This window comes from Vulpes vulpes, chromosome 4 (genome assembly GCF_048418805.1).
Source record: "Vulpes vulpes isolate BD-2025 chromosome 4, VulVul3, whole genome shotgun sequence".
In the NCBI taxonomy this organism is placed as follows: Eukaryota; Metazoa; Chordata; class Mammalia; order Carnivora; family Canidae; genus Vulpes; species Vulpes vulpes.
In genome coordinates, this window is record NC_132783.1 from 99,016,162 (window position 1) to 99,304,519 (window position 288,358).

Consider the following 288,358-nt stretch of genomic DNA (forward strand, 5'->3'; position numbering starts at 1 on the left):
AGTTGTTTTTTGTTTTATAAATATACAACTTTCTGTGCTTGCCTTTGAAATCTTTTCTAAATTTTATTTATTTATTTCAAAAGATTTTATTTATTTATTCATGAGAGACACACAGAGAGAAGCAGAAGCACAGACATAGGGAGAAGCAGGCTTATCACAGGGAGCCCGATTCAGGACCCGATCCCTGGACCCTGGATCATGCCCTGAGCCGAAGGCAGATGCTTAACCACTGAGCCACCCAGGCATCCCTGAAATCTTTTTTTTAAAATAAGATTTTATTTATTTATTTGACAATGAGAGGGAGGAGGAGGAGAGAGAGAAAGAAAGCAAGAGCACAAGCAGGGGGAGTGGAAGAGGGAGAAGCAGACTCTCCGCTGATAAGGGAGCCTGATGCTGGCCCAATCTCACAACCTTAAGATCATGGCCTGTGCTGAAATCAAGATTTGGATGCTTAACTGGCTGAGCCACCCAGGTGCCCCCATTTTTTTTTTTTTTTGACATTTTAAACAAACTTCACCAAATCAAATTCTGAATGAAGTCTTTTTGAACATAAATTAACTTTGGGATCTTCCTGAGAAACCAAGAAAAATCTCAAAAGATGTGCTCTTTCTCCATATAAAAGAGAATTATTAATTTACTTAGGCTTATTTGATATGTTAAACTGCATGGGAAATACTCCCAAATAAAAAGCAATGCTTAATATTCTTAGATTATATTCATATAGTTATATGTTATTAATGTAACTGCTCCAGAAATTAACACAAAATTCCTAAAATTGTAATATGTTCTAGTACATTATCAGTGATAATTCCAGTTATTATTTTACAGTACTCTATACCACAAAGATAACAATCTGCTTCTAAATTGTATCATTTTTTTAAGGCAAACCCTTACCAGATCTTTAACCAAAGCTATTTTGAAGTCTTGTCATTCACAGACATTTATTGTATTACTCTTGATTTTTTTCTGGAAGCATTTACAATCAACTACAAGGGCAAAAATGCTTCATTTTCAAAAAGATTCATGGAAAAGATCATCAGTATTCCAGAATACCAATTTCTGATAACTTTATTTTTAATTTTAGATTTTATTTATTCATGAGAGACACACACAGAGAGAGAGAGAGGCAGAGACACAGGCAGAGGGAGAAGCAGGCTCCATGCTGAGAGCCCGATGTGGGGACTCAATCCTGGGATTCCAGGATCACGCCCTGGGCCTAAGGCAGGCGCTAAACTGCTGAGCCATCTGTCCCTTCTGATAACTTTATTTATTTATTTATTTTTAAAAGGTTTTATTTATTTATTTGAGAGAGTGACAGAGCAAGCATGAACAAGGTGGGGGGGATGGGCAGAGGGAGAGGGAGAAGCAGAATCCCCTCTGAGCAGGGAGCTGATGCGGGGCTTGATCCCAGGACCCTGGCATCATGACCTGAGCTGAAGGCAGATGCTTAACCACCTGAGCCACCCAGGCGCCCCTGATAACTTTAAATCCTAACACTGAACTAGGTAAGAATTTCTAAAAATCTAATGGAAAACGGATTGATTCAAAAGCTGCTAACTCAAGATGAAGCAAAACAAAAGTACAGGTCTCTGGATAAACTGATGAAGATGATTATAAATACAAAAAGAATGCAAATCAAAACCACAGTGAGGTGGGCACCTGGGGGGTCAGTGGTTGAGTGTCTGCCTTCAGTTCAGGGCGTGATCTCCGGGTCCTGAGATTGAGTCCTACATCAGGTTCCCCATAGGGAGGCTGTTTCTCCCTCTGCCTATGTCTCTGCCTCTCTCTTGTGTGTCTCTCATGAATAAATAAAATCTTAAAAAAAACCCAAAACACCACAGTAAGGTATCACCTATCACCTGTTACCTGTCAGAATAGGTAAAATAAGAATGGGGTGCCTGGCTGACTCAGTTAATAGAGCATGCAACTCTTGATCTTGGGGTCATAAGTCTGAGCCCCAGGTTGGGTGTAGAGATTGATTATTTATTATTTATTATTTATTTATTTATTTAAAGTTTTTATTTATTTATTCATGAGACACACAGAGAGAGACACACACACACAGACACAGGCAGAGTGAGAAGCAGGGGAGCCTGACATGGGACTCGATCCCAAGTCTCCAGAATCACACCCTGGGCTGAAGGCGGTGCTAAACCACGGAGCCACCCCGGCTGCCCCTGTAGAGATTATTTAAATGAGAATCTAAATAAAAACTTAAAAATTTTTATTATTTTTTAATTATTTATGACAGTCACACACAAAGAGAGAGAGAGAGAGAGAGAGAGAGAGGGAGGCAGAGACACAGGCAGAGGGAGAAGCAGGCTCCATGCACCAGGAGCCTGACGTGGGATTCGATTCCGGGTCTCCAGGATCGCGCCCTGGGCCAAAGGCAGGTGCCAAACCACTGCGCCACCCAGGGATCCCTAAATAAAAACTTTATAAAAACCGACAAGAAGCAAAAAGTTTTAGTGAGGATGTGGAGAACAAGGAAACCTCTTGCATTGCTGGTGGGAATGCAAACTGGAGCAGCCACTGTGGAAAACAGTATGGAGGTTCCTAAAAAAGTTAAAAATAGGACTACTCTGTGATCGAGAAATCACACCACTGGGTATCTACCCCCAAAATACAAAAACACAAATTCAAAGTGATACATGCACCCTTATGTTTATAGCAGCATTATTTACAAAAGCCAAATTACGGAAGCAGTCCAAGTGTACATCAATAGATAGAGAGGAAGTTTCATGCATATATATATATTACATATTATATACAATTATTATTATATTATATATAGTATTATATATATTATATATTATAGAATTATATAAATATATAATATATATATTATATTTCATGCATATAGAATATTATTGCATAGAATATTATTCAGCCATAAAAAGGATAAAACCTGGGGCAGCCCGGGTGGCTCAGCAGTTTAGCACTGCCTTCAGCCCAGGGTGTGATTCTGGAGACCTGGGATCGAGTCCCACGTGGGGGTCCCTGCACAGAGCCTGCTTCTCCCTCTGCCTGTGTCTCTGCCTCTCTCTCTCTCCTGTGTATTCTCATGAATAAATAAATAAAATCTTTTAAAAAAATTGACATACTTAAAAAAAAATAAAACCTTGCCATTTGCAATGACATGGATGGAGACAGAGAATATAATGCTAAACAAAAAATTGGTCAGAGAAAGACAAATGCCATATGATTTCATTTATAAGTGGAAATTAAGAAACAAATGAGCAAAGAAAAAATTAAGAAACAAATGAGCAAATTAAAAAAGAGACAAACCAAGAAACAGACTCTTTTTTTTTTTGCCTCTTTTTTTTATTTTTATTTTTTTAATTTATTATGATAGTCACAGAGAGAGAGAGAGAGAGAGGCAGAGACACAAGCAGAGGGAGAAGCAGGCTCCATGCACCGGGAGCCCAATGTAGGATTCGATCCCGGGTCTCCAGGATCGCGCCCTGGGCCAAAGGCAGGCGCTAAACCGCTGGGCCACCCAGGGATCCCTTTTAATTTTTTTTTTTTGCCTCTTTTTTTTAAAGTAAGCTCTATGCCTAACGTTGGGCTTGAACTCATGATTCCAATATCAAGAGTTACATGATCTACTGACTGAGCCAACCAGGCATCCCCCAAGAAACAGACTCTTAACTATAGAGAACAAACTGATGGTTTTGAGGGGAGGTGGTTGGGAGGATGAGTGAAATGGTGGTGATTGAGGAGTGCATATAGGATGAGCACTTGGTGATGCATGGAGTTGTTAAATCACTATATTGTATACCTGAAACTAATATAACACTATGTTAACTGTCTGGAATTAAAATTAAAACGGTAATTCTTTATGACTTCAATAAAAAACACTGCTGGTTCTTTAATGTTTTGTTTTCCAGATATAAAGGACCCCTTTTTCTCTTCTAAGCTATTTACATCCTACAGCAATTTGATGAAGTACATTTTTGTAAACAAACATTGAAACAGTCTTTTTCTTCCTATCTGATCCCTCCAGAATTCAGAAACTCTTACTAAATATTCTTATTTTTCATGACAATATAGGTATTTTTAAAAAAGATTTATTTATTTATTTATTCATAGAGACAGAGAGAGAGAGAGAGAGAGAGAAGCAGAGACACAGGCGGAGGGAGAAGCAGGCTCCATGCAGAGAACCCGACACGGGACTTAATCCCGGGATCACGCCCTGGACTGAAAGCAGCACTAAACCGCTGAGCCATTCGGGCTGCCTGACAATATAGGTATTTATATAAGATCTGTAAGAATCTGTTCTTGTAACAAGAACATGATTAGACAAATCCTTAGCTTGGCTCTTAGCCTAAAGAGACTTTAAAGGTCTAATCTGAGATTCCTTATTACTAGGAAATTTTAAAGAACTAAGGTTGATTTTATAAAGGCAAAAAAGCCCCTTAGATATTGCCAAAGGTTTGACTGCAATATCATATTTGAGAATATGCATGGAATTACTATTCTTACTAAATTTAAATAAACAATCCAAGTTTAGGGAGGCCTGGGTGGCTCGGTCGGTTAAATGCCTTTGGCTTAGATCATGATCTCAGGGTCCTGGGATCAAGCCTGGTGTTGGGCTCCCTGCTCAGTGGGGAGTCTGCTTCTCCCATCACTCTCTCTCTCTGTGCTCTCTTTCTCTGTCTTTCAAATAAATAAGTAAAAATTAAATAAAAAAACAATCCAAGTTTAATAAGACTAGACTTAATTTTTAGAAATTAGTTTCACTTTATATATCTTTAATAAAAATGGGGACACTATAAAAATGTATATTTCAATAGAAAACTGTACTCATTATCAGATTCTAGTCTTAATTGTCTACTTGGAAAACTTCAGAGAAATCACCGCAATAGATCATGTATGGACAATCTTCACACCTGTTGCTATATGGGCCACCACTCAAGAAAGTTCAACACCCAATGACATCATCAAAGACAAACTGCAAACCAGGAAAATCCATGTGCCTGAAATTGTCATCCTCATTTTATCACCTAAAAAACCTTCAAACTCAAATCTAGAAATTTTTTCAACTGGCTACTCTCCAAACTCAAAAATGAATTTATCATTTGAGCCATTGTTTTTCTTTTATTTCCATAGAAATATCTTTTTTTTAAATTACCTGATTGCTCACATCATAGAGGCCTAATTAAGGTGGAAGTTCATCTGTGATTCTGCTTCCTGAAATAAAACATCCTTATGTTTATACTGTCTGAAATAATTATGAAGATATGTCATTGTTAATACATCTTGTGCCTATGTAAAATAACAACAAAAAAAAAATGTAGATTGAATTAGAAAGGTACAACCTGAGGGCAGCCCCGGTGGCGCAGTGGTTTGGCACCGCCTGAAGCCTGGGGTGCGATCCTGGAGATCAGGGATCAAGTCCCGCATCAGGCTCCCTGCGTGGAGCCTGCTTCTCCCTCTGCCTGTGTCTCTGCCTCTCTCTCTCTCTGTCTCTATGAATAAATAAATAAAATCTTTAAAAAAATTAAAAAAAAAAAGAAAGAAAGGTACAACCTGAATCTGATTAGAACCCATTTAAGCTGATTAGTTGGTTAAATCTTGGCTTCTGGGAATCTCTGCTCTGGGGAATTTTTCAATCCTTGGCTATTATCTACCTTGGAGTTACCAATTATATCAATCTCTCTAATGTGTTGTATTCTCTCAAGGGTTTTAAATGCCTTTGGGCAGCTACTCACACATCAAATTATATCCAACAGGATTAGACAACTTGAGGAAATGAATGAACTGATCTCCCATATGTATGATGATGATGTGACTGCTGGCAACAGTGACTACATGACCCTCCATCTTGAGGGCTCAACTTTGTGAGTGAATGCATGATTCTTTAGCCTGGCTACATCAACAGTGATAACCAACAGTAACTCTATACTAGTTGGCTACACTCAGCTTGCCTGAGTGTACAGCTTGGCTACACTCAGACCAAAAAGGAAGCGGTTTAGTGCCGCCTTCAGTACAGGGCATGATCCTGGAGACCCGGGATCCAGTCCCGCGCTGGACTCCCTGCATGGAGCCTGCTTCTCCCTCTGCCTGTGTCTCCGCCTCTTTCTCTGTGTCTCTCATGGGTAAATAAATAAAATCTTAAAAAAAAAAAAAAAGAATTGTTAGAATCGAACACAAATGGAGACCAGAACTAATTTCACAAGGCAAGTGAGGCTAACTTGAGCTGGTTCTCTTGCTTATGCCTCTGAAAATCTTAAGTGAAACTTGAATTGTCCACCCCTCCCCCCGGACATAGCCACTAAATTTTTTTTTAAGGATTTATTTATTTATTTATTTATTTATTTATTTATTTATGAGAGAGACAGAGACACAGGCAGAAGGCGAAGCTCCCTGTGGGGAGTCCAATGCAGAACTCCATCCCAGGACCCTGGGATCATACCCTGAGCCAAAGGCTCAACTGCTGAGCCACCTAGGTGTCCCTAATTTTCCTTCATTTAAGAAAATTCTAATATAACCAATTACTGTGAAGAATAAACAGTCATTGTCTCTATACTATATAAGCTAGTTTATAATAATAAACCTCTAAGCCTCATTTCATGTTTTGATTTGAGTGCTGTTGGCTTGCAAACTGTCTTTTTGGTGTGTGCACAATATGCTTTTACCAGTTATACTTCAGTGATTCACTGGTTTTACTTCTGTATTTTTCCTGATCTTTTGACACTATGTATGGGGATGGATGTTACCTAGACTTATTATGGAGATCATTCACAATATATAAAAATAAGAAATCATTATGTTATACATCTCAAATTAATATGCTGTATGCCAACTCAATTAAAAAAAATATGGAACTGAACAACTGACAACCTCCCTTGGCTAGGAGCATGAAGATCAGAGCCCAGAGCCAGATAAGGGCAAAGCAGAGGGAACCCAAGTGAAACTATTCCCTTTGTAGGAATCTCAAACCTAAAATATCTAGCACTCAATTGAAAAATAACTAGGCACACAAGGAAAATTTTATAACTGAAACCAGTAGAAACAACGGACATTAGAAGCACACCAACAAGCACACCAGATACTGGAGTAATCTTTTTTTTTTTTTTTTTTTAGGATTTATTTATTTATTCATGAGAGACACAGAGAGAGAGAGCCAGAGACATAGGCAGAGGGAGAAGCAGGCTCCCTGCAGGGAATTGGATTTTGGACTTGATCAGGATTCCAGGATCACGCTCCAAGCTGAAGGCAGATGCTCACCGTTGAGCCACCCAGGCATCCCGATACTGGAGTAATCTAACTCCAATTATAAAACTACTATGCTTATTACTATGTTTGAGGAGATAAAGGACATAATTTGAAATTTTTCATCAGAGAGCTGAAAACAAAAGTTTAAAAAGGAATCAAGTATTCTAACTCAAGGTAGCAATAATGGTTGCACAACTCTGAATATACTAAAAAACTATTTTTTGTACACTTTCAAAGGCTGAATGTTATGGTAGGTGAGCTGTAGTTCAAGGAAGCTGTTATAAGCAAAAAATAAAGTAAAAAGCCTAGATGTAAAAAAAAGAAAAAGAAGTAAAATAGTGTGTAGGCACAACAGTGGACATTGTCAGAAGCCTTCATCAACCACTGAATTAGTGTAGAGCTGTCTTTCTTACCTCTACCTAAGTCTTAGCACTTTGGGATGATAAAAGGTTTTAAAAAAGTTTGCAAAAACATTTCTTTACCAATTCCATGAGAGCAGGGATGCACTAAAACTTGAGAAACAGAACCAACAAGACGGGTTGACTTCCTTCAGGACATGAAAAAGAAAAAAAACCCAGCAGGGACAAAGCTGAATCAGAATCTCTTAGTAATTTGAACTGGAGTATAGTTAGAGAACAGGCCAATAGGAAAGGGAAGTTGAGAGGCTGAATTATTGTGCCATAGTGAAGAATCAGAGGTCAGGAGGGACCAAGTGTGAGCTGGAGTTTGAAAGAAGCTGACACTCAAAGATGGCTCCTGAATTTCTGGCTTTGCTGGCTGAATAGGTAGAGGTATCACTGAGTTAGCAAAGATTGGCACAGGACAAGAACTGTGGTGAAGACAGAATGAGAAATTCAATTTTAAAGAGTTCTTACAAAACAAAAAAGGCTTAATTGTGCATACATGAAATCTGAAATGACTACAAGACAACCAAAGACATGTCACTTGTCTATATACATCTGGAGCTCAGGAAATATCTAGGATGGATATATAAATTTGAGAATAGGGTATGAAGTGCGTATTTCAGAAAAATGAAGGAGATAAAGGCACGGCAAGTGGATATATATACACCATGTAAAGAAATTTGGATTTTATCCTGAAGGTCACATGGGACATCAGCTTCATATGGGAGACAGGTGACTAGCTGCAGTGTAAGGAATATACTGGAGGACCAGAGACACTAAAGAGGGTAACAATTAGGGCCTTTACAGTAATTCAGGTAAGAGATGGGAATTCTCATACACAGTTTTATAACCTGAGTTTTTCACCGATAACATGGGCATTTAGCAATGTAACTAAAAGCTCCCTGGAAACAGTTTTAAATGACTACATAACCTACGCACCTGTGAGCGTACATCATCTACTTAAACACTACAGTACAATTAGGCATTTTGGCTATTTTAAGTTTTTTATTAGGAACCTTATTCGTTAATAATTTACCTATCCTCTCTGCTAGGTAAAATCTTTTCCCATCTCAGTGATAAAATCTCTGGTAAATCTCATAGGTTTTCCAAAGTTACTTGATTACTACTAGTTACCCAGTTTTACTTTCTCATTTATAACTTTTTCTCATTCAGCTAAAGTTTGACCTAGAACTTAGAACCTAGTAGTAAAAAAGAGAGGCATGGCTGGGATGACAGTCACCAGGCATACCATTTGATACCCCACATTTCTTGTCCCCATGCAGTCAGGCAGGGCTTAGTGACTTGTGCTGCCCAGGGACATGTGACTGTCACACCTGTGCTCAAGCACATGAAAAGCCCATGCATAGTCCTCCCATGAAAACAACTGGGAGAGCTGTGTATTCAAGATGGGGAGGAAGAAGAAGGTGGATCCTCAAACAACTTTGGTCCCTGGTGACCATGTGGAGCAGTCCTCTGCCATTTCACAAAGGACACGAGGCATAGGCAAAACAAACTTCAATGTATGAGCTGCTGAGATTTTAGGGCTACTTGTTAGCCCAGTATAATGTAGACTATCACAATATAGTCCATTTCATCATTTCTGCCCCCCCCTTTTTTTGCCATTTTGTTCTCTTCCTCTTCCCCCACTTACTAGGTTGCATCTGGCTCCTCCAGGGTTGGAGAAGGGAAAACAGGGAGGGAGGGAAGGAAAGGTAACAAGTTTCTAACAGTTGATGGACCAACTGTTTATGACCTTTATTTGCTACCTATCTTCCCCCTCAGCTTTTGTGCCTTTTGCTTCTAAACATCCACACTGGAGACTCTCTTCAAAGATCTGCTCCTGGGCTTCTGGAGCCACAGTGTCTACAGTATAGAGTCAGAAGAGCCCAGGGAATTTATATCCACCCACCCACTGTAAGGCGGGTCATGGCTAGTGATTGCCTGGAATATGAAAGTAAGAGTATGGAAGCTCAGGTTCCCTGGAACAAGTCAGGACAAACTCTGAGGCATAATTTATATTCCAAAGTTCCCCTATGGGATCAGGCTGAAGCCACCCTCCTCCACAGGACTACTCTGTTTGAGATCTCATTCCTGCTTTGCTTTTCCCCTCCCTTATCTTTTTTTTAAAATTATTTATTTATTTATGATAGTCACACACACACACACACACACAGAGAGAGAGAGAGAGAGAGAGAGAGAGAGAGAGAGAGAGAGGCAGAGACACAGGCAGAGGGAGAAGCAGGCTCCATGCACCGGGAGCCTGATGTGGGACTCGATCCCAGGTCTCCAGGATCACGCCCTGGGCCAAAGGCAGGCGCTAAACCACTGCGCCACCCAGGGATCCCTCCCCTCCCTTATCCTGCCTCTTCTAGCCATTTTCATTTTTCCTGGGAGCATTTCCCTAATGGATTCCTTGCTCCCAAATTCCCATCTCATAGTCTGCTTTTGAAGAAACCTACCGAAGACATCAGAAACCGGTAGTGGTCCTAGGAAATAGACTCTAAAGATGAGATTTTGGAATCTGATCACTTGCTGGCCAGGTGGTAATAAGGACATTCTTACGGACAGAAATGTTGTGGGCAGCCTGGGTGGCTCAGCAGTTTAGCGCGGCCTTTGGCCCAGCACATGATCCTGGAGACCTGGGATCGAGTCCCACATCGGGCTCCCTGCATGGAGCCTGCTTCTCCCTCTGCCTGTGTCTCTGCCTCTCTGTCTCTCATGAATAAATGAATAAAATCTTTAAAAAAATATATGCATGTTGTAAGCACTTGTAATGCTATAGCACTGTCATTACTAAAATATGTATCTTTGTTAGCCTAGAACCAGATATAGCTGAAAGGGGTTGCAATGAGCTTGTGTAATACAGAGGAAACCATAATTTAAAGGGTTGTGGAATCAGTTTATCATTGCTGGATGCTATTGATGCATGGAAGAAAGAAAATGATAGGCTTAAGATGAACAGTTAACTAATTTTTTAAAAAATATTTTATTTATTTATTTGAAAGAAAGACCAAGCATAAGTGGGTGGAGGAGCAGAGGGAGAAGCAGACTCCCTGCTGAACAGGGAGCCCGACACGGGGCTTGATCCCTGGATCCTGGGATCATGACCTGAGCTGAAGACAGACACTTAAACAACTGAGCCACCTAGGTGCCCCAAAAAGGTTTTCTTTAGAGTATCTTTTAAAAAAGCTTTTACTCTATCTGGAAAGTAAATTATGTTGAAGACCAGGCACAGGACTGTATTCTAAAATCATGACTTCTGCAGTGGCCAACTATGCAGCCTCAGTAAGTCTCCCACATTGAAGTCATGCCCTTGATGGGGAGATAGTGGGACTCAGACTTGGGATGAGGATATCTGGGAAGATGCACTGGAGAACATAAAATTTTTAGCTCCCTCTGAACATGTGGGCATGCAAAAGTGCCCAGAATCACTCCTTGCTAGAGGACAACAGCAGCCCCCTCTTTACAGAAACTATGCAGAGACCTCAACTGAGGCAGATGTCCTCAAGATCATCCCCCATCTCCTCCTGGACACTAGGGCAATAACTAGGGTTAAGTCTCAGTACAACCAATGTGGGGAAAGTGCTGTTTCTGTTAAGGGTAGAAGGATTATTCACCAAAGGAGCCACAGGACCAGGCTGTTATGTATCAGCAAAAACCAGGAGTACTTGCTTATAAATGTACCTTGAGGATGATGAAGCAGGGTTTGGGATGGTGGAATGGAGTATTAGTCTGGTTAAATGAATGTTTATATGGTAATACTCTTCCAGGACTCAATATTTAACATCCTGACAAGGGACCCTGAAGCTGATTCTAATAGTGGGAGAGTATCTCAATACTTGGAAAAAATGATGCCCACATTAAATGAGATACTATGCTGGAACTGCCATGACAGAGTGCTGAGGAGGGGATTAAAAGTTCCAAAATGCAAGCACATCAAAGACCTATCATTAGAGTAGGGATTCTGGAGGCCAGGTAGTATATGTAGTCCTGACCCAGGTCTTTCTTACAGTGGGTCCAAATCTTCAGAGATACAGTGATTATTTCCTTGGTACCCAACCTGCGTAATCAGGTTGCATATACTTAGTGTCCGGGAGAGCCCTTATATTACTTCCTCGTCCTCCATAGTAAGGACTATTGTAATAGGAAAGGCCAAATGAAAGCTACTGAACTACAACCCTCCACCCCAAGTGTGGCTGAGATAATAATTCACAAACAATACTGCCTCTTGGGCAGAATGATGTGCTAACCCTAAAAACGTAAGGGATATAAGGATAGTAGTTCCCTATTACATCCCATTTTAGTTTACCTGCCTGGTCGTATGAAAACCGTAGATGACAGTGGAGTACTGCAAACTTAACTGAGCGGTAGTCACACTGCAACTGCTCTGCATTATGTGGTATCCATCCTAGAATGAAATAATATAACTTCTCTTATATAGCATGCAGCTATTGATCTAATGAATGTATTTCTTTCAATATCCATCAGAAAGGAAGATCAGAAGCACTTTGCACTTATCCAGGATGGTCCCACTCTTGCCTCAGGACTTTCCCATTAACTCTCCTGATCTCTGTCAAAACATAGCCCAATGGATTCTGATTTTCTGGACCTTCTATGTAACATTACATTGGTCTATTATATGGATAGATAATATTAACTGGACCTGATGAGCAAGAAATGGTAAGTACTCTAGATGCTCTGATAAGACCATGTGTTCCATGGGTAGAGAGATAAGAATCATGCAGCATCATGTTTGGCAAAAAGCCTCTTTTGTCTTAGGAGACAACAGAGTCTGCATTTGAAAATATGGCTCCAAACTATTTACTGGGTAACTTAACAGTCTTCCAGTTTTGAGTCCCACTAGTGCCTCAATTTTAGCTGATACCTATGGCGTCACTGGAGGTGGTTCTCTACACTGAGCTGATGGAGAAGGATAAAACTTGGGTATATTGTGGCATGGCTGACTAATGAATAAACCAAATGCTCCCATAGCTAATAACTATAAACTCTAGACCAAATGCAAAATAAAAACAAAAAGACAACAACAATAACATAAAGACACTAGAGAGTAAGTAAAGGCAAGTATATACTGAGAGGGAATTAAAACTTGAAAGAAGAGATAGCATGAGATGAGTTTCCAATTTTTGTGATTTTTAGTTGAGGGTACAGTTGATGCTGGGCAAGGCAGGTAAAACTCTGCACGAAAATTCTCAGTCTCTCCAGTCTTTTTTTTTAAAGATTTTATTTCTTTATGAGAGAGAGAGAGAGAGAGAGAGAGAGAGAGAGAGAGACGCAGAGACACAGGCAGAGGGAGAAGCAGGCTCCATGCAAGGAGCCCAATGTGGGACCTGATCCCGGGACCCCAGGATCACACCCTGAGCCAAAGGCAGACGCTAAACCACTGAGCCACCCAGGCGTCCCATCAGTCTCTCCAGTTTTAAAAATGAGGAACAAACTTTAGGATAACTGTGCTGCTGCAAACTGAGGAGGAATATCCCAGAAAAGAGAGAGAAAGGAGATGCTCCATAGTGCCTAAATACTGCCTAAACTCTAGTTCATTCCTGAACTATGCACACACAGCAGCGACTGCAAGAAGCCAGGCTAAGAATAAAAACTGAATTGATGGGGCAGCCCCGGTGGCGCAGTGGCTTAGCGCCGCCTGCAGCCCGGGGCGTGATCCTGGAGACCCTGGATCGAGTCCCATGTCGGGCGCTCTTCACGGAGCCTGCTTCTCCCTCTGCCTGTGTTTCGGCCTCTTTCTCTCTGCATCTCTATGAATAAATAAAAACAAAACAAAACAAAAAAAAAAAACTGAATTGATGGGATCCCTGGGTGGCGCAGCGGTTTGGCGCCTGCCTTTGGCCCAGGTTGTGATCCTGGAGACCTGGGATCAAATCCCATGTCGGGCTCCCGGTGCATGGAGCCTGCTTCTCCCTCTGCCTGTGTCTCTGCCTCTCTCTCTCTCTCCCTGTGTGACTATCATAAATAAATAAAAATTAAAAAAAAAAACTGAACTGATTTGAGCTGATGCCCAGGAGACAAGAGTTTGTAGTTTGAATACAGCCAAATTAATTGTTTAAAAACATAAACAAAACCATTCTTCAGAGAAATACAACAGAATCCAGTCACTACAGCATGACCTTTGGAAGACTCAGGATACCGTACAAAATTATTTTGCAAAGAAACAGGAAAATGTAACCTACTCTCCAGTGAGAAGACAGTTCATGGGACCTATTTTGAGAAGATCCAGATGTTGAAATTTATAGACAAGGATTTTAAAGAGTTTATTGTAACAATACTCAGTGGTATCAAGGAAAATAGATGTGCAATTAATGAAAAAATTAGGAGATTATAGCAGAAAAATAGAAGCTATATATATATTAAAAAAACAAACAGAAATTTTATTTTATTTTATTTTTTTTTTTAAACAGAAATTTTAGAATTGAGAAAATAATATACAAAATAAAAAATTCACAAGATGGGATTAACAGCACAGTGGAGGCGACAGAAGAGTTACCAAAGGAAGTATCCGATCTACAGAAGGGAGAAAAGAGGTGGGGGAAAAATGAACAGACTCAGAGACCTAGAGGGAATAATATCCAGGAGGAGGAGATAGAGACAGGGCAAAAAAATTTTTGCAGAAATGACCAGCATTGCCCCAAATCTGGTGAAAGATACAAATTTATAGATTTGAGGTCAGTAGATTTTAAGCATAAAAATATGAAGAAAGCCATACTCAGGCACATCATAATCAAACTGCTGAAACCAAAAATTAAAAGAAAATCTTGAAAGTATAAAAAAGAAAAGACAAATTACATATTGGAGAACAACTTGAATGACTACTGACTTAGAATGGAGGCCAGAAGACAGATGGAGAGGGCTGAATTGTGGACCCCAAAAGATAGATCTGTTCCAGTCCAAGTTGACAATGTACGAGGATCCTGAACTCACTGCCTCCCACAGACCCACTGAATCTACAGCTACAGACAGAAAAATTTCCTCTGAAAAACAAACACATAAACCACACCCAAACCAGCTGAATGATGTCTATGCACGCACTGGGTAAAATAGAGAAAACTCACATAGAAGCAGGTAAGAGACTGAGACACAATCTCCTCATGAAGCTCAGTCTTAGTCTAGTGCCCTACAATCAGAAGGGAACTCAAAACCCCAAGCTTCTCACTGAGGAGTGGATGGTTTAAATCCACCTCTGGCACCCCAACTTTTAAGACCTGCACTTGAGAGGTGAGCCCAAATCATCTATCTTTGAAAGCTAATAAGGTTTGAGTCTATGAGAACCACAAAGCTATAGAGAACTAAGGAACAATTCTTTTTTTTTTTTTTAAGATTTTATTTATTTATTCATGAGAGACAGAGAGAGAGAGAGAGAGAGGCAGAGACACAGGCAGAGGGAGAAGCAGGCTCCATGCAGGGAGCCTGATGTGGGACTCGATCCTGGGACTCCAGGATCATGCCCTGGGCTGAAGGCAGGCGCTAAACTGCTGAGCCACCCAGGGATCCCCTAAGGAACAATTCTTAAAAAGGGATATGTGTATAGACTTGCCCACCCCAACGACCAGTGCAGAGGTGTCAACTGAAAAGTACCCAGGACTTTCTGTCAAAGAGGCTAAATTTGCTTTTTCTTAAAGCATCAGCCTAATGTGACACAATCTAGTCTAGTAAAATATTGTCCCAAAATGGAGGTCAGTTGAAATGGGCTTGTGCCCTCATTTGGCCCCCTGATTTTTGCAGCTGCTGCCCAGGGGACACCCTTAGACAACATGGCCCTGGTGGGTCCCAGAGGTGTGTAACAAATAAAAATAGAATTTCTAAGGGCGCCTGGTTGGCTCAGTTGGTAGAGTACATGACTCTTGATCTCAGGGTTGTGAGTTCAAGCCCCATGTTGGGTGTAGAGCCTATTTTAAAAAGAAAGAAAAAAAAGAATTTTTTTTTTTAAGATTTTATTTATTTATTCATGAGACACACACACACACACACACACACACAGAGGCAGAGACACAGGCAGAGGGAGAAGCAGGCTCCATGCAGGGAGCCCGATGTGGGACTCGATACCGGGTCTCCAGGATCAGGCCCTGGGCTGAAGGCAGCACTAAGCCGCTGAGCCACCTGGGCTGCCCCCCCCCAAAAGAATTCTTAACTAGCTACCACTCCAAGGGCATGGTAAAGAGGCAACAGGCTAAGATGTCCAATTTTTCTGTGAAAGAGGTCTATTACCTCATATCCAGAGCTATGGCCCGAGGGGCAGGCTTCTAATTAAACACACATCTAACAGCTGAATGTCATCCTCCCTAGAGACCTTAGAGGGTAGGTGCTATCATTGTGCTTTCCCTCTGCCACTCTCTAGAGGTCAGGATCTTCTAGAGAGAAGCTTGTCCTCATCTGGTGCCCTGGTTTTTATGCCCAGCACCTAGTATTTGAGGCTATTGCCCAATACCGTTTAATCCCCTGGATCTAGTGGGCAGTAGGGCTTGTGTTCCTTGGGTCCCAGGAAGGTGACTACAACAATCAGAGACAGTTCTTGGCTGGCTACCATCCCCAGGGCACAGTGCAAAGAACAGAGTGAAATATACCACCAATCTCTGTGAACAAGGCCTATTTGCTTGTCCTGAAGTTTCAGGCTGAGAGGCAGGCTTAGGTTTGGCACACATGTAGGGGCCTACTGAGGTGCTTTTCCGGGATGGAGGTTGGTGGATGCCACCTTTGCACTCTGCTTCTGCTTTGCCATAAGTTGCCAGTATGTCCCAGAAAAGACCTTGTACATTCATCTGGTGGCCTGAATCTTGCAAATGATGCCAGGGTACACTTCTAGATCATATGGATCCGGTAGCAAGTGAGGCTTATATTTGCAGTCCCACAGGACTATATTATTTGCATACTCTAAAAGCTGCTGCCCATGGGTATCACTTTCAATTAGTCTGAATGTTGGTGCTGACTGAGATCCTCCCTTTTGGGACACAGAGGTCTTAGAGTACTCTCAACTACTGAGAGCCACTAAAAATAAAGTAAGCTGCTTAGATAATCTTAAAGGTCTGAGAAACAACCAAGACCTAGGGCAAGATTAAACAATAAGCTTCATCTCCTACATGAGGTCACTCCTTCAAAACTGGGAGATCTGGCTGTTTTATGTAATACATACAAACCAAGACAGAGAATCAAGGAAAATAAAGACACAAAGATGAATATGTTCCAAACAAACAAACAAAAGATAAAACTTTAAAAAAATGTTACTGAAACAGAGGTAAGTGCTTTACTTGATAAAGAGCTCAAAATCATGGTGATAAAGATATTCATCAATCTCAGGGGAAGAATAGATGAACAAAGTAAGAATTTCAACAAAGAGAAAATACAAGAAGGTACCAAACAAGAAGTCACAGAGCTGAAGAAAACAATAACTGAAATGAAAAATATGATAGAATAGTTCAATAGACTAGATGAAGCAGAAGAAAGGATCAATGAACTTATTTTTTAAAAGATTTTATTTATTCATTCATGAGAGACAGAGAGAGGCAGAGACATAGGCCGGAGAAGCAGGTTCCCCGCAGGGAGCCTGATACAGGACTTGATCCTGGGACTCCAGGATCACGACCTGAGCCGAAGGCAGATGCTCAACTGCTGAGCCATCCAGGTGCCCCAGAAAACTTATTTAAAGAAATAATGACAGAAAACTTCCCTAATCTGGGAAATGAAACAGACAAGATCAAGGTCAAGGAAGACCAAGGAGTTCCAAAAAGGATGAACTCTAAGGGACCCATACCAAGATCCACTGTGATTACAGCATCAGTTAAAGACAGGGAGAAATCTTAAAAGCAGCAAGAGAAAAACAACTTGTTACATATGAGGTTATCAGAAGACTTCTCAATGGAAACATTGTAGGTCAGAAGGGAGTGGCATGATATATTCAAAATGTGAAAGAAGGAAAACACCAACTAAGAATACTCCTACCTGCCAATGTTATCATTCAGAATTAAAGGACAGATCATTTTCAACACAAGCAAAAGTTAAGAAGTTTACCACAAGGGGATCCCTGGGTGGCGCAGCGGTTTAGCGCCTGCCTTTGGCCCAGGGCGCGATCCTGGAGACCTGGGATCGAATCCCACATCAGGCTCCCGGTGCATGGAGCCTGCTTCTCCCTCTGCCTGTGTCTTTGCCTCTCTCTCTCTCTCTCTCACTGTGTGCCTATCATAAATAAATAAATAAAAAAAATTAAAAAAAAAGAAGTTTACCACAAGATTGGCCTTACTAGAAATGTAAAAGGGACTTCCTTAAGCTGAAATGAAAAGGGTACTAATTGGTAACAGGAAAACATATGAAAGTAGAAATCAAACTGGTAAAGGTAAATATATAGTAAAAATCAGAAAAATCTAATCTTGAGAGCTTGTTTGGAGGTTCTAGCAGGGGAGCACAGCTACTCATATATCCTTGACCAAAGAACGGTCCTCCTCTATCGGGGATGGTCGTCCTCTTCGACCGAGCGCGCAGCTTCCGGAGGGACGCACACGGAGCGGTGAGGGAGGAAGGGGACACCCACCTAGCCAGCCAGATCAGCCAAATCAACCCTGGTGATCAATGGGGTGACAGATGTCGCAGCCAGATTGCCCTCACGTCCAGAAAAATCTAATCTTGGAAAGCTAGTATGTTAAGCACTTATAAAGTTAGTATGAAAGTTAAAATACAAAAGTAGTAAAAATAACTATACAATAACCTAAGAAATACACAGGACAAAAATATATAAACTGTGACACCAAAAATCTAAAATATGGTGTATGAGGGGGATAAAAATATAGAGATTTAGAATGTGTTCAAACTTAAGTTGTTATCAAATTAAACCAGACTGTTACAAATATAAGTTGTTTTATGTAAGCCTCATGATAACCACAAAGCAAAACTGAAGGGTAGATACCTAAGAGAAAAATATCAAATCATAAAAAGAGTAAGAGAAGAAGAAAGGAACGGAAGGATCACAAAATAATCAGAAAACAATTAACAACATTAAAATAAGTACAGGGATGCCTGGGTGGCTCAGTGGTTGAGCTTCTGCCTTCAGCTCAGGGCATGATCTCGGAGTCCCAGGATTGAGTCTCATATCAGGCTCCTTGCATGGAGCCTGCTTCTCCTGTCTCTGCCTTTCTGTCTCTCATGAATAAGTAAATAAAATCTTAAAAAAAAAATAAGTAAATACCCATCAATAATTACTTTAAATGTAAAAGGACTAACTTCTCCAATCAAAAGACATAGTGGCTGAATGTATAAAAAAACAAGACCCATCAATGTGCTGTCTATAAGAGATTCACCTCAGATGTAAGGACACAGACTAAAAGTGAAGGGATGGAAAAAGATATTCCATGCAAATGGGAACCAAAAGAAAGTTGGGGTAACCATACCAATGCCTGACAAAATAGACTTTACAACAAAGACAAGAGACAAGTAAGTATATCGTACAATGATAAAGGGGTCAATCCAACAAGAGAATATGACACTTGTAAATATTTATGTGCCCAGCAGAGGAGCACCTAAATATATAAATGAAATATTAACAGGCCTGAAGGGAGAAATAGCAATACAATAATGGTATGGGACTTTATCTCCCCACTTCCCTCAGTGGATAGAGATCATCCACAAAGAAAATCAATAAGGAAACATTATTGGCCTTAGACAACACATTAGACAAGATGGACTTAACCACACATACAGAACATTTGATTCAAAAGCAACAGAGTAGGGATCCCTGGGTGGCGCAGCGGTTTAGCGCCTGCCTTTGGCCCAGGGCGTGATCCTGGAGACCCGGGATCGAATCCCACGTCGGGCTCCCGGTGCATGGAGCCTGCTTCTCCCTCTGCCTGTGTCTCTGCCTCTCTCTCTCTCTCTCTCTGTGTGACTATCATAAATAAATAAAAAAAATTAAAAAAAAAAAAGCAACAGAGTATACATTCTTCTGATGCATACAAGGAACATTTTCCAGGATAGAGCATAGGCTGGTCCACAAAAAAAACTCTTGATAAATTTAAGAAGACTGAAACTGTATCAGGCATCTTTTACAACCACAATGGTATGTAACTAGAAATTAATTACAAGAATAAAACTAGAAAATTCCCAACTATGTGGAGATTAGACAACATGTTACTAAAAAACCAATGGATCAGGGATCCCTGGGTGGCGCAGCGGTTTAGCGCCTGCCTTTGGCCTAGGGCGCGATCCTGGAGACTCAGGATTGAATCCCACGTCGGGCTCCTGGTGCATGGAGCCTGCTTCTCCCTCTGCCTATGTCTCTGCCTCTCTCTCTCATTCTCTCTCTCTCTCTCTGTGACTATCATAAATAAATAAAAATAAAAAAAATAAAAATAAAAAACCAATGGATCAAAGAAGAAATGAAAAGGAAAATAAAAGAATAGGGGCACCTAGGTGGTTCAGTTGGTTCACTTTACCAACTGAACTGATCTGATCAGTTCAGATCCTGATCTCATGGGTTGTGAGACTGAGCCCTGTGTTGGGCTCCATGCCCAGCGGGAGTCTGCTTGGATATTCTCTCCCTCTGCCCCTTCCCCTGCTCATGTGCTCTCTTTTTCTCTCTCTCAAATACATAAATAAATATTTTTTAAAAAAATACCTTGAGACAAATGAAAATGGGAATACAACATCCCAAAATTTACAGGATGCAGCAAAAGCAGTTCTAAGAGGGAAGTTCATATTGATAAGGCCCATGTCAAGAAATAAGATCTCAAATAAATGATCTAACTTTATAACTCAAAGAATTAAAAAATAGAAGAACAAATGAAGGCCAAAGTTAGTACAAGGAAGAAAATAACAACAAATAGAAGAGAAATAAATGAAATAGAGACTAAAAAGACAACAGAAAAGATCAATGAAACTAGAAGTTGGTTCTTTGAAAAGATAAACAAGGGATCCCTGGGTGGCGCAGCGGTTTAGCGCCTGCCTTTGGCCCAGGGCGCGATCCTGGAGACCCGGGATCGAATCCCACGTCAGGCTCCCGGTGCATGGAGCCTGCTTCTCCCTCTGCCTGTGTCTCTGCCTCTCTCTCTCTCTCTCTCTGTGACTATCATAAATAATAAAAAAAAATAAATAAATAAAAAAAAGAAAAGATAAACAAAATCAACCATTTGCTAGACTCACCAAGAAAGAGGAGACTCAAATAAATAAAATCAGAAACAAAAAAGGAGATATTACTGATAACACAGAAATACAAAAGTTCATAAGAGACTACTAAGAACAATTATATGCCAACAAACTGGACAACCTAGAGGAAATGGAGACATTCCTAGAAACATACAACTTTGTAAGACTGAATCATGAAGAACTAAAAACGTCAATAGACTGATTATGAGTAAGGTGATAGAATCAGTAATCAAAAACCTCCCAATAAACAAAAGTGTAGGACCAGATGGCTTCACTGGCAAGCATTCTAAGAAGAATCAATACCAATCCTTCTCAAACTCTTCCAAATAAGAGAAGAAAAAAGAACACTTCTAAACTCATAATTTTATAAGACCAGCATTACCTAATACCAAAACTAGACAAAGATGCCACAAGAAAAGAAAATTATAGGCCAATATAACTGATGAACATTGATGCAAAAGTCTCCACCAAAATATTAGCAAACTGATTTCAACAATACATTAAAAAAAAATCACACACCATGATCAAGTGGGATTTATTCCAGGGATGCAAAGGTGGTTCAACACATGCAAATTAACCAACTTGATAATACATTAACAAAATGAAGGATAAAAATTATATGATCATCTTTAGACAAAATTCAACATTTATGATAAAAATGCCAAACACGGTGGATATACAGGGAATGTATCTCAACATAATCAAGCCTATTTATGACAAGGCCATAGCTAATATCATACTCACTGGTGAAAAGTTGAAAGCTTTTCCTTTAAGATCAGAAACAAGGATGCACACTCTTGCCAGTTTTACTCAACATAGTGTTGGAAGTCCTAGCTAGAGCAATTAGGCAAGAAAAAAGAAAAGACATGCAAATTGGTAAGGAAGTATAAAACAGTCACTATTTGCAGATGACATGATATATATAGAAAGCCCTAAAGACTCTACAAAAGAACTGTGAGAATAAATTCAGTAAAGCTGGATGAAGGATTCCTGGGTGGCTCAGCAGTTGAACGTCTGCCTTCAGCTCAGGGCATGATCCCAGGTCTGGGGATCGAGTCCCACATTGGGCTCCCTGCAAGGAGTCTGCTTCTTCCTCTGTTTGTGTCTCTGTCTCTCTCTGCATGTCTCTCATGCGTAAATAAATAAAATCCTTAAAAAAAAAAAAAAGAAAATGTGGTGTATATATACAATGGAATATTACTCAGCTATCAGAAAGGATGAATACCTACCATTTACATTGATGTGGATGAAACTGAAGGGTATTAGACTGAATAAAATAAGTCCATTGGAGAAAGACAATTATCGTATGGTTTCACTCATATGTGGAATACAAGAAATAGTGAAAGGGACCATAGGGAAGAAGGGGTAACTGACTGGGGAAAAATCAGAGAGGAAGTCAAACCACTGTATCTTTTGTAAATGCTACAATAAACCTAGGAGTGCATTTATCTTTTCAGATTACTATTTCCATTTCCATCAGTTTTTCCCAGAATGTCAGCAGGTGACCTTATTTGGAATGAGGATTTTTGTGGATGTAATTAAAGACCTCAAAATAAGATCATTATGGGTTAGGATGGGCTCATGATGGGTTCCTTATAAGATACAGACACAGAGGGGAGACACAGAGAGAAAAAGAAAAAGGCCATATGGAGACAGTGATAGAAATTGTGGTTATAAGGCCACAAGACAAGGAAACCAGGAAGCACCAGAAGCTGGAAGAGGTAAGAAAGGCAAAAGAATGAAGGTGGAGCATTACCTTATACAATATAAAAAAATGAACTCAAAATGGACCCAAGCCTTAAATATAAGAGCTAAAACTATAAAACTCTTAGAAGAAAACAGGAGAAAGCTTCATGACATTAGATTTGGCAAAAATTCTTGGATATGACACCAAAAGCATAGTCAAAAACAATAAAAAATATGTCAAAAATTATCTTTTATGCATCGAAGGAAACTATCAACAAAGTGAAAAGGTAACCAGAGAATGGAAGAAAATATCTGCAAATTATATATCTTTGAAGAAATTAATATCCAGAATATATAAAGAATTCCTAGAACACAACAACAAAAAGCCGAAAAAACAACTGGATTAAAAAATAGAGACAAAATCCCTTTCACAAAAATGGTGCCAAAGGCGAAGAAGAAGCCCCTGTCCCTCCCAAATCCGAAGCCAAAGCAAAGGCTTTGAAAGCTAAGAAAGTGGTGCTGAAAGGCATGCATAGTCACACACAAAAAAGATCTGCACATCACCTGCATTCCGACAACCCAAGACCCTGTGTCTTCGAAGGTAGCCCAAATATCTTCTCAAGAGTGCCCCCAGGAGAAACAAACTTGATCACTATGCCATCATCAAGTTCCCCCTGACTACTGAATCAGCCATGAAGAAAATAGAAGACAACACACTTGTGTTGATTGTGGATGTCAAAGCCAATAAGCACCAGATCAAACAGGCTGTGAAGAAGCTCTAGGACATTGATGTGGCCAGGGTCAACACCTTGATCAGGCCTGATGGAGAGAAGAAAGCATATGTTCGACTGGCTCGAAGCATATGACTATGATGCTTTGGATATTGCCAACAAAATTGGGATCACCTAAACTGAGTCGAGCTGGCTATAAATCTAAATTTTTTCACAATTAAAAAAAATGGGTAAAGAACTTAAATAGACATTCCTGCAAAGAAGACATACAAATAGCCAATAAGTACATGAAAAGATGCTCAACATCACTAATTATAAGGGAAATGCAAATCAAAATCATAATGACATACCACTTCATACATAATAGGACAGCTCTTATCAAAAACAAAACAAACAACAACAAAACAAAACAAAACAAGAAAAAACCCCAGAAAATTAGAGGTGTTGGCAAGGATGTGGAGAAATTAGAACCTTTGTGTAATTACTGGTGGGAATGTAAAATGGTATAGCTGCTGTGGAAAACAGTATGGCATTTCTTAAAAAAAAAAATCACGTATTTGGTAAGGTTTCTGGTCAATAGTAGGCTGTAAGTTTTTGGGGAGTCTAAAGTTATATGTGGATTTTCAATGGCAGAGTTGGCACCCCTAACTCCCATGTTGCTCAAGGGTCAAATGAACTCTTTCTCAACAGGCATTCCTGTTGGTGTGGCTTTGCCTGAAGCACAGAGTCAGAAGTGTCTGGAAACTGAGTGCTCCAGGACTAGGAAAGCCCACACTGAAGTTTGGACCAACTCTGGGGAGTAATGTGCATCCCAGAGCATCATGCAGGATCAGCCTGAAGCTGAAACTCCACTCTATGGGATTCTGACTGCAAGTGCACTTTCCCTTTCTTGGTTCCCCACTCCCTAATGGGTTTCTCCTGTGAATACTTAATAAAGCCCTTGTGCAGTATTCTCAACTCGGGGTCTGCTTCAGGGAAACTCAACCTGAGGCAGGGGATAAAATGTCCTGACTTGTCCAGTTATAATCTGGCATCTGTACCTCCTAAATGTTTCATGTCAAAGGCTGGTATCTTTTCTCATGGGGCACTTTTTGGGCTTTCTGTTATTTTCAGATGAGAGATACTTCTTCTGGCTAGTTCCCAGAAACCTTCCTCCCCACCTTAATCTCCTCCTTCCTATGCTGTACCCCTCACAGGGGACGCCTGTAGGAATCACTTTCCCCCTCCAGGTGGCCCTCTTGGTCAGCAACCATTTCAAGACAATCTTTGTGGAATACCCAGCTCGCCCCCATAAACATGCATGCTTGCCCTCTCAGAATTTTGGCCCTCCTGGAGACAGGTATTTCCTCTCTGCAGCCACAGGCTGTACCCACTCAGCCTTTGGCCTGCCCACATACTCATGTTTGTAGACATGAATGAGGAACCAGTGCCCATGTCTCCTAACTCAAGGGGACACACTTCAGTGACTGAGTGGTCCCTGAAGGCACCCTGAGGTGCCTGAAGGCACCTGGGCAGGACTGGGAGGGACGAATTCTCTAAATGTTCTTCCATCTTGGCTGATTTGTCTCCAAGCCTCTCCAGTACACCCTCAAAGTGGGGAATGGACTGATGAACTAGCAGAACTGGTTTTTGGACAAACTTCACAGGCCTTCTAAACTTCATCTAGGACTTTGCATTAAAATGGCACCTATTGTTTTCAGGTTTGAGACCACAGCTGAAACTCCAGACTAAAAGAGTCTCATTTCCACATCCAGTTACACAGATAAGACTCTTTATGCATATACTTTGCTCCAAACTTGGTAATTCTGAGCCACTCTTGGTTACAAAGCTCCACCAGCATAGAGAAACAAAGGGAGAAGCAGGCACACAACACTTCCATTCAGGTGGGAGGGAAAAGAATAAGGCCATCAACAAGAGACTGTACCTGTACACACAAGCACAACTCGCTGGGAATAATGCTGGGAACCTTTGTCATATAAATTCCATGTTCTGGCAGCTAGAATCTAGTTTATCAGAAAACCCTACATAACTTCATCCCTCTCTACCTGTTCTCTGTTGGCCAGTTTCCACAGAATTTGGGATGGATATATATATATATATGTATATATATATATATATATATATATATATATTTATTTTATTATTATTATTTTTGGATTCAATTTGCCAACATATAACACCCAGTGCTCATCCTGTCAAGTGCCCCCCTCAGTGGCCGTCACCCAGTTACCCCAACCCCCTGCCCACCTCCCCTTCCACCACCCCTTGTTCGTTTCTCAGAGTTAGGAGTCTCTCATATTGTCACCCTCACTGATATTTCCCACTCATTTTCTCTCCTTTCCCTTTTATTCCCTTTCACTATTTTTTGTATTCCCCAAATGAGTGAGACCATATAATGTTTGTCCTTCTCCAATTGACTTACTTCACTCAGCATAATACCCTCCAGTTCTATCCACGTTGAAGCAAATGGTGGGTATTTGTCGTTTCTAGTGGCTGAGTAATATTCCATTGTATATATAGAACACATCTTCTCTATCCATTCATCTTTTTTTTTTTTAAATGTATTTTATTTATTCCTGAGAGAGAGAGAGAGAGAGAGAGAGAGGCAGAGATACAGGCAGAGAGAGAAGCAGGCTCTATGCAGTGAGCCTGACATGGGACTCGATCCCGGGTCTCCAGGATCAGGCCCTGGGTTTAGGCGGCGCTAAACCGCTTCCCTCCATTCATCTTTCAATGGACACTGAGGCTCCTTCCACAGTTGGGCTATTGTGGACATTGCTGCTATAAACATTGGGGTGCAGGTGTCCTGGAGTTTCACTGCATCTGTATCTTTGGGGTAAATCCCCAGCAGTGCAATTGCTGGGTCATAGCGTAGCTCTATTTTTAACTCTTTGAGGTACCTCCACGGTTTCCCAGAGCGGCTGTACCAGTTCACATTCCCACCAACAGGGCAAGAGGGTTCCCCTTTCTCCATATCCTCTCCAACATTTGTTGTTTCCTGTCTTGTTAATTTTCACCATTCTCACTGGTGTGAGGTGGTATCTCATTGTGGTTTTGATTTGTATTTCCCTGATGGCAAGTGATGCAGAGCATTTTCTCATGTGCTTATTGGCCATGTCTATGTCTTCTTTGGTAAAATTTCTGTTCATGTCTTTTGCCCATTTCATGATTGGATTGTTTATTTCTTTGCTGTTGAATTTAATAAGTTCTTATATATCTTGGATACTAGCCCTTTATCTGATAGATCATTTGCAAATATCTTCTCCCATTCTGTAGGTTCTTTTAGTTTTGTTGACTGTTTCTTTTGCTGTGCAGAAGCTTTTTATCTTGATTAAGTCCCAATAATTCATTTTTGCTTTTGTTTCCCTTGCCTTCATAGATGTATCTTGCAAGAAGTTGCTGTGGCCAAGTTCAAAAAGGGTCTTGCCTGTGTTCTCCTCTAGGATTTTGATGGATTCTTGTCTCACATTTAGATCTTTCATCCATTTTGAGTTTATCTTTGTGTATGGTGTAAGAGAATGGTCTACTTTCATTCTTCTGCACATGACTGTCCAATTTTCCCAGCACCATTTATTGAAGAGACTGTCCTTTTCCCAGTGGATAGTCTTTCCTGCTTTATCGAATATTAGTTGACCATAGAGTTGAGGAGCCATTTCTGGATTCTCTATTTTGTTCCATTGATCTATGTGTCTGTTTTTGTGCCAGTACCACACTGTCTTGATGATCACAGCTTTGTAGTACAACCTGAAATCTGGCATTGTGATGTCCCAGGCTCTGGTTTTCTTTTTTAATATTCCCCTGGCTATATGGGGTCTTTTCTGATTCCACACAAATATTATTTGTTCTAACTCTCTGAAGAAAGTCCATGGTATTTTGATAGGGATTGCATTGAATGTGTAAATTGCCCTGGGTAGCGTTGACATTTTCACAATATTAATTCTTCCAATCCAGGAGCATGGAATATTTTTCCATCTCTTTGTATCTTCCTCAATTTCTTTCAGAAGTGTTCTGTAGTTTTTAGGGTATAGATCCTTTACTTCTTGGTTAGGTTGATTCCTAGATATCTTATGCTTTTGGGTGCAATTGTAAATGGGATTGACTCCTTAATTTCTCTTTCTTCAGTCTTATTGTTAGTGTAGAGAAATGACACTGATTTCTGGCCATTGATTTTGTATACTGCCACACTGCCGATTTGCTGTATAAATTCTAGCAATCTTGGAGTGGAGTCTTTTGGATTTTCTTTGTACAGTATTATGCCATCTGCAAAGAGGGTGAGTTTGACTTCTTCTTTGGCAATTTGAATGCCTTTTATTTCTTTTTGCTGCCTGACTGCTGAGGCTAGGACTTCTAGTACTATGTTGAATAGCAGTGGTGAGAGTGGACATCCCTGTCATGTTCCTGATCTTAGGGGAAAGGCTCCCAGTGTTTCCCCATTGAGAATATTTGCTGTGGGCTTTTTGTAGATGGCTTTTAAGATGCTGAGGAATGTTCCCTCTATCCTTAAACTCTGAAGAGTTTTGATCAGGAATGGATGTATGATCTATCATGTTGATTGCTTTACGAGTGTTGAACCAGCCTTGCATTCCGGGGATAAATCCCACTTGGTCATGGTGAATAATCTTCTTAATATACTGTTGGATCCTATTGGCTAGTATCTTTAGGATTTTTGCATCTGTGTTCATCAGGGATATTGGTCTATAATTCTCCTTTTTGGTGGGGTCTTTGTCTGGTTTTGGAATTAAGGTGATGCTGGTCTCATGGAACGAGTTTGGAAGTATTCCGAATTTGGGATATTCTTTAGGATAAATTTAAAAAAAATTTAAAAGATTTTATTTATTTATTCATGACAGAGAGAGAGAGTGTCAGAGACACAAGCAGAGGGAGAAGTAGGCTCTCCACAAGGAGCCCAAAGCGAGACTTGATCCCGGACCCTGGGATCACATCCTAAAGCCGAAGACAGACCCTCAACTGCTGAGCCACCCAGGCGTCCCTAGGATAAATTTCTTAATGCTTGGAACCCTCCAAGCTGCTTAGGACCTTAAGAAGGGACTGAGATAGGCTCCAACAAAAAAGTTCACCCTAGAGTTGCTGAATTAGGCACGGCCCTGCCTCTCATTTTGTACCCTTGAAGCATCCATCTCATTCTCTTGAGGACACAAGAACTGCCAGAGAGGGACATGCAAACATGATGGAATGGAGGTTGTGAGAAACGTGAGGAGCCAGAACAGGATGGGGGAAAGCAGAGTGAGAAATAAAGTTGGAAAGGTGTATTGGTGTTAGCCTTTAGCGCTTCAGTGGGTAGCCCACCATGGAGCTACTCAGGGGTGAGGAGTGGGACAAACAGACTGGCTGCCTGATGGTTATTTTAACCAGTATGTCCTTGGTTATTATTGAAGGGAAACATTTTCTAAATCCAATTCTTTAAAAAAAAATAAATAAATCCAATTCTTTCACATCTATATCAAAGACTTCTTGGCAAATGTCTAGTTCTGTTCAAAATCCTAGACTTGAGGGACACCTGGGTGGCTCAGTGGTTGAGTGTCTGCCTTTGGCTCAGGGTGTGTTCCCGCGAGTCCCAGGATTGAGTCCCACAACTGGCTCCCTGCATGGAGCCTGCTTTTCCCTCTGCCTATGTCTCTGCCTCTCTCTGTCTCTTATGAATGAATAAATGAATGAATGAATGAATCAATCAATCAACCAATCTTAGAAAAAACCCAAATCCTAGACTCGAGAGTCTGGCACTCAGGATACCAAGGCCCTTTCTGCAGTCACCACAGTGATCTAGAGCATTGATCTTTGAATTTTTTTCCTCTGTATCCTCAAAAGAATTTTGAAACATTATGTAATTACTCATTTCTTAAAATATCTAAATTTTTTCAGCATAAATTTAAATAGAGAATGATTTTCAGTGTACTATAAATATTGACATTTATTTTTAAAAGATTTATTTATTAGAGAGAGAGAGAGAGAGCACGCTCATATGGGCAGGGGCTGGTGTGGGAAGAAAGAATCTTCCTGAAGAGTGTGGAGCCCAATGTGGGGCTTGATCCCAGGACCCTGAGATCATGACCTGAGCCATAATCAAGAGATGGCAACTTGACTGACTGAGCCAACCAGGGACTCCAATAAATACTGACATTTAAAAATAAAGCTGTTATTACTTTTCTTAATGAAATTTAAATATATAGTAATTTCATACCATCATCCTTTTAAGTAAATATGAACAAGTTGTTTTCTGATAGGAAATTTTGTATCTTTTTCCTCCTTGAATTCATATCTCCATTCCATTCCACCCCCAAATTTTATGCTTGAAAGTCTTATTGCTCTCCTTATCCTACTTCTCTTCTGCATTTTGTGCTACAATTTTTATTTTTGGTGATCGTAGGCTTGGAATGTTGGCAAAAGAGCCTTCTGCATTTAAATTATCATTGTAATTGTTACCAAATGCAATTGATCAAACAAGAAGTACATGAACATCTTGACAAATAATGATTAAATACAAACCGAATTTTACTATAACTACATGTTTAAACCAACCAATAACTAAAAAATAGTTTTCATATCCATGCATTAGTATTACTTATTACTAGAATGAGATGATTTGACATCAAATTTGTTTTTAGATCACATTCTTTTTTTTTAATATTTATTTATTCATGACAGACAGAGAGAGAGGCAGAGACACAGGCAAAGGGAGAAGCTGGGTCCCTCTGGAAAGCCTGACATGGGACTTGATCCTGAAACCCCAGGATCATGACCTGAACCAAAGGCAGAGGCTCAATTGCTGAGCCACCCAGGCGTCCCTTTAGATCACATTCTTATAGATGTTAGTACTTAAACGTCTTGTTTGTAGAAGAATGAAAGTTGTCTTCTAGTAATATTATACAACTTCTCTGGATTCCCTTAAAGTTATTAGGTCAAAAGTTACATAGTGATCAGCTAGCAAAATTATTTTAAATTATCATTAAAACTTAATTCAATCATCATTCAATTTTGTTGAGAGCAAAGTACTGGAAATCATCTGACTAGTAAGAGCATTTTTTTTATATAGTCATTGGAGAAATTCACTTTCTCAATTTCAGGAAAGCATACCTAAAAGTCTTTATCAAGAATTATGAAATAATTATTAATTATACCCATGTAGCAGAGACGGTCCTATGTACTTAACCACACTCTACTTCATTTCCTTTTTTTCTAGGCATATAGGGAGAGTACATTGTTTGCCCTCCCTTGCAACTTCTTAGAGCTGTGTCATTAGGTACTGACCACTGAACAGTGAGCAGGAATGACATGCTTCTGAGATAAGGCAGTTAATAGCTGGTGACCTCCCTTCAGTCCCCTCTGCCCCAGCAACATGGGAGACCATGAATTCCAGATGGTGTAACTACAAAGTAGAAGGCTAACTAATCCCTTTGGACTTTACATGAACAAAATATGTATAAGACATTATGTTCCCACTGTGTGGAACTCGGTAATGTGTCAGTTTGGCTAGACTGAGCCATGTTTCCCTGATTTTGTTCCTCTGTGTTTCTGATTAGTGGGCCACAAGATAGATTCCTGCATTGGTTTCAAAGAGTAGAAGTGAAAAATGAAGTCATTTTGTAGCCCATATACATTGTCATTGATCTGCTCCCTTACCTCCTTGGTGTGAAGAGTGGCTGGGTCTGCAATCACTCCAAATTCCCTTACAGCCTTTCGGTTCTCTGATTCCTGGGCCATGGGCCATGGTTGTGAGTTCAGTTCTTTGACAAAGAGCTCTGGCCTCTGCAGATCAACTACACCACCAAGGTCAGAGGCAATAAGAACTGACAGTTTTCAGCCCATCCTCACGGACTCTACTTTGACTTAAACTTGCTCTCCCATATCTTATTTCCTGACTGCCTACCCTGTGGACTTTAGATCCAGTTTCAACTGTGAAGACAACAGGCTTATAGAGATTGCTTCATTAGATTTAACACTCATATAAGCTCAAATCCTTGTAAAAAAAAAAATCCCTTAATACACTCAGTAGTTCTGCTTCTCGACTGCCTACCTTGTGGACTTTAGAACCAGTTTCAACTGTGAAGACAACAGGCTTATAGAGATTGCTTCATTAGATTTAACACTCATATAAGCTCAAATCCTTGTTAAAAAAAATCCCTTAATACACTCAGTAGTTCTGCTTCTCTGACTGAATTTGGACTGGTACACAGGGTTACTTACACAGGGTTAATTTGCTACTGTGGTATAGTGTATTCTATTTTGACTAATATAATGTTTCTTTACTCTTTCACTTGGAGGTATCTTCTTTCACTGTTTAAGTTTATAAAGGGTTGGGAAAACACAAATATTAATTTCTATACACGTCTGCTAGTAAGTTAACTGATGAAATGTTTCTATTTATTCACTTTATTTTCCTAAAAACTGTGAGACTAAAGATATAACTCATCTAACACCAATTATTGACAAAGCCAGTCTACACTATCAAACCAGTCATCTAAAAAGACTGTCAGAAAAAGTCAGAAAAAGTCTGGGTTTGTTTTTCAGTTCAAATAAATGTGCTAATATGTATTTTATAGCTACCTTGTTGTTTATTCTATAGATGGATAATACATGGAACCTAGTCATATTGATAAACAGGGTGCTGCTATCTTTAATATTTCTTTTTAAAAATTTGAGAGCGAGCGAGCACGCACGCAAGCACAAGAAAGAGAATGTGAGCGCATGAGTGGGAGGGGTGGAAGGAAAAGATGAAGGAGAGAGAATCCCAAGCAGACTCTAAGCTGAACACACAGCATGATGTGGGGTTTGATCTCACAACCATAAGATCACAATCTGAGCTGAAACCAAGAGTTGGATGCTTAACCAATTGCACCACCCAGACACCCCTTTAGTATTTCTTACCATCATTCTCTTTTCTAGAATTTTGTAAGATTCTCCCTTAAGAGAACTGCGTTCTTTGATGTCTCTTGGAAATGAGTTAAGTCAAAATTTCAGTGCAGGGCACCTGGCTGGCTCAGTTACTAGAGCATGTGACTCTTAATCTTGAGATTATTAGTTCAAGCTCTAATTGGATGTAGAGATTACTTAAAAAAAAAAAAAAGCAAATAAAAAATATCAAAAAAAAAAAAAAAAAAAAAAAAAAGAGGGTGCCTGGCTGGCTCAGTTGGTGGAGTATGCAACTTTTGATCTTGGGATCATATTGGGAAAACTGGACAGCAACATGTAAGATGATGAAACTCGACCACTTTCTTATATCACACAAACTCAAAATGTATTAAAGACCGAAATATGAGACCTTAAGCCATAAAAACTCCTAGAATAAAAAATATATATAGGCAGTAACTTCTTTGACATCAGCCTTGGCAACATTTTTCTAGATACGCCTCCTCCAGCAAAGGAAACAAAAGCAAAAATACAATGTTAGAATTACACCAAACCAGAAAGCTTTCCCTTATCAAAAGGAAACCATCAACAAAATGAAAAGAACCTACTGAATGGGAGAAGACACTTGTGAATGATATGTCAAATAAGGGGTTAATACCCAAACTTCAGAAATTAGCAATTCAAGACCAAAAATTTTTGATTAAAAAATGGGCAGGGAAAAAAAAAAAAAAGGGCAGGGGACCTGAATATCTTTTTTTCCACAGAAGATATACAGATGGTGAACAGACTAATGAAAAGATGCTCAACATCAATAATCATCAGGGAAATGCAAGTCAAAACCACAATGACATATCATCTGATACCTGTTAGAATGACTAATATCAAAAAGAGAGGAAATGACAAGTGTTGGTGAGGATGTGGAGGAAAAGGAACCCTTTTACACTTTTGATGGGAATGTAAATTTTGTAGGCACTGCGGAAAACAGTATTAAGGGTCATCAAAAAATTAAAAATAGAAATACCATAGGATCCAGCACTCCACTATTGGGTATTTTCCCAAAGAAAATGGAAATATTAATCTGAAAGATATATGCATTCCTATGTTTATTGTAGCATTTACAAAAGCCAAAATATGAAAGAAGCTTACAAGTCTATTGATAGAGGAATGGTAAAGGAGATGTGATATACATGTAAATTGGAATATTACTTAGCCATAACAAAGAAAGATCTTGCCATTTGGGACAATATGGATGGACCTAGAAGGTATTATGCTAAGTGAAATAAGTCAGAGAAAAGATAAATATCATACAATTTCATTTATATGCGGAATCTAAAAAACAAAAGAAACAAAAAGCTGAAAGAACTATTAACTAGTAACAGGGTATTAAGTACCAAGGGGTAAAGATAACTCTCAAGAATATAGAAACAGCCGTTAGGGAGCAACCACCTCCTACTACCTTTAGCGCTGAGGCAGAGTATCCAAGGATGAAAGAAACTTGGAAGAGCCTTCCTACCTGACTGCTGTGAGATTCAGACCGCACTGGGGAGAGGGTAGTTATGGCCCATTGGATGGTTGAAGTTTGCTGAAGGGCTACAGGTGTGGCTGGCAAGCAGGAAACTGCCCACTGAAGTGTCACTGAATTCACTAGGATGCCACCCTCTGAATGTCCTAGCCACCTGTGTGTATGTTGGGGAGGGTGTTATGGTTCTGCAAACCATTTGCTTCTGTATACCACAAAAGCAAGAAGTATACTAGAACTAGTATACTTCTATACTTCTAGTATCTAGAAGAAGATAAGATCCTTCATTTGCCTGTGTTCCTCTAGGGCTCTTTATTGACAAAGTTAAATGCTGTGCCAGCTGGCAGAGAAGAAACATTCACAGGGTCCTAGTTGGACTCCAGTATTTCGAAGTATGTAAAAGAATGTATTTGGAACTGAGAGGCTATAAATTGATAACAGGCACACATACGGTCTGAGGCACAAAAGTTAATGTATTTGATTATGAAGTGCTCTCCCAGACTCCCCTAGGTATGTTACACTATATATACACAGTATGTGTACCATACTGTCTTTGTAAAATCTAAGCAATTCTGAATTCTGAATATGTTTCAGACCTCAGGGTTTCGGTTAAGGGACTGTGGACCTGAACAACCACTTTGTTGTTAGCGGGTCTTGTAAACCTCAGAGCACAGCTATCTGAAAAACTGGGGGGGAAGTATGAGTCAAGGGCTTCTGCCTTTACTGACGACCAAATTCATCATTAGCTGGCTTGAAGCCTGAAGCAGTTAAAATACGCGAGAACCTGAGTTCTTGTTTGACATAAGTGACAAGCCTTGGCTCAGCTTGCCTCTCATATAGCTTGGGTAAGGCTTCTATCAATACATGACTTTTTAATACTACTGAGCCCCTGGAATCTGACCCAATAGGATTTTTTCCTCTTATGGTGGAGTATGGTTTTAATATAAGGACAGAAATCTTGAGCTATCTCCATTACAGTTCTAATGCCACGGGTTGCAAACTCAAATTTCCTCATGGGTTAGGCACACAAATTAAATGAGTGGAGCATGCAGATAAAAGACAACAGGGAGCAATGGCGACAGTAGAAATCTATAGAGCATATGCTTCATATAAAGAAGGCAGTTGCTATGTAACCCCTGCATATTGTTGCCATGCATATCCAAAAATCTGGATAGTCTAATTTTTCAAGAGAAGACGGAAATTCAGACTTTAAAATGCAAAAATGTCAAATTTTAAATCATAAAAATGCTGTAAGATAAATATAAATATACATATTGGGAAATTCAGCTTATAACTCCTACCCTAACCTTATGTGCTACGTCCTATGGTAAATGCTGGTACTTTAGATATCCTGGTTGGCTGTTACATTAGTAATCCCTAGTAAACCATGACCCTCTGTATTCACAACTCTGTATAGTTCCTTTCTACATTGACTCTGGGCTTGGCTGTATGACTTGCTTTGGCCAATGGGACATTACCAAGTGTGGTGTGCCAAAGGCATGATAATCATTTGCTCACTGGGATTTGTCTTCTTGGAAGCTAGTCACCATACAGAAGCTTGAATGATAAGACACCAGGTGAAGAAGAGAGGCCTCAGAGGATGAGAAGCCATTGTGATGAGCTTCCAGCTGACTACAGTCTCATGAGTAACCTTAACTTATACTATGTGGGCCCAGCTGTGTCCAGTCAACCCACACAATTGTAAAAATAAGCCACTGTTATTTTAAGCTACTAAGTCTTGGGTGTGGCTTATTATGATACACTAAGTAACTGAAACAGGTCATTTATTCTAACTCCTGTTTCACTAATGAATGTCCCAAGGCCCAGACAGGGGAAGGGGCCTGGTGAAATTCAAACAGCAAATTAGTGGCAATAACTTTCCAATTCTGTGCTCTTTCTTCCTACTGCTTCTAATTCTTTTGGTGGAAAGCGCCAGATAAGGACTATGAAACTTCAAATCCTACCGGTGTGGTACTTACACTACGTCCTCCAGGAGTACAAATTGCTATAATCCTTAGAAATGGAAAAATTTCTAGGTCAGTGAGTCCCCTCACTTCACAGGTGCAGAAAATTCCAAACACTAGAGAAAGAGAAAAGCAGGCCCTGATATTTGGTAGCTGGCCTGGTACAATTATCCAGGCTGTAATGTTCCTAGACGATAGATGGTCCTCTTAGGTAGGCCTTGGGTTCTCCTCTTGGAACATAATTTCACAGAACATAAACACCAGATGGGGCCACTCTCTGACTGCGGATAGATCAAAACAGAAACAAGATAATTTCTTAATTATATTTGAATGCAGATAAAAAAAATGAACAGTGTCCAAACCACCAAAAATGACCCAACATCCCCCATCCTGGTTAATGAGGAGGTTCCTGCTTCTTTAGCAATTACAGCTTCAGCCTCAATCTACTGTTCCCTCGGTCCAGGCATGAGATGCCCAATCACAGAATTATCCCTACTTCCTGACAGCATCTAATCCAGAGTAAAGCTTCACTTCCTTAAACCCTCTTCCAAATCACCTAACGACTCTCACTGAGCCGCCTAGGATTTCTCATGGCGGGTACTCTCCCTCCCTGCAGCCAGTAATAAACTCAACTTGCTCAATCAGTCTGTACCCGACGGTCTTTGGTTAGCGGGTAGACCTGACAAAGTTCACACCGAGCTGAAGGCCGACTTCACTAAGAGTCTCCAGGTCTTCAGCTGCGGTCCTCCTTAGCGCCTCCTCTTTTGGTTAATGTCTATTTTCCCACCACCAGAATTAAGCACCGTGATAACAGAGTCCTTCCTTGTAATGTTCGGAGCTGACTTCAGACCTGGCAGAGTCTGAAAGTTTAAAAAATAATTATTTTCTGAAGAATGAGTAAGAGGGGCTCAGTATACACAGGTTCCCTTTCATCTCTCAGTCACTCCCACTTCGTGGTGCCTACAGACAACACCGCAGTTCATCGCCATAAACCCACTTTCCCCAACGAAATTTCCGAACCTCTCACACTTCTGGGTTGCCCATACTCTCAGGGCCTCTCCTTTGCCCGACGTTCCCTCGCTTGCTGGTCCCTCCTACACCCGAGCCCCAAGGCCTCCTAGTGCACCTAGAACCCACCTGTCTCCAACATCTGTCCCTACCACAGCACGCTCGCGGACCAGCCGCGTCGCTCGCTACCTAGGCGTAGACTGGGCACTGCGGCATCGACTGCGCATGTGCGGAAACCGGTCTCACAGGCAGGATCTCCGAAGAGCGAAGAGTTACCTCTGAGTTTCCGTCCCGGTCTGAGTCGCCGGAGGCTGCCAGGAAGTCAGGAGAAGCTAGCCGGAAGGAGAACCCGCGCGCAGGTCTTTCTGGGACATGTAGTCGCGGCGTTCCCGAGGCCCTCTTTTGAGGGAGCCCTTAATTCTTTAGGTTTGCACGCCCCATGTTCACAGTCCAGTGCTACTTTCGGCTCAGAATTCAGCTTCGGGGTGCCAAGAGAGATTACCCGGGTATTGACTTCCCGTTCCCACAGCGCTCTGCGGGGCCCCCGGCGCCTGCTGGGAGCTGTAGTCCTCGGTCTGCGTACTGCGTTCGCCGAGGGGGAGGGCGGAGCTGCCGGCGGCCCGGGCGGGCTGGCAGCTAGAGTGGGTAAGATAGCCGCCTCCGCCTCTGCCGCCTCCGCCGTCGCCTCCTCCGCCCGGGCCGTTCGCTGCTGCGCGGGGAGAGCGAGGCGGGGCCGCCGGGGCCGCCATGGAGCCCGACTCGGTGATTGAGGACAAGACCATCGAGCTCATGGTGAGTGAGGCCCGCTGGACCGTTCTTCCGTCCGGCCGGCCGCGGGCGGGCCTGCCCGCCTCAGCGTCCGGCGCGAGGCCGCCCTGGGCCTTCCCGGCTGCTTCGGCCCGGCCCTGGGTCCTCGCTTTCCCTGGCCTCGGGGCTGGCGCGTTTCCTCCGGATCCCTCGAGATCTCAGGCCGGACCTGGCCCGGCCCCCTCCATACTCCTCGGTTCTCCTTCCTCCCTCTGTCCTATATCCGGGCCCATCTCTCGAAGGACCTCGCTAGCTTATGCTGTGGCCTTAGCTCACGCTCGCTGTAGCATCTCATTCTCCTTCTCTTAGAAGGAGATTTCCCCGCTCTGTTTCTCCGGCGCAGGCCCGCACCTTTCTTGCAAGCCCCACTGAGGCCGAATGAAATGGTGGTGGGCGGTGGGGGGGGGCGGGTACGGAGGAGGTCGGTCAGGGCCTCGGTCTCCGCGTCCTTACAGTCGGGGCCTCAGCACCCTCTCCCCAGCGTAGGGCTGTGTGGGTGCCGGGATAGGCCCTCCAGGGGTGGAGGTGGGGAGGTCTGGGGTTTGAGGCTCTGACGGACAGGGCCCTCTTTCCCGGCCCCTGTGGTGTCCGGCCTCTCGGACAAAGGGTTTCCTACTCCGCGGTGAGGGATGTTTGCATAGCGAGGCCCCAGGTACTCTGGATTCCATCTCCCAGGAAAGAAAAACCGCAACTCGGTGTTTCCCAGCGTTGCTTTGGGAAAATGGGGGGGGGGGGGAGGGGGGGAGGGAGTTTGTCCTCCTCACTGCCGCCAGTTCTTTCTTATTAAAAAAATAAAGAGAGAGAGAATCCTAGGCCCCTAGGGGAAGCGATCACTCTTCTATTACAGACCACTGGTAGCCATACCAGACTCCCCGGCCCTACGGACACCCCAGCCGCTTTCCATGTTACGACTTGGAGCCAGAAGGGGTTTTTAGAAACAGAACTACGAGAGAGTGGCTAGTAGAAGCGAAGAACTTGGTGCTCGGTAGATGATTTGGTGGAAGAAAAGAAACATGGCAGCTATTACCTGCCAATTTGAACATTGGGGAAATCAGCCCGGGCTCTGGAGAGTTGGGAGGAGGAAGTCTTTACCTCAGCCAACGGACATGCCCAGGGTTTCTTCCTGTGGAAACCTTGACAGTTTCTTTGTATCTCTCCTACCACAGTAACAACCCCCTACCCCTGGGTTGAGAGGAAAGGTGAAAGAATCTACTTAACCCAGCAAAATGTTTTCCTAGCCAGATTTTCTCCAGTGTGAAAATGTTTATTGAGTCAGTGATTCCACTGGGTAGGGTCGGTGACATCAGAGCCACTTCCCTCATTTAATGCTATAAATAATAAATGGTGACACAAAGTCTGCTGGATAGCTAGCTGCATGGTTTCTGTGGATGATGGTATCTGGGGAGTTGAGATGCGTGTTTTAAAAATGGAAGTACAGTAGCATAAATACACAGCTTAGTATTTGCTGTCCTTTGCATAATTCACAGAACTAGCCAGTATTCTTTAAAACTAGGGGAAAAAAAAAAAAAAAAAAAAGCTTTGGTTGGTTCTGCTTTGTGTGCGCACACGTGTGCTTGCCTTTTAAAGGATGTTGTCACGTGTGAATTTCGATTTTCATTAAGTAGTTTTTCCCTTTTAGTGTAATTTATCAAACTATTGTAGTGAAGGCTTTGATATTCTGGAAATTTTATAGGGGTTATTTTGGTAAAATATCTTATTGGAATTCCATATATAATATGTATTCTAATGGATGTACAGTACATGTCCTCACAACTGGAGGAGTACTTCATATTGAAAAACTGTAACTTGGTGCCTTTGAAATTGGCTGTTCTGTGCTCCTTCCATTTCTATTTAAAAAATAAAATGTCTTTATTTTCAAAAGAAATAGAAGAAATACAGTGTAATTAATTTAGTATTTTTGAATGGTAAAACAAAAAACCTCTGGCCTAAATTTATTGGTTTCTCATGCTCATGGCTTTAAAAAAGTTTTTGATTATACATGATTTTACTTGTTTATGATCCAAAAAGGTATTTCAGCCTTTCAAGGACATTATAAACTGGGATTCTCAGAAAATTTAACAAAGATCAATTTTGAAATGACTTTTCATATTCAGATTTTGATATTCTTTAAAAGGGATACCAGTTAAGACTCTTCAACAACCCTTTTCATAACCATATATGTATTTATCTTAGTATAGTAGATAGGACAGGTATTTAACAACTGATTTAGTAAATCCAGGATTGTATGTAGGAATGATAATGCCTTAAAATCTAATTGCATGTAGCTCCCTGTATTCACTGTAATTTAATTACAGTTTCCAGAACTAGGTTAAAAATACTTTTTATATTGGTTTCAAAATAACATGATTGAAAGAAAGGAATGGGTTAAACTGATGGTATGTTGAAAGCCTAAAGCATGAAATATTTTTCGATTTTTATGAGTCAGCTTCAGTACTTAAATATTTGTGATTGTGGTGCCTGTACCAGTCTGGTACTTAATGGTTAACAGGATAATAACTTTCATTTGATACTCTAGAGAGTGCTCTAATATTAAAGACAGGAAACAGACTTTTTGGGCATCTCCAGTTTCTTAATCTTCATCCTTCCACTTCCTTTGATTTGATTCTTTTTCTTTCTTTCTTTTCTTTTTTTTTTTTTACTTGTACTTTTTTTTAGTTTACTAAGAAATAAAGCTGGTGCTAGCCTAATAATTCAATCTCCAAAATATACCCCTCCACCTGTCTTGTGATTCCTACCTCTGCCTCAGGCTTGGTCCACAAGGATTGCTTTTCCAATTGACCTACCTAATAGGGTTCATGGAGTCTTCAATATAGACTATAAACTCTTCTTTTTTTTTTTTTTTTAAAGATTTTATTTATTTATTCATGAAGACAGAGAGAGACAGAGACATAGGCAGAGAGAGAGATGCAGGCTCCACGCAGGGAGCCTGATGTGGGGCTCGATCCCAGGACTCCAGGATCATGCCATGGGCAGAAGGCAGACGCCTAACCGCTAAGCCACCCAGGCATCCCTAGACTATAAACTCTTGACTGAGACAACTGAATTTATAATTGCTGATAGTAAATAATTTAACCACCAAATGACTTTTCTTGGCCTTATATTGGACCAGTATTGTACCTAGTTTGTGGGACTGTTTTTGAAATTTCCGACTTTGGTAAAATGAGCGTATTATTAACAAGGTAGAAAAGTAGTAATCCGGGATCCCTGGATGGTGCAGTGGTTTAGCGCCTGCCTTTGGTCCAGGGTGCGGTCCTGGAGACCTGGGATCGAATCCCACGTCGGGCTCCCGGTGCATGGAGCCTGCTTCTCCCTCTGCCTATGTTTCTGTCTCTCTCTCTCTCTGTGTGACTATCATAAATAAATTTAAAAAAAAATTAAAAAAAAAAAAAAAAGTAGTAATCCATTTGGAAGTATCCAAAGTTTATGAGGCTATGTCTAGTGTGATGGACCTCACTGGAAAGAATTAAAACTGCATTATGTGTCCTATGATGTTTACTAATGCTTGAGTTAGGAATAAGAGTTGATATTCGGGCCCTCATTACTAGAAAGCACTCACAGAACTGCTAGTTGGAAGAGAAAGATGGTAAGTTTTCCCTCTTAGAAGATAGCAGAAATTGATATTTGGAGTTAGGAAACGGAACCCTGCTTCCTCTATGAGTGTGAAGGCATGCCATGCCCACTTCCTTCCCCAAACACAAATTAATGGGCAGTTTATACTCAATTGTTAGCTGTTGGATGGTTCCGCTCTTTGCTAAGTGACCTTAAGTGACTCATTTTCCTTTTGTGTTATCTCTAAGTGGCTGTATTACTTGTTGAATTTAGTAATACAGGTAAAATATGTTGGACCTTCTTAAGAATGTAAGGTATCAATGCCTTTTCAGAGCTGTTAAAGTACAGGCAGGCTACATGGCCAAGGAGATGAAAGAAACTAAATGAAGTTGTGGAGGATGTTTCAATTTTTTCTTTTTGGATTTTTTCCTCTTCCTGTCATTGGTTTTCTAAGTGGAATAAGTGGATTTAGTGACTCTTTCAAGAAATTGGATCTTAGTTTGTCATTATCACTTATCCTTATGTGCTCCTAACCATATGTTTTACCAAACGCAGATTAAATAGACAAAAGTTTAAAAAAAAATAGACAAAAGTTTAAATAGAGTCTGAATGAAATAAACCACGTATGTGTTTATAGGCAGGCATTATCTGCCTCAGGAGGCTGTGGTTCAGGTATACCAATTTTTGCTCCTGGTTTGGAGTAGTTTAGATGTTCCTTTAGAATTGACGAGGACAAACATGATCCTGTGCAAATGTCTTGGTACCCCTGGCTCTTGACCGCTCTAATCTGAAAACAGCACAGGAAAATCGCTAGGTCATTACATAGATTCACAGAGCAGCACAGCCAGCCACTTGGCTTTTGAAAAACGTGGGTTGTTTGGACCTTCCTGGTCCATTTATACACTGTTTCTTTCTTTCTTTCTTTCTTTCTTTCTTTCTTTCTTTCTTTCTTTCTTTCTTTCTTTCTTTCTTTCTTTCTTTCTTTCTTTTACAGTATAGTACTGTCATGTATTTTCTCTTCTTTATAATTGTCTTAATATTTTCTTTAGCTTTATGTAAGAATACAATATATGATACATATGATATATAAAATGTGTGTTAATTACCTGTTTATGTTATTGATAAGGCTTCTAATCAAGAGTAGGCTATTAGCAGTTAAGTAAGTAAGTATTTGGGGAGTCAGAAGTTATATGCAGATTTTCTGTTACGTGTTTCAGTGCCCTTAATCTCCCCATGTTGTTCAAGGGTCAACTGTATATCCCTCCAAGTAGTGTTGTTTGATCCTATGAATTTTGTACTCTGTGGTTCCTGGGTTCCACCTGGTGGTATTTATACTTTAAAGGAAAGAAAGCATTTCAAGTCATAGTAATTTCAGTTCCAGATTCTCTTCCAGCTTTTCTTCCCACATTCTTTACTTATTCTCTATTTCAGCGAAATGGCAGACCAAGGCTCTTCAGATTTTGCTCACATTATTATTATTTATTTATTTTTGTCAGCTCTGATATTAACCACGTCCATGTATTGAAGGCTACTGATATTTACTGGAGGGACCTAATAGTTGGCTCTCTGACCCAATTTGGGTCAAACCAATTTGTTTGGGTCAAATCTCAGCAATTCTCTCTTCCACCTGTACTGAGAAAGTCCTGTCTACTCAAAACAATTTAGATGCCATCTCTTTTGATGTCAGTTTACATTATGGTGGCACATACTGTTTTGTTTTTAGAGCACTGCCTACATGATGTTCACCGTTAAATGAAATGAATGAATTCTGGCACCTTGTATTTATCTTGTGGCACTTAGCATATTCTAGGTTCGTATTATGGTTTCCTGTTTGTGTCCCCTATTAAGTGATAAGCTCACAGTGCCCTGTTATAGTATGCGTTCAGTAAGTATTGATGAATTTTCCTGTTGATTGTTGATGTGCATTATTGCTGTCTGTATGATAATTCTCACCTGTAGTAATGATTCTTATCATAATCTATTCCTAACTCTTATGGGACTTATTATCCCCCTTCTGTGTATCATGAAATCTTGTGATCATGGTCTATATTTCCCTTCCAGAGGCTACATTGTCTTTTGAATCCTTCATAATGCTTAGCACCTGGGTGTGCAGTAGATACATTGATTTAAATTAATGTGAGGGTTTTTTTTTTTCATGATGTGAAATGTTTTTAATGTTTTCCTTTTGATAACTTTAAGATAAAGGCGAAGATGACTACAGTATCTTCTTAAATAAGGCAGAAGAGGAGGGTGGTGTGTGATAAACAGACATCCGTAGACATTTAAAAACCATTATTTACAGACTTTACACGATTTACATACATCTCAGAGAGTGGTTGATACAAGGTATTGAGCAGACTCAATTCCTTTTCTATTTGTGGATGTGAACTTGCTGGAGTCGGTAAATTCTGAGGATTCTATGACCTTAGAAAGCATGCTTTAGCAGCAAGGGTATAGGCCATATAGAGAAGCACCTAAGTTTGTATATTAGCTCTGTCACCTACTGGCTGTGTGACCTTAAGAAAGTTAACCTTTCTGTGCTATGATTTCATTATCAGTAAAAATAAGAAAATGTAGGTTTTGCTCCAAGTTGTTGGGGGCGGGGGGGAGGGATAATGGGGAGAGTCGTATTTGAAAGGGACCTTGCAGATGCTTGTCTCAGCAACTGCTTGCCGTACTAACTTCCCCACAACTACAGGGACTGGGTTCTGTGAAGCACAGTCAAGGCAGATGTTTTAATCTTACCCCCCCCCCCCCCCCCCCCCCCCCGCTTAGTTGTGCATGTATTTATTTGTGAGGCTCTACAGAGGCCTGACATTGAGATGCTTTTAGCAGTCTGTTTAATGAGCTATCTTTAGGGGAAATGATGAAATCATACAGAATCAGTATTGGAAACTTGGGAAGTGGAAGTAGTATTAAAATTACTAAGAATTGCCAATTAGGCATAATTAGACCTGTACTCTACCTACAGAGAGAACCCACTCAACTCTGTTTTAGGTATGCTGGTACTACAGGACTGGTGATTAGTTCGTATTAACATTGAGCATTGTGATTTATGATTGATTGATTTAATTTTGATGAGGAAATTAAGATTTTTCGAGTTCTTGTTTCAATGAAATTGACGATTTTGACCTTTAACAGAATAAGCAGTGAGTATTATACAAATTTCCTCCTGAGCTGTATTGTTCATTGAATTAGTTGACAAAGGGGGAAAAAACCTGTCGGTCAAGAATGTGCTTGTTAGCCTCAGTTAAGTTTCTGTTGATCACAATTGCCTAACAGGAAGTTTGTCTTTGTAGGCAAATGAGAGACAAACCAGGAAGACCTGACAATCCAGTAGGGTATCTCTAATCTGGATCTTATTTTTGTTTTCACAAAATTCAAAGATTGCAGAATTCTGTGATGTCAACAGGAAGCATTTTTAGGATACTCCCGCTTGTGGTTAGTTCATAGACTGGAGAGCTGTGAAGTAGAAGCAGTGGGATATTAGTATGTAAGATGAAAAAAAAAAAAAGTCTGTGAGTAGAGAGATGGGTAAATACAATAATATAATGAATATAGGAAACCATTCTAATAGCTTGCCTCAGATCCACAGAAGAAAAATTAAGTGAGAGCTCTACTACTGAGAAAAAGGAATTTGAGTCATTTTATTTTTTATTTTTTTAAGAGTTAAATTGAGAACACTTAACCAGTTTTGGGCACTAATAATAAATATATTTTGGTTCTCCTAAATGATTACTTGGGAGACTCAAAGAGAAAGGAGCAGAGGAGAGGAAGAACTCAGTCCTTACACTCCTGGCCTGGCTTCTATTAATCTTTGCAGCCCTAGCATAAGGCCTGGTGCCAATTAGGCATTTAGTAAATATTTGAAGGGAAAAGAAGAAAATTAACACAGGAATACAGGAAAAGACTTGGTGATTCAAGAAGTTCAGAAAGGAGTCCGTTAGTCAGATTGTGGTTGTGTTTTGCTATAATTGTTCAACATTTTGGTTATAGCAGTAAGTTATACTTTGAAAAGCAGAATATATTCTTTTAGCAATTAGCTACTAGCCATAGCTCACTAGCTGCTTTTATCAAAATTGGGTTTCCAGTTTATTCTTGGGCTCCAGGGTAGTATCACTTAGTGGGAGAAGCTTGAGCACTTATCTTTGCTGGAGCTTTCACTTATGTGAGCTCTTTTAAGTTGTGAATATTAGGATACTTCCATATGGTTGTTATGGTGAGGCTAATTATAGACTGGTATTTCAGTCATTCTTGTTGCTTTGCCTACAATATGATAAACCAGAACTTCTTTAGTCATTGCCTGTGGATTATTTATTTATTTATTTATTTTGAAAAGACTCTATTTATTTATTCATGAGAGAGAAGGGGGGTGGTGGCAGAGACACAGGCAGAGGGAGAAGCAGGCTCCATGCAGGGAGCCCTTTGTGGGACTCATCCCAGGACCCCAGGATCACGCCCTGAGCCAAGGCAGAAGTTCAACCGCTGAGCCACCCAGGCGTCCCAGCCTGTGGACTATTTATTGACAAATCTTGGAGTTTAAAAATTCCTCAGTTTCACCTGGATTTGAAATTCTTTGCCACACAATCTTTTCTGCTAAACACAAAGACTTACTTGGACAACATTGTGTATTTTACAATTAATATTGTGAGCCTCAGAATTGCATGCCTCTGTTAAAGAAATGCTTTTTTAAGTGCCAAGATAAGGAGAGTTATCCCTTTCAGGATGACTTTAACTGGTTCAGTTGTATTTTAGTACAGCTAGGCTGAAATATTTATTCTTTGGTATTTTTGTACTTCTCCATTCTGACATTAATTAACTCAGGACCTTTGAGAGTAAAGCTCGGTCTCTTCTGCCTCAGGAATATCATGGCCTTTCTGATCCTTAGACTTGGCAGGCTGCAGTGTTTGGTGGAAAGGGCATGGTCTCTACCATTTAGTAGATGTGGGACTTTGGGCAAATTATTTCTTGTTTTTTTGAGAATTAAATATGAATAACTAATATAAAGGGCCTGGCCCATTAATAGCCCTTAAATAAAGGTAGGTATTATAATTACTGCAGGAACATTTTGGCAATAGGGTAGCAATTGAGGAAATAGGAAATTCATGTGCAGGTAACTTAACAGTCTTTTGACTGATTTTTAAAGTTTTTATCTGTGTTACCCTGTTGAATACTTTCTCTCTCCCTTATATTTTGTTTATATATTTGCAACGTAATGGAAAAGTTGGTATGGTAGTAAAAGAACGTTGATATAATGTGTGGAATGGATTTATGTATTTAAAGGTGTCATGTAGTAAATTTTTATTAGTGTTTTTTATAATTTTCCTTAGTTTACCCAATGACTGGCCATTGTGGGGGATTGAATCAGAGGTTCATGCTTAAAATTATGCCATGTGTTTTTAAAATGTCCTATCTTTCAGGTGAGGGTTGAAGATTTGGGTAATGTGTAGATTTGATGTCTTATATGTAGCCAACTAAAAGATTTCTTGTTAGGTGCCTAAATATCTTTATTGGGAGATATCTGTGAGCCCTCCCATATCATTAATTTTGGCTGACAAATTTTTTGTAATGGTGGAAGAGTGGTTTTAGAAAATGGATAAGGAAGTTCATTGTAGCTGAATGGTCTGGGACAATTTATGTGGATAATAGAGTAAATTTTTAGCTGCACTCATTTGGAATTGCATATTTATCACAAGTAAAATTTAATATTAGGGATGTTTCCTTCTTTGCCATGTAGAATTTCTTATCCTTCTGTAAGCTTAGAGGTGAGGAATGCTGCTGTGGAACTTTTATACCAAATAGCTGACTCAGGGGTTGTAACTTTTCTTCTGTGCCTCAGATCCACCACTCCATTGGCCCTTCCTTCCATTTCTTGGTGGCTGTCCTTTGCCGCTGGTGCCATGGTGGGTGCATGGATTGCTTTCTGTCTTCCAACAGTTACCGAAGTGCATGTTTGGGATTTTATTGAAGAAAGCTGGATACAGTAAACGGAAAGCATCTTGGAAGCTGCTTGACTGCTGTCTTTTCTCAGACTAGTCTGAAAGGGAATACTCCCATTCATTCTGGATTGGTGGATCTGAAGTACAAAATATTGTCCAGGTAAGCAATTACCCTGTATTATTTTGTTATGTGGAACTCAACTCACTGAAAGAAACTTAAAACACAAAATTTCTCTACTTTGTTCCATTGACAGAGAAAGGAAGAAGTGTTAGATAGCTAGATAGAGTGTTCATGTTTGGGATGGATTGGTGCAGGTGTCTGTGGCAGAATTGCTAGAAGACACTTTGTTTTAGTGTAAGAAGTGCAGTTACTTTTATTGTAGGCCCAAATGTCAAACAGACAAGGAATACAGTAAAAAAGGGAAATTTGGGGAGTAGCTTGTAAAATATGGAAAACAGGTGATAATTTCCAGGTATTATCTCATGATTTATAGCTCATACCTGGTCACAATAGTTCTTGTAGTTACTGTGTAAAGTAGTGGTGTTTTATTCTTGAGATTCTTAGAGGGTCTTCTCAGGAAGATTTACTAACTGTAGGATCTGTTTATTGAGCATCTGTTAGGTGCCAGGCAGGCACTGTTAAAGGCTCTTTACATATATTTCTTACTCGATTGGCACATGCTTTACCTTATATTTTATAGTTAGTGAAATGAAGCTCATAAGCATTGAGTCCGTGCAAATTGCCCAGGGTCATACAGCTAGTAAATGGCAAAGCCAAGCTTTAGGCTTGGTCTTTGTTTCCAAAGTTCTGGCTCTTTCCACGTGACTGGATATGCTGAAGTTTGTACTTCAGCTTCTGGATTTTCAAATTGTGCATCTGCAAGAGCAAGGTGTGGTTTTCTGTAATGGGTTTCCACTTGGAAAACACATGATAGATCATTGTTTGGCATAGTATTTTAATTATATCTGGTGCTCTTTCTGCTTGATGAAGAAATTAGAAGATCTTCAGTCAATTCATCAAGTGAATATAAAGGTAATTTAGGGAGTCTAAGAGAGGCAATGCATTTAAACGTCAAAACATGGTTTATACAGGGAAGTATCATTTGCTCTAGTGAACTCGAACCTGTATCTTCTCAGTTCCTCCTTAGTTTTTATTGGTTATTTAAACAGCTCAGTAGCTTATTATGTGGACTTTTTTGACCTGTGGTTTGTCAGCCTTACAAGTAAGACATTATTTGGTAACTCTCTTGAAAACATGACGTTTTTTGGTATTTAATATTTTTTCTATATTATTCATTTCCTTTTATCTTAAAAAATGTCTTTTTGCCATAGACTGATATCCTGGCTTTGTGATCCTTGTTGTAGTTTAATTCCGCTATTTTTGCTAATGTTTTTCCTAAGTGAGCATTTTCCACCCTTGTCATCTGAAGAGCTGTGAGGGTGGTGGTGGTGGTAGTGGTAGTAATAGAAATAATAGTTAACACTTAGTGGGCACTTACGCTGTATTGAGCACAATTATAAGTGCTTTATATATATAAACTTTTTATATTCATAGTAACCCAATGAGGTAGGTACCATTATTTCTTTACTGATTAGGAAACTGAATGATAGAGTAATTAAATAACATGTCCAAAAAAAAAAAAATAACATGTCCAAGGTTGCATGTCTAGTAAGAGACAAAGATGAGGTATGCATCCAGGCCACCTAGCTTCAGAGAATGTGCTTCTGAAGTCCATGCTGTATTGACTCTAGTATCTAGTGTCATCCAGTGATTAAAAAGAGGGGTGGAAATCCTGAGGGCTAAAACTGAAATCACTGTAAAGGAAAAGGAAACAATTGTCAAGTCTCTACTTATGATCTTTGTCAGAAAGCGGTCCAGATCTCAGTTCTGTGTTAGCCATCCAAGGCTATCAGGCTGTTTCAAGAGGATTCACTGTAGGGTTTGTTGGAGGCTATCTTTCAGAACAGTGCTGCCTAGTAGAACTTTCTACGGTAATGGAAATGTTCAGTGTCGCTGTTCAATATGGTAGTCACTTGTCACATGTGGCTATTTTGAAATGTGACTCTGTAACTGAGGACCTGAATTTTAAATTTTGTTTAATTTAAATTTAAATAGCCACAGGCAGTTTTAGAATTTACCTTCATCCTAGGTCTGGTCATTGGTTTAAAACTCTTAGAAATCTGATCTGGTTAACATGCTCAAAGCAGCTTCTTATCCCAGGTGTAGACCAATATTAACCAGCAGTGCGAGACTGATGTGTAAAGCCAGAATTCAGGTTTACTAGTTTATAATGACATGTGCATGTTGGTATGATTAATATAAACTTTTTTGATAGGTAGTTTTGCTTACTAGTTCCTAATACCAGTTTAAATTTTACAAATAAGAAATAGTCACAGGGACCTGAAGACTCAAGCTCAATGCCTGGAATATTGTTTTTATGTGTATAGGCTTGACCTCCCAGGTCAGATCATAGTCAGGTGGCTTACTTAGCCTGGACTCAACTGGAAAAGTGAGATACTTGCTGGACTGGGACTGAGACAACCTCATTCAGCTTATGTTAAGGATGGGTGGTTTTTCCCTATGGCAGACCTTTCCTTCACCTTCTCTCCTTGCTTTTACTTCCAAAAACATTTTCTAATTAAGGTACTCATTTTTAGACCAGTTAGTACATTCAGCTTGAATGCACTCTTGACTTTATAGGTCTGGGAAGCCCTTAGTTTTCCTTCGGAAAACTGAAGGAAATAAATGCATTAATCGCTGCTGTGATCCATTTTGTATTCATTTTTGACTCCGAGAAAGACTGTTTTTTTTGCTTCCCTGTAGCCTCTTTTGACCAAAACAGATATATTAGCTTATTTAATTTGGTCATATAGTGTAGGGTGGAATAAGAACATACTCATAAAAAATAAACTAGGTGGTACATTATCTTTGCATTTTATCATGTTATTAAATTAGCTTGTTTTTAGCCTGCTATACACCATTACTTTGAGACTTGTTCTTGTTCCTTCTGTTCTGAAAGAAGAAAGAGTGACATAACTGAATTTATATTTAAGAAGTTAATTTTTCAGGTGTGTGCAAGGTGGATTGAAGAGACTAAAGGCAGGGAGACCAGTTAGTTCAAGTGAGCAATGAGGAAGGCAAACCAAAGCATTGACAGTGGGCATGATGAAGGTAGGGTGGACTTAAAAAAGATGTCGATGGTAGGATCTACAGAACTTGGGGATTGGTTATTGGAGTAGGTGATCGTTGGAATATAGTATGAATTTTAGATTTTTGCCTTGGGCACCGGAATGCATGTTTACTGTCTTCCAAGATAAGGAATACTAAAAGAAGAGCAGAGAGGGCATGGGAGGTGAGGAGGGCAAAAGGAATGAATTTAATTTATAATGAATTTGAGCTGTGTATCAGTGAATCCTCCAAGAGAAGTATCTAGTGGGAATATGATCATCAGAGCAGGATGAGAAAGATTTGGGAATTTTTATTTTGCTTCAGTGGTAGCTCACTTTATTCAGTAGATTTATAAGATTTCTTAGAATGTAGATTGAAGAATCTCTGTATTAGTATATGGGAATGCTAATATAAAGAAATGGGCTATAACTAAGTTCAGATGACCTTATGAAATCATATGTGATATTGATCAAGCAGAGTTACCACTCTCCTTTTCATCTGAACCTGGGTATTCTGTTACAGTATGTTCCCAGTCTGCAGGTCAGCCCATTATGTTTGGGTTGTATTTTTCTTTTTTCATTATAATGGTTTGTTTAATTAATGGAGATATGATTTTTGGAATGTGTTTTTTAAAACTTTAGGTTGTCACTATGTGTCTTATGTGCATTTATACAAATTAAGTTCCATGTATTTGGTGACAAAAACAAAGGGGAAAATAACCAGTGAAGGTTCTGGATCAAGTGTGACATGAGAAATGAAAATTTGCTCTTCTCTCAGCCTGTCTGAATTCCTGAATGCTTCTCATCTAGCTGTGATGAGTGTGATTATGGTATTTTAAAGACACACATTTTAAACATCACAACAGGAGGCCTAAGCACAAGCCAGCTATTTTGTACACTAGTCAGTTGAAGAAACAGTGAACTGTTGAAGTGGAGTGAAAATTAGCTGTGTTGGAATTCTTGAGATGGTGTGTCTGTCAGTCTAGTGTGGCATGTATTTAAGGGATTTGTGGGTTTATTTTTATTTTTATTTAAGGGATTGTAAGGCAGATGTTTACTGTATGCTATCTTCACCTTATACACTGACTACAGGCCCTAATTCCCAGATGATCTGTAACTGCATGGTTTTGGTAATGAAAGCATGGAGATATGAAGAGTTCTTTATAGCTGTAGTAAATCAGTACTTAACAAAAAGATTTTTAGGATATGTTATATATATGTATGCTACAAGATTCATAAAGTACAAAAAGGAGTAGACATTTAAAAAAGTCTCCCATTCTCTCTGGCTCTAGTTATTGAACATATTTTTACATAGCTTTCATATGTATGTGTGTGTGCTATACCAATTCTTCTACACCTTGAATTTTTTTAGTGTAAAATATGACATGATCATCTTTCATATCAGTTCCCAGAAAGCTCCCATATTTTTTGAAGAGATAATCTAAAAGATGTATGTTGATTTATTGTACGTGCTATAGTTTGTCAAATATAATTTTGATACACATAGGCTATTTCTAGTCCTTTGCTGTTACATATAATGCTATAAAGAATAACTTAGTGTTTATGTCATTTCATGTATGGAGGAGTATATCTTCAGGACAGATTCCTAGGAGTAAGGTTCACTAGATACATGCTTTTAAAAATCTGATAGACATTGCGGCATTGCCCTCCAGTTATACTGCAACAGTATGTACTCTCACAGGCTTTGCTTGAGGAGTATTCTTTTTTTCCTGATACTCTGAGGGTGTCATGTGGATTTCAAGCTAATTGCTTTTTAAAATTGTTCTTCTGTCCCCCCCCCCCCATAACTTTATATCATGAAAAATTTTGTATGTATAGAAGAGTTGGGGAAAAACCGGTACAACAAACACATGTATAGTCTTTCTATTTAGACTCAACAGTTGTTAAAGTTTTGCCAGATTTATGTCATTTCTCTGCTCCCTGCTTCCATTCCTCCTTCCTTCCCCTTGCCACTTTCCTCCCTTCCTTCTTCCTCCACTCTTTCTTTCTCATCTCTTCTGTTCTTCTCCTCAAATACATATCCTTTGTGGTTAAAAATTTTGATTGAAAGTTGCAGATGTGATCCTACTCCCTCCTAAACATTCCAGCACCTGTCTCCTAAGAATAAGGATAGTCTCTTTCTCTCCCTGAAACCACATACACAAATACACAGAACCATGTACATATAGATATATATCCATATATAACCACATATTATAGTCATTTATATTTCATGCATATATAAAACCACAATACTATTTTTCTAAGAAAATGAAAGTAGTTCCATAATGTAATAGATATTCAGATAGATTTTCCTAATTGTCCCAAGAATATCTTTTCTAGCATGCCACCCCCCCCCTTTTGTTTTGAATGCGAGGATTCAAACAGAATACACCCTTTGTGGTTTTTTTTTTTTTTTTAAATTTTATTTATTTATTCATGAGAGACACAGAGAGAGAGAGAGGCAGAGACACAGGCAGAGGGAGAGGCAGGCTCCATGCAGGGAGCCCAACGTGGGACTCGATCCTGGGTTTTCAGAATCACACCGTGGGCTGAAGATGGCACTAAACCGCTGAGTCACTCGGGCTGCCCCAGAATACACCCTTTGTATTTGGTTATTATATCTCTTTAATTTCTTTTCATTTGGAACATTCCTTCTGCCCTTTTCCCTCTGCTGGCATTGATTATTTTTGGAGAGTCCAGCTCAGTTGTCCTGTAGGATGTGCAACATCTTCATTTGTTTATTTTCCTCATGGTGTGATTTAACTTGTTTCTCTAGCTACTGTACTTCCTGTAAACTGGAAGTTAGGTGAGAGGCTTGATTGCAAGCAGGTCAAACATTTGACAAGAATGCTTCATCATTGGTGAAGTGTCTTTGCATTGAGTCATGTTGGGAGGCATGATGACAGGTTATCCCATTATGAGCTATGCTAAATTGGATCCCTTGGCTAAGGTGGCAATAGCCAGGTCTCTCCTTTATAAAGGTACAGTTTTAACCTCTGCTATTAGAAAGGAATTTATGGGACAGTATTTTGGCACCTTGTAAATATTCTGTTCCATTATACGATTTCATCCAGTGGTTTCAGAATCTTGATCCTGAAGTCAGTTATTACAATAAGAGTTACAAAATTGTGGTTTTCTATCATTCTATTTACAATTTTTTTTTGATTTTCAAAATCTAAGGGACCATATTGGTGTCTAATGGTGATCAAGTTGAGATACCAATTGTTATGTAAATAGGCAGGTAAATAACTTCATTATTAAGCATGTACTTAAATGGATACTCTTTGGTTATGTGGGGAGTACAAGAACAGAATCAGATACGTACCCTGCTTCCAGAAGCTTAGTCTTTTACATAAAAAACTATAGTATAGAAAATTGGTAGGGATCATGAGAGATAGACATACAATGTTTTACTCTCCCTTTGAGGCCTGAGCAGAAATTAGTCATAAATGTGGGTGTTTTGGGGGAGAGAAGGGCTTTCATAGTAAAGGTAAATGAGTGAATGATGGCTGGCAGGCAGGCAGTGGTGTATAGTGACTATCGGGCAGGACAATTAGGTAGTTTTGTGGATATTAGAGTATAACTTGTGTGGTCAGATTGAGGTAGATAAATTTGCAAAGATAGATTATAACCAAATCTTGGATTTTATACTTTAGGTCATAAGTAATGAACTAGTAGCCTGTGGATCAAGCTTCACAGATATATTTTATTTGGTCTGCACAGATTTAAAAAATTGAAATGTAGTCTTGTGTCTGGGTGGCTCAGTTGGTTAAGACACCTGGGTGGCTCAGTTGGGTAAGCGTCTGCCTTGGTTCGGGTCATGATCCCTGGGATCCAGCCCTGTGGCAGGTTTGCCGCTCAGCAGGGTTGGGGTGTGTGTGGGTGGGATGGGGAAAGTGGGGTCTGCTTATCCCTCTCCCTCTGCCCCTTCCCCTGATGGCTTACTCTCTCTTTCTCAAATAAAATCTAAAAAAAATATTGAGATATCTCTTATCAAAACACTAATTTCTGGTTTGTCTGAAAATTGGAACTGAGGAGTGGCTGCCTTTTAGAGTCAAAGTTTGTGCTTTCATGGTTGGTCCCTGTAACCCCTGTAAATCAGTCTTTATCTGTTTAGCCCTTAAAAGCTTCTGAGCTTGTGTGATCCTGCAGGATTGAAGGAGCGGTGTGAGGGTGGTAGATGTGATTTTAGAAGAGAGATGACTGAAAGCTTGAGCAAGATCTGTGCTTTAGAAAGATCACTCTGGCAATCAGTTTGGTGGATGTATTGGAGCAGGGAGACCAATCTGTAGACTGTTGGATTATTCCAGGGAAATACAACATGGTAACAGATAGTGCAAAGAGGAGAAAATGAGACATTTAAAAATTTTTTTTTATTTTATTTATTTATTTATGATAGTCACAGAGAGAGAGAGAGAGGCAGAGACACAGGCAGAGGGAGAAGCAGACTCCATGCACCGGGAGCCCGACGTGGGATTCGATCCTGGGTCTCCAGGATCACGCCCTGAGCCAAAGGCAGGCGCCAAACCGCTGCGCCACCCAGGGTTCCCGAAAATGAGACATTTTAAAATGTAGAGTGGTTAGATTGTATTGATAGATAAGAGTATGTGTGAGTATGTATTGACAAAAATGTAAATCAAACTACTAAAACTTGAAGTCCTGCTTTTAAAAAAGCTTTGCATTTATTTTTAAAAACCAACTTTGCAGAAAGTTGGTTTCTGGAAGTTAACCACATGTTTTCATGATCTGTTGGTTAATTTTGGAAGACAGTAGTAATTGTTTCTTGCATTGTCACTGTGTAAAGTTCAGTTTTGTAATATGCCAATAGCATGTTTTGTCAAAAAAATCTGACTCTGACCTGGCTTTATTTCTGAAACTTGTGTATGAAGTGAATATACTGTGATCTTTTCTTATCATCTTCCATATAATTATGGAGCTAAATTTCTAGACAAAATATTAGCAGTGCTGTATACTTTTTAGAGAGTTGACTGCTTGTATTTAATTTTTCCCACAATCTCTGAAAGTAGTTAATCCAAAGGTTAATAAGTTGACATGGGACTGCCTTACGCTTAAAATCACACTTATATTAAAACTTTACATCTGTGTTGTTAAAAGTATTTTGGATATCTTCCCTGTCCGATTGGGGCATGACTTGATCCAGTTCCATTGCCAGTGCCATTACTCTGGATATTTAGTAGCACCACCAGCTCAGGCAGTCTGAGGGATATAGACGTGGAGAGCATGTAAGTGACAAGACTGGGAGTGAGAGTGACTCACACTGACAGAAACCTTATCTGGATTCTTTGTAATAAATTTCAGCTTAAAGGATGAACAAAGATTGGTTTAAAGGGCAAATTTTTTTTTTTTTTTTGTAACTTACAAATAGTGTGGAACACAAATCCAAAGTGTACAGCTGAATGAATTTTTACATATGGATGCAGAACATTGTATAACCACTACCCAAATCAAGATATAGAACACTTCCAGAGCACCCTGTGGGCTTCCTTATGTCTGTGCCTCACCAAGTTAGAAACTCTTCCAAAGGTTTATTCTGGTCTTTTTCACGTAGGTTAGTCATGGTGGCTTTTGGATTCTATATAAATGGAATCATACAGTTTATATTCTTTTGTGTTTTTTTCCACCCTTCTATTTGCTATTCTGTGAAATTCATCCATTTTGTTGTAACAGGTTTCTTTCCCCCTGTGCATTATTCCATTGCATATATAGTCCATGGTTCTTTATTTTAGTGTTGATGAGTTAGTTAGATTGTTTCCAATCTTTGGCTGCTATTATGAATAACACTTAAAGGTGGACATAAGCACTTGATTCTAGCAGTTATAAAAAACTAGGAGTGGAATTGCTGGGTCATAGGATAGGCATATGTTCAGCCTCAGTAGATACTGCTAAACCGTTTTCCAAGTGCTTGTGCTGATGTACACTACCACCTCTAATGTGGGAAGTTCCATCCATCACTTCGTTTTGCTAGTCCTTTTAATTTTAGCCATTCCAATGAGTGTGTAGTGGTATTTGTGACTATAAACTATTAAGGTATAGTTTACATGCAGTAAAATGTATTCATTTTAAGTATACTGCTTGGGTTTTGAGAGCTATGTACACTCATAAAACCACTACCATGATCAAGATGTAAAACATTTCTACTATCCTCCCTGCCACCAAATTTTCTCACTTCCCTTTTTCAATTCCCCCACCCCTGTCCCTGGCCTCAGGTAATCTACTTTCTATAACTACAAGTTAGTTGTGCGTGTTTTAGAATTTCATAATAGGTGAAAGTTATAATATGCATATATGCAAGCACTCTGTGTTTAGCTTATTTTGCCCAGGGAATGTTTCTGAGATTCATTCTTGTTGGAATCCGTTTTTCATTTCTTGTTTCCAGTGTTGGACTGTTATGAATAAAGCTTGTGTGAACATTTGTGTTCAGATTTTTGTTTAGACATTTCTTTTCTCTTGGGTATACCTAGGAATGGAATTGCTGGCATAGAGTGTAGATGAATGTTTAGTTTTTTCAAGTAACTGCCAGATCTTTTCCCAAAGTGGTTGTACATTCTTAATGACTTTCCCCACAATATATGAGAGTTCCACTTTCTTTTATAACCATGTCAGCACTTGGCATTGTCAGACAATTTTAGCCTTTCTTACATGTGTGAAGTAGTATTTCATTGTGGTTATAATTTACGTTTTCTTGATGACTAATGATGTTGAGCATTTTTTCACATGCCTGTTGACCTTTTAGATACTGTCTTTAGAGAAGTGTCCATTCAAATCTTTTGAACCTTTAAAAAAAATGAGTTATCTTATTCTTTTGATTTGTGGAAATTCTTTATAGTAGTTAGGAAACAAGTTCTTTGTCAGATGTTGCAGCTTGATTCTCCTGTGGCTTGATTTTTCAGTGTCTTAATGTCTTTAATGGACAGAAGGTCTTAATGCTTACAACATTGAATTATCAAGTTTTTCTTTTATTGTTACAGGTTTTTGTGTCCCATTTAAGAAAATTTTGCCTACTCTAAGGTCTTAAAGATAGTCTCCTCGCAACTTTATGATTTTATCATCTTAAAATACTTGTTTTTTTTTTTTTTTTTAATGGTTGAGGTAGGGATCAAGATTCATTCCCCCTCCTATAGTTTTCCAATTAGCTCAGTGCTGTTATTTACACATATATTAAAAAACGATTGAAAAATTGTTGAAGAACATATGAATATAAGAAGCTTATGAAAAAAAAAGAAGCTTATGTTTTTACATGTTTATTATAGAAAAATTCAAAATAAAGATAATGTAAAATAAGAAACAAAAAGAATGAAAACTTCCACTGATAATTGTTAGTATTTGATGTCTTTCCCTTCATATACGTATATTTTTTTAAGATTTTATTTTATTTATTCATGAGAGACGTAGAGAAAGAGAGGCAGAGACACAGGCAGAGGGAGAAGGCGGCTCCATGCAGGGAGCCTGATGTGGGACTCGATCCCGGGGCCCCAGGACCACGCCCTGGGCCGAAGGCAGCGCTAAACTGCTGGGCCACCGGGGCTGCCCTATTTAAAAAGTTTTTTTCTGAGAGGGAGCATACGTGTGACCTGGGAAGTGGGGCCGAGGGTGAGAGAGATTCTTAAGCAGGTTCCACGCTCAGCGAGGGCCTGACACAGGACTAAGTCTCACAACTCAGATCATGACCTGAACCAAAATCAAGAGTCAGACATGGCCAACTGAGCCACCCAGGCATCCCTGCAAACTGCTTTTGTGGCATCTTTCTGAACCGTTTTATATTTCTTTATAATATTTTAGAGGGGTGCCTGGTATATATCAGTGTGGAAATGGCTAATGAGTTAAACTATTCCTTTTTTAGACATTTAAATTTTCTTTTTAAAAAATTATTTCTAATTTGTAGCAGCTTAAAGCTGGGTTCTTTCTTGTAGTTTAATCTTTGAACACATTTTGAGTATTGGGATAATTTCTTAGAGGTGCAATTGATAGGTAAAAGGATATATATGTTTTTAGAAACCTATGTATTTTATATGGCTAAAAGTTCACCCACTTTCTGTTACCTATATGAACATGACACAACAGACCATATTCTCTCTATAAAAGTGCTGTTTTCTCCATGTTTATGCCATTTTTGAATATTAATAATTAAAGAATACCACTTCAGTTAGAGAATTCATTAAGTTATTTCAGGAATTACTAGTGATATTGGATATATTATGATGTTTGTGGCTATTTATTTATTTTTTTTATGAAGAAAGGGAAATGTGTGGAATAGCCGGAGTTGTACTCTGTTGATTTAAATCCAGGTGCATTTGGGAAATGTGCTGGAAGGAAGTCACCACGGTGAGGAACTTCTGAGTTTGTTGTGGCTGATACAGTGTTGTCTTTTGTTATCACAACGGCCATTTTTGGTAGAAGCCAGCTGCAGAAGTATTTGCTTTACTCAGTGTACTGTCTGTGGCAAGCTTAGGCCAGACCCTGGCTCCACATCCTCTTTATGAAGCACTTAGGGATCTGTCATGTTTGGCTTCACTGTGCTTCAGGGACACTCACTCCTACTTGCCTTCTTTGAGCTGGGAGGTGAGGTTCTGCTGGGAATTCTTTGATTTACTGTTTTTAGGTGGGCTTTTCTTTGTTTACATTCAATGAACCCTATTTCCACTCCAGTTTTTTCTTTTCTGGTATTTTTTAGAAATTCTTTGAAATGTGTTATATATGGTTTCCAGTACCAATGTAGATTGTCTTTTATTTTGACGTTCCTCTGATGATTGCAGTTGCATCAATCAGAAATCCTACCCTTAGCACTTCTATTTCCCTCTGAAGCCCTGCCTGTTCTTTTTCAGTCTAGCTTTGTGTGCTTAGTCATAGTGATTCCCCCACCCCTTCCCTCTGATGCCTGGACCTAACAAGCATTATAATCTGTTATTTGTTATCTGGAGGGCTTCACCCTGTCTTTCTTTCTTGCCTAATTAACCCTTGCTTGTCCTTCAGAGCTCAAATATCCGTTCTTCGGGGTTTTGTCTGGGTTCCCTAGGTACCCTTACAGATTAGATTCCCTTGCTGTATTCTTACAGCACTCTCTTCTTTTCCTTCACTGCTGTTAACATAATTGTAATGGATAAATGTATTGCATAATCTCCTACTAGACAGCTCTTTTATTAGAAAGTAATCTCCATGGGGACAAGGATCATGTCTGTCCTGTCATATTCAGCTCATAACGTACTCCTAGTCTCTAGTACAGTACATACCCTATAGCTGCCCACTTGAACAAGGGAGAGTAAATGAGAATTATCATCTTGTATCAGAAGTTCATGTTTACTTTTAAAATGAATACATTTGTTCCTTAAATGCCTGGTGTTTTCAGTTTCAGTATCATCTATTTTAAATGACTTGATCCTGAAATTTAAACTGTCGCCATTAGAACCTATTTTCAGGAGGTCAAAAAGAAATCCCTTCTTTGCCTCTAAACCAGACTTTTTTTTCCTAAAACAGGTTTTTAAGCCTGTTACTGACTTCTAATATGTCCAGATTATCTTCTTAATACTTCTGTCATTCTGAAGGAGTTGTCAACTGCTATAACTAATTCTTTTCTTTTTTTTCCTTCCCCCCCTTTCTGTGTGTGTGTGTATGTGTGTGTCTGTGTATATGCATGTGTTAGTGACTAATAGGAAGGATCACTATTCCTGGGTGTTGTTTCCTAGGGTCAAGTAAATTTGGTAAATTCCTCATATAACCTCCTCTTGGAAATTGACTTGATAATTGTCATTTTAATAATTTGTTTTCCCAGCATTTCCTAAACTTTCTGACCCCAGAGTGCTTCTTTTCCTTTATTTTGATTCAAAACCAATGCAGTCCAAGAGCTGTTCTTGACTATTTTTGTGCATTTCATCTCAACTTCTTATATTCATCCAGAGTCCTCTATCTTCCTGCCAAAGTAATGAGGGAGTGAACTAACCCTGGTTAAATGCTAGATTTATATCTTAGTATTCCTTTTAATCTTCTATAAATTTGAAAGAAAGGTAGGATTATTTTTCCACATGTTAGCATGTGAGGAAATGGAGACTGGAGAAGGGATTTTTTTTTTTTTTTAATTTTTATTTATTTACGATAGTCACACACACACACACACAGAGAGAGATGCAGAGACACAGGCAGAGGGAGAAGCAGGCTCCATGCACCGGGAGCCTGATGTGGGATTCGATCCCGGGTCTCCAGGATCGCGCCCTGGGCCAAAGGCAGGCGCCAAACCGCTGCGCCACCCAGGGATCCCAATTTTTTATTATTTATTTATTATTTATTTATTTATTTATTTATTTGGCTCAGGGTCACATAGTGATTTTATCAATATCTATTTATCATTTGTTTATCTCTACAAAGCCTTGTGTTCTTTCTCCTCCCCACCTGGGGAGAGAAAGGAAAGACTCTTGATTTCAGAAGCTGTACCTCTCTAGCTATCACCTTAGTTTGAAGATTGTTATGTGGTACCTTGGACTCTAAAAAGCCGGAGGGTCAGGAGCAGGAGGGCCTCTAGGCTCTAGGTGGACAGCTGCATATTCTCAGTAGTTGGGGAGGCAGAGAAGAGAAGGCCAAAAAAGGGGCAGCCCTGGTGGCGCAGTGGTCTAGCGCCGCCTGCAGCCCGGGGTGTGATCCTGGAGACCCAGGATCAAGTTCCACATCAGGCTTCCTGCATGGAGCCTGCTTCTCCCTCTGCCTGTGTCTCTGCCTCTCTCTTCGCTCTCTCTGAATGAATACATAAATAAATCTTAAAAAAAAAAAAAAAAAAAGAAGGCCAAAAACTTGATTACCCTTGCCCAGACTGCCTTTGTAAGCCCTCATGCTTTTTTCCCTCCTTCATTCCAGGCTTACTGCATTCTCTTCAGTTCCAGTCTTTTCTACTGGTATGACTTCTTCATTGGAATTTTAGGTTGGCTTTGATCAATAACACAGTGGTTAATATTTATTGGGTGCCTGCTCTAATGTAGCCAGCTGTTCCTCTCTAGCCCTCTAAATAGCTGACTTGCTTATAGTCACATAGTGTTGAATCTGAGATCTTAACTCCATCTCTGTGTTGTTTTTTTAGCCTTAGTAAATTTCTTCATAAGGAAAACCTACCCTAAGCAATTAAAATCTATTAAATCATGGGTTTGATATACTAGTTACATATTTTTTATAATATATATTAAAATTAGACATATGGCTATTAAACATTAACACCGTTATGGACCACCAAAAATCACCTTGAATACCAGATCTTGGGAAGTATTCCTGTAATCTACTTTTTATCCATTTATCCATGAATAGTTATGTCTGTAAAAGATGAGGACTTAAAGTGGAAGATTATTAAAAACACACACAGAGCACACAATTCCATTATTATACCTAAACCATTACCAGTAATTGCTTGCTATCAAATAATCAGTGTTAATATTTGCCTGTCTCATAAATAACTTTTAATAAACTTAATTTTTTAGAATAACTTTAGATTTACAGAAAAACTGAGTAGGCAGTACAGAATTTCATATGTTCTTCCCCTGCAGTTTTTTCCATTGTAACATTAAACTTCAGTGTAGTACACTTGTTAATATTAAATGAACCAATATTGATGTTTTTTATGAACTATAGTCCCTGGTTTGTGCAGATAGCCTTGGTTTTTTTTTTAACCTCATGTCCGTTTTGCACTCCAGGATTCTATCCATCATTCTTTCTTGCATTTGGTTGTCGTGTGCCCTTAGGCTCTTCTTGGCTGTGTTAGTTTCTCAGATTTTGTTTTTGATGATGATGACAGTTTTGAGGAGTTCTGGTCATGTATATTGTATTGTCCTCTATTAAATTTGTATTATTTTTCTCATAAATGTTGTTTAATAATTGGTTTTTACAATTCAGGAGCCAGACTTGGTTCACACCTTGCATATAGCGAATAGTCTCTTAAATCTTTTTAATCTATAAAAATGGCCTTCCCGGGATGCCTGGGTGGCTCAGCGGTTAAGTGCATCTGCCTTCGGCTCAGGGCGTGATCCTGGAGTCCTGGGATCGAGTCCTGCGTCGGGCTCCTTGCAGGGAGCCTGCTTCTCTCTCTTCCTATGTCTGTGCCTCTTTCTCTGTGTCTCTCATGAGTAAATAAATAAAAATCTTAAAAAAAAAATGGCCTTCCCATCTTTTTTTTTTTTTCTCGCCATGTATTTATTGAGGAAGCTGCACAGGAATTTGTTCTGTGTAACTTTACAAATTTGAGATTTTGCTGATGGCATTCCCATTAGGTCTACATATTCTCTTCTTGGTATTTCTTGCACACTGGTAATTAAATCCAGAGATTGGCTGGATTCAGATTCAGTGTATTTCTGTCTGGATTCAGAACAAAACTCATGCTTTTTCTGCTGTGACATGGTGCTTACTTATATTTGTGATGTTCTCGATCCTTTTTTTTTTTTAAATTTTTATTTATTTATGATAGTCACACACAGAGAGAGAGAGAGAGAGAGAGAGAGAGAGAGAGAGAGGCAGAGACATAGGCAGAGGGAGAAGCAGGCTCCATGCACCGGGAGCCCGACGTGGGATTCGATCCCGGGTCTCCAGGATCGCGCCCTGGGCCAAAGGCAGGCGCCAAACCGCTGCGCCACCCAGGGATCCCTCTTGATTTTTTCCAAGCATCTGATTCTTGAAAAAACGTAGGACTCCTATGCATGTACATTTTTCCGAGTTAAAACTGCGTTTTTTATTGATGGTAGGTAGTGAAGCAGTAACCTAGCTTTCAGGAATGCCTGCATGTAATTATCAGTTTTGCCAAGGACAATGATGACACATTTTATGGTATTGAGAATCAGTTTAGGGTATTATTCTTATAGTTTATTTTCAGCTTTCTCCTTTTTCTCAATTCAGATATGTAATGATTTTTGCTACTGTTAGTATATACTTAGATCTTACTTTATTCCAGAAAAAAAAAATTGAGTAATTACAATGACACCTGTACTGTAGGAAGGTAAAATAAGTGGGAAAATGAAGATGAAAGGAAAAATAAATGTAGGAAAATAAGATGATAGAATAAAGTTATGTAAAAATACACAAAATAAGATTAGTTGTTACAGGAGGGTCATAGTGTCCTTTTCTGTAGCGGTTTGCAGGAATTTTGTATTTTTAGATGATAAATATATTTCTTTCCCTAAGATTTTTTATTTATTTGGTGTTTGAACTTGGTAATGCCATTTTCATTGCTTATTTGGAATGAAGTGCCTGTAAAGATGGGGATCAGGTTTCTCAGTATTGGGTTTCAGAACTCATTGGAAAATCAGAACTCTTTTTTTCTGTGGTGTCTTCTTTGTACAGGCTTCTTAGAGTTTTGATTAATTTATCCTGTTATGTAGGTTTTTCTTTCTCTAGTATCTGTGGTATAGCATGAATGAGATATTCTTGGAACATTTAGTTTTGAATACTTTTGTTTATCAGTAGAATAAAAGTGATCTCTTAGGAAAGAAAATAAGAATTTAAGACTATTTCACCAGGAGAATACTGTGTCTTTATAACTTTGGCCATATCAAATACCTTTTTTGAGTTTTGCCTGTTGTATTTGAACTAAATAAGGTTTGTTACGATTTTTCCAGTCAAAGTGGCAGAGAAGCCAACTGAAAACTGATGTAAGCCAAAACAAGGAGTTTGTAATTTGAAAAATCTAGAGGTAGGTGTGGATTCAGGTTTCTTCCTCAGATTCAAAAGCAGTACCTCCTGGTAACCAACTCCAAACTCTCCCTTGTGGTAGCATGAGGGCATCGGTAGCTCCTGCTTTCATTCTGTCATGTTCAAGCTCAGTGGGAAAAGAGATATCTTTTCTTGTAGCTTTCATAGAAGTTCTGGGATTCAATTTAGAACATGTGCCCACTTCTGAATCAGTCACTGTGATTAGGCGATATGGCTGAAAAAATAAGTATCCACTATCAACCCCTTAAAATTAAAGCGTATTCTTCTTTGGCCCCTGAATCAGGTTTTTGCTCCACATATGAACTTTCTGGACTTTCCATATTAACTATTTGATAACTTAACAAATATTTATTTAGTTCCTACTATGTACGGACACTGTGAGGACTTAAAAACATTACATTGTAAATTGGTAAATTGCCTTACCAATTGCTTATAAATTACTCTTATTCATAAATTATTATGAAAATAAGACAGTCTACTTGGAAATGAATATAATTTTACATTCATTTTTAATTTTATTTAAATATTTTGTTTTGTTTATTTATTTTAGAGAGTTTTTTTTTTTTTTTGAGAGAGAGTTTGAGTATGCAAGCTAGGGGGCATGGGGAGAGAGGCAGAGAGAATCTTAAGCAGGTTGTACTCTTAGTGTGGAGCCCAACACAGGGCTCAGTCTCAGGATCCTGAGATTGTGACCTGAGCTGAAATCAAGAGTCAGAATCTTAACTGATTGAGCCATCCAGTGCACCCCCCCCCACCCCGACAAAGATTTTATTTTTAAGTAATTCTACACCCACTGTGGGTCTCAAAGCCCTGAGATCAAGAGTTGCATACTCTACCAACTGAGCCAGCCAGGTACCCCTGGAAATAAAGTACAATCTTATTTATTTATTTATTTATTTATTTATTTATTTATTTATTTATTTATTTATTTATATTTTTATTTATTTTTATTTGTTTTTTAAAAAGATTTTACTTATTTATTCATGAGAGAGACAGGGAGAGAGGCAGAGACACAGGCAGAGGGAGAAGCAGGCTCCATGCAGAAGCCTGACGCAGGACTTGATCCCAGGACTCCAGGGTCACGCCCTGGGCCGAAGGCAGGTGCTAAACCACTGAGCCACCTAGGGATCCCTAAAGTACAATTTTTAAAAGAAGATTTATTGCTTTAAGATTTTTCTGTGGCTTGTAGACCAGTTTTTGGTTTATGAATGATTATTTTCAAAGTAAGAGAAATATAACACTTTTGGCCTTTTTTTTTTTTTCACTCATATTCTGATCTTGGTAGTTGTTACTATTGTTTCTTTCTAGAAGGTTAATTCCTCAATTAAAAGAAATGTGGCTTTAAAAAAAAAATAAGAGAAATGTGGTCTGTGGTCTATTTTTCCTCTTAAATGCAGCAGGAAATATCCCTGTGAGATTTGTCTTCTGATCCTCCTCTCAATTCTGTATTCTCTCAGAGTTAATGAAAAATTTATTATGATGGTGACATCTGTTCTGTGCTTTGTAGAACATGTTGTCTGAAGGCTTATAGCTGAGTCATTCATAAAGTTGTTAAAACAATGCAGTTGAACAGTGTTTTTGACAAAGAAGTCCAGTATCTCTTAAATTTATATTTGGGCTTTCCATTTTGACTTCGTTACTTCCTTTGTGTGAGGACTTGCAGAGTGTTACAGTCTACCCATGTTCAGGTGTACTCCTGCAAAAAGAGTCTGAAACTTGCAGGTTGACTTTATTGTAGCATTTGTTTAGCAGGAATTATCTGCTGTCGAGGCTAGGTGCTTTCAAGGGGGATGTACATACACTAAAAGCATGATGTGAGAGATTTAGAGGACCTGGGCTAGAAAAGCATTTTAAGAAGATGGACAGAATGCTCTGTAGAGTCCCTTTCAGCTCCAGAACATAATGAAATCTCTGGCTTCCAGCAGTGAGAAGTTTCCTTACCCAGTTGCCTGCAGGAGACAGACAGTGTGAAGGGAATCAAAGACATCCTTGCTGTGCAGCAAGCAGCAGGAATCCCTTACTAAGGCAGCCTTAGCCCCTGGCTGAAAGACAGATTCATTTGTTCGAAGAGCCCAGTGGATTGTGAGGCACACAACTTCATTCTTGTTTGAAACCAAGGTCAGCCTGGGATATGAGGACAATGGACTATATGAGAAAGTAGAGCAAGTGTAAAGTTTGCTATAGATTTAATTAAGGGATGATAAAAATGAATCCCTTTATATGCTAGCTTTTACAACTCACTTTTCATGCTATTCCTAGCTAAAGAAGCAAAATTTTGATTGCTGTTGTTTTTCTAAGTAAGTCAACACACAGTTGAATGTGTTTATGTATGTATAAAATTTTAAAGATTTAAGACTGCCAGCCTGGAATGTGTGCTTCTTTGGCATAGGGGCTGCTTAGGTCTCTGAAAATAAGTATACACATATTTTAGAGATGAGCAGTGTTTAGAAAATATTAGAGAGCTTGTTTAAATGGTGTACAGTTTGAATTCAGAAGATTTCTTTGTAGGACCAACTTTCTTTCTATAGTTGCTTCTTCAGAGGTAATAATGAAACAGGAAGCATAATAGATGGTGGAAGCTTTGAAAGTCTGGAAGTTATTTTATTTTTGGTATTTTGATGTTCTTAAAATATCATTAGTTTAAATTTTACTACTCTTGAAAGCAGTGAAACTGCATTTTAAAAAAATATTTTATATTTCTTTAGGAATTTAACTGTCTTCTTTAGTGAACTGGGAAATAGTATAGCTTTATTTCCAGAAATAATTTTAATACCACCAATATTTGGTCTTGAGAATTCTTATGCTGTCTATGGAGGCATTTAGTGTACTGGCATGCCTCAGTAAGCCTTTTTGAATGAATAATCAGTTTATTTATTTATTTATTTATTTTTAATAATCAGTTTAAAATGAAAAGTTAAAATAAGATTATGATGCAGTCTGACTGTAATTGAGTCAGACCCATTGAGAGTAGGTATGTCAAGTCATCTTCCTGAAAGTGATATCTCTTCCTAGAAAAAATGAGAATATCCATTATAACAGAGAAAAAAAGTTTTCACTCTGTCTACCAACGTTCTCTTAAAATCATGGTAAACTTTGCACTCTTTCACATGAAAGTAGGGCAAGGCTTTTGATTCAGTATATCATAGGTCAGTCAGATCTTGTGCAGACATGTTCAGAAGTTCTCTGATTAAAGTTTTTTGGCTTCTGAGAGTTGGTAGAAGGTCTAGGAAGGGGTTGAGCCAGCACGTGTGTCTGGAATGGTAAAAAAAACAGGAAGTTGGATTAACTCAGAGTGGGGCCTGGTGCTCTGGTATAGATAATGAGATTAGATGATGTCTAAAACACAAGGTGAGTTTTTCGTTCTCTCACCTGGAAGTCCTCTCAGGTGTCCTGCAGTATGGAGTATGGATTGTCAGATATTTGGAAGTGGCCGCCTTGTAAGACAGAACATCAGTACCTAAGAGTTTTTTGGCTAGGTACCCTTAGTTAACTATCTAGAAACCTTAGGCATTGAAATTAATTTAGGTTAGTGTCTGTCACCACACCGTGCAACCAGATTCTGATACCTAGCTTAACCCTGTTTTCCACCTTCATTGAAAGGGAATAGACTAGAATAGGGGGACAAGTTGCTATGACCAGATCTTTAAGGAACAGTGTGGAAGTGCCAGTTTCTCTGCTTTGAGGTGGCGTGGAGGAGAGAGGGTTGAGAAACCGGAGTACTGTGTTGCCTATTGTCTGTCAGCTGCATCTGAAAATCTAAGGTAGATAAAAATAAATAAAATACATAAACATCACATGTATTTAATTCTGATATTATATGTTTTATGTTTTATTAAATAAAAATGGGATCATAATAAAAGTCCTGATTTGTAGCCTTTATTCACTTAATGTTTCTTGAACTTTTTCAGTGTATGATAACTTTCCACATGTTGTAAACTTCCTTCTGGGTCAATAAATACACTCCTACAACATGATTTTTATTTGGTGTATACATAATATTCTGTCTTTTGGATGATCTGTAATTTGTATGACCAATCTCTGTTGTTGGGCTTTTTCCCCTTTGCTGTTAGGACAGTGGAGTGATTAACATCTTCTTAGCTGTGTTTTTGGACATGTCTTTATTTTTTCCTTAGTATAATTTCCTGCGCTTGAAATTGCTAAGTTAGTGATGTGCATGTTTTTCAGGTATTAAATATATATTGATGAGTTGAACAGGAGAGGTTGTACCTATTACACTCCTGTCAGCAGTATAGATGGGTGACAGGTAGATAAAATTTATAAATAGATGAGAAGAAATTGCTGCTCTAGGGAGTTTAAAGTCAAGCAAAGGAAGTGAGAGGCAGTATGATTTAGAGAAGAGAGTAGGGATTTTAGAGTAAGATAGAATTGCAAATCTGCTGCTTTTGACCTCTGGCAGGTTATTTGCTGAGTCTGGTCCTTAGTTTCTTCCTCTTTAAAGCTAAGGTACCAGTCTGGCCAGAGGTAGTGTGAGAGTTAATGAGATCATGATAGTTGTACAGTGTGTGGCACACAATAGGCACACTGAAAATATGAATGTACATCCCCTCCCAGTTTACCTGTTTTTGTAAATTTTCATTTACATTTATCATTTTCATTGAAAATGAGATTAAGCTTGTAAGTTTAGTGGTCTCCCTAGTTCTGAATAACCATCCTCTTTGGACCACTGATGCTAATTGACAAAGGCTCAGATGTACTTAATTTAACTGTTTAATTCTCTCCAGTCTCAGGATTTGTGGATCTTGGTAAAACCTATTGGGATTGGGTTCAGACTGATCTGACCTGGAGCTTCTGAGGGAATCTGTTCCTTTTTGGCAGCTGAATCTCAGACTGGGTCTAGTACAACTGAGGACCCATGTGGCTCTGCCGGAAATAGATTATTTTGTTACATCCTGTTCCCTGTCATGCTGCTTAGAATAGAGATTTTGCTCCTGCCACCTCCCATATATCTAATCCTCCTTTCCAGCTTCTGTGAGAGCTCTGAAAAACCTGTTGACATTTTTGAATCCTGGGTAGTAGATGTGAAGTGGACAAGGATAATTTATTCCCTTTGGCATTACTCAGGACTAAGGTGTTACCACTTTGAGGTTTCCTGCTATTTTTGGGGGTTACTAGGTAAAATCTTTTTCTAGCATTCCAGCATTTTGACATATTTTAAACTACAGTTTAAAATGAACTCAACTAATTCTTGGGAAAAGAAATTTTTTTATATAAGTTGTCAAGTTAGTATTTATACCGTATAACAACTTACATAATTACTTATATAATTAAGATAAAGCATAACTTAAAATTATGTGATGTAGTATTAAGCTTTATCGTAACTACTAGATGTTCATTGGAGAATACCCAGAATATATGAATGGATGCAACAAATTCAGAAAGAAAAATCACCTTCATCTGTCTACCAAAGATAAATGCAAGATCTTTTTTGTTAGCCTCAGGTTCTGGTATCATAATCATTCAAGATGAGATGATTGCCTGGACATTGAAAGGTTTGTTTTTTATTTTTATTTTATTTTATTTATTTTTATTTTTATTTTTTTAAAGATTTTATTTATTTATTCATGATAGTCACAGAGAGAGAGAGAGAGGCAGAGACACAGGCAGAGGGAGAAGCAGGCTCCATGCAGGGAGCCCGACGTGGGATTTGATCCCGGTCTCCAGGATCGCGCCCTGGGCCAAAGGCAGGCGCTAAACCGCTGTGCCACCCAGGGATCCCAAAAGATTTGTTTTTTAAATTATTATGGGGTTTAAAGAAAGTTTGGGCTCTGGCTTTGAGTCCTGACTTCACTACTGTTTGGTTATGTTTAAAGCTCTAACACTTGAAGATAGAATCATTTTTCCTGTCTTTCAGGGAAGTCTTTCACACTTGGAGGCATTGGGCTAGTATTCTGTTCTTTAAAAGGCTTTGAAGAATGCCTTTAAATTGTGAATTAACTTTTATTCTACAACCTGATTACTGTACTAGGGTTCTTGGTTTTAAAAGCAATACAATTTTTGGTGGGAGTTTGCTCTTAGAGGTTGCTATCAAACATTTTGACAGCAGAAGCCTAGGTTTCTGAATCTTTGGGAGATGCTTTTAAAAGCTTTCTGTAGCCCTATTTTCATTACAACTACTGCTGCTGCTTGAAAAAGCAACAGTCTGATAATTCAGACACAATAGGTATAGTTCTTGATTTGGACGAATTTTAGTATTTGCTTTATTTGCTTTGAGGTGAGGACAGCCTCCAGCTAAAAGAATGGATAGATACTCTGTAGCTTGCACATCCAGGTTTAGAGAGCTGGAGTTACATAATCTCGTGGAGTTTACATATCCTGTGATATGGACCAAATCCCCACTCCTGGATAGAGATTCCCAGTGGAGAGTGTTATGGCCAAATGGTAACCATAACATGGACCTTTTATTTCACTTTTATTTCACTTCTTCTGTTATTTGGTAGCCTCCATTTCATTATCATGTCACTGTTTGTTTTATATCCTATCTTACCAGTAGGGCATGGTGGAAGTTTTATTGAAAACAAACAAAAAGAACCTAGACTGGGCATGAAAATTGACTTTAGACATGTACTTCCAAAGGTAAGTGCTGGCCCTTGTATCTACTTTTTGTAACCTGGCTGAAAGAAATTTGTATTGATTGAAAAGTAAAAATGAGAAGCTGTCTTGTTAGATTCTCCAAGAGACTTCTGTTTCTATCTTCTCTTCAACAGACTTCTCTCTAGCTGCCAGGGATCTTTCTTTGAGGCTGGCTTGAGTTGGCTTGGAGTTGGCTTGGCTTTGGCTTGGTATTTTGCTTTGTCCCTGACTTTTAGTCTAAGAACCTCACTCCTACGCTTGCCAATGTGTTGCATGACTGGCTTCTATCCCTTTGACAGATATGGTTGAAATAGTATGTATGCTGAGTTGCTGAAAAAAGCTCTTGGGCGTGTTGATGGTAAATTGGACTGCACACTTGGGAAGGATTGGTTGTTTACTGGTGAACTGCATATATAGCACACAGTATAAGAACTGTTGTCCTACAGGATGAAGTCCCAAGTTTGACAGAATGGTTTATGAAAGATCTCTGTGATTTGGCCTCTCAGCTTTCCCCATCTCATACTGAAATACTTTAGTAATGCTAAATTAATTGCAGATCCTTGAGTAGGATGTGCCATTTCTTAGCTCTTTGGCTTTGCTTATGCTATTTATTCTGCCTGGAATGTCTTTCTTTCTCTTTTTACCCTGGCTGCCTCCTACTCATCCTTTATGGCTTAGTTCAGGCATCCTCCTCCTTTGGGTGAGTTAAGGCTGTGTGTGTGTGCGTGTGCGTGTGCGTGTGTGTGTGTGTGTGTGTGTGTTACACTGCACATTCTCAAAATTCTCTCCTATGGACTCTTGGACAAGAGAGAATGTCTTAATTGCTTTTCTGTCTGCTGATGTAAGTTCAGATATATTGTTTGTTGAATGGAATAGTATTTAAGCCACTCAATTATCTCAAGCATGATGATAGGAGTTAGATGACGCTAGTAATGATTCTGTGGGAGGTGGTTTAAAGAACAAAATTGTAGGGGATTTATAGGAAACCCCTAAGTTTATATTTATTAATATATAGAAAATAAGGCTTATCTCTCAATCAGAGTGACATTAGAGAGACGATTGACATAAAATACCTCTTTGGGTAGCTTTTAAAGAATTGCCTCTTTGAGAAGGAATCAGGGCAGGATATTCAAAATAATCCCATCTAGAAACAGACCAAAGTTAGCTTTTGTGAGTTCTCCTTCAAGCCAGCCAATTAGAAGACAAGGTGCATGCAACCACTTTTTTCCTTTTGATTTGTGGTTCCTATGGCAATAGGAAGAGAGCCTAGGACATTTCTCTCCTACCTCTTTTAATAACTTTTTGCTTTTGAAAAATGCCAAAAGCTATTATTCTTCTTGTCTTTACTGATTTATGGTGTTTCTCAGTATGGTGGCCCTGATTTTGGTTTTTGATTACATAGTGGGTATGACAAAATTAATAAACACTATCAGTATCTTTGACTAATGGTATTTTCTTTGGCTATAGAACCTGCAAGTATAATCAATCTGAGTATTTGCTGTTAATATTAGAACCCTGTGTGAATAATTTCTTATTCTTCATAAATAATTCTAGTTAGAACACTAGTCATTACAAGTAGCTACATGTGAAATCAGAGCAGACATTTCTACCACTGGGTTTTCTACCCCTGAGAGGCCTCCCTTAAGTGTCCCCATTGTGACCCCCGTGGGTTTCTCTTGAGCTCGAGGCTGAAGTCTCAAGAGGAAAGAGGCTTAGTTTGTATTGTTGTTGGCTTAATAAGTAGGTCAATAAGCATTTGTTAAAGTTGGTAAATACCCACAGTGTTAGGGTAAGTTCTTGAGACATATTTTAATGATGAAATAGTGTTCCTCAGGTTTAAAGAGAGACCAGTTATCTTTAAAAAAAAAAAGGGGGGGGGTGGGGATAGACACAATGGCTTGGAGTCTGTCTACATTGTGAGTAGAGCTAATATGAAGAAATCTTTACAGTATTCTGTTAAAGAATGATAGATAATAGTTATTCCACAAGTCAACATGGGTTTCCAACCAGGTTCCCAAATTTAAAATTAGAAGCTTTAAGAATCAGTTACTGCTGTGGTCCTAGCTGCATTTTAATGCGCTTAGGTTGATAAGTGTGAAAATTTTATTTTTATCTGTTATTTTCAAATTAGATCAATGTCTTCTTGGTCCGTTACACTTAAAAGAAGCCTTGTTTAGACTACCAGGTACATCCTTATGAAAGGATGGGTGTATTTCCTAGAGTGGCATTTTCTGTAAAGACTATTTTTCAGCACAGTGGTTGGTTTCTTAGCTTCAAGGTAATTGAGTGTGAATGTAAAGAAGTTCTAATACCTTTAATAAATACTAGCATTACTCTGTACCCCACGATGTCTTTCATAGATATTATAAAGATACATTCTTGGAAATTAGATCTTGAAAGGGTTCTTATCTTTTCCTGAATATACAATTTCAATATCAAGCTTTTAAAAGCATTAGTAATAAATGGTTAATATTTTGAAATTCTCAGAAAATTTTCTTTATATTGTTTTTCATGTGTTTGTAAGTATTAAGTCATTAGATGGTTAGGAAACCTTGGGAAGATGATTATTTTTCTTCTTTTGGCTTTAGTTTCTTCTAAAATCAGAGGTGGAAGTACAGACTAAATTGTCTTCCAGTTCTGTATGATTCTTTGTTTTATTAAATGTGAAAATGTGCCTTTTTATTTTTTTAAAGTTTTGGATCCCAAGGCATTGGCAGAATCTAATCAGGGTATAGTATTGATATGCCTTCATAGTTTTACTATTTTAATTAAATACATATTAAGTCTTGCAGAGGGAACTTTTTTTTATGGAATAAATGAAAAATTGGTTTGCAAGTGAGCTTTGTTAATTTGATATCAGTTGTTGAATCCAAGTGTAATCCTTAAACTCTGTTCTCAGATCTGAGTGATTCTGTGATTTGGATAATTATAAAGATTCCAATACGGAAACCTAAAATTGAACTATGGGGGTGTTGGAATTTAATTTAAAATAATCGATGTAAGCAATGTATACAAATTAATATGTCTGGGCCTTTTCTCTGCCCATCTGCTTCTGATGCATACTGATGTAAGTATTCTTTTAACAAGCATTTACTAGATATCTCTGGATAGAGTTTGTTAGTGGAGAGAAAACAAAGTTTCTTAGAGTCAGGCAGGATTAATTTTTAGTCCTAATTTTATTATCAGTAAGTCCTTGTTTTCTTGCACCTTGAACAAGTTGCTATTTCAACAAATCAAGCACTCCTTTACTGATCCTGGGATTCCTCTTCTGTAAAATGGAATAATAACTCTCTTAAAAGAGTTTTTGTGGAAAAAAGTTTTTTGTGAGGGCTTACTATGTCAACTGTTTAGCGTTTAACAAGAGCTTGATAAAATGGCAGCTGTTTTCATTATATTATTATACAAACCTTTAGCATCTTTTGTGGCACTCTGAAAGTGTTGGAGTAACAAAATATGTTTGCCTGAAGGATTAGTGATAGGTTTCTATATTGGCTATGGTAAACTTTTCAATAAAGGCACATGTTGGAACTGTATGGTTGTTACCAAAGCTGCTCAATTTTTTATTCCATTTGATCCCTCTGGTTTTGTATTCTTTAAATGCCTTTTCTAAATAATCTTAATACTCAGGGCGCCGGGGTGGCTCAGTTGGTTAAGTGTCTGATCTCTTGATCTCAGCTCAGGTCTTGATCTCCAGGTTATGAGTTCAAGCTCTGAGTTGGGTTCTATGCTTGGAGGAGCCTACTTTAAAATAAAATAAAATAAAATAAAATAAAGTAAAATAAAATAATCGATCTCAATATCGAGTTAAATTATAGGTGAGATGTAACTAGTAAGTGGCAGATGCTAGATAGGCACCCACATCTATTTGATTCTAAGCCTAGTTGTCTTTGTTTATAATTGGGATGACCACAGAATTTGTCTCCCAAACCAGAACGCTTTTGAGAATGAAAGTTATGCTGGGACAACAAGTATAAACCTGGACTGTCCAAGGAAAATGAGGATGTCTGACCATCCTAATTATAGCTAGGTTAAACAAGTTTATGATGTTGAGTCTGAACTTCTGGAGTATTTTGGTTGAATCCACACACCCACCTTCAGTTTTAAGGCAAGGTTCCCCCCCCACCCCCAGGTTGTTGTTTTTGCCATAGTAGATTAATTGACCTTAGGTCTGCAGAAAAAAGTACTTATTGAATACCATAAATAATCTGGTGGCTTAAAAATACTAGCCACAATGTATATGTTAATTTTTATATTTTCCTTTTTTCTTAATTCCCTTAAAACCAGCAAGCTTTTAAAAGAGAGTAGGAATGGGTAAATGAAACAGTCTTTAAGTTCTTACTTGTGTCAAATGAACTTTGTAAACAAAGTCTAAAATTAAAACCATCATATTCCAAAGTTTTTTCTTTGGAAAGGCAGAGATGTGGATGTCACTGAAAAATCAGATATGTTTTTAATTAGCTCTTTTATTGCCTATATCTATCAATCTATCACTCATCTTTCTTATTCCTTTTGCCTTATGTCTCTAGGTGTCCTGTGATTTTATTTAGGGAAGTACAAAACTGTATCTACATGGTAAAAATTCAGATGATCAGAGTTTTTATAATAGAAGCATCATAGTCTTGTAGAATTAATGTGGGTTTAATAGCAGACAAATGAAGGTTCAAAATTCTGGCTGTCCCTTCCTTTGCTGTGTGTCCTTGTGCAAATGATTTAACTTTTGAGCCTCCGTTTCTTTGCTCTGGTGTGGGAATTAGAAAACACATTAAAGTCCCTGGCACATAGTATGTGATGTAACAATGGCAGTTATAATTATATGACACAGACTAGAAACCGTTATTTTTATGAAGTTATAGTCACAATCTTACCACTAATCTTGTACACTCAGACTTTCATAGTTCCCTTTAGTGGGTTTTCACTTAAACATTTTCTCTCTCCCTCTTGATTCTGTTTGCTGTGTCCTGAGGAATTAGTGATTGGCAGCAGAAACCTCCTTTCTTTAGGACAGTAAGTGGGCCCTCTCCCAGGGTTTCAGAAGTTGTCTAGGACCACCATCCCTGACCTCCAAACTGCCAAGGGTACATCCTCTGCCCAACTAACATTCAAGTTGCCTGTGTGAAGGAGTGATTTGTTGCGGCCTCTAACTGCTTCTTCTCTTCCTTCCTTTTTGTCATCCTGCAGTGTTCTGTGCCAAGGTCTTTGTGGCTAGGCTGCGCCAACCTGGTAGAGAGCATGTGCGCACTGAGTTGCCTGCAGAGCATGCCCAGTGTCAGATGTCTCCAGGTGCCTCTCTTCTTTCTTGTTGTAAATGTGTTTTTTACGTATGCCATGAACATTTGTTGAAACTTGCAGTAGTGTGTTTAATCCAATGTTAAGTCTGCTAAATGTTCTGTGTAACCCTCTGCTTTTCTCCAGCCTGGGTGCCCCACACAGAGGAGTTAGTACCAAGAGGGGCCCCTCAGAGAAAATGGGTCTTTGGCTGGGCCCAGTTCTACTCCTCTTTTTCTGCTCCTGCTTTTTATTCTCCCCTCCCCTCCCCCATCTTGAAGTTCTGATTCTCATGTTTAATAGTTGTGCATGTGCCCACAAAACCCTGACATTTTCCATTTGGCTACTTTTAACAGTTCTTTGTTGAGTTGGGAGGGTTTCATAATTAAAGTGGTGATTTTTCTATTTTGAAACTCATCCTTTTGGCATGCTTTCTCTCCCTCCTTCAAAAAAGGAGTAGGGAGGGAATTACTAATTGCATAAAATCTCAAATTGAAGTTTATTAAAGGTCACAGCTTTATGCTGCCAATAATTGTCAGTTTGGGCCACTTCCCAAAGGCCAGATCTGACACCTGTCCTCAGGGTCCACCCAGGTTTCCAGGCCGAGGCTGGCAGAGAATTCCACAGATAAAAGTAAAACTTTTTGGGGGTGGGGAGGGGTTGCTCAGGAAAAAATTATTAGCAAGAGTGTGGCCGGAGTGCATTCACTTGTTGGGATGGATTCTAAGGGAGCCAAGGCCAAAAATATTGTGGCTTTATTGGGGAAGTTCTGTTTAGAGAAAACGTGTATTTAATTAAGTATGGTTTCAGTAGCTATATTCAGTTTTCATCACTGCATATTCCACACAGTTTATTATATCTTTAAAAAGCAATATCAAATTTCTAGTGTCTGCCCTGTTTTAACAAAACACTGTGAATGAAATGAGGAAATAAGTTAGAGGGATATTATTGATGGCATAGATGACTTTGTTGTTCTTGAGGTTATCTTCCTATGTTTACTGTCTCTAAATGGAGTGAGGGAACCAGGAAGGAGGAGAATTTCTTTTATATTGGGATTGTGTATTTTATTTACTTACTAGCAGACATTCTGAGTAGCATTGGTGTGGTTATTGATTCAAATTGCTTTCTTTAGAAAATTGTACTGGAACCTCACTAACACAATTAACTAGAGAGTAAATTCAGTATAAGATCAGTTGTTGTAGAGTCTGCATTAAAAGGCAGTACAGCACTCAGGGCCTAGGGATTGGGTGTTCCAGTGAGGCTCCAGCGTAATGTATATTTATCTTTGGAAAAGCAGCTTCCCTGCATGCCATGTAACTTTAACAAAAATGTTCTTGAAATGGTAGACATTATTGCATGGACTCTCCTTGGTGTTAAATAATGGATATTTGCATTATATTCCTAGTGTGTTTTTCTGAAATGCTTATTACTTGAATGTTTAAAGTTAATTTTTAGTGGGGCGTGTGAGTTTTTTTCCAGAAATTTAAGTAGGGGAAGAATTGCAGTACAGATTGAAGTGCAGATTGTTCTCACTTCGATTAAAAAGTAGTTGACCAGTGGGAAGCATTATTCAATATATTTTAGTATCAGTATTGTGAATTCTTTGGAGGTGGGGTGAGTGGGAGGAAATCTGGGTTCTTACCTTGTTGAAAATGGAAACCCAAATGTGTTCCAAGTTCTTTGATTTAATCTCTACCAGTGAAAATCATGTAAAAGAAAAAAAATGAAAATTTTGCCTTGAATGGACCTTGAAATACGGTGAAATACTGAATGATACTCACTGAAATGTGAATGGAGCAAATAATGTTTTCAGAGATGTATTGGGAATGTTGTTTATTTAGGTTTTTATTTTCTTTAGTATATGATTGAGAGTCTGCAGCACAGTGAAATGAAATATGTACTCAGCTGATTGGAATTAGCAAATCATTACTCTTGTTTTGTTTTGTTTTGTTTTGTTTGTGACTGGAAAGTAAACATGTATTAAAGAACTTAGAGGATTTCCTTCCTGTCTAGTCATTGGTTTTACATATACTGTTTTAAGGCCAGTGTTCCTGCTCTCTACTTCCAGTCTGCAAACAGTGCTACAATTTAGTTGACTTAATGGGTTTGGGTTTCCAAAGAATGCCTGTTGGCTTATATGCTACATCTTTGTTTTATCACAAAGATGATTCTTGCTTGACATTGCACATCTCTCAGCGAGCCCATTGTAAGAAGGCCTCAGGTGAGAACAGGTTACCTACAGAACTCTAAGGTTACCTACCTTAAAATTATCACACTGGACCCATTGCCAGTTGGAACTTGAGCCGGTTAGCCTGTCTGTGTGGCTGAATTAGTGTACCTTTTGAAAAGCAGGAATAAAGGTAGTAGTTCCCTTTAAGGCATTATGTAATCCCTCTGGGTTCTGCTGGCTGTGAGGAGAGAAAAGGAAACAGCTAAGACTGAAAAAATAAAAATCACTAATTTACCTCAATAAACTGTTAAAAAAAAAATAAAGACCACTTGCCATCCACAGTACTTGGTGCTTCACATATATTAATTTTGTGACAGTACAGTGAAGTAGATGTTATCTCCATTTTTCACCTGGAGATATGTATAGCTGTTAAGTGGTAGAGCTGGCCTTTGAACCCCAGCTTGGCCTGATTCCAAAATTGTTCTTTCCTCTGTGCTTGAATGCTGCTGTTTCTAGAATTTTCCTTCTTAGTTTTGTTTGTGCAAATTTTACTGTTGAGATATCTGGTATATGACTTGTTTAGCCATTATTTATTTGAAAATAAAAGAAATGCCTGCCAAATATTTGTAGGTGAAAAAAATTGCATTCCCATTGCCAATATGAGCCCTCCTGAATCTTAAAGCTAGTGAGGTTCCTGAATGGCTTTTCTGTGAGAAATTTACTGAGCATTTGCTATGGGCCAAGGCCTATACTGGTGCTGGACACATAAAGATGAACAATACAGACTTATTCTCTACTCTGACGGAATGCGTTGTAGTAAAGCAGACCTGTGAATGAAAATGACAAAATTACAAGTAAAGTTTGTGAGAGAGAAAGAAAGATTGTGTGTGTGTGTGTGTGTGTGTGTGTGTGTGTAGTAAAACTGAGAAGTTAGCTAAACATATATGTGGTTTTAAAAAATGTGAACCCAGGGATGCCTGGGTAGCTCAGTGGTTGAGCATCTGCCTTTGGCTCAGGTCGTGATGTTGAGGTCCTGGGATTGAATCCTGCATCATCAGGCTCCCTGTGAGGAGCCTGCTTCTCCCTCTGCCTATGTCTCTGCCTCTCTCTCTGTATCTCATGAATAAATACACTTAAAAAAATCTTTAAAAAGTTTTAAAAAATGTGAACCAGTTTAAAATAGAACTCTCAACAGTTTTTTTTTTTTTTTTTTTTTTTTTTTAAGAACAGTTGAGCTGGAATATCTGGATGTCTCTGAACAAGCTGAACTGAATCAATATCTTAGTTGGTTTTGCTCTCCAGATTGAACATCAGATAATCAAGAGTTCAGACCATATAGCATATTTGCTAAGACTCTAAGACTAATATGGCACAGGAATAATACCAATGTTAATGATACTGTGTATCCTTTATTTTCCATTCCTTTTTATGTGTCAGGATCTAGGCACTAGGTTATTTCATTTAATCCTTATGGAGAAGTTATCTGTGATCGCTTTTTGGTATATGCAGTTACTGAACTGAAGTGATTTGCTTAAGGTTACACATTTATCTAAGTGGCAGAACTGGGTTATGAACATAGGTCTGGATAACTACAAAGCTAGTGCTCTAGTCACCATGCCCTAGTGATAATTTCTTGGCAACTGCCATTTTTAGGTTGGAACAAATTCTCCTTTATTTCTAGTGTTAAAAGGAAAGCTAACACCTAGAATTTAGAGAGTTCCATGTAATGGACTGACAAATTTTCTTGGGAATGCCATTTGCAAGCTCTCGGCTGGGGAGAGTGTTCTCAAGGGGAGGACTGATGATTTGGATTGACAGCAAGGATCACGTGAATCAAATTTCAGTGCCATCTTCCTTCCAAGTTCTAGTATGGATGCTGCTGGACATCAGCACAACTTTGTGACAGCTGCCTTGTTTCTTTTCTTACTTTCAGTATGGATAGTGAGCCACAGAGGTTTAAGAATACTACAGTTGGAACTTACAGGATAAAAGGATATTTTTAGATATGGGCTGTAGCTTGGTAGAAAGAATCCTAGCTCTGGAGCAGACAAACCTTATTTCTAGTCTTCTACCTGCTACTTTAGTAACTTTGTGACGCTAAGTAAGTTATTTAACTTACCTGAACCTTAGTTTCCTCATCTTTTTTTTTTTTTTTTTTTTTTTAGTTTCCTCATCTTTAAGAACAGAGAGAGTTATTCTGGATTTTGTAAAGTAGGGAAAGGTAACAACTACCCTTTACTGATTGCTTGTTGTTGAGGGGATGAAAATCCATTTCTTTCTTTCATTATTTCTTCCTGGTTGCCTACTCAAGGACAGGGAATTCCAGTCTTAACAGTCTTAGATTCCATTCCAGGGCAGGCTAAGAATAAGTTAAAGGACCAGGCATATGATATGGCCTCTCCTGTCAGGTGTTCTCTCCTTTTGTTTGAAGCTGTTTCCTTATGTCAAGACATGGCTATTCCAACTCACTGGTTTTGTCTCTTTACTAATGAACATTGGGGATTTATCATTTCTTGTTGCATATTCTGTTGTACTCTGAGGCCACTGTGAAGGCTTGGAGTAACCTTCTGGATTGTTTAATGGCACAGTCTGTTGTATTTTATGAACATTAAAAAAAACCACATTTTTTTCTCCTTATAAGAAAATTTACAAAATATAATTACTAAAAAAATCAATTGGTAAACTCACCACCTGGAGAGAACATTTGTTGCTGTTTTACGGTCTTCCTTCTGTCTGTTAGGTAAGGAGGAATCCATCAAATTGTGCTGTGTTATTATAGCGATGGTAATGATTGTAACCAGTGGTGTTTTAAATGTCCCTTGGAGTCCCAGAGTTTGACTTTGGAGTCACTAGTGAGGTAAAGGAGGGCCTAGCATAGTGCCTTACTCTGGATTTATCTGTATTATTGTTGCAGGGCTCTTTGTAAGATTTTATGTGAAAAATTTTACTGTGGAAATTCCCAAACATAGAGAAAAATAAAGAGAGCCATTCAACTCAACCTTGAACAGTTTTTCAAAATCAATCCTATTCTTATTTCCATTTTCTTCTCCAACTTTTTTTTTTCCCAAGGCATTTTAAAGCAAATCTAATATGGCCTAAAGAGTAAAAAGGAGTTTGACAAATCACTGTTTCATGTCAGCATTTAAAAATGGCTCATAGACTTAAAAATATGATTGGTACTGAAAGTTATAAAAGACATATAAAATTTCCTTTGACCCCAGATCTCACTTCCCAAAGTATCACTTAATAGTTTCCAGTATCCTTTTAGACAGAAGCTTAAAAAAATACAAATGGAACCATACTATACATACTGTTTTTCTTTTTTAAAATTTTTATTTATTTATGATAGTCACAGAGAGAGAGAGAGAGGCAGAGACATAGGCAGATGGAGAAGCAGGCTCCACGCACCAGGAGCCCGACGTGGGATTCGATCCCGGGTCTCCAGGATCGCACCCTGGGCCAAAGGCAGGCGCTAAACCGCTGCGCCACCCAGGGATCCCTACATACTGTTTTTCAATTAATAATCTATGTTGACCATTCTTCCCTGTCAGCATTTAAAGCCCTCTAAGACCTTACTCTTTTTCATAGCTGCAGTAATATTCCATTATGTCGTTTATTATTTAAAAAAGAATTTGGCCAATTCCCTATTGAAGGAACTTTACATTTCAGTTTTTTTTGTATCCTAGCACTTCACTTCACTAATTTCATTGAATATTTAATTAGGCTTACATGATTATGTCTGCAGAATAAACTCCTAGAAGTACAATTACTTGATCAACGAATATCAGTGTTTTATTGTTAAATTATTTGAATATAGAAAAGTTTAATAATCTCTCCCTTCCAATCTTCCCCTGCACCCAAATATTAACAGTTTGCTGTCTACCACTGTGTATTTGGGTTTTTTTGAGGGTATGTAACTACAATTAAGGGATATCCCCCCCTTTTTTAAATAGGGAGAATGGGCTCACCCTAGAAAAACTGCATAGCACCTTCCTTGTACTTCCTTTATTTACTTAACACTATATTGCAGACATGTCCCCAGATTTATAAAGTCTAAATAACTTCCATTAGTGATACTTCAATCATTCACAGATTTGCTGGGGAAGGGGGGTGAGAAGGAAGAGTACAGCTTTTTTTTTTTTCCCCCCGTTTTTGAATTACTACATACATATAGAAAAGTGTAGAGATCTTAAGTGTATAGCTCAGTGGTTTATCACAAAGTGGGTGGTGCATTTTCTGGTTAGATAGGGCTGAACTGTTTTCCTGGAGATTGATACATACTTATTGATCGATCGATCGATCGATTATTTATTATTTATTTATTGTGAGCTCATGTGAGCAAGAGAGTGAATAGGGGGAGGGGCAGAGGGAGAGAGAGAATCTTTATTTTTTTTATTTTTTATTTTTTAATTTTTATTTATTTATTTATTTATTTTTGGAGAGAGAATCTTAAGCAGGCTCCACACCCAGCATGTAGAGAGAGTCCTACACAGGTTTCAGTCTCACAACCCTGGGATCATGACCTGAGCCAAAATCAAGAGTTGGATCCTTAACTGACTGAGCCACCAAGGTGCCCCACTTGGACCATTTTATTTTATTTTATTATTATTTTATTTTTTTGGACCATTTTATAGTCCAGTCATTGCCGTAAGCTGTAGATATCATCACAAAAATGTTTAAGGTTTACTTTTAAAATATTATTAAAAATAATCTACATTTATTCAAAATTAGACCAATGATAAAAAGTGGTAAATAGTAACATGATGAATTAAGACTTTCTATTATCATTTTAAATCATTGCATGACATTCCATTGAATATTACTGGTTTGAAAGTGCCCTTTTATCCATATCAAAACTGCTTCCAGTTTTTGAGACATTTTAAGTGATGTTGAATAGGACATCATTTTAGCTAAGTTTTTGTGTATTTTTGTGATCATTTCTTTAGGTAAAAGAGTGTGTCCATGAAAAATACTTTAGGTGGCTAAGTTGTACTTTTAAGAGGCTGGGTCAAATTATGCTCCTAAGAGCAGTGGATAAGAAATTCTCTTCTCTCTCTCTCTCTCTCTCTCTCTTTTTTTTTTAAGATTCATTAATTTACTTTAGAGGTAGAGAGAGCATGAGGGGGAGTGTTGGGGGACAGGCAGAGGGAGAGAGAGGGAGAGAAGTAGATTCTCTGCTGAGTGTGGAGCTTGTCTCCACAACCCTGATACCATGACTTGAGCCAAAATCGAGCCAGACACTCAACTGAGTAAGCCACCCAGGTGCCCAGAGAGATTCCCTTTTCATATACCTTAGATGGCATTAGACATTTTAATTTTGTATTTTTTTTGCTATTTTGATAGATGAAAAATTTTTTTTGATAGATGAAAATGTTAAAGTAATATGCTATTTAATGTACATTTATTTGCTTGTTAGTGAGATAGAAATATATGTATGCATATTGATTTATTGGACATCTGTTTCTTATAAGTTATCTCTTCATACATTTTCTCCATTTTTTCTATTGATGGTTTTTTAAAAATCTGATTTGTAGGAATTCTTTTTATATATTACAGTAACTCATTTATTGCACATAATTTTCCCTAGTTTGGCATTTGCTTTTCAGTTTTATTTTTAATGCTTTTTACTTTGAAGAAAATTTTGAAAGGAAGTTTTCCTTTTTATGTAGTCATACTTACTCCTGTCCTTTACTCCTCTAGTGGTTTATGGCTTTATGGTCTGCATTTAAATTGTTCAGTTTCTGTGTGATTTATTTTGGTATATGCTGTGAATTAGGGATCCACATTCTTTCTCAATGGCCATTCTGTTTTCTGTATACTATATACTGATCTTACTTTTTTCCCATTGATTTGAAATCATATGCTCATGTTTCACTTCTTGTATCGCATGATGCCCACTCACAGAAGTCTCTTTTCAAGCTTTTGTTGTTCTTTATGTCCCCAGTATCAGCCTCATCAGTCATCAGCCTCTGTGGTCCTCACACTTTATTGCTGTCTTTTTCCATATAAATGCCAGTTTCAATATTTTGTTAACGATGATTGGCTTTGAAAGTTCAGTGCCAAGTGGAAAGATTCATTTTAACATTTTTCTGAAAGACTGATTTTTCTCTGTTCTTAATTGAAATTTTTGGTTGTTTGTTTCTCATCATTTCCATGTTATATTTTCTTAATGGATAAAGGTGTCATGATACCACAATGCCTCACCTATAGTACTGCACTGAGGAAATCATATTTCCTATGGAAGAGGGCTTCTACTATGGAAAAATTAAAACTACGTCTTATGTTAATAACAGTTTTAATTTATGGTTTTTAAAACGTTACATGATAAGGTTTAACAGTATAATTTGAGGATAGGGAAGCAAGCAAATGGCATTCAGACTGTATTAGAAAATGTCTTTACTTTTTCCATGAAAATGATGTCTTATACCTCATTTAACAGGCATTTATTATGTTACTTCTAAAAATGCTGGTTTTATGTATTTCTGTTGATTTATATAATTCCATTTATGAATACTTTTTCATTGCAAAAATTTTGAGAAAAGTATGAAAAAGAACCGTTCAGCCATAATCTCATTTCATTTTAGTGCCCAGTCTTTGTTTTTTCTTCTTGACATTTTGTTTCTATATATGTATATATATATATTTTTTTCTTTGTTGATATATAGGCCTATACTCTATGTAATGAATTATAACCTCATTTTTATCAATACGGTTCATATTAAAAGGGTGTTTTTAGTAACTGTATAGAGTTTCATTGTCTGGGAGTACAATAATCAGTCTCTTTTGATGGATATTAAGGTCACTAAATTTTAGCGTCTATGATGAATTGCTCAGATTGTATTATTCATTGGAAAAATTCTGAGTTAAAGGATACGACCTTTCTTAGGTCTTTTAAATTCTGACCAAACTTCAGTGAAAAAGATTACATTACAGTAGTTCCCCCATCATCTGTGGGGAATACTTTTCAGTACCCCCGGTGAATGTATGAAACTGCAGATGGTACTGTATGTTTTTTCCGATACCTATATACTTAGTAAAAAGTTTACTTCATAAATTAGTCATAGTAAGAGATTAACAACAAAAACTAATAATAAAACAATTTTAATAATATACTGTAATAAAAGTTATGTGAATATGGTTTCTTTTTCTGATTATCTTATTGTACTGTACTTATCTTTCTTCTTGTGATGATGTCAGATGATAAAATGCCTACGTGATGAGATGAAGTGACATGAATGACAGTAGGCACTGTGATTTAGTATTAGGCTACTGATGACTTTCTGATGACATGTCAGAGGAGATTATCTGCCTCCAGACTGCAGTTCTCAGTGAGTAACTTAAAATAGAGAAAGCGAAGCTGTGGATAAGGGGGACTGTTGTATTCTCAACAATGTGATTATAGTAGAAATAAATGCCCACTGTAGAAAACTGGAAAACATAGGAAAGCATAAAGACCAAATTAAAAATCACTCTTTGTTTACTCATTTGTTTTTCTTCAAGCAACAGATATTTATGATGCTCCTACTGTGTATTAATGTAGGGGATGGATATAGAGTGCATAAAACAGACAAAAAGCCACTCTGTCTTGGAACCTAAATTTTAGAGAAGAAGCAGGGAAACCAAATCTAAGGTTGGCTAGTGGTATTAGGGTTTTTCAGAGAAACAAAACCAATAGTAGATACGTGGGTAGGTAAGTAGGTAGGTGGGTGTATGGGTAAATAGATATTTTAGAACATTGGCTCAGGTGATTTTGGGGACTGGCAAGATTTAAATTTGTGGGGCAGGCAGCAGGCTAGAAACTCAGGCAGTATATCTCTGTTGTAGTCTTGACGCAGAATCTTTGCTCTTAAGACCCTCAACTTATTGGATGAAGCCCACATACATTATGGAGGATAATAGGCTTTACTCAAAGTGTATCAATTATCAATGTAAATCACATCCACAAATACCTTCACAACAACCTCTAGACCAGTGTTTGGCCAGATAACTGACCACCATGGCCATTTTGACATATAAAATCAATCATTACAACTAGTGACTAAGAATAGGTCAAACTTTGGAGTTAGGGATCCAGAATGGAAATAGGCAGTTCATGACATGAAGAAGGAAAAGGTGAGTGTGACATTAGTAAAAATGGTAACAATCTTGTCAAGGCAGTATCATTTGTATCACTAATATCTAACAAGCATTTAGTCAGAGGTGGTTTGGGCTTTGGAGTGCCTGATAAGGTTGGAAGATAAAAAGACATGTGTCTATGTGCAATAATGAAATGCTTGCAATAGTGATTCCTCAGGAAAATCATTCAATATAGCACTCATATTATGTGGAAAAACTGTAATTGTATAGGGAACTCACAATTAATGAAAACTTCTACCAGTCACGTTACTAGACCCTTTCCCATATGTTATTTTTCTTAATCCTCTGAACAACTTTATAAACTAGGCGCTATTATGTCTCTTTTATACGTGGGGAAATTGAGATTCAGAGAGAGAGAAAAGCTTATGACTTGCCTAAGGGCATACACCTACCTGCTAAGTGGCAAAGTCAAGATTTAACCTAGTCTCTCTAGTTCCAATGTATCTTACTGCCTCTTTTTTTTTAAATTTTTTATTTATTTATGATAGTCACACACACAGAGAGAGGCAGAGACATAGGCAGATGGAGAAGCAGGCTCCATGCACTGGGAGCCCGACGTGGGATTCGATCCCGGGTCTCCAGGATCACGCCCTGGGCCAAAGGCCGGCGCTAAACCGCTGCGCCACCCAGGGATCCCATCTTACTGCCTCTTAAAACAGAAACTATTTTCATAGAGATGATTGTTCTTTTAAGTTGTAAATAGAGTTTTTTAAATCTTGGAACAATGACACAATAGGACAATTACACATAGGCTATTTATCTTATTAATATTAAACCAATGGTTTATATGGTCAAGTATCTGTTCTTTAGAGGCCTTCTCTGACCACCCAGCCTAAAGTAACTAACTTCCTGCTTTTCACTCTGTTCCTTTACCTTGCTTTTTTTTTATTTCATAGCACTTAGCACTACCTGAAATTATATCCCATGTTTTTCCCCCCTCCTTGTCTTTCTCCCTGACCAGAATCTAAGTATCATGAGTAAAAGGGTCTTGTCTTGTTCACTGCATGATAAACATACGCGTTTTCTAGAACAGTTCCTGAATAGGCATAATAAATTGGAATGTGAATAAATGGCTATCTTTAAGCTTTGTTAGGATTATATGGTGTAGTGGTATTTGCTGCTCTAGCTAGAACTGTTTTGGATTTTATTCTCCGAGTTCTTTGAATCCAAGTGTTCATGTGAATTGAAGAGTATTTTGAGTAAAAGTTGATCTTACTTTGAAGACTAGCTTGTATTTTTGTTTTGTTTAAAAATACTCTTTTCCGATTATAAAAGTAATACATGTATATTGTAGAATGTTTGGATGAGAGTGGGAAGGAAAATGAGAAATAATCCTCAATTTAGAGACTGCCATTCTTATTATTTTGGCATATTTTCTCTCAGTATTTGATCCATGTATATATTTTACATAGTTGAGAATCTTTTATGTATATATAATTTCATATGCTTATTTTACTTGATATGCTTTGTACACTTATTCAGGATGATTGTGTTAATGTCTTATTACTAAAAATTTCTCAAAAAAATTTCTCATGACATAATTTGAAATTACCATGTAATGTATTTGATAAACATCACATGATTTGTCATTTTTCTGGGTGTTTAGAATCTTCATTTTTAATTACTAAAAAACTAATCATCATCTTTGTGCACAAATCTTTGCCTTCATTTTCAATGACTTCGGATATGTTTCCAGGAGACATACTGTCTTGTTAAATTGTTTTCCAGAGAGTTTGTATTTCATTGTACCTACAATAAGATTAAACATTATTTTGGAAAAATTTAACAAGCCTATTCAGTAGTATACTTTAAATTCACAGGCCTCTTTACAAATGGTACCTCTTTTCTCTGAGCAATTTGAATCTTTGCTGGGTCAGCTAAGGCATGGCCTACTGAAAGAAGATCTAACACTCCTGGATATGCTTGGCCAAGGAAAAGAATTTCAGAGACATTTTCAAACACATAGCAAGTGTGCCAGCCTATGCCTTCCTGCTGAATTGCCTAGGTGCTATGATGGACTTCAAACTGAGATCATTCAGTTAGAATGATGTTATTCAGAAAATACTTAAGAAAGTATAGAATCTTGTACATATTTACTGACTGCTATGTACCATGTACTGTTTGATGGCCTGGTAATACAAAGAACCAACTGCCAATTTTTGTAGATAGATTGTACATAAAGACTGTTTACCCTGTTGTACGGGAGGTTCTTTCTCCCCTGTCCTCCCTTTAGAAAACTAAGAGTCAATTATTGGAATTCTTGTAAGATTTCTTATATTATGGGATGCTTCCTAGCTATTTAATTTGGAGTAAAAGGCAAATGTTAATCCACTTTTTCGTGACCATGATGCTTCTGAAGATTATAGATAATTTATTTTGTAGTATATCTGTCAATTTGTGTTTGTTTCCTTATGATTAGAATTAGGTTATACATCTCTGAAAGGAATATCACAAAAGTGATGCTGTGTTCTTCTCGTTGCATCTGACTTTGGTTTTCCTCACTACTAATAGTGATCATCTTGATTACTTGAGTAAGGTGGTGTCTAGCAGCTTTCTTCACTGTATGGTTATCCTCTATCCCTTCGTAATTAAATATTTTGTGGAAAGGTATTTTGACCTGTATAAATGTGCTCATTTCTGCACTATAAATGTATAAATGTGCTCATTTCATTAGAATTTCAATTTATTCATTTATTATATCAGTATAGATTTGTGGTTCCTATTTTATTCAGTAGTTAAGATTTGTTTTTATCATTATTTATTTTGGTGGTCAGGCTGTTCAAAATTTGGTTAGTGGATGCCCTTTCAACTTGGCTCCTATATATCCTTTTGATCTGTCCTCATAATTCTTTAAACACTTCCTTACTTTTCTGCTGCAACAAAAATGTACCAGGCTCATTTTGTATTTTCCTATACTCAGCGCTGGGATGAGTCAGTTCTCCAAGGAGCGTTGGTTTCTTTTAGTGAAGAATGATATTTAAATCTTGGTGGTAGGTGTGCTTAGTGGTACTGGGAGTGCTTTTAGACCCTCTCTGCCAACCATGTTAGGTAATATATGTATAATTTTGTCTTTTTCTCTATAAAAAAATTTCCCTCCTTTTCTGTGCATTAAAAACCATGAGTTCACAATATCTCCAATTCTAGTCTAAACTTATAGATTTCATTCTAGCCTGCTGTAACACTTTTCATTTTACATTAAAAAAAAAAAAACTGGGCTCAATGCCCAGCATGGACCCCAGTGCGGGGCTTGAGCTCACAACTACGAGATCAAGAGGACCACTCAGGCACCCTTGCTTTTTTTGTTTTTATAACTCCCTTCTCTAACAGCGAGAAACCTGACTTCTATTTTCTACAATATATTTACTCAGTTCTAGAATGTATATTAAGTAGTTTTAGAATTGCTCACCTACACTACATCCCTGAAAAATAAAAACTAATTATGCTGAATATTTCTTTATAATTAAAAAATCAGTCTTTTGCTTGTGGCTCTGTAGTCTACTGACTATTTATAACTACTGAGTTATAAGAGTCACTTGATTTAGTTTTTCCCCCACTATTAAGTGTAATTCATTTGAAATATATTTAGTTTTATATCTTTCTGCTGTTCTTCCATCTCTTCCAATCCTTGTCAATTGTATTTTTGAGTTTATAAAGCATTTAATGTACCTAGTTCTACAAGCAGGTGTAGTCATCCTTTCTGTCCTGTTCTCATTCTTCCCATTCTGTCCACTGGGTAACCAGTTTCATTAGTTTCTGGTTTATCCTTCCTGGGGTTTTTTTAGTGTACTAACGAACAGGTGCACAAATGTATATTTCCTTATTTCTGCTTGTTTCTTCTGCAAAAGATGATGTATATAGATGCTTTTTTTTCCCACTTTTTCATCTAAAAATGTACCTTATAAGTTACTCTTTATCAGTCTATAGAGGCCTTGTAAGGATGCATAGTATTACATTGTGTTGATACGCTACAGTTTATTCAGCCAGTATCAAATATGGGCATATAGGTTGCTTCCAGTTTTTTTGAAATTACAAACAGTGCTCCACTGAATAGCCTTGTGCACCTGTATTTTCATAATGTTATTTAATTACAGTGTATCTTCAGGGAAAATTCCTAGAATTGGGATTGCTGGGTCAAAATGTAATTACAAATGGAATTTTGTTAAATATTGCCAAATTATCCTCCAAAAGGGTTGTATACGTTTTCTTTCCCACTAGACACATATAACATATAAGAGTACCTGTTTTCTTGCTGGTTCACTGACAGAATATTTGCCAGTGTTTTTTTTTTTTTAAATATTTGCCAGTGTTAGGTAAGAAATGTGTAGCTTTGATTTGCATCTCTTAAGAGTAAGTCTGAACATCTTTTCTTATCTAAGGGTCATTTTTATATCTTTTAAAAAGTCTTTTCAAGTCTTTTCTCCATTTCCTATTAGGATTTTGGTAATTTTTATCCCCCTGTCTGAAATAAATTTTAGGCATAGAAGTCCTTTTATCTGTAACATACGTTTTAAATATTTTTTTCTAGCTTTCTTCCTTTTGATTTTATAATGTTTTAAAAAATATTGCTATGCAAAAGTTAATTTTTATCTAGCCACATTTTCATATTTTCCTTTTTATTGCATCTGGATTTTGACTCCTACTTAAATCACCTTACCCTACATCCAGATTTTAAAGATATTCACATGTCTTTTTCTAATATTGTCTCATTCTTGAAGTTTAAATTTCTGATCTATTTGGAGTCTATTCATATATAATCTATGAAGTATGGATCTAACTTTATCTTTTTCAAATGCTTAACAAAGTTGTCCCAGCACTTCTTGTTAAAAATATCTAGCAATTAAACTTCTGGGAATATAAGATATGGAAAACACACACTTGAAAAGCTATCTGCACTCCTATGTTCATAACAGCATTATTTACAATAGCCAAGACATGTAACAACCTAAGTGCTCATTCATGGGTGAATGCATGTAGAAGTTTTATTTTACACACACACACACACGAATATTATTCAGCTATAAAATAATGAGGAAATCCTACCATTTGTGACATACCTTGGATGGACCTTGAAGGCATTATGCTGAGTGAAATGTCAGAGAAAGACAAATACTGTGATTTTACTGTATGAGAATATTTAAAAACAAACAAACAAAATCCTCCAAACTCACAGAGAAAGAGAACAGACTTGTAGTTATCAAAGGTGGGGGATGGCAAGTGGGGAAATTGGAGGAATGTGGTCAAAAGGCACAAATTTCATTAGGGATGTAAGGTGCAGCACGATGACTGTACCTAACACTGCTGTACAGTATATAGGAAAATTGTTAAGAGAGTAAATTTTTTAAAAGATTAAAAATATATACTTTTGAGAGAGAAAAAGCATGAGTCGGGGTGAGGGGAAGAAGGAGAAGCAGATTCCCCACTGAGCAGGGAGCTGGATGTGGGGTAGGGCCAATCTCAGGACTTGGAGATCATGACCTGAGATGAAGGCAGAAGCTTAACCATCTGAGCTACCCAGGTGCCCCAAGATAGTAAATTTTAGAGTTCTCATCACAAGGAGAAAAATAATTTCCTCCTTATTCTTTTTGTCATATCCGTGTGAGAAAGTGGATGTTAGCTATTGTGATAATCATTTCACAGTATATGTCAATGAAACCATCTTGCTGTATGCCGTAAATGTATACGGGGATGTTGGTCAACTATTCCTCAATAGCTCTCAGAAATGCCAAAAAATAAAATCTTCATCATTGGGGTTTGACATTTCCACAGTGATTGGTAACGCATAATATGCTCTTAACAGTGCACACAAATACAAGATTATTTATGTTCAAAATATGTATGGTTTCATCTGTGGGACTAAATTAGAGGCAGCATGTAATGTTTAATGAAACTTTTCTGTAAAGCCTGTTGGTGGGTCCTGGCTCTGTTCCAAATGTCTGTATAGAATAAAAAAGAATAAAAAAAATAAGTTTCTCAATGATGTGAAATACCACTTTTATCATGTACTAAACGTCCGTTATGTACTTGGGTCTATTTCTGGAAGTTCTATTCTGTTAAACCAAGATTTGGCACACTATGGCTGGCCAAACTCAGCTTTGTTTTTGTAAATAACATTATTTTGGAACACAGCCACACTCATTCATTTACATACTGTATATGGCTGCTTTTGTGCTACAACAGAACGGTTGAGTAGTTGTGACAGAGACTTCAAGGCTTGCAAAGCTTAAAATATTTACCTTTTGACCCTTTACAGAAAAAGCTTGCTGACCCTACACTGAAGTAATTGTGTATTCCTATGCCATAAAAGTACCTTATATTTAATTAGAATGGCTTATTAATAGTGGATTTTAGTGCCTGTAGGGCTGCTTCCCCTCTTGTGTAGCCTTTCTTTTTCCATGTTTTTTTTTTTTCCTAAGTATTTCTGTAAGTTTATTTTCCCATGTGAACTTGAGTATCAACTTGCCTGTTTCTATAAGAAGCTTTTTCTGTGATTGTTGGGCCTGTGTCAAACATATAAATTAGGGTGAACTGCATTCTTTATAGTGTTGTTTCATCTAAGTATGAATTATGAAGACAAGAACAGAGAAACTTCCAAAGAACTAGTCCACAGAAATGCAGCAGACTAGCATGGTTTTAAGGGGAATTCTACTAAATATTCAAAGGACGTACAGTCCAGAAGCTTCATGGGTTGTTTGGGGGCATTGATTTTGAAGGAAAAAGTTTAAATTATTTTTACGGGAATCATTTTTAGTTTTATTGTCTTTTGATCAAAGACTTGTTGTTTGATTTTTCTCCTTTATGGAATTTACTGTTTCTTTGTGATCTAAAATATGATAATTTTCATGTGTGCTTGAAAAGTACATTTAGTCTCTATTAGTAGTGTAAAGTTTGAGATCTCTAAGATTTGCCTACCTTCTTGATTATATTTATTCTTTTGAACTCTTTTTTGTCTTGATCTATTTTGGACTGGGAGTAGAATGTATTCTTGTGTTTTTAATCTATGTCTCCTTGTGTATCTTCTACTTTTTTATGATGTGTTTTTTATTTTTGAAACTTTTAAAAAGATTTATTATTTGAAAGAAAGAGAGAGAGCTGGATTTATAAGTAGTGAGGGAAGGGGAAGAGAGAGAGAGAGATCCTCAAGCAGACTCCCCACTGAGCACAAAGCCCAACAGAGGGCTCAATCATATGACCCTGAGAACATTACCTGAGCCGAAATCAAAAGTCAGATGGAGACCACACTGAGCCACCCATGTGTCCAGAAACTTCTCTTAAAATTAGGAGGGTTTGTATACTTATTCTATTAATTACTCTTATAATATTTTAAAGGCCTCTAATTCTTGTTTTTTTAAAAATTTAATGTTTTATTAACAAGTTTATCAGTCTTCCTTGGAATTCTTTACTTCTCACCTATGAACTATATAACAGAGTTTGTTTTTCTTTCCTTTTTCTGATCCATTCTTCTTCCAGTTTTTTTTTTTCCCCTTTTTAAGACTTTGTTTATTTGACAGAGAGCACAAGCAGGGGGAGCAGCAGAAAGAGGTAGAGGGAGAAGCAGGCTCCCTACAGAGTAGGGAATTCTATTTGGGGCTCAATCCCAGGACCCTGGAATCATGACCTGAGCCAAAGACAGGTGCTTAATGGACTGAGCCACCCAGGTGCTCCTCCTTCCAATTTTTAAGTTTCATTATTTCTACCTTGTCAGAAAGTATGACATATTCTTATATGCTCCTCCTCCTCCTCTTCTTTTTTTTTTTCTTTTAAGATTTATTTATTTATTTTAGAGAGTGCATGCACATGTGAGTATGGGGAGGGGCCAAGGAAGGGGGAGAGAATCTCAAGCAGACTGCCCACTAAGCTTGGAACTTGGTGTGGGGCTTGATCTCACCACCTTGCAATCCTGACCTGAGCTGAAGTCAAGAGACACCTAACCAACTGAGCCACCCAGGAGCCGCATCTTGTATCTGAGTCATCTCTTGGTTACTGAAGAAGAGCTTATGGGTACAGAGTTCTCTGACCTGTTTACTTATTTAAAACTATTTTTCTATTGCCTTTGAATAGAACATCTTTGCTTTATACTTTATTTACTGCAATGTTTTGAAAATGTTGCTCCACTGATGCCTTGCTTGGTATGCTGTTTTTAAGATGTTTGATGCTAATTCAATGCTCTTTCTCTTTTAAGTTTTTTTTTTTTTTTTAACTAAATTTATTTGGACTGCAGATGGTGAGAAGTTTCCTCTTTATCTTTAGAATTTAATAATTCCATAAGATACTTCTAAGAGTTTAATTTCCATAGTATAGACACCTTTTTAACATGCAGTCAGGTTTCTTATTCTTGGAAAGTTTTTGTGAATTATGGTTGTTTTTTTTTTTTTTAAACAGTTTTACTAAGATATAATTCACATACCACATAATATACCCATTTAAACTATTCAATTCATTGATATTTAGTATATTCACAGACTTGTGCAGCCATTACCACAGTTTTCATTACCCCAAAAGGAAACCCTTTTAGCTGTCACTCCTCATTCTTCTTCACTCACTTAACCCTAGAACTTTATCCTAAAACTTGGATTATAGTTTTATTATTTTTTAAAAGATTCATTCATTCATTCATGAGAGAGAGGAGGGGGGGGCAGAGGGAGAATCAGGCTCCCTGTGGAGCATGATCCCCATTCAGGACCGTCCCAGGACCCTGAATCATGACCTGAGCTGAAGGAAGACACCTAGCTGCTTAGCCACCCAGGTGCCTCAGATTATAGTTTTAAATGTAGATATTTCTGTTTCTTTGTGTACATGTGTCTGTGTCTATGTATGTGTGCATGTAAACTCCAATTATACATGAGATGGATCTTCTTTGTCTCTCATTTCAACTGCTTTCTGTTCCATTTTGCTTTTTATCTCATTTCCATTCTCTTTGGTTATTTTCGTGCTTTTCTTCAATGACACTACATTTTTCATTTGAATTTATCACTTTTGGTTGTTGTAATTTACTTTAATTTCTATTATAGTTTTATTTCGTTTCTTTGCTGTTAAATCCTGTTTCATTTCTTTCTGCTTTTGGTTCATTTCTGTTCATGTTTTGAATTTTTTTTTCAAGATTTTATTTATTCACAACAGTCACACACACACACACACAGAGGCAGAGACACAGGCAGAGGGAGAAGCAGGCTCCATGCAGGGAGCCTGATGCGGGACTCGATCCTGGGTTTCCAGGATCATACCCTGGGCTGAAGACGGCGCTAAACCACTGGGCCATCGGGGCTGCCCTTGTTTTGAATTTCTGATCTAAGACATTTAAAAAATAACATCAAAAGCTTGTTTGGGCATATTTAATTCAGTTTGGAGTAACTCTTTCTGATCAGATTCCATGACAGCAGTAAGGCATACCTGATATATAATAAATTCACTTCTGTTATATGTGACTAACATAATAGTTGTCTATGTATTGTCCCTAGGAAAATTAAGAAAACAGTTATTGAAATCTCTCTCATTAGGGCTTAATTATCTTGCTGAAAGAAAGGCTGATTTGTGGTGTTTTAGTTTTCTTCTGGTCTCCCCTTTCTCTGTCCATCTTTTATATATGAGGTTTGTGTGTGTGTGTGTGTGTGTGTAGCTGGAGATTGCTTATGTACTACAGTTTTTGGGACAGAGCTGGTAGTTTGAGGTTAAATATACTAAATTATTAGTTTAAGAATATTCTTTGTCAGTATAACAAAATATAGTTTCTTTACTGGAAGATCTGGTGGCGGGGATAGATAGGGAGTAGGAGATTTGGTTGGGGGAAGCTTTACATCCTTTGAATGTTTTAAAAAATAACTCAGTGTACAGGATTTTAAAATCCTTCCCCTGGCATTTCCTTTTCTTTTGTCAGTTTCCAAAAGATGCCAGCCTTTTCTCCCCATTTTTAAAAGATAAATACTTTATTATTTTTTTTAATACTTTATTTTTTAATGCAATTTTAGGTACATAGCAAAATTGGGAAGTATAGAGGGTTCCCATACATTTTCTGCCCTCACACAAGCACAACCTCTCTAGTATTGACAGTGGTACTTTTACTACAATGCATGAACCTATATCATCATCTAAGCTTCATAGTTTACATTGGCATTTACTCTTGGTGAACTCTATTGATTACTCAGTGGGTTTTGACAAATGTATAATGATACGTATTCACCATTATAGTCCCATATGGAATTGTTTCACTGCCCTAAAAATCTTGCTCTACCTATTCATTCCTCCTTTCCTCTAACCCCTGCTAACACTAATATTTTTTTTATTGATCTCCATAGTTTTAACTTTTCCAGAATGTCATATAGTTGGAATCATACAGCATGTATAACTATTTCACATTGGCTTCTTTCACTTAGTAATATGCATTTAAGGTCCTTTCATGTTTTTTCATGGCTTGATAACTTATTTCTATGTAGTGTTGAATAGTATTATATTGTTTGAAGGTATACAATTTATCCATTCACCTACTGAGGTACATCTTGATTGCTTCCAAGTTTTGGCAGTTACTAATAAAGCTGCTGTAAACATCTGTGTGCAGGATTTTGTGTGGACATAGGTTTTCAGCTCCTTTGGGCAAATACTGTAGAGTGCAATTGTGTGATCATATGGTAAGAGAATGTTTAGTTTTGTAAAATTACTCAACTGTCTTCCTAAGTGGCTGTAACCATTTTGCAGCAGTGAATGAGAATTCCTGTTGCTCTACTTCCTCACCAGCACTTAATGTTGTTTACGGTTTAGATTTTGGCCATTCTGATAGGGGTATTGTAGTATCTTCTTTTTAATTTGCAATTTCCTAATGACATATGTTGAACATCTTTTCATTTGCTTACTGCCATTGGTATATCTTCTTTGGTGGGTTTTCTCTTCATGTCGTTTGCCCATTTTTAAAATTAGATTGTTTATTTTATTTTTTTCAGGGTTCTTTATATTTTTTTAACTAATGGTTCTTTATCAGATGTGTCTTTTGTGAATATTTTCTCCCAGTCTGAGGGTTCTCTTTTTCATTATCTTGACAGTGTCTTTCACAGAGCAGTTTTTAATTTTAATGAAGTCCAGCTTATCAGTTATTTCTTTCATGGATTATCCTTTTTGTGTTGTATCTAAAAAGTCGTCACCATACCCAAGATCATCTAGATTTTCTCCTGCATTATTCCAGTCCTTTTGGTCAAGAAGACTGTCTTTGCTCCATTGTATTGTCTTTAGTTCTTTGTCAAATATCAGCAGACTATATTGATCTATTTCTGGGTTCGTATTCTATATCATTGATCTATTTGTGGATTCTTTCACCTGTACCACATTGTCTTGAGTGCTGCTGTAGTATGTATGTATGTATGCATGCATGTATGTATTTATTTATTTATTTAGATTTATTCATTCATGAGAGACACAGACTGAGAGAGAGAGAGGCAGAGACATAGGCAGAGGGAGAAGCAGGCTCCCTGCAGGGAGCCCGGTGTAGGACTCGATCCCAGATCCTAGGATCACAACCTGAGCCGAAGGCAGGCATCCAACTGCTGAGCCACCCAGGCATCCCAGCTGCTGTTGTTTTATAATCAATCTTGAAGTTGTAAAGTGTCAGTCTTCTGGTTTATTCTTCTCCTTTAATATTGTGTTAGCTGTTTTAGATCTTTTACGTCTTCACATAAATTTTAGAATTAGTTTGTTGATGTCCATAAAATAACTTGTTGGGATTTTGATTTGAGATTGCATTGAATCTTAGGTCAAGTAGGGAAGAATTAATACCTTGATAATACTGAGTCGTCTTATCCTTGAACATAGGATATCTCTCCAATTATAATTCTTTGATATCTTTCATCAGAGTTTTTTGGCTTTTCTCATACCGATCTTACACATATTTTGTTAACTTTATACCTTAAGTATTTAAGTTTCGGAGATCCTAATGTAAATAGTAATATATTCTTAATTTTAAATTCCACTTATTCATTGCTAGTGTTTATGAATGCAAATGACATTTGTATATTAACTGTGCATTCTGCAACCTTGTTGTAATTACATATTAGTTGCAGGAGTTTTTTTGGTCCGGTTTTGTTTGTTTGCTTACATAGATGGTCATGTCATCAGTGAACAAAGAGAGTTGCATTTCTCTTCCCCCAATATATACCTTTTATTTCTTTTTTGTGTCTTACTGTATTATCTAGGACTACCACATTGAAAAACAGTGATGAGAGGGACATCCTTGAATTGTTCCTCATCTTAGCACAAAAACTCTCAAGTTTTTTACCATTAAGTATAATGTTAGGTTTAGGGTTTTTGTAGATTTTTAAAAAAATCAAGTTGAGGAGCTTCCTTCTATTCTTTTATACTTTTTTTTTTTTTTTTAAAAGAATGGCCTCTTGAAGACTTTTTTTTTTTTTTTTTAAGATTTTATTTATTTATTTATTTATGAGAGACAGAAAGGCAGAGACAGCAGAGAGAAGCAGGCTCCATGCAGGGAGCCCGACATGGGACTCAATCCTGGGTCTCTAGGATCACGCCCCTGGCCAGAGGCAGGTCCCAAACCGCTGAGCCATCCAGGCTGCCCTTGAAGACTTTTTTAAAATCTCTCATCCTTTTTTTTTAAAGTCCTTTATCTGTAATCAACTTTGATCTATTAGAACTTTTTCTCAATATTGTTTTTAAAGATTTCATTTATTTATTTGAAAGAGAAAGAGAGAGAGAGAGAGAGAGAGAGAGAGAGAAGGAGCAGGGGGAGGGGTAAAGGGAGGGGGAGAATCAGCCTCCCCAGTGAGTAGGGAACCTGACATGGGGCTTGATCCTAGGAGTTGGATCATGACCTGAGCTGAAGGCAGGTGCTCAACCAGCTGAGCCACCCAGACACCCCTCAGTATTTTCATACATAATGTGATTTTATGTCCATCTTCAAAATCTGCTGCTTATTTCTCTCCTTTTCCTTTTTTGTACATTTTATCCTGCACTACTCTTGATCTTCAGGAAAGCTTATGGCAGCAGTATATTAGTGCCCCAGAATCTATTTCTTTTTCTTTTTCTTTTTCTTTTTCTTTTCTTTTCAAGATTTTATTTACTTATTCATGAGAGACGCAGAGAGAGAGAGAGAGAGAGAGAGAGAGAGAGAGAGGCTGAGACATAGGCAGAGGGAGAAGCAGGCTCCCTACTGGTAGCCCTCTACCAGTAGAGCCCAGGACCCTGGGATCACACTCTGAACTGAAGGCAGACACTCAACCACTGAGCCACCCAGGTGCCCCTCTAGTTTTCTAATGTTCTATTCTTTCTGGTTAAAGCTGAGGACTTGAGTTTTATGTAGCTTCATTTCTCCTTTTTATTCTTTGTATCCTGTGACTTTGTTATCATTACATATTATAAGTTAAATTTGTTTTGTGGGTTCCCTAGGATTTTCTGTGTAGAGTCATGCCATCTAGATTCTTTCTGACATTTATGCTTTTTATTTCTTCTTGTCTAATTGTACTGGCTATGACTAGTGACGTTTATATGAAATATGAGTATGAGAATGGACATTCTACTTTTGTTCTTGAGTACAGGGGGAAAGTTTTCCAGTTGACCATTAAGTATGATGTTAGCCGCATGATGAGATGAGCACTGGGTATTATACTGTATGTTGGCAAATTCATTTTTATTTTTATTTTATTTTATTATTTTTATTTTTATTTTTATTTTTTATTTTTATTTTTTATTTATGATAGGCACACAGTGAGAGAGAGAGGCAGAGACATAGGCAGAGGGAGAAGCAGGCTCCATGCACCGGGAGCCCGATGTGGGACTCGATCCCGGGTCCCCAGGATCGCGCCCTGGGCCAAAGGCAGGCACCAAACCGCTGCGCCACCCAGGGATCCCGGCAAATTCATTTTAAATTAAATAAAAAGAAATAAATAAAATTAAAAAAAAAGAAATTAGGAAAAAAGTATGATAGCTATAGGTGTGGGGGGGGCGTGTGCGTTTGTGTATATATATTCTATTTTTTTTTTTTTTATTCTTTATCACATTGAGGGAGTTACCTGAGAGTTTATAATCAGGAGAGGTTTTGAATTTTGTTATATGCCCTAAATATATATATATATTTATTTATTTGTATATATCATTGTATATATATCATTGTATAACTTACCTTATTTTGTCAATGTGGTGTATTACATTGATTTTTTGAATATTCAGTCAGTCTTTAATCCTATGGATCGTGTTGTATTATCCTTTTTATATAATCTTGGATTTGATTGTTAATATTTTGTTGAAGATTTTTGCGCCTTTGTACCTGAAGGTAATTGGTCAATTCTTTCTTTCTTTCTTTCTTTCTTTCTTTCTTTCTTTCTTTCTTTCTTTTCTTTTCTTTTCTTTTCTTTTCTTTTCTTTTCTTTTCTTTTCTTTTCTTTTCTTTTCTTTTCTTTTCTTTTCTTTCTTTTCTTTTCTTTTCTTTTCTCTTCTTTTTTCTTTTCTTTTCTTTTCTTTTCTTTTCTTTTCTTTTCTTTTCTTTTCCTTTCTTTTCTTTTCTTTTCTCTTTTCTTTTCCTTTCTTCTTTCTTTTTCTTTCTTTCTTTCTTTCTTTCTTTCTTTCTTTCTTTCTTTCTTTCTTTCTTTCTCTTTCTTTCTTTCTTTTTCTTCCTTCCTTCTTTCCTCCCTCCTTCCCTCCCTTTTTCTTAAGATTTTTATTATTTATTTATTCATGAGAGGCAGAGAGAGAGAGACAGACACACACACAGAGGCAGAGGCATAGGCACAGGCAGAGGGAGAAAGCAGGCTCCCTGCAGGGAGCACAATGCGGGACTCAATCCCAGGACTCCGGGATCATGAACTGAATTGAAGGAGATGCTCAACCACTGAGCCGCCCAGGCATCCTGATTTTCGGTTTTGATAATGTTTTTTCTCAGACGTTAGCATTAGGATTATCCTAATAAAATGAATCACCTCTGTTTTTAAAAAGAACGTGAAAGATTACTGTTATTTTTTCCTTAAATGTTTGATACTATTTATTATTTAAGCCATTTGGGCCTTGAGTTTGCTTTGTGAGAAAGTTTTTGTTTTGATTAGCTTTTAAATTTTTTAAAAAGTTAACTTTTTGATGTATAATACATTATGATAAAATTCACCAGTTTTAAATATGCAGTTCATTTATGTTTGACAAATGAATATAGTTGTACATTCACAGCAATCATATTTGTCTGCTTTTTTCTTTTGATGTGTTTGAGGGATTTTGGTATCAAGGCCTCAGAATATGAGTTGGAAATGTTTCTGCTTCATCTACTTTCTAGTTTATATAGAATTGATATTACTTCTTTCAGAAATACTAAACAAAATTCACCAGAGAAGCCAATTTCTTTAATAGATATGGGGTTTCTGAGGTTACCTATTTCTTTTTGGTATTCTTGTATCTTTTGAGGAATTTGCCCTTTCATCTGAGTTGTGGAATATATCAGTGTAAATTTACAATATTTTCTTATTTTTCTTTAATGTCTGTATGATCTGTATTCATGTTCCTGATTTTGATCCTGAGACTGGAAATTTGTTACTTACCTAATTTTTTCCTTATCAGTGTGGCTAAAAGTTTTTATCAATTAATTGTTTCAAAGACGTGACTTTGGTTTTGTGGATTTTTCATTATTGTCTTTCCGTATTATATTATGTTAATTTTGGATCTCGTCTTTGTTATTTCCTTCCTACTGCTTATTCTGGGTTTAATTTGCTAACTTCTTAGTTTTTTACAGTGGAAGCTTAGATTATTGCTTTGAAGACCATTTTCTTTTCTAATGCATTTAATGCTGTTAAGTTTCTCTCTGATTACCACTTTAGTTATATCCCATTTTCACTTCATTCAGTTCACAATATTTTCTAAATTTCCTTGTGATTTCTTTTTTTTTTTTTTTAAAGATTTTATTTATTCATGAGAGTCACAGAGAGAGAGGGAGAGAGGGAGAGAGGGAGAGAGAGAGAGGCAGAGACACAGGCAGAAGGAGAAGCAGGCTCCACGCAGGGAGCCCGATGTGAGACTCGATGCTTGGACTCCAGGATCACTCCCTGGGCCGAAGGCAAGCACTAAACCGCTGAGCCACCCGGGCATCCTGTCATTTCTTTTTTGATCCACATGTTGTTTAGTGATGCATTGTTTAATTTCCAGACCTTTTTGGGATTTTCTATTAGATTGATTTTAGAGAAATTCTTTGTCATCCTAGAGCATTTTTTTTATGTGACTTCAGTCCTTTAAAATTTATTGAAACCTGTTTTATGGCTCAGAATAACATTTATCTTCGTAAATGTTAGTAAGAATGTGTTCTCTAGTTGGGTAGAGTGTTCTATAAATGTCAATCAAGTTAAATTAGCTGATAGTGTTATTCATGTCCTCCATGTCTTTACTCTTTTCTGTCTGTCTGTTCTATGTATAGTTAAGAGAGTAGTGTTGAAGTGTTCAAATATAAATTTGGATTTGTCTATTTCTCCTTTGAGATGTGTCATTGTTTTTTTTTTTCTTTTTTTTCCCAGATGTATTTTGAAGCTTTGTTAGGCAAGGCATATACATTTAGGGTTGATTGTTATATTCTTTTGATAAGTTGATACCTTTATCATTATGAAATACCTTACTTGATTCCCGATAACATGCCTTGCCCTAAAATATACTTTGCCTAATGTTAATACTAATTTTCTTTGATTTTTATATTTCCTTTAATTAGTCATTTACAGTATGTATCTTTTTCTGACCTTTTACTCTTAACCAGTGTGTCTTTGTGAAGCGGGTTTCTTTTAGGTAGCATCTAGTTACCCAGTTTTATAATCTCTGTTTTTTAATTGGAGAATTTTGACTACCTATATTTAATTTCTAATATGTTTGTTTTAAATATACCGTCTTGCTGCTTTTTTATTTGTCCCATCTACTCTTTGTTGGCCTTTTATTCTTTTCTGCCTTATTTGAGATTCATTGAGTTTTTTCAGTGAATCCATTTTCATCCTTACCATTGGCTTATTAGACTTCATTTGCTTGATTCTTTTTTCATGGTTTGTTGTAGGGTTTGCAGTTTGTGTCTTTAACTTGTCACAGCCTATCTTAAAATAATAAGATATTGCTTCATGTATTTGGAAAGAAAGACCTTAAACCTGTGTACTTGTACTTCCCTCCTCCCATCCTTGTGCTGTTGTCATACATTTTATTTTTACAAAGGCTGTGACCTATTGTTACTGTTTTTGCTTTAATCAGTTACATGTATGTGCGTATATATATTACTTTAGAAGCTGTTTATTGCGTTTTAAAAAATTTTTATGTGGTAAAATACACATAACATAAAATTTACCATTTTAACCATTTTTGAGTATACAGTGCAGTAGCGTTAAGCATATTCACATAGTTGTACAACCAGTCTTGAGAACTTTTTCATACCCATTAAACAACAACTCATCTCTCCTGGAGGGAGAAGGAACAACCATTCTACTTTCTGTTTCTATGAATTTGAGTACTCCGGATAATTCATGTAAGTGGAATCATAAAGTATTTGTCTTTTTGTGACTGACTTATTTCACTTAGAGTAATGTCCTCAGGGTTCATCTGTATTTTAGCATGTACAAGAATTTCCTTCCTTTTTAGGGCTAAATACTTCATGTTTATATTGTATTTTATTTAGCAGTTGTTCCTTCAATGGACACTGGAGTTGCTTTCACTTTTTGGCTGTTGTGAATAATGCTGCCATATGAGCATGAACATACAAATATCTCCTTGAGATCTTTTAATTCTTTTAGATGTATACCCCAAAGTGGTCTTGCTGATTGATATTGGTAATTCTATTCTTGATTTGTTGAGGAACTAACATTTACTGTTTTTTTTTTTTTTTTAAGATTTTATTTATTATTCATGAGAGACACAGAGAAAGAGAGAGAGAGACAGAGACACAGGCAGAGGGAGAAGCAGGCTCCACGGAGGGAGCCTGAGGTGGGACTTGATCCCAGGTCTCCAGGATCAGGCCCTGGGTTGAAGACAGGCGCCAAACAGCTGAGCCACCCAGGCTGCCCCCATTTAGTTTTTCATAGCAACTATACCATTTTTACATTTCCACCATCAGTGTACAAGGGTTCCACTTAACGTCTTGTTATTTTCTGTTGTTAATAATGATAGTCATTCTGTTAGATGTGAGATGATATCTCATTGGTTTTGATTTTCATTTTCCTAATAATTAGTGATGCTGAGTAAGGCATTAAGTACTAATGGCTTTTTGGCCATTAGTATATCTTCTTGGAGAAGTGTCTGTTAAGGTCCTTTGCCCATTTGAATCAGGTTGTTCAGTCTTTTGTTGTTAAGTTCTAAGAATTTTTTTATACCTGGATTTTATTTTAATCCCTTATCAGATAACATGATTTGCAGATATATTCTCCCATTTTGCAGATTGCCTCTGCACTCTGTTGATTATATTTTTTGATGCACAGGAGTTTTTAATTTTGATGTCTAATTTATCCATTTTTATGTCTGTAGCCTATGCTTTTGGGATTATATCTAAGAGATCATTGCCAAGTTGAGGGTCTTGAAACTTCTCCTTTATGTATTTTTCCTGAGAATTTTCCAGTTTTAGCTCTTGTGTTCAGGTTTTTGATCCATTTTGAGTTTTATGTAAGGTGTAAGGTAAGGGTCCAACTTCATTCTTTTGCATGTGGATATCCATTTTTCTCAGCACCATTTGTGGAGATTGTCCTTTCCCCCCATTGAATGATTTTGGCACTCTTGACTATATGTGAGGGTTTATTTCTGGGCTCTCCATTCCATTGGTCTGTCTGTATGCCAGCATTACATTGTTTTGATTGTTATAGCTATGTGTAGGCAGTGTTAAAATCAGGAAGAGTGAACCTCCAGTATTGTTTTTCAGAATTGCTTTGGCTATTTGGGGGCCCTTGAGATTTCATCTGAATTTTAGGATGGGTTTTTCTATATTTACAAAAAATGCTGTTGGGTTTTTAATAAGCCAATAGTAAAGATGAAAATGGATTCACTGAAAAAACTCAATGAATCTCAAATAAGGCAGAAAAGAATAAAAGGCCAACAAAGAGTAGATGGGACAAATAAAAAAGCAGCAAGACGGTATATTTAAAACAAACATATTAGAAATTAAATATAGGTAGTCAAAATTCTCCAATTAAAAAACAGAGATTATAAAACTGGGTAACTAGATGCTACCTAAAAGAAACCCGCTTCACAAAGACACACTGGTTAAGAGTAAAAGGTCAGAAAAAGATACATACTGTAAATGACTAATTAAAGGAAATATAAAAATCAAAGAAAATTAGTATTAACATTAGGCAAAGTATATTTTAGAGCAAGGCATGTTATCGGGAATCAAGTAAGGTATTTCATAATGATAAAGGGATCAACTTATCAAAAGAATATAACAATCAACCCTAAATGTATATGCCTTGCCTAACAAAGCTTCAAAATACATCTGGGAAAAAAAAATTAGACTTCATTTGCTTGATTCTTTTTTCATGTATTGTTGTAGGGTTTGCAGTTTGTGTCTTTAACTTGTCACAACCTTTTTGCAGTTCGTGAACACAGGATGGCTTCCCATTTATTTGTGGCTTGTTTAATTTCATTCAGCAACATTTTGTACTTCTCAGGTGGTCAGTCATATTTTAAAAAATTAAAAAAAATGGGAAAAATTATTTTATATGTATCCTAATTTTTTACCATTTTTCTCTTCACTTATTTGTACTCCTTTAGCAGATCCTAGTTTACTTCTGATTTTATTTAACTTTTGTCAGAGGAACTTTAACATTTCTTGTAGTTGAGTTCTGAGAACTTGCCAAATGCAGAGTCCTGGGAGCTAAGTGAATGAAATATATCAAGAAGGAGGAAATGCTCAAACTTACTGATAGGTCCAGAAATGTGAGCGATAAGAATTGGCTATTGGAGTTAATAACTTGTAATATGATGTGTGTTTTAATGGAAAAAAAAAGATTAGACAAAGAAAATGAAACTCAGTGCAGATATCCATTGACTAAATGCACATTCTCATGGATCCAGCAATTCTGTTAATGAGGTAATAACTATTTAATGTAGACATGAAGGTTCTTTGCAGCAGTGAGTAAAATAGTAAAAAGTTTAATGTCCATTACTGCCTGTATTGAGTAAGTAAATTATGAGATGAAGCAAATTATCACCATTGAAAATGAAAATGTGGGTCTTCAGTAACATATGCATGACCCATGAAAAAAAAGCAGTGACTCAAGAGCTTGTTTCAAACAATGTTAGTTTATACATGTGTAATTCTCCGTCTGTGTACCACAATGCAAATGATGGTTGTCTTTGGGCAGTACTTTGGTTGATTTTTTTATTTTTTATTATTTTTTAAAGATTTTATTTATTTATTCATGAGAGACCCAGAGAGAGAAAGAGAGAGAGAGAGAGAGAGAGAGAGAGAGAAGCAGAGACACAGGCAGAGGGAGAAGCAGGCTCCATGCAGGAAGCCTGATGCAGGACTCCAGGATCACGCCCTGGGCCGAAGGCAGGTGCTAAACCGCTGAGCCAACCCACGCATCCCCTGATTTTTAATTTTTTTTTTTATTTTTAATTTTTTAATGGGATTTGGATACTTTCTTTTGTGAGGTGCCTGTACAAATGTTCTACCCAATTTTTGATTGGTTGTATGTGTGTGTGTGTTCCTTATTGATTTAAAGTATTTTTTTTCTCCTTAATGTTCCAGACATTTTTTTCTTTTAAATTTCTTTTTAAAAATTGAGAGATATTTTACATATCTTTAAATTCAGCTATTGCAGTAGTATGCAGTTCAGTGTTGCACCATCAATGTAAATCAGTTTTAGAACATTTTAATCACCTTTTCAACCTGTTAATATTGTTTTCAATGAACAGAAACTATTTTAATCTAGTTTATCATGTTTTTCTTTCTGGTTAGTAGTTATGTTTAAGAAAGCTTTGCTTAGGGATCCCTGGGTGGCGCAGCGGTTTGGCGCCTGCCTTTGGCCCAGGATGCGATCCTGGAGACCCGGGATTGAATCCCACGTCAGGCTCCTGGTGCATAGAGCCTGCTTCTCCCTCTGCCTGTGTCTCTGCCTCTCTCTCTCTCTCTCTCTCTATCATAAATAAATAAAAATTAAAAAAAAAAAAGAAAGCTTTGCTTAATTCCAAGATTATGTCCTGTGGTTTCTTCTAAAAGCTTTATTATTTTACCTTTACATTCAGATCTGTAATCTATCTAGAATGGATTTTTTTCCCCCTTTAATTAGAGAGGAGGGCCTTGGTTTTCAGTCAGGTGAAGTTGTAATGTGTGATCTGAGTTTAGATGCTTTTTTTGTTCTGTCGATCAGTTTGTCTCTACATAGCACTTAGTTACTATAGCTATATATTTTGATATCTCACGGTGTAAATTCTCTAGCTTAGTCCTTCCAGATTGCCTTGTGCTTTTATATTTCCACATGAATTTTAAAATCAGCTCAATTTGTTGGGGGGAATGCCTGCTGGGATTTTGACTGGCATTGTGTTGAAGTCATCATCTCTTACGTTTTCACGTTTTTGGTGGTTTTAGTTTTCTCCAGTTTTCTTTAAGCAATATAATCTCTAATTGGTGCTCAGGAAGTGGTAGCTACAATTCTTATAAATGTAATTCATTGTTTTGTAATTTCTTCAGGTAGGTTTTATGTTTGAATCTTAGATTAGTCTGCCAAGTTATACTTAAACACAATAAATTATTGTAATGTAGTATGGTATTTCTCTAGCTTTGGCTGACATCACTGATAAATGCTTTCGTGTGTGTGTGTGTGTGTTTTTTTTTAATGATTAATGGTAGAAGAAAAAAAAGGAAGACCTTTTCTGTTTTATATTTTCCCCCCACTGAACAGTGATATGTTTGTCAGTGCTTTGCACATGTTATTTCTGTTCCTGCAACATAGACAGTGTTATCCCTGCCCTATAAAAGAGGAAACTAAATCTGAGAGAGAAGTCAAGTAATTTACAGGAAGTCAGATAGTTTGTCATTGTCGGAGTGCAGTTTGCAATGGGGCACTGGGTCCCTACAGGCCTGCTCTTTACACTTCAGCTTACTGACTCCCTCTGTGGTGCCGTGACTCAGGGTCTTTTGACCATTCTTCTCCTAGCTTCTTTGAAAGCACCTTCTTTTTCTGTCTTCCTTTAGTGAATATGAAACATTTTACAGTTTTTACTTTTGTAGTTCTCTTTGAAGCATTAATAAGCACCAGGAAGCATTTAAGTGCACATTTTGCCAGTCCCCTATTTGCCTTCTTAGGGGAGACTCCAGCAGACTTTTTTTTTTTTTTTTTTAATTTTTTTTTTTAAATTTTTATTTATTTATGATAGTCACAGAGAGATAGAGAGAGAGGCAGAGACACAGGCAGAGGGAGAAGCAGGCTCCATGCACCGGGAGCCCGACGTGGGATTCGATCCCGGGTCTCCAGGATCGCGCCCTGGGCCAAAGGCAGGCGCCAAACCGCTGCGCCACCCAGGGATCCCTCCAGCAGACTTTTATCTATCTTTCTGTTGGAACTTTTTTTTTTTTTTTAAAGATTTTATTTATTTATTCATGAGAGAGAGAGAGAGAGAGAGAGAGAGGGGGGGGGGGGGCAGAGACACAGGCAGAGGGAGAAGCAGGCTCCATGCAGGGAGCCTGACGTGGGACTTGATCCCGGGTCTCCAGGATCACACACCCTGGCTGCAGGCGGCGCTAAACCACTGCGCCACTGGGGCTGTCCTGTTGGAACTTTTTAAACAGTCAAATAATTAATCATGTGTTCTTCTTTTATCTAGGTAGATGAGTACTTTTAGGGGTGATAAAGATGACTGCCTTTCCAAAAATAGATTTTAGTTTCTTAACCGCATTTTGTGAGCCCCAGAAATTGTTGCATTGGTTTTTTTCCCCCTTACATTTTGAAAACTTGCTCATTGTAGACAATTTGGAAAATATAGGAAAGGAGTAAGCAGAAACAAAATTACTATTTTTGTCATTACAGTTCATAGAAAAAGTATAATAACTTTAAGATTCATGTCAACAAGTTTTTATTATGCTTCTGTATTTCAGTAGTGTGCCATGGATTATCCTAAGTGGTAAGAATACAGAATGAATAACACAGCCAAGCATTTCTGCCCTTTGGGGGGAGTTAAATTTGATTGAAGGGTCCCTTATTAGTACTAGGATTCTCTTTTAAATTTTCTCACTACCTGTCAGGGAGGCCTGTTTCCACTTCAGTTTTCTGGATGAGAAAGCAGGCAGAGAAGTCAGATGACATGCAGCAGGATCTGACTCCTCCCTCAACTTTCAGGAACTAGTTTCTGTTTTCTTAGCCTAGAGCATATGTATCTGGGGTCTTGGGATGGAGTTTTTACTTTTTTTTTTTTTTTTTTTTTTTAAAGAGAGAGAGAGATTGAGAAGGAGCAATGGGAGGGGCAGAGGGAGAAGCAGACTCCCCGCTGAGCAGGGAGCCCAACGTGAGGCTCAGTCCTGGGACTCCCTGATCATGACCTGAGCCAAAGCTTTATTGACTGAGCCACCCATTGCTCCGAGTTTTTACTTTTTTTTTTTAAATTTTATTTATTTATGATAGTCACACACACACAGAGAGAGAGAGAGAGAGAGAGAGGCAGAGACATAGGCAGAGGGAGAAGCAGGCTCCATGTTCCGAGAGCCCAACGTGGGATTCGATCCCAGGTCTCCAGGATCACGCTCTGGGCCAAAGGCAGGCGCTAAACTGCTGCGCCACCCAGGGATCCTGAGTTTTTACTTTTTTAAGTTTAATTTTAAAAATCACTGTTTCTTGCTATTAAAAAGAGATGTGCCTTTTAAGCAAATAGAAAATAAAATATACAGAGATAATATTGTTAGCATTTTGACAGACATTTTCTAAATATTGTTCTAAACAAATAACATTAAATTTTATTCATAAAGATGGAGTGATACAGATATATTTTGAATCCCCCCCCCCTTTTAAATTTAAAATATACGTTAGACCTTCTTTCACGTTATATTCTTCTCAGGTAGTTTTCCCCTAACTTTAGACAGGTGTGTATAACCTTCACAGTTTTTGACATCTTTGTGTATCATTTTTCCTTTTATCTGCTGCACATATTTTAGAAATCTGATTTATTTTAAGAAATTAGAAAAGGGGACTGTATCACTGCATGACTGGAAAACCAATGGCACTTGCTGAGAGGCATATGAAATTCTAGCCAGATACTGTTTGTTACAGTAAACTGAACAGGAGGCCACCTCTTTTTATTAAAAACAGACAATTGAAAGTATTAAAGACATATTAAAATCTCTTTTGATATAATTAGGAGAATCGAAAGAAAACTGAAAAGATGGTAACTTTTGCAGTATGGGATTCGTTGTACTTTAATACCTTAACCAGGAGATTTCAGTGTTTTTTAAGTACTTTCACAGTAAGAAACAAAATTTTCATTTACAATAACAACAAAAAATTTACAGTTAGATCTAGTATATGTGAGCATGTGTTTGTATATGTAATTTATATATATATACACATATATATTATGTATATGTTTTATGTATGTATTTGTATGTTTAGAACATAACATACACTCCTACAATCACCCCCAACGTGTATACTGTATTCCATTGTGAAATATAAGACAGCATGGGGGTGCCTGGGTGGGCTCAGTCAGTTGAGCATCTGACTTTTGATTTTGGCTCAGGTCATGATCTCTCAGGGTCGTGAGATCCAGCCCTGCACTGGGCTCTGTGCTTGACGAGGAGTTTGCTTGAGATTCTTTCCCTCCTCCTCTGTCCCCTCACTCACACTCATGCATTCTCTCTCTCTCTCATAAATTTTCTTTAGGAAAAAAAAGAAATCTAAGACAGCGTGGATTGTAAGATATGCCATTATTTTATGTAGCATTCAGAAAAAATGCTACCATTTTTAATTGTAAGATACCATTGATCGTTAATATCTCAATTTTAGAGATTAAAATGTGAAAAAATATATGTTAGAATTGATGAAATAGGGGATGTGCACTGTTTTTTCCTATTTCATTTAAAAAAAATGCTGGTTATCCATTAAATTGATATTATAAACCATAGTGAGTTGCAAACTGCAATTTGAAAAACATAATCCTGACTCCTCTACTTTCCATAAAGATTAGTATAGATGAATTTTAGATGTAAGTGTAAAAGATAAAAACCTCTAGGCTACTGCATGAGAGAATATCTTTATGACTTTAGGAGAAGAAATGTTTCTTAAGCAGGATGTAGAAATTACAAATTATAATAAAGGAAGCAATACATTATATTTCATTAAAATCAATTACTTCTCTTTATCAAAAGACACCATTAAAAAAAAAAAGAAAAGTTGAGCCCCAGATTAAGAGAAGACCTTTGCAATAAACATGTTTGAAAAAGGATTTTATTCTAGAATATATAAAGAATTTCTAGAAATCGGTAAGGGAAGACTGTCCAACTAAAAAATAGTCAAAAGCTTAAAAAAATTTTTTTTGCGTTTATTTTATGCCATATTTATTTCTGGGCCATCAGTTTTTGTTTCTTTGGTTTCTTCTGGGGTATCTTTTTCTTCTGTACAACCACCTCTTCTTGATTTAGGAACAGTTTGCTTCTTTTCAGTAAAGATCATCTCAATGTGGCAAGGGAAAAAGTTCATGTATGAATTACTCTGACCATGAGCTCTGTAAATTCTATGCTGCATCTTGGAGGCTTTGTTTACCTGGATGTGCTCAAATACATCTAAACCTTTTAATTTAGTATAACTGCCTGCATTTTGAAGCATGTGCAATGAAAATTCAGTACTCTTGGGCCACCAGCCCTGTATCCAGCCCCACTGTTTGGCCTGGGTATACCTACCAACTCTGTGCTACACATTACTTTTAGTGATAGAATGGCACACATTACTTTTGTCAAGTTCATTCTTCTAGTATTTGACGGCTTTTTGGATAAGCATACCCTTGATGGCCTAGGCAGTTTCATAGATGTTTTTAAAGTTAACATGAATATTTGAGTCTCTTGATTTGCACCTCTTGATTTGCATGGCTTTGTGGGATTTTCTGGGTCAGGTAAATAGTGAACCATTTTCACAGATCAGCTTAAGTTGTTACGGAAAGAGCTGGTCCAAAGCTTTTAAATTGTCACTTTATAAAAGAAGATATCCAAATGACTGATACGTTTGTCAAAATGTGTTCAATATCATTAATCACCAGGAAGATGGAGATTAAACCACAGGGAGATACTATTGTACACCCAACAGAATGTTGAAATTAAGCAACAAAAATGAACCTAAAACCAACCAGATGAAAAAAATACACCCCATACCTGGTAAAGATACATACACTGGTCACATACACTGCTGTTGGGAGTGATTATTAGGTAGAATTACTTTGGAAAAGTTGGCAGTGTGTATACTTTATGACCTAGCTATTCACTTCTACTGTAGACCCAATAGAACTATATATTTATGTACACCAACAGAAATGGCAGAATTATTTTAAATGCCAGAAGTAGAAGTTTTCATCAGCATAAAATGAATATATAATTTTTGAAATAACATATAGCAGTGTAACAGAATTAACTGCTGCTGAATTTAAGAATCTCAAATCATAATGGTAAGCAAAAGAAGCCAGACTCCAAGTATATATGATATGAATCTGTTTATTTAAAATTCAAATGTGAATCTATGAATCTATGGTAATATTAAGAAAATAGTAGTTATCTTTCAGCATTAATGACCTGGAAATATATGAAACAAGTATTTGGAGCCTGGTAGTGTTATGTTGGTTTGAGTACTAGTTAAAACTTGAGAATTAAGCCCTTTATTGTATTATATACTTTAGTAGAAATGTTTTTTTAAAAGAACTAAAAATTTCTCCTATCATATATATATATATATATATATATATATATTTTTTTTTTTTTTTTTTAAAGATTTAACTTATCTACTCATGAGAGACACAGAGAGACACACACAGAGAGGCAGAGACAGAGGCAGAGGGAGAAGCAGGCCCCATGCAGGGAGCCCGACGTGGGACTCAGTCCCTGGGCTCTAGGATCACGCCCTGGGCCGAAGGTGGCGCTAAACCCCTGAGCCACCCGGGCTGCCCTCTCCTGTCATATTTTTAAATGACACTCTGTTGTTGGGCATTTACATTGTTTTCTATTTTTCCATGTCCTAAATTGTTGCAGCTACTATTTTATATAGGTCTATAATTTGTTAGGATAAATTGCATAAGTTAAATTATGCCCAGTGCTATCTAGTACTTTTTGAAGTTATATATTGATAAATAGGTTCTAAAAAGTAACAATTTATAATCTTACCATAGAGCCCAATTCCTATACAGTATGTAGAGATAAAAGTTGCTAATTTTGGTAGGTGAAAAATTGCATCTCCTTTTTTATTGTATGTGTTCTTTTTTTGGGCATTTAAATTTCTCATTTAGAAATATCTGTACTTTTTGCTTATTTGCCTATTAAGAAATTAGTTTTGGTTTCCCTGTTTATTAGAAATCTTTATATGGTGTTATTTATCATACATTGTAATATTCCCCCAGTGTATTTGTTTTTATTTATTTTTTATTTATTTATTTATTTATTTTATTTATGATAGTCACACAGAGAGAGAGAGAGAGGCAGAGACACAGGCAGAGGGAGAAGCAGGCTCCATGCACCGGGAGCCCGACGTGGGATTCAATCCTGGGTCTCCAGGATCGCGCCCTGGGCCAAAGGCAGGCGCCAAACCGCTGCGCCACCCAGGGATCCCTGTTTTTAATATTTATTGATTGTGAACATTCATGAGTTTGAATTTTTTTATTTAATCAAATCTACATTTATTTCTATGTGTGGTATCATGTGTAGACAGCCTTTCCCCTGTTCAGTGAATTTTTAAAAACTCCTGTATGCTTGCTTTTAGTAGTTTTATAATTATAGTTTTTCACACTTGTTTCTTTATATCCATAATATAATTGGAATGTAATATGAGGTAGCATTTTAGCTTTTATTTTCAATACTCTTTTTAAAATTATCCCTTTCTCACCAATTCGAAGCTGTAACTGTTGTATACAAATTTGTAAGTATAAGTGAATCTTTTTCTGCACTTTCTATTTTGTTTCATTTATCTTGCTTTGCCAGCACTATCATAACTTTAAAAAAATTTTAAGTATCTAATAGTATATACATTCCTCTCTTTTAAAAAATAGTTGGTGATGAAGAAAGGAAGAAAAATTTTACCCTGTATTAATTCTTCCAGATACTTCAGTATGATCTTGTCATGTGGTGTCAGTAACAACCAAATACCTAGTTAGACATTTGAATGGAACTGCAGGTTAGAGAAACTGAAACAAAACTTACTACATTATAGAAATCAGGTAGCAGTGATTTCAGACAAATCCTCAGTGAATTTACATTTTTAATTTTTTATTTTGTATTGTAGAAAGAAAATATTGTTACTGTAGTTTGGTATTTGTGTGGAGGGACAAGAGGGTTTTTGATTAAGCTTTGTTTAATGGTAGCTGAAACTGTTTTAAAAAGTCTTGTATGTACAAATGGATTCATGGCTTCCCTCTGAATTGTAAGATCAGTATGAGAGAAGGGACTGCTTTTTAATACAAGTTTGTGTCTTCTTTTTTCAAATGATTCTGCCGCTTCAGTGATCTCTTTTCCCAGCAATGTTAATATTTAGGTTTAAGGGGGAAGAATTTTAAGCTAGATTACTGGGGCCTGGGTGGAATTAACAATAGCAACACAAAAGTGTTTGATTTGTTTGTATCAATTATTGTGCCTTTTCTCTTTGGAATTTACAGCAGATAGTAACTGGCAAACTAGATTTTGATATTTCTGCTTGTCCTGATCTTAAATATACAATTATCTTTTCCTAATTTCTAACTGTATTTCATATTTTGTCTGTGGCCCAAGGATGCTGTATCAATTGTGTTGTTTTGTTTGTTTGTTTATTTATTAAAAGAATTTATTTATTCATGAAAATACACAGAGAGAAGAGAGAGAGGGAGAGGGAGAAGCAGGCTCCATGCAGGGAGCCCGACGTGTGACTAGATCCCGGGTTTCCAGGATCATGCCCTGGGCTGAAGGTGGCACTAAACCGCTGAGCCACCGGGGCTGCCCTTGTTTTGTTTTTTTTTTAATGTTACATGGAAAGTCAAATGTGTGTGTGTTTTTTTTTTTTTTTTAATTTGATCTACTTGATCTGTCAAAGACAAAAAAGTGTTCTAAAAATAAGAAGTTGTGGAACGCCTGGGTAGCTCAGCAGTTGAGCATCTGTCTTTGGCTTAGGACGTGATCCCAGGGTTCTGGGATTGAGTCCTGCATTGGGCTCCCTGTGAGGAGCCTGCTTCTCCCTCTGCCTATGTCTCTGCCTCTCATGAATAAATAAATAAAATCTTAAAAAATTTTTTTAAAAAGTTGTAACTTTTTCCCTTGATACATTTTGTGGAATTTTATATTTAGTATATAAAGGTACACATTATCCTCTTCATAAATTATGCCTTTTAGGGATTTAAAAGCTCTTTTGTCACTCAGTGATTTGACTTGAATATTGTTCTCCTGTTCATTAAAGACTCTTGCTTTCCTTTAATTTGAATTTTCCTGTTCTGTTTTTGCTCATTTCTTTTATTTACCCTTTGTGATTTTTGTTATGCTTACCCATGTGGGCAGGGGAATGCCCAGATTCAATTTCATTTTATTAAAAGTTGTTGGTTGCAGCCCATTAAATTAATCTCATAGGCCACAACCAGCAGTTGGAAAACACCTGAGATGTGTTTTTCTGTATGGAAAGTACATTGATTTCTGAGTAGAACAGACCTAGATCTGAGTCCTGCATTTCTCATTTACTGTGTGACTCTTAATGACTTATGTTCCTTGTTTTTTTTTTCTGTAAAATTGCTATATACGTTCATATTTTTTTCTGAAAATTAAAAGACAATATATGAAACAAGCCTAGGTTAGAGACCCAATAAAGTTAGCTAGGAACACTTTACATTATATATCTGTCATTCTTAATGTCTTAAATCCCCAAATTTTAAAACACTAAAGAAAATGGCAGAATGTTCCCATGTTTTCCAGATCCCTTGTAGGGTGTTTTTGTTTCCTCTCAAGAAGAAAGATTCTTTTTGTATGAAAATCTTATATTGTATAAGCATTTCTCATCATGAAACTCATAACGCAGAATTTGCAGCATTTTTAAAGTAGGACATTTATTCCTTTTATGTAACTCTTAAAGTAGAGAATTTTCCAAGTAAAATGTATTCTGGGTTAGCTGGTGGCACCTACTGGCTAAGATATATCACTGCTTAGAGCTTATTGTACCTACATACAGACTCACCTCATATAGTAAGTAGTCTGGGAAAGATGGTGGGGAATAGAATAGGAATATATTGTGTTTATACCAAGGTGGTCATTTCCTTTGTTTCCTAGAAGCATTGGTTTGGTGAAATGGGAAGAGGAAGGATTTAGGCTGTACTATTGCCTTAGTCTGGTGTTTGCCAATATATGCTGAGTTGTTGTTAAAATTAGTATTATTGTAAAAGGGAGAGTCCCACGGCCAACAAACTTGGGAAAGCTAGATTAAATTGTCTTAACCTAGCTGTTAATTATGGGACCTTTCTGAGCCTTTAATATCTTAATGAAGCATATTTTAACCTTGGAGGTGGGGAGGGAGAGAGCCTAGTGGCTTTTGTAGCATATGACATTTGTCAAACTTTATTAGACCCTGGGACCCTTTTTTTGTCTGAGCATCCTTTTTTGTCTGAGCATCGAGATATCACCTAGAAATGACCACTTTGGTAAACACAATATATTCTTCTCCTATTTTGCCACTGCAGTCTTTTAAATACAGAGACATAGGCATGTATACACACTAACTTTTGTATATGACTTCAAGGTATTTGTAGCCCTTATCTACACCAACCAGCCATGGATCTCTAGCAAAGAACTCCTGATTCAGATTTTCCCAAGTATGAATTTAAAGGCAAGTGGGTCTTACCCCAGAATTTAGAAATCTATATATTACATGAATTACTTGGCCATGGTGATCTCAGACACTATTTGAAGAAGTCCCGTCTTGTCACAGGGGCCAAAGGAAAAACATGTGAAGAGAAAGTCTGAGCCTTAGATGGCAATTGATGAAGTACATCTTCCCAAGAAGGCCATACTCTTAGGGCAGTGGCTGTTGAGGAGAGGCGGCAGTATTGCTGCTGGCACCCCCACCCCACCTCTTGCTTCCAGCATCTAGCATATAGAGTGGCCAGGGATGCTGTGAACCATCCTACAATGCACATGACAGTGCCCTCAAAACACAGAATTATCTGACCCAAAATGTCAAAGTCTTAAGGTTGATAAGCCTGAGTATAGTTGCTTCTTCCTAGATTGTGTCTTTCATTGGAAGTAGTATCAGAAGGAAGGCCTGCATTTTTATATACTTGTAATGCTGCTTGGTAGGTGTAAGAAGAGAGATGGTGATGAGAAGGGTAGGAAGTGAATAAGTCAAGTTGATATTTAAGAGAACTTTCCTTTCCCAGAAGTGATGGAGACTTAATGAGGGTTTCAGCTTTCAGATTGGCTTAACTCGTGGTTTCATCTGAGAATGTGGATGTAGGAAAACACCTTCCTTTTCTTTTGGCCAACTCATTGTTTTTTCTTACCTCATCCTTGAACCTGTGGCCTTGTTTTCGTTTTAATCTTTAAAGAATAAAATTGTGGCTCTTATAAGAATTTTCTATTCTTGCCGTCTCTCCTTAACCTCACAGTCTCATGTTGCAGGCTGAGAAAAATGGGGAATAGGAGAGGAATATATTATACTTAGCAAAGTAGGCGTATCCTTGGTCTCTCAGAAATACTTGTCCAGTGAAGTGGGAGGAGGCAGGAATTATGCCATGCTACTGTTCTAGTCCAGTGTTTGCCAATACATGCTGAACTATTATTAAGAAATATAAAAGGGGGATGTCTGTGTCCAACAAACTTGGGAAAACTGGATTAAACTAATTTAGCATGATTTAATTATAGAACATTACAGAGCCTTTAGTATCTTAATGAGATATATTATGACTTTGTGTGTGAGAGTGTGTGTGAGACAAAGAAAGATGGGAGGGAGAGGGGAAAAAAAAGAGAGGGGCGAGGTTAGCAGGAGAGAGAATGCACAGGAGCATAGAACATTTGCCAAACTTAATTAGACCCTAGGACCCTCCTCACTCTGAGCTTCTCTTGTGTCACCTGAAATACTCCTCGGAAATGATCCTCTGATTAGTGTAGCTTGAGAGCAACATTTTCCCTTTGGCATCTCCTAAAGGCTTTATAAGAGAAGTTGAAAAGATATGTATGGTGGGGGAGCTATTCCAGCCACCCCAGAGCTTTATTAAATACAATTTTATTAAATTGTCTATCTTTATTCACTTTTTATCAAGCCTTAAGAGAATAGTTGCTATTTTTTTTTTTTTTTATCAGAGGGGTTGTTTCTTTCTCATCTGTATAAATATCATTTCTCTGTTTTGGAATGAATAGAAGGAGGAATTATATTAAAATGTAAAGATGGTTGTTTTTTGTGGAGTCTGTGGGGTCTTCTCACTTAACTTTATTTCCTCCCTGAATGAGGAAAATATTTAGGTAGCTTAAGTCCGAATAGTTCTGGTGGGTTCAGACTCCTGTATAACAAAAGTTTTTAGTTTAAAACACCATATATGTGCATTCCTTATACATTTCCTGGGGTGCCTGAAGATGAGGGCAGGGACTTCCCATCTTATATACTTCTCATGTTTCCAGTCATGCTCTCCTTCCTGTCACTCTTAGAACCCAGGACATTGTGACCCTGACCCTGCAAATAGGGCTTTGTAACTACCAGTTGGACCCAGATGATGACGTACTGAGTCACTGTTCCCATTTTATTCACTCCCCTGCCAGCTTTATTAATCCCGAGTCCTTCAAGATAGCAATAAAAGGAAAATTACAGGGAGAGAGAAATACTACTTTTGTTTTCCTAGTCTCCATCCTCTTTTTCCTATTCAGGATCATTTATTGCTGTCTCCACTATAAAGCTATTTTGGCCTCTTGGACACATTGCCTTCCTTTCTAGCTTGTGGTTCGCTTTCACGTACAGGGAGCCTGGCCCTCCTACCCTTCTTCCCCACTGCATACCTTGGCGCTGTGGGGCTTAAAATAATTTATTGAGGAACCAGTGGATTTTCTCTATATGCAGCCATCTGAAGCTATTCTGACCAAGTCTTAGGTTGGAAAACTATGAGAAGATAGCACTTGGAGGAAAGTAGCATCTTCAGAGCAGGGCATGAACAGATTTTTTTGAATACTAGTTAAACGCTGTGCACTGTGCTGGGAAGTCTCAGTCCCCACAACACCTTTATATGGTTTGTATTTGTCCATGGGTAAAACAGCTTGCTCAAGATCTCACACACACACACACACACACACACACACACACACACACACACACACACAGAGTGTGACCAGATCAGAATTCCAACTTCTCTCTGGTTTCAAAGCCTTTGACTTTTGTACTATATCATACTTGTATCCCTCATCAGAGCCAGCTATGTGGCCAAGAGAGCACTAGTATTCAGTGGTGTTTCTTCTGTCATTATTCACATTGGGTTTTTCAAACAAATTGTTTAAAATACTGTATGGGTCCAAACATCATACAACTTGAAGAAAATTAAGGAAAAGGGGAAATTTTGAGATAGGCCTATCCTCAAAGGCAATAAACAGAATCTTGTAAACATAACTTAAACAGATCTGTAGGAACCTTTTGAATAATACTATAGAATGTTAGAAGTTTTATACCCTAATCCTAGAATTTTAGTTTTGGGAAGGAATCTTAGAGGGACTCAAATTGTTATTCCTTTCAGAGCACAACTTTCCCACTTTCCCTTCTCATTAAGTTTCCATTTAGCCATTAGGTAGAAGCTTCAAAAGGGAAAATCCAATCATGTATAATCTCCAGTTAATGGGCATCTATTGAGCGACTAGGTCACCAGAAAGAATAATTACACAGTGCCTCTTTGTGCAGTAAACACAAAAATCAAAAGTTGATGTATTCCCAAGGCAAGCCAGATTGTTACTGGCTACCAACATCCTCCTCTTTGGGGGGGGGGGGGGAGTTGGGGCACCCACCGTGCTTCTAAGGGAGATTGTAAAGCCATTCCAGAAAAACAAGGTTATCAAGGGAGGAAAGAGAAAAGCAGAGGGGGCTTCCAGAGCTTTGTCAGTCCTAATTGCTGATGATGGTTGGGATGGATTACTGAATAGCAGACATTCTAGTAAATGTTTTGAGCAATCATCAAGAACTTAGTGGGTTTCTGGGGCTTCTTGCCATAAGTGAGAGAATTAAGTGATGACTGAGGTAGAGGCTTAGCCCCAGTCCTATAATTTAGCCTGTTTTCTAAGCATGTCCAACCTTCATAAATAAAGACTTTATGCTTTTGTCCAGCCACTAACCGTATTGATTTATGAAAGATGAACACAACTCTCTTGACCCAAAATGGCGTGTGTTGGTCACAAGCCAAATAACTCTTGGGTTTGTGTCGGTACATTGTAGTTTGGGATTTCAAAATTATATTTTGGTGTAGTTATTTAGGATTTGCAAAACTCGGCATAATTCAAATAACCTGTTTTTCCCCCCTTAGAACACTTCAGTTATGGAGGATCAAAATGAAGATGAGTCCCCAAAGAAAAATACTCTTTGGCAGGTAGGAATGATAGCAGTTGACTTACTATAGATAAGATGCTCCCTCAGCTTATGTCCTCAGTAAAAAACAAGAGACAAGCATTTTTGTTTTCTTTTGTGCATATTTGCTAGTTTCAGAATTCACCCTAATTTATCTTCTGTTCCTTAGGGAAGTGTCATTACAAATAGTAAAGAATTTTGGTGTTACCACAAAGACTCTGAAGTGTCTGTAGCCTAAAATATTCAGTTTATTGCCACAGTCTAAGGTAAAGGTTGTGTCCTTTTTGTCACCAGAAAAGCACCATGCCATACCAGTGTGTGTGCATTGGTGACTTTGTCTTTCTACCCTCACCTTTCTCCCACATTTCTTGTTAGTTTGCCCTTTCCTTTTAAACTCTGGTTTCTTTTCTCCTGGCTCTGTTTTAGTCTGCCAGTTTTCCTCCCAGTCTTCCAGGGTTTTTTGGCTGGTAGGGAAGTGTGGGCAATGGTATGTAAAGTTTCATGATTTGATCTTTCCATCAGCCATTATGGTACAAATAACTTTTCCCTTCATAAAGACACTATTAAGGGCAAAACAAACTTAAATTTGAAGAGAATAATGTTAAAATATTCTCTGGGTTCATTTTATTTTGAAACAAAAGGAGTATATTAGTTAGCAAGAATGAGGTATGCCCAACAGATTTAAGATGAAACAAAGCAAAACAATACCAGGAAGATGCTTTTGTTCCCAGCAGGTGGTTAGAAGTAGAAATGGAAAATGTGCTGTGGAATTGTACATTTGCCACCATTTTGGGGAACAATGTGCAGACCAGCTTCTGTTCCTCTTTCACATTTGGTATTTTCCAATAGGATTGTCTTAGTTTAGTATTGATTTTTCAGTTCACATTGGCTCTTAATACTTTGGCTTTCGGTTTTTCTTTCATTAGTTCTTTCAGTCAACTAGTTGATGGTATGCCAATGCTGTAGGGAAGCTAGGTGGTTAGGAAGCCTTCTGTAGGTGAAATAATAACCCTTTTGCTTATCAAATGTGAGATAGTGGATGTGGAAGTATTTTGTAAATTGTAAAGCAGTACAGTGCAGGTTGTTACCATCATATTTAACCTGTTATGAAAGCAATTATTTTGGTGAGTTATAATGAACAAAATATAGAAAGAAAAGAGGAAGGAAAACGTACAGCGATTTTTTTCAAGATTAGGCACTTTTAACATTTTGGTACATACCCTTTACTCTGTCTTGTGTGTTCCCCTTCACACAAATAACTGTAATGCTATGTATTATGCTATGTAATGCATAAAATTCTGCATCTTGTCTTTTGTTCCTTAATATTATTTCATAAACATATTCTCTTGTTATTAAAATCTTAACTTTATAAATCTAATTTTAATGGCTATATTACTCTATGTAGATGTATTATTATTTGCTTTAACCAGTTGCCTATAGTTAGGCAGTTATTTGTAATTATTCTGTTATAACATTATGATTAACACCCTTATGCATAAAAGTACCAGCTGATATTCACCACAGTGAAGGATTTTCATTTCTTCTGACTGTTTTGAATGTTGATTTTTAAGGTCGGCTAGATGTCTTACTATAAGCTGCATTAAAAATATCTTTTCAGTGCTGCCCTCTGGTGGTACCCAGTGTCAGAGAGCTTTCCTACACCCAAATTACAAGGAGAAAAAAGGTGGTACTCCGTATCCTTGAGTTCTTCCTCACCTAATTACAAGGAAAAAAACATTCCTAGAGGAGGAGGTGGTAGGATAAATGGGGTGGGAGCTGAATACCTTCTGACTATATACCTCTAAATGTAGACATTTCTTGTTTCAGACAGGTATGATAAGATTTTAATAAGGAAAGCCAGGCTCCTATGGATATTTATAAAGGAGGTCTTCTTTCTGAGATGGATTCAGTCCACTCTAAATTAGGGGACATAGTGATAACAAAGCTCTTGGTTCTTTCTGTGTAAGCTCCTGATGGAATTAAGGCATGTTTGTAATACAACTTTACAGTTTTCAAAATTTTCTATGCTAGTCTTTTTGGTTATTACACATGAAGGGGCTATCAAAGGAGTGATGGTCAGATAACTTGGGAAATATTTGATGAAAGCATTGAGGTAAATTTTTTTTTTTTTTTTTTTTTTTGGTAATTTTGTTTTTAAACAGGGATGTTACTGAGCCTTATAGCATCAGTGGCAGTGGTGGCTTCAGTCTAGGGATTCCTTTTTTTTTTTTTTTTTTTTGATGCTGTTGTCAGGTGTAGTGTATGTAGTTTTCATTTGTAAAAAAAAAAAAAAAATACACTAGCTTTATGCAAGGACCATGTAGATTTGATGAGAAATGCACATTTCTTATACAAGTCTGTGGGATATCATAGGCCAACTCTTTAGGATAAGGATCATTTCGGGAATATGTGGTTTACCTTGGGTTACTTTGAAAGTAGGTGATCAAAAAAAGGGAATAAAAGTCTAAACTGTTTTGCCAGCAGTCTGGTAGCCCTGGAAACAATTTGGAAATGGATTCAATTTTTAAGATTGAATTGCCTTCAGGTTTCTTCGTTAGCTAGACCAGTGGTTTTCTTTTTTTTTTTTTTCAGACCAGTGGTTTTCAAAGTGTGGTCTCTAAAGTGCGTTCTCTGGACCAGCAGCATTAATACCACCTGAGAACTTGTTAGCAATGCAAATTCTCAGGCTGTATTCCGCCCGGGATCTTAGCCAAAAGGCCGAGAAGCGATTCTCAGGCTGTATTCCAGACCAGTAAATAGAATGAGGACATCTGTGGTGGAGCCAGGCAATCTGTGGGTTAAGAACCCCTCTTGTTACTGTGAAGTACAAGGTGTGAGAACCATTGACATAGATGAATATAGCATTGGCTTTGGTCTTTGAGGAAGTAAAACTATTATTGGTCAATCATTGCTACTTGGCCAAGTTGAGCAAGTTTTTTTGACAGTCGTCTCTAACATTAGATATTAGTTATCTAATAACCACATGGTTTTGGAATAAGCTTTGGGAAAAAATGACTTGAGACACATTTAGCTTTATAAATATAAGCTGTAAATTTGACATTTACTTTAGAGACTAATTTGAGGACATATGCCCTGAAGACACTTTAAATTACTTCATGAATGAATTAATGAAGGAATGAGTTTGGCTTTAAGATATAACTGTCACTTTAAGATTAAATGCACAGAGTAAAAAAATGTTTCCAATGAAATACTAATTAGATTTCTTTTCCTTATTAAACTAATTGTGTTTTTTTTTGTTTATTTTTCTAAAATAGATAAGTAATGGAACATCATCTGTGATCGTCTCCAGAAAGAGGCCATCAGAAGGAAACTATCAAAAAGAAAAAGACTTGTGTATTAAATATTTTGACCAGTGGTCTGAATCAGATCAAGTGGAATTTGTGGAACACCTTATTTCACGAATGTGTCATTATCAGCATGGACATATTAACTCTTACCTGAAGCCCATGTTGCAGCGGGACTTTATTACCGCTTTACCAGGTAACTGTACTTGTCTTTTAAAAAGCTGAGCAGTGGAAGAATATCCAGTCCAAGGGCTTAGGTGGAGCTGAGTAGATATTTGTTAAATGAATAAATGAGTACAGTGTGACTACAGTTGAGTTTCTTTGGGACCCATACTATATTTAATATATGGCACTTGAAAAGCAGTTATAATTTAGCATCTATTTAGGGGATGTAGGCAGTTTCTGTGATTAATGGTGTTGATTATTGGTTATACCATTGTTTCATTTAGTTTAATGAGTTAATGCTCTGTTGTTAGTTTTGATGTAGTCTGTATATAATCTGTATTTTGCCTTTATAAGTAATTTTAAAAAATATGAGACAATTTTTCCTGCAGTGTTTGTGTTTAAGAAGTGTCCCCAAATTTTTAGGATGTTTATTTGTACGTAGAGTGACACTTAGGCTCGGGAATTGCAAAAGATGTATTGGAAAAACTGATGACATGTCTTTATCACATTTTTTGAAGCATATTTCAGCATCTTCTCCCTCCCTATTTCTCTCTTTCTCTCTCTCTCTCTCCCCCCCTTTCCCTGTATTCCCCATACCCACATACTCCTTTGGTTAAGGTTACTTTGATTAAAAAAAAAAGACGACTTTTTTAGAATAGTTTTAGGTTTATAGCAATACTGAATGAAAAACACAGAGAATTCCCATATTTTCCATATCTTCACCCCACTCCACTATCACTATCTCATCCAGTCTCCCCACTATTAACATCTCATTCAGAATGACTCATTTGTTATATAACACATGGGCCTACATTGACCTGTTATCACCCAAAGTCCATACTTTACATTAGGGCCCACTCTTGGTGGTGTACATTCTATGGGTTTTGGCAAATATATAATGACATGTATCTACCATTATAGTATCATAGAATGGTTTCACTGCTATAAAAATCCTTTGTGCTCTATTTTATCCCCCTTTGATTTTTCATCACTAATTCTTTTTTCTTTTTTTTTTTTTTAATTTTTATTTATTTATGATAGTCACAGGGAGAGAGAGAGAGAGGCAGAGACACAGGCGGAGGGAGAAGCAGGCCCCATGCACCGGGAGCCTGATGTGGGATTCGATCCGGGGTCTCTAGGATTGCACCCTGGGCCAAAGGCAGGCGCCAAACCGCTGCGCCACCCAGGGATCCCACTAATTCTTTTTTCTTTCTTTATCCCTCTCCTCTTCTTTCTTTTCTTCTTCTAATTTTAAATATAAATTTGACTAGGTAAGATAGATTTCACTTCTGAAGGGAATGCTAGCCAGAATATTTTCTTCTAATATGATCAATGTAGTCTAGAGGTTTCAACTGCCATGCCAGAGTAGACCTAGAAATGACCAGGGATAAACAGTGCCATTGTCACCACCCCTAACCTGTCAGAGCTTCTGGATAACTCTTCAAAGGGTAGGTGTTCTCTTAGCATGTCTGTGATTTACAGTGCATCAGGGCTCCATATACCAAGTATTTCCATGGCAAGTAGGACCTGGGCTCATGTCTAGGCAATCTGACAGGCTAGGTTTGAATTCCTAATCTTTTTTTCAAAATGTTTAAGTTTACTTTCTATAATGAAGAGCGTTTGAGGATATTTGAGAGTTGGCTTAGAGAATTTTGACTCTCTTACTGTTTTTATCCTGAAATGTAGCATTGTTTGCCCCATTTCCTTCATTAGTATTTCTAGAAAGAAAATAAGAACCCTCTCTTTCTAGAATTTTATTGCTAAGAGGGATCTTAGCCATCACTTAATCCTTGGTCCTCTTTCTCATTGTATAGAGTAGGAAACCAAGTAGAAATTGCGTGAAATGACAAAGATTATACCTCTTGGTTATTATGTTGATTGTATGGGTGATGGTAGAGGCTAGTTCAAAAGTTAGTGCAAAGGCTGAAATCATTATAGTTTGGATTCCTCTGGAAAATTCCTTAAATAGGCCCTAAGTATAGAAACATGTTTACAACCCAGTTCAGTAATAATTACTTATGATGAGAGAGGGGAAACAGATATGGTTTTAATTGTATGAGAGAGAAGGTGGGTGAGGGGATCAGGGAGAGGGAATTATAGGTGGGTTTACGTAAGGTGAGTGAACCTGTGGTGCAGCCTCTCTGGTATGTGCAGTGCCAGAACTCTGAATCCCTGTCACCTGAGCCTTTCTGTGGACTTAGGTCACATCTCACATCAAGAAAAGATAGGGCAGTTTTTAAAATTGGTGATTCTGCTTGTCCCTCGTAAGTGCTTTTAACTAAATGAAGCTATGCCTCCATTTTTCTCAGGCAAATCTGTTGTTTTTTTGTTTGCTTTCTACTGTTTTGGTTTTATTTTATTTTTGTGTGTAATTTGCTTCTCAAACATTTTAGAGTGCCAGGAAACTCACCTTATATTTACAGAATGTCCACAAGGTGGCACTGTTGAAGTTCTCTTGATTTGCAGAGTGTATTATAGAGGCAACCCCTTCTCTTGGGGAGTGTATGGTCTTGGAGAAGAGACAGAACAGATGAACATGTGTTATGTATATAAATATGGTTAGTATAATTGCATACAATTCAGTTTTCATTACATCGAATTTTAAGGTATTGTCCATATCTCTGTTAAAGTGGAATTTTGTGGTATTGAGTATTACATGAAATGAATGGACCATTGGCTGGGACATGGAAATATTTTTGTTAAAATGCTATTTGTTTTAACAGGATTTGATCTGAACATATATACATATGTCAGGATATATCATACATATGAATCTAATAGCTGGGGACAAGCTGGCCAAGTTGATGGTGTTCGTGTCTAGTAGACTTGGATTAAACCTGGCGTTAGTTCCTTAACACAGACCCTGCCTTAAGAGTATTAAGGGAGAAACAGGTCCATGTGTATGTTCATATTTAAATTTAATAATGTGTGGACCAGCTTATTGATTGCTTTTCTAGTTTGTAGTTTAATTTTTACTGTAGATGATCTTGGGTTTGAAGTTTTACTCTGTTGAGATTGTCAATTTAAGACTTCTTTTGATTGCAGAAACCATTAATTCTTTAAAAATTGTCTATAGTTCTCGCTTTTAAATGCTTACTGTGAATATCATACCTGTCAGTATAGGGAAAATGGAAAATGTTTGTGGTCTCTGGCTCCTTTTGGTTCAGTGGAAAAAGTGATAATTATGATATGCTTTTCTAAAAATCATGGTAAATGTTTAGTCTGCAATGTCAATTTCTGCAGGCTAAGTTTGTGGTTTGTGAGAACTGTTGTTAAAGGGAAAATTTATACCATTTGAAGTAGAGGCAGATTGTACTTCAAAGAAGATGATAAGCATTGGCGATCCTTTTGGTAAGGTATCTGAGCAATTAAGAATTTTGAAACACTTAGCTTCCTGGCCATAGTTTATTCATTTGTCTTATCCCCAAGTAAGGATGATAAAGTGTTATGGACCGTAAATGTGACAGACTAGATCAAAGGTCTTCGGAGATATGGAAGAACCAGAGCATAGCTAAGGCTTTTTAGGTTGGATGCAAGGCCAAAGACCACCAGCATGACAGAGTGGAAAGAGCTTGGATGTTGGATTTAGATAGCCCCTAAATTTGAATCCCAGCCATTGCACTTAATAGTTCTATGAGCCCACCTTTTGGAGCCTGTTTCCTTTTCTGTGTGGGAATAAGAATACTTCATGGGATATTGTGAAGATTAAAAAACTATATATATAATATGCCTGACATCTGGTGGGTATTCTGAGGATGGTAGCTTAAAAAAAAAGAAAAAGAAAAAAGAAAAGAAAAAGAAAAAGCCTGGAGAGGCAGGAAGCACCTGCTTCTCCAGAGGTAGTGAGATTTGTTGCCAGGAAGTTTTAATTATTCATCTCCTAATTTCTGAGTTGATTCATCCTGACATAATATCGGTAGGTGTGTGCCCCACTTCATAATATCGGTAGGTGTGTGCCCTACTTTGTTGGTCCAACATTCTGTTGTAACGGAGTGTCACCATTTCACTTCAATTCTGTCTGAATCCTTAGGTCAGTATATTCCAAGTTAAAGACATCCATTGACATAGTGTTGCTGTAAGCAATTGCATTGTTTTTTCTTTCAAAAGGTTTCTGACTTTAGATTTTACAACTAGATCTGTGACTAGGAAGGGACAGCAGGGGTGGGTAGGGAAGGACGTTTCTTTGCAGCTGCTCTTTGAAATGTGTTTCTAAAATAATAAAGGTTACTGTAATTGTATGATCTAAGCAGCTGTGTTAAAACTGGCTGTACTTAAGAGCATTGAACTGACATTATACAGTTGAGTTTCATTTTGATACAGTGTTATTTACATATTGAGCTTTGAAATTTGTGCCTTTTAATTGTTTTAATTTATTATTGAAAATTTTCCAGACCTTCATCTGGTGCCTATAATTAGCAACAGAAGCACTTCTTCAGCATTGTGTGTGCTGTATTCTGGCTTCATTTTCTAAAACCATAATGTGTCCTCTTGTCGCCTTGGGAAGGGGGGTGGTGGTGGGAGATGACAGAGTCTCAGCAAGATAGAGTCAGTGAGAGCCAGGCATTGGTACTTAAGAAATACTCAGTTTTTATCATCTCAAAGCACTTTTTAGCCCCAACAAATGGACCCTACTCAGGAACCTCCTTGTCCTGAATTGGCTTGAAAAGAAAAAGTTACATGGTCTGCATGACCCTTGGGGATAGCTATTCTAAGGTGTTTAGAGGTTGTAGGATTCCTATTCCCTAAACATTTAAAGGGATGTGAGACTTAAACCAAGAGTGGGCTTAGCGCTTTGCTAGAGGAGGTACACAATACTTTCTCTGCCAAAAATGACAAGGAAGAGCAACATTACTCATCTTCTTTGACCAGTGATGTCAACTCGGGGATTTGAGGACAAGGAAAGGAGAACAGAAACTGACACTTAGCAAGTACCAATTCTGTATCTGGTTCCTTAATAGTCTCCTCCTGTTAACTTTCCTAGCAAGGCTAAGTAGTTCATAAAGTGGCATATTGAGAGTAGCTGTCTCAGAGGGTTATTCTGCAGATTATATCAGATTACCCACTTCAGCTATTTAGTATCATTTCTATTTTATGGAAGACTGAAATCCAAAAAGGAAAACTGCTGTGCTTCAACACTGTTTATGTGACTCTACAGCCAGTGCATTTACCAAGAGACTAGAACATGCCACCTCCTAGAATGATGGTATGAATTTAAAGTATAATTCGAGGGAAGGAAATCTCCTAGATATCATAGAGATTTTACTGAATTGGAATTTGGCATTTGAAAGAGGAGGAAATATGTGTTAGAGATTTCCTTATGCAGAAACCCAGTGTTAGTCTAGTGGTGAGCTATTGAAGGGGGAAAAAATCAAAGAAGACTAAAAGGGTATCATAGTAATAAAGCAGGAGTTCCCAACCTTTCAGAATTATCTGGTGGCACTTCTTAAAAATACAGATTCCTGGTCCTCACCATCTAAAGATTATGACTCAGTAGACCAGCAAAATGTCCAAGGAATCTGTTTTTGTTGCTTGTTGTTTTTGTTTATTTGTTTTAAAAATCACTTGCTCTACACGACTCAACTACAACCACACAGGCTTCGGAGAACCAGCTCCTGGACCACCCAAGCAGGTGGATGCTTCTTTTCTAGTTCATAGGCGATGGGGATGTTGCAGTCATTAAGGAAGTTGCATTGAGAAAGCAGCTGTCTCATGCATTATTGTCTCCTGTTCATTTTAGCTCTCAGAGATCAGGGGACTAAAGAGGGGAAATTGATTAGGGGTGTGTTTATAACTAATTCAGAGGATTTGGTTGATGATATGGAAGTAACCTAGTGATTGTGTTCTCATAGGACATGTAGAAACTAGAAGATAGATAAGTACCCAGAATTAGAAAAATTCAGGAAAATTCAGCTAGAAATAGCTAAACCTATTAGCCCTAGAGACACTAGAAGAAAATATGATGGAGGTCTGAGAGATTCGGAAATGTAAAATTCTTGTTAAGAATTTGTTAGTCCTTGCAGTGGAGTGGTGTAAGTAGGACTATATGTGATTATCTGTGGATTTCCCTGATTTTAAATGAAGATGGAAGAAAGGGGCACATGATCGTGGAGATAGACAAAAAGGAAACCAAAGCGCGTATAAACGAGCAGACCTAAACACATTGTGTGCCAGGATAGGGACAGAACCTGTAGTTGTGATTTTCAGAATTGGGGAACACTGAGAAGAAGCAGAGCTACTGGGTACAGGTGTCCCTTTTATTGCTTCTATAGCTGTGGTTGGTAGCCCTACATGATAGTACTCTGAGATGACTGATGAGCACATTTCCTGGTTTTCAGAACTGGAGAGGTGGAGGTGGGTGTGTTTGGGGGGATCTTGATTGGTAAATTTGATGTAAATTTAGTGTAAACTCTAGCATACCTTTTAAAATGGAATATCAAAGTTAAATAATTTTCAGCTAAACAGACTTTGTAGGATTGTGTAAGTGTAGAAAGATATATACAGAGTATTAGGAGCCCTTTTCTCTCAGAGGATTTAGGGGTAGAATTTTTTTGCTTATATGGATTTTACAATTTTTCTGTAATGAACTTGGGTTATATATGTTTTAAAAAGGGACACAATGCAGCTACTTGCTAACTTGTAAATAAAAAGTATGATACCAACTTTATGTAGTAAGCACCAGCAAGAGAATACAAAGAGTAACCATACCAAATTCACCTGACTTTGGAGGTAGGGAGATTAGTGGGCTAGAGGGATGATGTAAAAGGTAAAGGTGTTAATGGTCTTTATATGGGGCAGATATTCAAACTGAATAGAGAGATGTAGGCTGGACAGTAGTACATCCAGATGGGTTACAGAACCAGTGGCTCATTATTGATATGTGTATTTCGTGAATGGATCCATAGAAGCCTGGATAGAAAGATCTAGAATCATGGGTGCTGTCCTTGGTTCTGACCCATTTAACATGTTTGCCAAGAACTTGGGATGAAGATTTACTACATTTGTCCATCACACAGACTTGTGGTGTGGAATACCCACTCTTCTAGAGGACAGAATCAAAATTCTAGAGGCTGACATGGAAGGGTCAGATCAAGCTTCAAAGGTGAATTATAGTAAGAATAACCAAACTCCTGCATGAAGCTGCCCTTCACCTCTCCATTAGCTATACAAATATAGAATTAGGGAGAATTTTTAAAAATAGATATGTTGGGGAACAAGCCTAGGAATTTATTCTAACTTACTGCCATCTAAGGCATCTACTCTATGTAATAGGACTACTAGATAAAGGCAGTGTAATCTTTGACTGTATTAACTGTAGTATAATGACAGTATATTTGACTGTATTAATGTAGTGTAATGACACGCACAAGAAAAGATGATGGTTTCAGTGTTATCTTCATGATTAGATCAGAGCTTGAGTATTAGTTCTAGACCAGAATAGAATAATTAGTATATGAAAGGCTTGTAAACCACAGTAGTATAAAGTGTCATTCTCAGAGTTGAAGACAACATTAGTTTGTAAAGCATTTAATGCATCATCTCATTTTGATATTTTCAAAATAGAGATCATTATCCCCATCTTACACAGATGAGAGAACTGAGCTCTGAAAGTTTAAAGACTTCACCTGTATCCTGCCAAGTTAGTGCTACTATATGGCTTCTGTTTATCTTGAAAAAGAGAGCAAATATGAATCTCGTGTGGTGCTTTGTTGTCTAAAATCTTTTCATAAAATGGTTTCATTTGATTGTTATTGGTAGTGTGAGAAAGGACAGTAGTTACTGGTCATTACTATTTTATACCAGTAGAAGACCAAGGGGGCAGTTATGTTTCAGTATTTGTTTCATGTCAAAGAACTGCTACATGGTGAACCTAGACTTGAAATGGAAATTTTTCTGCCTGTATGTTTAGTGTTCCCACCACTGCAATAGCCCTAGGGATGGGCTTAATTTTTTGTAACTACAGAGGACTTGCCTAGAACCACAGATTGGGAGTTTGCAGGTGGCAATTATGTTGACCATGTTTTTCTCCTTACTAGAAGGCAGTGTCAGGCAGACTATGAATCTTTTTTGTCTTTGGGAGGATCCTTGTATTGTGTGGGATAAACCTTTTAAGGTTGGAGAATTTGTAAGCAAGTTGTTTTTGCTTTTGAGGATTTTACCTCCTTAAGAAGGAGATGAAGTGATTGATAAAAATACATCTAAGGAGACCTGACTTTAACTCTTGGCTTGTCATTTGACTTTTCATAAACTTTTAAGCTGTGTCAGTGTTTCACCTCTTTTGTCTCCTTGGCTCCAAGGGATTCACATAGGTCATGTATTAAGAGGATGATTTGTTACAAGAGATAGTTTGAGAGGAAAGAACACCAACCTAGGAGCAAGAGCTCAGAGTTGCAATCTAGGCTTTGGTGCTCTATAGTTGTGAAACCTTGAGGATTTTACCTCTTTTTGCCTCATCTGAAAAATTTAAGGAATCATCCTGTAGTGGTTTTGTAAGAGTTATGTAAAAGAAAATGGAAACAAGTCTTTTTTCATAGTATCTGACAAATAGAGAACTGTCCAAGTTCGGCTTTTACACACAGGAACCGTTGCCATAAATATACATTCATTATCTATCTATCCATCTGTCTAATCTAATCTAATCTATCTAATTCTTTTTAAAGTAAACTCTACATCCAGCCTGGGGCTTGGACTCAATGACCCTGAGATCAAAAGTTGCATGCCTATGGACTGAGGAAGCCAGTTGTCCTGCCATCAATTGTTTTATGTTAAAAACTCAGAACTACAAAGAAGTGTATGTTTTTATGTACTCATGCACCTGTATATCTGTAGAACTTTTGATATTACTCAAGTATGTTCCCTGGTTTGGGATTTCTTTATTCCTCCTACCTTTACAGAAATGGTGACTAGTACATTTCCATCTCCCTTTCCATTCCTTCATTGCCTTTTCTATTTTGTAGAGCAAGGCTTAGATCACATAGCAGAAAACATTCTTTCTTACCTGGATGCCAGGTCTCTGTGTGCAGCAGAGCTGGTATGTAAAGAATGGCAGCGAGTGATCTCTGAAGGAATGCTTTGGAAGAAACTGATTGAACGAATGGTGCGCACTGACCCTCTATGGAAGGGGCTTTCAGAAAGAAGAGGGTGGTAAGTTTTTGGGTTGCTTGTTTCCTTACAAAGAGTTTCTTGGACATAGGGTCACTTGGACAGCTCAAAATAATTATACTTGCCAAATGTGTTGGCCCACTTTAAACAATTGGGAAGGAGGATTGGTCAGCAGTGGTGGTGGGAGTTAAAGCTATTAGAATAATTCCTTTTGCAATGCATATTTCCCTTACAAGTATTAACCACTAGGAAGAATAATTTAGTTTGAATGATTTAGTTGATTTGGCGTTTCAAACCTATGTATTTATGATTTTCCTTTCATGTTATTTTTAGATATTATATATTACCAAAAGATAGATAAGAAAAAAAGAAAATATGAGAAAGTCAAATAATGCCGTTTTGCTATTTGTCATTTCTTCTGATTGAAGATACGGGAGGCATAGCAGGCAGGAGTTTTCAGACACCCATGAACTTACATACAGCTTTATAGCTTTGTACATCTATGTAACCCAGCCCACTTAGCACGAGAGAGAGTGTTATAGATGGAAGTACAGATTGTGGTGTGAGGGTTAGGGCTGTATTTTCTTTATGGGAAGAGGTTTGATGTGTACCAAGTAAGGTTTATCGCAAAGTTACATTAGCATTTTTTTAAAATCAAGTTACAGAATGAAAGGCTATATTAATATGTGTTGGGTGTCCAGGAAATAAAAGGCCAGGATTATGATAGAGAGCTGGAAATGAAAGTAAACTTGTGTCTAACATGTAAATTTAACAGTCAGAAATTCTGCTTTTGAACTGTTAAAGTTCAGTACAAGTCAGAAGACTTGAAAGATACAGTATCTTTGTAAGCACCATGTTTAAATACAATTCACCCTTTTATGTGCAAAAATGTAACATCTGTTTGTTTTTATTTGCCAGGGATCAGTACCTGTTTAAGAACAGACCTACAGATGGCCCTCCCAATTCATTTTATAGGTCATTATACCCAAAGATTATCCAGGATATAGAGGTAACTTTATGGTTTATCTGTTTTTATGGGCTCTTTGTGTCTTGTTCTCAACTTTTTATGTTGCCTTAGGGTGTTTTTTGATCTAAAAACATGGAGCTAGTAATTTTTTTTTTTAAAGTTGAACTCTTAAAGCAAATGTGTCATAATCAGTGTATAATCTGCAGCCATTCTTCAGAGTGGATAATGCCTTTTGTAAAAAATGATCTAATTTTTCTAAAACATGAAATACATCTGCAGGTTGCCAGTTAATTAAAACCTTAATTCAAAGTCAGCTTTTTATTCTAATTTGATAAATTTTTTAAAATTCAAGGCACAGTTTTTTAGGTCAGCAATTTTCCATTTTTGAGCCATCTCTAGGGATCTGGAGAAGGCACAGTTTCAGTTTCCTCTGTAAATTTCCCATAAGTCCCCCCCCCCCCCCCAAAGGGCTCCAGTATGATTCTAAGCAATAGTTAAGTGGGTTTTATAGCACAAATTATGCTCCTGGACCATTTTGGATATGAGTGTAACTTCACCAGACCAGTAAAACTCTGTAAACTTGATGAGAAACATTGGAGATGTTTGATATTATTCATGTGTTCTAATTAGTTCAGTTTTATTATTTAGCCCTTTTCCTTGAACCAGGAAAGACATGCACAGGCATTTCTCATTAACTCTTTCACATGTGTTCTTGGCAGTTCTTGGTTACTTCACTATTTCCTCCTTGGCGAAAAGTCTAGCCTTTGCTAGGCAGTGCTGTATCACCCATAAAGTTATACTCAGTTTCCCAAATGTGAAGTAATCCTCTCCCCCAGGTGATAGACATAAAAGTTATTGTGCCAAAATTCATTAATGGAGAAACATGTGCCTTTTGGGGAGCCCCCCTCCCCCTTTAAGGCAGATGTGAACTGATGGAATCATTAGGTTAATGGTAAATCTCAATGTGACTAGAATATCATATTTAAAACACAAATCCTTGTCTTGAGTATACAGCTCCCTAAAATGAGCTGTAAAGTAATCTTTTAGAGAAGGCAAAATAATTTAATTTCTGACCGACAAATCATAAAATATAGGAATTAATTGATCCATTGGCAGTTCAGGACTTAAAATAAATTGTTTCTACAATGGAGGAGCTGAGACACAGCATTAACATGAATTTTAAGTTGGTCTGTGTGTATGTTTCAGGGGAGGGGGGGCTGTCCCTTATTGTATGTACTAAGATATTACTTGTGCATACATGGTAGAAACTATGTTACTTTTTGCTTTTTTCCCCAAGGATACTTTTTTTTACAAAGTATCTCCAAATTTCCTTGAATAATTTTAGCAAGTCCTTTGTTATGAGAAGGACATTGTTTAAAGGCCATGTTAATAAACCGGAACCCTGGAAGAACTTTGTTTGGGTTGAAGATTTTGGTGACGTAGATTATTTTATTTAATCCTCATGAATACTATTTTAATCGATAGCATGAACTCAGTATTCTGTAGCATGATAGTATGTGACACCACCTACCATAACCATTTCCTCAGGCTGAAATAATATTTTAAAGTTAGTGGAGGAGGCAGATGTGAGGGAAATGGAGCTAGGGGGGAAAACCCTACTTGATAAAAAACCTCGACATCATGGTGGTCTACCCAGTGGTTTTTAAACTGTGGTTTGGGAAAACCCACTGGTTGGCCCCGAGAGTCTCCTCCAGATTCTTGTGGGCCAGATCTCTTAGTGTAAGGGATGATCTTTTATGCTTTGGTATATTCACTAATACTAGTAATAATAAAAAGTGATGTATCACACATATAAGAGTATTTACTTGTGCTAGATACTTTATAAAGCATTTTATAATACACTTTTTTATTTAACACTCTGAACAATACCTTGAGAGGTAGCCCATGGTCTTATTTAAAGTTAAGGAAACTGAGACTCAACAAGATTAAATAGCTTGCTTCAGATCACACAGCTAGTGAGTAACAGAGTCCGTGGTCAGCCTATTCTTCTGTACTTAATACAGCTTTTGTACTATAGATCACTGGTACCTCCTCAAAATCAAGTTCTTTACCTCTGTTTTGGGAGTAGGTTTTACTCTGTCCAGGGTGGATGCACTTGTAGAGAGTTGTGTCAGTGATCTCTGGATCAAACAAATGGAGACTCAAGGGCTTGGCTCTTGACCATATGGCTGGTATGAAACTCTCATAGCAGAATATAATAATTAAAGTACCCTCTTCTGAGTCTTTGCAGTATACCATGAACTATGTTGGGTGACTTACATAAATTATTGCATTTAATTCTTGCAAGGTACATGTTATCCCCATCTTAGAAAGGGGAAACTGAGACTAAGAGAAGAGATGGGAATTTAACCAAGGTTTATCTAGCTTTAGGCTTAGTGGTTGTGTTTGTCATTTTCAAAGTGGAAAATTCAAGAAGTAAAGGAGAAAGAGGTTTGTTGTTGCATGCCTGTGGACTTTGCAAGGTGATTTCTCCTCTTTTCCCAATGGTGTTGAATATCCAGCATCCTTGAAAAAAGGGTATGAGTTAAGATCAGTTGGCCTGTTTCAGTTCCAGTTATGGAAAAGGGAGTGTTTTAAAGGGTTTTAAGCATGTTGCCAAAAGCTAAATATTACCCTGAATGCCAAGTGGATATTTGTGCCCCTGCACAAAGTTGCCCTTACACAGGTGCAGTCTCTGCATGGTTCCCATGTGCTTTGCAAAGTTGCTAATTCACAACATCTTTTTCTCTTTCCTTTTCTTGCTCTGCTTTGATGGCTCTATCTCATGTATTAGCGCCTGCCATCTTTCCATTCCCAGATTGACTCTGATGGGCAGATGACCTTGCCCTTCCACTTTGACTTGTCAGAAATTGACCAATTTTAAGAAAAAAGTAGGGAATCTAGGTTAGTGTGGCCAATCCCTATTATTTAGGAAAGGAAGATGTGAGAGCTAATGTCTGGGGAGAATAAATAAGAAGTCTTAGCTTTCTACAAAGGTTCATCTCTCATGGGTGTTCTTGCCACACAGAGAGAAGAGAGGGTTTAGAGTACCTCTGAGTTGTGAAGGAATTCCTGGAAAACCTGAGGCACATTCCTAAAAGCAGCAGCCATATTTCCTCTACTATCTAGAGTCTAAGTTCTTCTTATTGGTGAGCTTACTATTAGGTACTTTGCCACAGTGATTTAATTTAACCCTCAAAATATCAAAACTGAGATTCTTAGTCCAATGCTTCTGCTCTTTTCATTCTACCATTCCCCTCTCCCCCAACTGTCTCAGCAGAGAGATGGAAGTTGTTATAATCAACTCCAGTCGATTAGAATTCTGTGTCTTGAACTTGGGAGTTTTCTCTGTTGCCATCTCAGAGTAGTGGCAAACTCTTTCATGGAATATGTCTTTTCCTTCTTTGTGTTCACTGGATTAAATCGTTTGAAGCACTTTCCTTGGAACCACTGGTAAGATGATGGTGTATTGTATCACACCTTTGAATAAACCACATTTTATTCAGGGAAAGTGGGGAGCTTTTTTGTGGTTTGCAAACTTGATATTAATATTGTCCTGACCAGAAAATGCTGAAACTTGCCCACCCACCCAGTTGTGTTTAGGCTTCTAAAAATAATGTTATTCCTCCATACTCAGACATCTGTTTTCACTCTATTGCCAATTTAAATGCCGCTGTATACTCTGTATATCATGGCTACTTTCCCAGTATTTTGAAAATTTGCTCAGGGTAAGGGGATTTTACAAGTTCTCAAAAACACGAAATATTCCTCTACGGTAGCCATACCACATGATGTGTAAGTGAAATGGCAGGTATCTGCATAATTAAAGAGGTGCACCTGTGAATGCCCTGTATCCCTACTGCTGGAGTTCATGGTTGAATTGCATTGGGAAGTTGAGTCTCTTCCTAGGAATGGTTAGGGAGGGCTCAGGGCTAGCAGCATTAAGTATCAGCCTAGATTGAGACAGCCATTCTTGACATTTTGGTGAGATGATTTTTTTTGGTCACAACCTACTCCTTTGGGTCTGTGTTCTCCACAAACAAGGAAGAATACCACTCATTTGAGGGCACTGTGACGAGCACTTTACCTACATAATTTAATTTGATCCCCACAACAGTTTTGAGGAAGTATATACTATATTTTCCCCATTTTTACAGAGGAGGAAACTGCAGCTCAGACAGTCGCAGCTCATTTGCCAAAGCTGCTAACTGGCCTTGGTATTTTCTATATACCACAGTGGGCTGCCTTCCATCTTTAATGGTCTAGGTTTTTATTCTTTAGTTATTTATTTAATTAAAAAAAATTTTTATAAGGACCTGGCTTATAAGCAGTCTAGTAAGAGTTGAGGTTGTCAAATATGGTGGTAGGTAGTATTTTGGGCAAGCATAGTCAGCAGGAAGTGCTGCTTGCTTATGTGGGTGGCCTGGGGAATTGAGAAGAGTAAAGTCCTAGGAATTACATGAGACTGGTGTGCAGCAAAATTATCAGCTCCCTGAACTGGTTTAGTGTCCCTTCCCTGGCATTTTGAAACAAACTACACTTGTTTGGGGATTCAGGAACCTAATAGTTTTTTTTAACATAGCCCTAAGTAGGAGCTTCCTAAAATGATCCAGATAATCCAGGATTATCTGGCATTCCTTTCTTTTAAAATCCAGAAATGTGTTTTAGAAAATTAATCTCTTTCCTGAATGTTGAGAAGCTAAGCCATTTCCTATTTCTTAACTTCAATTCAACTTCGACCAAGAGCCTGTTATCTAGCAGAGCTTTTGAGAGGTCCTGGCCTCTGCTTCTTGTTTGAGGGCCTGAGATGGAGGGTATGGTTCAGCCTTTCACAGGTAGTGTTCTCTGTTCAAACATTTCTGGGGATGAGTGCACCCCAGGCTGACTACTGCCTCACCCCAGCTCCTCTTTAGTCCTCTCTGCTATCTTTAGGTTTTTAGGTCCAGTAAAAGACTGTAATCAAGGCACCCAGTTCTAGAAAACATTTTCTAGTAGAGATAGAACAAGTAGGAAATTATTTTCAGTATGGGGATTCCTCTACCTCCTCTTTTTACATTAAATTACTTTTTTTCAGTTTCCCATGTGATAGTGAATGTACTTTTCCTTTGCATTGAGACATATAGAGTAACAGCTACTTAACTGATTCACTAATATTTTTAAAGCCATTGTTTGTTTTATAACTAAAGTACCTATATGAATTCTTTAACACCAGATATATATGTAAGATATGTTACATAGTCAGCTTTGCAATACTTTGGGTTTATATGGAGTCACGCATTTTGTATTAACTCCGGGCCCTGGTAGGTTGTGGCCTGAACATTGGTAACCACTGCCAGGAGTCACTGGCCATTAATAAGACTCGTTACCAGTACATCTGTCTCCTAAGTCAGCGTTTTCTTGGTATACTTAATGTGCTGAGGTGGCTCAGGCACTATCTAAAAATATGTTAGTTCTCTAAATGATTTTAAGGATTGAGTTGAGTTTAAGTAAGTCTTTTTTTCTGGACCCCTTTTCAAAAAGTTGCTTTATACAGACAGATCTGTTATCTATGTTGGTAGTGGTAGCAGAGGTGAGGTAAATTATTATCTTTTTTTGGTTTTGGAATGTGCTTTTTATTTCTGACATTTTACAAACTTACTAGAGATGATGCTGCTGCCTAAGAAGCTCTGACTTGGTGGCAGATGGGCAGATGAGTGTTCCCTCTCTCCTGGCGTCTCCATGGCACCGCCGCCTTCATCCCGTGGGTGTTGGGAATATGTGATGCTGCCTTTTCTCAAGGCTGTACATAGGAGCTCTGAGGGCAGGGATTAGATTTCCAGGCTCCTGTACTAAGTACAAAGGCCACAAATGATGAAACATTTCCCTTTTTAGGTATATGTATATCACTGTCTCTAGCCTTTCATTTCTTTTTCTGTAAAATGAGGACAATAATTTCAGCTTCAGAATTGTGATGATTAAATTAGCTATAAAATATTTAAAACACATAGCATAGTGTTATAAAAGCATAGTACCTGGCACATAACATTCAGTAGATTTTAACATTTTAGAGTGTGCAGAAGCATGCTGCCTTCAGCATAAGAGGAAATACAGTTTGTTAGATTACAACAGAGCCAGTAATTAAGTGCTTTATCATGAATGAAGATGAGATTTGTCACCTTTCTTTAGCAAAGCAACTAATTAAACTTTTAGCTACTCAGATAACCTTTCAAACTATATTGCAGACTCACATGTAACCAATTATTTTAGTCCTGGTTGCCCCCTAATTTCCAGGATTTGGAGTTTACACTTTGGTTGTTCTTAGTAGAAACATTGTGCCCTTTGATCCTGAAAATGCCTTATATCTACTCCCAAAGGTTAGGTCTTGTAGTGCTCCGGGCATGACCCATTTTCTCATTAAACTTTGCGCACTGGTGTGAAGCTGTAATACTGTTTATCTCATGTAAGTGTCCTACAGCACTGACAGTTTTAATCACTCATTTGACACTCATATTTTATCTGGAATTGTTACTGATCTTATTTATGCTCTGTGTTCACTGTCTCAATAGCTAGGGCTATACTTCTTTATAGACGCTGCATATTTTAGTGGAAAACATGGACTAGTGTCAAGGAGAGCGGAGTATAATTTCCAGCTAGTCCGATTACTAGTTTTGTGGCCTCAGGAAATGAAACTCTTTCCATGTTTGCAAAAGGATGAAATAATGAGAATTTCGTTTCAGGGTTAACATATAGATCGTTTAGCCAAACAAACATGTTTAGAGTATATCCAATTCCAGATACCTGTGTGCCTTGAGTGGTAGGTTCATTGAAAGCAGTATGCTTCCTGTTCTTTATGTCCCCAGTGCCTAGCACAGTCAGTATGTGGAATAAAGTAACATCTTGGTAAATGTTGTATGAGTTATGAAAGAATGAGAATCAAGGGTGGAAATATGCAATTCTAAAGGACCTTTAAGTCTAGTAGAAGATTAAAAGTGAATACCAAATAAAATTCTTTCTGTAGTAGTTGGCATGTAATAGTTGTTCAATATCTTTTCACAATGATTAAGACACTGGTTTGGATGGATACATAGATTGTCAGTATATGCTTCATGTTGGTGGTGGTCTTCTGCCAGATACTGTAATTGGCATTAAGTGACCCAGTGAGTTACTGTTTATTTGTATGTTTTGGGTGCAAATGGCATTTTTTAAACATACTGAGTTCTGTCTAGGCTATTTTTTTTTTTTTTCAGACCCAACTCAAACTCATTGGAAATCATTTGATGGTTGCCAGACAGTCAGGGAGTGTTTGAGAAAAAAACACTGTTAGGCTAATGTCTTACTTGGAAAAGAGTATGATTCCTATCCACAGACAGTTGTGCAGACCAAGATGGGGTATCTGGTATGCTGTTCCTGGAAGCAACACTAAAGTCTGTAGCCTAATAGAATAGTTGATTCACAAAAACTCATCTGTTTCCTCCTTTTCCCTCTAGACTATAGAATCTAACTGGCGGTGTGGACGACACAACTTGCAGAGGATTCAGTGCCGCTCTGAAAATAGTAAAGGTGTCTACTGTTTACAGTATGATGATGAAAAAATTATCAGTGGCCTACGAGATAATTCTATTAAGGTGAATGACTGTGTTTTGTATGTATTATTTTTAGAATTGTGGTTATATCTTAGATACTAGATCACTAAATCTTTGTTTATTCCAGATTGTTTTTAACTGTTCTACTCCATCTTGGCAGCTCTCAATGTGGTTCTAAAGAACTAGAGCCAGAGTATTTCCCTCTACTAATACTAGACCCCTGGATTGTCTCACTTCTTATCCTTCTCTAAAGCACATTCACATTCTATATTCTGTGTTTAGGTGCACACTGAAAATATCTCAGTATCACAGGACTCTTGCTGACTTTTGCTAGCTGATAGAAGTGTTGCTAACTTATAAATCAGTCTTTTATGGGTGCTGACAAAGGCTGACAAAGGTTTCTGTGATAACATAAAAGAATGATAGAGCAATTTATATTTATATGTTTTAATTCACTTTTCAATAGTAGATAAACTGGATCATTTCTCTGTGTTTAATGTTTGGCAGCTGATCTGACAGATTTTGTTTTACGCTGTTTGTAGCTTATTTTCTCATATTTAAGAAAACATATTGGGCTTTTTTTTTTTACTGTTTTTTTTTTAAGTTATAATTTGCATACAGGAAAATTCACTCTTTTTGATGTAAAGTTGTATGAGTTTTGACAAGCACAAAGAACTGTGTAACCATAACAAAAATCAAGACATAAAACAGTTCTGTTATCCCCAAAAGTTTCCTTATTTGGCCCCTTTGTGTTTAATTCTTTCCCCTAGGCACTGGCCTTTTTGTAAATCTTTATTTCCTGTCCCTATAACTTTGTCTTTTAGCGAATATCCTATAAATGGACTCACATAGTAGGTAGCCCTTTGAGTCTGGCTTCTTATACTTAGCATGGTGCATTCGAGATTCATCATTTAGCAATAGTTAAGTCCTTTTTGTCGCCATGTGATAGTCCACTCTTTGCGTGTACCTCAATGTGTTTTTCTATACACCTGTTGAAGGGCATTCATGTTTCCAGTTTTTACAATTATGAATAAAACCACTATAAACATGTATGCAAGTTTTTGGCAGAATGTAGGTTTTCGGTTCACCTGAGTAAAAATGAAGTGGTATTGTCATGGTAAGTGTATGTATTTCCTGCTAAGAAATGGCCAATCTGGTTTTAAAAGTGGCTGTATCATTTTATGTTCCTGTCATTTTTTGTTTTTATTTTTTTAAATTTTTATTTATTTATGATAGTCACAGAGAGAGAGAGAGAGAGAGAGAGAGGCAGAGACACAGGCAGAGGGAGAAGCAGGCTCCATGAACCGGGAGCTCGACGTGGGATTCGATCCGGGTCTCCAGGATCGTGCCCTCGGCCAAAGGCAGGCGCTAAACCGCTGTGCCACCCAGGGATCCCTTATGTTCCTGTCAGCGGTGTATTAGAGTTCCCTTTTTTATGCAACCTTGGTAGCGATTGGTATTCTCAATATTTTTTTCCCCGGGATTTGTCATTTTAATAGGTATGTAGACATGATATACCTCATTTTGGATTTAATTTACATTTCCCCATTGATGGAGTACATGCATCTTTTCACGTGCTTATTTGTCACATCTGTGTATTTGTGGTGAAGTATCTATTCAGATCTTTTATCTATTTTTGAAATGGGTTGTTTTCATTTTATTGAACTTTGAGAGTTCTTTACATATTCTTGATAGTTTTTTTTTTAACATATGTTTTGCAAATACTTTCTTCCAGTCTTGTCTTTTCATTTTCTCAAGGATATCTTTCACAGAACAGAAGATTTTGATTTTGACAGAGTGTTGTATACCATTTTTTCTTTTATGGATTATGCTTTTGATGTCATATCTAGGAAGTCTGTCTTTTTTTTTTTAATTTTTTTTTTTTTTTTTTTATGATAGTCACAGAGAGAGAGAGAGAGGCACAGAGACATAGGCAGAGGGAGAAGCAGGCTCCATGCACCGGGAGCCCGATGTGGGATTCGATCCTGGGTCTCCAGGATCGCGCCCTGGGCCAAAGGCAGGCGCCAAACTGCTGCGCCACCCAGGGATCCCTCTAGGAAGTCTTTCATGGAGCTTTTTGAATCTGTAAATTCATGTCTTTCATTTACCAAATTAATTTCTTTTCTTTTCTTTTCTTTTCTTTTCTTTTCTTTTCTTTTCTTTTCTTTTCTTTTCTTTTCTTTTCTTTTCTTTTTTTTCCTTATTTTATTTATTTAGGGACACCTGGGTGGCTCAGCAGTTGAGCATCTGCCTTCTGCTCAGGTCGTGATCCTGCAGTCCTGGGATTGAGTCCCACATCGGGCTTCCTACATGGAGCCTGCTTCTCCCTCTGCCTGTGTCTCTGCCTCTCTCTGTGTCTCTCATGAATAAATAAATAAAATCTTAAGAAAAAATTTTTTATTTATTTGACAGAGAGAGAGAGAGAGAGAGAGTGCACAAGCAGGTAGAGTGGTAGGCAGAGGGAGAGAGAGGAGCAGGCTCCTGCTGAGCAGAGAGCCTGACATAGGGCTCTATCCCAGGACCCTGAAATCATAACCCAAGCCAAAGGCAGATGCCCAACTGACTGAACAATCTGGGTACCCCTCATTCACCAGTTTCAAAAGTCTTTGGCCATTAGTTTTTCAGATATTTTTTCTGTACCATTTTCTTGCTGTCTCCTTCTGAGACTAATTACATAAATATTAGATCTTTTGCTACTGTCTTACATTTTCTCAATCTTTTTTCCCCCTCTTTCTGGATAATTTCTGTTTATCTTTCCTCAAGTTGACTGCATGCTCTACCTCTTTCTTAGAAATTCACAGGATAGAGTAGCATGTAAAGGCTCTGAGACACCCAGTGTTTCCCAACTTCCAAAACATTTGACCACACAACTCTTATTTTTATGTATTACTTATTGATAGCCCCGATAACTTGTGGCAGGTTAATTAATTTAATTAATTATAATTTTAGCAATTATCCTTTAAGGAATAGGTAAAAAATGGTTTATAAGGACCTTGTCAAAGTATAGACTGGCCAGGGGCTTACATTTCATTTATATTGGATGTGTTTCTAAAGAATTCTATTAATAGAGGTATATACCATGTTTAATTTAAAATATGCATACATTTGATTTATAAGACTTAAAGAGTAGAGCAGAAGTGTGCTATAGAGGGATCCCTAGGTGGCGCAGCGGTTTGGCGCCTGTCTTTGGCCCAGGGCGTGATCCTGGAGACCCGGGATCGAATCCCACATCGGGCTCCCGGTGCATGGAGCCTGCTTCTCCCTCTGCCTGTGTCTCTGCCTCTCTCTCTCTCTCTCTGTGTGTGACTACCATAAATAAATAAAAATTAAAAAAAAAAAAAAAAAAAAAAAAAAAAAAAAAAGAAGTGTGCTATAGAGAGATCATCTGGACCCATGTTTGGAAACCTTCTGTACTTCTTTCTATACCAGTCCTGGATCACTAATCACTCTTTCAACTGCGTGTGGAGCCCCATGCAGGGCTCAGATCCACGACCCTGAGATCAAGGCCTGAGCTGATACCAAGAGTTGGATGCTCAACCAACTGAACCACCCAGGCGACCCACTAATCACTCTTTAAAAATAACTGTGGTGCTAATTAAGGTCAGAAGTTAGAAGCAAGCCTTGCTGTTGTAGAAAGATAGTTAAATGTCTACAATACTTGTTATATCTTGAGTACTTGCAGTAAACTTGAGGGATGCTGTAAATCATGATAATATTATTTTACAGTGGAAGAAACAGGTCCACACAATCTATCTTTAACAATCTAATCTTCAAAAAGAAATGATTTACCCTCCCCCATTATATGAGGACAGTATTGAAAACCTGGAAAATCTAGGAAAGATCAAAAGAAGGGAGAAAAAGAGCACTCAGAGAACAAAACCAACTATTATTAACATTTTCTTTCCTTTCCTCTTTTTCTTTTTTTGAATATACATGTTATGTCATTATATAGATGGTTTTTATTCTGGTTCTTAAAAACCATTACTGTAATAAAGCATTATATTCTCTCATTAAAAACTTTACATAGTTTACTTTGAAATTTGTCTGAAATGTTTAACATTTTTTATTTTAAAATTTTTGTAAATAAACATAATGGATTGTGGTATGCATTTTTAAAGGTTCTTACTAGATATTGTCACATTGTTTTCCAGAGAGTGAGCCAACTCTTTTCAGAGTTTATTTGAAAATTCCCGTTATAAGGCTGTTAAAAATAATGAGTACAATCATTAGAGGGACAAAGTATGCAAAATAGTACATCTGTTTTGAAAGCTATTCAATATTGCCTCTTCCCTTTTTTCATTTTCCACCTGTTTGAAGTTTAACCACTCTTACTTATTATAACAGAGGTCTGTTTTATTTATGGTTCAGAAAATAAGGTGAGACAAACATATTTATCAGAATGTGATATACTAAATCATTATTTGTGGTTGATCTTGTCTCAATAGATTTGGGATAAAACCAGTTTGGAATGTTTGAAAGTGTTAACAGGACACACTGGCTCTGTCCTTTGTCTCCAGTATGATGAACGTGTCATTGTGACTGGTTCTTCAGACTCTACAGTGAGGTGAGTGATTTGGCTTCACTAGTCTGAATTTACAGTCTTTTGTGAGAAGACTGAGATTGCACCCTTTTCTGGAATGAACAGATACATACTTTGTATATGTTTTTGTATACTGTATTTGTAAACCACTTTGGGTGTAGTTTTATTTGAACAAAATAGGGTGGAAAGCTTTTGTTAAGTAGGTCCTATTCCCATTGCTGTATGTTACAGAGATGGCAGTGTACTTTCCTGCAAAAACACATTACCTAGTGTTAAGCTAGCTTTCTCCTGGGATACCATGCTTCAGACATTTAGAAAAGTCATAGTGTCCTTTCTCTGTGCTTCTAGGCCATTACTTTTGCCCTACAAGCCTGTGTCTTTCCTCCTTTGCTCTTTGTGAAGAGCAATTCTTAGGAGATTGCGTTAACAGAAAAGCTACAGCATGAAAGGGCTGCCCCTAAGAATCCTGTATCTCATGGATGGAAGCAGTTGGGATACTGACTTTGTCCATAAAGCATTTGGGCACATAGATGAGTGTGGAAATTGACAAGATGTGATGACTTACAGTCTCTAGTTTGCAGTGGATAAATAAGAGACTCCGAGGCCTGTCAAAGGTCAAGAGGAATCTTAAGATTGGAAACTGTCCTTAATTCCCCAGCTACCAAGCCTCCTCCCTGTCACTGCAAACTCACTGCAGGGCCCATCTACTGGGAGAATCATTTTGTTGTCAACACAAACCTGCAAACAAGTCCTTGAAGACCTGGTGCTAAATCTAAACCTGAGCAGAGCTAGGATTGGCCTTCCTTTTTTGAAACCCTCTCAGTACTTCTTAGCAAATAGAGTAATTGCTTCTGAGGGCTCCTTTTAGCCATGATCTTAGGTATCAGGTCCCATTCACCAAATACAAGCAAAGCTTACACCTCCCCAGCCTACTACTAAGAATGGGCCCGGGGCACAGAAGCTAGACTCTCTTCCTGGTTGTCTTAACAATGATGCATTGTGCTTTTTCATTCTCATCTAGAGTCTGGGATGTGAACACGGGTGAAGTTCTAAACACATTGATCCACCACAACGAGGCTGTACTGCACTTACGCTTCAGCAATGGACTGATGGTAACCTGTTCGAAGGACCGCTCCATTGCCGTGTGGGACATGGCTTCTGCCACCGATATCACTTTACGCCGTGTCCTCGTTGGCCACCGCGCTGCTGTCAATGTTGTAGACTTTGATGATAAATACATTGTGTCTGCCTCTGGTGACAGAACCATCAAAGTAAGTGTGTCTGCAGTCATAACTCTGCTTACTCCTCACCTTATTAGAACACAGAGAAAGCAGAGGTGCCTTTTCCGACCTGGTACTTGCAAGATGTTTATTCTCTTCCACTTGTGCTTGAGCCCTTGAAGCAGTTCCATTCTTCATGCTTCCAGAATCATATGCAAGGTAGGAGGAAATGGTCATGGGTCCAGGATACAGAGCAGCCCTCTATTGCATGAAATGGCACTGTTGATCTCATATTTTTAAGGGGCAGAGAACTAACCTGTGGAATGTGCACTGTGTACTGGGAGCTTTCCATTACTGTGTCACTCCATTTTTTTCCAGCACTCTGTTGAGGTGGGTATTGCCTCTATTTTACAGAGTATGCTCAGAGAGTGAAGAACTGGGCTGCAGACCACACAGCTAGGTAGTGGCAGTGCTGAAATTTGATTTATTCATTATTCACTTAATTTTGAGAACCTGCCATGCCGCAGACCCTGGGCTGGATGCTGGAGATATAATACTGATTAAGACACACGCCTAGTGCTCGCTTCGGCAGCACATATACTAAAATTGGAACGATACAGAGAAGATTAGCATGGCCCCTGCGCAAGGATGACACGCAAATTCGTGAAGCGTTCCATATTTAAAAAAAAAAAAAGACACACGCCTACTTTCAAGAAGCTCAGTGTGTGGTGGGTGGCAGGCCTGATGCAAACAGTTGTAGTGTAGGGTGATTCAGAGGATATGGTAAATGTACCGATTCCAGTGTCCATATTAACTTTCTTTAATTTTAGCTTTCTTCAATTTTTATAATAGCTTTATTGAGATATAATTCACATACCATAAGATTCACCATTTAAAGCATGCAATCCAGTGGCCTTTAGTATAGTCACAGGGTTAGCCATCTAATTTCAGAACATTTTCATTGCCCTCTGAAAAAAACCCCCAACCCATTGACAGTCAACCCCCATTCTCTTCTCCTGGTGCCTGGCAATCACTAATCTACTTTTTGTCCATGGATATGCCTCTTCTAGACATTTCATACAAATATAATCATAATATGTGATGTTTCTGTCTGGCTTCTTGCGTTTAGTGTCATGTTTTCATGGTTCATCCGTGAATATTGTGGCATGTGTCAGTATGTCATTCGTTCTAATGACAATAAAATTTCATGGATTTAACCACGTTCTGTTTGTCCATTTGTCAGTTGATGGACATTTTGGTGGTTTGCACTTTTTATTTGTATCAAATAGTGCTGCCATAAGCATTTGTGTACAAGCTTTTGCATGGACATAAATTTTTAGTTCTCTTGGGAGGTAACTCTGGGTTTAACATTTTGAGGAACTGCCAAAATTTTCCAAAGTGGCTACATCATTTTAAAATCCCACTAGCAATGTGTGAGCATTTAGATTTGGCTCAAAAAGCCTTCTTTTTATGGCCAGCACTAGTTAGCTTTCTAGAGTCTAGTTTCTAGCCCCACAAATCACGAAGGTAGCATCAAACTTTAAATGAGTGGTCTGTAAGCTGGACAAGTAGGGTGTGTATGTAATCACTCACTGCTCAGTCACACCAATTGGAATGAGATCACTGCGTGGAATGTTTGGGCCTTTTTACAAAACAGTGTTGCATTAGATCAGCCTGGAGGACTTTTCCATATCCTTGCCAGCACTTGTTATTGTCTGTCTTTTTTATTACAGCCATCCTAGTAGTTGTGCAGTGGTATCACTGGTTTTGGTTTCCATTTCCCTAGTGACTAATTGTAGTGAGCATCTTTTCGGTGCTTATTGGCCATTTTTATATCTTATTTGGAGAAACATGTATTTTAAATCTTTCACATACTTAAAAAATTGGATTATTATTACTTTTTAAAATTGTGTAGTTGTAAAAGTTTTTTATATACTCTGGTTACAAGTCCCTTATCAGGTAAATTATTTGCAAATATTTTCTTCCATCCTGTGGGTTCTCTTTTTACTTTCTTGGTGGTGTCCTTTGAAACACAGACAACTTAATTTTAATGGAGTCCAGTTTCTCAGTTTTTGTCTTCTGTTGCTTATGCTTTTGTTGTCATGTCTAAGAAACCATTGTCTAATCCAAGATCACAAAGATTTACTCCTGGGTTTTCTTCTGAGAGTTTCATAGTTTCAGCTCTCACATTTAGGCCTTTGATCCATTCTGAATTAAATTTTTGTGTATCGTGTGAGTTAGGGGTCTGACTTCATTCTCTTGCATGTGGATATCTAGTTATCCCATTCAACTACAAATGCAGCTGGTAAAATAATTCAGGGCACTTCGGTTGCTTTGCATCTCCTTATTTGGCTTGTAATATATTAAGTGTGTCTGTGAACATCTAAGTCTTGCAGATGGTTTCACAAAAGAGGGATTATTTATTCCACATACATAATATTAGGAGTGATGTGTCAAAACAAATGGAGCTGTTCAAGCAACTATGCTGGAAAAGAGGAGGATGTGAAAGGTGAAACTTTTTCACATCAGTTACATTGGATTTGACATGTCAGCTGGCATGAAAACATAAAATCTGGCCCACACTCTTCCTTCTAGGCAAGTGAATGTCTGAACCATCCAGGAGATGTTCTCTTTGTGAATATCTCAAGGTTTGGAGACTTCACAGCTTCCCTGTGTTTCATTCCTGTTTTATCCCTCCACAGCCAAGAAAACTGTATGCTGGCCAATCTGTCCCCCAGCCCCCAAACCATATTTCATAGTCAAGTATTTTGGTCATTCTCAGAAGCTCTGATTTTTGTAAAAAGGTGTATTGTGAGGGGACTTCTCTGCATTTGTTCTTAAAAGACTGATAATCTATTATACAGGTCTGGAGCACAAGTACCTGTGAATTTGTTCGTACTCTGAATGGGCACAAGCGAGGCATTGCCTGTCTCCAGTACAGGGATCGGCTGGTTGTTAGTGGATCATCAGATAATACCATAAGGTGGGTAGAAGTTGGTGTGCTGCCAGAGCAGGCCGATTTTTGCCATATTTTTTACTCCTCCCTGTCTTGATGTTCGAAAGACTTTGAACCTTCAGGGATACTTCAAGTAAGAAAACTGTATATGACTTTTATTAATCTGTTTGGCTCTGCATACTGAAGCAGATAAACTGATTCCCCCAAGACACAATGTTTTATAACGTCTGCTCCACCCAAGATCCCTTAATACCCAAACCCCTCAGAACAGAGGATGCTCTGGCTTGACTCACCACTTTCCCTTACCTGTACCTCCTCTCTTCCTCACTAGCACATGGGACAAGCATACTTTGTCTTGTACAAGACTGTGCTACAGGATCATCCACTCCTGTTATGCCTGTATTTTATCTCCCAACACTCAGTGACCTTGCTTTCTAGTAAATATGACAGACTTTAAACATTTTATTAAATATCTTAAATATTAAAAAAATATCTTAAATATTTAATCTTTGTTATATTATTTTATAATATTTATCTTAAATATCTGTTTACTAATCCTTAGTCATTTTTCCATTGTCCTGGCTTGTTTATAACCAAATTGTTTAATGTTTGGGCAAAATAAAGATTGGTTTAAAAAAAAAGAAGGAAGGAGGGAATGAAACCACAATGATAGAGCCGAAATTGCTGTGAGTTTTCTTTATTGTTTTAAGTTTTTAAGGTATTATGAAAGTACCATGAGAACCTGAATCTTGATGCTTTCTATTACTTAACTATTTCAGCAGTAGACAGTCCTTAACTTTCTCACTGGACTCTCTGAGGTTTTACAAAGTGATAATGTGTATTCCTTTATAGTTTATAGAGGGGACCACTTTGGAGTCAGTGGTAGTGCTAAATGACACTGTTCACAGTAGATTAGAGAAGCCAGTGTCCCTGACACTGATGAGAAGATTTGCTGAGTGTGGCTGTCATAAAATATTCATGGGGCGGATGGTAAGAGCTACTTGTAGAGAGGCTAAGAAAAGGTTGTTACAGAATTAGTTTGCTAACTTTGTTTTGTACGTGCTTATGATTTATTTTTGCAAACAGTGTAGGAAAACCAATGATAGAAAAATGTGAAAATTTTAATTTCACATATAAATCATACACCAAGAAAAAGTCTGGATGTTGTATGGGTTTATATTTTTGAGATGCTTCATATACCTAATAAGAGGCTCCCACTATGACCTCATAAACTAGACAACCCTAATATGCAGTATCATCTAAGAGGGGTTGTCCCTAAGCCTCATCAGGAGAGGGAAACCACCATGCTCATGAACTGGTCCTTTTTTTTTTTTTTTTAAGATTTTATTTATTTATTCATGAGAGACACAGAGAGGCAGAGACATAGGCAGAGGGAGAAGGCGGCTCCCCATGGGGAGCCCGATGTGGGACTTGATCGCAGGACCCCAGGATCATGACCTGAGCCAAAGGCAGATGCTCAACCACTGAGCCACTCAGGTGCCCCTCGTGCACTGGTTCTAACTTTAGCAGGCCTCATTGATTCTAGGCCAGAAGTGCCTGGCCTGGAAGCCTAACACCCCTGGCTGTACATACTATATCCTCTCCTCAACCCACACACATGCCTTTTCTTTCTCTTTACTGCCTGCAATCCCTGTCTCCCCCAGGAAAGTCCTTGTTATACCATTTAGCTACGTGGTTTCATCAATTCAGACATTAAAAGAATGCCGAATAAAAATTAAAAGAATAGTAATACATGCATGTGATTAAAAAACTGAATAAAAGGAAATATAATGAGAAGGCTTCTACCCAGTTTAGTCTCTTTTAAAAAAAAAAAATGTTTGTATTTAAGTATTCTCTACACCTAACATGGGGCTCGAACTCATGACCCTGAGATCAAGAGTCACATGCTCTTCTGACTCAGCTAGCCCTGTGTCCCCCAAATTAGTGCTTTAAAATATACAAATGATCTAAATATACATATGTATCTTTCTACGTGTATAATGTAGACTGGGAGTGAAGATAGAAACAAGTTCAGGAGAGTGAAAATCATGAATGGGACAGACATGAAGAACTCAAGGATAGTGTGAATCATGTGTGGGAAGTTGTTTCACAGAGATCTGTTTTACTTTCAAGGCTATGGGATATCGAATGTGGTGCCTGTTTAAGAGTCCTAGAGGGACATGAAGAATTGGTCCGATGCATCCGGTTTGATAACAAGAGGATTGTCAGTGGGGCCTATGATGGGTATGTATTTCAAATTTTTAAATACACTACTGTCACTGTGTCTAGAGGAAAAACAAGCACTGTATATTAAGCAGCTATGTATGTGCCAATTCTGTGCTAGATCCTTGCTGTGTAATGGATGGCAGATGTTATTATACCACTTGATCAGGTGAAGCTGCTCAGGCCCAGAAGGATGAGTGGTCTTGCCCCAAGTCTTACAGTAGGATAGCTTCTGTAACTCCTATGCTTACATTTTTAACCATTATGGTAACCATTATTGTAAGCTTTGTAAGTAGCTTAGGTTGTACGGGAATTCCATTCTTTCCCTCAGTCCTAAATTAAGCTAGGTGTGTGTGTGTGTGTGTGTGTGTGTGTGTGTGTGTGTGTGTTCGTTCAGTGGTCCATTTCCTTTACCCTTTGGTTAAACACTCTTTTTTAAAAAAGCCTCAGGACTTTTTAAATGAGCAAATGGCAACTGTAAACCTTTCAAGGTGACTTTATGTATACTTCACAAATGGACTAGTTGGTCTGTTTATACTCCTTTGCTTAGTTCGAAGAAAGGTATCCTTGGAATTTCACAGAGAGTCCTAGCTTCTGTCAGCAGTACCTACTCAGCTCCAGAGAGCCCTCTGATTAATGAATTTGGTGACATAGATTATCAGGTCAGGAACTGAATTTAGATAACCTGAAGTTGTTATCTGGTCTCCCTTAAAAAATATTTCTTCACAGTTTCAACAATTCCAAGAATGTGTAGGTCCTTATTTTTTTTTCAAAATCAAGTGTAAATGGTTTAAATGACTTGTTAAGACATAAGCAGTCTCCATTAGCTTTTCTAATAGCAGTTCAGATGTACTTTTTTCTATCAAGGAAGTTCCTTGATATATAAAATGTTAATAACTTTTCCACTAATTGCAATCTCCATTTATTTTCTAGGAAAATTAAAGTTTGGGACTTGCAAGCTGCTCTTGACCCTCGAGCCCCAGCAAGCACTTTGTGTTTGCGCACATTGGTGGTATGTAATCTGTTGAAATGGGAGTGGTTCCTGCCCTGGAAGATGATACCTGCAGATAGACCTGCCTAGGTGTATCACAAGAAAGCTTGTGTATCTCACAGTGTGCCTTCAGAGAAATGCACTATTTTGTTCATTTTGTTTAGCCAAAAGCAGAGAATAACTGACATTTACATTACAGGGAGCTCTTTCCCAAGGAGCATTAATACAGCTTAATATGTGAAAGCAGGCGTCCTCATTTGTAGGTGGATTGGTTTCCTCTAGAGTACAAAGTATTTCCTGTAGATTTGGGAGATTTCTTAATATGGGTATCTGGTTACATTATATTTTTATAATATAGCACATGTTTGTATTATGATGGAATTTCCCCTTAATCTATATTGTATGGATTATTGCTTTGGCATATAAAAATACCTTATTTTTATGTGTTAATCTTGTTTTAGCAACTTTGGCAGGCTCATTATTTCTAATAGTCTGGTTACTTTTGTTACATTATGAGGAGACAGTTGTTTGAAAATATTGATAGACTTGTTCTTATTTTCAGTAGCTTTACCTTTTATTTCTATTTTTTTGCTTCTTGCACTGATTAGAACATGCAGTACTGTGGTTAGGACCATTTTTCTTTTCTTCTTTATTTTAATGAGAATGCTTCTATTTCACCATTAATTTTGATTTTGACTGTGGTTGAGATAGATATTCTTGGTAATGTTAAAAACATCCTTCTGGCTCTGCTTTTTACAGCGTATCATGCATGGGTATTTAATATGGTTGTTTACCTTTCCAAGATCCTTGGCGAAGTGATCGCATAGTTTTTTTCTTCAACATATTAATGAGCCAGGATCTCCGATACAAAGATTAATTAAAAAAAAAAAAAAGGCTTAGAAGGAAAAGCCAAGGTATTTGCTCCCAGGGTAAAGGACAAAGCTCAGTAAGCTCTGGAATATTATTTAGGAAGCATGGATAAGTAGCTACATTTTCAGCCTGCAACAAATCACTGATCATGAGATACGAGGGATTGTAAAGGTTTCATTTTACTCATCAAGCTGTTAAATTTCACAGGAACATTCTGGACGTGTGTTCCGGCTACAGTTTGATGAATTTCAGATCATCAGCAGCTCCCATGATGACACTATTTTGATTTGGGATTTCTTAAATGTGCCTCCCAGTGCCCAGAACGAGACCCGTTCTCCCTCCAGAACATACACTTACATTTCCAGATAACAGTCTGCACTTTACCCGTTTCAGGTGAGTACCTCCCCATGTTTAACCTTGCTCATTGAATTCACCTTCCCTTTGGGGCAGTGTTGTGATTTGGGTTTCCCGTTGATAGGAACCAAGGTGGTTAGTGTCTATTAGGTGCCTCAGCATTGCAGAATTCCAGTGTCAGGCTAGATCTTTATGGTCATACTAAAATAAGATCGAAATTGGCATCCTATATATTGTGGGTTTTCACATCGGCAGTTGATGTAGTTCCTGTTTTTTAAAACTGTTTTCCTAAATGGTTCCCCAGGTCCTATCAATTTAACACAGGTAAAGTCCTTCAAATTCAGTTTTGGGATGTAAGAATCTCCTTTTTCTCTGTTTTTCAGTTCTTTTATTTAAAAAAAAAAATCACCATCAACCAAACACTCAAAATTCCCCCTCTGCCCCTGTTATTAATCTACCCACCACCACTGTTCATTAGAAGAGGGATCAAAGAAAGGTGTTTGTTGAGAAAGCCCCTAAAACCGGTTCTTCATCCATTAGACACAACAGGTACCCTGGAAGCAAAGTCCTTTGCTCTGGTTACAGGAAGACTTAGAGCCATTGTAACCATTGATGATGGCATTTTGATTACTAAGGGTGTCCAACCTAGAGGATGAGAAGCCTTTTACTTGGCTGTGTCCTGGGAACCGATGGCCCTGTTCATCTGGAGCAGTATTTCCAACTCTGAAAATTTTTGCAAGGGGGCCAATAAATTCTGTGCATGTTAAACTTGGCAGATTGAATCAATATGTTTGTACCTATATGTATTACTGTGTATATATATGTATGTAAAGATTGATTAATAAAAATCATATTTATTTAAAAATATTACTTAATACTTAGTGGCTCTTTATCATTATACATTTTTCTGTTCATTAAATATTAAAAGTGTAAAGAAAGTTTATGTGTAGAATTGTGAAATTATTTTTGATGAAAAGATAGGGCTCGTAGATCACCCAATTACCATTGTTTCTAATACTTCTTACTTAAGACTCTAAGACCCAAAACACAGATGTCCAGGAAGTTTGTTTTACCCAAGGGTCAGCAGACTACAGCCAGCGGCCAAATTTGTTCCACTGCCTGATTTTATTCCCCTACCACAGCAAGCTAAGAATAGTTTTTTTACACTTTTAAATAATTGAAAAAAGTTAAAAGAAGAATACTATTTTATGACACGTGAAAATTATGTGAATTTTAAATTCTAGTGTCCATAAATAATGAAGTTTTATTATTATAGCTGTGCTCATTTGTTTATATATTGCCTCTGGCCATTTTCATTCTTCATTGGCAGAGGTGAATATATGCCATGGAGACAATATAGCTTGCAGCAGCTAAAATATTTATTATACAGCTCTTTGAGAAAAAGTTTGCTGACCTCTAGTCTTGCCCCTATGCCGTCTATTAGTGATAAACCAAGGGTCTGCATCAGGAATGGCAAATAAACACTTTCTTCATGCTGGCTGGGTTTGATCAGTAGTGCCTGGCTGGAAGGATTCTGGGACCCAATGTGGACCCCAAAGGGATAATTGGGTTGTCAGTGTGTACCTGGGTATGGGAGGTGAATGGTTAATGACTTGTAAGCCATATACATAGCTGCTCTTCCCACCCCAGGTTTGTTTATACTATTTCTCATGATAGTGACCATCTGCCCTGCTACTTTCTCTCTGGATAGATTCTTCATGAGTTGAAAACCCTTATGGCATAGTTACTACATTTATTGAATAGAATCTTAAAATAGATATTATAAGGGAATTACAGAGGAAGAAGGGAAGGATCTCTTGAATGTTTGTTCCTCCTCACTTCAACCTCCCTTCCCAAAAATCCTAAGGAAAATACTGGGAAGGAGAAATGGACCCAAATGAAAATTGGTTTCCCTCCTGGTCTTTCTTCTCCCTCATTCACTTTCCATTCTGCTCTCAGCTAGGATCATCTTAAGCTCAGCCACTGCCATCCTCTGCCTTATTGGCTTCCCGTTGTCTTCAGGACTGAGGTTCATTGACTTCAATTAGCTGACAGGAGTTTTAGCATTTAGCTGTTAAATGACTAGATTTAGTCAGACTAGATTCTGTTTAATTTCTCTAATTACACCATAGTAGTTCAGACCTCTATCATCTCCCTCCCCTTGTGTGCATTATTATGCCTTTTTTAGACACTCCCACCCACCTTTGCCCCTTTATTTGATCTGATTTATTATTTGATACTGAAATAGTTTGCATGTCTGTCTCCTTCACAAGGCTGTAGTACTCCTTTTATTATGTAACTCCAATGTTCAATAGAGTGCTCAGGTGTATTGTAAGTGCTTATTGATGTTTGTTGGGCAAGTGACACCCAGGGCCAAAAGGACATATTGGTGTTTTTTTCTCCTAGGCTACACTAGAGTTTGCCCTTAAATAGATAAATGTCTGTACAGCTGTAGTGTATTTCTGCAGTCACTTTCAGCAAACCTAAAGATAATATACTCAGTAAAAAATTGGAATAAGTCCTCTAAACTGGCAGCGTCAGGTACTAGATATATTCCCTACATAGTCAGGTACCTAGATGTACATGTCTCCCTCTGCCTTGCCCCTGTTCTTGTTTTTTAAATCAATTTTATTGAGGTATGATTTTGTAAAAATTGTTCTCGTTTAAAGCATAATATTTGATGAGTTTTTACAAATGTAGACAATCTCTGAAACTACTTCTACAATCAAGATAAGAACATTTGTCACCCCAAAAAGTTCCCTTCTGTCACCTGTGTAGGCAAAGTGTGACCCCATCCTAGCCTTAGCAAACACCAACCTGCCTTTCTGTCGATTAGTGTACATTTTCTATAGCTGCACCATCCAGTAAGGTATCCAGTAAGGTAGTCAGTAGCTACTTGTGGCTATTCAGCTCTTGAAATGTGCCCAGTGTGCCTTAGGGACTAAATTTTAAATTATATTGTAATTGAATTTAATTGAATATTTCATTGTATTTAATTATACTTTAAATAGCTACATGTAGATAGTCATTACTGTTTGGACCAGCATATTTTAGAAAGTTTTGTGTTCTTAGCTTTTACATATCCGTCTTTGATTCAGTTAGAATTAATTTGGTGTATATAGTGTGAGGTGAGAATGTCATTGGTCTTATTTTTGTAAAATACCTGTTTGTTCTAGCACTAAAAGGAAAAAAAAATTCCTTTTCCCATAGAATTTGCTTTAGCAGCTTTGTCCAAAAATCAGTTGACCCCTTATGTGTAGGTCTATTTCTGGACTCTTTTCTAAGTCCATGATATATAAGGCTATTCTTTTGCCAGTGCCGTAGAGTATTAATAAACCTTCCAACTTAAAAAAAATTGTTTTGATTCTAGATTCTTTAGATTTTCACATTCTAGATTCTTTAAATTTTCACTTCCAGTTTTAAATTAAAGTGTCAAATTATTTTTTTTTTTATTGTCAAAGTTTATGAAGAGGACTACTGGGACTATAATTAAGACTACATTGAATCATATTATCATTTTAGGGGAGAATTTCCACATTAACAAAAATTGAGTCTTCCAATCCATGAACGTGGTCTATCTCTATTCTTCAGGTTTCCAGTTTCTCTTAAGCAGTATTTTGCAGGTTTTAGTGTAGAAGCCTTGTACATCTTTTGTTAAACTTATTACATTCTTTTTCTTTTCAAAACTGTACGTTTTCCTGTGCACATTGCTTTAGCTGCATTGTGCCTCTGCTTTTATTTTTCCGCATAAGGGAAGCACATAAAATAGGACATGGACAACTGCAGCCATAGCTGAGCCTCTGGAGTAGATAGGCTCAGGGAAATAGGTGTGTCAGAGAGCAGCTTAAGCATAATTCTTTTGGATTTTTGATAGGTGTTTTTCTCTTTATCCTCTGATTAGAGAGGCACTTGATAAAATCCAAGATATCCGTAGTTTGTTTCCCCTCTCTGGCTTATTTAATAGGTGAAATTTAGAACATAATAAACTTCCACAAATTGGACAACTTTTATATATTACTTTAAAGTGCCCTGAAACAAGATTTTTTTGGTTGAGGAATGAAATAATGATCACCAATGGTGTTTCTCTCATTGGCTATGACAGAAAGGAAACTGTGGTGTTAATTCTTCTAGACCTTCCTCCTGCCCTCGTTTTGGGAATCTCAGAACAACTGTCCTTGTTATGATCAACAATTAGAAAAATCAATGGAAAAATCTTATCTGCTATTTAAGTAGCACAAGCAGTGAAACCTCAAATGTGTTTGTCTCTTCAAAGTGAATTACTTTTGACAACCTTGGCAGTCAGCTCTATAGATTTTACTGCTCTTTTCCAAATTCTTTTCATTTATTGTAACATGAAAAAAATTATTACCATGTGATACTGTAAGATTTATGCATAATAAGAAACACTACCCTAATGATGATTTAACCTTGCAGTAAAATATTCAACCCTAAAAATCCAAGGTAAGAGTATTTCTGTGTCAGGAAATTTAGCAGTAGATTTATTTGCTGAGTCATTTTTTTTTTTAAGATTTTATTCATTTATTCATGAGAGACACAGAGAGAAAGAGAGGCAGAGACACAAGCAGAGGGAGAAGCAGGCTCCTCGTGGGGAGCCAGCCCCATGCGGGACTTGATCCCGGGTCTCCAGGGTCACACCCTGGGCTGAAGGCAGCGCTAAACCGCTGAGCCACCCGGGCTGCCCTATTTGCTGAGTCATTAAAAAAAAAAAAATTACTAACTCCTAAGAGCCTAATAAATACAGTAGCTCTCTTTTTTATTACAAGACAATATATGATCATTATTAGGAAATTAGAATAAGTAGGTAAGCCAAAAGAAGAAAATAAACTTCACCATTGTTAATTTCCTTGTATATGTCCTTTCAGACTTCTTAAAATTATGGCTGATAAATATACATGTTTTTAAAATGCTTCCCCCCCCTTTATTGCAAAATTGTTCCATGTCCATAATGTCAATATTTATCTCAATTACTACTCCTAGTGGCAAAACAATATTCGATTGTTTGGCTAGGCCCTGTTGTTTTATATGTATATTTCCCCCCAGTTTAGCTGTTATAAAACACATTGCCATGATCATTTCTTTAGCTTAATCTCTACTTTCTTTTTTTAAAGATTTATTATTTTTTATTATATATATATATATAGAAAGAGCATGAGCAGGAGGGGCAAAGGGAGAGGGAGAGAGAATTTCTTTTTTTTTTATTTTTAAAAAAATTTTTTTTTTTTATTTTATTTATGATAGTCATAGAGAGAGAGAGAGAGAGAGAGGCAGAGACACAGGCAGAGGGAGAAGCAGGCTCCATGCACCGGGAGCCCGATGTGGGATTCGATCCCGGGTCTCCAGGGTCGCGCCCTGGGCCAAAGGCAGGCGCCAAACCCCTGCGCCACCCAGGGATCCCAGGAGAGAGAATTTCAAGCACACTCTGCACTCACCGAGTGCGGAGCCCAATGTGGGCCTCAGTCTCAACCTTGGGATCATGACCTGAGCCAAACCCAAGAGTCAGTCGCTCAACTGACTGTGCCACCTAGGCACCCGTAATCTTTGCTTTTATTACTGTTGGATAAATTCCAGAAATGTCTTTAGTGTCTGGGTTAAAAGGTATGATGTTTAAAGACTGGGATGCACAGAGTCATGTTACTCTCCAGCAGAGTTAAATCAGTTTACATTACCAAGAGCAGTGTTTGGAATGCCTACTTCTTATCTGTGGGTGTTAATATTTTAAAAATAATACTCTTAAAGATCCTTCATGCAAAAACAGTGATGAATGAAATTAAATCTCTCTTGATCTCATTGAGAAGGATTCTTGATCTTTATGAAAATTGACAACCTTTTAGGAAAGTTTCCTTTTAAAAAAAGTACAAGCTTTTAAAAAACCTCTCTCCTCTCTTTTTTTGTCAGAGAATTTTAGACTTAAAGGTAACTTTTAAGTCTTCTAGGTCAGTGATTTAGTACTATGTTTGGAAAGGATTGTCACCCATTAGTGATTGTGAAATCATTTTAATGGATTTTGACTTTGTTATGATGAAATTTAGAATAGAAAAATGTCAGCCTGCATTGTACATAGTTAACGATAAGTTTAGGTACGTGTGTGTGCGCTTATTTATCTACATGGGTGAATGTGGAGATTATGACTAGACTATTTCTGACTCAAGGTCATGGTCAAAGCAATATGTAGCATTCAGTAGTCTTTCCCTCTACACTGTATTGTTCTTTTACTGAATGATGTATTTCAAAAAGAAGTAACTTCTGATTATTAGCATTCTATTTAGAAGGAGTACTTTACTAGCTTTTGCATATTTTTGTTTCACAATGATAGAGAGGTCAGGCAGATAGGAAACCGGCCTTTGTAGGCTCTGATGTCTTAAAAGATAAATCTGAATATAAAATCTCACATGAAGCATATTTTGTCATATGAATAATTTTTAGCAGCAAGCACTGACAGTTGATAAGTTACAGGGTCAGTCATCTCTTTGAGTCCCCTCTTTGTCATTTAATGGCTAATGCTTTGAACTAAGTAATGTCTCTGCCTTAGTTCTTTTATTTTTCAAGTGGTATCATAGTTTCTACCTCATAAGATTATTGCAAGGTTTAAATAAATCTGATGCCTGGTATGTATTATGCTCAAAACAACTTGGAGCTTTTATTTTTGATGCTGATTATATTTGAAAATTGGTAATTTGTTCTGTGTGCATGAGTATATGTCTGTGTGGATGTGGATGGACTGTGGTGTATATCTCCATGTCTAACCAGAATATCCATCCATACTCCCTTTGTTTTTTGTTTTGTTTTGTTTTGTTTTCCCAGGGTTTCCTAGTCTTGAACTACTGGCTACATGGCTACCAAATGCCTAAGGGAGTTCTTCACAGCTGAGTTATGAAGCTGGAATTGGTTCTAGACGCTGGGTAGATGCAAAGCAGCCTAACTCTTCCAAGTACCAACATTTCTCACCTCCGATTCCGGCCTCTACTTTGAGAAGGATACCTTAGCTTCACCGACTTCCAGTAGAACAGAAGCCCATTTCCTCCCCCCATCAGTGAAACAAACAAAAAAAAAATCTAATGCTTCAAATGTAAATTGTTCATATAAAAGGAACATACAGTCTGTTTTACGGAAGTAAATCGACCATCAAGAGAAGACTGGCCTCTAATTTATATTGCTTTGCACTTTGGTCTGATATTAAGAAACAGCATTCTTCTTTGGTGAAATTTTGGGTGCCAAACACCTACCCAGAATGTCCAGGGCTTTCCTTTTCAGAAGTTAGCATTCTCCTTTTGACCGTCCAAGTCATTATGAATTCTGACCTGTATTAGGAACATGTTGGACAATGGAAAAATTTCTCTGGATTGTCTTAGTAATATTTTTTGGATTATACTTCATTTCTGTACCAATTTCTTTTAATTTAAAGAACTATAAGCCAGGTTATATTATCTCCCAAAAGGTAATATAGCTCTTTTCTTTTATTAACTGTTCTCTCTGTATCCCAACCATCTGATATTTGGTAGAGTAACACTTTTACATGTGTGCTTGCCTCCTAATTTAAAATACTGTATCCGCATGTAGATATATTGTACATAACAGTTTAACCTCAAGGTTGCTGGAGTCAGGGCCCCTGTGCCTGAGACACTAATACAGAGTGTGTTCGCACTTAGCCATGGGCTGGCCTCAAGAACCTGATACCAGGGTTAATGTGGATTACCTAGAACCCTTCCTGCAGTATTCATATGGTATTTTTATTTTGTCATTGTCATTTTGTGTGTATGTGTGTGGTGTGTGTGTTTTTAATGGGAATCTTGTTTTAAAATGTAATTTCTGAAGTTGAACACAATGTTTTATTCGTTGTGCAGCATATATAATAGAGAGGTACCTTGAAATTTTGCTGTTGTTCTTTTCATCATAAGTACTTCTGAGTACTAGTGGTCACTTCCCATGGTATTCATTTGACTTTACTGTCCAAGATCATCATTCTCTGCATTAGTAACCCTGGAAAGGGAGGAACAAGAAGGCCCTGTTGACTGGGTGTTCTGGCTCTGGAATGCACACATAGTGGCATGGATGTAACATCCTCCCCAGGGTGTGTATGGGGCCTGCTCATATGCTGGAGCCCGTATACCAGGTCGGGTTGGTTCAGAGGCCCATCTTGAATGGAAGGGTACTCCTACGTGGTGCAAAGCCTCAAGCTCATGAATCCTATTCCCATCATCTCTGGTGTCACCTGCTGCCGTGGCCCTGGCAGGTTCTCAGAACTCCCAAGTGCTCTGCAGCCCGAATGTGTGAATGGCACTATCACGCTGACCATGCATGGAAAGGACTTTGGCATTCGGTTGGCACTCCCTTTTCCCTCGTTCAATATTAGGTTCTGATTTGCCCCTTGCCATTGTTTCCAAAGATTAAGGAATGTCAGTAACATTTTAAAGGACCAATAAGAAGAACCTCCTGTTAACTAAACCTCTTCCCGTGGAAGCACACTCTACTACTAAAGGGAAGGGCCCTGGGCTCTGTTTTGTCCTTTGCATTGAGAAGGTGTGGGGATCAATGTGTGTGTATGTGATTTGTTTATTGGGTTGGCTTGGCTTTCTAGTTTTTCTTTTTCTTTTTTAAAAAAAATACATCTTTCCCTCCCACGTTACCAAATTAATTTCTATTTTTGAGAAGTTGAGTCTCCAAGTGTAATAAAAAGGAAATCTCTATTTGTGAGGTAGATGTTGTAAGCTTGACAGTGGTTGTGGAAGTGAGTCCACTTTTACCACTCCACATTACAGCTTTATATCAACTGGTTAGGAGAGCCCAGGGGTGCGGGAGGGACGGGTGGGGAGGAGGCAATTCTGAACGAATGGATTTTTTGTTGTTGTTTTTGCATGTTTAATATAGAAGTTCTTGTTCCTTGGGAGATCATGGCCTTCGAATATGCACACAACCTTTGAATTGTGCCTACTAAATTATAGCAGGGGACTTTGGCACCCAAGGATTTCTGACTTTCTGGGATTATAGTAGTAATTCCCAGCCGTACCCTGGACTTTATTTTGCTAACCATAATTGAGCAACTGTAAATTACTGCTATATTAATGTTTTAAAGCACTGGGATAGTCTAATTCTAACTTGTAATTAATTATGTTTGCCAATTATCTGTTTGAAATAAATTTGTGTCTGAACAGCTATTGAAACTGTTAAATTGTACAGATATTATTCATGACAGCTTTGTACTGTGGAATGTGCTTAATAAAAAACAAAAAGTTTGACTTTTGTCCAATAAATTGCTAAGTAATGTCAATAAATCAAGTATGAGTATTATGCAGTACATCTAATCTGGCTTCATGCAATTGTTACTTCAGCTACTAATTCAAAGCCAATACTCTTAATAAAGTGTTGAAATATTCTGATGCTCTGTTAAGAAATTTTTCAAAAAACTGTTATGTTCTTTCAGTAATTCAGTGATGTACCATTAAAGTTTGTAGATTTAAAAAATCATCTGCTCTGTAAAGTGGAGTTGAAAGCAAACTGCTTTTTTGGCTTGTGAGAGGTTTGTGTGAGATAATGCCAGTCCATGCCTTGGGGTGTTTTGCTGAAAGCTCATTTTCACCTCAGGACGTGGTAGCTAACTTCTCATAAGTTCTTTCTTAACTGCTTCACCGGTAACTGTAAAAATATGAAAGTGGCCCCTTCTGTTTCCCAAGTTTCTCTGAGGGTGAGTGGATCCTCTGGTTCTTGAAGAAGCAGGTGCACATGTGAGAAGGTGCCTGCTCCGTGTAAGCATAGGACATGGAATTGTTCAGTTTTCCATGTTTGCAGATGCCCACATCACTGGTTGAGCACCGTAGTAGCATAGGTTTCTAGATAATTAGCTTCCCCCGCATGAGTCTACCAAATTGGTAACGTGGACATTGGGGATGAGAGTACTTCTATACAGTATTGCCTCCACCCATTTTTCTTGTAAATGTTTTAAAAATAATATGCATGTGGTTAAGAGAATCTCTTTACAAGCCATAAAAGGAATAAGCGTGATTCTCTCCTTCACCCTTGACCCTCAATCCCCCAATCATCATTAGCCAGTTTTTTGTATCCTTCGACAGTGAGGGATACTCTGTGAGTAGCAGGTCATGGTGTGTATACATGTATGTGTATATTGGACATGTACACACATACCACCCCACCCCTTTTAATGGCAATGATAGCATGCTCTCTGTGCTGTGCTGCACTTTGCTTTCTCATCTCCTGTTCTTTAGGAGAACCTTCCATATTGATGGAATTGTGCCTCTTTCGTGGGCATGCCCGTTTTCTATTTGGTTCCCACAATTTATGTACCAAGTTCCTTGAAGTTTAGGTCGTTTCCTGCCCTTTCCTGTAGCGACTCTCATCTTTCAGAGCTCTTTCTCGCCTGTGCCACGTGTGAAAAACCAATGGTGATTAGGGCTCATCCATGCGAACAGCAAAGGTTGAGCCCATCTGTTACTGCAAAGTGGGAAGGACCTCAGGTGTCAGACGATCTTAACCTCTCCAGTCGCCTCCCAGCCTCACAGAGATGGGTGTTCAGTACATGATAGTTTCTTCCTCAACAGGTGAGGTGTTGCTGCAAGAAATTCACAGCTACAAATTCATCTCATATTGATTATGGCTATTCTAAGGGATGTTTTGTAGAACTCCTTGGATAGATGGACAGAGTGGTGCTTTGCCATTTCAGCTTCTTGATTTTCTAGTTAATAAGGAAAAAGGAAGTCAGGCCATCTGGCTAATAATCCTGTTACTGATTAGCTGTGTGGCAATACCTGCTTTGGGGTCCTAACTTCCCTATGACACCTAGAGGTGTCACTAGCTCAAGTCCCGGAGGGCACATGCCCCAGCTCTGGATGATTTGTTGGCTTGCAGGAATGCAGACCCCGTAATGCCAGTCTAAATTTTTTTTTTTTAAGATTGTATTTATTTACTCATGAGAGACACAGGCAGAGGGAGAAGCAGGCTCCCTGTGGGGAGCCCAATGTGGGACTTGATCCCCAGACCCAGGATCACACCCTGAGCCAAAGGCAGATGCTCAACCTCTGAGTCACCCAGGCATCCCTACCAGGTCTAAATTTTAAGAAAAACTGAAAATCCGGGTTATGTAAAGATCCAATTGATAAAGAGTTGGTGACTTTATTGGGGGGAAAGGGAGACTTTTTAAAGTCAATCACTGGAGCACCAGTTTGCCATCCCTAAACCAACATGATTTTAAGCATTGCTAGCAGTGACCTCAAAACATCTTAAGTTTGACAACTGATCACTTTGGGAAATAGAAGAGATTCCAGAGCAAAGGGACAGATTAAATTATCTACCTTGTGACAAAGTGACCAGCACATAGAATAACTGAATACATGTTTCTTTAGGAAAAATGACCAAACGAGGGGTTTGAAAAGGCAGGAGAGGGAAGGAGCCAAGAGCCAGCAGCCACTTTCTTCCATCACATTGTGTTCAGAACAGCTGCCTGCTTTTGTGCTGAGTTCACCTTATAGTAAGGCTGGCTTGAGGCCTGGGATCGACTCGGTCTTCCAATTGGGGGAAATTCTGGAACCTCCAAGCTCCTTGTTTGTTGCTTGAAGCTGGGTCTGAGACCTCATGGACTCTCAGACTTCTGTGGGATGACTGCATACATGGCTATCTTCATGTGCTTACCTGCCCAAAGACGAGGTGATGGTCCCCACACCCAAATGCACTGAAATCCCAATCCAGTGTTAAAAAATGTATATAGGTTGTGTGGAGCCACACGAAGGAATTATAGTGCAGGTCTTCAGTAACTTTTTTCATATGCATGTGTGGAGAACTGGACAGCAGTTGCCTTCAACTTTGTGGCTTTTTACTCATCCTGTCTCCAGATATTGCTGAATTGTATTTTTCACAATAGATATGTTGTTGGACTGGCCTGGGAGAACCTATGAGTGACAAAACCAGAGACTTAATCTGTAGTGGGACATGCCCGAGGAACAGCCTAGAGCTGGTGTTCTGGCGAGATCTCACTGAGTACAACTTAAGCTCCTTGCACTCTTTACCACCATCTTTGGATCCAACGGACCTTTCCGTGCTTTCGGGCTGTGTTTTACTTCCAAATACCCTGAAGCTCTGGGGGTTGAGAAGGAAAGCTCTTAGAACGCTGCAGACTTTGGAACTTGGTATCACATCCAGAGATATCCTATGAGGGTCACTGGTCTACTGGGTGGCAGAGAGGAAAAGAGGATGAGCTTTGGGGCCATTAGACCTAGCTTGAGGTTGGAGCTCTGCCACCTAACTGGCAGCAGCCCCAGGAACAAGGACATTCTCTGCCCTGAACCTGAGCTTCCTCTAGGAAGTGAGTGGAGACAGTATTTTAAAATCACTGTAAAAATTAAATGACAAAACCTAAAATGCCTTGTCTAAATCTAAACTTAAATCTACTCAAAGCACTGTGCCAACCAGTACCTAATATACCTTCAATGCCAGCCATTTTTGGTAGCTTCCACTGTGGCTTTTTTTTTTTTTTTTTTTTAAGATTTTTAAAGAATTTATTTGTGAGAGGCAGATACATAGGTAGAGGGAGAAGCAGGCTCCCTGCCTGATGTGGGACTTGATCCCAGGACCCTGGGATCATGCCCTGAGCCAAAGGCAGATGCTCAACTACTGAGGCACCCAGGCGTCCCTCTACTGTGGTTTTTAAGCAAATGGTACAGAATGTCCAGAGCAGAGAAAGGCATGATAAGGGTTAGGGGTTAGGGCTCAGGGTGGTATGAGATGAGACAGGAATCAAACTTGCTTAGACAGCCTGAGGCCTGTCTGGGCCCTCCCCCCCTTTTTTAAGATTTTATTTACTTATTTATTCATGAGAGACACACAGAGAGACAGAGACATAGGCAGAGGGAGAAGCAGGTTCCCCGCGGGGAGCCTGATGCAGGACCTGATCCACTATGCTCAGCGAATTGTAGTGTCTCCAAAGTGGACAGGCAAGAATTTCACATCCTCACTGTGCATGTGTGCATGTGTGTGGGCAGTAGGGCGGGTAGAGGGGTGGGCAATGCAGGGAAGAGGGTAAGTCAATGCCAACAACAGCAACAACAAGAATAAACATAACCACCGACTAGTGAGTTGCCAGGCCTGTTTGGAAGGCTTTACACATACTGTAATCCTCACAAAAGCCCTGTGTGGCCTGTGTTAGTACCACTTGATAGCTGAGGAAACTGAGGCCCAGGGCTGTCTTGCTCTTGAGCAGCTGGGCTTAGCCTTGATTCTAGTCCTTTTTTTTTTTTTTTTTTTTAAGATTTTATTTATTCATGAGAGACACACAGAGGGAGAAGCAGGCTCGACGCAGGGAGCCTGATGTGGGACTTGATCCCGGGACTCCAGGATCACGCCCTGGGCCGAAGGCAGGTGCCAAACCACTGAGCCACTCAGGGATCCCCGATTCCAGTCTATCTTGGCTGTCACTGCAGACCCCTTCCCATGTTGCCCTCGCCTCTCCCTCTCCATGCCGCAGGGGCACTGTGACCAGCAGAGCCTCCCCAAGGAGCCAGGCCTCCTATTGAGCAGTCCTCCTGCATTAACAGGCCCTCTGCACATCTTTTTTCCTTCCCGTTAGTGTCTCTGGCATACATTCTTTGGTCATTAATAAACATGCGTGAATGCCCTCAACAACACACAAAGTTTGGTGGGGTGCGGCCAGGCCGGTGGGCCATGCTGAGCACTGGGGGCTCTATCCTGGCAGCAGTGGGCAGCCACGGATGGGTTGGAAGCTGGGGCTGACCGGTTAGAAGGCTGGTGTCCTGACTGAGGAGAGGAATGCAGAGGTCTGGAATAAGGAAAGCCCTGAGGAGGTGAGAGAGGGCGGTTTTGTTTTTTGTTTTTTTGTGTGTGTATTTTTTATTGGCGCTCAATTTGCCAACATATAGCATAACACCCAGTGCTCATCTGGTCAAGAGGGCAGTTTTGGAGGTGGTTGAGGGAGTAGGAGGCGCCGGCCAGGGCAGCCACGGTTGGTGTGTGTCTCCTATGAGCCACTAGGTGGGGTTGTAGGGAAAGGAGCCCTGCCCCTGCTCTCAGGAAGCTTCCAGTCCAGAAGAAAGAGACCATATGCTGTGAGTGCTGCCCTGCCCACACGGCCCTGAAAGGGCCCAATAGATCCTGATGGTGATAAGTGCCCTGAAGAGGTCACGCCTGGCAGCCAGTGCAGCGGACTGCGGAACATCTGAGCCGGGCTCTCAGTGCTAAGCTGGATCCAGTGGGGAGGAATGTTCCAGGCTGGGGGACCACAGATGCAAAGGCCATGAGGTGGGTCTGCCCAGCCTGAACAAACGGGCAGGAGGGGCGCTTGGTCTCCCAGGTAAGGGAAGGAGGGCTCGAGGAGAAGGGTGACACGTTTGGATTTGGACATTGCCGGTGCCTGGGAGATAGGCAAGTGAAGCCGACTCGGGCTGTCTGGAGGGAAGAGAGAGATGGCTCTCGAAGAAGAGCCCAAACACTGAGCCAGGAAGATGGCAGCCTTTAGGATGAGGGCACGGGAGGACACGCCAGCGACAGGGATGGAGAAGGAGGAGCTGGAAAGGGAGGGGCGTGATAACCAGCCGTCTTGGCAAGGCGGGTGGAGGCTCCCAGAACTCGGAAGACCTCCCTCCCTGAGCAGTTGCTTCCGGGCTGCGCAGGCCCACAGGGAACAAGGCCTGTCCCCTCACCAGGCCGCAGGCAGGACACCTCATCCTGCTTCCCCCTCCCTCAGCGCAGCGCCCCTTTCTCCTGATGGCCTGCGCCGGCGGCAAACAGCAAACCGCCCAGCCGGGCCCTTTGCCTCTCTTGTCCTTGGGACTGTTCCCTGCAAGCCCATCTGCACAAACAGACGGGGGCCAGGTCTGCGCCTCAGGAATGAGGAGATAAAAGGGACCATCGGGGCTTTTTCCACCAAAGGCGAAAGCATTTTATAGAACGGGCTGCGAGTTTTTGTTTCAGGAAATTTCATCATGTCTCCAAGAAGGGGAGGGGAAAATGAGAGAGGGAGAGGGTGGTGGTAGTGGGGTTGGGGTAGGAGAGAAGTTAATTGGCCTCAGATTTTCTCACTCCCTTTTCATGTTGGTAACACGAGGCGGCCCAGGTCAGCCTCAGGTCAGCGACGTTTGGGCTCTTTAGTGCCCCTCTGTGAATACCTCATTTCTGTAATAGTTTTTCCTTTAAAAACAGCTCTGCCTTCTTTGGCAGATGGTGACATTCCATTAGCATATGGAATATTTTTCAAAACACATCCGAAAGCATGTCTCTTACGGAGGAGACTGGGCAAAAGCAAATGAATGTTTGAAAAGTATGTTGGGAGCAACTCAACATTTAACAGAAGGCTCTCCCTCCACCGCCCCCACCCTGCCCTCCCCACCATGGCTCCTGGATTGTGACTGTAACCAACAAGAGGAGTGGATTTCCCCCAAAGCTAGTCTGTTGGCTGTACCATGACCATCACAATACATAGAGGGTAGCTAGAGACGGGCCTGAACCCAAGAGAATAAAGAGCATGTTTCTTGGACTGGAATGGACATCGGCAAGCCTTTGTGGATGTGGCATTGGGGGTAATGATGGATGCTTCTTGTTCACTGAATACCTATTGTGTGCTAGGTGCCATGTGTGGCATGCATTGTTGTCTTTCCTGCTGAAATCTATCTACCACAGCATGAGCAGAGCCATCCCTTGAACGCATGACTCAGATCATGTCACTGCCCTGCTCAACACACTCCAGCGGCTGGCCATTATACTTGGTTAGAATCAAGTTCAAACTCCTTGTTATGACCTGCAGCAATCCAGCGCCTGCCTGCCCCTCTAAGCACACTTCGTCACTCCCACTCCAGTTATGAGGCTTTTGTTCCATTCCTTATTTCTGCCTCAGGGGCCTTTGCATGTGCTGTTCCCTCTGCTTAGCATGCATTTCTTCTGTTATTTATTATGGCTGCTTCCTCATCATTCAGATCTCAGCTCAAATACCCTCTTCTCCAAGGAGACTGCTACGACCAGGTCATCTAAATTATTCTCTATTGCATCTTGTGTTCTATTTACTCTATAGTCCTTACCATTTTATTACTTTGCTTACTTGTATTTATTCGACACATATTTAGTGAAGGCCTACTATGTGCCAGGTCCTGAGGGAGGCATGACAAAACTAATGTCCCTGCTCCCAGAAAGCCTACAGTATGACATGGGAAGGCAGATGATAAACAAATTATACATTTTCTGACATCCCCTATCAGAAATGTAAACTTCCTGAAGACAGGGACCTTGTTTGTCTTCTTCAGAAGCCATTTTGGGGCATGGTATCCACAGAGCCTATGGAATCATAGTTATATGAAGGACAGGACCCTGTTTTATAAACAATGGTATTGAGGATAGAACTGGAAGTGGCTATCAAAATGGCACAGCAAGGATCTGAATCCAGTTCTTTTTTTTTTTTTTTTTTTCTCTGAATCCAGTTCTGACTGATTCTGAAGCAGGAGCTTTGAGAAGAGGCCTCTTGGAGGGTGTTTTTCCTACTGCTTCCTTCTCCCAGCCCAATGTCTGGGTCCTCCCTGCCTCCCCACATCCATCTGACCTATCCCATGACTGCGCCTTCAGCTCCCCACTCTCTGTGTCACTTTGGACAATGTCCTTCAACTCGCTGAGCCCGTTTCCTCTTCAAAGTGAGCACTTAAACCACAAGAGATTCGCCAAAGCTTCAGAGATTCTATTATCTTGGGTTCTATAACAATTTGTAAACTGGGTTCTGTAACTGGGTAGAGTAACAGTTTGTAATGACGGTTTGAAAAGTAATTTTGATTTCTGCATCTCTAGCTGAATGGTAATGTCAAGGTCCAACACGGTCTCAGTGGCTACCTCTTCTCAGACTATTATATCTATATCTAGACTATTATATCTATATCTCTACTCTGCTCACTCTGTTGATCCAGGGATAGAAGTCCATTTCACACTTGCCTGGGCAAAGGAGAGCATTTATTGGCTCATATTACACACAAGCCCAGGAATGGGTTAGCTTTAGGCATAGATCTGGGATCATCAGTCCTTGGTAAGAACAGATATTACACTTGATCTTAGCCAAAAGGCCGAGAAGCAATAGGGATCATCAGCCCTTGGGTCTCACGCTGTCTACCTCTGTCCCACTCTCCTGTCTCATGGTCTCATTTGAAGACAGGCTGTCTCCACACATGGTGACCAGGTGGCTGCTAGCAACCCTAGGAGCACATCCTATCCTCTGAGTATCTCTGGTGGAATAAGCTCTCTCCTCCTGGCAGTCCAAAGAGTTCTGGACGTAAGACTCCTTGGCTCAGCTTGGGTCATGAGCCCACTCTGCAACCCATCACTGTGGTCAACAGAATGGGATGCTCTGATTGGCCAGGCCTGGGTCACATAGCCACCCTGAAGCTGGGGGCTGGGGGTCCACCCACACAAACCATGCAGACTGAGAAGAGAAGGGAGGCAGATCCCAAAGGAAGATCAGGGTGTTGAGGTCCAAAAAGAATGGGGAATGGAGACTGGGCAGATAAAACCCAGAGTCTGACGTTCCTGCCATTAGGTGTATCTTTTTCCCATGGGAAGTGACTAATTTTGCATGTTCTTCGAGGCTCAGCTCAAATGTGACCTCCTGCCCAATCCACAAAACAGGAACTAAATCCTCCATGTCCAAACTCTTTTCATGCCTTACCACTCTCTCCTTTAATGTGCACATCTGAGTACCTGCCGGCAGAGAGGGTAAAGAGTCCGCCTTTGGGGCAGCAGGTTTGGGTTCACATCTCATCTCTGCACTTCACTGATCAGGTGACCAAGGACTAGGCATTTCTTTGTAATTATTCCTCCCTCCAGGACCTGCTTGGGGCATTAAGTGAGCTGAAGGCAGTCCAGTCTGGGTTCACAGAGGGCTTTTGATTTCCTTCATGCCATGATCCACCTTTTGTCATCTCTGTGTTGCCAGCCCTGATCACAGGCACTGATGAATATGTGTTGAATGAACAGATCCACAATGTGATTCCAGAGCTGTCAAGGTACCCTAGAGTCTCCCTTTTAACGGCATTCAGATTCCAAAGTGAGCACTTCAGGTGGAAAACCACAGTTAGAGAGTCTTGAAAACTCTTAAGATGCAAATTCAGTACACGTGGTGTGTGCTGTATGACCCAGTGCAGTAATTCTCGCACACCTTTAGAGTTTGGGAACCACCAGGCTGGTCAGGGAAGACAAGAGAAAAGTCTAAATGCAGAGAGTCATGCAAATGATCTTGCTCTTAAAAGAACTATCAGGAGGGATAGAGAGTTAAGAGGGAAAAAGAGGAGAAAATGGTAAATTCTGAATTTCAAATTGCCTGCGAGGCTCACTCCATTCTGGCTTCATATGCAGCCTTATTTTATAACTTTAATATGTGTCAAGAGACTTGTTTGTTTTGGGGAGAACAAATGTGACCATATATGTAAGTGCACCGAGGACAGTGTGTAGCACGAAGTGGGGGCTCAGTGAATGTGGTGGATCAGACCCAAGTCTTGCTCGGTGGTCTGACATACAATGATTCCCTGGGTTGCTGCGGAGGAGGTCTCGGCCGCCTGCATCTCCCACTGGCGGGTGCACCAAACTGGCTCTCACGCTCTCCTTGAGACATTGGTCACTGACACGTAGGTCCCAAAGCCTGGGGTGAGATTCAGGCGGCATGTGACCTAGTTCTGCTGCCGCTGTCACCTCCATGACCCTTTGGCTGGGGAGCAGAATTCAGGCAAGTGAAGCCGACCCTGGTCTTGGTTAGCAGAACAGAATTTTCAGGACAAGTTCGTCACCTCCACCACCCCGCCACCCCGGCCTGCCCAGCCTCACAGCCGCGCGGCCCTGGAGCCCGGAGCACTGAGGCACTGCTATTCCAGGAACGAGGTTTTAGCTGGTGTTTTTGCAGTGCCTTCCACGGGGGTTCCGGGTCGGCCTCGGGGGAAAGGAGGCCTCACGGCCACGCGGCCCTCCCGCCACGGCGTGCTCGGAGGCGCTCCCAGCCGGCGCGGGGGCACGGCGGGCGCCACCTCGGCGGGCGCCACCTCGTGGGGCGAGGGCGAGGGCGAGGGCGAGGGCGAGCCGAGGCACAGGGACTGCCGGGCTCCCTGCGCGGACCCACCGCTCAGGGCCGGGACTCTGGCCGGCTCGGCGCGTCAGTGTCCGGAGGCCCGGCAGCCAGCGGGTTCTTGCCGCCAGAGCCCTTCGCGGCAGTCCACGAACCTTCTCGCCACGGCGCCAGCGTCAGCTCCTGTTTCTCGTGCACGGCTCCTGCGCCCCCGACTTGCCGCCTCCGCGCCGCCCGGCGGAATCCCGGGGCGACACGGCGCCCTCGGCTCAGTTACTTGAAGCTACTGGGCGGAGCCTTCTGTTCCGGCCTCCTCATAGGTCACCAGCCAGCCAATGGCCGGGCTGCCCTGAGTCAGGTGCCCATCTTTCGCCCAATCCGTGGCTAGCCTTTGTTCGAGCGCAGCGGGAAGCGCGGGCCTAGGGTGGAGGGTTCCCCTTAGGAGGATGCTTAGGGGCCGCTGACGCCGCGGCCCGCTGCTCCCCTCTCGCCCCTGGTGACCCCCTGCCCAAGTCATTGATAAACGTTGACAGGGTCAGTATGACTGACGGGTAATGTAGGAATTGCATACTCCTGAAAGGACTTGGAGGTCTTAAGAATCAAGGGGCAAATGCCCCCTTTCGGCGCCTGAGAAGGCTCTGCAGGAAGGCTGGCATTCACAGAGCAATACCGTGCCTTCTGCAGCAGTTTCTCCAAATCCTATCCATCACGGCAGTATCTAGTGGAGTGGGACTTTTTCCCCCCCACAATCCCAGGATCTAGCTTGGCCGGCCCTCCGGAGACCTTTGGAGCAGCTATAAAAATGTAGGGATGCTCAAATGAAATTAGGATGGGCCATAATGAGACTTTTAAGGCAGAGTTCTCTGGCGAAAGGGCCTTAGTCTATTGCCACCATTGCTTGGTTTCGCTGGATCAGCTTTTACATCTAATAGCCTGTATTTCATTTTCTCTGTAGTTCCCTTGAAATGCTTCCCAATGTGTGTCCTCTGGGGTGATAGTTCTGTGGTATTTCAAGTAAGTATTATAAATGAAGAAGGATTATGTGATCTAGTTTGAAAAATATGGAGTTAAGGAAAGTCAAACTTTTTTTTTTTTAAGCTGTAGGACTTATCAGAGCCTTTAGTGTGCTAATGTATGCTGTTACTGCCCACGAAGGTAATAGAGGCTTTCGTGTTTCCCACATTTGTTTGATCTTAGAATCATGTTTCCCCCTATGAATATCTCATTGGACTAGTGCTCTCCAGAGAAACACACTGAGAAATGGTACTCCAGACAGAAGGGAAATGCTAGATTTCCTTTTTGTTGGATATGTGGGATTTATGTAATTTGCTTATTTGTCTGATCCATTATTGCCGATGTGGGAAGACATGCATGTGCCACTGGATGAAACTGTCTTCAGAGAGGTTGCCTTCTCTTCCTATTGGTCTACTAGTTATGGACTGGGGATGTTACAGTGATGGAAAGGATGGCTGCAACAGACCCACGAGGGGATTATGCAGGACCTGTGTTTACATTTTGGGCAGCTTCTTTGAATTGGGTTGGAGTCACAGCATTGCCCACCCCAAGAAGAAAATCATGAAGTATTTAAAATTCCGTAATAGCCTGGTTTTTGTCTTCAAGTATGTAGCACTTTAAGACCCCAGGGAAGGGTTGGTAGGAGTTGGATGGTGCGCTATTTCTCTTGTATTTCTCAACCTCAACACTACTGATGTTTGGATGGGATCATTCCTGATCAGAAGGGGGACTGCCTTGTGCACTGCAGGATGTTTGGCAGCATCCTTGGCCTCTATCCCCTAGATGCAAGTAGCACAGACTACCTCCCCCTTGTTCCATTGTGACAACCAAAAATGTCTCCAGACATTGCTAAGTGTCCTCTGGGGAGAAAAATTGCCCCCGATTCACTAACACTGCTTCAAGGAAAACTTGACCAAAGTCTGTGAAAGGCTTTAAGAGTGTATTACCATGGTCTTAGAGGAAGGAAAATAGTGCTGTCACCCTCAGAGCATGGTCTGAGAGCCTCTAAGCGCTGCAAACTAATGAAACTCTCCTTTGGGGGCATTTTCTTAACTCATCCTTAAGGCTCATATATCTGTCATGGTTCTTATTGCAAGATACAGAAAACTCAATCCAAAATGGTCTAAGCAGAAAAGGGCATTTTTTTTGGCTCATGAAATGGTATAGTCCAGTGGAGTATGAGCCTCAGGCACAGCTGGATCCAGGCGTTCAAGAATATTTCCAACTGTTTTCTCTGATTTCCTTGATATTGGTTCCATTCTTAGGCAGGCGTTTCCCATGTGGTAGTGAGGTGGCTGCTAGCAGCTCTGGCCTACTCCTCACTACAACACATCTGGTGGAGGAGGGAGGACTTCTTTTCCCTCCCAGTTTGAATGGAAGTCCTGATCTGATTCCCTTTGGCTCAGGACACTATGCTATTCTCATTAGGTACCCCTGACTCACACACCTGTCCTGGAGTCAGGGGTGGAGTCAACACCAACTAAACTATCCAGTTGGGAATAGGGACGGGGTGGTTCCCCAGAGAAAAATTGTGCTGGTTACCTGTAGAGAGGTTGATGGATGCTGGTTGGGCAAGCATCTCTATTGCCCCAATAGTGGTAAAAACTACAATACCAATCACCAGTAGTGGCAGCCCCCATTTGTGGAACATGAGTGCTGTACCAGATCTTACGCTGCATTATTCCTAATCCTAACCAGTATCTTGACAGATAAGTATTGTTATCCCATTGTGCAGATGAGTAACTGGAGACTCAGAGGGAGAGGAAATAACATAGCCAAAGTCACATTGCTGGGCAGTGGCTGAGCCACAGACCTGGAGCACCATTTTGCCTCTTGCAGAGCCCCCTCCCTAACCACCTTTGGCTCTGCAACAATCTGAAGGTCTCATGAGGTCTCTTTAGTGATATTCTGGAAGGAGGGATAGTGAAGGGCCACCATCCTTCAGGTCACTGTCCAACCTGGCCAAAATTCTCTTGTCGATGTGATGACAGTTTGGGACAGTGATCCCTTAGGGGCCATTGCAGACACAGCAAGATAGGGATTTGCTCAGTTGGCATTTTCAGGCTTAGCCCTCTTTTGCCTGCTTGGTCTCCTTTCCTGCCTTCCTTTTTTGTCCACTGCTGCTATTCTATCTTCACCTCCCTGGGTGTGTTATTAACAATAGCTAACATTTCTTCAGGGCTTACCATGTGCTGGGCATCGTGCCAAGCAATTTCCATGACATAATTTCATCAAGCTCTCTCAAATGTCATATGAAGTTGATGCTACTATTATTCCCATTTTACAGATGAAGTAGCTGAGACTTGGAAAGGCTAGGTGATTTGCCCAAGGTCATCCTGCCAGTAGATGGGAGAACTGGGGTTTGAATCCATGCAGATCCCATTGCCTCTACCATGACGCAAAACTGCAGAAATTGCAAACCCATGGCCTGTGAGTCAAATTTGGCCTACAGATATATTTTGTTTGGCCCACAGAGCACTAAAAAAAAAACAAAAACAAAAAAACAAAAACAAAAAAAAACTGAATTAGTTGCCAATGTTTAAAAATTGGGAACCTGCACATTAAAAAACAAAATCCGTTCTTTCCTACTTCTCTCGAAAAAAAAAGCATAAGATTGGCAGCCTTGGGCGTGCATTCCTGCTGGGCAGAGACTGGGTGGAGCTAACTGCTCAGTCCCAACTTTCCCCGGGGCCACAGTCCCTATCACTCCCTCTTGCCTTCCCAACACCGAGATTGATTCATTTGTCAAGGCTCTTCCTGTGTGTTCTGTCATTTGTTTATGTGGTTCATGCTGTAGCTGCACAGCCTCAGAAAGCCTTTGAACTTGCTACTTCACCTCCCAGATTCTGACCATAGTGGTTTGGGGCTGCTGGTAGTCCTCCACGAATTTGGTGGAAATGTCTCTCACTTGGTGAAGATCTGACTTAGGCACCAGGAAGAGCCTCACTTTTTCTTCAGTGCCCTAATCCCTGCCTCAAACCACCCCACCACCCCACCACCAGGCCCCCACCGCCATCTTCTGATTATTGACCATCTGGGGCCACTTTCTTGGCAGTGCTTGCCTTGGGTACATGACTGTTTTTTTCTTGCTCTCCTCAGAGCCCCCTGCCATTTTCTCCCTAATCCTCCTCAGGAGAACCATCACTCGGATTATCATGAAACTCGAGCTCATGAGCATGAGGCATAACCTTTTACAACCGACGGACCATTTCATTTCTGCCCTGTTCTGTTTGTTTAAACTCTTTGCTGGCAGGACCCCGGCTCAGGGGCAGAGTTCCATGGCGTTCTTGGGCAGATGTTCTGGCCTGTTGCAGGGACCTGCATTAAGAGCCAAGACAGGAGAGCCGGTGGCTGGAATCCAGGCTGTGGGGGTGGAGGGCACCTCACAGGTGTGTTCAGGGAGGAGAGGCATTTGGGATGAAAACAACAGCTCATGAGACTTTTGTAAATGGGGTCTCCAGGCCCCATTTCACACATGAGAAAACTGAGGCTCAGAGATGTGAAGGTGCTTATGCAATGTCAGAGCTGCCTGTCAGAAAAGGAAGGAGGAAAGAGATATTTTATGTTGTTTACAGCATAAGGATAGGCCAAATTGCAGGCAGGCAGGTGATGATGACAGCGTTTGACAGGCACAATGGAGGCTTGAAAGACCTTCTGGAGTGTGGACATTGTAACTTCTCAAGATGCTCGCTGGCTTCTGATACAGCATGGCTGCCTCACCTGGAATCACAGAGTGGGTAAGTGTGAGGATGTCGGCCTCTGCATAGACTGAGTCCTGGCCCTGCCACTGACCAGCTGGGTGACTTTATGTGAGTCATGTAACCTCCATGAGCCTCAGTTTCCATATCTGCTAAACGGGAGGGGAGGTGGAGAGAGGGAAGAGTAGTTTATAGGGCTTTTCTGAGGAATACGTGAGACAATGCAGTAAAGTACAGAGCCTGGAGCTTTAGCATGAGGCTTGCACACAGCTGTGCCTCAGCAAACATCACCCAGAGTTCTTTTTGGGAGGCAAGGGCCACAGGCCAGGTTTAAACTCCACCTCCTCAGCTTCCTACCTATGTGACTTAGGAAACATCACAACCCCTCACAGGGTTCCTGCTCCCTGGTTTGTAAAGTGGATGGTGTGGGCGATAATCCTCCCTTGCCGGTTTGTTGGGGGAATGAGAGGGTACAGGACTACTGTGAGTAGTAGTCAGGCCTTTCTCCTGCCCAGGCTGGGGCTAATCTCTGAGGGATCAGGATTACACACCCATTTCCTTTCCTCCAGCAAATCAAGATGAACAAGACAGGTGCTCAGGACAGCCTCCCACACAGACCTGCGGAGCTGGCCAGCTTCTGCGTGAACAGGAGCAAGAAGCAGAAAGCCAGGCAACCTCTCTTGAGGACCTACTATGTCCATGTGCTTCGCTTACATCAAAAATATTAATTTCTTAGTTACAAACTCAGGCACAAACTCATTTGCAAACTCAGGCAAAACATCACTTTGTTTCTGGAAAGCAGGCCAACAGCTGGTTTCCCAGCTCCCAGAGCTCCTTGCGTGCCTCATGGCAGCCTGCTTAGGTGGGTCCTTTTCTGGCTTGCCTCCTCCAGTTCAGGGATTTCAGCTCTGTTGACTGGGTTTACAATTCAGTCATAGTCAAGTTTGACTGTCCCTCATTCCCAGGTTCCTGTCTCCTGTTGGAGGGATGCCGGTGAGGGGTTCTTCTTCTCCCTTGGCCCCCATCCACTTCTCTTCAGCCTCGCCCCCTCAGCCTGGGGGACTGTTCTATCAAATCGGTGGCCTTGACCTTTGGTTAGTGATGGCCCTAGAGCCCCTGAGATCTCAGAGACCTCTAGCCCCTGAGGGTGGCTGGGGGTCTCCTGGAGCCAGTAAGGAAATGCAGGGATTTGAAGCTCTCCTATTTTTTCAGGTGCTAAGAGACAGCACTGCCATCTGCATAGGCACCCCCCACACCCACCTCATGTCCTTGGGGTGGGGACATATCAGTCTTTCCATATTCCATGAATGCTGTTGCCTGGGCACTCACAACAGGGTCTCATACTGGCAACAACTTTTGAAGATTCGAAGCAGTCATGAACCCATTTTTTCAGAACTAAGTGCTTAGGGAGATGGTTAATTACTTCAGGTCATTCTTTCAATGGGGGAATTCAGCATTGGAACCCAGGGCCATCTGATTTCAAAACTTGCCCTCCTTTTACTTCATAGCACTACCTCGAAGCTACTGCTAGCAAGAAACCCAAGTTCTGATACTAGGAGAAGCCATATCTGCTAAACAGTTCATAAAAAGTGCTTTGGGAGTCTGTCCAGTTCCATGGAGGAAACAGAGGCCCGGGGGAGGGGAAATGACTTGTCCAAGGTCACACAGCTGAAAGGCAGAATTAGGATCCAGGCTCAATTTTCCAGTGCTGGATTCACTGGTTCTTGTTGTCCCTGCTCTGGAAGGTCTCTTGACTGGGGAAGCCATTGCTTAAGTCTGAGGATGACACAGATGTCCACTGGATGTCATTATTTCTCTACCAAAAGCTAGCTAGGCCTCCTCCTTGGCAGGAAAACAGGATTTCCCCCCTTCCTTGGGCAAGGAAGTTGCTAATGGGATGCTCAGGTCTAGCCTCCTTCTCCTTTTGGCTCAAAGACAGGAGGGAGAGCCTGCTCCCTGTTTTTCTAGTGTGGGGGAAGTTCTGCGCACAAGCTGAATCTGTCGCTCATGGAGACCTGTGACCACCGTAGCGCTTCATTGTCCTCTATGGCCCTTTCTCTCAGCCTCTGCCCAGATCCCCTCAGTGACTCTCCCTTCCCCCAATCTCTAAAAAAAAAAAAAAAAAAAAAAAAAAAAAAAGGTTTCCAAAACGCTCTCTTCATGTAGGAAGGGGGATGCCATCTCCCTCCCTGTCAGTTCAGAGCCATATTCACTGGGTGGCGATGCTCTGCCAAGCCCTGTGCTGCCTGCGGCTCAGTGCTGAGGATACAGAAGCCACAGGAAATGCTCTTGGCTTGACTGGGAGGTCGGCACAGGCTAGACAGTTTTAACTTGTGGAGGTCAGGGTTGTGCATTGGAGATTACAGGGCATAGGCGTTTCTGGGGGAAATCATGAGCAGGAGGAGGAGAAGGAGGAGGGCAGGAGGAGTGGGGAAGGGCACCCTCAGTAGACCCACAACCAGTCAAAAGGAGAAAGGGAGTGTGTGTCAGGAAGTGGTGTCTGATTGGAGCTTGAGTGAAAGACAGGGTGGGGTGGGGTCAGCCAGTCTGTCACAGAGAAGACTTCCTTGAAGAGGCCTGGAGCCCCTGCCTTCATCCACACCATCTAAATAATCCACCCCCTTACCCCTGCCAGGGCACACACTCAGACGGAAGTCCAGGGTTTAGCATCAGACAGACCTGGCCTTCTGTCCGTTGATCCAGCTATTAGCAAATAACCTTGGGAAGGTCAGTTGACCTCTCTAACCATTGGTCGTCTTCTGTGCAAAATGAGAACACCACCCAGGAAGCTGTGGGATCATAGATGTGGAAAGTACTTTGGATAAAGCAAAAAAAAAAAAAAAAAAAAAAAGGTGATTCTGGTGTTTGTTAAATGAATGTTATGAAAGCATTTATCAGAATAATGTTCATTAAATATTCCAAGAGTGACGCCCTCCTAAATGACCAGTGGACATTCAGGGAATGGGGAAACGATTTGAATTAACCAGTGGGGACAAACTTGGAAAGAGCCAATTGTTAGGGGATGAATTGTGTCTCCCCACATACACCCTCCAAAATTCATATGCTGAAGCCCTAACCCCCAGGATCTCAAAATGGGTCTGTATTTGGAGATAAGGTCTTTAAAGCAGTGATTCCGTTAAAATGGGGTCGTTAGGGTGGACCCTAATCTAATATGACTGGTGTCCTTAAAAGAAAAGGCAATTTGGATACACAGAAAGACACCAGGGATATAAGCACAGTGGGTAGATTGTGTGCAGACTGAGGAAGCAGGACATCATCTGCAAGCCAAGGAAGGAGGCCTTAACAGAAACCAAACCTGCTGACACTTGACCTTGGACTTCCAGCCTCCAGATCTGTGAGAAAATAAGTTCCTGTTGTTTGAGCCACCCAGTCTGTAGTAGTTTATTATGGCAGCCTTAGCAAGCCAACACACCATTGAAACCTCATTTTACAAGAGGGAAGGAAAGGAATTTATTCCTTTGTTCAAAAAACTTTTCCGGATGCCTACCATAAGCTAGGCATGCCTCTAGATGCTGGAGAAAGTGCAGTGAAAGAGACAGGCAGGCAGGCAGTCTGACAGGAATTATGTCCCTTGTCATTGGTCCACCAGGAACCCAAGATGAAACCCAGAGTCATTTTACTCCAAAATGTCTTTCTTTCTTTCTTTCTTTCTTTCTTTCTTTCTTTCTTTCTTTCTTTCTTTTCAGGACCCCTTGTGGTGTCTTCAGGACTGAATTTTCTTAGGTTGTGTGTACACCTGTTGTATTAATTAGGATGTAATTGGCTGCAAGTAATAGGACCATTATGTAATGGTAGCAAAAGCAATACAGACATCTTACACTCTATATCTGCAGGCAGGAAGTTGGTCATGGGTTGGTTTGATGATCAAAGTTCACATCAAGGACTCTCTGTCTTTATTCTGCTATCCTCCTTGTATTTCTTTTAAGAGTCCAGCCTTATCACTTCGTAGTCTTAAAAGGCTGCCATAGCTCAGAGCATTACTCTTCACCTATCATGTTCAAAGCAGAAAGTAGGGGCTTTCCATGTATCGGGAGGAAAGAACTCCCAGAGGCTTTAGCAGACATCTCTTTGACCAGAACTGGGTCACAAGATCAGCCTTAGCTACCAGAGTGGGAAAGTGAGTATTGAATAAAATAAAGGGGAGTGGGGACACCCCGGCTTTCTGAGATCTATCATGTGCCTCCTAGGGCTGGGCACAGCCTACCAAGATGGAAGTTCTGTCAGCAAAGGCAAAGAGGGAGCCTGGCTGTTGGGGGCAGGAGGCACCTAGGTGTATGAGCTACTCTTGGCTCCATCATCTCCTCTCCAAATGATTACGCTCTGGAAGTGGGGGAGGAGGTCCCATCCAGCCCTTAGAGTCACCCTGCTGTCGTGGTTGCTCCTGATGGGCAGATGGAGGTGATAACCTGAGGCGTGGGCATGCACAGTCCTGAAGAAGGAGAAGCCTTGGGCAGCAGGGATCACGTCATGCCCTGTCTGTGGCCCCGGGGCCCCAGCTGAGGGCAGGCACAGCCATGCGAGCTCAGCAGGTGTCTGTTCTGAGAAAGAAGGAACCCGTGTCTGTGGGGACAAATGAAACCGTGGTTGCAGCGATCACCGCCCTGTCACCCAGTGTCCTTTATCCCCGCAGTGCCCCAGTGCATTCCTTCTGGAGCCCGGTTCCAGTAAAAATGTTGTCTCTGCCGAGGTTTGAACATGCTTTCTGTTGTCGGAAAATGAAAACTATGCAACCCGATGTGTTTCTCTTTCTGCCACAGCTGCCAAGAGCCGGAGCCAAATGTGTCGCCCCAGCGCTGGGGGCCGCGCTCCCTGGTTCCTCAGCCCCGCCCGCTTCCTCCAGGGGGCGCTGCTCGGGCTCACCTGCCGGGCCGGCCCCTGGGGCACCTGCGGCGCAAATCGGAGAGGAACTGAGCGCCTGGCAAACTCACCTGGGCGCGCAAAGGCGCCGAACCTGCCCAGGTGTCTTCTGAGGCTCTCGCTTCCTCTGGTCTCCAAAGAGAAAAGAGGGGAGAGGAATGGCTTCCGCCAAAGCTGAAACCCAGCCTTTTGGCTATCTCAACGACCACTGAATCACCGAGTCCACCGTATTTTTCCACTTTCAAGTTGTTTCTGGGCTGCTGTGGGGACACGCCCTTCCTGGGTTTAATGGCTCCGCTGTCAGGCGCTGGGGAGGAGGCGTGTTTACTTTTCGCGGGGAAAATAGCGGTTAACGGTGGGACGGGTGGACCTGATTAGTAATCGGGTGATTTATCCCCCGAGCGTTCTTTGGGTTTTCCTGGTGGTTTGCACTTGAACTTGAGCTGAATGAAGCAGGAGGAGGCTTTCAGGGGAAAAGGGTGGGGCGGGCTCCGAGCGGGCAGGTGGAGACTTGCCCAGATCACAGGTCCAGGGGACCTGGTTCCATCCGCGGTCCCAGACTCTTCCTCTGCTCATTCATTCGTTTGCTTACTCTCACCCAGCTGCATTCAGGGTTTCCAGATTCTGAGCACCTTCTCTGTGCTGGGGACCAACAGGGCTCCTGAGTCCCGGGGGTGCCGTGTGATGAATAGGCAGGCGCCCCCCCCTCCTTCAGGGGGAAACGGGGCATCCCCAATGCGGTGCCCGCAAGCGGCAGGTGGTAACCGGAGCCAGCGCTTATTAGGCATTCTCCATGTGCCAGACGCTGTTCCAAGGGCTTTTCCTGTATTAAGTCCTTTATCTCATCAACAATCCTGGGAACTGGGTGCTGAGAAAATGAAGACACAGAAATGTGAATGACTTACCCAAGGTCACACAGCAAACAGATTTGCACCAAGGCAGTCTATGCCGCTTTTTACCATCAGGCTTTTCTAGCTCCACTTTGGAAATGAGGTGGGTTGGCTTCAAAAAGATTTCTGGAGGAAGGAGTTCATAAATCTGAGTCTTGAGGAGGAAATAGAGAAGTTTCTGACGTAGAAGGAGTGGCAACACGAGACCCCCCAAAGTTGACAGTGCTTGCCCCATGCCATGAGCTGCAGGGCAGGTGTGTCCTGGGAGGGGAAATGGAGGAGATGCAAGCAGGGTCAGAAAATGAAACTTTATTGAAGGAAGTGGGGTGAGATGGTCTGGTTTCAAATGAAGAAAGAGCTCTTGGGCAGCTCAGTGGAGGATGGATCGTGGGTGGGGGTAGAATAGAGCCGGACAGTTCCAGCCTTTGACACCCATTCTCCCTTTTGCCCCAGTCTTCCTCAGGGAATTTCCAACCTCTTCCCAGTCAGGCCTTGTGGTTTGGATGACTCCAGCTAGACTTGAGGGAAGGGCATGTGACTCAGGTCTGGCCGATCAGCTTCTTCCATCCCCCTGGTGACAGGGATTGTCTCAGGAGTGTACATGTGACCCGGCCAATGAGACTCAATTCTGGGATTTTTGTTAGGCCTGTTAGGGAAAAGAGACTCTTTTCACTGAGGTTGCTGAGCTGGGGATGGAAGCCTGGGACTGAAGGGGCTATACTGTTACCATGTAGAATGACACTACTTGAGAACGAAGCTGTATTCGTTTGCTAGGGCTGCCATAACTAAGCACCACAGACTGGCAGTTTAAAGAACACATAATTCTTTTTTCACAGTTCTGGTGGTTGGAAGTCCAAGATCAAGGTGTTGATAAGGTAGGTTTCTTCTGAGGCCTTTCTCCTTGGCTTGTAAATGGCTATCTTCTGGTGTCTTCACGTGGTCTTCCCTCTGTGTCTGTCTGTATTCTTTTCTTATAAGGACACCAGCCCTATTGGATTAGGGCCCTCCCATGTGACTTCATTTTACCTTGATTATCTCTTTAAAGATCCTGTCATAAAATAGAGTCACATTTTAAGGTACTAGGGACTAGGATCTTAACATGAATTTTTGGGTGCCTGGGTGGTTCAGCTGGTTACGTGTCGAACTCTTGATTTCACCTCAGGTCATGATCTCAGGCTCCATGCTCAGTGGGGAGTCTGTTTGAGATTCTATCTCCCTCTCCCTTGGCTCTTCCCCCCTACTCTCTCTCAAATACATACATACATACATACATACATAAATCTTTTTAAAAATATGAATTTTTGAGGAGACACAATTCAGCTCATAACAGCCCATAACAGAAGCCAACACAAAAAAAAATGTACAAAGGTAAAGCAAAAGAGAGTGCTGACTTCATTTGTGCTCCTGGACCCAGCCGTACCTAAAGCTGAATTAATACCATCCTGGACTCTACATTTCATGAGCCAATGTATTGGCATGAAGTATTATTCTCCTATTTTTCTTAAAGTAGTGGAATTGGCTTTCTGTTATTACATCTAAAATCCTTGAGTAATATACAGCAGAACCCGTTAGTAAGATAGTCTACCTCTGGTTAAATTTCCACTTGAAAGATAATGCTTGTATTTGCTCCCAGGTCTGTCCAATTCCAATAGCCTTTATTTTTTTTTAAAGATTTTTATTTATTTATTCATGATAGACATAGAGAGAGAGAGAGAGAGAGGCAGAGACACAGGCAGAGGGAGAAGCAGGCTCCATGCAGGGAGTCCGACGTGGGATTCGATCCCGGGACTCCAGGATCGCGCCCTGGGCCAAAGGCAGGCACCAAACCGCTGGGCCACCCAGGGATCCCTCCAATAGCCTTTAGGTAGCAAATACAGAAAAATATTGTCTGAGCTGGCACCAGCCTCTTCCCACTTAGGTAGGAATTCCCACCTTAGTTCTGAAGCCATATGGGTCAGAGCTGAACAAACCTCCTTTACTACCAACATTTCTAGTGTTTAAAGTAGGCTAGGGTGCTGGCAGGTAAACATAAAAATGGAGTTGGGAGTTAAAAGGCTTTCAAGAAGGGAAGAAATAATTTTGAGAAGCCTTGGATGGGGCTGTGAAGAATGAGCTCAGGATGACACTTCACAGGTGGCATCTCCCTGAGAGACACTCAGATGGCACTCAGAGGAGCAGCAGCTTGGCTCAAGCAGATTGGAAAGAGCCATCCAACAAACACTGCTCTGGGCGCAGCTTCTTGAGGCCTCATGTCAGGTGTTGAGCAAGGAGAGGCCATGGTTGAGGTGGTCCCCATCAGCCACGCAAGAATGAAGAGAAAGCAGCGGAAGTGGGATGAGGAGGGAGTTCTGCATCTAGCTCCTTTTGGTCTTGAGGTGGATGTCCTAACTCTTCCATGGCTTTGATCTCTACCACTCTCAGGGCAGCTGAGTCCAGCTTGCAGACTCTTTTAACAAAAGAGGGATTTTTGAGAATCCTCCTACATATCAGACCTTGGCTTCCTCCTGGGATGCTCAGAAGTGGTCCTTCTGGTAGTGAGATGAGGGGACCACAGGCTTTGGATTCAGACCCACCAGTATTCACTTGGAGCTCTGGGCCTGACCAACCTGGTGGTGACTTGTGGTGAGTCACTTACTCTGGCTTGGCCCCTTTTATTCTCACCCTGGCAAAATGGTACCAGATAATCTCAACCTCACAGCCTTCTCATGACGCTTAAGTGAAACCAAGTAGGTTTCTTAAGTAGTAAGAAAGTACTTACCACTTAAGTAGTAAGGGACAGGCTCTGGAATCTGGGTTTATTTTTTTTTAATATTTTATTTATTTATTCATGAGAGACACACAGAGAGAGGCAGAGGGAGAAGCAGGCTCCCCGTGGGGAGTCCAATATGGGACTCAATCCCAGGACCCTGGGATCACGACCTGAGCCAAAGGCAGATGCTCAACCACTGAGCCACCTGGGTACCCCTGGAGTCTGAGTTTATTTATTTATTTAAATTTTTATTTATTTATGATAGTCACACACACACAGAGAGAGAGAGAGGCAGAGACACAGGCAGAGGGAGAAACAGGCTCCATGCACCGGGAGCCCGACATGGGATTCAATCCCAGGTCTCCAGGATCGCGCCCTGGGCCAAAGGCAGGCGCTAAACCGCTGCGCCACCCAGGGATCCCTGGAGTCTGAGTTTAAATCCCAGTTTATTTCCTTATTAAGCCAAGTGACCTTGGGCAAGTCACTTACCCTCTCTGAGCCTCAATTTCCTGATCTGTAAAGTGGACACAGGAATAGTACTTACCTTGAGGGGTGATCATGAGGATTGACTGAGATAAAGTAGGCAAACTTCATGAGGGCTTGTCATCTCATTTTATTTTATTTTTTGCATTCTTGAGATATAAGAACAGTAAATAAATGAGAGCAGTCAATATTGTTAATATAATTCACGGTCGTCTGACATTGGCGGAGACTGTTGTGTGGCATCCTACAGGGGCTGTCTGGGGGTTTGCGGTCCAGGTAGGGGAGACAAGATACCACAGCTGGCACACTTAGCAAACTGCCTTCAATTCTGCAAGGGAGGGCATGAGCAGAGGCAGGGGATGTCCTGGGTACTGTTTAAGTTCCTCACATGCATCATTTCATTGCATCCTTACCACATCCCACAAGCCAGATTTATTTGTTTATTTATTTATTTAAAGATTTTATTTATTTTTAGAGAGAGAGAGAGAGGCAGAGACACAGGCAGAGGGAGAAGCAGGCTCCATGCAGGGAGCCTGATGTGGGACTCGATTCTGGGTCTCCAGGATCACGCCCTGGGCTGAAGGCGGCGCTAAACCACTAAGCCACTGGGGCTGCCCTAGATTGATTTATTACCCCCCCTTTTTTTACAGATAAGAAAGCAGACACTCAGTGAGGGACAATGACAGATCATACTTCCAAGGAGGGATACAGCCAGGGTTTATACCTGAATTTGTACAGCTCCAAACCCCTTGTATTGCGATAGGGTACTGCATGGAGGAAAGGGCTAAAGGTGGAGGGTCAGTGGGTGAAGGTTAGGTTGGTCCCCAGTGGGCTGTGGTGGTCCTCCAAGAATGACCCCAGCCATGAGCTGCAAAGGCAAGTGCCCCACTGCTCTGTGCCCACTATTCTTTAGCAAATGGCTTGAACAGTCAGCTCTGAGATGAAAGAGGACCCCAGGGGCTCTTTACTGGTGGAGGATGGAACACAGAAACCACACCTGCTGGCCTTTGGAGGTAAATAAAATGCAGCCAGTGTTGGAACAAGGAAAGTTGGAACAGCCAGTGTTGGAACAAGGAAAGGAGCCATTTATTGGGTAGATTTTAGGGCACTTGGGCACCCCTTTCCTTGTGAACCCACAAACAGCAGAGAAGAAGGTGGCCAGGCCCAACCAGAAGCATCGCAGCAGTGTGGCCAAGTTCTCCAATGGAGGGCGAACAGAGTGCATCCGGGGTATATGCCCATCAGGGGAACATAGCTGGCCCTTTCTGAGGGGTTGGGGTTGGGGTGGAGCCCCTGCCCCTGGACCTGAACTGGCCCTGAGGAGAACTGAGAGCTCAAATGCTCACGTGCATCTTAGTCATTTGTTTAACTGAGAAAGAAGGTACATTTGGGAAAAGCTCAATTAAAAGTGCGTCAGGAAGGAATTTCTTGGATGTTCTGAGAATCAAGAGAAAAGTGGCAGGATGGGTCTTAGAAAGGAAGGAGGACACTGAGGCATGGAGAAGACCCTGCCCAGAGATGGCCCCTTTCACACAATGTCACTGACACCATCACCATGGGACATCTGCTATCACCAGTGGCACTACCAGCTGAGAGTCTTGGGTGCCCCCTGGACTGAACTCCATTGAAGCCTCTCCAAGTCATTTCTCACTCTGTGTCTTTGGGTCACTTCTTCTAGACACAAATTCCCCATAGACAGGATTGGGATAAAAACACAGGATATCTATGTAATTTGAATTTCAGATAATAAAAAAATTTTCTTAGTAAATAAAGTTGTTGTTTGAGATTCAAATTTAACTGGGCATCTTATTATTATTTTTTTAATTTGAGGGAGAGCACAGGGGGGCAGTGTGGGTAGGCACAGAAGGAGAAGGAGAGAGAAACTCTCAAGCAGATTACGTGCTGAGTGTGGAGCTGAATGGGGGGGCTTGATCCCAGAATCTGAGATCATGACCTGAGCCAAAACCAAGAGCCAGATGCTTAACCGGTTGTGCCACCCAGGCATCCAAGCATCATGTATATTTTTATTCACTAACTCTGGCCTGCCCACCCAAAGGCCCAAGCTCTGTTTTAGATTGGTGGAAGGGGACATCTGTCTCTTCCCCTTCTGTGGTAAGAATGCCAATCTTGAAGGACTGGATTGATCGTATTGTTGGATGCAGAATAGTCGAAAAAACAATCATAGACTGCAATTCCTCAAATCCTGCCTTTTAAAAAAAGTCACCTGCCTGACTTGTTTTCAAAGCTGCCTTCACCCAGAGAGGGCCTGGGTGGTGGGAATGACTCACATGGTCATTCTTTTTCTGTGCCCACCTTCATAACACTAAAGTTGCCACTTCCCCACCCTCCCTGCGCCAGGCCATCTTGGAGGCAAAGAACTCAAAGATCTTTTTGGAACAATCTAAAGTCTTTACCATTGTGTACTCTTTACTCAAGAACGGGTGAAAGGAGGAGCTGAGCTGAAATGGAAGTAATCTATGGGGTTGACTGTCTAGACAGGGCTCGATCCTCTGGACGGGGAGGAACGCAGACAGAAGTAGGCTTTGGCTAAAGCCCTTGCTGCCCGTCCTCCCCGAACCATCCTCAGACTGTCTGGGCCAGAGCCAGAATTGGCCCAGGCTGTTTTTCGCTTTCATTTCAAAGGATTTGTGCTCCCACTGAAGGAAAAGCTTGAATTTTCACAGTGAATAATTTAACAAAAGGTAAGAAACAGTGGGTGCTACCTTTTTGTTTGCAGGAGGCAGTTAGAGAAAATGAATATTTTAGCTATACAGCTTTGGCCTGAGATCAAGTTTAGAAAGAAAGGAATCTATTAATTGAAAACATCATTTTGGGGGCCCTTCATTCAAGGGAAACAGGTGCAGGTTTGTGGTTTTAAAGTAATTTCTTTTGGAAAAAAAGAAGGAAAAGTGCCCCAGATAAGGTCTCTCTAAAGCCAGGAGCCCTTTGTTTTTCATCCCTTAATTACTTAGAAGGTGATTGAGAAGGTTAACTCAGAAGTTAAAAGAAAACCAACTGGGATCCCTGGGTGGCGCAGCGGTTTAGCGCCTGCCTTTGGCCCAGGGCGCGATCCTGGAGACCCAGGATCGAATCCCACGTTGGGCTCCCGGTGCACGGAGCCTGCTTCTCAGGATCGAATCCCACGTTGGGCTCCCGGTGCACAGAGCCTGCTTCTCCCTCTGCCTGTGTCTCTGCCTCTCTCTCTCTCTGTGTGACTATCATAAAAAAAAAAAAAAAAAACCAAACCAACTTACATCATTCTAGAGAATACTCCAAAACCACCTCCTCTTCTTCTTCGATGAAAGTACTCATCTTTTTTTTTCTTTAAATTTTATTTATTTATTCATAAGCAACACAGAGAGAGGCAGAGACATAGGCAGAGAGAGAAGCAGGCTCCCTGTGGGGAACTTGTTGTGGGACTTGATCCCAGGACCCTGGGATCACACTCTGAGCTGAAGGCAGATGCTCAACCACTGAGCCCCCAACCAGTGAGCCCACCAGGTGCCCCCAAAACCTTCTTTTTTTTCCTTCCTTTGCAAGGCTGAAGAGAGTGCAAACATATACAGCAGTTTTGATAACATTCTCTTACAGTACTGTCCATTCCTGAGTGTATTCCCACACCTCATCCATTTTTATTCTTAATCATGTGAGGAAAAGCCTGGGCCTTTCTTCTCTTTTCTTTATAAAAGTTATTTATTTATTTATTTATTTATTTATTTATTTATTTATTTGAGAGAGGAAGACTCTCAAGGAGACTCCCTGATGAGCGTGGAGCCTGCTGTGGGGCTGGATCTCACAATCCTGAGATGGTGACCTGAACTGAAACCAAGAGCCAGAAACTTAACCAATTTGAGCCACCCAGGTGCCTCTCCTCTATTTTCATACAAGCTCAACAGAGCTGCTTTTTCTTGTTTGCCATCTCAGTGGTGTATTTTTCAGTTTTTTTCTCGGTTGTGAAGGGATAGAAATGTCAAGGTCAAAAAATCTTGGAAGAAAAAAAGAAACAAAACAAAAAAACCAAAAAATCTTGGAAGAAGAAGTGATATTTTCTCGCCTGCTGCATGTTGGGTGCTTGGATGTGTCATATCTCTGCACCCCACAATAAAACCATGCGAGCTCAGTGAGATTGTTTTCTTTCCGAAGCCTCTTTCAAAGGTTGAGGGAATGGAGGCTCAGAGAGGAGAGGTGATATGCCTGAGGCAGTCCAGCTAGGAAGTAGTAGTGTTGAACTTGAAAACCAGTTCCATCTGACTGTCAAGCCTTCACTCCTTCTGTCACAGTACATCACCCTCCACTCTCCACGGGGTGGCAAATCAGACTAATGGCTGTGAAAATATAGATTTTTTTTCTTTGAAATAATTCATAGAGTCTTCCAGTTTCAGGGAACTGTTCAATGGGTTAGTGTTAGTCAAATATACATTATTGCCATGTTTTTAGGGGAGAGTCTCAGTTTCACATTACTGATCAAAAAAGGTGGTCCGAGGAGCCTGTTTCCTCAAGGAATGCATGTGATGTATTAGTTATGTGTTGCTGTGTAACAAATTATCCCAAAACTTAGTGTCTTGAAATAATGACATTTATTATCTTGCAGTTTCTGTAGGTCAGCAATCTGGCAATGACCTAGCTGGGCCCTCTAGCTCAGGGCCTTTCACAGATTATAGACCAGGTGTCAGAGGGGGCTGTTGTCATTAGAAGGGTTGACTGGGGAAAGATATGCTTCCATGCTCTCTCACATGGATGTTAACAGGTTTCGATTCCAATGGGCTGTTGTGGGCCTCAGTTTCTCACTGGATAATGGCCTGGATCCTTTGCCATGTGGCCTCCTCCAACCTGGCTCCTTCCTTTGTCCAAATGTATACACAGTGAAGGCAATAGGGGTATGTTAGCAAGATGGAAGCCACGGTCTTTTTTAGCCTAATCACAAAAGTGAAATGATGCTATCATTTTTTGCTGTACTCTATTCATTAGAAACAAGTCACTAGGTCCAGCCCACATTCAAGGAGAGGAGAATATACAAGGGTGTGAATACTAGGAGGCAGAGATCACTGGAGGCCATGTCAGCAGCTGCCTATCACATAACAGAAAAGGAAAGATAGAGATCACAGGGACAGAAATGAGGCTGGTGTTGATAGCTGGCATTTACTGGGTAGTCTGATGTGCAGACACTGGGCTAAACCCTTTCTATGCATTGTCTCATTTAATTCCCCACACTACTCTTTGAACCAGGAAGGGTCATTAACTTCCCTGAATTATTGCAACAAAGACAGTAGGCCTGACTCTGGTGGTTCCCATTTCAGAGACTGTCCCTTGCCATGATGCAGATCCTTTGCTGAACCCACTGGGCTGCTACAGCGAAAGGAGCACTTGAGAGACAGGAATTAGACAGACAAAGCCAAACTCACGACTCATCAGAAACTTGCAAGTGAATGCGACCAAAAGCCATTTCTTACCCATCAGATTAGGGGAATAAACTTAAGTTGGTGAGAGTGTGGGGAATTCTCATGCACTGCTGAGAGACTATAAATTTGTACTGGTACTTTGGAGGGAAATTTGGCAGGATCTATTAAAATTTTAAAAGGACATAAAAATAAAAAATGTGCATAGCCTATGACCAGCAATTACACTTTTAAGTATCTACCCAAGAGAAATACTTGCACATGTGCATGAAGTGCCCTAGACAAGAATTTTCATTCCAGTGTTGTTTCTAAGAGTAAGAAGTAAATCGTGAAATTGGAAATGATCTAAATGTCCATCAGTAAAAAAAAAATGGTTAAATAAATTGTAGAGCATCCATACTATGAAAAACTATGAAGCAGGTATATGGAATGAGGTAGATCTTTAAGTTATGGCATGGAAATTTTTTTAAAGGAAGCTCTACACCCAATATGGGGCTTGAACTCATGACACTGAGATCATGAGTCAGATGCTCTACTAACTGAGCCAGCCAGGCCTCCCTGTTTATAGTATTTTTGGTATTTTTTAAAGAAAAAGTTTAATTGCCTTACTTATGTCAGTTGAGCCTATCTATTTTTAAAACCATTTCTGTGAGCCCCACACAACGATTTTCCTGACATTGAATTGGCCAGAAGTGGGTTGCATGGTCACCCTTAGCTGCAAAGGAGTCTGGGAAGGGGACTAGTTTTTAGCTTTGCTACTAGAGGAAAGCAAAGAAGAAGAGAATTATGAGGAGCTATTGGTTAGTCAATGAAAAACATCTGTCATAGTTCAATCTTTTAGTTACTCAATATCCACACATGGCTTTCTCTCTGTACATGTATTCTGTATATAGTCCAAAGTCCAAAGTCAATGACTACGTCTGTCTTGAACTCTGAGATCTCTGAGTGATGAAGTGCAGGCCACCCATTAAGTCCAGATGTGAGACGATACCTCCTGTTCATTATCTTAGCTATGTATTAGACAGATTTTGGGGTGGGTGTCTCTTTTGGGGGCTGTACAGCTTTAGTCGCCCATTCTTCTTGATGAGAGTTTGGCCCCTAAAGATTATTTGTAAGGATTAATGGCCTATCATAGGCCAGGCTTAGATTGTTTTGGAAATATATATCCCTTAAAAATGTAATAGAGATCCAGTCTTTGATTTCAGAGACTCCCATGTGTAAGTAACCACAGCAAAAGATTTCACCTAGCGGAGTGTGTTAGCCTAAAGGATCTCATCTTTTACCCACTCTCTGTGCTCTGCCCAATACTCTAGTCCCTGGTTTAATGACTGATTTTGGGGGACAATTTAACATAGTAAACTTGAGTGAAGAGATACCTCCTTTAATTTGATCTTGTTCAGTGCTCCTCCTTTATTTGACAGAGAGCTCTTAGGGGAAGATTTTAGACATGGGTCTGAGGCACTGACCTCCTTTCTTGTTAGCACTGTAGCTTCATTGCTGTTATGTGGGCTTTTCCAACTTGTAAGACTACAAATTGTGGAATTCTCAGTCAATTTAGATTATAGGCTGCAGTCAGATGGTGCCTCTCTTAGCCAATCTTTTTTTTTTTTTTAAGATTTTATTTATTCTTGAGAGACACAGAGAGAGAGAGAGAGAGAGAGAGAGAGAGAGAGAGAGAGAGGCACAGACACAGCAGAGGGAGAAGCAGGCTCCATGCAGGGAACCTGATGTGAAACCTAATCCCGGTCTCCAGGATCACGCCCTGGGCCAAAGGCGGCATCAAACCGTTGAGCCACCCAGGCTGCCCTTTCTTAGCCAATCTTTGTCCCTTCCAGTGGCTTGCAGACTGGCTAGCTCTATCTGAAATTGTCTCTCTTGTAGGACTTTATTAAAGATGGCCAGAAGTAGCCAGCATGGACGAATATTCTGGAATTTTCCTATGATTCTTCTGTCTCTTTGATCTCAATTGGCATGAAGTCTTAAGATAGAGCAGGCAACAATTTGGCCGAAAGTTTGCTGCTGCCTAAAAGGAGTCATCTGCTTCAGATAGTAACGATGAAGTCCTCCCACGCTGTGTTTTAGGTTCTGTTACTTTCGTTACCCCACTCCTAGTACCATTTTTTTTTTTTTAATCAGAAAGAAGTTTTAGTTATGTGCCACAGAAGTTGACTCTGGCTTACCAAGCAGAAAAGAAGATTAATTAAGGAATTTGGGGTAATTTAGAATTGTTGTAAGGGTTGAAAAATCAGGGTTAAGGTTAAGTTTCCAGAAATAATGTCCCTAAAAATTCTTGGGAACCAATATGATGAGAAAACTGTCGCCACTGCTACAAGCAAGCAGTCAATGCTACAGCTTGCATCAGGAACTCAACCTCAGTGCCTCTAGTACTTCTGCCAGCCTCGATGCTCTTCCTGTGCTAGTAAGTTGACTTCTCAGTCACTACCCACCCTTGCAGTCAGATGCCTTTGCTGCTACCTTCACCTGCAACGTGTATTTTGAGCAATGCCCATGTTGGTTACTTTATATTCGAAGTCTGCATGAATACATCTTATCCGTGACACCTAGAGTACAACGGGCCTGTGACAGGGTGCAAAGAAGCTAGAGAAGCAAGTTTTCTGAATTCCACCTTAGGGAAGAAGGATTCATAAGGCCAAAGAGTTATAAATATATTATGATTTATAAGAAGAAATATATTTTGGTCTTCCTCTCTGTTTCTGGCCCAGAGCTCCTAACACCCTTGGAGTTTCCTAAGTGATAAAAGCAATAAAGTGTCTTTTGTTATGTTAATGAGGAGACTTTTGGACCATTCCTAGGTCATCTAAGGATTGGGGCTGGTCACCAGAGGAATCAACCATGGGATTAGAAGGTTAGAAATTTCAGTCCTACCAGCCCTGACCCCAGAGGAGGGGAGAGGAGCTGAGGGTTAAGTTCAATCACCAACGGCCAATGATTTAATCAAACGTGCCTATGTAATGAAGCCTGTATAAAAGCACAAAAGGATGGAGTTTGAAGAGCTTCCCACTTGGTGGAGATATGAGGAATCCAGGAGAGTGGCAGGCATGGAGACTGCATGGGAGCTCTGCGCCCTTCCCACATCCCTTGCCCTGTGCATCTCTTCCATCCAGCTGCTCCTGAGTTATAGCCTTTTATAATAAACTGGCATTTTAGTAAGTAGAATGTTTTTGAGTTCCGTGTGCCATTCTAGCAAACTAATTGAACCCAAGGAGGGAGTTGTGGGAACCCCCAATCTACAGCTGCTTAGTCAGAAGCCCAAGTGACAACTTGTAACTGGCATCTGAAGTGTGTGTGTGTGTGTGTGTGTGTGTGTGTGTGTGTGTTAGCAGGGGGAGTGTTGTGGCACTGAGCTTTTAACTGGTGGCATCAGATGCTATTTCCAGGTAAAGACTGTCAGAAGTGAATTGATTCTTGGTGGTGTGGAAAAAACATACATACTGTACATAGCAAGGGTGTTCAGAAATCAATGGGCATCCAGACAACAAGTCAACACAGTAGCTTTACTCACTGGTTCTGCATGGTGTCTCTAAGAGTTCTAGGCTTTCCTTTATGGTTAAACAAGATGGCTGAGCAGCCTCCATGTCATACCCTTTAAAATTCAAGCCCAGTGGAAAAGAGTAAGATTATTTTTTCCCCCAAAACTTTTGAGATTCAGTTTGATCAGACAGACAAGGTCAAGTGCCCATTCCTGGACTAGTTCCAGTGGCCAAGGGCATGGCCTATTTTGATGGACCAGGACTGGATCATGTTCTCCATATCTGAAACAGATTTCATCTGTTTCATGGCCTGAGAGGAGAGGGGAGCCATAAACAAATATTGGGAAATGGGGAATGAATTCTGATAAACCATGCAGAAAGAGTTGTGTCTTGTGCCCTATATGTAGAGTGGAACATTTTGACCATTTCCTAAAAACTCTTTTGAAAATCTTCTTTTGTTTGTTTATTTAAGTCAGTATGAATCATGGGTTTCTATCTTAATAGGTTATAATCTGTTACTATTATTTATTTTGATGTTCACATTTTCTCTAATTTATCCAGCAAGAGCCCCTTCGAGCTGTTCTGTGTCCTTTTGGCGTGTCCTTGTCTTCCTTTGACTATATCCTTATTTTCTGGCAAAGCATCTTGTAGTCATGTTTCATACTCTTCCTGGCCTGGCCCTAGAATCAGTTATCATTTGGTCTGGGATTTTATTTTATTCTAATTACAAACTATTAAAAACTTGCTACTCTTTCCTGGATGCTGGTGGAATATGTGAGACTTCTGAGTCAGAGAAAAAGGACTTTATTGCTCAGGACACAGGAAGTAGCATGAGCACCAGCATATTCACATTGGTTTCCCTGTGCCCACATCTAACAGGAGCAATGTGATAGGGCCCAGATGGACACATGTGGTGCATTTACATTACAGCTGGACACTGAGCTTGAGGGGTCTGCTGCTTTTTTTTTTTTAAAGATTTATTTATTTACTTATTTATGATAGACATAGAGAAAGAGAGAGAGAGGCAGAGACACAGGAGGAAGGAGAAGCAGGCTCCATGCCGGGAGCCCGACGCGGGACCCGATCCCGGGACTCCAGGATCAACGTCCTGGGCCAAAGGCAGGCGCCAAACCTCCGAGCCACACAGGGACCCCCGGTCTGCTGCTTTTATAGAAAGCATGAAGCAAGTCTTCTCTTCATCCTGGAAGAGGGAGACATTACTCATATTGCAAAGTTGCTTATTGCTACAACAACCCTGGGACAATCCTGGAAAGGACTGGTCAGATTTGTCTATTCTTGGTACACCAAGCAAGAATGTGCAGGAATGCTTAGGCTGATTGCACGTTGCCTCTTCCAACAGCCATCTCTCCACAGACTCCCTGGTTTCTTTTAGTGGAGAATGGGATTTAGAAACCAAGATCTAGTTGCTAGGTGTGCTTATTGCTCTTGAGCTATTGTTGTTTGTACATGTGCTCAGAAGACAGAGCTAGGGGATATGTGTATACACACACACACACACACACACACACAGCTATCTATGTATCTGTATATCTATCTCTTCATGAATTCAGATTCATATTTCAGTACCATAGGTTCATTCTAGTTTTCTGCCTTTCCAGATTTGTAACTCTCTTTTCCGGCCATGAGAAACTCAAAATGTTTTTACCATTTGCATTAATGCTCTTGCAGCCTCTTCCCTGCCACTGCAACCCACCCTCCAAACAAGGGGACGACTTCCTAACCACTTGTGTTCTGAACTGATAATGCTGGGCTGCTTCTCCCCTCACCCTGCAAGGAGGCCCTCCTTACCTGAGTCAGGCTCCAGCACACCATGCTGGCCCACTGCTGCTGCCATTGCTCATGAGGGCACTTTCCTCTATCTATTCAGGCTCTGAACCCCATGCTAGGCTACCATCATCACCACCTCCCTGCAGGGGTCCCCTTCTTATCCACTTGGTGAGACAGCCTGTGCCAGGCCACCCTCCTGCATGGACACTCATGTTTTGGCACCCTGAGGCCAGGCCACCCCTGTCACTGCCACCACCCTGTGTAGACATACCCTGCACTCACTCAGGCTGGGAACATCCCCCGTGACCTTTGGAAGATGCCTACCTTGCTCAGCTGCACCTAATGACTTCTAGACGTAATTAAGCTGGAAGGGAAAAGATGGGATGGGATGGGATAGAATGAGAATGGAAGGGATGGGATGAGATAGGATAGGATAAAAAGGGAAGGGAAGGGAAGGGAAGGGAAGGGAAGGGAAGGGAAGGGAAGGGACCCAATGATCATTTTTAATGGCTGTATAACACTACATTACATGGATGTAATCTAGTTTGCTTACCACCTCCTGCTATAGTAAGTAGAGGTTGTTTGTATTTTTCCTTTTCTTGATACCATCCCAGGAATCAAACTATGGACATAAATTTTTGTGCATCTCTCCCTGCACCTCCCAGTGATTTTGTTAGGACAGGTTCCTAGAAGGGTAATGATGCCAGGGTCAGAGGGCATGACCGTATGCAATGCTCCTGGTCTTTGTGGCATAGCTTCTGTGTCCATCTTGCAATCCCTACACCTTTGAATAAATAAACAAGCATGACTCTGTCCCGGGGACTGCTTAGGATTTTCTACAGATGATAGTTGTTTCACTGCTCGATGACATCACCTTGCTTTTTACACCAAGATTGATGTGGGAAATTCTGTATAAATACCCTGCATCAACAAGCCATTGTGCCACCAGGGCTCTTAAAGATGGGCAGCTCACTGCAGTGTGGCTGGCCAGCCTGCTCGGGACAGGCGCCTATGATTTATAAGGTCCAAACATGAAGTCTTCAGGAAAGTTGGTGAAGTACTTTATAGGTCACCTGTATTTTTCCTACCATAGATGTTTTGACTCACGGGTTTCCTTTATGTCACTCTGTCCATAGTCTAGGTATTATTAAAATGGAATAAAGAGGTTACTGTAGCAGAGGCTGAGTAGCACATGGGAGGGAGTTTGTGATTCTAAATGAGAGAAGAAAGAAATAACAGGCAAGGGAATTAATTAGGACAAACATTGGCAGCCAGGCAACCAAGTGTTTGTTGCATGAGGGCCACTGGCCTAGCTTTGTGCTAGGAGCTGTCAGGAGGTTCATTTGTTCATTCATTCAACAAACATGTGCCAGGAACCAGCTCTCTCTAGGTCTGTCCTAAGCAATGGGGACCCAAGAAAGGAGACACTGTTCCTGCTCTCAAGGGGCTCACAGTCTAGAAGAGAAGCCAGATCAATAGTTGAGCCAAACCACTGGAGCTCCTACTCTAGGTGGGGGAAGGTTCTGTGAAGGTTTCAAGCAGAGTGCTTGAAGTAGAAAACATATCTGTTTGGTGGGCAGAATTTTTCCAGACAGAGGAACCAATGTAAGGAATTTTGTCAGTTTATCAGCATGGATTTAGTGTGTGTGCTCCACATGGCCAGCTCTGCTCCAGGGAATAAGGATGGAGTAAATTTCATACTCCAGATTTTACCTGGGGAATCATGAAAGGACTGTTCACATAAACTTATTAAGTCTTTCTTTCTTTCTTTCTTTCTTTCTTTCTTTCTTTCTTTCTTCCTTCCTTCCTTCCTTCCTTCCTTCCTTCCTTCCTTTTTCTTTCTTTCTTTCTTTCTTTCTTTCTTTCTTTCTTTCTTTCTTTCTTTCTTTTTCTTTCTTTCTTTCTTTCTTTCTTTCTTTCTTTCTTTCTTTCTTTCTTTCTTTCTTTCTTTCTTTTTGCATGCAGGATAGATTCTGAATGACTTACCTAGGCAAGTCACATGGTTAAACCCAAAGTGAAGGGCCTCTGAGGACCATGGCAAGAGTGGGGTTGTGCAAGTGGGGTTAGCTGCTTTCTTTCTCATCTCACACGTGCTGTTCTGTGGGCTATGGTACTCTTCCCTGCTTCGATCCCCTGCTCAACATCATTATATCATTTCTGAATAAGTGAGGTCTGGCCTCAAGGGCTAGGGATATTCCTATTGTCTTCCATTTCCTCCTTGTACCTGTAGGTGGGTAAGGGGGATTTGGTGCCCCTCTTGGTGCCTGGTTCTCTCTTATGATTGTTCTCCCCACATCTATCCCCAATCTTCCCCTCCTTCTCCTGTATTTATTCTCAGCATGCATTGATATGATGATTTTTAAGATTAAGATTTGGAGTAGAGATAGGTGGCCTTACTCTGACCTTGAACCTTTTCTAGGGTGCATTTTATATGGGTCACCTGAGATGCAGTTTCTGAAATGGCTCCTGTTTCTCTTTTGTTCCTGCTCCTTGGGTTTTCTCTGTGGGACGGGTGGTGGTGGTGGCAAAAAGGCAGGATCCAGACACTCTCAGGTTCTGTGCAGTGACACCATCAAATAGCTCCCAGCCTACCTCCCCTCACCTTTGGCACGGGAGAGGGAGCATAGAAGAGCCGTTGACAGGTCGTGGGGGGATGGATGAATGAGGGAATGGGTGGATGCATATCCTGGGTACATTCTTCTGCCCCCCAGAGGGCCTTGCTTGAGTCCAGCAGTCAGGCTCCCAAAGGCAGGAGGGTTGAAGCCACAATGAGAAGACATGAATCTGAACATCTTAGCCATACAGGTGCTTTCACTGGAAGTCACAGAGAGCAGCTCTGAGGGGCAGACATGTCAGTAAGCAGACCCAGCTTTGGAGTAGAGGCCTGAACTCCAAGCGTTCTATTTGGAGAGGCTCTAGAAAGTTATGGAGCTCTAGGGAACCAGTATGGGGCCACTCATAGCCTACTTAGTGCAAGTGTTGTCTTTTGGGGCCTTTAATTCCCTTTTAAAGAGCTTTTTTTTTTTCATGGAGCCTGGATACAGTCCACATTAATGCTGAAGAGATCAAGCAGTTCCAACCATTACTGACAATAAAAAGAGAGATTCTACAACAGTCAATTCAATGCCCCATAGACAGCATATCTGTTGGTCTAAATTGTGGATTGTTCGTGCAATTTAACAGAGAAGAAATCTGAGGCTGGGAGAGGTCAAGGGATCTCTCCAAGCTCACACAAGTAGGACGTAGTGGAGGCAGGGTAGCTCCAGGTTGGCTGAGTGACAGTGCTGTCAGTGTGACATAGAAGGTCTAGGGGTCTGCTCAGGGTCATGAGGGAAGCAGATCTCAGTGGAGTGTCATTCATAGGGTGTAGGGCAGGATCAAGGACCATAGTCAAGACTACCAATAATGAGTGAGTATCAGAGAACCTTTTTAAGGGGCAGAGAGATGCATGAGCTTAAAGTAAAGGGAATCCAGTATCTGATCAGTTTAGCCTCCTTCATCTCCAGGCATCCCCTTTCTCTTGCATTCTGGTACCCCCCAAGACTGCTCCATGGGCTTCTTGGAACAAAGTTTGGAGACCAGTGATTTCGGGCAGGTGGGCAACCCTGAGCCCCTTCCACCAAAATACCAGTCAGTCCAGGACTGGACTGACCATCTCATCACTGGAGAGAGATGGACTAGTCAGATTTGCTCCTCTACCTTCAGAAGAATGGAGGGCCGTAGACACAGGGAAGAATCAGAGCTGATGTATGTCTAGGATGGGCAAAGCACTTGATGATGACATGCATATTTGTTGCTGTTGGCTTCCCACCATCCACATTTCCTTTATCTTGGTGTCAGCATCCCAATTTTCAACTAGGTATGGTCCCCCACATAGCTCTTGTACTTCAATGGGAAACAGACCCAAGTCCTAGCTTTAGGAAGTGGATCCATGTTAGACTAAGTATGTGCTCACAGCTTAAGGGCCTGGCCCTCAGTGATTGGCAAGTGACTGCAGGAGGCTTTTGAGAAGGAAGCTTTTGTTGTTGTTTTCTTTCACCAAAGCCATCTCAGAGGAGCTCTCTTTCTTGACTGGACTAGGATGCCCTTTATGCTGCAGGCAGCCATCTTGTGGTCAAGAGGGGAGGCAGACTCAGCAGAAGACAGAGTGGAGACATGGAAAGAAACATGCTGCTCGAATACTCCACTGAGCAGCTGATCACACTTTGCTATCCTGCCCCTGGACTTCTCAGTCATTTAAGTTCTTCACAATCAAGTTCTTTTAATTCACTACACTTGTGTATTACTTGGGAGTGAGATGTTCCTAAGAGATTTAGAGAGCTACCACCTCCTTGGTGTTCTTCTCTTTGGAAGCATTGCAGGCTGTCTTGCAGATGCAGTCTCTGGGTGATACCCCTGCACTGGGCTCAGGGGACAACACATGGCTGAGGTCAGAGATCCCTGCATGGCTGCCAAGGTTCAACTCCTCCGCTCCCTCTGCCATGACTGCCCGCCCACCCCCAGTCTATATATCAGACCAACAGAGCAGCCCCAGATGCTGATGGTGACATCTCAGAAACTGGTGTGAGAATATGCCCTCTAATACTTTTCCTTTTAGTGAAACGTTGTCTTGATTTCCTTTCTTGAGACCTCTCTATTCATTTTGGATGAGGTCAGCCATAAGACAGAAGCCCCAGGGACTGTAAGAATTAAATATTCGACTGGACTTGGACACAGTGCTCTGTGTGGTCCTTTCCAATTCTGACGAGCTCTGATTCTGTGAAAGCTGATCCAGTTATGGTAAAGTGACTCCAAGAACGTAGGCTGTGTGCCAGGCACCTCACAGCCACCCTCTCCTTTGATCCACATGAGGAGTCAATTCACGTTTTCATTTTGCAGATGTGGAAATCAAGGCTCTGAGAGGCTATATGGATAGATGAGGCCCACCCAGATGCAAAGCCAGGGTTTGAATTTGGCTCCTTCTGATACCAAAACCTCTGTTCTCTATGACACCATGTGATAAGCCCTTGTTTGGAAATTTTATTCCATAAAGGTGGTCACCCTACTTTGGGAAAGGTCAGATGGAGTGACACAATTGCAGCCCAGTGGGAATTTTCTTGGAGCCGTTGTGCCATGTTTTCTTTCTTTCTTTTTTTTTCTTTTCTTTTCATGAACTTGCTCAGTTCAGCCAAGGGTGCTTCGAGAGGCCAATTTTCAGCCTCTGTCCCCACTGAAACCTGGAAGAACATGAACCAGCACCAGCGAGCTTGCTGAATAATTTTGGAAGCAAGCAGCAGAGATCCTTTGGAGTTGGCCTGTCTCTAGCTTACTTGTGTACAAGTGGAGGGATGTTTGTTGTTTCAGCAGCCACCAAGCAGAACTCAGGGAGAAGGTGCGGAGCTCTTGGCAGCCAGGCATTCTGAGAGGATAGGGTGTGTGCACACCACAAACCAGCTTAAAAAATACACACAATTCAGGGGGAAAAATAACCAAACCTGACTTCATAAGCTCTCCTGATTATTACACAAAGCCCTCCCGAGGAAACCCTCTTTCCTGCAAGACAGTCTGGATTTTTATTGAGCATTCACTGGGTTCACTGGAGGGAATTTCAAAGGGAGTAGTAATTATAAGATTTGGATTTGGGATAGGACCTCACTTTGATCTTGAACTTTGTCTAGAGTGCATTTTATGAGGGTCACCTGGGATGCTGTTTTTGAAATGGCTCCTTTGTTCTCTTTGGCTCTTGCTCTTGTACCCTCTCCGTGGGGAGGCTGGTGGTGGTGGTAAAAGGCAGGCACTCCTGGGTCCTGTGCAAACATACCAGCAAATGGTTCCCGACCCACCTCACCTCAGCCTCAGGTGTGGAACAGGTTGCACACAGTAGTGTCAACAAAGCTTGAGTGAATGACTGAGTGAATGAATGATTGGATGGATGCATTTCTTGCTTTCTGCTCATTGTCAGGGTCTCAGGTGAGCATAGCAGCTGTTCTTTATTTTAGAGGATGTGTTTTGTTACTTAGTATGTTGACTCTTATGTGCTTCAGACAATAATACCCTGAAGAATTTCACTCATGTAGGGAGTCTCTGAGATTTTGTAAAGTTTACTTCCTAACTTCTGAAGCTCATGTGTCTTATCAAGGCCTCCAGCATATTTGCTACTTCTTGCTCATTCAGGTTGATTAACATGATGTCATTGATATAGTGATATCTGCCACCCTGTCATTGATAAATGGGATGCTCTTCAGAATGTTTGGATGCTCCAGATCCCTTTGGACTGTATTATGAACAAGAATGGGAGAGTTAATATAGCCCTAGAGTGAGACTGTAAATTTTTACTGTTGGTGGTTCCATGGGGATGCAAACTGCTTCTGGTACTCTTTCTTGATGGGGATAGAAAAGAATACACTTATCAGAGCCGAGGCCACATACCATATATATTGGAACTGGGTCCTCTAGCGACCATACTACATCTGAACCAGCAGCTATGATTGTAGCTACTATTTGGTTGAGTTTGTGGTAGTCTATTGTTATCTTTCAGAATCTACTGGCTTTTTGTAGGGAACAAATGGGTGAATTAAATGAGCATATTATAGGAACTACTATCCCTGCTCCTTAAGGAGAGACTCCCTCCCTTCCTGTTTAGAGGGGGTTTCTTAAAGATTCTTTTTGGGATGTGACATTGATTTAATTCCCTGATTAAAGGATGGGGGACAGTTTCAGGGGATTCCATTTGACTTACCCCATGAAGGAAAAGCCAAATGTCAAGGAGCTCCACATGTCAAGGAGCTCCAATGTCAGGGTTCTCCAAACTGCAAAGGATATCCATTCCACTTATATTTGAGACTCGGGGAAATGACCACTATGTGGGTCCACTCTGAGCCAGACCTGGGTCAGGCCTCCACTGATTACCTGGCTTCCTCCTGCTCCGATGTTTACAAGGGACCACGAGATGCTGCCACTTAGATCCAGTGTCTGACAGTCCTTGAAAATTCTGGACATTTTACCTGAGTGAATAACCATAGGTACCTTTGGGAGGTGGGTGGGTGGTTCATGACCATATATTTTTGCTGCAGTGATGCAGGGTCTATCCTCAGGGGGACCTAGACTCTCCTTCAGTAGACAGCTTTCATGTCTAAAAGCTGGTAAGAGATCATAACTCTTTATTGATATAGCTTCCCTCAGTTTCTTGATAAGTCATCCTTGATTTCTTTTCATTGGTACAGTTTATGAAATATCCTTTGGGAGTCCATCTGTTCTGTGTCTAGAGGCACTGCATTCTCTTTACCACTCCCATGAATTTCCATGCACCAGCCTTTTTTGGTTGCCACGCCATCTTGCCACTCATTCATGTGGTTGCACTGACCTTGCTTCTCACAGGTCAGCAGCACCACCTGGCCTCTATTCTTCTGTGATCCATTTGCTATTGTGGAATCCTGTAACAGCATCTCCTACTATCAGTCCTGGCCCATGGAACACAGCTCCCCTGAAATTCAGTGGTGTCTCTGAAGCACATTACTTACTGTATCAGAAGATGGAGCATCTCCCAGGTCCATCTGCAGAACAGAATTGAAGAATATATCTACTCTTCTTATCCCCTCTTCTGTCATCTATGATGGCAGCTCTAGCATTTCTGCTTCACTTAGTGTTGGCCATTCTAAAAGCCACCAAATGATGTGTTTAGTGCTTTCGCCCAGGGTCCTTGCCAGGGTGTTAAATGCTCTATCGTATGAGACTGTGCCCTTGTTGATAACTCTCCATTTTCCAATTATATTCTGTCCCCTTGATCCAGCATATGATCCTGTCTGCTGATCCATGTTGGCTCTTTCAGGATAAGAGTCCTTTCCTACCCTTAGCAAGCACCTGTCTAGGACTAGGCAGATGAGAAGTTGAACCAATGTGGTTGCAGTGGAGGATTCAGTTGATCCCTCAGGGACCTAGGACATTGAGCTGGCCCTTTGGAGATATCCTGGATTGAGGCAAGGATGGTGGGCCTTTGTATCCTTGCACCAACCAGCCATGTGATGTGGGCTTCTGTGCAAAAGGAGCATAACTATGGATGAGACAGCTTCCTTTACCCAAAGGTGATAAAGAAAAATATTATTCTGACACTTCTTAAAAGGCAAGGAAAAGTTTATTCAAAATTATTGCAATAGGGATTTTGCAACAGGGACTAGAGATTGGGCTCAGCTCCAAATACAAGGATGGGTGGGGATCTACAGCCATAGACAGGGTGAAGGGGTCAGTGGATGGAAAGTCACTAGAAGGAGATATCAAGGGTAGGGGGATCTTGATAAACTGGCCTAACAGGATTCTTACAAGAGACAGGCTGAGGACTATGACATGGAAGGTTGGGGATGAGGAGCTTTGTCAGATATCAAGGGTGGGGAGTACTTTTTGCTAACCTGGACTCAGTAAAGATGGACACAGAAGCTCAAGGTTGAGGTCCAGTTAAGAAGAAGGCTCACATTAGAAACGATAAACACCCACTATTTGCTTCAACATGGATAGAACTGGAGGGTATTATGCTGAGTGAAGTAAGTCAGTTGGAGAAGGAGAAACATTATATGGTCTCATTCATTTGGGGAATATAAAAAATAGTGAGAGGGAATAAAGGGGAAAGGAGAGAAAATGAATGGGAAATATCAGTGAGGATGACAGAACATGAGAGACCCCTAACTCTGGGAAACAAACAAGGGGTGATAGAAGGGGAGGTGGGTTGGGGGATGGGGTGACTGGGTGACAGGCACTGAGGAGGGCACTGGATGGGATGAGAACTGGGTGTTATGCTATATGTTGGCAAATCGAACTCCAATAAAAAAAAATGTACAAAAAAAAAAAAGGGAGACAGAAACTCTTGAAATGATACCTCATGTAATCACCTACTTTTGCATGTATCATTTATCAGTATCTAATGTGTATGCCAAAAATATGTTCAGTCAGTTCATCATATTAGACAATTTAATGAAAAGTGAATGCTTTTAATTAAAAGAAGAAGAAGAAGAAGAAGAGGAAGAAGAAGAAGAAGAAGAAGAAGAAGAAGAAGAAGAAGAAGAAGGAGAAGGAGAAGGAGAAGGAGAAGGAGAAGGAGAAGGAGAAGGAGAAGGAGAAGGAGAAGGAGAAGGAGAAGGAGAAGAAAAAGAAGAAGGAGGCTCAGAGGAGCCTAAAATTGAAGTTTGATCACGGGGAGAGAGTCTGTCAAAAGCAACTCCCAGGATGGATCTCAGCTGTGAGCCTTAAGCAAGTGTGGGGAGCACCTCAGTCCTGTGGGGGACATCAGATCTACCACTGTCTGACAATCTGGTTCTCTTTGCCTGTGGGTAGATTGATGAAAGACAGGTAGCCTGGTCTGTTTTGAGCACAATGGTATTTTCTGGCCTTCACACTTCCTGAAGAAACACTACCTAGGTAGATTCAAGCAGAGGACTGTTAGGTTGAAATTGGAGAAGAAATGGGGTTATTGTAATGATTGGAGCCAGAACTGGAAACTTGGTTACTTCAGCCAACTTCCTTTTACCCTACTTGGGATCTGTAAGTTAAGGAATAAACTAAATTGGTGTCTGAGCAAAGATAATTGATCACCTGGAATAGGTCATGCCACCTGAGGGTACCTCTTACCCATCACTCTGATGCCAAGAGCCAGAGGGAACAAATATGTCTGGAGGAGGGTCGAGGGTGAAGTGAAGTACAAGTGACCAAAAGGATCATTAGAGCAAATGTAACCTAATTTTTTCCCAGGGCTTCCAGTTTTATGGTGCAAATGTGCTCAACTTTTACTACAGTTCACATAATGTAGGACACTGGGCTCCCCAACACTTCCCTGGTTATTCCTGGGACTCTCTGGGGGTGTTTCATGTGAGCCTATGAACAGTCCTTTGTTTAGTTGACTCTCTAGTCCCCTCAAGGATGACTGCTGCCCAAAAACCTACTCAAGGGCAGTGCATTGCTAATGTCAATGCCACCAGTAAGCTCCAGGAGAGTGAGATGTTTAGATGAGGGTGTGGTACCTTGAATGCTTTTGTAGCCACAACCCTTCAAGAGGCCAATCTGGCCAGACTTCCTGGGGGGCTTGCTCAGTGTTGAGGCCAGGACGAGTTCAGGCAGAGCGGGGTACCTTCAGGGCAAGAAGGTTCCTCGCTGCTTTGAGAGAGCCAGGCTCTCTTTCTCCCACAGCAAACCTAGTGAGGGCACAGTAGCCATCGCTGCTGCTGACAAGCATTTCACAGACTGGGGTGGGGGAGGGGGAAGCCAACCTTGGCCTGAAGTCAACTCTGTGATCTGTTGATGGAAAGACAGAAAGATCCTTGGCACAGAGACACTGGATCAATTGAATTTAAAGTCCCCTTTACCCCCCCACTCCCCATAAAACTTGCTCTTCTTTGAACAGATAAATTTACTATCAAGCCAGTTTGAAATTTTAAAAAATGATTTATTTATTTATTTATTTATTTATTTATTTATTTATTTATTTGAGAGAGAGAGAGAGAGAGAGAGAGTGAGGAGGAGGGGCAAGGGAAGGGAAAGAGAGTCTTAAGCTAACTCTGCGCAGAGTGTGGAGCTCGCTGTGGGACTTGATCTTACAACCCTGAGCTGAAACTAAGTTGGAGGCTTAACCAGCTGAGCCACCCAGGCACCCCCAAATTATTTTTTTCATTTGCTATCCGAAGCATTTTGACATGTACTTAGCTCATTTTTACTTCTGTTTTTAAATCCTCCCTTAAAAGGACTTAGAAACAAATCCATGAGCCTTGGTTCTTTGCATTTGCAAATACCTCCTCTCTCCTCTAGCCAACATCCCCAACCCCTGCTGCCCACAAATCCACCGCAAGTGGCTGTACTTGCTCTTAGCCTCAGCTTGGTCTTCCAGCCAGGGATCCCCAAATATGGAGAACCTAGGGCATATATTGAGAGCCATACATTGGGCACCAATGGCTGGAGAGGCTAGGGGGTTGACAATAGATACTCAGAACAAAAAGTTCTAGAGTCAGACCTCTGGTTTCAAATCCCCACTCTACCACTGTGGGACCAGGAGCAAAGTAATTTTACTTCTTCATGCTTCATTTTAAATTAGGCTTGATGATAACACCTATCACAAAGTTTTGTGAGGATTAAATAGAATAATGTATGGATTATTAGGATATAGCTTGGTTATCAGTGTGGTCAGGTGAGAAGCAAGCAGGGAACCTTCTATTACATCCCCTGGGGCTCTTAGCTCTTCCTAAGGTGAGTGGGCTGGGATCTGGGCTGAATCTGCTTACAGAGCCAGATGAGGAATGGACAGTTCCTTCTTCGTGAAATCCTTTGCTGGCTGCCTCTTACTTTGTACATTGAATCCAAACAACTTAGTGGTGGTGATGGGGTGGGGCAGGAGGAGGGTGAGTTATTGGTTGGCATGCCTGAGAATACTCCCTTTCCTTCTGTGTGGGGAATTATTCTGGATTTGAGTGTTCTGAAGGCCTCAGAAGGTGGCTCACCACATCTTTAAACTTCTCCTTTTCATCTTGCTTGGCCCCTGTTGCATCTTTATTGGGTTTATAAACTCTATTTTCTCCTTTCTTTTAAAAATCACTGTTTATTTGTAGAGCCACTAGTTTTAAAACTTGAGCAATATCTTAAATGTCATTTTTGCCCTGGTCTGCTCAAAATGCATGAGCTAGTGCCTCTTACATAATGAACTCAGAGGCCTTTGAAAATAATGATTCCCAGCAAGCATTTAGCATGGGCAATCATTACATAACATGGAAAAATGTACAACACCCATCATCAATTTGATCTAGTCTTTTAAAGTTGAAGAGATAGGGGCCACATATAGACCTTGCCAGTAGAGTCAGTTAATTCAACTAGTTCAGTTCGGGTCTGCCAAAGGCCTCAAGGTGACCTGATAGACCCAAATTTACTGGTCAGTGTAGTGAAAAAACCAGCCAGATTCAATCTTCAACTGGGTCATCTCTTTCAGACAACCGGCTTTGTTTATTTTCTCTTTCCACCGTATTGGCCAATGGAATTGGATTAATTGGCTTGTTGTTTTGGCATTGGGTACAGACACAGTTACAGTCAAATCGTTGGCCAATTCAGTGGGGAAAAACATCTGTCAGGCTTGTTGTTCCACGAGCTGATCTGGAAGCCCCATGGAGATGCAACCGTAGTTTAGATCAGATGAGAAATATAGGCCCAGTGAGCATGGTGGTTAGATGCATTGTTTCCTTTTTACATGACTGGTATAATATTTGTGGCCTGACACCCACTCTTCTTGCATGATGCCTCAATTTTGCTAATGCATTCCGGATGACTGACTGGTTGATTAAGTGGTTGATAGTAGAGACCTTGCTGAAGCGTGTGAAGAGCTCTAGAGTCAGAGGGATGTTGGTTTGTATCTTGGCTCTGCCACCAATTACTTGTGTGACTTTTGCCTGTCACTTTCCCTTTCTGAGCCTCAGTTTTCTCAAATGTAAATGGGAACAATGTCAATACTTGCCTCATATCATTGTTGTGAGGTGTGGGGACCAACCATCTTGGTTTGCTGGAGATTGAGGGAGTTCCTGAGATGGAGGACTTTAGTTTTAAACTGGATATATTCCTGGGAAAACTGGGATGAGTTGGTCACCTAGGTTATAAGGGTCAAATAAGACAGGGGCTATGGAGTATTTAAGACACATGGAACCCACTGGCCTCAAAATCAGGAAGTCTGTTTTCTGTGTCCTGCTCTGTCTCCTACTAGTTATGTATATGGGACCTTCTTCCCTTCTGAGAGTCTCAGTTTCCTCCAAGGGGAAGAACCATCTGGCTGCCTCCTGGGGCTCTTAGGAGGTTCAAATGAAATCATGCATGTATAAGGGCTTTCTGAACTAGGAACCATCATTCAGATGTGAAGTGCTTTATCAGCACCACTGGCTTAGGCCCAGGAAAGAAGTGGCAGCAGAAACCTGGACTCTAGACTTCAGGCCAAAAATTCAAGTTTGCCACCTTGCCACTGGGCATCCTCAGAGCACCAGGCCCTGCTATGGGATACATGAATGCTCATGGTCTATAAAAAAGTAAGTTCAATGTCACATGTAGAGTTAAGAGAGGAGCTGGGTCTGGATGCTGCAGGAGCCCTGAGGAGAGGGAATCGTGGTCTGAGTGCCATGGGAACCCCGAGAAGAGGTCAGAGAGCAATAGGATAACTGAGCTAATGTCTGAAGGAAGCAGTTCTAGGCATGAGGAACAGCTTGAGCAGATGTGAAGGTGAGGAGCCTTAGAATGTATGCAGGAAACTCCGAGTGTTTCTGTGTCATGGGATGTCACGTTTGAAGTAAGAACATGATAGAAGGTAAGGTAGATGGGGGCCAGCACAGGAAATGCTGTGTTCATGTGGCCCCATTTTGTAAAAGGCAACCAAATTGGGGTAAGAAAAATAAAAGAAAAGGGATTTGTTGAAGGATCCCGGGGTCGTTCAGAGAATTGAGGGCAGCAATCCAGAAAAACTAGATTTGACAGTACTTGCTATCTCTCGGTCTTTTCCACCTTCAGTTACAATCTTTCCTATCATGTGTGACCAACATGACAAGGAACATGGTATATCTTCCTAAGTCTATCCTCCAAATCAAGAATCTTCCCTCCCAGTTTCAGTAAAAAAAATCCGGGGAGAGGTCTCTGATTGGCTGTTTGGATCGTGTGCCTGTCTCTGGGCTAATCACTGCAGCCCACGGGATAGGCCCTGGGGACTGGCTCTGTGTGGTCCTGTGGGCACTTGGAGGCACTTGCATTCACTCTGTTCCGGGACACAATCAGGAGTGAGAGGAGCTGTGCAGGCGATGGTAAGAAATCCAGCTGATTCTCGTTATTCACGGATTCGGTACTGCAAGTGTGCTTACTAAAATTTATTTGTAAGGCCCAAATCAATACTTACGGTGCTTTTGTGGTCATTTTTGGACGTATGGAGAGCAAAGAGAAATTTGTGTCACTCAATGCACACATTCCCAGCTGAGGACAAGCAAGGTGACACTTTGCTCTCTGTTTCAGCTCTCAAACTGTAAACAAGTGTCCTTTTCATGGTTTATTTCGTACTATGTTTCCCCCCATCTTTTGTGCTTTTTATGGTGATTTCACCATTTAAAATAGTCCCCAAGTATAGTGCTAAAGTGCTGTCTAGTGTCCTGAAGCTCACGAAGGATGTGATGTGCCTTATGGAGGAAACGTGTGTTAGATAAGTTTCATGGAGGCTGAGTTGTGAATGAATCACCATGTATATTAATGTGTATATAAAAATGAAACAGAAACACACATACGATAAGGTTACATATTATCGATGAGCAAAAAATGTTGTGACCAGAGGCTCACAGGACTCTTACCCCGTATTTCCCCAAAGAGGAATAGTTCAGTATTCATTAATACGGTGTTTGCAGTGACTTCATCCAACATGGCTACTTTAAATAACAAGAATGGACAATTTTATGTAAAATGCTCTATGTAAAAGAGTTTACTCTTTATTCTGGAAGAAACAGGGACCCATCAAAGGGCTTTGTTTGTTTGTTTGTTTTTTTAAACCGAAGAGAGAGACATATGATTTGTATTTGAGCAAGTCCCTCTGGCTACTGGGTGGAGACAGGATTGGAGCCAAGACTGAAGACAGGAAGAACAGTTAGAAGGTGGTTATAGACTCTAAGGGAGAGATAATGAGGCCCAACCCAGGAAATGGTGCTGGGGATGCAGAGAAGGGGATGAATTAGAGAGTGGCATTTAATAGGCCAAGTTGGTAAGAATGGGAAGTAGCTGATGAAGGCAGCAAGGAAAGGAGAACCCCAAACATCTCAGTGCTTTAAAAATGTCTACATCTGAATTCTTTTTTTCAAATTAAAGAAATATCTCATTGGTCTGAGCCATGTGTTTCCTTCCATGAGAGGTGGTGGGGACCCTCAGCCTTTGGAGGGGAGCAGAGCAGCTGTAAGGGCTGGTGTTCGGGGACAGGCACACATTCTCCCAGCGCCCTCTCTGTAAACTGCACGCAGGACCAGCTGTGTTTTCTCTGCCTCCTTACATCATCACCAGTCATAAAATCCCTACCAGGGGGAATTGTGCTGACGATCTGGGCTGTGATGTATGAGACAAAGGAGTCCAGGGGCTGATTTCAGAGTTTGTACAGTTAAGATTCCTGCTGGTTGGGAGAAAAGGCAAGTTGGACTCGGCACGTGTTACATTTGACGATCGTCTACGGTTGCTCTCTAGGTCAATAATTTCCTGGCTTTAAGCAACTCTGGCTGTTTAGTTCAACCCTGGTCTTTAGTACAGCTGGTGCACCCAGCAAGGTGTTACAGCTGGGGTGAACACCTCCCGGGCCCTCCCCATTCTCCTCCAGCAAACCTCATGGTGTCTGGCTCCTTGATTACAGATGACCTGCTTTCCCTGCCTTTGGAGTTCTGCTTCAGCACTTTCCTCTGGCTGACCTGTTTGTAACACCTCCTGAGGCACACTGGCGTCTTGTGTGTACGTATCTTGGCTCTCTCCCTATAGAATAAAGAGCTCTCTGATGGGTGTGTAAGAGTGCAATCCTGCTCCTTCACACTCTGGACATTTGTGTGACCTGGCTCTGCCAGTAAATATGGAGTTGGCCCATATCCTTATTTTAGGAGGAAATGTTTGTCCATTGAACTAGATCCTACTTGTTTAGGATCTAGTGTCCAGTACCATTTTACATAGAAGTCCAGATCTAGTCCAGTACCATTTTACATAGAAGTGTAAAAAGAACTCTCTCATTATATGTCTTCTTTTTGTGTGTGTGTGTAAAGATTTTATTTATTTATTTGAGAGACAGAGAGAGAGAGACAGAGAGACGGAGAATGATCTGGGGGAAGGGGTAGAGGGAGAGGGAGAAGCAGATGCCCTGCTGAGCCCAGAGCCCAATGCTGGGCTCAATCGCAGGACCCTGGGATCATGACCTGAGCCAAAAGCAGATGCTTAACTGAGCCACCCAGATACCCCAACATTATATGTCTTCTTTAATAGTAACTCACATTTTAGAGGGTTCACCATGCACCAGGCACTGTGCTGAATGCCTTTATTTCCATTTGATTTACCTTTTCTAATCTCCTGACCACCTTATTAGGTAGTTTCAATTCTCACCCCTATATTGCTGAGAAAATGAGACCCAGAGAGGTCAAGGAAGGTGTCCTAAGTCCTATTGCTTGTGAGGATATCAATCCAGGGTGGTTGATTCTAAAGCTTTTACTCTTTACTGCTCTGCTAGATACAGTGGTATCATTGCTGATGAGTACCTTCTAGGAACTGCATGTTTGCACTGGCCAGAATCTGACCCCATGAGGGTGCAAGAAAAGACTTAGAGCTCAGCAATTCCTCAGGGTGATGCCAGTCACACAGGTGGAATCGTGTATTCTTTGCCTTTCAGAAAGAATCCTCTGGAGTGCTAAGGCACCACCCCCAACACACATGTTTTATCTTATCTTATTATGGGTGTTTTTCTTTACACAAGTAATACATGACTTTATTCTCATTGTAAACATTTCAGGAATATTTCAGAAAGAATATGAAAGTCCGTCCTTACCTCTCTTTCTTTCTATTTCCCCTGCTGGGTGTCCACTATTAATAGTTTGCATCCCAATTCACTTTCTGTACATTTTCTGGCAGTTGTGTGTGTATATGTGTATGCCTTTGCTCCCCTACCCCCATTGAACAAATGGGATCGTCTTATCCTTACTGTTTTGCAGCTTGATATTTTTTTTTCACTTACTATATCATAGAGATCTTTTCCATGACAGTCCCTGTCATTTCCCCTGATTCAGTTGAATGAGTATGCAGTATTCCATATCGTGGATTTACCATAATTGATTTAAGCTACTTGACCAGACACTTGTAAGCAATGCGGATAGCTTGAAAAAGTAAATTATCCATGGCTACTGGGTGGTAACAATAGATAAGAAAGACTAAAGCAGGAGACGGTGGTTAAAGTGGGATGTTACTTAGGATATAGGAGAGGATAAAGAGGGGTTATATGCCCCCCACTCCCAGCTCTTACCCCGGAACATTGCCTGCCTGCCTATCTTCTCCATTCAGCTCTCCACCCAGCTGTGGGCTCAGTGCTCTTCCCTAATTTTCACATTTCTCACAGGGTGAGGTCATGCTCCTTCTCCATCCAGCCCCTAAGGCTCCCTAACTACGTAACCCCCATGCGACCACATGATCCCTTCCTGCTGCCATCCAAAGAAGGTTCGGACACAGGATGCCTGAATTCCAGTACCATGTTGACACCATTCAGTGCTGTAGGGACCACAGCTGGTTCAACCTTGCCTGCTCAGAGGTACCAGAACGTCTGTCTGTTGCGACCCAAATTCCACATAGGCATCTCACCCAGTGTTACTTAGTAAAACCCAAACATCCATTTTTGTTGAGACTTTGACGAGCCCTGGAAACCACCAAGGGCCCGGCTCGCCTCGGCACAAGTCTGAACTATGTCAGGCAGGTGTTTCCAAAGAACTTATGCTACAGGAAAATATATCCTGATGTAATCTGACTAATTTGGCTTTTGCCTTACTTTCAGGAGAACTGGCTATTTGTAATGGAAACAGTTCTCAGGCCACTTCAGACAGGGCTTTGTAATGTGAGCTGGTAAAACCCTGCAGGTGCTACGGGGGCCCCTGTTTTCATTTTACATCTCAAGTTTGTTTACTTTACTGTGTTTCTCTGGGAGAGAAAAAAAAAAGTGACCTGGGAGGGGTTTAACAAGTCATTTTTCATTTCGAAAAAAGAAATGGTTTTGTATTAAGAAAATTAGCGTTGAGGGAGCCCCTGGAGTCCTGCTGGCAACAGGAAGCCCACATGGCCTAGGAGGATATGTTTCCTGAAACTAATTCCCCAAAGACGCGTGTTCAGGAGCCGACATACCTGGGGCCCTTGGCAGAGGCATCAATTAGAAAGTGGGAAGCAGTGTTTCCCTTGCTAATTCTTGGCTACTGAATAGGGGTTACTGAAAGCTCTTTCTTCCCCCACTCTGAGTTAGGTAGTTTTGAAAATTGTAAAATTATGAATTAAACCTTGTTTTCCATCAAGGGAGGGGGGAATGGTTTCCAGGGTGCAAAGCCTGTGGGATAGGTGGAGAGGGCCATGCTTCTAGAGCACCCACTGCCAGCCATGGGCACTCACCCTGCCCAGGTGAGGCTGCCCCACAAGAGGTTGGTGGGGCTGGGGATTCAGGGCTGCAGCAGGCCTGGTTCCAAGGCAGGGATCCCAGCTAGAGAGGGACAAGGGAAATGAGAAGAGCCCTGTCAGTCCCCAAAGTTACTTCATACAGGCAGCCAGATATTTCTCATCAGCATGGAAAATGTGATCTGTTTGCCATTTAGGGCTCTCCTGTGCCCTGGAGATGGGCTTCCGTTTCCTGCCCTTGATGTGAAAGCCCAGTGCGTGGTCCCCAATATCCAGTCCCTGTGGAGAATGTTTTTGCACTTCCTTCTCCTTCTGGGTCCCCATGGTTATTGGCATGGGCTGCCTGGATACTGGGCCATGATGGGCTGTGCAGGGAGCTTGACCTCTTCTCCAGTTTTACCAAGAAAATCTGCTCCTAGAAAATCCAGCACGTCAAGCACTTAGCAATGTTATTGACTGTTGGTGAGGGTATAGGAAGTGGTTGCTTTATAGAGCACACAGCCTTCCACCCATCTAGTGTGTCAAGCTGGGCTTTTCCTTCCTTCCTCTTTGTTTTCCCCCTCTCTGGAGAAATAAGCAAAATTATCTTGATTCTGCCTACAGAAAAGCCTGTTTTTTTTCTCATACTCTGCTGTCCCTGGGGACTCATACCCTCGAACACTATTTTCCTCTTCTGAGGAGAATTCTGGTGAATTAAATGTTCAACTCAAATGTAATCATAGATGCCTCACAGAGCAGAGCATTTATTTATTTATTTATTTTTAAAGATTTTTAATTTTTTTTATTTATTCATGAGAGACACAGAGAGGGAGAGAGAGCTATGCAGAGACACAGGCAGAGGGAGAAGCAGGCTCCATGCAGGGAGCCCCACGTGAGATTCGATCCTGGGTCTCCAGGATCACACCCTGGGCTGAAGGCAGCGCTAAACCGCTGAGCCACCCGGGCTGCCCAGCCTCACAGAGCATTTAAAGCAGCTTTGCATATATGGATCTGTAGAGTCATGTGATCATGGTCAGTTCAAATTGAAAAAGACTTTGGAGACCTGCTAATCTAAACTTTTATTTTATAGGTTAGGAAACAGATACCCAGAAAGGGGAAGGGAGTTGCCCAAGGGTCACCATGAAGTAGTGGTGGGGCTGGGTTAAGAATCAGGACCTTCTGACTCCTGTCCCAGTACTCTTTGCTCTAGGTCATATATCTTTAGCCACCCCCTGCCCATTTCTTTAAAGGTTACTTTCAGGAAGGGATTGGAGTGCATACCTGCACATTCTGTGATAAGTCCTATTGCTACTTTCTATTACATCTCCCTCAAAGTCATCCCTTCCTCTCCTTTCCCACTGCCTTGGTAGAGAGAAGGAAGGAGGGGAGAGAAAGTAAAATAGTTTGATCTGAATTCACTATAGCTTGAGATGTGATAACTATTTGCTGGCTTGTTGGACAAAATCAAGTTAAGATGAAGCTGAAGAATGATTTTGAAGATTATGATGCTCAATATTTGGGAGGCTTTGGTTGAGACACAACTCCTACACAATGCTGGTGGGAACTGGTACACTGTTACCCAAAAGTAATTTGGCAGTATATATCATGAATTTTAACAATAGCATATGTTACATTTTACCAACACATAACATGATACAGCTTCATGCACAAGTCTTAAGTGAAAACCTCAATGAATTTTTAAAAGTGAATACGCATAGGTACCCACCATTCAGGTCAAGAGATAGAATATTACCAGCACCTCAAGTCTCTTTTGTACTGTCTCCTGGTCATTGTTCTCTAAATGTAACCAATATCCTGAGTTGTATCACTTACAGATTAATTTTGCCCAATTCTGAATCTCATACGAATGGGATCATAGACAATTATACTCTTTCTTGTCTCTGTTCCAGTCGCATTATATTTTTGAGGCTTATCCATGGTCTTACATATATTAGTTTTCTCTTTTTCACTGCTGAATAGTATTCCATTCAACAATGGAATAGTATTGTTGTAGTATTCCATTACTATCCATTCTACTGTTGATGGACTATTAAAAGGTTTCTAGTTCCTGAGTATTAAAAACAATGCTGTCTGATATTTTTGGATATGACTTTCAACACACACACACACACACACACACACACACACATATCCATTTCTAAGAGTATACATTTGTAGTAGAATTCTTGAGTCATAAAACGTGTATGTTCAGCTTTAGTAGGTACTACTAACAGTTCTTGAAAGCAGTCATACCGATTTACTCTTCCACAGAAATATGGGAGAGTGCTAATAAATCTATATCCTAGCAACACTTTGTTTTGGTTTAAAAAGTGTAAATATTCTGATTGTAGGGGATAATATCTCACTCTGGTTTTAATTAGGTGTTTGTGAGTAATAAATTGACCCTTTGATTATTGTCCTTTTGTGAAGTGCCTGTTCAGGTTTTTCTCATTTTGAGGGGTGTCTTTTTCTTATTACTTGTAGGAGTTCTTTATGTATTCAGCATAGAACTTTCTTGTATTGCAAATGTCTTCTTGAATTCTGTTTGCTTTTTTACCCTCTTAATGGTGTCTTTCCATGAGCAGTCATTCTTAATTTTAAGATAGTATAATGTACTAATCTTTTCCTTTATATTTAGTGGGTTTTTAACAAAATTTTTTTTATTGGAGTTCAATTTGCCAACATAAAGCATAACACCCAGTGTTCATCCTGCCAAGTGCCCCCCTCATTGCCCATCACCCAGTCACCCCAACCCCCCACCCACTTCCCTTCCATAGTGGGTATTTTTTGTGTGTGTGTTTTAAGACATTTGTGTCTATTTATGGTCATAAATATACATTCCTATGTTTTATTCTAAGATCTTTAGTGTTTTACTTTTCACATGTAGGCTAATGATTCACCTGAAGTAGAGTTTTGAGTATGATATGAGTGAGAGTCAAAAGGCATAAGTTTCTGTAAGTTTATGCAATTCATCTAGTATCATTTATTGACAAGACCATTTTTGCCACACTACACTGTAGTGATACCTTTGCTATGAATCAGGTGTCTGTATACATTTGGGTGTATCTCAAGTTTGTTAGTCATGCCCTTTAAATCTTTATATATCCTTATTAATTTTTTGTCTGTATTATCAGTTACTGACCGGCATGTTTCAGAACATTCCACTATGATTATGGAATTGGTTATTTTCTCTTTTAGTTCTTATAATGTTTGAAGTTCCATTCCTAAACTCATTTGAATTTAGGATTGTTATATATTCCTGTTGAGCTGACCCCTTTATAATTATGAATTGTTTCTTTTTTTTTTTTTTATGAATTGTTTCTCTTAATGTCTGTTAGTACTTCTGGTCTTAAAATCTATTTCATCTGATATTAGTAGATCTATACCTCCTTTTAAAAATATCTACTCATTTTTTGATGTTTTTATGGATATGTTTCCCATACTTTTACTTTTAGCTTTTCTGGGTCCTTATAGTTGTGTCTTCTATAAGGAACACATTTTTTTTTTTTTTAGAATCCAGATTAATCATCTGGATTAATTATCATTCTGTTTTAATTGGAATATTTAGTCCATTTCTAGTTTTTGGCTCCTATGAATAAAGTAGCAGTGAAATTTTTATACAAGACTTTTTGTGAGTATATGCTTTTTTCTTGGGTTAATATCCAGGAGTGAAATTTTGGGTCATAGAGTTGGTGTTTAATTTTATTTTTTTCTAATTAATATTAGAAAAGCATAATTTGGGATCCCTGGGTGGCGCAATGGTTTGGCGCCTGCCTTTGGCCCGGGGCATGATCCTGGAGACCCGGGATCGAATCCCACGTCGGGCTCCCTGCATGGAGCCTGCTTCTCCCTCTGCCTGTGTCTCTGCCTCTCTGTCTCTCTCTGTGTGACTATCATGAATAAATAAATAAAATCTTTTTAAAAAAAGAAAAGCATAATTTATATACAATAAAATAGAGATTTAAAGTGTATAGTTTGATGAATTTCAACAAATGCAAACACTCATGTAGCCACCACCCAATCTATGTCCCAATCTATGGCCCGCCTTTCATTTTCTCAATGCATTTGTTAATAATAGTGAATAGTTCTTTGAAGAAAAGAACCCCCTAAGTGCCCAATAATGTTATGCAGGATATGGGGAAAATGCTTGTAACATTTTGTTGGACTGAAAAAGAAAGGTGCAAAATTATTCTTTGCATCATGACTTTAATTGTTTAAAAATATGCAGTAAAAAAGTTGGAGAGAAATACAGAAAACATTGCTTTGGTTGACTCTGGGTAGTGAGATTATGGTCTCCTGCAATTCTTTTTTATTGTGGCAAATACACATAATATGAAATTTACTATTTTCACCATTTTAAAGTGTACAATTCAGTGGCATTAAGTACACTTATGATGTTGAACAACTGTCACCACTATCTAGCTCCAGAACTTTTCCATCACCCCAGATGGAAACCCTGTACCTAAGAAACAGTCACTCCCTATCCTTTTTCCTACAGTCCCTGGCAACCATGAATTTGCTTTTTGTCTCTATATACCTGCTATTTTCAAAATTTATACACTTGCTGTATTTTTTTTTCTGAATGTCTGCTAATGAGCATGTGCTTTGATATGAGAAATAAAGCAGAAACCAAGAACAAAGAAGGATATCTTACAGAGGGAGACAAGTAGGTTGTGCAGAATTGATGCAAAGCTCTATGCCAGAGGGAGTGAAGAATAGAATTCCCTTTGTGACAGTAGCTAAACATGCTCAGCTCTGACTGCTAGCTGCTCCATTTGCATGATCCCTATCCCATGTACCTCACCCCCACCCTGGCGGCTGGGTTCTAATAGTATGCCCAAGTTATCCATGATGCTGAGTATCCTCCCCAGGTGCTGTTTTCTCTGAGTTTCCACCACCCTGGGAGTAGAGACTGTTGGTTTGGTTCTCCAAAATCGTTCTGCTGTCCAGTGTGACCCCAGCTTCTCCTTTCAGTCATTAAGTGTTCTGGGGTAAATGAATGCCTGTGTGCAAGAAATGACTTTGCCTGACTCTAGAGAGAAAAGAATCAGATGGGTCTGTAGGTGAAGCCTCAGCCAGAGGCAGGCTGGGAAGAAGTGCAGCTAAGGGTCCGAGTCTAGCCCTGAGAGAACATATCTGAGTGGTAGATTCATGAGGTCCCTCATGGCTTTAATGACCAGGGCGGGAGGAGAGAAGTAATAGCGAGTGACATTTATATAATGTGTTACAGTTTACATAGCTCAGCATGCGCATTACCTCATTTAATCTGGAAGGAGCATAGGGTGGGGCCTTAGCACGTGGCCCTGGAGTTGACTTGTCTGAGTTGGCATTCTGACTCTACCATGTACTGTGCGACCCTGGGATATTTGTGCACCCCATGTCCTAAGTTCCTTATGTCTGTAATGAAGACACTGATAGTACACACAGATTGTTGTGGTGGTTAAATAAGGTAGGGGATGCTCATAAATTGCTTAGAACCCTGCCTGAAGCATAGTAAATACTAGATAAAAGTTGGCTGTTATGACTTTATTCTCTCAGTGGGCCCTGGAGATATGTAGACATACCCCATTTTATGGGCAGCAGACTAGGGCCCAGAGGGATGGAATGACCTGTCTGAGGTCACACTGGATAGGTGGGGGTATCTGTTTGACCCCAGACCAGATCTGTTTGACCCCAAAGCCCTGTCCTTTCACCTCCTTTATGCACTTTGCCTGTGCTCACAGGCAGGAGAGGTAAATTCTGCTGTAGTTCACCCATGCACCGGGTGTCAGAAAACGTCACTTGTCTTGTCTAGATGAGCTATGATTCAAATGAAGTAAGATACCTGAGAAAGTGCTTTGGACCCCACCAGAGTGTGATGGAGATGTAAAGAATTGCCATTCATGCTTTAATGAAGTATTTAACATTTTTTCTTAGCACTAGTTTCCCACGTTCTGGTAACAGACCCTGATTTCCTGACACCATCTATATGCTTAGGATTATTCCTGGCTAGAGGGATGGGATGGGTGTGTGAAACAGATCTGACCCATGTGAGCACCGTGTCACTTCAGCCACCAGGATTAGCTCCGAAATGGGTATTTGATCCAATCCAAGAACCACCAAGTTCAGTTGCAGGCCTTTGACCATGGCTTTCAGGGAAGAGGGCTCTCCCTTCTTCTGGGGAGACCAGTAGGATATGATAGAGCCTAAACTTCTGACACCATCTTGCTACCACGGTGGGGCCAGCCTGCCTGAGAATGGGGCCAGCCTAGAGGCAAATGGAGCTGAGAGATGGAGAGTGAGACAAGGGCCAGTGTCCCCTGGATCTAACGGGGCCTGAGTCTAGATTTACCTGGACTTTCCTCTTATGCTACCATTTGTAAACATCTAATGGCTTCCTAACATTATGCTTTACTGTTACATCCTTTTAATATCCCAACAGATGCTCAGAGGAGGTGGTAGTAGCCCCAGATGACAGAGGGGGAAACTGAGAATCTGAGTGGTGGAGTGATTTGGCCGAAGCACACAGGTGAGTCAGGTCCTTCTACTGAAGGCTCAGCCACTACACTGAGAAAGCTGGCCATGGTGTCCAAATAAAATTTTTGTCTTCTTTGCCTTCCAGCAGGGATGCATGTCCTCTTGGAAATGTCACAACAGAAGGGATTTGGATGCCCCAGAAAGGCGTCTTCTTTGGCTCCATCTCTCACCACCCTCAATTATCTTTCTGACAGCCAGATTTGAACCAAATTGGATTTAGGGCATTTCACAATTTTTTTGAACAAATTTGTGGATTAAGAGAACAAATTAAATCCACATTTTTACTTGACATCATCAAAAATATGACATGCAGACTGGAAATGGACTTTCCTGGTCTGGGAATAATTTCAGTGAAGCCCAAATCCCTACTTCCCAAGGGCATCTGTTTTTAAAAAAAAAAACAAAAAAACAAAAACGAAACCACTGTTTCTCACAAAGATCTGTGGGGGATCTGGGCCCCAAATCTTACCTGAGACCTAGGATCTGACACTTGGGGTTGGGCTGGTCCACACCAGCACCCATGCCTGAGATGTGATTCTTGTGGGAAGGGCCCCTCTCTGCCTCCATCCATCATTCATCTCTTTTCCAGTTTCCTCATGATTTCCCCTTGGCTACAGCCTAATTTGGGTTTCTGCATTTTTCTATAACTTGGACTAACAGATTTTCATGTTAGTGCCAACTCAAGCTCCTTATCCCTTCTCTGAATTCTTCATTAGGCCAGTAAGTATATAGCTCATTTGGCAATTAGGTGCCTTTGGCACTTTATCCAATAGCTGTTACAAGAATGTAGATACTTCATTTTTCTCATCTTTGTTTCTTGGTTTCATGGTAGAAGGACAGGCTATATGTGGGCAGAGAATGTGACTTCTACCTCTCTATATATGTACCCAACATGTAGTAGCATGCAATGTAAATTTATTGCCTTGTAAATTTAATGGGCATATGATTACTTAACAATAAAATGAGAGAAGACATTATCTTGGCTAGGCTTAATGGAGGCAAGGCTATGAAGCTCATTGAATTGGTGTGAGAGCTTTGATGCCAGATAGCCTGGGTTTGAATTTATTATCTGGCTTCCTATTTATTGATGATATGATTTTATCAATGTTATGATCTCTCTATGCCTCAATGTCCCAGTCCATAAACTGAAATTAGCAATAGCACTTGACCAAGCCCCTAAAACAGGAACACATTTTCTAAATGTCTGTTGCCACTATTTTATTATTTCTCCCCAATAATCCTTATATTCTTAGGAAATACATATAGCTAATACATAGATGGACTTTATCTTATTCAATTTTGTCTAGATTATCAGATTTTTATCTTCAAAACATAAATTATCCCAATGATTGTGGGTGTTTTCCCCATTATATAAGTTGGAGGCACAGAAAAGAAGCTGACCAAAAACAATAAAACAAACAAAGAAAAATGTAGAATGAATCAGTGTTAGCAAAAGAGAAGAGCCTGAGGGAGCATCAGGAAGGCTGCCAAATAGATCTATTAAGTAAAAGAGAGATGGGGAGAAAACCATCAATTAAAATTAATTAAAATTTTTAATTGTTTGTGATGCTGACCTCATGCTCCAGGTGCCTGAAACAAAGGAAGAAATGTAGATAATTGAGTAGTCAGGACAGTTTTCCAACTGGCCACTTTTCCCTTAACAAGACTATGCCTGTCTCTTCCACATAGTCCTTGTGAGCATCTTGGGTCAGGACCTGAATCATGGCTCAGGCTGCCATGCACTGAAGAGAGGGGGCATCCTGAGCCTGAGCAGATGGCTACCTGGACCCTCCTTCCTCCTTCTTTTCCATCAGCATGTCCTGCTGATGATACTTTCAAACTGAATTCTGCTTTTCTACACCTCTTCCCCGCACGTCTCCATTTCCACATGGAAGACCACAGTGGCTTGCTAAGCAGTTTCCTTGTTTCTACTCATACACTTATCATTCTCCAAAATTCCCTGGTCTTGACTTTTCTGCTTGTTTTTTTTCCATTAGCCTGTAAACTTCTTGCTCACCAGTGGCTGGCACATGCATGCCCCAATCTTTTTCTTTTTTTTTTAAGTTTTGACTCCTGTTTTTATTACTCAATTTCTCTTTTCTATTTTTTAAAAAGATTTTATTTATTTATTTGAGAGAGAGTGAGCAAGCATGAGCTGGGGGGTCGGGGCAGAAGGGAGAGGGAAAAAGACTCCTCACTGAGCAGGGAGGCTAATGCAGGACTTGATCCCAGGACCCTGAGATCATGACCTGAGCTGGAGCCAGATGCTTAACCAATGAGCAACCCAGGCACCACTCTCTTTTCTATTTAAAGTATTCTTTGGTGGCTGGGAAGCCTGGCCTTGCAAGATCAGAATCAGTTGGAGCTGGGTTTTATTGGAAGTGGATTGGGTTGGGGATTGGGATGGGAGCAGGGAGACCCTGCTCTGCTGGTGGCCTTATTTCTTGATTGAATGGAAGGAGCTGGAAATAGTTGTCTTCTCAAGTCTCAAGTAAAAGACATTTTCTCTCCCAAAGGGAAGTCCACTCTGTAGATATGAAAGTGAACCCCTTAATAGATCTACTCGGGCAATATTTTGCCTAATTCTTTCAAATTATAAGACTTCAAAGTCATTAAAGGTAGTAACATTCTTCTTCTTATGTATGTATGTATGTATTTGAGAGAGAGAGAGAGAACAGTGGGAGGGGCAAAGGGAGAGGGAGAAAGAGGATCTGGAGCAGCCTCTGTGCTGAGCATGGAGCCTGATTCCAGGCTCAATCCCAAGACCCTGAGATTGTGACTGAGCCAAAATTGAGAGTTGGACATTTAACCACCTGAGCCACCCTGGGGCCCCCCATACTCTTCTTCTTAAGTGCGTCATTTGTCTTTTTTATACCCAGAAACTGGAGAATGAATGAAATATTCCCAGATTTGGATGACCCACTCACTTATGTTGACTCTGATGATTCTTGTGGTCAAGCCCCTCCCACCTCATTCTCAGCAATTACATACAGCCTATGAATGTTTGTCTCACACAGTTCTGCTTCCTTGATATTGACTCTTGGGACTGCACGGTACAAGGGTTGCCATCACTCTCTTTCACACTTCTGACCTCCTTGGGAAGTGTGAGGTCATTATACATGGTCCAGAGCCGCCCATCAGGAAGGGGCCCAGGCTGTTTCTTATATGAGGTCACTCCATTCTGGAGTACTTGATCCTTCCCTCTCTGTCCTATCACAGCTGGTTGGAGCAGGGGTGAGGGGTGGTCACCCCAAGGTCATCCAGTCCAGAGGCCGATCCAGAGTCTGCTCAGGAAAGGAAGCTCCATCTGATGAGATGAGTCAATCACATCCCACCCACTCTCCTGGAGTTTGCTCTGGGAAATGTAGACAGAATTATATAGTAATTGGAACTTTGGGAAGTCATGAGAAAGGGAGAGGATTTGTGGGACCAGGAGCAAATCAGAGTTAGGAGGACTCGCAGGCAGAAGTATTGAGCTGAAGAAGGGATAGATAGAGCGGTGGGCAAGGAGCCTTTGGAAGCAGGAAGAGACAGGGAAGACTCACAAAGAGAAGCAGAAAGCCAGAGAGTCACCCATTCAAGGTAAAGGTGGAAAGCTAGAGGTAAGCTCCCAGATTCTTGTGGCAGGGGCTCCTGTAGCACCTCGGGAGATACCTTGGGTTCTCAAAGACCTTTCTCTTCTAGTCTCTGGGTTCCCAGGTTATGGTATATTCTTAATTTCATGAGATTCTGGCTCCTGTGTTGTGCCACAATAAATCCTCATTGCTGGGGCTGCCCTGGGTAGCAGGCTTGCTGTTCTTGTGGGCTCACAAGTGAACATACCAGAAGTGACCACTATCAGTGGGCTGCAACCTCACAACAGCATGGGCTGTTTCTATCAGGCCCTGTTTGTGGGTGCGTGGGGGTAATGCCTGGGAGCTTTCAGGGTGTGACTCCTCTGTTCAAAGGCTCTGCTAATATCCACGGAGGTGGTTTCAATCCACAAGAATCTAGGCTCCATTTTCTTTTATTTATGTATCCCACAATTTTATACACATATCTATTTTATAGAAATATTTACAACTATATCATATATAAAAAGAAAATATATAAATATATATAATATATAAATATTCACACACACATATATATTATGGGTACAATACAATTGCAACTTAAATGAGGGTTAGAGTCTGAAGTGTATGTTAGGCTAAACCTGTGTACAGTAAAAATTCTGCCTGGGAACCCTGTACATGTACATGATTTTGGATATGTTACTACAGCCTTTATAGTAACAGTAAAAATAAATGCAAAGATATATCATTATCAGACCTTCCTGCAGAATACTTGCTAAAATAGCTGCAAACAAGAAAAACAGATTCTGGTCCCTACCCCCTGACACATATTCAAAGTGGCAAAACTGTGACCATAACTTGCAAAGACTTTTTCCTTCCCAAGTGGCAATTGAATAATTCCTCCCAGCAAGCAGAATTGCCATGCCATTCCCCCTGTAAGGCAGATATTCTATGAGACAATTTGAATTGGAACCCTCATGACTTTCCAAAGATTTGAGGTAGTTCTATGGCATGAATATAATAATTCCACTAAAATAGAAAACAAAAAATCTTAGAAAGGGGCAAATAGTCCAAGAGTGAGGCTGATATAATTCCCACAATGGACAACTAAATAAACGCTGAACTTCCTGGAAATTAAAGGAAAAAGGGAAAATCCTAGATAAAAATTATCATCATTTAATCAAAATAAGTTAATCAAGAGAGGGTTTTCTCTTGGCACTGCTTAAAAAAAATTAAATCATTCATAATTTCATCATAGCGGTATTCTTATTTTGCTTGTATATTCTGTATTCCAGTCCTGCTCTGCAAGCAAAATAATAAGTAATTTTATTTTAAAAATATTTGAATAGGCAAAACATTCATATAGTCTGAAAACAAAAAAGTGTGAAGTTTTCCCTTTCATTCTGTTCATATATTTGCTCACTTTCAACTCCCCCAACCTGCCCCTCCCCCATTTTGATCCTTCTAGAGTTTTCTTGCACATTCCATAACATCATCATCATCATCAACAAAATATAAATTCTTATCCCCATGCTCTTCTTATGCCTTAATTTCTCTCATTTAACAACCTCTCCTGTAGACTCTCCTCTATCAGAAGGAAAGCGTCCTCATTCTCTTTCACAGCTGCAGGTATCCACTATTTGGCTGTGCCTCTACTATCTTAACCTGGGCCCTACTGATATCATTTGGATTGTTTCTTTTGTTTTGCTATTATAAATGAAGCTAGGAGAGTAACATTGTATACATGTAATTTCACACGTGTGTATATATATAAGTATATATTTCATATATGTGATAAATTATATGTAAATATATTATATATACTATATAAAATTATATATAATTAGATTATATACATGTCACATATATGATAAATATATATGTATGTGTATATTGATATATACATAAACATATATATATATATATATATATATATATATATGTTAGATAAATCCCTGAAGCAGATTTCTGGATCGAATGGTAAATGCATTTGTGAATTTGATAGCTATCACCAAATTACCCTCTACTGGGGTTCTGGCAATTTATGCTGCTAGCAGCAGTGTCCGAAGGTTGAGTGGCTACATACCATCTATATACCCCAGAACCAGTGTCCTCATGCTAAGTTTCAGAGAGGGAAGAAAAAGAATGTAAAAAAGGAAGAACTGTTTATCAGCCCTATCTCAGGGAGGTGGGTGAGGGTCCTGAGCCGGGACTGGCTTGATTCCAGTGCACCAGAGTTTTGGTATGCTGGAGGATTTCCCAGCAGAGCCCTGGGGTCCTCCTGACAGCGCTTGTGAACCAGCAGTGGTACCATCAAAGTTCTTAGTGTCCCAACTATTTTATTTTCTTGCTTTGAAATTCAAGTGTCACAGCTCAGCCTTTTGTAGAGGAGCCGCCAGCAACCCTTTTCCCCACTGGCTTCCACTTGGCGTCCTCCCCAGGTTCCAGCCCTGGGTCCTCACAGGTGACTTTTGAAGGTGGAGCAGGGATCCTCTGCATGCCCATCTCCCAGAAGAGCATCTAACCATTCCTCCAGGTCCTGTACCAGTTGCTCCAGTTCTTGCACCTCTTTCTCTAGCTTCTCCAAGAAAACATGCAAATTTTCCTTCAACCAGGTCCTGATGACCTTTATTGGCTCTTCTGCAGGTTCATTGGTCTGGTATTCAAATCCCTGAAAGGCAGACATCAAAGTTGCATCTTGAGCTTTTTCACATAGAATCCCCTGTTACTGGTTTCAAAAAGTTTTCTGAGTGTTTGCACATGTTATTCCTTCTGTCTGGAGTGCTCATCCCCACCTTCTCCACCTGGCCAGCTCCTACATGTCCTTCAAGGTCCAGCTCGCCCATGACACCCCTGGGAAGCCTTCCCAGATCTCCTCAGCTAAATTTGATATCCCCTCAGTACCTTTTTTGAATATGTTACCTGGGAAGCCACAGGATTCTGGGGATAGCTACATTCTCTGATCCTTTCTGACACCTCCCAACTTCTTCCTGAAACAGGCACAAACATCACCTCTTAAAAGGACAAATGAGCAGTAGTTGAAATAAACATGGCTGGTCATCCCAGTGGGGAGGGGGAGGAGAAGGTGAACCTTGGCATTCTGGTTGGCATGCAGCCATCCCCAGAATACCCCTCCTGACTCTGTATGGACTCGGCTCCTCCTTTCTCAGATTCCAGAATGCTCACCTGATATTCCTGTGCCCACGTACAGCACCAAGATCAGCAACGCCAACAGCGTCTGGTGGCAAGAAAAGGAGGAAGGAGGTGACTCACTGGGGAGCAGGCAGGCAGGCATGCCTGCTGCCCTCACAGAAGGCTAGGCATAGCAATGCTGTAAGATGATTTTTAGAGCTTAACTTTTTCCTAGTTATCTATGTCATGCACACTTACTATAAAACCCCCGAACATTGCAGAAGTAGGTAACATGGCAGCCTGGTGACATTCCACTGGGGTTTTCCCTCCCTTCTTTCTGCTGAGAAGACCCACCTCTGTTCTCATTCCTTGCCTTACTTTCACATTTTTGCTCTAAATGATCTTTAAAAGGAATCAACCTTATTGTGGTATCATTCACAGACAGTAAAATGCACACATTTTAAATGTACAGTTTGTTGAGTTTTGGCATGTCTACACCTGTGGACTACCACCCCAGTTAAGAGAAAGAACATTTCCATCATCCCAGAAAGTTCCCTTATGCCCTTTTACAGTCCATTCCTTCCTTTACCCTCGCCTGCCAGACAGATCCACTAATCTGCTCTGTAACTATGGAGTAGTGTTGCCTGACCTATGACTCCACGTCAATGGAACTTTGTAGTCTTTTGTGCCTAGCTACTTTAGCTACTTTTGCTCAACATAATGCTTCTGAGATGTCTCCATGTTTTTATGTTCAGTGTTACCGATGAGTAATATATTGTATGAATATGGTACAATTTACCTCTTCACCTGTTCATGGACTTTGGGCTGTTTCTTGTTTCTGACTATCATGAATAAAACTGCTATGAACACCTGGATACAACTCTTTGTGTGGACATCTGTTCTCATTCTACTTGGGTTGGTACCCAGAAATGCAAATACTGGGTCCTATGGCAGGTGCATGTTTAATCTGATAAGAAACCACAAAGCTGTTTTCCAGGGTTTTGTACTAATTTATGTTTCTGCCAGCAACATGAGACAGTTAGTTGCTCCACGTCCGTGTTGGCAGTCTTCCTAATTTTAGGCATTCTATTGGTTGTGTAGTGGTACGTCAATCTAGTTTTTATATGCACTTCCCAAATGATTAATGATGTTGTTTTAGTCTGTTTGCATTGCTTATAACAAAGTACCACAGACCGGATGGCTTATAAACAACTGAAATTTATTTCTTATAGTTCTGGGGGCTGGAAGTTTGGAATTAGGAGGCCAGCATGAAGGTTCTGTTGAGGGTGCTCTTCTGGGTTCCATCCATTTCCATTCTATCTTTATGTGGTAGAGAGCAGAGAGAGCTCTTTGGAGTCCTTTTTTTTTTTTTTTTTTTAATCAGAGCACTACTCCAATTCATGAAGGTTCTACTCTCATGACCTAATCATCTCCCAAAGGCCCCTGACTCCTAATACCATCACTTTGGGAGTTAGGATTTCAATATATGAATTTAGGGGGGACATAAGCATCCAGTCTATAGCAGATGTGGAGCATCTTCTTGATCAGAATTCACATAGCTTTCTTTGTGGGCATGTCTGTTAAAAACTCTATTCATTTTTTATTGGGCAGTTTGTCTTATTAAGTTATAGTAATTCTTTGTATATTTTGGATATATATTCTTCATCAGATGTTTGTATTATGACTATTTTCTCCAAGTCTGTGGCTTGCTTCTTCATTTTCTTACCAAGGTGTTTGAAAGTTAAAGGTTTCAATTTGTATGAGGTTCAAATAATCGAATATATTCCCTTTATGGTTATGCCTTTTGTGTGCAATCTAAAAAATTTTGTCTAACTCAAGGTTGTGAAGATTTTTCTCCTCTGTTTTCTTTTTTGCATTTTATTGTTTTAACTTTCCACTTAGGTATATGGTCCATTTTGAATGAATTTTTGCATATGATGTAAAGGAGGGATCAAGATTCTTTTCTTCATCAGGATGTCCAGTTCTAGAATTGTTTAAAAATCGGTAAAAAACATGCCTACCATATTTATGTAGGTCTGCTTCTGGATTCTATTCTGTTTCATTGATCTATATAGCAACCTTTATGCCAATGCTAAATCTGTCTTAACTCTCTGGAGCTGCTATAATAGAATACTACAGATTGGGTAGCTTAAGCAACTGAGAGAAATTAATTTTCTTACAGTTCTGGAGACTGGAAGTCAAGATCAAGGCATGAGGCAGGGTTGGTTTCTGGTGAAACCTCTCTTCTTGGCTTGTAGATGGCTGCCCTGTGTCCTCACACAGCCTTTTTTTCTGTGCATCCCTGGTATCTCTCTTCTTATAAGGACATCAGTACAATTGGAGTGGAGCCCCCCCCTTTTTGAGCCCCACCCTTTATGCTTTCATTTAACCTTAATTATCTCCAAATACAGTCACATTGAGGATTGGGGCTTCCACATATTAATTTTGGAGGACACAGTTCAATCCCTAACAGCCCCACTGTCACTGTGCTGTTCCATTCCTTTATCTATTTCTCTTGGTCAATGCTATATTATCTAGATGACCATATAGCTTTATCCTAAGACTTGAAATAAGATAGTGTGAGTTTTAAAATTTTGTTTATTTCAAATTTTTTTCTGACTACCCTAGATCCTTTGCATTCTCTCTCTCTCTCTCTCTCTCTCTCTCTCTCACACACACACACACACACACACACACACACACACACACACACACATTTATCAACCTATCAATCTTTTCAGTTTCTAAAAAACCTGCTGGGATTTTGAATAGTACTACATTGAAACTAGGGTTCAATTTGGTGAGAAAGAATGTCTCTAAAGTACCATACCTTGTAATCCATAATCAAGGTGGATCTCTCCATTACATTGTCTATGATTATTCTTAGTAATGTTTCATAGTTTTCAAGTGTAGGGGCCTTGCTCATCTTCTTGAAGTATTTTATGGGTTTTGATGCTATTACAACTAGTATTGATTTTAAATGTTCATTTTCCAATTGTTTCTAGTCTATAGAACCACAATTTATTTTGTATCTTATGATTTAATTCTTCCTTTTTTTTTCTGGTAGAGTTTAGGATTTTGTATATTGAAAATCATACTGTCTGGGAAGAAGTTTTACCTCATCCTTTCTAATCTTTATTTTTCAGAAGTCTAACTTTTTTCTTGCCTTGCATATTGACTAGTAAAATACCAAATAGAAGTGGCAAAAACAAACATGGTCATCTTGCACTGTATCTTAGTGGGATGAGGTGTGAGTGCTCACCATGAAGTGGTTTTAGCCACTGGAGGTGGTTTTAGCTTTTTTCTTATCCTTTCTCAGCTTGAAGACATTTCCTTCTATTCCTACTGTTCTAAGAATTTTACCAAGAATGAATGCTGAATTAGTGAAATGCACTTCCTGTATCCACTGAGAGACTATGTGAGTGCCAACCTTTTTTGTCTGATCATGGGAGAGATTGCATGGATTGACTTTTGAATACCTAACCAACCTGAGTTCCTTCAGGAAGTTATTTGTTCATGATGCATTCACCTTTTTCTCTATTGCTGGATTTGATTTGCTACTTTGTGGAGATTTTTTTCATCTATATTCATGGGGAGGTCAGATTTCTTTTTTTTCTATATGTTTGTGGAGTTTTAGAGTCAATGTCATGCTGCACCTTTAAAATGGGTCAGGGAGCATTTCTTCTGCCTCTATTTTATGAAGGAATATGTGTGAAATTGATATTATTTCTTTCTCTGTCACATGATTGATAGAATTCATTGGTGAAATCTTTCGGGCTTGTAGTCATTTGGACTTTCTATTTCCTCTTGAGTTACTTTTGTAAATTGTGTTGAGAAACTTTTGTAAAAAGTTTCTTCCTTTCACCTAAGTTAGCAAATGCATTTGTATCCAGTCATTCCTCATATTACCTTCAGATGCTTCTGATGTCTGCCTATATGTGGTATTGTGATAGTTCTTTTTTATTCTCAATATTGGTAATCTGGGTTTTCTCTTTTTAAAAAAATTAGACTATGAAAAATTTACCAATTTTATGAATCTTTTCAAAGAGACAGTTTATTAATTTTGTTTTATTATTTTCATTTTATATTTCATTAATTTCTGATTTTATCTTTGTTGTTTCTTCTTTCTATCATTAAGTTTAATTCTTTATTTCCTTCTTAATGTGGAGACTTTGGCCATTGCTTTTTTTTTTTTTTTTAGATTTTTAAAATTCATTTATTTGAGAGACAGAGAGAGGGAGAGAGAGAGAGAGAGAGAGAACACGAGCAGAGGGAAGGAGCAGAGGGAGAGGGAGAAGCAAACTTCTGACTGAGCAGGGAGCCTGATGGGGGACTTGATCCCTGGACCCTGAGATCATGACCTGAGCTAAAGGTAGATGCTTAATCAACTGAACTACTCAGGTGCCCCTGAAAAAGAGTTTTCTTTTTTTCCAAGTATATTTATGTATATATATATATATATATATATATGTGCATGTAGATATATGCATGCATGTATATATATGCACTGACATGTATGTGTGTGCATGTTTGTATATGTGTGCTCTCAAATGGATGCCTGAGTGCTAAGGAGTTTCTCTGCTCTAGCTGGGCCAGAATTCCAATAACCTTCAGCCCTACTGGATTTCCAGGATCTCTGCTGTCAACCACATAGCAATCACCCTGATCAGGGCGGCTAATCTGGTCCCTTGCACGCACACCCCGCCCTCAGCCAAGGAGTCATGGGGAACCCCTGGGTGTATAGCTCTCTTTCTCCTCTCCATTGCCTTGTCCTACAGAGTTCAGCTGCTTTAGCTCCCTCCATTCTGCAGCTCAGCAAGACTGCTGTCCTGTGCTTGGACTCACTGTAGCAGCCCCTGGGAAAGTGCTGAGGCTATCAGGAGTCTTCCTTTCTTCTGGGATCACACTCTTGTGCTGCCTGGTGGCCTTCACCTGAAAGTAGCTGCCTCATACATGTCATCAATGTTGTGGTTGCTTACAATGGGACAAAATTCTGCATGAGGTTTGAATTTTAGCCTTAAGAATAAATACTCCAGGAACTCTGCAATTCAGATGTAGCCTATTTATTTCAGCATGTTCATTCATTCATTGATTTATTCAGCCACTATTATGCATCAAACACCATTGTAGGCATTAGGGATGTAGTAGGAAACTAAACAAACAATCCAGTCCTCGTGGGGCATACCTTCTGCTGACGGTGCTGGGAATTAAATAAGAGAGTCAGTCGGTAATGGCCTTGGGGAAGAAGCACTTAAGCATGCATGCTGTGTTCCAACAGATGGGGCTCCAGGGAGGGTCAGGCTGAAGGCCTCTTCTGACTCTGAGGGCCTTAAGTCTGTCTGCAGTGGCAAAGGGAGCCCAGAAGGGAGGCAGCATACATCCAGTCTCGCCTCACCTGTTTCTTGTCCTCACAGCGACTGCCCCTTCTCCTTTCAAACAGCTCGGCTGCCACTCGCCCCCTACTGCCCACCTGTTGGGTCACCATGGCCTCAGGTCAGGCTGCCTGGGTGGATCAATGTCCCCCACACACACCTGACAGGCAGATGAGTAACCTCCTCCTTCCTGGCCTCTGGTCACCAGGCATCCCTCAAACACTGAGTTCTGATGTCATAGAAGGTAGGAGACAACAAGGTCCCCACCTTGTCACCACCCTGCTTTTTATTCCAGTCCTTCACAATTTTTTTTTCATATAAATGTAAAAACCAAAGACCCGAAAAAAAAGTGCATTAAAATGCTATATTTCAGGATGATGATTTTTCTGATCTTTACTCTCCTATATCTTTAAATTTTTAATAAAATGTGAGTTTTAGAATACAAAACAATAAAATTTTTAATTGAAATTTTTACTAAGATAGTTGTAAATACACATGCAGTAGTAAGAAATAATACAAGAGATCCAATGTTTCTTACACCTAGCTTCCCCAAGTGGTAACATCTTGAATCCCCTGTAATACAATCTCACAACTGGGATTTGCCATTGATACAGTCTATCAATTTAATCAGACCTTCCAATTTTACTTGTACTTATTTGTGCATGTGTATTTAATTCTAAATATTTGTCAGGTGTGTAGGTTTGTGTATCCATTGCTACAGCCAAGATACTGAAGAATTCCCAAGCCAGAGGGTTTTTGTCTTGCCCTTGGATACCCACCGCCCACCCTCTGTCCCCTTGCCCCTACTATCCCTAACTCCTGGCAACCATGAATCCTTTCTCCAGTTCTAAATTTTATCTTATCAAAAGTGCAAATAGTATGCAGACTTTGGATATTAGCTTTTTTTGTACTAAGCATAATTCTCTGGAGATTCATTTAGATTGTTGAGAATATCAGTAGTTTGTTGCTTTTTAATTGCTGCATTGTATTCCATGGCATGTATGTACACAGTTTGTTTCACCATTCACCCACTAAAGGGCATCTGGCTATTTCTGATTACTGGCTCTTATGAATAAAGCTGATATGGGTATTCTTGTATAGTTTTTGTGTGAACTTAAGTTTTCATTTCTCTGGGATGCCTAAGATGGAAATTGCCAAGTTTTATGGTAATGGCATAATTTTGTTAAGAAATTGTCAAACTGTTTTCTTGAATGGCTGTACCATTGCAGATTCTCATTAACAATGAATGAGCAATACAGTTTCTTCTCCTCCTTGCCAGATGTTTTCATTATTTTTTATTTTACTTTATTTTTTAAAGATTTTATTTATTTATTCATGAGAGAGAGAGAGAGAGAGACTGAGAGAGAGAGAGAGGCATTGACACAGGCAGAGGGAGAAGCAGGCTCCATGCAGGGAGCCCGACGTGGGACTGGATCCTGGGACTCCAGGATCACACCCTAGACTGAAGGTGGTATTAAACCACTGAGCCACCTGGGCTGCCCTATTTTTTATTTTAGACGTTTTGGTAGGTCTACAGTGATATCTCATTGTGGTTTTCATTTGCATTTTCCTGACAGTTAATAATGTTGAACTTTTCTCATGTACTTCTTGGCCATCTCTGTCTCCTCTTCAGTTAAATATCTGTTCATGTCTTCTACTCACTTTTTATTTTTATTTATTTTTATTTTTATTTTTTTAGTTTAGCACCATTTATTAAGTGATCTCAGCTGTTGTTGTAGCTGCTGTGTATCAGCCTGTTCTTAAAACATAAAATGCTCTTCCAATTCCTCTTGTTCAGGACAGAAGGATCTTCCAGGTAGCACACCAACAGAACAAGAGACTCCGATGATGCCAGCTTCAATGATGGTGCCAGCCAGAGAGGGAGAGGGTCATGGCACATTCAACTGAGGCTTACAGAGGTTTTGAAAAAGGAGCCTTTGGGGGCCCAGCCTGCTTGGCATTTTGATGCTGTCGGTGTGGGTTTTGTACTCCATCACGGTGTTGGGAGGTAGGTTAAGCACTCACCGAAGGGTATCTCAGATGCGGGCTGTGGTTGCTTGGTCACTGGAAGTCTTATTCCATATTGAAATAATGTCCTCCTGAAACTGGACAGAGATCACAGCCCCACAGATCTCCTCCCCAACCATGAACTGTTCCCCCAACATGGCCAGGATGAGATTCTCCCAGCAACGGGATGTCAAGCCCTTCTGCAGTCGAATAATCCACTTGCCACCATTTTTATTTGCATCATCCTCCCACATGGGCTTAATTCCTTCTTTGAAGAGATGGAAGTCACTGTGGCCTGTCAGGTCCCTGGAACGTACCATGTGGCTATAAAACCTCCAGAACTGCTCCACAGAGGCAAAGGTGCCAATCTGTTCAAAGCTCTGTGAGCTGGTGGGACAGCCGGGGGTTCTTCTTGAGTACCAGAAAGTATAGTTGTACTGCAGGGGATGCTCTGCTGGCCCAGGGACAACAGCCTTCCTCTTGCTGCTGCCCTGACTTTTGTCTCGTTCCGTTTTTTCCTTCTCACCATCTTTCTGTGTGCTGTTTTCTTCATTCTGATCATGGTCCCCACTGTCATCATCTTTCAATGCGTTGAACTTGTTGTTCATCTTCTCACCACCGCCGTCGCCACTGCCTCATGGAGTCTCTACTCACTTTTTAAAAAGATTTATTTGTTTATTAGAAAAAGAGAGAGAAAGAGAGAGAGAGAGAGAGAGAGAGAGAGAGAGAGAGAATGAGCATACACGGGGGAGGAACAGAGGGAGAGAATATCCGTCAAGATCACGACCTGAGCCAAAATCAAGAGTTGGATGCTTATGCAACTGAGCCACCTAGGCACCTCTTCTGCCCATTTTCTAACAGGGTGGGGTTTTTTACATTTGAGTTTTGAGAGCTCTTTATGAGTTCTAGATACTAGTCCTTTTTGAATATATGGTTTTTAAATATTTTTTCCCAGTCTGTATTTTGTCTCTTCATCCTCTTCACATGGACTTTTGCAAAGACAAAGTTTTTAACTTTAATGAGGTTCAATTTATCAATTTTTCTTTTATGAACATGTTTTTTGTATCAAGTTTAAGAACTCTCCCTGGTCTTAGAAACAGAAGATTTTCTCCTATTTTAAAAGTGTTTATAGTTTTATGTCTTATAGCCCAGTCCATAATCTATTTGGAGTTGATTTTTATATAAGATCAAGGTTCTTTTTTTTTTTTTTTTCTGCCTATGGAAGTCTGATTGCTCTAGCACCATTTGTTGAAAAGTGCTATCCTTCCTCCTTTGAATTGCTTTTGTTCCTTTTTTAAAAAATAAAGCAATTGCACGTATTTGTGTGGGTCTATTTCTGGGTTCTCTATTCTGTTTCATTGATCTATGTATCTAGCCCACTACCAATATCACATTGGTTTGGTTACTGTGGCCATAGCAAGCCTTAAGATTGAGTAGAGTGATTTATCCCACTTTGTTCTTCTTTATCAAGATTATCTCAGCACTTCTAGGGCCTATGTTTTTCCATATAAACTTTGGAACAGGGCAGCCCAGGTGGCTCAGTGGTTTAGCACCACCTTCAGTCCAGGGCCTGATCCTGGAAACTGGGGATCAAGTCCCATGTCGGGCCCCTGCATGGAGCCTGCTTCTCCCTCTGCCTGTGTCTCTGCCTCTCAATCTCTCTCTCTCTCTCTCTCTGAGTCTCTCATGAATAAATAAATTTAAAAAAATCTTAACAAAAAACAAAACTTTGTAACAAGTTTGTCTACATCTACCAAAAAAACAAAACAGAACAAAAAAAGCCTTCCTGGCTGGGATTTTTATATTAAAAAAAAAAGATTTCATTGATTTATTTGAAAGAGAGAGAGAGGGAGAGCACTAGCAGGAAAAGAGGCAGAGGGAAAAGGAGAAGCAGACTCCCCCGTGAGCAGGAAGCCCAATGCAAGGCTCAATCCCAGGACCCTGGGATCATGATTTGACCTGAAGGCAGATGCTTAACAGATTGAGCCACCCACGTGCTCTACTAGCTGGGATTTTGATAGCAATTGCATTAAACTTATATATTACTTTAGGGAGAAGTAACATCTTTACTATGTTGTGTTTCCCAATCCATGAACACAGTATGCCTCTTCATTTATTTAGGTTTTCTTTGATCAGCATTTTGTAATTTTCAGCGTATAGATCCTATATATGTCTCATTAAATGTATACTTAAATATTATATGTTTTGAGGGTGCCTGGGGGCCCAGTTGGTTAAGTGGCCTACTCGGCTCAGGTCATGATCTCAGGGTTGTGAGATTGAGCCCCACATTGGGCTCCACAGCAGCATGGAGTCTGCTTCAGGTTCTCTCTCCCTCTATCCCTCCTGCTCATGCTCTCTCTCTCAAATAAATAAGTAAATAAATCTTTAAAAATAAATAATTATTTCATTTTTTGGACTTCTCTCGCACTTTATTCATTTTAAAATCTTAAACTTTTTTACTCTCAATTCTTTTTTTAAAAGTTTTTATTTAAATTCAGCTAATATATAGTGTAATATTAGTTTCAGGTATACAATATAGTGATTCAACACTTCCATACCAAGTCCCTATCTACCAAATTTAATGTGTTAAGAATCATTAATTTTCAACACTTTTATGAGCTAACTTTCCCAAAATCACATACACAGCTTCTGATTAGCACCTAGATAACTTTTATTTATCGAGCACCTACTATGTTAGTCATTTCACTAGCTTAGTTTATTACATCTTCTGTAGGCGATTACTCTGTAGATACTTGGGGATTAGGTCTGTTGTACTAGCCATTGTGTCTCTAATTCCCATTATGCAGCTGGCTATATACTAAATATTCAGTAAAAATATTTGTTGAATGGATGAATAATGAGCAACTTCAAACTGTGGGCTCTGAGAGGCCATGAATTGTGTCTGGTGAATACATTTTTGTATTCACAGTACTTAACTCAGTAAATATTTGTTGAATGAGTAAAGCAGGTGGTATGATTTTAATTTTACCAATGAAGAAGCTGAGCCCCAGGGAGGCTAAGGAGGATATTAGCACAGTGGCTGTTATGGACTGAGTTTTGACTCTGTGCCAGACCTCATGTTAAGTGCTTTCCATGCATTATCTCATTTAATCCTCGTAACTGCCTTGCAAGGACAGTATTGTCAGTTTCTATGTGAGGAGGTTACTTTCCTTATTCAAGATCATACACCTTACCTGGGGGCTGAGTGCAGGTCTATTTAATTTTGAAGTCTTTTAGTTGACCACAAGGAGTTGTAATTTCAGCCAAAAGCAAAGAAATTTGCCTTTCTTGTTATCCTCTGTGGGTTTACTTTGGATAAGTAGATGTGAGATTCCCATCAAACTTTTTGAAATATCGAAAGTAGCTTTATTCTCTCCTCTCTGTCCAACTCTGTGACTACCTTAACTTAGTACTTAGGGATTTCATAGAGCCTCCATTTCTTCTCCTTCCCCCTTCTCCTGCATGCTCTTCTTCTTATCATCCACAGCTAAGACATTTCAAGAAATGACTGAGTACCAGGCACTGTGCTTCACATATGTTGGCTCACTGTATTATCATTACACCTCTAGGTAGTAAATACTATCATTATCCCTGAGCCTTACAGGGATTAAGTTACTGTCGCAGAGTTACACAGCTAGTGAGAGCCAGGGCTGAGATCTGAACCCTATGGATCTGATTCAAGCCCCCAGGATCTTGATTGCCATGAGATATTGCCTCTTCCTTAGGGAGACTCAAGATCAGAAAAAGAAAGAGACTTGCCCAAGCCAGTTGGAGCTAAAGGATCAGATGGCAAGTCTCTTGCTCCTGCCCAGGGTCTCTTTAAAAGGTCATTTGCAGGATGCCTGGGTGGCTCAGTGTTTGAGTGTCTGCCTTTGGCTCAGGGTGTGATCCCAGAGTCCTGGGATTGAGTCCCACATCGGGCTTCCTGCAGGGAGCCTGCTTCTCCCTCTGCCTATGTCTCTGCCTCTCTCTGTGTGTCTCTCATGAATAAATAAATCTTAAAAAAAAAAAAAGGTCATTTACATCATCTCTGTGGTCTTGCATGTGACACAGCAGCTATTGGTTTCTTGGGTTTTACCTCGCAGAAATGTTTCAGATGTCAAATGCACATACTCCAAGACTGGGCATTAAACTAATTATGACACATGGAAAGTAATGAATTATAGTCATTGAGAGAGAAGGTGACCAGAAATATTTTCTGGGAAACCTAATGAATTCTTCCAGGAAACTACTCTAAAGAACAGTGATGAGTGGGATTATTTGGTAGGGCTATTTCCTGGGATTCGGCCTCAGGACAGGGAAGAGGGAGAAAGAACAGCCCTGCCTGGCCCTCAGAGTGTGTGCCCAGGAGCTGGTCTGGGTTGGGGGCTGGGAAGGGTCCATGCTGGGCCCTGTGCCTTCCAGGCCACCCAAGTCTTCCATTGCCCTGTAAAGGAAGAAGGTGAGGATGAGAAAGGAAGAGGGGTGCTGTGGATGAGGAATTAGACTTCTTAAGTAAATGTGGAAATAGATGGGGGAGGGAGGGAATGAATGGAAAATGTGTGAATGATCGTGTTCCAGGCAAATAACTAATTGAAAGATCATATCCTGCCAGGGGAGAGATCTGCCCCATACCTAACAAGCATGGGCCAAACAGTGCTGTGTGCTTAACGTCTGGTCACTTAGACACATCTGGGTTCAAATCCTGATGTCACTGTAACATGTCGCTAGGGAAAATGACATCCTGTCTCTAAGTCTTAGCCATCTGAAAAAAGAAGCCAATGCTAATGTATGTCTTGTGGGGTTATTGGGAGGGCTAAGGGGGATGCAGTGATGGGACAGTGCCAGGTTCACAGTAGGAACCTTGTCTCCTGCTTTTCTCCTTTCCCATTTCCCCTCCTCTCTTTCTCACTTCTCCAAAGATTTATTGACTGGCTGCTCCTGCAGCAAGTCAATGCAAATGTCTCTCCCAATAATTTAAGAATGCAAAGACTTTCTATGAAAAGTGTACTCAGAAAACGGATACAAATGGTGTAATAGGCAAGCCTGGATAGGATATGAATGGGTTGGGACTGATGAAGGGGAGGATGAAGGGAGTAGACAGAATGGTTTGATAAAGGGCAAGCAGTTTTGGGTAGCTGGAGGAGATAAGAGAGGCTATCTGGGGAGACTGAGTATCATGGGCAGAGACCTCCCTACCTGGGCCTTACACAGGAGCCCATCCTACTCGGTCTGGTGCCTATCTTTAGTCTGATGGAAGAAAGACTTGTATTTGTCATAAGACTTGCAAACTTAGATGCAGAGAGGTACTAAACAATGAATAGAATGAGGGGAATGGGCTGGTGTACAACAAAAAGGCCTGGTGGGGACTGGCAAATTATAACATTCATGTCTAGAAGGGCCAAGCAACCATTGCCATGAATCTGTGGGATCCAGTGTTGCAAGATCTGATTTTTTTAAGAGAAGTTAGAAATTCAGGGTTTTATGTGAAGTCTCCTGACTTATGTTGGCAACAAATTCTACTTTGGGAAAAAATACATGACTTGAGTGAAGTGCAGGCCACTGGTTTGTGAACTCTGATTTATTGTGTGACAGACCCTGTGCTTAGCCAAAATAGGGCTTGTCCCTGATCCTCACAACAGCCCTGCCACATGGGGTTTCTTACCTATGATGCCAAGCAACAGAGTCCCCAATGGCTAACTAAAATCAGCAAAGGAAATTTTGGAGGAATGTCCAAAGGGAGGTCCTGGAATTGATGAAAATCTGGGGAAGGGAACAGCTGTTAGAACACAGACCAGGACAGGTCACAGAAATAGTCTGAGTGCCCCCCCCCAAAAAAAAAAGAAAAAAAAAAGAAATAGTCTGAGCCCAGGACTGTATATGGGGGCAAATGTAGGCTCTCAACAGGTGGATCCCAATGCCATGAAAGAATTCTAAATTTTCTGGTGTCTGCATCAGTTATCTATGGCTTCTGGAAGAAATTGCAACAAACAGAGTGGCTTAAAACAACAGAAATTCATTTTCTTACAGTTTTAGAGACCAGAGGTCCCAAGTCCATATCACAGAGCTGAGCTCAGGGCATCAGCCTGGCCTCATTCCCTCCAGAGGCTCTCAGGGAGAATCTGTTCCTTGCCTCTTCCAGCTTCTGGTGGTGGCCAGCACTCCTTGGCTTGTGGCCACACATCACTCTGACCTCTGCCTCTGTGGTCAGGTTGTATTCTCCTTTTGTAATAGGAAATATGTGTGTGTTGTCTTCTTCTTATAAGGATACATAGATTACATTGGGGCCCACCCAGATAAGCCAGGGTAATCTCCTCATCTCAAAATCCAGAATTTAATGATGTCTGCTAAGTCCTTTTTTACAATAGAACATAACATTCCCAGGCCCCAGGGAAGTATGGATATCTTTGGGGGACTTTTTCCTACCATGGCAACTTTGGGACATTCCCTTGAGATTCAATGGTCTGAACAGAGGTGATCTCTAGGCTGGGTCCCTGGCTGCAAAGACATAGGGAGGAAGTCAGGGTTTCTGTTTCTTTTGCCGTGGGAGGCAGGGCTGTGCCACCCCTCCAAGACTCACATAATGGCCAGTTCCTTCCAGCGAAGGAGGGATTTGGGATGTGGGTTGAGCTCTCAGCACCATGAGAACAGAGACCATACCCCTATCAGGCTCTGGGGCGCCCCCTGAACTTAGTATAAAATCTAGCACTTAGTAGGTGTTCAGTATCTGTTAATGGCTTGCTGCCTCCACTGCCTGTGTTTTCACCCTGCTTATGCAACAAGTGGCACCTGGGATGCCAGATGAGTGAGGGGGTAAATATATACATTAATATGCAGCCTTGGCATGTGCCTGTCTGCCAGGGACGAGGGCCACACCAAAAATACCCTTCTGCATGCCCCATTAACCAGAGGGCTAAAAGGACTGTGAACCATGGACCAAAAAAAAAAAAAAAAAAAAAAAGCAGGATTAATTTATGAGGCGTTCTGCTGCCTGGATGGCTCATTGCATACCCGTTTTGGCAACATTGCTCTGTAATGTGCTTCTAGACTTACTGTACTTCGACATCCAGGGGCTCTTTTGTAATATGCCAAATATTCCGCCGTTATTGTTCTAGGCACCTCCCGTTGGTCATTGGGCTAATTTATTTCAGTCGGAATTTCAGGACCAGACACAACTCTTATTACTCACTGCTTCGAAGAGGGAATAAAAGAGCAATTGATATTTGGAAAAATGAAAAATATGTCCAGAATACTTTGGGCCCTGAGGCCAAGAAGAATCAAAAAAAAGGGGGGGAAAGCTGGAGGGAAAAATAAGGCGGGCTCACCTCGTAATGCACTCTGTCGTGGCTTGTCTCGGAGACATGGAGTCTAGAATGTCTGCAGACAAATGAATCAACGGCAGGACTATGAATTCCTCAGACACCTGGGTCCTTCTGCACATGACTTCAGCCTCACCTGCAGGAGCAGGGGTGGAAAAGACGCAGCGTGGAGCGCTCACCTCAATTAGTTGAGTGTGTTAAATAAGGCCTTAGGTTGTAGGGTGAGGGAGAATGGCCGGGTGGGGCTCTTGAATTCCTAAGGCCACTTGCTCCCGAATCCAATACTCTTCATGGAAAATTAGCCTCCGAAGAGAATTCTGAGACCTGACAGCCCAGCCACTTGATTTCAGGAGCAGTGGGATGCTAAAGCATGAGAAGGGCAGCTGGAGAGATGATAAAGCGGCATCCCTGACTTCTTGTCAGTGGCCTTGCTGGGGCCGAAGGGGCCAATGTCTCCTTGGCCCCAGGAGATGCTGGTGCATGTTAGTGTGAAATCCATGGCTTCACTGTTGCCAGAAGTCCTGGTTGAATGCTGGGCTTCTGGAAGACAGAGGGGCTTCTGTGGATATAGGGAAGAGGGGTATCAGGTTGGCTCAGTGCTGCCCAGCAAAAGCTGCCCAACAAAAGCTGCATAGTCGGGTGACATGTGTGAACATGAAGGGGTGTCTATACTTGCTTTGGGCTTTCTTTAAAGAAACTGTGATGCAGTAGTGGTTAGGGTCTCAGGCTGTAGAACCAGGCAGTCCAGAGAACAAATCATACCCTCATCATTCATTCGCTGCTAGACCCCGGACTGCACCCTCTACCTACCAAGCCTCAGTCTCCCCATCTATAGGGTGAGCATAAAGACACCTGTTGCTCACAGGATGGTTGTAAGGGGAAAAAGTTAATGCATGTAGAACTCTCAGTCTGAGTGATACTAACCGCTCCTTTTTATTGTACACTTACTGTCAGGTGTCAGAGTGAGCGCTTTTCTTTTCTTTTCTCCTGGATCCCTCATAGAAAGTCTGTGGGGCAGAAGCCAACACTGTCTCTGTTTGACAGATGGGAAAAGTCAGGCTAAGGGAGATTGAGGGCTTCACCCAACATCACGCAAATAGGCTATGAACTAAGGCCTGTCTCCAGAGCCTGAGCTCTCGACATCCACTGTCTTACATGAAGTTTAGGTCCTAAAGAGAGGCGCAGTGCAGCAAAAACCATATGTAGTCAGGTAAGAAGAGTCAGAGCCCCCTGAAAAGTGCCACGCAGGCTCAGTTCCTGCGGTGATGGGAAAGACCACTGTGTCTCCATCTGAGCACAAGTCCAAGTTGTTGCAGAAACATACTGACTGAAAGGTCCTTTTAAACAGTACAGTTATCGTCTGAGAGCCAGGATGCCCACTCTGGGAGGGATATGTGTCAGCGGAGCCCAAGAGAAGGGGGGTATGCTCAGTCCCTGGTGCTGGGTCGGGAGGGCATGTTCTGGATGTTTCATTCCCTCTCTGATTGTGTGTGTTTGAATTCGAGTAAGGTGGATGGCTAAGGGCCCCAGGATGGGGAGACCCAGCAAGGTGCTACCAATGCATGGCATTCCTGGCACGTTGTGAGTGCTCTGTGTCTGCCAAGTGAATGGGGCCAAGGGTGAGTGTCCGGGTTTGGCAAACAGCCCTCCGAGCCCCGCCTTGGGTTGAAATAGCTTCAAAATGAGACCAAAACATCTGTGTCTGGGACATTTGTCAGCAGAGTGCTGCCCATTTCGGACTGCCCGTGCTCCCAGATATGCCCTGTGTCCTTCCCCAGGGGGCTCCTGAGGAGGGCTAGGTCTGCACTTGGGAGACCTGCACTAGACCTGTGGTTTGGGAGCCTCAGGCCAGGGTCATAAAAACAGAGCGAGGGTGTAGACGCGGCCTGAAATGAGGCTCCCGCAGACCGTGAGCCAGTTTTCTTTTTGTTTTAAGCTGTTTTGGGTTTCTGGCAATCAGGAAAAGAGGGATCACTGACACAATAGCTGCATGTCAGGTTGTGCTTTTATAAGGAACACCATGAAACTCTTTTCTGTGTCCAAGACACTTCCTGGGCTTTGTGGATGAGCCTTGCAACCTAGTTCAAAGGAAACGTTTGATGGGATCGGATGGTGGAGCAGGGCAGGAGGAGGATGGTGTGTCATGGGCCTAGGTGAGATGAGCCCACAAGAAACTTTAGGGGGTGTGGGGTCCTGGCATCCAGTTTACACAGGAGCAGGTCCTGTGGGCGTGGGTGGAGCAGATGGAAGGTGAGCCATGGAGGCAGCGAGGCTCTGCTGACTCTCTGTAACTCTGCATGGGCTCTTCACTTCTCTGTTTCCTTATCTGTAAAATGGGGACAACAATATTGTCGTCTGTTTCACTGGGCCATTATGTCAAGGTTGGGGCAAGTGTGGGCTCTCCAAAGGGGGCGAGTTGGGGTGGAAGGTGGCAGAGCTGTATATGCCATCAGTCCCTGCTCTAATAACTATAGCAATGACAGTACTCAAGATGGTTGGGATAACAGCGGCTAATATGACTCAGCTCATGATTGTGTGGCATCGAACAAGCCCACGTTCCTGTGACCCTCACAACCACTTTCTGGATACACGTCATTTTTCTTATGTTGCACATGAGAAATCAGACACCAAGTCCATAACCACCAAGCCACACCACCTCCTAAGAAGCGTCCTCCTGGTAAACATCCAGACAGGCAAATCTAAATTCTACTCCCCATTCGAGGCCTGGCAGGAGCCCACCTCCTTGGTGGAGCCCTTCAGCTGTGGGGATCTCTCCCTACCCATCTGGCCCACAGACAGATGTTTAAATTTTTAAAAAGCTGTCAATATTTAAAAATGAAGAGCCTTTATATACAAATCCAGATCTCTGGCTTTTCTTGAAGAATGATAAATCTCAGGGCTCCTGGGTGGCTCAGTCAGTTAAGTGTCTGTCTTCAGCTCAGGTCATAATCTCAGGGTCCTGGGTTTGAGCCCCACGTAGTGCTCCCTGCTCAGCGGGGAGTCTGCTTCTCCCTCTGCCCTTTGACCCTCCTCCCTGCTTGTGCTCTTTCTTTCTATTTCAAATAAATAAATAAAGTCTTAAAAAAAAAAAAAGAGAGAAATCTGGCCACACTGTCTCATGTCCCTGCATGACGACACTTGGCTAGTACTGGCAACTGCCTTCACATGGGGCCTGGGCTCTCCTGTCATCCACTAGCTACTGCTATGCTACTTCTCTGGTCTTGAAGGCAAGTGGCTTCGTGCATCTAACTCCCTATTTAGTTGTCCAATCGCAACACCTTGGATGATTATACTTCCTACACACTATTTTCTCCCCATTGTGCTGGCACTACTAACTCCTCTGCAGGGGAAATGCCCTCTACACTTTAAGAATTCCTCCTGTCTGGGCCTTTTGCCTGCCCAGGGTCCATGACCTGTAGTTACCTGTGAATTGATTAACGAATGCAGATGACAAACTCTATTTTCTCAGAAGCCCCTAGACAGAAGTCTCAGAAGGAATTCAGTGCCCTCACAGAAGCTGGGTGTCTCTATTGGTCTCCAAACAGTGGTGGGTGATGGAGATGAAACCATTGCTTATTAAGCCCCATTGTGTACCACGCACAGTGGAAGGATTCACACAAGCATCATCTCCCTGAGCCCTACACCTCCCTGAGACTGAGGTCAATACCCCATTTTAAAGATGAGGAAAACCAGGCTCAGGAGAAGTGAAGAGGCTTGCTAAGGTCAGAATGGCTTTCTGGTGGCAGAGTCAGGATTCGAACCCAGGCCTGTTGACTCCAACGTCTGACTCTTTCCACACACATCCTGGGCCAACTCTCCACGCCAGGCCCCCTCTCTGCCAAAGAGAAGACCTTTGCGATGTTTTGTGTCCTTGAAGGCAAACCAAAAGAATTCCCTACAACTCGCTGCTGGCATTTCAAGTATTGGTTTATGGGTTTTTTGGTGAGAATGCATCCAGGGGCCTATCACCCTTAGTGAAATAGATACTTTTCCAATCAAAGAGTCAAACCAGAACTTGGCTTCTTAGAAAACCACTTGTCTGGAATGCTTGCCAGCGACCAGACGGTCCCACAGTTCAGATTTTAAAAACTGTCTCAAATGTATGGAGAGACCTTTAGGGTGGAGGGTGGGAAAGGCACATACCTTGCTACGGAAATATATAGACGTTCAAGTCTTCGGGATTCCTAGGCTGGCTAGAGTCAAGTCAGCCCTTTTGTGGCATTCTCAGGGGTCTCACTGCCTCGCTGAACCAGAAACGAGCTTTTATTTTATGGGACTTTTCTTTCATGAAACAAAAACAGCAATTAAAGAGAAAAACCTTCTATAAACAAGTGTCTATAGTTCTCGTTTGCTTAACTTTTTCCAACCTTATGAAAAATTGGAACTGAAATCGCCTTCTGAAGGAAGGTTCGGGAAGTATTTTCTTTCAGGTTCATTCAAAATAGTCACACCCCCTTCTCCACCCCTTCCCGAATTCTGATGTTTCCAATGGTCTCCTCCATATCCTGGAGACTAATAATGTGGTGTGTTTTCATTATCTTTTGCCACAAGTATAGGGACATGCAAATGACTTTGAGTGTACCCTCACCCCAAATCTGGTTGGAATCTGAGACCCCAAATGGTTTGGCCATTTGGACTGAAGAGGCTGGTTAATTGTGTCCAAGAACCAGTTGTGGGCTGGTTAGGGACTGGTTAATTCATTCCAAACGGTCAACCGAGGATGGTGAGCAGACATAACCTGTGGTTCATAAAGGTTTCCCTTAACCCTTCCTGAGTTTTGATCTGAAGTTTATATACACAGAAATTATGTGTGGGGTGGAGCCCAGCCAGAAAGTCTCTGAGAAAACTCCATCTTACACATTTTCTTTGAGACGGCCAGACATAAATCTTTGAGGATATCCGTCTTCCTAACAGAGCGGCTGGATTTTATGGTTACTACACCCTGGTTAGATTTTAATGGATAAAATACTTTTCTTGAGTCCAAGGAAAGGGCTAGTATTCCCTGAATAGCTAATACAGTCTTTCAAGCAGAAAGGAACAACCATTTTTTAGAAGTCAGAGACTACATGCTACCAAGGGGAGAAGGGAGGTGTGTGTGTGTGTGTGAGTGTGAGTGTGTGTGAGTGTGAGTGGATGAATAAAACAATGGTACTTTGGGGATAATTTTTCACTACTTTTCAGGATAAGCACGTTAATTTTTCTCCCTCTGAAATAACAGGTTAGGCTGGGAGATGTTGGCTGTCTTCAAGGCAAAGTAAGGTAAATAGGCATTTGTCAGCCCCAGATACCCTTCTCTGTGCCCTTTTGAAAAATCATTAATAATAATAAAACACCGTCTTTTACCCATGACTCGTTGTTGATCCACAGTACTCAATCTGCTTTTATCAGCCCTTCCTTTCTTCTATCATCCCGACAGAGTCTCATAGTGTCTCAAATGGGGACATTAGAAAAGCATACTTATGGGGGGCATGGGGGATGGAGGTTTGAGGGTGCTCTGAACAGATCTTAGAATCATAAGACTGGTTACTGGGGATACAGAGACAAATGATCCAGTTTGATTTTAAGGAGTGTGCCGTGGGAGGCAGCCTTTGGCAGATCATCACACTGTAGTATAAGTCTGATGACAGATACCAGAGAATATGGAACACCTTAGTCTGAGGTATATTGAGAGGGTCTCCAATGAGGACCTCTAGAGGAGTTAAATCTCTTGAGCAGGGGGGTGGGGCGCAGAGGGAGAGAGAAAGAATCAAGCAGGCTCCATACCCAGTGCAGCCCTACATGGGACTCAATCTCACGACTCCTGAGATCATGACCTGAGCTGATAACATGAGTCAGAGGCTCAATCAACTGAGGCCACCCAGGCTCCCCTAGAGGAGCTGAATCTTAAAGGAACTCACTAGCAGAGGAAGGGTGGAGCATACAGAGGGACAGTGCAAGCAACATCAGGCAGCCCTACTGGAGAGGAACATGGTGCATTTGAGGAACTGGCTGCAGGAGGGTAGGGATGGAAGGCATCCATGGTGGAAGGTAGCAGGCATCAGGTCATACTGGACCCTGGGTTAGGTTAGGCAGCTCGAGCTGTGTGCAGGGGGCTATGAGGATGGCTTTGGTACCTTGTGAAAGACAGGCAGTACATATGGCTAGAAGTCAGGATTCAGAAGGGAGAGAGCTCCACATGCGCTGGGCTCATTAGGAAGAGCTTCCAGAGAAAGTGAAGTGGGTGGATTTGGAAAGAAGGAAGGCAGGCAGTTTGTCAGAGTTAAAATCCAGAGGACACAAAGCAGGAGGATTCTGAATGGGAGGCGCTGTGAGAATAAGCAAGGTGTTCCCCTGTGCTGGTGAAACACACTGATGGCACAGGCTGAAGGAAGAGGGAACCAGAGTGCCTGCTGCAGGAAACACACTTGTCCTGCCCTCTGCTGAATCCTCCATGTCTAACAAGACCTTGGGAATCTGTGCTGAATGGATGGATGAACTCACTAAAGAGCAGTGAAGACAGGCTGCTGGGCTCTTCACCTGCCACACCATGTGCTATGTGGTCTTTACCTTTCATAATCTCTCCAATTTGGGCCAAAGCAGGAGAGAGACACGTTAAGTCATGTAAAAAAAAAAAAAAAAAAATCACAGGGAGACCAGCAAATTCTCAGCTGGAAGTTAAGGGTGGGGAGAGGAGATGAGTTCAGGCCAAATGAGGATATAGGAACGAATCTTGGAATCGTAAAACCGGCTTACCACTTTACTGAGCACCAATCATTTGTCTGACAAACGATTTCTCTAATTTTTGCAAGTCCAGAAGAAAAGCATCTTCTTCAGATTTCCACAGAGGCACAAGCCCTTAAAGCAGCTCACCCAAGGTCACAAAGCCAGCAAGGGTTCAGCCCACATCTCCCTGGCTTTGGAGCCAAGCTGTGCTCCTTGAGATAAGGAAGAGCTTGAAAGAGGGTGGAGTGTGTCCCTAACACACTCGTCCCGTCCTGCTCTGGAATCCAGCTCCAGCAGACTGGTCCCCAAGGTGGGCAGTTTGGGTGGGGCCAGCCTGGTTTTTCTTCCTACCTGTGTGAGGGATTCATGATCCTCATTGGATTGGATTGGATTACTCATGCTTCCACATGGAGGGGGAAACAAACTCAGTGGAATGAGGAAACCATTCGTTACAATGTTCAAGGAGAAGGTCCAGAGGCCCACACCATCGAACCCTAGATTGATCAGCGAGGGAGGAAAAGACAGGGATTACTTCCCTTCCTCGCTCTGCTCCCCTAGATGACAGCAGATAAGCCTCTGTACTTAGGGAAGTCAATGTCTACTGGATCCAGCTCCTGCGCTGTCTGAGGTCCACCCATCACTAATTTTCATATGAGTTACATTAAAGAGTCTGATGGGAAAGTATGTCTTGGTTTAAAAATAGAAGAATACAACAATAAATCAAGAAGAAAAAGCGAGCTGAAAAAATGCAGAAAACAGATGAAAAGAAAAGGGAAAAAGTGAACGGTATAAAAATACCCTCCATGCCAGGCACTTCAGATGTGATTTCCTGTGGCCTGTGCTTTGAAAAAGCCTGCTGTTATGCCATGTGCTGCATCTGAAGGCCAACGGGGCAGACAGAAAGGGGTGTTGGGACTTGGAGGCAGGGGTGACATCTGACCTGCTTGAGCTCCAGACACATACACTGAGGACACGTCAGAGGATTTTCCATTTGGTGGAACAGAGCCCTGCGGGCCTGCTCCACCCACCCCATGCCCACCCGACTCTGACACACTTCCTGTTATGGGTGACAGGGCACACAGTGGGGCCGCGGGTAGAAGCCTGCGCCCTGGCTTCCCAGTGAGCTGGGGCAGGATGACTTCAAAAGCCACGTCTGGCATGTAGAGAAATGATTTAAAAGTGAACTTGGGTGGCTCCCAATACAACCCACTCCAAGTAAGTAGAAAGAAAACATACATTATCTCATGGTAAAGAGCAGGCTTCTTTTAAGGCACAGCCAACTATTTATGAAATTCTAACTTATTGCTGAGAAAAGCCCCCCGCCTGCCCCCTCCCCCTCGACAATCCTAGCAACCGCTGGCAAGGCCAAAAGGACATAAACATGATGTCAGAGAGCCAATTCCAAATTGGTCAGGATTGCATGACAAATTTGTAATTCTAATCAACCAGAATCTCAAATGTATGCCCCAAGATATACTGTCTGCATCAGAGATGCACTTGCCTGATATTAAATTATGCCAAGGAAAAGCAAAATAAACATCTTTTCCAACAGGCTGATGTGGGAGGGGTGAGAGGTGGTGGTATATGAGTGGAAAAAACAACATTTCAATAATAAAAGAGAGAAAAAGAACAAATCAAGAGATGACTGGATGCAGCCTGTGAAATTGTCCATTTCAGATGTTTCTTTGGTGCTGAGGAGTTCTCTGTGCATCTTGAGGTGTGGAAGGCTTGTGTGGGTGTGGACGGAAGGGACCCAGAATCCTGTGAGCATCTGACACAGATGGGCTTGAACCTGAGAAGTGTCCCAAGATGGATTGAGATCATATTTATAAACCACTAAAATATTTCTGGTTTGCCAGGCCAGAAATTGGCAGCAGGCATCCTCTAAACATGACTGAGTGGCTGAGTGTGTGTGTGTATGTGTGTGTACGTGTGTCTGTGTGTGAGTATACACACGTGTGTCCTGGCTGTTAGCTTGAGGCCAGCTGCACTGGGTAATCTCCAGCACGCCCACAAACATGGATGTGACTGAGGGGATAGTACACTATTAAAAAGACGTGATTTGTTAACACCATGTTGGAGATCCTGACTACTTTTGCCACCCCGCTGGTGCCTTGGGAATGGTGTCCTGGGAGGGGTGTTGTGTGGGCTACCTATTGAGTCTGGGCTTTAGAAAAGAGGAAGGGGATGTGGGACAAGAAATGTGCTTAGGACTCTGCCCCCTTTTTCACTGTGCTGATCCCACCCCAGGGAGGAATAAAGAACCCACGAGGCCAGCAGTCCCAATTTCAAGTCCTGGTTGTGCCTCTGTGGAGAGTGAAAGAAGAGACCAAACACTGACTGTTGAATCTGATCCATTCTTTAACCTCTAACCACACAATGGGGAATCATTACTTCTGTTCCTTTCTCAAAGAGAACCATTACTGAAGATCAAAAACAAAATAGAGATATCTGTTCTAAAGTGTTAGAAGCATTGTCAGTTTGAGTGTTATTTTTGTTGAAGGGAAGCAAAACCTTCCATCTCAAACCATCATCTGAATTGGCCCTGCCCTAATGCCTGAAATTTCTGACATTTATCAGTACTTTGGGTTAGGCATCAAAAGTTCATGTTCATATATAAATCCAACCAGAGAAAAGAAAACATTTTAAGGCATGTCATATGTAGCTGCCCATCTAGCATGGCTTTGAGGCAATATCCTTAAATTTTGGGGATCATAGAACTCTGATGTGCCCCCACAAAATGCACATTCATACATTCGTACAAAATTTATGGCATTATGTCCATGGAGTTAGTGGATCTGCTGAAACGGGAATCTAGGGATCTCATATTAAGATCCTTCTGTTTTAAAAGTTGGGCCTGTAGAACGACACATTTTGAAGAATGTCAGGAAAGGTCACTGATAGTAAGTACAGCCTTGGTGGGCAGATGAACATGCTGAGGCTCAGAGAGATGAAGTGACTGTCTCAAAGTTACAGAGCCAATGAACACCAGAGCTAGGACTAGAAGCTGGGGCTATTGGAGCCCTTGTCCAGTGGAGTCAAGAGACCTCGGTTCAAGACACCTCTTAGCTACTCTTGTGTGATCTTGGGCAAATCATTCAACCTCTCTAATCTTCACCTTTTTCATTTACAGCAATGAAAACACCATATTCATATTTATTTATCTGTGAATGGAGAAACTAATATTCATCTTAAGTACTTCATTTTCTCCTTACATTGTTTCAAGCTTTTAGTTAATTTTCAGAGTTCTGAAAATATTAGTTTTGACAGTCTTTGCCAGGTTTCTTGTTGCTTTTATGGTGTAGCAGATTTTTGCCTCCAAAAATCTTACCTTACTCCACCATTCCAGAAGTGCTTCTAATCTATTTACATTTAGTGTAATAATTGTTTTAGTATCAGAGTCAAGTTTATCATTTCACTGTTTTCTCATTTCTCCTTGCCTGTGGAAAGCCTGCTCCATAACCAGTGTGCATGCATGCTCCATGAGCAATGACTTGCCACTTTAGTAATGTAGGAAGGGCTCTTCTTGACTGAGAACTTAGTTCACCTTGTCCTCTCTGGTCACAGTTCCACAATGCCTTTATAGTATGATTTTAATAATTTTTCCATTTTTGTTGTTGTTGCCAAGGGAGTTATAGATTGCCTCTACTTACCACATCCTACCAAGGAATAGAACTTAAGAGCCTTACTTTATAATGAATAGTTATAAAAGTCTTTGCTGGGAAGATAGCATTTTAGCGGAGGCTGTGATATTGTGATTTATAATAAGAAATACATATTTGGCCTTTGACCCCATTCCTGGCACAGAGCTCCTAAGACCCTTGGAATTTCCTAAGTACTGAGAAGGATAAAAGGGTTTTTGTTATGTTAATGAGGTGACTTTTGGAATGGCCCTAAGTTACTCAAAGGTAAGTGGCTGGTCACCAGTGGAGCCAATCATGTGATTAGAGGGTTTTAGCTCCATCCCACCACCTTAGGGGAGGGGAGAGGGGCTGGAAATTGAGTTCAATCACTAATGATTTAATCGGCCATGCCTATGTAATGTAGCCTCCATAAAAGCCCAAAGGGACAGGGTTCAGGGAACTTCTGGGTTAGTGAACATGCAGAGATTCCTAGAGAGTGATGCACTCCAAAAGGGCATCAAACTTCTAGGCCCCTTCCCCATACCTTGTCCTATGCATCAATTCCATTTGGCTATTCCTGAGTGATATCCTTCTATAATAAACTGGTAATCTAGTAAGTAAAATGCTTCTCCAAGTTCTGCAAGCCACACTAGCAAATTAACAGAACCCACCAAAGGCATTGTTGGAACCTCCTATATATAGCCCATTGGTCAGAAGACCAGGTGACAACTTGGATCTGTCATTGGTGCCTAAAGCTGAGATGAAGAGCAGTCTTGTTGGATTGAGCCCTTAACTTGTGAGATCTGACAGTGTCTCTGGGTAGATAGTACCAGAATTGTGTTCTCCAACACCCAGCTGGTGTAAGAGAATTGCTCATTGGTGAGGGAAAAATCCTTACATGTTGGAATTGGTGATCAGAATCCTAAGGATAAAAAGATAAGAATGAGCCAGCATTCTGATGAATGGGAGAGAAAAGTATTTAAGAAAGAAAGACCAGCTTATTTAGAGGTCGTGTGGCAGGAAAGAGATTGGCCCACGTGCAGCACTGAGAGTAGGGCCAGATGGGGGAGTACAGTGAAGGAAGGAGAGAAAGGAGATGAAGTTGGAGAAGGAGGTTGGGGCCTTCCAATGTCAGGCTCTGAAGTTCATGGCAAGGAGTTTGGATTTTACACAGTGTGGATTGAGACGATTTGGATTGAAAAGGTCGGGACTGTTACACAATCGAATTTGCATTTCAAGAAGATTGCCATGGCTGCTTGGGAAGCATGGATTGGAAGGGCAAGAGTGGAAGCAAGGAGGCTAACCACCAGTCTACTGTAATCCCTAGGTGAGAGATGACGCAAGCCTGGGCAGAAGCCTGTGCCTCCCTTTCTCCCCTCATCTTATCCCAATATCTTACTTAAATAGCCATCTCCTCTCTCTCCCCAATATTTAAAAAAAACCCTTTCTTTTCTCTTTCTCCCCTTGATATACATAATCAACTCCCCTAGATTATAAAATAATCTTTGTTTCACTGTCCCTTTCCAGTACTTTCCAATCTCCTGCTTCTCATACAAAAGTTTCAAAAGAAATCTACAACTGTGGTCTGACTTCCGCTCTTCCCATTCTGTGCTTAGTTCTCTGCATTCTTATTTCTGTTCTCTCCTACTATTCCACAACTAAGGAGCCAATGACTTCCTCACTGCCCTGTAGGACCTCCCTTCTATTTCTCTCTCCTCATCCCCTGCAGTGAGCATCTTACTTAGTCCTGTCCCTATTGGCAGGCTTGATGCATGGGTTGTAGCAGGTGAGCCAAGTCAATCGTTTCCACATAAATGATATTCTGTATATAAGACCAACTATTCATATGGGGATTTATCGTCTTGGACCACAGAGAATAACCAGTATACTCACACATCTTTATCTTCATTCAGTATCAGGGGACAGTACATCTCTATTCCTATTTAAACTTAACCTCTTGGCCTGTACTAGCTATCAATTAATAAACTCATTCATTTTTTACACAAATATTTCTTAATGGCCCAACTCATGTCAAAGACTGTTTATAATCAGTACAATCACTATAATCTCCTTCATTCAGGGTCTAGCACAGTGACTTGTACATAGTAAGTGCTTAATAAATGTTTATAAACTTGAACTGATTTACTTCAGAATGTGCTGGTTTCATTTCTCACATTCTAGCTCTCTATAAAATTAAAGCCAGACACACTTAAAACAGTTTTTATTTAGGAATATCTTATACACAGTAAAGTACGCAGGTCTTAAATGACTCACTGGCCTTTTACACGTATGTGCTGGGAAACCACTACCCAGAGCAAAATATAGAGCTTGCCCTAGAGGGTTCCCTCATGCCCTACTCCGTGACACATTTTTGAACATATACACTTGAATAAAAAAAACCTTTCCACTTATATGTTTTATTTTATAAGCAACTGTAAATGTTCTTGAATAAAAAAGAAAAGAAGTAGATGTTCAAGGAAGGTAAAACATAAAGCTAAAATAAGAACATAAAAACCTTTCATACCAATTGGTTGACTATTGAGGATCAGGAATCTTTTACTCAACTGAATATATGAGACCCAACAAAATCTACTATAAAGTGAATTTCTATCAAAAATAATCTTTTCTCTTTAGCTCCTACAGTAAAATTGGAAACACCCTCTTGTAGGGGAACAAATTTTGACCTCTGGCTGTGGGCTCACACTTAAAAAAACCAATCCTCTGGTAACATCTTACCAATAGCCCTCAAAATGTTATTGGGACTCATAGAACTCAGAATTCCCTGTGGCATTCCAAATAAATCACAAAACCAAAGCACTGGAAGTGGAAATGTAATGAAGAATCTCTGGTAATGTGATGACCTTGCATCATATTCCTGTGGCTGAGTAATCCCATGAGCTAAAAACTCTGGGTGCTTGGCTTGGCTCTCATATTAGTGGCATGACTTAAGTCAATTTGCTTTTCTGAAGCTTGATTAATTCATTGTCAATACTGGGATAAAAATATATTAAGCCCTTCTTTCCCACAAGGCTTTTGTGAGAATCAAATGAGCTAATGCTTGATTGGTTTGTTTATTTATTTGTTTAGTTATTTACCCATTCAAACAATATGTATTAAGCATCTCTTCTGTACCTGCCACTGTGGTAGGGCATAAAGTGGTGAACAAGATAGTGATATTTTCTGTTCTTGTGGAGTTTACAATTGATTGTAGAACAAAGAAATTAAACAATTATACTAGAAGTTCCTTGTGCAATGTGATAAGGAATGATAACCAATTAAAATGGTAGCCAGTCAATTATCTGCCTAATTCTTCCCCAAACAGGGTGACTCTTGGGGAGAAACCCCTGCTTGTCTCTCTCTCTTAGCACCAGTAAGGATGCCTCCGCCATCTGGGTCTTGTGTCTTCCTGGATCTGTTAGGAGGGCTACCAAGATGGTATGAGACCTGTTAGGGAGATCTCTAGAGCAGAGGCAGTGGCTCTGGGGGCTGGGGCAGCTGTGGTTCTGCTCAGGGTAGTGTCCAGGCCTGAAAGTCATGGCAACAGCACAGGGAAGAGGTGGGACACTTAAGAACAGAGGTCAAAGATAGTGGAGTTATGGCAGGGGGCAAGTCTTCGTGGTGGTTCCTGGGAGGCTTTGGAGGGCCATCAACATGGGGGTTAGGCTGCTTTACCTGAAAGCAAAGTTTCTCAACCTGGGCACCACTGGCAGTTTGGCTGGGATGATCCTCCACTGTGGGGGACTGTTCTCTGCATTGTGGGATGGTTAGCAGCATCCCTGGACTCTACCCATCAGAGGCTGTGACACCAAAAAGGTCTCCAGACACTGCCACATATTGCCAAGGAGGTCACATTGCCTCCTATTGGGAACCATGGCCTTAAGGTGAACAAAGAGGCATCCTGGACCTCTCTTATACAAGAGTGGACCACAAGAAACATTGCTCACCACTTGGTGCCCCAGGGGTAATAATTAAAGAAAGGCCAAACTACAGGTCAGGGTCTCCTTAAGGGAATCTCTGGGGTTGTTCTGGGAACAGGGAGGTCCTGAGAGATGTTGGAGCTGCTTTTTGGATGTGCAGCTTGAGAAGAGATAGTAGTTCAGGTGAAGTCCAGGTGTCTGGCTTGGGCCACCGTGTAGACCGCTGGTCTGGGAGTCAGGAAAGGAGTCGCTTTGGGGAAGTGGGAGTGAAGGCAAATGCCCTGAATTCAGTTCTTTTTCTCCTGTCCCTCCCACCTTCCCTGGCCCTGTCTAAAAATTGTCCCCCAGCATCTCTGAAGACAGGATCCCACAGCTACTGCTCTCTAAGGCAAGAAGAATGAGTGAAGACAGGACGGGTCACCACCCTGGCCAGAGAAGCCTCATGTCTTTCCAACAGAATACTCGGGCTCTGGCTATGTTCTTGCTACTGTCTGACATTTGTTCAAATTTGGTTTTATTGGGACCAGAGCTTGGAAAAGGTTTCTAGCTAGTATCTGAAGGGTGAAAGGAGTCCTAGGTTGTTAATGGCGGGGAGAGGGAAAGGCTGCTAGAGAAGCTGTGGCCCCTCTGAGCTTTGTGCAAGCAGAGAAGGCCTCGGGTGGAAGGACTTAATGGGTGGCAGCTGAGTTTTTAAGAACTGTACTCATTCAGGGCTCTGGTGTTTTCTGAAAGGGAGTTTTTATGCACAAGGCTGACCTTCCACAAAGGCGGGATCCTTTGTGAACTTGCTTCTCTGGGGAGCTGGGCCTTGGACAAAAGGATCCTGCCTCTTGGCTTCATCCTTCCATCACCGGTACTTCCTCCTCCTTCTCAACAGCAGTTGAACCTTTCTGGAACACTTGGCACCCCTCCAGGCCTTCTGAGGTCCGACAAGAACAGTCTGCCCTTGCAGACAGAAGACATTGAAATTCAAAGGCAAGCTGTCCAAACAGCAATTCGGGAGGCATAATTCAGCACTAAATATATACTCTAAGGAGCGCGGTGACCATCTCATGCTCTGAGCCAAGACAAGCACATGCTTTCTATGCCTTTGCACACTTTGTTCCCTTTGCTTTAAGTGCCCCCCTGCAGTGGACACTTGACATTGTCTTTGGCCATCCAGCATCTGAATGCCCTCCCCCTGAGTCTTGGTGGCCACAGAATTCATCCCTCAGAACAGGATACAGGAATGCCAATGTCTACTTTCCCATCCTCCTTAGCAGCTAAGGCATGGCACTTGACCCATGCTCTGCCAGTTAGGTGTACTTGGCCTGGCCTTGAGATCAGGAGCTGTTGAAGCAGAGTAGAAAAGATTGATGAAGCCTATGCTGGTGCTGGGGTGGGGTGGGGGGGAGAGCTGTGGTGCTGGGGGGTGGGGGGGTGGTTGTGAAGTCTTTATTGGATCAGTTTTTTTTTTTAAGATTTTATTTATTTATTCATGAGAGACACAGAGAGAGGCAGAGACATAGAGGGAGAAGCAGGCTCCCCACAGGGAGCCTAATATGGGATTTGATCCTGGGACCCTGGGATCTTGACCTGAGCCAAAGGCAGACACTCAACATCTGTGCCACTCAGGTGCCCCTGGTCCAGTTCTATAACATAATTTAGGACAGTGCTCCTGGATGTGTTGCCTAGAATGTGGTACTCCATTCCTCCCAGCGCTACTATGAGCTCCTAGTATCCTTTTAATGAATTAGTTTTTCTGTTTAAAGGAGTCAAAAATCAGCATCTTTACTGGCAACCATGAACTCTTATTAGTACACTCTTTCTCTCCATTCCATTTGTTTGGCAAATCTCAACTCATCTTTAGACACTCTACTCAAATAATGCCTCTTCCAGGAAGCCTTCTTGGATTCTTTCTTGGATACCTTTCAGTTGCAAGTAATAGGCAGTTAGTAGCTTAAGCATCTGGGTTCCCAGGTGTGTATAGGTATTATGAGGACCATAGCAAGACAGGAGACAGATTAGATGCACCCACTGAAAACATTTGGATAATTTGTCTACTAGGTAGTAGGAAGGGGGAAAGGACTAGAAGGGTGAGATCATAAAGCCAAGAGTCATGAGCTTGAGTTCAAATCCTGACTCAGTCACAGGCTGACTGTGTGATTACAGGCAAGTTACTTAAAATCTCTGAGCCTCAGTTTCCTCCTCTGGAAAATGGGGTTGATAATAGGACCTATCTCATAGGATTGTTGTGAGGTTCAAATATAATACATGTGAAGTGCTTTAGAGGAGTGCCTGGCACTTACGAAATACTCAGTAAATATTAGTTATGGCTTTTGGAGGTGGCAGGATACAGCAAAAAGCCAGGAAATGTCAATTCTTTTTTTTTTTTTATGATAGTCACACACACACACACACACACACACAGAGAGAGAGAGAGAGAGAGAGAGAGAGAGGGGCAGAGACACAGGCAGAGGGAGAAGCAGGCTCCATGAACCGGGAGCCCGACGTGGGATTCGATCCCGGGTCTCCAGGATTGCGCCCTGGGCCAAGGGCAGGCGCTAAACCGCTGCACCACCCAGGGATCCCAGAAATGTCAATTCTATCCCAGCTTTGCCACCAACATCTTGGGGTCATGGCAAGGCTGTTAGAAATAAACTCCTACTGGGGTGCCTGGGTGGCTTAGTCAGTTAAATGAGTGTCCAACTCTGGATTTCTGGTCAGGTCATGATCTCAGGATTGTGAGATTGAGGCCCGTGTTGGGCTCTGCATTGAGTATGGAGCCTGCTTGAGATTCTATCTTCTCCTCCTTTTGCCCCTCTTCTGTTCCTCTCCCTCTCTAAAAGGAAGAAAGAAGAAATAAACTCCTATTTCAAGCTAGCTTAAACAAAGACAATGAGGCCTTTCATAGAACCTAAAGGCAAAAAATCACGATGAACCTGCAACCAGGAAAAGGACGGTCAAAGCCATCAGTCAACCATTTATTCCATCTTGCTCTCCTTTTCTGAAGCCTTTAAGTCTATCTTCTCTGGTTCTGTTTACTCTTCCACACACAGCCTTCTTACATATCTTTGTGTACATTTTCCCCGAACTTACATAGGGGTTAAATATAGGTTCAGGTGCCTCTGAGCCCCAATTCTCAATTCCCAGCAGAGACACTCCAATGCACTCAGCGTGGGTGGGGTGTCCATCCCTGGTACAGTCAGCTGTCTCCAGGAGGTGGGGTCACGTGGGACAAACATGGCTGTCAGGGCTCCACACAGGTGGATTGGACTGTCCATCTGGAGTAGCCCTTGGAGGGGGGCAAACCTGCCCTCTCCATCTTGGTTCTTTATCTATACAGCATGCTTTCACGAGGGTATCGCTTGGAATGTTTTCAGGTGCAGGTAACAGGACACTCAACTAACGGTTTAGCTCTCAATTACGTTTATTTTCTTACACATCCAATAATCTTCAAAGTCACTTTCAACTTGGCCCTCATGATTGCAAAATGCTGTGACAGCTCCAGGCATCACACTTTCACAGGGTAATATCCAAAGCAGGAAGCACCAGACCTCTCCCCTCGGCATGTATTTTTTTTTTAATCCTTAGAGATTTTGTCTTACGTTTCATTGGTCAGTAGTACAGATTCGAGGGAATCTTAGAGAATGACTGCCATTTTCAATTTTGGTTATTAGGGATCGATTTCACAAGGAAGGAAGAAAGAGGAGGAGGATGGCTGTTGCACAGGCAACCAACAGTGTCTGCCATGGTAAGATGTAAGATTTGGTTATCTCTAGACAATACCATGAATTGTCTGGTTAAAATAAGGCAGTGCTCAGTGCTGTTGCTGCTGGTAGAAATTCAGAAAGTATCCATGTACAAACATGTGTCCGAGAGACTGTGTTTAAGTCTTTTTCTTTCTAAGCCCAAAGAGACATCATATATATGCTGCTTCAGTGTACATGTCTATGTAAAGTTGAGTTTCACAAAAGAACCAGTGATGTGCTGGCATTGATTCTGGCTCTACTTGGTTCTTTTCAGCTCTTCAAAAATGTATCCAAAGATGTTTTTACTTTGACTTTCTTCTTTTCATGGTAAGAAGACACTTCTTTAAACAGCTCATGGGCCAACACTAATGAATAACGTGATGGCCAAGACTAAAATGGATGTGCATGACTGCTTCGCACCATCTGTGGGGAGTAGGCAAAGTTGGCCTACTTTTTCTTTAGTGCATAGCTTTGTTCTTATCTGTGAGCGTTTGCAAGTGGAGGAATTTCAGTGCAGATGTGAAATTGCCTTTGAAATATGGGTAGCTCTTACAATTCATGCTCTTTTTAAATTTTTTTTTAAAGATCTTATTTATTTATCCATGAGAGACACACAGAGAGAGAGGCAGAGACACAGGCAGAGAGAGAAGCAGGCTCCATGCAGGGAGCCTGACATGGGACTCGATTCCGGGTCTCCAGGATCACACCCTGGGCTGAAGGTGGCGCTAAACCGCTTAGCTACCCGGGCTGCCCTCTTTTTAAATTTTTAAATAGAAAGTTTTTTTTTTTCCCTTTTCTTGCTTTCCTCCCCCCCACCTTTCTTTTTTATTTAATTTGATTTTACTTTAGTTTTTGGTCTAATGTTCACAAATTGTAGAAATAAAAGAGCCCAAAGAGTAAGAAAGGAGGGTCCTAGAATGCAGTGTCCTCTCCTCCAATGCATGGTTGCAGTCACCAAATCATAGGTGTGTGCTCATTTGGAGGCACTTCTTACATTCTGGGGACTGAAAGAGTTCATTAATGTGCTGGGCTAATTGCAGGCTCTGGTAGAGAGCCCAGGCTTCAGAACTGACCAACCTGGGTTTCTGCAACTTCTCTGGCTCAGAGACCTCAGGTAAACTACTTCCTTATGGGCCTCAGTTTCCCCAGCTTGAACAAAGTGAAGTTCATATGTCTTATGGTTTTTGTGTAGATCATAGGAGTTGGATGCCCCGGGTGACCTTCCAAGGTCCTTTGCAGCTCAGAGCCTCTGAGTCTGAACGCTGAAGTCCAGGCCCAACATCATCATTATCTCTTTCTCTGTCTTTTCTTCTATCATCATCACCATCATCACCATCTCTTGAGTGTTGTGTTATACTAGGACTGTTCCAAGTCCTCTTCCTTAATGAATTCACTAAATCTTCATAGTGAATTTGCAGGATGGGTACTCTTACTGACATTTCATAGGTTAGGAGGCTGATGCTCAGAGAAGGGAGAGGATTTGTTTAAGGTCACCCAGTAGGTAGGTGGCAGAATGAAGATCAGAACCTCCAGCCTATAGGATTTGTCTTAGAAGCCACTCTGTCCCTTTGATTGTTTCAGATACTTCCCAAGAAGGAGCCTGTGCTCCTCAAATAAATGTGCTCTAGGATAAAGCTGTGATTTTAAGGACCAGGCCTAGAAAAGATTTTATGCAGGTTCAGTTGCTACAGGTTTCATGTAATAATCAGTTGACCATGGAGGAGGAAAGCAAATGGTCTTTGCATATAGTATATTGTACTCTCCTAGGGGGGCATCTGGAGTTTTTGCCTTCTTAGCATCCAGCCCCTCTTCTTTTGGTGACACATTCCAGTTTTTCTTTGGGACAACCACCTCAACTCCACTCTTAGCCCATGTGTTAGGGGAGACAGACTCTTCTCTTTTTCCCTCATTCCTGACCCATGTGGCAGGGATGGACACATGATCTTGTTCTGACCTATCAGAGCATTCCTTCCATCTGACCAAAGTTTAAGAACTAGTGCCCAAATCATCTAGTGTCTGCAATCCTGAGACTTTTGTGAAACTCTTGGGAAAGACAAGTTTCTCTTCTGTTGGCAGGGATGTAAGTCAGAATGCTGGGCTCTGAGACACTCTGAACATATTTGAAAAAGATGTTGAAGCAGAGGGAAGCAGAGCTGAGAGGTGACGGAAGGCACATTTGAGCACCTGGATCCATCGGTTCCTGAAGCCAGTATGAGTTGGGTTTCTGTCTCTTGCGATAAGAAGAGTCATGACTGATACACGTATTGTCTTGGCAATATACTTACAGAATAGGTAGAGAGGCAATCACTTTGGCACAATTTCAGCACATCTTTCCTGAAAAAAATTCTGTGAGTTTTTCATGTACATATGATATTGACAACTCCTACCCTCTCACCACATGCTCAAACACATTTTTGGTGTATAACTTTTGCTTGGAGATTGCTTCAGTTGGAGATTACTTTTTGGTACAAGCAACTGCAAGTTGCCTTCTGGAAAAGGAGGTTCACTGAAGGAGCCCCATTGGTGGGACCTTGCATCATGGTCCAGGCAGAAGCCAAGGCAACTCTGGGGTCAGGAAGCTCCTGTATCTCTTCTTTTGTGGCAGCTCTGATCCAGCTTCATTCACTAGAGTCCTCTGCCTTCTCATAGGTTCTGCTCCTTCAGATCTCCATAAGCAGGTGGCCCATCAGGGCCTCAATTCTACATGACACGCTTTCAACTTCACTTCTATTAGAAAGTCTAGAAGGAAGAGTAAGATAGGCCAGCCCATTGTTTTCATTACATATCTCAGGTTGCTGGTCATTTTGTGGATTCTCAGGTCAGATATCCATCCTTGCCCCATATTGCTGTGCCAGGGGTCACGTGAGGGTCTGCTATCCATCCACCTGGGGTCCATCTGCTGTGGCATTATGGATCTACTTGTGGCTCCCCCCATGTGAGTGGGGGCAGTGCTGGGGTTGACATCTCTGCTAGAAAGGCTCTATTTGAACATATCCTGAATTGGCATTGAGTAAGGGATGTTTCATTGGAGGGTTTGAACAAAGTCAGCTCTCATGGAGCTTATCGCCTAGATGAGAGCTGGGCAATAGACAAGAAAACACTGAAAAATAAAACTAACCACAGTCTGTAATAAAAGGTGGGGTGCACTCTGAGAGTGCAGTGGTAGGACCTGCTGTAGATTGTGTAGTCAAGAAGGGCTCCTTGGAGAAGTCATTTGAACTAAAACTTAAATAATCAAAGGATACAGATGGATCAAGGGCTGGAAGAAGGACGCTCTTGTGGGCAGAGAAATAGCATATACGAAGGCCCCAAACTGGAAATAAAGCAGTAGATTCAAGGAGCTAAAAATGAGGTTGGGACTGGGATATTCAGAGGGAGGGAGGAGCTGAGGATGTGGTCAGAAATGTCAGCAGGAGCCACATCACACAGGGCACAATAAGTTCTGGGGCAACATTCATGTTTTAGTCTAAGAACAATGGAAAGCCATGAGAGGCTCTTATGCAGGACACTTGACACAATGCAATATATGCCTTCAAGGTCTAAGACCTTGGGAAAGTCATTATATCTCTGAGCTTTTCTTTTTCTACTCTGTATGATGCAGATGAGAATCAGGCCTCATCTGGACCTGTAAAGGACCCTGTAAAGATGAAATGAGAAAATGTGCTAAGTGGGATGAACCTATTTGAATATGGCTGGGCCTTGGCAGATCTCTCTGTATAGTTTTTCCTCTCTTCTTTTTTCCTTTACAATGGAATTGCAGATTGTCATCTGCCTGCAAAGCCCCTTCTCTCTTGACTAACCTAGACAGATTTTGGTGTCATGGTTTCACTTTTCTATTTGTTTGGCTTCCACCCAAATGTGGATATAGTCTGCTCCCTCCTCAGTGTGTTGAGAACTTTGCACATTTACCATTTGGGTGGTTGCATTTCATATACCTTTTCTATTGTTCATCATCCCAAACCTCATTTCTATGACCTCAGCCCTCTCTCGTGGCCAAGCTCCTTGTCCTTGAAGTCATCTTACATAGGCCTCACCTTGACTTCATCTGAACTGTCCCACTTCACACAGATTTTACCTGAACACAGGAGACGGTGGTTTTTATCACTGACCTAGTGGGCAAGAGAGGTCATCATGTGTGTAAGGATGTGTTCAGAGGACCTTGGAGTCAAACAGAAGGGGGTCCAAACTCTAGTGGTCCTTTATTCTGGCCATGTGGCCTTGGGCAAGTGACTTCACCAGCCTGAGCCTTAGCATCGTCCTCTACAGAATGGGAGTAGATAAGGGCTGAGCTCCTGGGTAGTTGTTCCTGGCATACAGTAGGTGCTCAACAATATTAGTACACATCTCCTCCACTGATGCCTCATTCTCTGACCTTTATGGTGAAGATCTTTGCCCTGGTAACTGACATTCTGAGAAGGTAGGCCTTCCTATAAGCTTCTTTTCATGGACTATGGTCTTTGGGGTTAGACTGACATGGATTGCCATCTTAACTCTACTGCTGACCACTTATCACCTCCATTCTTGGGGACTCACTCTTCTGATATGCGAGTGAGAGATAGGGAGAATCCGACCTCTGAAGCTATCACAAATATTAATTTAAATAGCATTCTGGGAGCATTCAGTATCATACCTGGTTTACTGTGGTCAATCAATGGTAGTTGCTACTGTACATTAGTATAATACTAGACTCTAAACTCCCAAAACGTGAGGAGTGCTTTTTTCATTTTGGTCTGCCCTTGGCTTTACAGAGCACCTGGCACACAGTGGGCCCTCAGCCGGTTTTTAGTTTCTTTCGTCTCCTATAACAAAAATAGAATTTCTTTGTTGCCAAGTTGGCTGGAACGCTGACGTCCTTATAAAATCCTACCTGTTTACACAAATGCCACTTTCTAAGATCCTCAGAGGCACAGCAGGATTGTGAAGGGAAAATGCCTTTGGACTTTATTGAGCAATCAGACTCCTGGCTGCTCTTCCTGGGGGAAGGCTGGAGGAAGCCATGACCACAGGAGGGCTTCTCTGGAGGGAAGGGCCTTGCTTTTTAAGAGCTGCTCGTCTTATTTACGTGTCCTCTTATTATTTTTCTGAGGACCTTTTTAGAATTTCACTGGGAGTCAGAAAACACACTCTGCCAAATTCCAAGGCCTTGTAACCACAAGGCTTGGTCCCTGTGACCAAACCAAGACCAAACCATAACCTTCTGGCACTGGACGCTGTTTACTGCTGGCAAAAGACCATTTCGGGTTTCACAGTAAAAAGGGTTAGAAAATTGTATGAAAGGGCTCAGAAGACTTACGGACATCAAATAGCTCTTACAAAACCAATGTTGTAATTAGTTAAGTATAAATGAATCAGAACCATATGGCTTAAAAGTTAAAGGAAAAAGGAGCTGGAGGAAAACATGTCCTCTGGGATTTAATCAAACAAAAAATGCTGGAAAAACTGTTGATGTTCACCAAGCTTAGACCCCATCTGGGTGCCCCCGGTCCCCCTCTGCTTTTTCCTCCTTCCTTGGTTCTGTGCATGAGGCAGAGGTGACTTCTGGGCTTTGCTCTTTTGACTCTGGGCATCGTGGGGTGGAGTAGGTGTGCTGCAGTGCAGTGGGGCTTAGGCTGGAGAAAGGTTCAGGGCATCTGGGGAGCACAGAGGAGGAGCATCCAAGCTGGCCCTTGGCAGATCAGACCGGCTTCCCTGTGGAAGTGGTTGGGAGCCAGCCTTGCAGGCAGAAGAGGAACTGGGGGGAGGGGTGACGGTGGAGAGGGCATTTTGGAGGAGGCAGTGGCGTGTGCGCTTATGCACAGAGGCTAGACCACGTACTGGACCATCACAGAATTGCAAATCACATGAAAGGGCTGGTTCTCAGCTCACATATCATCACTACCTTCCCTTGACCATCTCATCCAAAGCTGTCTGGCCCCTTCCCCGGTCATTCCCACATCACCCTGTTGCATTTTCTTTGTGGTGCTTTTCACAGTCTGAAACTTCTCCTCTTTATCTCATCGTCATTTATGTCTCACTAGAATATAAACTTCTTAAGAGCAAGGACCTCATTTGTCTTGCCCCCCCCCCCCCCCCCCCCCCACTGTATCCCTTGCAGCTGACAAGGTATCCGATTTGGAGCAGCTGCCCAGTAAGTGTTAGGGAATGAATGAATGGAAAATGAATGAGTAAATGGCTGGAGGCAGAAGGCATGAGGGACAAGGAAGGAACAAAAGCTGGAGAAGTGGGCAGGAGCCAGGTCCTGCAGGACTTTGTAAACTGTGCTGAGGCTCCTGAAAGTAATGGAAAGTCAATAAAGAGTTTTAAAAAAGCAAGGATGTGACAAAGTCAGGACTGTATTACACTGGGAGCAGACAATGAGGGTGGGAAATCCGGAAACCGGGAGAAAATAACTGGTGAAGCAAATCCTAGGTTTATTTTGCTTTTCCCCTCTCATCCTTTAAGGGCATGTAATACAGTGCTCTATATAGAATAGGTGCTTCATAAACGCTGTACAGTTAATCAATGATAAATGCTTTGCCTCCAAATTGCTATGTACAAGCCATTATTTTCTCATTTAGGAAATGGATCTTGTGGCTAACTGTGGAAAATCATCTTCCAGAAAAAGGAAAAAGAGAGATGTGTATGTCTGCTCTGTCTCAAATGTTTTCACTGAACCAGATGCTCTTTCCGTAGGGTGGCTGCCCGTGGCAACTCTCAGGTTACATGAAGCTGGGCTGGGGTTCCTCTGACATTTCAGCAGAGTCACGAGTGGGTGGGGTGGGAAGCTCTGGGCTGCGAAATAGGTAAGTTGCTCAATGTCCCTGGAAAACCTCCGAGGACAGAACTGAGTGATTTGGGGGAGTGTTTGAGGTGGGAGGCATTTTATATTAGGAGAGAAACACATACCCCCAGCGCTCAGAGTTGCTAATGACTGTGTGTTATTGATGGAAGCCCCAGAAAAGCCCAGACTCAGCAACTTTAGTGGGTGTCTGTGCCCTGTCTGAGAAAGACCTTTATTTCTGGCCCATGTGTGTAACATACCTGTTCCGCAAGGGTAGCACACTCACCACCAACCCCCTCCCTCCCTCTGCCCCGCTGGCTTCTCTGCTTTGGGGCCTCTGCTCTGCTTCTCCATGCAAGAGGCACTGCAATCACCATAGCTGACTCTCACTGTGTTTGCCATGTACCTGCTCTTGTTTTGGGTGTGTTCTAGGTGGATCATGTTGTTGGACCCTCACAGCTATTCTTTTCCTGCTCAGAACAAGCTCAGACAGACAGGTGAGGTTGCTTGCCCAAGGTTACCCGGGCCCAGGGGAGGCTTGGCACTGCCCCTCTTAGCTTCCTTCGCCTGAAGGCATGGAGCTTGCTAGAAGCCCAAGCCCACCCTTTCCCTTCATGCCACATAACTCTGTTCCCAATTTCATGGAGAAGTCTCTGCCTTCTGTCCCGGATTTAAATAATGAGGTCTGCAGTGTGCATTTGTGGGTTTGGGGCTATTTGGCATCCAACCTGCCTTCTAACAACACCTCGATTTCCCCATGGAGACCCACCTTTCTGCCATTGTGTGTAGTCATGAGTGGGCAGGGGTGCGCCTGCCTCCTGCATAGATTCCCAGACAGCCAGTTCTCCCTCTACTTGAGCTGCAAGCAGGGGGTGGGCAGATAATCCAGGTGAGGGCAACCAGAGTTTCCATCCAGGACCTGGAAACTTGAGTGAGCTATTCGGGGTCAGTGGTGGCGTGTTGGCCATAGACCATGAACTTACTAGGATCCTGTTGCTTAACTTTCCAGCAATCTCTTGGTTTCTGGCCATTTTCTAGACTTTATCACCACTCTCTGCCAATTCTATGAGCTCCTGATAGCCTTCCAATAAATTCCATTTGATTACCACACAGCTCGAAGTCAATAACCCTGACTAATGCACAACCATTTATTAAATGCTAAATATGAGCCGGGTGCTTTGCATGTGACGTCTTGTCAGAGTCCTAAACGCCCTGCTGAGGAAAGCGTGAGTATACCTGTTTTCCAAAAGATGACCCTATGGCTCAAGGAGCTATAGTGATGTGTGAGTCGCAATTGAGAATTCAAACCCAGTTTCTGATTCTGAATTCCATGCTTTATTACTTCTCCTTTTCATCTGCCTGGACTTCCAGTGCCTCAGAGAGGCAGGGCTGGGTAGTCTGGGACTTCCAGCAGCAACCTACATTGCAGGCCTGAGACTTGTGGCAAAAATACTTTTAAAATCTAATTTGCCCACATCCATGAACACCTGCCAGGAAGGAATTTGAGGCGTTTGGTCTAAACATGGAAAAGCTGAGTTCACTTACCCCAGAGGGGCACCTGCAAGGAAAGAGAAAACAGTTTTAACCCTCTCCTTGAGTCAGAAAAGGAGACTACCACACCCTCCTTTCATCCCTCAACCATCAAGAAGGTCTGTGGTGGGAACTGAGCACCTGAAATTCATTGTAGGCTGTGGGGGAGGAAGAAATCTGTGGAGTTGTGAATTTTCCCTTTTCTATTATCAGTGTGGGGATATTTGAAAGAAGTTTGGGTTGTGTATGAAGAACCATTTAATTTCATGAAGCTTCCTGGGCAATCATGGCGATTCCTCAGAACTGAGAATTCAGGAATTTGAAGGTCTTGGAGAGACCTGACCTGTTGATCTCCCCACCACACCACCACCAGGGCTCCTCAAGATGCAAAGAGACGTCTGAGTCAACTGATAGTTGAGACTGCAGGGAACAGAAACTATGTCACGTGCTTTTCTGTCAGTGGAAATGCAGAAATCCAGATTCAAACTAGACACACACGCTCCACAACTAGAAACAGAGTTCTTATTTCAGGGCCAAACTGCCTTGACCACTCTGCAGTCACAGATTTGGAAGGGCCCACATCATTTTGTGGACATGGTCACATTTTTAGGACAGGATCTCAGTTTTCTTGGCAGCCAGGAGTCTTGGTTAAGGTTTAAGTGGCTGCCTTTGCTGCACAGACCTGGAGATGTGTCTGGAGGAACAGATGCCAGAACAGTCCATGTGGCTCTGTTTTAAGAAGACATGCTAGGTCAGGATGAAAGTGATGCTTAACCAGAAGCCCCAGTGACTTTGAATCACAAAGGTGAGTGTAGATCCTAGAACTATATCCTGATATTTCTGGCTATGTGGCCAAGCTCTGGGCGATGTTTGGACCCACATATACGTGTGAAATCACATTATTTTTTAATAGGATTGCAAACATTGAGCTCTGTCTACCCCACAGTAGTAAAGAATGGCTGTATGGCATGGAAAGCCCTTTAAAATAGCTCAGATAAAAGAGTGATTAATTGGAGAATAATAAAAGAGATTCTCATGACAAGAGAGTACAGAGTTAAGCCCAGCCCTGTGGGAACTAGAAAGTGGTCTGGCAACTCGTCTTCCCGTTTCTCCCTTTGTGGTACCGCCTGGCATCTGTTTCTGAGAGGCAACAGACCAGCCTCTCTGCCTCTTTGTGGTTTCTGTCTCTCCACAACTTTGGCTTGCGCCATGATTTTGGCACCACCTACAACCCCATCTCCACATGACTCTACAAGTTCAGCACCAGCCATCGATGAGATTCTCTGAGATTCTCGGACGGTTTTCAGGAGAGTGTATCAGTTATCTCTTGCCACAGTTATGCTGTGTAACAATCATTAACATCTCAGAGGCAAATAACAGTAAACATTTATTTTTGCATGCTAGCCTGTGGGTTGCTGGGTTGAGCAGAGCTTGGCGGGACTCTCATGTGCATATGTGGTCAGCTTTGGGTTAGCTGGGTGGCTTTGTGAATCTTGGACAGGCTTTCTCACATGTCTGGCCCTCACTAGGGTCACATGGACTGCCTCGGCTCTGCTCTTTCTGTCTTATTTTCCCATGGGCTAGCTCAGTCAGGTCCTTACAGAGAAGCAGAGACTCAAGCAAGAGAGAGTAGAAGTAATCAAGCTCTCTTAAGCCCTAGTCTGGGAACTTGTATACCATCAATTCTATTGCATTCTATTGTCCGAAGTCAGTCACAGGCCAGCCTAGATTCAGGGAAAGGGGAAATAGGCTCTACCTCTTGATGGGAAAAGCTGTAATGTCACATTGCAACGGATATGGCATGTCACATTGCAAAGAGCTGATGAATTGGGAGCCCCTATTGCAATTACTCTATCACAGAGGACATCTGATTGATTCTTAGCTAGACTGGAGGATTGGTTCCCTTAGGCTCACATGCTCAATTCTCTGTGGCTTTGTTGTGTGTGTATGTGGAGAGAGGGGGAAGATCACCTGAGATATAAGGGTGCTCCTTTCAGTAGCTAGTGTTGGGTCAGGGTAACTGAGAAATGTTTGACATCCATTTACTCTTAAGACAGCTCCCCATCTTAGGTTGGACAGTGGTTACTACCTAGCCCAGACATGAGTCCTTAAACAGCCCTGGGAAGAGACTGCTCAACTTTGGCCTAGGCCAGCCAATGTATGTTATTATGCTCCTGACCTGAGTCATTGGTTCAGGAATGGGTATGAGCTTCAGACCAAACCAAACTTGGGCAAACAATGACAACCCAAAGGCTGTGTCTTAAGCACCATGGAAAGGCATCTACTCTCTCCTACTAAGTTTGGACCTGAGAATAGAGGAACCTGGAGCTACAGCAGCCTTTCTGCTGGCTTGTGGAGCCCACAGAGCCATGGAAGCAGAGACGGAGAGAGACCAGATTCCAGTGCCTCAGGGCCAGATCAAGCCAGGCCTGAACCCCATTTAATCCTGGACTATTTACTTACACATATTTCTTTCTAGCTTAGCTCATTCCAGGTTGGATTTCCTATTACTTTCTACCTCAAAGATCTTGACCCTGTGTCCTGACCAAGACAGCAGAGAAAGTGACAGACACATTGACTATATGAGTGTAGACTCATCTGCTTTTGGAGGATTGAGCAATCACTTGTTCTAGGGCTCTTACTGTGTATCACTGCAGCATGAAGCTGATGAATTTGGATTTTTGGATTGCATTAAGTAACTGCCAATCTCCGTTATTGTCAATGAAGATACCATGCATCCCACACTTCCCTGGACACTGTGGATACTCCTGATATAGGGTAAAACATCAAAAAACAAAAAATAATTGAACTCTGAACTCCTTAGAAGTTCCCTACCATTGGGCCCATCCACCTCCTCTGTAAGGAGAGAGCTGGGCAAAATTTGGCTAAGTTATCTAGTGTTGTGATACTCAGCTCCTTTCTTCCCGTTTTCTTCTGCCTTTGAGAATGTGAACAATAGGCACTACTAGTAAGTGCTTACTCTGGGCTAAGTGCTTTACATGCATTAGCTCTTCCATTGCATTTATCAAAATGTATAATTGAAAGTTTTAAAACTATTTATTTTTATCTAATTTCAAACTTACAGAAAAGTTGCAAGGATAAAGAATTCTGGAATATCCCTTACCATGATTCACCAGTTATTTACCTCCTACCTCATTTGCTTTATCATTCATTCATTAGTTCTCCCCTCTCTCTGCATATATATATATGATCGTATCTATAGATGCCCCTTTAACCCTTAATATTTCAGTGTGTCTTGCCTAAGAACAAAAGCATTCTCTTTTTTAACAAGGATAAAAATCAGGAAAATTAACATTAATGCAATCCTATTATGTAATCCACAGACCATATTTACATATTGTCAGTTGACCCAATAATCCTGTCTTTAATAGCCATTTCTCCAGACCAGGAGCCAATTCAAGACCAGGATTACATTTATTGTCATGTTTTTCAGCCTTCTTTTATACAGAATAGGCCTTCAGCCTTTCTTTGTCTTTCATGGCCATAACTCTTTTGAAGACTAAAGGCTATTTTGCAGGATGTCTTTAAATTTGAGCTTGGCTGGTGTTTCCTCACGATTACAATCATATTATGCATTTTGGGGCAGGAATACCAGCAAAGTGATATGGTGATATTGTGTCTTTTTCAAGGCATCATGTCAGGAGGCACAAGGGGTTGCTTTGCCCAGTTTTGGTGTGTCGTTTCGCTCATTTGGTTAAAGTGCTATCTACCAAGTTTCTTCATTAGAATGTTACTCTTCCCCTTCAGACTCAATAAATCATCTGTGAGGAGATCGTTTGAGACTATGTAAATATCTTATTCTTCAGCAAACACTCACTAATTTTTTTTACACTCACTAATTTTATCATCCATTAATAATTTCCTAATTCCATCATTCCTTTTATGTTAATTGACAGCATTCTTTTATAAGAAAGAACTTTTTCTTCTTCTCCATTTGTGAACTTAAACGTTTAAAAAATAGTGTTTAAATTTAATATCTATTTATTTATTAAATATTTTTAAAGGATTTTATTTATTTATTCATAAGAGACAGAGAGAGAGGCAGAGACACAAACAGAGGGAGAAGCAGGCTCCATGCAGAGAGCCCGATGTGGGACTTGATCTCGGGTCTCCAGGATCATGCCCTGGGCTGAAGGCAAGCGCTAAATGGCTGAGCCACCCAGGCTGCCTGAACTTACTTTTTTTAAAAATACGTCGTTATGTCATTATACTATTATATCATTATGGGCTCCTGGACTCTTATTTTACTCAATGCAAAATATTTATTTTGACATTTATGTTGTCTCAGAGTTGGCAGTAGAAGTCACTCTAAGTTGGCTCCTGTGTCCTTTTGGGGTACCTCCATTCTTTGAGCACCATCTTGCTTTTGGGTACAATCACTAGTTCCTGCCTCATCTGCTCCAGCCCTGAAATCAGCCTTTTCCCTGGAAGCATTTGTTAGTTCCTTTTAGTGGGTAATGATATTTAGAAAGCAATATCTGAGCACAGGCTGTGTGCCTTGCTACCTATGTGTCATGGTTTCTAGAACTTCTTCATTGACAAAACTTGGAATTGCATATATACTTACTTTTATAAGAATTTCTATTTTTGTTTGTGTAGGTTCATCATTTAGATTTTGCCTATCCTTCATAGAAATGCAATTACACAGTAGTATTGTTTTGTATCTGGGTTCTTTCAACTAACATAGTGTGTGTGGGAAACATTTATGTTATTGCATATGTCATTATTTATTCCTTCTTTTTGTTACACAGTATTCCATTTTTATGAATGTACCACAATTTGTTTATTAATTCTCCTGTTGATGGACATTTGGCTTATTTTTAGTTTGGGACTGAATGAATAAAGCTGCTATGAGGATTTGGGTAAATGTGTTTTTGTGATCTTAAATCTTCATTTCTCCTGGAAAATACCTAAAAGTAAAATTACCTGATTATGGGGTAGGTGTAAACTTTTTCTTTTTTCTTTTTTTGTTTTTTTAGTTTGGTGGGTGGTGGGTAACAGTTCTGTTGACTACAATTCATATATTTTTAACTGGCTGTAAGAAACAGCCAGATAGTTTTTTAAAGTAGTTGTACCATTTTGTATTTCCAGCAACAATGTCTGAGAATTTCTACTGTTTCATATCCTAGCCAATATTTAAAGTTGTCAGGGTTTTAAATTTTAGCCTTCTTAGTGGCTGTATAAAGGTATTTCATTGTAAAGTTTTAATTTACATCTCTTTGATGACTAATGATGGTGAGAGCTTTTCAATGTACTCAAAAGTCATTGGTGTATCTTCCTTTGTGAAATATCTGTGCAAGTCTTTTAGCAATAAAATAATTTAAATATTTTGTTTATTGAGTTGTAGTTCTTTATATACTATTACATAAACTAAAACTTTAGAAAGTCTATACATTTTTATTTTCCTGAAAAAAGAAATCTTTGTTTTACCTTCATTTTTGAAGGCTATTTTTATAAAACATAGACTCCTAGGCTGGTATTCTTTTTCTTTCAGCATTTTAGAACATTATTTTAAAGATTTTATTTATTTGTTTTGAGAGAGAGGGAGAGTGTGAGCAGGGGGATGGACAGAGAGAGAGAGAGAGACAGACAGACAGAGAAAGAGAGAGAAAGAGAATCTCCAGCTGACTCCTTGCTGAGCATGGAGCCCTAGATGGCACTCCATCCCACAACCCTGAGATCATGACCTGAGCCGAAACTGAGAGTTAGTGACTTAACCTACCGAGCCACCCAGGGGCCCTCTTTCAGTATTTTAAAGATATGCTTTTATTGTCTTTTGGACTTGTTTTTGATGAGAAGTTAATCATCATTTGTATATTTGTTTCTTTGTATGTATTGTTATGATTATTTTAAATGGTTTACTTTCTTGGCTGAGATTCCTCATCTGTTTCATAATTATGATATTTTCCTGTAAAACCTTTAACATATTTATAATACCTGCTTTGAAGTGCTTTTCTGCTAATTCAAACATCTGGATCATCTCAGAGTTGGTTTCTATTGATGGTTATTGTTTCTTGACTGTGAGTCACACTTTCTTGTTTCTCTGCATGTCTGGTAATTTTTAAAATTGTCTACTGAAGATTTTGAACAGTACCTTGTATGACTTCTGGATTCAGTTATCTTTCTTCGAAGAAAGTTGGGTTTTGCTCCACCAAGCAGTTGACTCGATTGAGCACAACCTCCAAACTTAGTCTCCTTCAGTGTGGATAGCCAGCTGAAATTGCTCAATTTCTTCAACTTCCAAGTTGTTGCTTTTTGCTGAGAACCTTGGAACCTTACATACACACACACACACACACACACACACACACACACACTTCAGGAGTCCATGAGAATTTGAGGTGGAATTTTTATGCAGATTTTTGAGATTTCACATTTTGTGGCTCTCTCTTCTCCAGTGTTTCCCCCTTGCTTTCCACCCTTCTGGCAGCCTTACTCCTTCCTCTGACTCTTTCTGCCAGTAAAGCTGAGAGTTTTTGCTCCAGTTGTAGCCACTCTGGGTTACATTGATTGAGGCATATTTTTAGCTTAGAACCAAGTCAATTTCCTTCCAGTTTCTGTCTGCTTTTGGCAACTCTCCATTGTCTTCAAATAGTTGTTTTGTCGAGATTGTATATTGTTAATTTGCAGGAGGGTTATTATAAAGCAAGTTACTCTACCATTCCTGGAAGTATAACTCCTCAGACTTGTATATGATATTTACAAGTTACTTAATGTCTCAGTAGAGGGCACTCTGTAAGAGCAGACCATTTTCACTTTGTTTACTATTACATTCTCATTGCTTGGTATTTAGTAGTCACTCAATAAATAATAGCAGGGTGAATAAATGAATGTGTTATTGAATTCTCACAATTCCCACATTATGTTCTTTCCATTTCCCCCCTCTGTTCTCAGCTTTGCCCTTTGGCTGGCTCTTCCCACAGTCACACGACAGCTGCTACAGTTCCAAGCATCTCATGCACAGATGACAATGCCAAGAGGAAGAGAAGAGACTGTTTCTCCCTGCCTTTGATTTTCAGAGCAGAGAAAATTTTCCCAGAATTCCTCCAGCTGGCTTCTCTTCATACCTCATTGGCCAGAACTGGCCCTCAGGGCTATCTCCCGAGGCCTTTACTGGTAAGGGGAATGAGGCTCCCATCACTGGCTTAGACTAACGAGGATTTATCCTTGAGTCACTTGAAAGAGAATACCAGAACAAAATCTCAACTCGGCTAGCAAGGAGGAAGGGGGTAACATGAACAATAGGTTGGCAACCAATAGTGACTTAAATAAATGGTTGCTAAAATGACTTATATAAATGGTGGCCAAAATGTGGGTACTGTCTTCATGGAGCTTATAGTTTGGTGGGGAAGATTTATACAATCACTCTGATAAACATGTAATTAAAACTGAGGAAACAAAAACCAGTTGTATAACAAATCACAAGGAAATTGACCTACAATGAGGGGTGGTGGTGAATGTGGTTGGAGAAGCCAGAAACATGGTCTGTGGGATGGCTGGCCTGAATTCCAATTCCACTCCACTTCCTAGCTGTGTGATTTTGGATAGATCACTACACCTCTCTGAGCCCAATTTCATCTGCAATATTTTTTCCTAGGGTTGTCAAAGTATTAAATAAACTACTCCTATGTAATCACTTGGCACATAGTAGGCACTTAAGGGATTCCTTTTCCAGCTTAATGAGGGAAAAAATGTATCTTTGGAGTTAGCAACAAGACAGGATGATTCCTCATGTTTGTTTTGGAAAACAAGTCTTAAACTCACAGCCGTGACAGAGTCTGACATCATCAGACATAAGGCGCTTTAGGAATCACACTCTTAATTGAACGTTCAAAGTTTGTGATTAATTGTAGTCCTTTTCAGATCTTTTCCCTGAGAATTTAATTTTTCTCCCCACCCAGCCAGAGGTCAGGCTCACAATGTAACTAGTACAATAAATCCCTCACTGAAGATGGCCTCGTTCTAGTGCAAGCTGGAGCAGAGCTCATCTGGATTATAAACCGAGGCAGTTTGGAGTCACCTGGTGGGGTTTATGTGCAGCAGCTGGGGCCCAGCCTACCTAATTAGGACCAGAGAGTGGTCGGGAAGGGACGGGCACGTATTCTAGGTGCCCTCCTCCAGTGTCTGTTTCTAATAACAGCAGCAAGTAGCAGAGGCAGCAGGGTGAGCATAGTGACATCATCCCCCCAGCTGTTTTACACATCTGTAACATGGCTCATTAGGACTCTCTTAACACCTCATCCTTCCCTGCTCCATACAGCTCCAGTTGCGTGAGAAAGGGTGCTCTTGCATGCAAGGGGCCCTGGAGATGGGGACTGACTTCAGGGTCAAAGATTAGCTTGGGCACTCTACCAGTCATCAGAGTTTTCACAAGGACATCCCCATTAGCACACACGCCTTTAAAGTGCTAATGGCTTCAGTATGAGGCTGGCACTTCTGCGTGATCAACCGGTGTTCAGGGCCAACTTTGTATCGGGGAGCAGAACATCTGCACCAGCTGTAGAAATGTTTTTGCTTATTTTGAGCATTCTAAGTTTTTCCTAGCCATGAATAACAACAATCGAATAAATCACCACACAGTTTCTAGAGAAGGGTTGTTTTTCCAACCAGAACAAGAAAAAAAAAAAGATGGCTTATCATGTGCTATGGATATTATGCATTAAAAAATCCACCATATTTATGTGCAGTGGTTAACTACATATATTTAGGTATTTGAAGGCTGTGTGAGGAAAGCTTCCTAGATTTCATGGGAAAACTTATATTACTAAACTAAAACGTAAAAGGTTTATTACTGTCAAGTATAGTACATATCCTAAAATGCAATATATGTGATATTTCCAAAATGAAGGAGAAGGTTTTGTCAATAGGCAGTCTCATGGAATGTGGTGGAGTCCCCAGGCGTAGAGACCTTGGTTTGGATTTTATAATTTATGAGAGGGTGGGGGCACTGGGTTCATTTTACTCCTTTAAATTTCTTCATCTTCAAATGGGGATGATATGCCTCATGGTTTTTTTTAAAAAAATATTTTATTTATTTATTCATGAGAGACACACAGAGACACACAGGGACACAGGCAGAGGGAGAAGCAGGCTCCCTGCAGGGAGCCTGATGTGGGACTCGATCCCAGGACTCCAGGATCACACTCTGGGCCAAAGGCAGACACTCAACCACTGAGCCACCCAGGCATTCCTGGCCTTATGGGTTTTTAGAGAGGATTAAAAATAGAAGTATAGAAACTGCGTAGCCTTGTAGCTCTCACAAGGTAAGTGCTTGAATATGTTAGCTGTTGTTACTGCTATTACTATTATTTCTGCTACAACTGTGTTATCGTGGAAAGGCAAAGTAGTCATGGATGTATCTGTGTTTTACCAACTGTTACACACTACACATACCGTGTTTCAACTAATATAAAATGATACTGGTTGCAAGATGATTGTTGTATGCTTCTAAGAAAGAAGAAAGGCTGCCCGTTAAACTGTGGTACATTGCTTTCCTGTTAACATCAGCTCTGAGATGCATCCTTTTCAGTTAGGATGGACTGGGTTATGCTGCAGTAACAAACAGCCACAGAGTTCTAGTGGCTTATCCAACCAAACTTTACTTCTAGCTTATGGTGCATGTCAAAGGGATGTTAGATGTCACTGTGGTTGCCTGGAGACTGTTTGTTTGGACTGTCATAACAAAGTACCACAGGTGTGTGTGTGTGGGGGAGTTTATACAACAGAAGCGTATTTTCTCTCAGTCCTGGAGGCTAGAAGTCCAAGATCAAGGTGTCAGCAGGGCTAGTTTCTTCTATAGGCCTCACACTTTGGCTTGTAGACGGTCATCTTCTCCCTGTGTCTTCTCATGGGCTTCCCTGGGTGTCTGTGTCCTAATGTCTTCTTGTAAGGATACCACTCCTATTGGATTAGGGTCCACCTTAATGAGCTCATTTTCACTTCATTATCTCTTTAAAGGCCCTATTTCTTTTTTATTTCTTTTTAAGGATTTTATTTATTAATGAGAGAGAGAGAGAGAGAGAGAGAGAGGCAGAGACCCAGGCAGAGGGAGAAGCAGGCTCCATGCAGGGAGCCCGACGTGGGACTCGATCCTGAGTCTCCAGGATCACGCCCTGGGTGGAAGGCAGGCACTAAACCACTGAGCTACCCGGGCTGCCCAAAGGCCCTATTTCTAAATATAACTCCATTCTGAGGTACCGGGGCTTAGGACTTTCAACATATGAATTTTGAGGGGTGTGCAATTCAGCCCATAACAGGAATCCAGACTAGTGGAGGCTCCATGATCATTTGTCAGGGACAAACTGTGCTGGCTCTTCAAGACTCCTACTCAGAAACCACACTGTTGGCCTGAGCAAGTCACATGGACACATCTAAAGTCAAAGGGCTGTGCAATGGGAGAAGTGTAGTGCTACCTTGATCCCAGAGCAAAGAGAACTGGCCTATTTTTTTGAACAGCTTAGTAGCTACCACACAGCTCAATTTTGGAAATGCTAACATGCAGAAAAAAATTTATATCTTAGAAGCAATAAAATAAGAAGTCAAGGAGATATGGTAATTGCTGCCTGGTAAGGAAGACAGTCAAGTCATCCTCTCTACCCATCTAGAAAGTGGATTAGGTAGTTCTCTATCAATAATTTAATGATCATAAATTTGAATGGTCCTTACAAGAATGAAATTTTGGAAGGAATCCATCTTTCAGGCCTTTGAAAATAATCTGATTTCATAGGCCAAGCAAGCCTCCTTTTCTTGCAAGCAGATCTATGACTGCGGAAGACATGCACCATAACCGTTTCTATTTCTCTCCACACCATCCGCTTACTCTTTTCCGGCAGCTCTCAAGGTGTGTGGTCAGGTTAAGGGATTGCAACTTAAGCCAGGTGGGTGTCACATTCCTCTCATCACCATCATTGGTTCCAGCATGTTCTCATGACAAAACTGAGATGGTGAAAACAAAATAGATTCTTTTTTCCTGAGGCCGTTGGCACAGTCCTCTGCTGGGAGAACTCTTCCCCCCTGGGCATGATGTAGATCAGATATAAAGTTCAAAGTTACAGGAACGATTTTGCCACCACAAGAATCATGAGAATGAATCAACATAGTGCTGAGAGGTGTTGAGAAACCCACCTTATTTGAGCTTGTTGGAGCCACTGGATCTAGCTGTACCTGAAGCTAGAACTTTTCAATAACATGAATCAAACTTTTTTTTTTTTTTTTTTTTAGATAAATCACGTTGAGGTTGGGTTTTCTACCACTGGCAGCTGAAAAGGTCTATATGGAGTGAAATAATCTCATAAGAACCCTGATACTGTACCTGAATATTGAAAGAGACAATTATGTGTGAACTTCTGGCAGTATATAAAAAGCCCCTTGCAATCAGTTTCCTATAATACCCATCAGAATTCCTTTCTTGGAATTTTATCTTCTGATCATTAAATTATTGATAGAAGCCTTATAAAATTCATAAATACATTCATTACAAAAAATATTACTGAGAATCCTATCCTTTTACCACTCAGCGATGCCTTCATAAATAAATTTCTTGTAGAATTCAGTGTTAGGAGAGAGACTCCTAGGTGGCTCAGTCGTTAAGCATCTACCTTCCCTCAGGTCATGATCTCAGGGTTCTGGGATCGAGTCCCATCTCAGCCTTCCATACTCAGCCTACTTCTCCTTCTCCTCTTTCTCTCTCTGCCCCTCCCCCTGATTGTGCTCTCTCTCTGAAATAAGTAAAATCTTAAAAAAAAAAAAAAAAAAAAAGAGAGAGAGAGAGAGAGAGAGCATTCAGTGTTAGGAGAAACCCTAGGAAAAAGTATACCTTCTTTCCCTTCTGAAAATATGTGAATAACTAATTTTTTTTTGTTTTTTGTTTTTTGTTTTTCTTCAGTTGACAGTAAGCTCAGGACCACATTCAAAGCTCAATCTCAGGTTATTCTTTTGTTGCTTTTAAAATATTTTATTTATTTATTTATTTGACAGATAGCACAAGAAGGCAGAGCTGCAGAGGGAGAAGCAGCAGCTCCCTGCTGAGCAGTGAGCCTGACGCAGGGCTTGATCCCAGGACCCCGGGATCATGACCTAAGCCAAAAGCAGATGCTTATCTGAGCCACCCAGATATTCCAATCTCAAGTTACTGTGTACCACCTTGTGACCAGTACATTTTCTTTTTCCTTGGTTCTTGTGTTCTGTTTATCATACATTATATATGTTTTTGTTTTACACCACCTGAAATTCCTTAATGGAAGAAGAACATTATAAACAAACAAACAAAACATGCCCTAGTTATAAAAGTGATCAGAGGAGAGAAGGAGTTTGTATTATGCTATATGTTTTCTCTAAGTTGAAACCTGAAAAATGAGGCAGAAATTCTGAAATCCGGGTATCAGTGTGAATGATAGCAGCCATGCGTTTTTCCTTCTCCTGACCCACACAGCTTTCTGTTTTTGATCTAATAGGTGCGGCCCCTGAAGGGGGGCCACTGAAGGGGTGGATGGCTTCTCCATATGGCCTACGGAAAGAGAACTGGTTGAAACAGACAGGCTTTGGCCTCTCCTAGCCATGGGACCTTGGGCAAGTCACGTTTATTGCTTTGAACCCCAGCTTTCTTTCATGTACAGGAGAAAATGCCCATTACAAGCTGTGGTCAGAGAGTCAAGGGGATTCTGGATGTATGCTTCTTAGCACAGCACTGGACAGACTGATGCCTCCCCAAGGTGGCATGTCTCCCTGATATAGGGCACCATCCCTTGTGTCTTATACCAGACGCCTCTGCCTTCTTGCAGAGCAATGCATCTGACATGACTTCGACACCATGTTAGTTTCACCTTTGCCTTATGTCTGCCAGAGACAGCCCAGGAACCAGCTGTGTGTATCTTATGTATTTTATTCCTGCCAGGATATTGGAGGTACTTGGCCCTTTATGGATTGTCAATTGGATGAAGCCCCACCTGAGGATTACTTTTTTCCTGCAGTAGATGTTAAGGGAAAGCTTTGCTGGGAATTACTTTTTCTCTAACAACAACAAAATTAGGCAACTGATGTCCCTCCCTCCAACTCTGGCTGCTGGGAAACTCAGCAGAGTGTACCAAGAACAAATCATTGACTTCAACTGAACACCCACCTCTGCACCAGCCAAGGGTGGGCAGGTCATGTTCCCTGACTTGAGACGTTCGCAGTCTAGAGAGTCCATATCTGGTGGGAGGAGAGAATGCTTCTGGAAGCCCAGAGGTCCTGGGAATTATTTGTTCCCTCAGAATCTTTACTTCCTCCTGGAACTTATGATTTTCCTCTAGATTTTGGTTTCCTTACTTATATTTTCAACTATATTTTTTTTGTTTTGCAAACTACCCTAAATCCTTTGAACAATGAGGTAACTTCTGTCTCTCATATTATCCCATGATAGTTTGTCCTTTGTATGGTAACTTTTGCAGCTCTTCCCACAAGACGTGGAGTCTGTTTCTCTACTCCTTGAAGCTGGGCTGCATGTTGACTTACTCTGGTTGATCGGATTCAGTAAAAGTGAAAGAGTTCCAGTTCCAAGCCTTGGCCTCAGAAAGCCTTGAGTGCCTCCACTTGCTCTCTTGGATAGCACCATGGCTTTGAGAACAATGCTAGGCTAGCCTGCCACAGGGTGATGTCCACATCGAGGAAAACCATCCTACAGCCAACTGACCCCCGGGCATGGGAGAGATCCCAGCCACGATCAGCAGAGCTGCCTGGATAACACGCAGCTAACTGTAGATGTGTACATAAGCCAGCCGAGGCCAGTAGACTACATAAATGCCTGTTTTGTAGAGTGAGATACTCATGCCATGGAATCAAAGACCTACATTTTTGCATGGCTTCAATATATTTCCTGGTTGACTTCCAAGGTTGAGAAGGGAGTATCCCTCAGAGAAAAGTGCACTGGACTCAAGCCTGAAAGACTTGGACACTAGTCCCAGACCGGCTGGTATGCTCCATGTATCACTTTGCTCTAGGCACCTCAGTTTCTCCACCTATGATGTGAACAGGAAAAGTGGGCTTTGAAGAAAGGGCAGCCAGAATGTTGGCCACCATCAAGCTACTGAATGTGTCCTGCAAGAATTCCATTACCACTGTAGCTACTGAGGTCCAGATGCCGTAAATGTTGTTACTCTCTTGTATAGGTCACTAGGGGTTGGTGCCAGAAGTGAGATGTTTCTATCACTCCAGCTGCTTCTGCTAGGGTGGTTTCTCCATTGTCCCTCATCTTGGTGTCACCAGTTCTCATGTGAAATAATGGCTGGCTGTGGACTGCAAGAGAGCCTAGAAAGTGAGGGAGGTGGACCCTGCCTTTCTCTAGGACTCTTTGTGTACCCCAAACACAGATTGGAGGTTCAGATGCTGGGTACCAAAATATAGGGAGAAAGTGTCCACTACACAAAATCCTTCATAAAGTTGTTCCAAGGGTATGAGATGGCTTTCAAAGGGAGTCTGAGATTTGGTAGAAGGGTCAGCAAGCCAAGTGCTCAGCAAACCTTGTGATTTTTTTTCATAAGTTGCATTAAACCTCTCCTGGAACTGAGCAAAGACAGGCGTAACTGAAGTCAGCTAGGCCTGTGAAGCCCTCCTGTGGCCACTGAACAAGGCTCTAAGCACATGCTCTAATGCACCCTGGAAATATAGGGGCTTGCACCTCCCAGGGGTAACCCAAAAATTGAACAGAGCAACACACTGGGTTGATGACATGACTTCAAAAGCCAAGCCTCTCAATTACTGAGAAATCAGCTGGAGAACATTACAGTTGAGCAGAACTGAAGGCAGACAACTCATTAAAAGGATTGCCCTCGGTAATGAAAGCCATACTGGTGTAGAGACCCAGCAGGCCTCGGGAAAGTCCTGGCACCTCCCAGGCCCAGAGTGCAAATACAGACACTATGCTCTGGCTTCTAACCATGAGAAATGCTCTTCTTCTTTCCTGGCATCTTTTCCTCTAAAATTCATCCATTACTTCTCTCCTTTCACTTGCCCAGACTATAGCACTCTACAAGGTGCTTAGACATTCAGAATGTTTCCTATTGTGTGAAAGGGGATAATTATGCATACTAAGTGAGCTGGTTATATAAGGTTGAAAACATTTTGTGGGGGACATGCATCACAGGTCCTTTTGAGAATCTGATGACAACTGGTGATCCCCTTTCTAGGGAAAAATGTACACACACACACACACACACACACACTCCCTTCCACAATTTTACTTATAATTTAATGAACACACTGAAGTTCATCCACAAAAATCTAGAGGGTTAGGGCATGGAGAGCCCTACACACCATATTAAGGAATCCAAGACTTCATGTAGAGGGCAGTTAGGATACTGTAATAGCTAGGAATTACTTTCAGCTCTTTGTAAGAGAGCACAAAAATAATTGTGGCCTAAGCAAGATAGATATTTCACTCTCTTGTAAAAGAACCCAGAAGTTGGCAGTTCACAATTGTCAACATCCCAGACTCTTTATCTCCCAGCTGCACCATTTTTACTACCTATTTCCACCTTCAACATCCCTTCATGGTCACTAGACAGCCACTGGTGCCTTAGCCATCATGTCAGCACTCCAGTCAGTAAGAAAGAGGCCCTGTGAAGGTCAAATGGGTCTCCCAGCTGAGTCAGTTCCTTAGTAAATATGCTTTCCTGGAAGCCCCATTAAGTTACTCCCAACCCCATACTATAGTGCAAAACTTAGATATGTATCTGAAAGTGCTTGGCAATGTAGTTTCTCAGTTGGGCCCATTGCCAATCCCACCAAAATTGGCTCTTTTTCTAAGGGAGTGGGGAGAATGGGTACTGGGTGGGGAGAGAGCCCTCTCCATCTGAGGAGTGGTAGGAGGATTGGAAGCGGGGACAGTGCAAGTCATGTTGCTAGTACTGTGGGTTACAGCCTGGGAAGAGCAAGGGAAACAGGAAACAGAGATTGTGAAGGAGTCTGAATTAGCATGGGGGCTTAGGGGATGGAGAGAAGTCCAAGTGGAGGAGTGGGGAGCAACAGGACTTAGTGGTGATGGGATGTGAGGGTGGGAAGAGAGGGAGTGTAATATTGTGACTTATGATTAGAGATATGTATTTGGTCTTTGTTCCCTTTTTCAGGCACAGAGCTCCTAAAACCCCTAGGATTTCCTAAGAGAGTGATAGAGTTGTCTTTTGTTGTGTTAATGAGGTGACTTTAGGAGCCTGGACTATGGATGGGGCCTGGTTGCCAGAACCAGCCCTGAGATCCAAAGGTTAGAACTTAGAGTCCTGCCCGCTGATTTCTGGAAGGAGGGGGGAGTGTGCTGGAGATTTAATTCAGTAAGCAAAGGTCAGTGACTTAATCCATCTCAATCTCAATCCTTCATGACATGAAGCCTCTGTAAAAACCCAAAAGGATGAAGTTCAGAGAGCTTTGAGGTTGAGATGACATGATGATGTGGGGAAAGTGAGGTACTAGGACAAGGTGTGGATGCTCTGTCTTTCCCCCATACCTTGCCCGTACATCTGTTTCATCTGACTGTTCCCAAGTCAGATCTTCTGATAATAAATCAGTGATCTAGTAAGTGTTTTTCTGAGTTCTGTGAGCCACTCTAACAAATTAATTGAACTCTAAGAGGGGATTGTGAGAATCTCCAATCAAAACCCAGTGAGTCAGGAGCCCAGGAGACAACCTGGACCTCCAATTGATGGCTGAAGAGTGTGTGCAGGGGTGGGATGAGGGGGAGGTAAGTGTGGTGAGGGCAGTCTCGTGCGATTGAGCCCTTCACACATAGAATCTGATGCTCTCTCCAGCAGACAGTGTCAGAACTGAGTTGAATGATAGGACACCAAGATGGTGTGGTGAATTGCATTGTGGTGTGAAAAAAAAACACACATTGGAATTGGTGATGAGTTAGAGGATGTCATCGGGAATACATCCATGGAGCCAACCTGTGGTGGTGGGATGGGGGGAAAGATTCTTGAGGCGGAAGGAGATCAGGACTTCCAGCAGTGCCTGTTTGAGACTGAGGGAGCCCGAGCACTGAAAAGGTAACAGTGCTCTTTCAAACAGTCTCCCTTACGTGAAGCCCAACAGCATTCTGATTTTTCCTGTAATTGCTTAAGTACATTTGCAAAAGTCAGCTTTATTGAGCTGTAACTTATATGCAATAAAAGCACACATTTTTACAAAATAAATGTGTACATTTTAAGTACACAGTTGGATGCCTTTTGTCAGCCGGGCATACCTTTCAGGTAACCACCACCCCAGTCAAGATAGAGAATATTCCCATCATTACAGAAAGCTCCCTGGTGCATCTTCACACTCAGCCCCTACACCTGCTAGCACAGGCAAACACGGTTCTGATTTCTGTGACTATAAACTAGTTTGTCTGGTTTGGAATATAAGATAAATGAAATAATTCAAAAAATACTATTTGTGTCTGATTTTTTTTTCTCTCTATCATGCTTCTTAGCTTCATCATGCTGTTGTGTATATCAGTAGTGTGTTTATTTTTAATTCCAGGTCGTATTTCATTGTATAAATAGACTACAATTCATTTATCCATTCAGGTGTACCTTCAGTTTTTGGCTATTATGAAGAGACTCCATGTACATTTGTGTACAAGCCTTTCTTTACTTCTTTTTTTTTTCTTTTTTACTTCTTTTTTTAAAAAATATTTTATTTATTTATTTATTTGAGAGAGAGAAAGAAAGAAAGAAAAAGTGAGAGACGGTGAGTAGCGAGGAAGAGCAGAGGTCGAGTGAGAGGGACAGGCAGACAGCCTCTGAGCATGGAGCCCAAAGACCTGGGCCAGATCTCACGACCCTGAGATCCTGACCCAAATGGAAACCAAGAGTCAGGCACTTAACCGACTACACTACCGAGGCACCCCCAAGTCTCTATTTTCATTTATCTCCTAAATGCCTAG

At 40.7% G+C, this 288,358-nt stretch overlaps 2 protein-coding genes, 1 long non-coding RNA gene, 1 other non-coding gene and 2 pseudogenes across 24 annotated transcripts; 2 read left to right on the top strand and 4 right to left on the bottom strand.

Moving 5' to 3' along the window:
• Nucleotides 1-33,145: 33,145 nt before the first annotated feature.
• On the bottom strand, nucleotides 33,146-36,866 carry LOC140598647 (uncharacterized). The gene is made up of 2 exons (XR_012001179.1): nucleotides 36,680-36,866; nucleotides 33,146-35,823 (listed from the first exon to the last, which is right to left on the bottom strand). It is a non-coding gene; the product is annotated as an uncharacterized lncRNA (long non-coding RNA).
• FBXW11 (F-box and WD repeat domain containing 11) lies at nucleotides 36,782-164,251 on the top strand. 21 transcript variants are annotated; one of them, XM_026007168.2, is made up of 15 exons: nucleotides 37,130-37,342; nucleotides 46,865-47,026; nucleotides 75,496-75,597; nucleotides 120,476-120,538; nucleotides 123,792-124,017; nucleotides 132,941-133,127; nucleotides 134,004-134,094; nucleotides 141,519-141,656; nucleotides 146,060-146,178; nucleotides 147,176-147,425; nucleotides 150,239-150,357; nucleotides 152,464-152,574; nucleotides 153,487-153,565; nucleotides 154,622-154,807; nucleotides 161,591-164,251. In XM_026007168.2, exons 3-14 carry the CDS (start codon nucleotides 75,547-75,549, stop codon nucleotides 154,781-154,783), a joined length of 1,596 nt encoding a protein of 531 aa, XP_025862953.1. In that variant the 5' UTR covers nucleotides 37,130-37,342; nucleotides 46,865-47,026; nucleotides 75,496-75,546; the 3' UTR covers nucleotides 154,784-154,807; nucleotides 161,591-164,251. The 21 variants fall into 21 exon arrangements, with proteins under 21 accessions (XP_025862950.1, XP_025862960.1, XP_025862976.1 ...); XM_072756596.1 differs by lacking the exon at nucleotides 75,496-75,597 and adding an exon at nucleotides 70,235-70,320 and having other exon boundaries at nucleotides 37,137-37,342; XM_072756597.1 differs by lacking the exon at nucleotides 75,496-75,597 and adding an exon at nucleotides 70,235-70,320 and having other exon boundaries at nucleotides 37,162-37,342; nucleotides 46,767-47,026.
• On the top strand, nucleotides 147,951-148,057 carry LOC112928938 (U6 spliceosomal RNA). The gene has a single exon (XR_003236817.1). It is a non-coding gene; the product is annotated as a U6 spliceosomal RNA (small nuclear RNA).
• Nucleotides 164,252-171,760: 7,509 nt separating the features above from the next.
• Nucleotides 171,761-171,852, bottom strand: LOC112928839 (U2 spliceosomal RNA; annotated as a pseudogene).
• Nucleotides 171,853-228,830: 56,978 nt separating this feature from the next.
• Nucleotides 228,831-234,989, bottom strand: SMIM23 (small integral membrane protein 23). The gene is made up of 4 exons (XM_026009584.1): nucleotides 234,900-234,989; nucleotides 229,559-229,610; nucleotides 229,295-229,362; nucleotides 228,831-229,043 (listed from the first exon to the last, which is right to left on the bottom strand). The coding sequence occupies exons 1-4, from the start codon at nucleotides 234,987-234,989 to the stop codon at nucleotides 228,831-228,833; spliced, it is 423 nt and encodes a 140-aa protein (XP_025865369.1).
• Nucleotides 234,990-236,912: 1,923 nt separating this feature from the next.
• Nucleotides 236,913-237,521, bottom strand: LOC112928517 (eukaryotic translation initiation factor 4E type 2 pseudogene; annotated as a pseudogene).
• Between the last annotated feature and the right edge of the window lie 50,837 nt (nucleotides 237,522-288,358).

Bases quoted from the DNA above. Each gene is read 5' to 3' on its own strand.
- SMIM23 (XM_026009584.1), bottom strand. From the start codon at position 234,989: ATGGTGACCCAACAGGTGGGCAGTAGGGGGCGAGTGGCAGCCGAGCTG. The intron at 229,611-234,899 runs GTGAGGCGAGAC...TCTTGCCACCAG, and splicing joins GCTGTGAGGACAAGAAACAG to ACGCTGTTGGCGTTGCTGAT. The intron at 229,363-229,558 runs GTGAGCATTCTG...TGCCTGTTTCAG, and splicing joins CGTGGGCACAGGAATATCAG to GAAGAAGTTGGGAGGTGTCA.
- FBXW11 (XM_026007153.2), top strand. From the start codon at position 37,298: ATGGAGCCCGACTCGGTGATTGAGGACAAGACCATCGAGCTCATG. The intron at 141,657-146,059 runs GTGAATGACTGT...TTGTCTCAATAG, and splicing joins TACGAGATAATTCTATTAAG to ATTTGGGATAAAACCAGTTT. The intron at 150,358-152,463 runs GTGGGTAGAAGT...TTTACTTTCAAG, and splicing joins TCATCAGATAATACCATAAG to GCTATGGGATATCGAATGTG.